Raw genomic sequence first — 288,358 nt, forward strand, 5'->3', positions numbered from 1 at the left:
ATGACACACTCAGGACACTCAGGACCCACGCAGGACACTCAATGACCCAAACAGGACACTCAGGACCCACGCAGGACACTCAATGACCCACGCAGGACACTCAATGACCCACACAGGACACTCAATGACCCACACAGGACAGTCAGGACCCACGCAGGACACTCAATGAACCACACAGGACACTCAATGTCGATCGCAGGGCACTCAGGACGCACGCAGGACACTCAATGACCCACACAAGTCACTCAGAACCCACGCAGGACACTCAATGACCCACACAGGACACACCGGACCCACGAAGGACACTCAATAAACCACACAGCACATTCAGGACCCACGCAGGACCCTCAATGACCCACACAGGACACTCAGGACCCACGCAGGGCACTCAATGACCCACGCAGGACACTCAGCACCCACGCAGGACACTCAATGACCCACACAGGACACTCAATGACCCACACAGGACACTAAGGACCCACGCAGGACACTCAATGACCCACGCAGGACACTCAATGACCCACACAGGACACTCAGGACCCACGCAGGACACTCAATGACCCACACAGGACACTCAATGACCCACACAGGACACTCAGGACCCACGCAAGACACTCAATGACCCACGCAGGACACTCAATGACCCACACAGGACACTCAGGACTCACGCAGAACGCTCAATGACCCACGCACGACACTCAATACACACGCAGGACATTCAAAGACCCACACAGGACACTCTGGACCCACGCAGGACGCTCAATGACCCACGCACGACACTCAGGTCCCACGCAGGACACTCAATGACCCACGCAGGACACTCAAGCCGCACGCAGGACACTCAATGACCCACACAGGACACTCAATGACCCACACGGGACACTCAATGAACCATGCAGGACACTCAATGACCCACGCAGGACACTCAATGACCCACATAGGACACTCAATGAACCACGCAGGACACTCAATGACCCACGCAGGACACTCAATGACCCACGCAGGAAACTCATGACCCAGGTAGGACACTCAATGACCCACACAGGACACTCAATGACCCACACAGGACACTCAATGACCCACACAGGACACTCAGGACCCACGCAAGACACTCAATGACCCACACAGGACACTCAATGACCCACACAGGACACTCAGGACCCACGCAGGACGCTCAATGACCCACGCACGACACTCAATACACACGCAGGACATTCAAAGACCCACACAGGACACTCAGGACCCACGCAGGACGCTCAATGACCCACGCACGACACTCAGGTCCCACGCAGGACACTCAATGACCCACGCAGGACACTCAAGCCGCATGCAGGACACTCAATGACCCACACAGGACACTCAATGACCCACACGGGACACTCAATGAACCATGCAGGACACTCAATGACCCACGCAGTATACTCAATGACCCACATAGGACACTCAATGAACCACGCAGGACACTCAATGACCCACGCAGGACACTCATGACCCATGTAGGACACTCAATGACCCACACAGGACACTCAATGACCCACACAGGACACTCAATGACCCACGCAGAACACTCAATGACCCAAGCAGGACACTCATGGCCCACGCAGAACACTCAATGACCCACGCAGGACACTCATGACCCACGCAGGGCTCTCAATGACCCACACAGGACTCTCAATGACCCACACAGGACTCTCAGGACCCACGCAGGACACTCAATAACCCACACAGGACACTCAGGATCCACGCAGGACACTCAATGACACACCCAGGACACTCAGGACCCACACAGGACAATCAATGACCCACGCAGGACACTCAATGACCCACACAGGGCACTCATTTCCCACGCAGGACACACAATGACACACGCAGGACACTCATGACCCACGCAGGACACTCAATGACCCACGCAGGCCACTCAATGACCCATGCAGGACACTCAAGACCCACGCAGGACACTCAATGACCCACACATGACACTCAGGACCCACGCAGGACACACAATGACCCACGCAGGACACGCAATAACCCACACAGGACACTCAGGACCCACGCAGGACACTCAATGACCCACGCAGGACACTCAAGACCAACGCAGGACACTCAATGACACACACAGGACACTCTGGAGCCACGCAGGACTCTCAATGACCCACGCAGGACACTCATGACCCATACAGGACTCTCAATGACCCACACAGGACTCTCAAAGACCCACACAGGACACTCAGGACCCACGCAGGACACTCAATAACCCACACAGGACACTCAGGACCCACGCAGGACACTCAATGACACACTCAGGACACTCAGGACCCACGCAGGACACTCAATGACCCAAACAGGACACTCAGGACCCACGCAGGACACTCAATGACCCACGCAGGACACTCAATGACCCACACAGGACACTCAATGACCCACACAGGACAGTCAGGACCCACGCAGGACAATCAATGACCAACACAGGACACTCAATGTCGATCGCAGGACACTCAGGACGCACGCAGGACACTCAATGACCCACACAGGTCACTCAGGACCCACGCAGGACACTCAATGACCCACACAGGACACACAGGACCCACGCAGGACACTCAATAAACCACAGAGGACACTCAGGACCCACGCAGGACCCTCAATGACCCACACAGGACACTCAGGACCCACGCAGGACCCTCAATGACCCACGCAGGACACTCAGCACCCACGCAGGACACTCAATGACCCACACAGGACACTCAATGACCCACACAGGACACTCAGGACCCACGCAGGACACTTAATGACCCACGCAGGACACTCAATGACCCACACAGGAAACTCAGCACCCACGCAGGACACTCAATGACCCACACAGGACACTCAATGACCCACACAGGACACTCAGGACCCACGCAGGACACTCAATGACCCACACAGGACACTCAATGACCCACACAGGACACTCAGGACCCACGCAAGACACTCAATGACCCACGCAGGACACTCAATGACCCACACAGGACACTCAGGACCCACGCAGGACGCTCAATGACCCACGCACGACACTCAATACACACGCAGGACATTCAAAGACCCACACAGGACACTCAGGACCCACGCAGGACGCTCAATGACCCACGCACGACACTCAGGTCCCACGCAGGACACTCAATGACCCACGCTGGACACTCAAGCCGCACGCAGGACACTCAATGACCCACACAGGACACTCAATGTCGATCGCAGGACACTCAGGACGCACGCAGGACACTCAATGACCCACACAGGTCACTCAGGACCCACGCAGGACACTCAATGACCCACACTAGACACACAGGACCCACGCAGGACACTCAATAAACCACACAGGACACTCAGGACCTACGCAGGACCCTCAATGACCCACACAGGACACTCAGGACCCACGCAGGACACTCAATGACCCACGCAGGACACTAAGCACCCACGCAGGACACTCAATGACCCACACAGGACACTCAATGACCCACACAGGACACTCAGGACCCACGCAGGACACTTAATGACCCACGCAGGACACTCAATGACCCACACAGGACACTCAGCACCCACGCAGGACACTCAATGATCCACACAGGACACTCAATGACCCACACAGGACACTCAGGACCCACGCAGGACACTCAATGACCCACACAGGACACTCAGGACCCACGCAAGACACTCAATGACCCACGCAGGACACTCATTAACCCACACAGGACACTCAGGACCCACGCAGGACGCTCAATGACCCACGCACGACACTCAATACACACGCAGGACATTCAAAGGCCCACACAGGACACTCAGGACCCACGCAGGACGCTCAATGACCCACGCACGACACTCAGGTCCCACGCAGGACACTCAATGACCCACGCAGGACACTCAAGCCGCACGCAGGACACTCAATGACCGACACAGGACACTCAATGACCCACACGGGACACTCAATGAACCATGCAGGACACTCAATGACCCACGCAGGACACTCAATGACCCACATAGGACACTCAATGAACCACGCAGGACACTCAATGACCCACGCAGGACACTCAATGATCCACGCAGGACACTCAATAACCCACACAGGACACTCAGGATCCACGCGGGACACTCAATGACACACCCAGGACACTCAGGACCCACACAGGACACTCAATGACCCACGCAGGACACTCAATGACCCACACAGGGCACTCATTACCCACGCAGGACACACAATGACACACGCAGGACACTCATGACCCACGCAGGACACTCAATGACCCACGCAGGACACTCAATGACCCATGCAGGACACTCAAGACCCACACAGGACACTCAATGACCCACACATGACACTCAGGACCCACGCAGGACACACAATGACCCACGCAGGACACGCAATAACCCACACAGGACACTCAGGACCCACGCAGGACACTCAATGACCCACGCAGGACACTCAAGACCCACGCAGGACACTCAATGACACACATAGGACACTCTGGAGCCACGCAGGACTCTCAATGACCCACGCAGGACACTCATGACCCAAACAGGACTCTCAATGACCCACACAGGACTCTCAAAGACCCACACAGGACACTCAGGACCCACGCAGGACACTCAATAACCCACACAGGACACTCAGGACCCACGCAGGACACTCAATGACACACTCAGGACACTCAGGACCCACGCAGGACACTCAATGACCCACGCAGGACACTCAAGACCCACGCAGGACACTCAATGACACACACAGGACACTCTGGAGCCACGCAGGACTCTCAATGACCCACGCAGGACACTCATGACCCACACAGGACTCTCAATGACCCACACAGGACTCTCAAAGACCCACACAGGACACTCAGGACCCACGCAGGACACTCAATAACCCACACAGGACACTCAGGACCCACGCAGGACACTCAATGACACACTCAGGACACTCATGACCCACGCAGGACACTCAATGACCCAAACAGGACACTCAGGACCCACGCAGGACACTCAATGACCCACGCAGGACACTCAATGACCCACACAGGACACTCAATGTCCCACACAGGACAGTCAGGACCCACGCAGGACAATCAATGACCCACACAGGACACTCAATGTCGATCGCAGGACACTCAGGACCCACGCAGGACACTCAATGACCCACACAGGTCACTCAGGACCCCGCAGGACACGCCATGACCTACACAGGACACACAGGACCCACGCAGGACACTCAATAAACCACGCAGGACACTCAGGACCCACGCAGGACCCTCAATGACCCACACAGGACACTCAGGACCCACGCAGGACACTCAATGACCCACGCAGGACACTCAGCACCCACGCAGGACACTCGATGACCCACACAGGACACTCAATGACCCACACAGGACACTCAGGACCCACGCAGGACACTTAATGACCCACGCAGGACACTCAATGACCCACACAGGACACTCAGCACCCACGCAGGACACTCAATGACCCACACAGGACACTCAATGACCCACACAGGACACTCAGGACCCACGCAGGACACTCAATGTCCCACGCAGGACTCTCAATGACCCAGGCAGGACACTCAGGACCCACGCAGGGCACTCAATGACCCACGCAGGACACTCAGCACCCACGCAGGACACTCAATGACCCACACAGGACACTCAATGACCCACACAGGACACTCAGGACCCACGCAGGACACTTAATGACCCACGCAGGACACTCAATGACCCACACAGGACACTCAGCACCCACGCAGGACACTCAATGTCCCACGCAGGACTCTCAATGACCCAGGCAGGACACTCAGGACCCACGCAGGGCACTCAATGACCCACACAGGACACTCAGGATCCACGCAGGACACTTAATGACCCACACAGGACACTCAATGACCCTTGCAGGACACTCAGCACCCACGCAGGACACTCGATGACCCACACAGGACACTCAATGACCCACACAGGACACTCAGGACCCACGCAGGACACTTAATGACCCACGCAGGACACTCAATGACCCACACAGGACACTCAGGACCCACGTAGGACACTCAATAACCCACACAGGACACTCAGGATCCACGCAGGACACTCAATGACACACCCAGGACACTCAGGACCCACACAGGACAATCAATGAACCACGCAGGACACTCAATGACCCACACAGGGCACTCATTTCCCACGCAGGACACACAATGACACACGCAGGACACTCATGACCCACGCAGGACACTCAATGACCCACGCAGGCCACTCAATGACCCATGCAGGACACTCAAGACCCACGCAGGACACTCAATGACCCACACATGACACTCAGGACCCACGCAGGACACACAATGACCCACGCAGGACACGCAATAACCCACACAGGACACTCAGGACCCACGCAGGACACTCAATGACCCACGCAGGACACTCAAGACCAACGCAGGACACTCAATGACACACACAGGACACTCTGGAGCCACGCAGGACTCTCAATGACCCACGCAGGACACTCATGACCCATACAGGACTCTCAATGACCCACACAGGACTCTCAAAGACCCACACAGGACACTCAGGACCCACGCAGGACACTCAATAACCCACACAGGACACTCAGGACCCACGCAGGACACTCAATGACACACTCAGGACACTCAGGACCCACGGAGGACACTCAATGACCCAAACAGGACACTCAGGACCCACGCAGGACACTCAATGACCCACGCAGGACACTCAATGACCCACACAGGACACTCAATGACCCACACAGGACAGTCAGGACCCACGCAGGACAATCAATGACCAACACAGGACACTCAATGTCGATCGCAGGACACTCAGGACGCACGCAGGACACTCAATGACCCACACAGGTCACTCAGGACCCACGCAGGACACTCAATGACCCACACAGGACACACAGGACCCACGCAGGACACTCAATAAACCACAGAGGACACTCAGGACCCACGCAGGACCCTCAATGACCCACACAGGACACTCAGGACCCACGCAGGACCCTCAATGACCCACGCAGGACACTCAGCACCCACGCAGGACACTCAATGACCCACACAGGACACTCAATGACCCACACAAGACACTCAGGACCCACGCAGGACACTTAATGACCCACGCAGGACACTCAATGACCCACACAGGACACTCAGCACCCACGCAGGACACTCAATGACCCACACAGGACACTCAATGACCCACACAGGACACTCAGGACCCACGCAGGACACTCAATGACCCACACAGGACACTCAATGACCCACACAGGACACTCAGGACCCACGCAAGACACTCAATGACCCACGCAGGACACTCAATGACCCACACAGGACACTCAGGACCCACGCAGGACGCTCAATGACCCACGCACGACACTCAATACACACGCAGGACATTCAAAAACCCACACAGGACACTCAGGACCCACGCAGGACGCTCAATGACCCACGCACGACACTCAGGTCCCACGCAGGACACTCAATGACCCACGCTGGACACTCAAGCCGCACGCAGGACACTCAATGACCCACACAGGACACTCAATGTCGATCGCAGGACACTCAGGACGCACGCAGGACACTCAATGACCCACACAGGTCACTCAGGACCCACGCAGGACACTCAATGACCCACACTAGACACACAGGACCCACGCAGGACACTCAATAAACCACACAGGACACTCAGGACCTACGCAGGACCCTCAATGACCCACACAGGACACTCAGGACCCACGCAGGACACTCAATGACCCACGCAGGACACTCAATGACCCACACAGGACACTCAATGACCCACACAGGACACTCAGGACCCACGCAGGACACTTAATGACCCACGCAGGACACTCAATGACCCACACAGGACACTCAGCACCCACGCAGGACACTCAATGATCCACACAGGACACTCAGGACCCACGCAAGACACTCAATGACCCACGCAGGACACTCATTAACCCACACAGGACACTCAGGACCCACGCAGGACGCTCAATGACCCACGCACGACACTCAATACACACGCAGGACATTCAAAGGCCCACACAGGACACTCAGGACCAACGCAGGACACTCAATGACACACACAGGACACTCTGGAGCCACGCAGGACACTCAATGACCCACGCAGGACACTCAATGACCCACACAGGACACTCAATGACCCACGCAGGACACTCAATGACCCACGCAGGACACTCAAGCCGCACGCAGGACACTCAATGACCCACACAGGACACTCAATGTCGATCGCAGGACACTCAGGACGCACGCAGGACACTCAATGACCCACACAGGTCACTCAGGACCCACGCAGGACACTCAATGACCCACACTAGACACACAGGACCCACGCAGGACACTCAATAAACCACACAGGACACTCAGGACCTACGCAGGACCCTCAATGACCCACACAGGACACTCAGGACCCACGCAGGACACTCAATGACCCACGCAGGACACTAAGCACCCACGCAGGACACTCAATGACCCACACAGGACACTCAATGACCCACACAGGAAACTCAGGACCCACGCAGGACACTTAATGACCCACGCAGGACACTCAATGACCCACACAGGACACTCAGCACCCACGCAGGACACTCAATGACCCACACAGGACACTCAATGACCCACACAGGACACTCAGGACCCACGCAGGACACTCAATGACCCACACAGGACACTCAGGACCCACGCAAGAAACTCAATGACCCACGCAGGACACTCATTAACCCACACAGGACACTCAGGACCCACGCAGGACGCTCAATGACCCACGCACGACACTCAATACACACGCAGGACATTCAAAGGCCCACACAGGACACTCAGGACCCACGCAGGACGCTCAATGACCCACGCACGACACTCAGGTCCCACGCAGGACACTCAATGACCCACGCAGGACACTCAAGCCGCACGCAGGACACTCAATGACCCACACAGGACACTCAATGACCCACACGGGACACTCAATGAACCATGCAGGACACTCAATGACCCACGCAGGACACTCAATGACCCACATAGGACACTCAATGAACCACGCAGGACACTCAATGACCCACGCAGGACACTCAATGATCCACGCAGGACACTCAATAACCCACACAGGACACTCAGGATCCACGCGGGACACTCAATGACACACCCAGGACACTCAGGACCCACACAGGACACTCAATGACCCACGCAGGACACTCAATGACCCACACAGGGCACTCATTACCCACGCAGGACACACAATGACACACGCAGGACACTCATGACCCACGCAGGACACTCAATGACCCACGCAGGACACTCAATGACCCATGCAGGACACTAAAGACCCACGCAGGACACTCAATGACCCACACATGACACTCAGGACCCACGCAGGACACACAATGACCCACGCAGGACACGCAATAACCCACACAGGACACTCAGGACCCACGCAGGACACTCAATGACCCACGCAGGACACTCAAGACCCACGCAGGACACTCAATGACACACATAGGACACTCTGGAGCCACGCAGGACTCTCAATGACTCACGCAGGACACTCATGACCCAAACAGGACTCTCAATGACCCACACAGGACTCTCAAAGACCCACACAGGACACTCAGGACCCACGCAGGACACTCAATAACCCACACAGGACACTCAGGACCCACGCAGGACACTCAATGACACACTCAGGACACTCAGGACCCACGCAGGACACTCAATGACCCACGCAGGACACTCAAGACCCACGCAGGACACTCAATGACACACACAGGACACTCTGGAGCCACGCAGGACTCTCAATGACCCACGCAGGACACTCATGACCCACACAGGACTCTCAATGACCCACACAGGACTCTCAAAGACCCACACAGGACACTCAGGACCCACGCAGGACACTCAATAACCCACACAGGACACTCAGGACCCACGCAGGACACTCAATGACACACTCAGGACACTCATGACCCACGCAGGACACTCAATGACCCAAACAGGACACTCAGGACCCACGCAGGACACTCAATGACCCACGCAGGACACTCAATGACCCACACAGGACACTCAATGTCCCACACAGGACAGTCAGGACCCACGCAGGACAATCAATGACCCACACAGGACACTCAATGTCGATCGCAGGACACTCAGGACCCACGCAGGACACTCAATGACCCACACAGGTCACTCAGGACCCCGCAGGACACGCCATGACCTACACAGGACACACAGGACCCACGCAGGACACTCAATAAACCACGCAGGACACTCAGGACCCACGCAGGACCCTCAATGACCCACACAGGACACTCAGGACCCACGCAGGACACTCAATGACCCACGCAGGACACTCAGCACCCACGCAGGACACTCGATGACCCACACAGGACACTCAATGACCCACACAGGACACTCAGGACCCACGCAGGACACTTAATGACCCACGCAGGACACTCAATGACCCACACAGGACACTCAGCACCCACGCAGGACACTCAATGACCCACACAGGACACTCAATGACCCACACAGGACACTCAGGACCCACGCAGGACACTCAATGTCCCACGCAGGACTCTCAATGACCCAGGCAGGACACTCAGGACCCACGCAGGGCACTCAATGACCCACGCAGGACACTCAGGACCCATGCAGCGCACTCAATGACCCACACAGGACACTCAATGACCCTTGCAGGAGACTCTGGACCCACGCAGGACACTCAATGACCCACACAGGACACTCAGGACCCACGCAGGACACTCAATCACCCACACAGGACACACAGGACCCACACAGGACATTCAATGACCCACGCAGGACACTCAGGACCTACGCAGGATACTCAATGACCTACACAGGACACTCAGGACCCACGCAGGACACTTAATGACCCACGTAGGACACTCAAGGACCCACGCAGGACACTCAATTACCCACGCAGGACATTCAATGAACCACACGGGACACTCAGGACCAACGCAGGACACTCAATGACCCACGCAGGAGCCTCAATAACCCACACATGACACTCAGGACCCACGCAGGACACACAATGACCCACGCAGGACACTCAATAACCCACACAGGACACTCAGGACCAACGCAGGACACTCAATGACCCAGGCAGGACACTCAATTACCCACGCAGGACACTCAATGAACCACACGGGACACTCAGGACCAACGCAGGACACTCAATGACACACACAGGACACTCTGGAGCCACGCAGGACTCTCAATGACCCACGCAGGACACTCATGACCCACACAGGACTCTCAATGACCCACACAGGACTCTCAATGACCCACACAGGACACTCAGGACCCACGCAGGACACTCAATAACCCACACATGACACTCAGGACCCACGCAGGACACTCAATGACACACTCAGGACACTCAGGACCCACACAGGACACTCAATGACCCAAACAGGACACTCAGGACCCACGCAGGACACTCAATGACCCACGCAGGACACTCAATGACCCACACAGGACACTCAATGACCCACACAGGACAGTCAGGACCCACGCAGGACACTCAATGAACCACACAGGACACTCAATGTCGATCGCAGGGCACTCAGGACGCACGCAGGACACTCAATGACCCACACAAGTCACTCAGAACCCACGCAGGACACTCAATGACCCACACAGGACACACCGGACCCACGCAGGACCCTCAATGACCCACACAGGACACTCAGGACCCACGCGGGGCACTCAATGACCCACGCAGGACACTCAGCACCCACGCAGGACACTCAATGACCCACACAGGACACTCAATGACCCACACAGGACACTCAGGACCCACGCAGGACACTCAATGACCCACGCAGGACACTCAATGACCCACACAGGACACTCAGGACCCACGCAGGACACTCAATGACCCACACAGGACACTCAATGACCCACACAGGACACTCAGGACCCACGCAAGACACTCAATGACCCACGCAGGACACTCAATGACCCACACAGGACACTCAGGACCCACGCAGAACGCTCAATGACCCACGCACGACACTCAATACACACGCAGGACATTCAAAGACCCACACAGGACACTCTGGACCCACGCAGGACGCTCAATGACCCACGCACGACACTCAGGTCCCACGCAGGACACTCAATGACCCACGCAGGACACTCAAGCCGCACGCAGGACACTCAATGACCCACACAGGACACTCAATGACCCACACGGGACACTCAATGAACCATGCAGGACACTCAATGACCCACGCAGGACACTCAATGACCCACATAGGACACTCAATGAACCACGCAGGACACTCAATGACCCACGCAGGACACTCAATGACCCACGCAGGACACTCATGACCCAGGTAGGACACTCAATGACCCACACAGGACACTCAATGACCCACACAGGACACTCAATGACCCACACAGGACACTCAGGACCCACGCAAGACACTCAATGACCCACACAGGACACTCAATGACCCACACAGGACACTCAGGACCCACGCAGGACGCTCAATGACCCACGCACGACACTCAATACACACGCAGGACATTCAAAGACCCACACAGGACACTCAGGACCCACGCAGGACGCTCAATGACCCACGCACGACACTCAGGTCCCACGCAGGACACTCAATGACCCACGCAGGACACTCAAGCCGCACGCAGGACACTCAATGACCCACACAGGACACTCAATGACCCACACGGGACACTCAATGAACCATGCAGGACACTCAATGACTCACGCAGGACACTCATGACCCACATAGGACACTCAATGACCCACACAGGACACTCATGACACACGCAGGACACTCAATGACCCAAACAGGACACTCATGCCCCACGCAGGACACTCAATGATCCACACAGGACGCTCAATGCTCCACACAGGACACTCAATGACCCACGCAGGACACTCAATGACCCACCAGGACACTCAGGACCCACGCAGGACACTCATGACCCACTCAGGACCCTCAATGTCCCACGCAGGACACTCAATGACCCACGCAGGACACTCAGGACCCACGCAGGGCACTCAATGACCCACGCAGGACACTCAGGACCCATGCAGCACACTCAATGACCCACGCAGGACACTCAATGACCCTTGCAGGTGACTCTGGACCCACGCAGGACACTCAATGACCCACACAGGACAGTCAGGACCCACGCAGGACACTCAATGAACCACACAGGACACTCAATGTCGATCGCAGGGCACTCAGGACGCACGCAGGACACTCAATGACCCACACAAGTCACTCAGAACCCACGCAGGACACTCAATGACCCACACAGGACACACCGGACCCACGCAGGACCCTCAATGACCCACACAGGACACTCAGGACCCACGCAGGGCACTCAATGACCCACGCAGGACACTCAGCACCCACGCAGGACACTCAATGACCCACACAGGACACTCAATGACCCACACAGGACACTCAGGAGCCACGCAGGACACTCAATGACCCACGCAGGACACTCAATGACCCACACAGGACACTCAGGACCCACGCAGGACACTCAATGACCCACACAGGACACTCAATGACCCACACAGGACACTCAGGACCCACGCAAGACACTCAATGACCCACGCAGGACACTCAATGACCCACACAGGACACTCAGGACCCACGCAGAACGCTCAATGACCCACGCACGACACTCAATACACACGCAGGACATTCAAAGACCCACACAGGACACTCTGGACCCACGCAGGACGCTCAATGACCCACGCACAACACTCAGGTCCCACGCAGGACACTCAATGACCCACGCAGGACACTCAAGCCGCACGCAGGACACTCAATGACCCACACAGGACACTCAATGACCCACACGGGACACTCAATGAACCATGCAGGACACTCAATGACCCACGCAGGACACTCAATGACCCACATAGGACACTCAATGAACCACGCAGGACACTCAATGACCCACGCAGGACACTCAATGACCCACGCAGGACACTCATGACCCAGGTAGGACACTCAATGACCCACACAGGACACTCAATGACCCACACAGGACACTCAATGACCCACACAGGACACTCAGGACCCACGCAAGACACTCAATGACCCACACAGGACACTCAATGACCCACACAGGACACTCAGGACCCACGCAGGACGCTCAATGACCCACGCACGACACTCAATACACACGCAGGACATTCAAAGACCCACACAGGACACTCAGGACCCACGCAGGACGCTCAATGACCCACGCACGACACTCAGGTCCCACGCAGGACACTCAATGACCCACGCAGGACACTCAAGCCGCACGCAGGACACTCAATGACCCACACAGGACACTCAATGACCCACACGGGACACTCAATGAACCATGCAGGACACTCAATGACTCACGCAGGACACTCATGACCCACATAGGACACTCAATGACCCACACAGGACACTCATGACACACGCAGGACACTCAATGACCCAAACAGGACACTCATGCCCCACGCAGGACACTCAATGATCCACACAGGACGCTCAATGCTCCACACAGGACACTCAATGACCCACGCAGGACACTCAATGACCCACCAGGACACTCAGGACCCATGCAGGACACTCATGACCCACTCAGGACCCTCAATGTCCCACGCAGGACACTCAATGACCCACGCAGGACACTCAGGACCCACGCAGGGCACTCAATGACCCACGCAGGACACTCAGGACCCATGCAGCACACTCAATGACCCACGCAGGACACTCAATGACCCTTGCAGGTGACTCTGGACCCACGCAGGACACTCAATGACCCACACAGGACACTCAGGACCCACGCAGGACACTCAATCACCCACACAGGACACACAGGACCCACACAGGACATTCAATGACCCACGCAGGACACTCAGGACCTACGCAGGATACTCAATGACCTACACAGGACACTCAGGACCCACGCAGGACACTCAATGACCCACGTAGGACACTCAAGGACCCACGCAGGACACTCAATTACCCACGCAGGACATTCAATGAACCACACGGGACACTCAGGACCAACGCAGGACACTCAATGACCCACGCAGGAGCCTCAATAACCCACACATGACACTCAGGACCCACGCAGGACACACAATGACCCACGCAGGACACTCAATAACCCACACAGGACACTCAGGACCCACGCAGGACACTCAATGACCCACGCAGGACACTCAATTACCCACGCAGGACATTCAATGAACCACACGGGACACTCAGGACCAACGCAGGACACTCAATGACACACACAGGACACTCTGGAGCCACGCAGGACTCTCAATGACCCACGCAGGACACTCATGACCCACACAGGACTCTCAATGACCCACACAGGACACTCAATGACCCACGCAGGACACTCAATGACCCACACAGGACACTCAATGACCCACACAGGACAGTCAGGACCCACGCAGGACACTCAATGAACCACACAGGACACTCAATGTCGATCGCAGGGCACTCAGGACGCACGCAGGACACTCAATGACCCACACAAGTCACTCAGAACCCACGCAGGACACTCAATGACCCACACAGGACACTCAATGACCCACACAGGACACTCAGGACCCACGCAGGACACTCAATGACCCACGCAGGACACTCAATGACCCACACAGGACACTCAGGACCCACGCAGGACACTCAATGACCCACACAGGACACTCAATGACCCACACAGGACACTCAGGACCCACGCAAGACACTCAATGACCCACGCAGGACACTCAATGACCCACACAGGACACTCAGGACCCACGCAGAACGCTCAATGACCCACGCACGACACTCAATACACACGCAGGACATTCAAAGACCCACACAGGACACTCTGGACCCACGCAGGACGCTCAATGACCCACGCACGACACTCAGGTCCCACGCAGGACACTCAATGACCCACGCAGGACACTCAAGCCGCACGCAGGACACTCAATGACCCACACAGGACACTCAATGACCCACACGGGACACTCAATGAACCATGCAGGACACTCAATGACCCACGCAGGACACTCAATGACCCACATAGGACACTCAATGAACCACGCAGGACACTCAATGACCCACGCAGGACACTCAATGACCCACGCAGGACACTCATGACCCAGGTAGGACACTCAATGACCCACACAGGACACTCAATGACCCACACAGGACACTCAATGACCCACACAGGACACTCAGGACCCACGCAAGACACTCAATGACCCACGCAGGACACTCAATGACCCACACAGGACACTCAGGACCCACGCAGGACGCTCAATGACCCACGCACGACACTCAATACACACGCAGGACATTCAAAGACACACTCAGTACACTCAGGACCCACGCAGGACGCTCAATGACCCACGCACGACACTCAGGTCCCACGCAGGACACTCAATGACCCACGCAGGACACTCAAGCCGCACGCAGGACACTCAATGACCCACACAGGAAACTCAATGACCCACACGGGACACTCAATGAACCATGCAGGACACTCAATGACTCACGCAGGACACTCATGACCCACATAGGACACTCAATGACCCACACAGGACACTCATGACACACGCAGGACACTCAATGACCCAAACAGGACACTCATGCCCCACGCAGGACACTCAATGATCCACACAGGACACTCAATGCTCCACACAGGACACTCAATGACCCACGCAGGACACTCAATGACCCACCAGGACACTCAGGACCCACGCAGGACACTCATGACCCACTCAGGACCCTCAATGTCCCACGCAGGACACTCAATGACCCACGCAGGACACTCAGGACCCACGCAGGGCACTCAATGACCCACGCAGGACACTCAGGACCCATGCAGCACACTCAATGACCCACGCAGGACACTCAATGACCTTGCAGGAGACTCTGGACCCACGCAGGACACTCAATGACCCACACAGGACACTCAGGACCCACGCAGGACACTCAATCACCCACACAGGACACACAGGACCCACACAGGACATTCAATGACCCACGCAGGACACTCAGGACCTACGCAGGATACTCAATGACCTACACAGGACACTCAGGACCCACGCAGGACACTCAATGACCCACGTAGGACACTCAAGGACCCACGCAGGACACTCAATTACCCACGCAGGACATTCAATGAACCACACGGGACACTCAGGACCAACGCAGGACACTCAATGACCCACGCAGGAGCCTCAATAACCCACACATGACACTCAGGACCCACGCAGGACACACAATGACCCACGCAGGACACTCAATAACCCACACAGGACACTCAGGACCCACGCAGGACACTCAATGACCCACGCAGGACACTCAATTACCCACGCAGGACATTCAATGAACCACACGGGACACTCAGGACCAACGCAGGACACTCAATGACACACACAGGACACTCTGGAGCCACGCAGGACTCTCAATGACCCACGCAGGACACTCATGACCCACACAGGACTCTCAATGACCCACACAGGACTCTCAATGACCCACACAGGACACTCAGGACCCACGCAGGACACTCAATAACCCACACATGACACTCAGTACCCACGCAGGACACTCAATGACCCAAACAGGACACTCAGGACCCACGCAGGACACTCAATGACCCACGCAGGACACTCAATGACCCACACAGGACACTCAATGACCCACACAGGACAGTCAGGACCCACGCAGGACACTCAATGAACCACACAGGACACTCAATGTCGATCGCAGGGCACTCAGGACGCACGCAGGACACTCAATGACCCACACAAGTCACTCAGAACCCACGCAGGACACTCAATGACCCACACAGGACACACCGGACCCACGAAGGACACTCAATAAACCACACAGCACATTCAGGACCCACGCAAGACCCTCAATGACCCACACAGGACACTCAGGACCCACGCAGGGCACTCAATGACCCACGCAGGACACTCAGCACCCACGCAGGACACTCAATGACCCACACAGGACACTCAATGACCCACACAGGACACTCAGGACCCACGCAGGACACTCAATGACCCACGCAGGACACTCAATGAACCACACAGGACACTCAGGACCCACGCAGGACACTCAATGACCCACACAGGACACTCAATGACCCACACAGGACACTCAGGACCCACGCAAGACACTCAATGACCCACGCAGGACACTCAATGACCCACACAGGACACTCAGGACCCACGCAGAACGCTCAATGACCCACGCACGACACTCAATACACACGCAGGACATTCAAAGACCCACACAGGACACTCTGGACCCACGCAGGACGCTCAATGACCCACGCACGACACTCAGGTCCCACGCAGGACACTCAATGACCCACGCAGGACACTCAAGCCGCACGCAGGACACTCAATGACCCACACAGGACACTCAATGACCCACACGGGACACTCAATGAACCATGCAGGACACTCAATGACCCACGCAGGACACTCAATGACCCACATAGGACACTCAATGAACCACGCAGGACACTCAATGACCCACGCAGGACACTCAATGACCCACGCAGGACACTCATGACCCAGGTAGGACACTCAATGACCCACACAGGACACTCAATGACCCACACAGGACACTCAATGACCCACACAGGACAGTCAGGACCCATCGCAAGACACTCAATGACCCACGCAGGACACTCAATGACCCACACAGGACACTCAGGACCCACGCAGGACGCTCAATGACCCACGCACGACACTCAATACACACGCAGGACATTCAAAGACCCACACAGGACACTCAGGACCCACGCAGGACGCTCAATGACCCACGCACGACACTCAGGTCCCACGCAGGACACTCAATGACCCACGCAGGACACTCAAGCCGCACGCAGGACACTCAATGACCCACACAGGACACTCAATGACCCACACGGGACACTCAATGAACCATGCAGGACACTCAATGACCCACGCAGGATACTCAATGACCCACATAGGACACTCAATGAACCACGCAGGACACTCAATGACCCACGCAGGACACTCAATGACCCACGCAGGACACTCATGACCCATGTAGGACACTCAATGACCCACACAGGACACTCAATGAACCACACAGGACACTCAATGACCCACGCAGAACACTCAATGACCCAAGCAGGACACTCATGGCCCACGCAGAACACTCAATGACCCACGCAGGACACTCATGACCCACGCAGGGCTCTCAATGACCCACACAGGACTCTCAATGACCCACACAGGACTCTCAGGACCCACGCAGGACACTCAATAACCCACACAGGACACTCAGGATCCACGCAGGACACTCAATGGCACACCCAGGACACTCAGGACCCACACAGGACAATCAATGACCCATGCAAGACACTCAATGACCCACACAGGGCACTCATTTCCCACGCAGGACACACAATGACACACGCAGGACACTCATGACCCACGCAGGACACTCAATGACCCACGCAGGCCACTCAATGACCCATGCAGGACACTCAAGACCCACGCAGGACACTCAATGACCCACACATGACACTCAGGACCCACGCAGGACACACAATGACCCACGCAGGACACGCAATAACCCACACAGGACACTCAGGACCCACGCAGGACACTCAATGACCCACGCAGGACACTCAAGACCAACGCAGGACACTCAATGACACACACAGGACACTCTGGAGCCACGCAGAACTCTCAATGACCCACGCAGGACACTCATGACCCACACAGGACTCTCAATGACCCACACAGGACTCTCAAAGACCCACACAGGACACTCAGGACCCACGCAGGACACTCAATAACGCACACAGGACACTCAGGACCCACGCAGGACACTCAATGACACACTGAGGACACTCAGGACCCACGCAGGACACTCAATGACCCAAACAGGACACTCAGGACCCACGCAGGACACTCAATGACCCACGCAGGACACTCAATGACCCACACAGGACACTCAATGACCCACAAAAGACACTCAGGACCCACGCAGGACAATCAATGACCAACACAGGACACTCAATGTCGATCGCAGGACACTCAGGACGCACGCAGGACACTCAATGACCCACACAGGTCACTCAGGACCCACGCAGGACACTCAATGACCCACACAGGACACACAGGACCCACGCAGGACACTCAATAAACCACACAGGACACTCAGGACCCACGCAGGACCCTCAATGACCCACACAGGACACTCAGGACCCACGCAGGACCCTCAATGACCCACGCAGGACACTCAGGACCCACGCAGGACACTCAATGACCCACGTAGGACACTCAAGGACCCACGCAGGACACTCAATTACCCACGCAGGACATTCAATGAACCACACGGGACACTCAGGACCAACGCAGGACACTCAATGACCCACGCAGGAGCCTCAATAACCCACACATGACACTCAGGACCCACGCAGGACACACAATGACCCACGCAGGACACTCAATAACCCACACAGGACACTCAGGACCCACGCAGGACACTCAATGACCCACGCAGGACACTCAATTACCCACGCAGGACATTCAATGAACCACACGGGACACTCAGGACCAACGCAGGACACTCAATGACACACACAGGACACTCTGGAGCCACGCAGGACTCTCAATGACCCACGCAGGACACTCATGACCCACACAGGACTCTCAATGACCCACACAGGACTCTCAATGACCCACACAGGACACTCAGGACCCACGCAGGACACTCAATAACCCACACATGACACTCAGGACCCACGCAGGACACTCAATGACACACTCAGGACACTCAGTACCCACGCAGGACACTCAATGACCCAAACAGGACACTCAGGACCCACGCAGGACACTCAATGACCCACGCAGGACACTCAATGACCCACACAGGACACTCAATGACCCACACAGGACAGTCAGGACCCACGCAGGACACTCAATGAACCACACAGGACACTCAATGACCCACACAGGACACTCAATGACCCACACAGGACACTCAGGACCCACGCAAGACACTCAATGACCCACGCAGGACACTCAATGACCCACACAGGACACTCAGGACCCACGCAGAACGCTCAATGACCCACGCACGACACTCAATACACACGCAGGACATTCAAAGACCCACACAGGACACTCTGGACCCACGCAGGACGCTCAATGACCCACGCACGACACTCAGGTCCCACGCAGGACACTCAATGACCCACGCAGGACACTCAAGCCGCACGCAGGACACTCAATGACCCACACAGGACACTCAATGACCCACACGGGACACTCAATGAACCATGCAGGACACTCAATGACCCACGCAGGACACTCAATGACCCACATAGGACACTCAATGAACCACGCAGGACACTCAATGACCCACGCAGGACACTCAATGACCCACGCAGGACACTCATGACCCAGGTAGGACACTCAATGACCCACACAGGACACTCAATGACCCACACAGGACACTCAATGACCCACACAGGACAGTCAGGACCCATCGCAAGACACTCAATGACCCACGCAGGACACTCAATGACCCACACAGGACACTCAGGACCCACGCAGGACGCTCAATGACCCACGCACGACACTCAATACACACGCAGGACATTCAAAGACCCACACAGGACACTCAGGACCCACGCAGGACGCTCAATGACCCACGCACGACACTCAGGTCCCACGCAGGACACTCAATGACCCACGCAGGACACTCAAGCCGCACGCAGGACACTCAATGACCCACACAGGACACTCAATGACCCACACGGGACACTCAATGAACCATGCAGGACACTCAATGACCCACGCAGGATACTCAATGACCCACATAGGACACTCAATGAACCACGCAGGACACTCAATGACCCACGCAGGACACTCAATGACCCACGCAGGACACTCATGACCCATGTAGGACACTCAATGACCCACACAGGACACTCAATGAACCACACAGGACACTCAATGACCCACGCAGAACACTCAATGACCCAAGCAGGACACTCATGGCCCACGCAGAACACTCAATGACCCACGCAGGACACTCATGACCCACGCAGGGCTCTCAATGACCCACACAGGACTCTCAATGACCCACACAGGACTCTCAGGACCCACGCAGGACACTCAATAACCCACACAGGACACTCAGGATCCACGCAGGACACTCAATGGCACACCCAGGACACTCAGGACCCACACAGGACAATCAATGACCCACGCAAGACACTCAATGACCCACACAGGGCACTCATTTCCTACGCAGGACACACAATGACCCACGCAGGACACTCAAGACCAACGCAGGACACTCAATGACACACACAGGACACTCTGGAGCCACGCAGAACTCTCAATGACCCACGCAGGACACTCATGACCCACACAGGACTCTCAATGACCCACACAGGACTCTCAAAGACCCACACAGGACACTCAGGACCCACGCAGGACACTCAATAACGCACACAGGACACTCAGGACCCACGCAGGACACTCAATGACACACTGAGGACACTCAGGACCCACGCAGGACACTCAATGACCCAAACAGGACACTCAGGACCCACGCAGGACACTCAATGACCCACGCAGGACACTCAATGACCCACACAGGACACTCAATGACCCACAAAAGACACTCAGGACCCACGCAGGACAATCAATGACCAACACAGGACACTCAATGTCGATCGCAGGACACTCAGGACGCACGCAGGACACTCAATGACCCACACAGGTCACTCAGGACCCACGCAGGACACTCAATGACCCACACAGGACACACAGGACCCACGCAGGACACTCAATAAACCACACAGGACACTCAGGACCCACGCAGGACCCTCAATGACCCACACAGGACACTCAGGACCCACGCAGGACCCTCAATGACCCACGCAGGACACTCAGCACCCACGCAGGACACTCAATGACCCACACAGGACACTCAATGACCCACACAGGACACTCAGGACCCACGTAGGACACTTAATGACCCACGCAGGACACTCAATGACCCACACAGGACACTCAGCACCCACGCAGGACACTCAATGACCCACACAGGACACTCAATGACCCACACAGGACACTCAGGACCCACGCAGGACACTCAATGACCCACACAGGACACTCAATGACCCACACAGGACACTCAGGACCCACGCAAGACACTCAATGACCCACGCAGGACACTCAATGACCCACACAGGACACTCAGGACCCACGCAGGACGCTCAATGACCCACGCACGACACTCAATACACACGCAGGACATTCAAAGACCCACACAGGACACTCAGGACCCACGCAGGACGCTCAATGACCCACGCACGACACTCAATCACCCACGCAGGACACTCAATGACCCACGCAGGACACTCAAGCCGCACGCAGGACACTCAATGACCCACACAGGACACTCAATGTCGATCGCAGGACACTCAGGGCGCACGCAGGACACTCAATGACCCACACAGGTCACTCAAGACCCACGCAGGACACTCAATGACCCACACTAGACACACAGGACCCACGCAGGACACTCAATGACCCACACAGGACACTCAATGTCGATCGCAGGACACTCAGGGCGCACGCAGGACCCTCAATGACCCACACAGGACACTCAGGACCCACGCAGGACACTCAATGACCCACGCAGGACACTAAGCACCCACGCAGGACACTCAATGACCCACACAGGACACTCAATGACCCACACAGGACACTCAGGACCCACGCAGGACACTTAATGACCCACGCAGGACACTCAATGACCCACACAGGACACTCAGCACCCACGCAGGACACTCAATGACCCACACAGGACACTCAATGACCCACACAGGACACTCAGGACCCACGCAGGACACTCAATGACCCACACAGGACACTCAGGACCCACGCAAGACACTCAATGACCCACGCAGGACACTCATTGATCCACACAGGACACTCAGGACCCACGCAGGACGCTCAATGACCCACGCACGACATTCAATACACACGCAGGACATTCAAAGGCCCACACAGGACACTCAGGACCCACGCAGGACGCTCAATGACCCACGCACGACACTCAGGTCCCACGCAGGACACTCAATGACCCACGCAGGACACTCAAGCCGCACGCAGGACACTCAATGACCCACACAGGACACTCAATGACCCACACGGGACACTCAATGAACCATGCAGGACACTCAATGACCCACGCAGGACACTCAATGACCCACATAGGACACTCAATGAACCACGCAGGACACTCAATGACCCACGCAGGACACTCAATGACCCACGCAGGACACTCATGACCCATGTAGGACACTCAATGACCCACACAGGACACTCAATGACCCACACAGGACACTCAATGACCCACGCAGAACACTCAATGACCCAAGCAGGACACTCATGGCCCACGCAGAACACTCAATGACCCACGCAGGACACTCATGACCCACGCAGGGCTGTCAATGACCCACACAGGACTCTCAATGACCCACACAGGACACTCAGAACCCACGCAGGACACTCAATAACCCACACAGGACACTCAGGATCCACGCCGGACACTCAATGACACACCCAGGACACTCAGGACCCACACAGGACACTCAATGAACCACGCAGGACACTCAATGACCCACACAGGGCACTCATTACCCACGCAGGACACACAATGACACACGCAGGACACTCATGACCCACGCAGGACACTCAATGACCCACGCAGGACACTCAATGACCCATGCAGGACACTCAAGACCCACGCAGGACACTCAATGACCCACACATGACACTCAGGACCCACGCAGGACACACAATGACCCACGCAGGACACGCAATAACCCACACAGGACACTCAGGACCCACGCAAGACACTCAATGACCCACGCAGGACACTCATTGATCCACACAGGACACTCAGGACCCACGCAGGACGCTCAATGACCCACGCACGACATTCAATACACACGCAGGACATTCAAAGGCCCACACAGGACACTCAGGACCCACGCAGGACGCTCAATAACCCACGCACGACACTCAGGTCCCACGCAGGACACTCAATGACCCACGCAGGACACTCAAGCCGCACGCAGGACACTCAATGACCCACACAGGACACTCAATGACCCACACGGGACACTCAATGAACCATGCAGGACACTCAATGACCCACGCAGGACACTCAATGACCCACATAGGACACTCAATGAACCACGCAGGACACTCAATGACCCACGCAGGACACTCAATGACCCACGCAGGACACTCATGACCCATGTAGGACACTCAATGACCCACACAGGACACTCAATGACCCACACAGGACACTCAATGACCCACGCAGAACACTCAATGACCCAAGCAGGACACTCATGGCCCACGCAGAACACTCAATGACCCACGCAGGACACTCATGACCCACGCAGGGCTGTCAATGACCCACACAGGACTCTCAATGACCCACACAGGACACTCAGAACCCACGCAGGACACTCAATAACCCACACAGGACACTCAGGATCCACGCCGGACACTCAATGACACACCCAGGACACTCAGGACCCACACAGGACACTCAATGAACCACGCAGGACACTCAATGACCCACACAGGGCACTCATTACCCACGCAGGACACACAATGACACACGCAGGACACTCATGACCCACGCAGGACACTCAATGACCCACGCAGGACACTCAATGACCCATGCAGGACACTCAAGACCCACGCAGGACACTCAATGACCCACACATGACACTCAGGACCCACGCAGGACACACAATGACCCACGCAGGACACGCAATAACCCACACAGGACACTCAGGACCCACGCAGGACACTCAATGACCCACGCAGGACACTCAAGACCCACGCAGGACACTCAATGACACACACAGGACACTCTGGAGCAACGCAGGACTCTCAATGACCCACGCAGGACACTCATGACCCAAACAGGACTCTCAATGACCCACACAGGACTCTCAAAGACCCACACAGGACACTCAGGACCCACGCAGGACACTCAATAACCCACACAGGACACTCAGGACCCACGCAGGACACTCAATGACACACTCAGGACACTCAGGACCCACGCAGGACACTCAATGACCCACGCAGGACACTCAATGACCCACACAGGACACTCAATGACCCACACAGGACAGTCAGGACCCACGCAGGACACTCAATGAACCACACAGGACACTCAATGTCGATCGCAGGGCACTCAGGGCGCACGCAGGACACTCAATGACCCACACAAGTCACTCAGAACCCACGCAGGACACTCAATGACCCACACAGGACACACCGGACCCACGAAGGACACTCAATAAACCACACAGCACATTCAGGACCCACGCAAGACCCTCAATGACCCACACAGGACACTCAGGACCCACGCAGGGCACTCAATGACCCACGCAGGACACTCAGCACCCACGCAGGACACTCAATGACCCACACAGGACACTCAATGACCCACACAGGACACTCAGGACCCACGCAGGACACTCAATGACCCACGCAGGACACTCAATGAACCACACAGGACACTCAGGACCCACGCAGGACACTCAATGACCCACACAGGACACTCAATGACCCACACAGGACACTCAGGACCCACGCAAGACACTCAATGACCCACGCAGGACACTCAATGACCCACACAGGACACTCAGGACCCACGCAGAACGCTCAATGACCCACGCACGACACTCAATACACACGCAGGACATTCAAAGACCCACACAGGACACTCTGGACCCACGCAGGACGCTCAATGACCCACGCACGACACTCAGGTCCCACGCAGGACACTCAATGACCCACGCAGGACACTCAAGCCGCACGCAGGACACTCAATGACCCACACAGGACACTCAATGACCCACACGGGACACTCAATGAACCATGCAGGACACTCAATGACCCACGCAGGACACTCAATGACCCACATAGGACACTCAATGAACCACGCAGGACACTCAATGACCCACGCAGGACACTCAATGACCCACGCAGGACACTCATGACCCAGGTAGGACACTCAATGACCCACACAGGACACTCAATGACCCACACAGGACACTCAATGACCCACACAGGACAGTCAGGACCCATCGCAAGACACTCAATGACCCACGCAGGACACTCAATGACCCACACAGGACACTCAGGACCCACGCAGGACGCTCAATGACCCACGCACGACACTCAATACACACGCAGGACATTCAAAGACCCACACAGGACACTCAGGACCCACGCAGGACGCTCAATGACCCACGCACGACACTCAGGTCCCACGCAGGACACTCAATGACCCACGCAGGACACTCAAGCCGTACGCAGGACACTCAATGACCCACACAGGACACTCAATGACCCACACGGGACACTCAATGAACCATGCAGGACACTCAATGACCCACGCAGGATACTCAATGACCCACATAGGACACTCAATGAACCACGCAGGACACTCAATGACCCACGCAGGACACTCAATGACCCACGCAGGACACTCATGACCCATGTAGGACACTCAATGACCCACACAGGACACTCAATGAACCACACAGGACACTCAATGACCCACGCAGAACACTCAATGACCCAAGCAGGACACTCATGGCCCACGCAGAACACTCAATGACCCACGCAGGACACTCATGACCCACGCAGGGCTCTCAATGACCCACACAGGACTCTCAATGACCCACACAGGACTCTCAGGACCCACGCAGGACACTCAATAACCCACACAGGACACTCAGGATCCACGCAGGACACTCAATGACACACCCAGGACACTCAGGACCCACACAGGACAATCAATGACCCACGCAGGACACTCAATGACCCACACAGGGCACTCATTTCCCACGCAGGACACACAATGACACACGCAGGACACTCATGATCCACGCAGGACACTCAATGACCCACGCAGGCCACTCAATGACCCATGCAGGACACTCAAGACCCACGCAGGACACTCAATGACCCACACATGACACTCAGGACCCACGCAGGACACACAATGACCCACGCAGGACACGCAATAACCCACACAGGACACTCAGGACACACGCAGGACACTCAATGACCCACGCAGGACACTCAAGACCAACGCAGGACACTCAATGACACACACAGGACACTCTGGAGCCACGCAGGACTCTCAATGACCCACGCAGGACACTCATGACCCACACAGGACTCTCAATGACCCACACAGGACTCTCAAAGACCCACACAGGACACTCAGGACCCACGCAGGACACTCAATAACCCACACAGGACACTCAGGACCCACGCAGGACACTCAATGACACACTCAGGACACTCAGGACCCACGCAGGACACTCAATGACCCAAACAGGACACTCAGGACCCACGCAGGACACTCAATGACCCACGCAGGACACTCAATGACCCACACAGGACACTCAATGACCCACACAGGACACTCAGGACCCACGCAGGACAATCAATGACCAACACAGGACACTCAATGCCGATCGCAGGACACTCAGGACGCACGCAGGACACTCAATGACCCACACAGGTCACTCAGGACCCACGCAGGACACTCAATGACCCACACAGGACACACAGGACCCACGCAGGACACTCAATAAACCACACAGGACACTCAGGACCCACGCAGGACCCTCAATGACCCACACAGGACACTCAGGACCCACGCAGGACCCTCAATGACCCACGCAGGACACTCAGCACCCACGCAGGACACTCAATGACCCACACAGGACACTCAATGACCCACACAGGACACTCAGGACCCACGCAGGACACTTAATGACCCACGCAGGACACTCAATGACCCACACAGGACACTCAGCACCCACGCAGGACACTCAATGACCCACACAGGACACTCAATGACCCACACAGGACACTCAGGACCCACGCAGGACACTCAATGACCCACACAGGACACTCAATGACCCACACAGGACACTCAGGACCCACGCAAGACACTCAATGACCCACGCAGGACACTCAATGACCCACACAGGACACTCAATGACCCACACAGGACACTCAGGACACACGCAGGACACTCAATGACCCACGCAGGACACTCAACAACCCACGCAGGACCCTCATGACCCAAGCAGGACACTCAATGACCCACACAGGACACTCATGACCCACGCAGGACAGTCAATGACCCATGCAGGACACTTAGTGACCCACACAGGACACTCAGTGACCCACACAGGACACTCAGGACCCACGCAGGACTCACAATGACCCACGCAGGACACTCTTGAACCACGCAGGACACTCAATGACAAACACAGGACACCCAGGACCCATGCAGGACACGCAAGGACACACGCAGGACACTCAATGACAAACACAGGACACTCAATGACCCACGCAGGACACTCAATGATCCACGCAGGACACTCATGGACCTCGCAGGACACTCAATGACCCACGCAGGACACTCATGACCCAGGCAGGACACTCAATGACCCATGCAGGACACTCATGAACCACGCAGGACATGCAATGACCCACGCAGGACACTCATGACCCACGCAGGACACTCAATGACCCACACAGGACACTCAATGACCCACACAGGACACTCAATGACACACGCAGGACACTCATGACAAACGCAGGACACTCAATGACCCACACAGGACACTCATGACCCACGCAGGACTTCCATGACCCACGCAGGACACTTAATGACCCACACAGGACACTCATAACCTAGGCCGGACACTCAATGACCCACACAGGACCCACACAGTACATACAATGACCCACGCAGGACACTTAATAACCCTCAAAGAACACTCCATGACCCACGCAGGACACCCAATGACCCACACAGGACACTCATAACCTACGCCGGACACTCAATGACCCACACAGGACACTCAGGACCCACGCAGGACACTCAATGAACCACGCAGGACACTCATGACCCAGGCAAGACACTCAATGGCCCACACAGGACACTCATGACCCACGCAGGATTTCCATGACCTACGCAGGATACTCAATGTCCCACACAGGACACTCAATGACCCACGCAGGACACTCAATGACCCACACAGGACACTCATGACCCACGCACGACACTCAATGACCCACACAGGACACTCAATGACCCACAAAGGACACTCATGACCCACGCAGGACACTCAATGACCCACGCAGGACACTCATGAACCATACAGGACACTCAATGACCTACACAGGACACTCAATGACCCACGCAGGACACTGAATGACCTACACAGGACACTCATGACCCACGCAGGACACTCAATGACCCACACAGGACACTCAATGACCCACGCAGGACACTCAATGACCCATGCAGGACTCTCAATGACCCACACAGGACACTCAATGACCAACATAGAACAGTCAATGTCCACGCAGGCCACTCAATGACACACGCAGGACACTCAATGACCCACACAGGACACTCATGACCAACGCACGACATTCAATGACCCACGCAGGACAATCAGGACCCACGCACGACACTAATGAGCCAGGCAAGACACTCAATGACCCACACAGGACACTCATGACCCACGCAAGATTTCCATGACCCACGCAGGACACTCAATGACCCACGCAGGACACTCATGACCCACGCAGGATACTCAGGGATCCACACAGGACACTCATGACCCACGCAGGACACTCACTGACCCATACAGGACACTCAGGACCCACGCAGGACACTCAATGACCCACGCAGGTAACCCAATGACCCACACAGGACACTCAGGACCCACGCGGGACACTCAATGACCCACGGAGGACACTCAATGACCCACGCAGGACCCTCATGACCCACGCAGGACAGTCAATGACCCACGCAGGACACTTAGTGACCCACACAGGACACTCAATGACCCACACAGGACACTCAGACCCCACGCAGGACACTCAATGATCCACGCAGGACACTCATGGACCTCGCAGGACACTCAATGACCCACGCAGGACACTCATGACCCACGCAGAACACGCAATGACCCACGCAGGACACTCATGACCCACGCAGGACACTCAATGACCCACACAGGACACTCATGACCCACGCAGGACACTCAGGACCCATGCAGGACACTTAGCGACCCACACAGGACACTCATGAACCATGCAGGACACTCAATGACCAACATAGAACAGTCAATGACCACGCAGGACACTCAATGACCCACGCAGGACACTTATGGCCCTCGCAAGACACTCAATGACCCACGCAGGACACTCATGACCCACGCAGGACACTCAATGACCCACGCAGGACACTCATGAACCACACAGGACGCTCAATGACACACGCAGGACACTCAATGACAAACACAGGACAGCCAGGACCCACGCAGGACACGCAAGGACCCACGCAGGACACTCAATGACCCACACAGGACACTCAATGACCCACGCAGGACACTCATGGACCTCGCAGGATACTCAATGACCCACGCAGGACACTCATGAACCATGCAGGACACTCAATGACCCACACAGGACACTCAATGACCCACGCAGGACACTCAATGACAAACAAAGGACACTCAATGACCCACATAGGACAGTTAATGACCACGCAGGACACTCATGACCCACGCATCACAATCAATGACCCACGCAGGACACTAAATGTCCCATACAGGACACTCAATGACCCATGCAGGACACTCAATGACCCACACAGGACACTCAATGACCAACATAGGACAGTCAATGACCACGCAGGACACTCAATGACCCACGCAGGACACTCAATGACCCACAGGACACTCATGACGCACGCACGACATTCAATGACCCACGCAGGACACTCAGGACCCACGCACGACACTAATGACCCAGGCAAGACACTCAATGACCCACACAGGACACTCATGACCCACGCAAGATTTCCATGACCCACGCAGGACACTCAATGACCCACGCAGGACACTCATGACCCACGCAGGACACACAGGGATCCACACAGGACACTCATGACCCACGCAAGATTTCCATGACCCACGCAGGACACTCAATGACCCACGCAGGACACTCATGACCCACGCAGGACACACAGGGATCCACACAGGACACTCATGACCCACGCACGACACTCAATGACCCACACAGGACACTCAATGACCCACACAGGACACTCAGGACCCAAGCAGGTAACCCAATGACCCACGCAGGACACTCATGAACCACACAAGACGCTCAATGACACACGCAGGACACTCAATGACAAACACAGGACACCCAGGACCCACGCAGGACACGCAAGGACCAACGCAGGACACTCAATGACCCACACAGGACACTCAATGACCCACGCAGGACACTCAATGATCCACGCAGGACACTCATGGACCTCGCAGGACACTCAATGACCCACGCAGGACACTCATGACCCACGCAGGACACGCAATGACCCACGCAGGACACTCATGACCCACGCAGGACACTCAATGACCCACACAGGACACTCAATGACCCACACAGGACACTCAGGACCCACGCAGGTAACCCAATGACCCACGCAGGACACTCAATGACCCACACAGGACACTCAATGACCCACGCAGGACACTCAATGACCCACGCAGGACACTCATGGCCCTCGCAGGACACTCAATGACCCACGCAGTACATTCATGAACCACACAGGACGCTCAATGACACACGCAGGACACTCAATGACAAACACAGAACATCCAGGACCCAGGCAGGACACGCAAGGAGCCACGCAGGACACTCAATGACCCACACAGGACACTCAATGACCCACGCAGGACACTCATTTATCCACGCAGGACACTCATGGACCTCGCAGGACACTCAATGACCCACGCAGGACACTCATGACCCACGCAGGACACGCAATGACCCACGCAGGACACTCATGACCCACGCAGGACACTCAATGACCCACACAGGACATTCATGACCCACGCAGGACAGTCAATGACCCATGCAGGACACTTAGTGACCCACACAGGATACTCAGTGACCCACACAGGACACTCAGGACCCACGCAGGACTCTCAATTACCCACGCAGGACACTCATGAACCATGCAGGACACTCAATGACCCACACAGGACACTCAATGACCCACGCAGGACACTCAATGACAAACAAAGGACACCCAATGACCCACATAGGACAGTCAATGACCACGCAGGACACTCATGACCCACGCATCACTCTCAATGACCCACGCAGGACACTGAATGTCCCATACAGAACACTCAATGACCCATGCAGGACACTCAATGACCCACACAGGACACTCAATGACCAACATAGAACAGTCAATGACCACGCAGGACACTCAATGACCCACGCAGGACACTCATGGCCCTCGCAGGACACTCAATGACCCACGCAGGACACTCATGACCCACGCAGGACACTCAATGACCCACGCAGGACACTCATGAACCACACAGGACGCTCAATGACACACGCAGGACACTCAATGACAAACACAGGACACCCAGGACCCACGCAGGACACTCAATGACCCACACAGGACACTCAATGACCCACGCAGGACACTCAATGATCCACGCAGGACACTCATGGACCTCGCAGGACACTCAATGACCCACGCAGGACACTCATGACCCACGCAGGACACGCAATGACCCACGCAGGACACTCATGACCCACGCAGGACACTCAATGACCCACACAGGACACTCAATGACCCACACAGGACACTCAATGACCCACGCAGGACACTCATGACAAACGCAGTACACGCAATGACCCACATCGGACACTCAGGACCCACGCAGGACACTCAATGATCCAGACACGACACTCAGGAACTACGCAGGAAACTCAATGAACCACGCAGGACACTCAATGACCCACGCAGGACACTCAATGACGCACAAAGTACACTCAGGACCCGCGCAGGACACACAATGAACAACGCAGGACACTCAGGACCCACGCAGGACAGTCAATGACACACGCAGGGCACTCAATGACCCACACAGGACACTCAATGACCCACACAGGACAATCAGGACACACGCAGGACACTCAATGACCCACGCAGGACACTCAACAACCCACGCAGGACCCTCATGACCCAAGCAGGACACTCAATGACCCACACAGGACACTCATGACCCACGCAGGACAGTCAATGACCCATGCAGGACACTTAGTGACCCACACAGGACACTCAGTGACCCACACAGGACACTCAGGACCCACGCAGGACTCACAATGACCCACGCAGGACACTCTTGAACCACGCAGGACACTCAATGACAAACACAGGACACCCAGGACCCATGCAGGACACGCAAGGACCCACGCAGGACACTCAATGACACACACAGGACACTCAATGACCCACGCAGGACACTCAATGATCCACGCAGGACACTCATGGACCTCGCAGGACACTCAATGACCCACGCAGGACACTCATGACCCAGGCAGGACACTCAATGACCCACGCAGGACACTCATGAACCATGCAGGACATGCAATGACCCACGCAGGACACTCATGACCCACGCAGGACACTCAATGACCCACACAGGACACTCAATGACCCACACAGGACACTCAATGACACATGCAGGACACTCATGACAAATGCAGGACACTCAATGACCCACACAGGACACTCATGACCCACGCAGGACTTCCATGACCCACGCAGGACACTTAATGACCCACACAGGACACTCATAACCTAGGCCGGACACTCAATGACCCACACAGGACCCACACAGTACATACAATGACCCACGCAGGACACTTAATAACCCTCAAAGAACACTCCATGACCCACGCAGGACACCCAATGACCCACACAGGACACTCATAACCTATGCCGGACACTCAATGACCCACACAGGACACTCAGGACCCACGCAGGACACTCAATGAACCACGCAGGACACTCATGACCCAGGCAAGACACTCAATGGCCCACACAGGACACTCATGACCCACGCAGGATTTCCATGACCTACGCAGGACACTCAATGTCCCACACAGGACACTCAATGACCCACGCAGGACACTCAATGACCCACACAGGACACTCATGACCCACGCACGACACTCAATGACCCACACAGGTCACTCTATGACCCACACAGGACACTCAATGACCCACGCAGGACACTCAATGACCCACAAAGGACACTCATGACCCACGCAGGACACTCAATGACCCACAAAGGACACTCATGACCCACGCAGGACAATCAATGACCCACGCAGGACACTAAATGTCCCATACAGGACACTCAATGACCCATGCAGGACACTCAATGACCCACACAGGACACTCAATGACCAACATAGGACAGTCAATGACCACGCAGGACACTCAATGACCCACGCAGGACACTCAATGACCCACAGGACACTCATGACGCACGCACGACATTCAATGACCCACGCAGGACACTCAGGACCCACGCACGACACTAATGACCCAGGCAAGACACTCAATGACCCACACAGGACACTCATGACCCACGCAAGATTTCCATGACCCACGCAGGACACTCAATGACCCACGCAGGACACTCATGACCCACGCAGGACACACAGGGATCCACACAGGACACTCATGACCCACGCAAGATTTCCATGACCCACGCAGGACACTCAATGACCCACGCAGGACACTCATGACCCACGCAGGACACACAGGGATCCACACAGGACACTCATGACCCACGCACGACACTCAATGACCCACACAGGACACTCAATGACCCACACAGGACACTCAGGACCCAAGCAGGTAACCCAATGACCCACGCAGGACACTCATGAACCACACAGGACGCTCAATGACACACGCAGGACACTCAATGACAAACACAGGACACCCAGGACCCACGCAGGACACGCAAGGACCAACGCAGGACACACAATGACCCACACAGGACACTCAATGACCCACGCAGGACACTCAATGATCCACGCAGGACACTCATGGACCTCGCAGGACACTCAATGACCCACGCAGGACACTCATGACCCACGCAGGACACGCAATGACCCACGCAGGACACTCATGACCCACGCAGGACACTCAATGACCCACACAGGACACTCAATGACCCACACAGGACACTCAGGACCCACGCAGGTAACCCAATGACCCACGCAGGACACTCAATGACCCACACAGGACACTCAATGACCCACGCAGGACACTCAATGACCCACGCAGGACACTCATGGCCCTCGCAGGACACTCAATGACCCACGCAGGACACTCATGAACCACACAGGACGCTCAATGACACACGCAGGACACTCAATGACAAACACAGAACATCCAGGACCCACGCAGGACACGCAAGGACCCACGCAGGACACTCAATGACCCACACAGGACACTCAATGACCCACGCAGGACACTCAATGATCCACGCAGGACACTCATGGACCTCGCAGGACACTCAATGACCCACGCAGGACACTCATGACCCACGCAGGACACGCAATGACCCACGCAGGACACTCATGACCCACGCAGGACACTCAATGACCCACACAGGACATTCATGACCCACGCAGGACAGTCAATGACCCATGCAGGACACTTAGTGACCCACACAGGATACTCAGTGACCCACACAGGACACTCAGGACCCACGCATGACTCTCAATTACCCACGCAGGACACTCATGAACCATGCAGGACACTCAATGACCCACACAGGACACTCAATGACCCACGCAGGACACTCAATGACAAACAAAGGACACTCAATGACCCACATAGGACAGTCAATGACCACGCAGGACACTCATGACCCACGCATCACTCTCAATGACCCACGCAGGACACTGAATGTCCCATACAGAACACTCAATGACCCATGCAGGACACTCAATGACCCACACAGGACACTCAATGACCAACATAGAACAGTCAATGACCACGCAGGACACTCAATGACCCACGCAGGACACTCATGGCCCTCGCAGGACACTCAATGACCCACGCAGGACACTCATGACCCACGCAGGACACTCAATGACCCACGCAGGACACTCATGAACCACACAGGACGCTCAATGACACACGCAGGACACTCAATGACAAACACAGGACACCCAGGACCCACGCAGGACACGCAAGGACCAACGCAGGACACTCAATGACCCACACAGGACACTCAATGACCCACGCAGGACACTCAATGATCCACGCAGGACACTCATGGACCTCGCAGGACACTCAATGACCCACGCAGGACACTCATGACCCACGCAGGACACGCAATGACCCACGCAGGACACTCATGACCCACGCAGGACACTCAATGACCCACACAGGACACTCAATGACCCACACAGGACACTCAATGACCCACGCAGGACACTCATGACAAACGCAGTACACGCAATGACCCACATCGGACACTCAGGACCCATGCAGGACACTCAATGATCCAGACACGACACTCAGGAACTACGCAGGAAACTCAATGAACCACGCAGGACACTCAATGACCCACGCAGGACACTCAATGACGCACAAAGTACACTCAGGACCCGCGCAGGACACACAATGAACAACGCAGGACACTCAGGACCCACGCAGGACAGTCAATGACACACGCAGGACACTCAATGACCCACACAGGACACTCAATGACCCACACAGGACACTCAGGACACACGCAGGACACTCAATGACCCACGCAGGACACTCAACAACCCACGCAGGACCCTCATGACCCAAGCAGGACACTCAATGACCCACACAGGACACTCATGACCCACGCAGGACAGTCAATGACCCATGCAGGACACTTAGTGACCCACACAGGACACTCAGTGACCCACACAGGACACTCAGGACCCACGCAGGACTCACAATGACCCACGCAGGACACTCTTGAACCACGCAGGACACTCAATGACAAACACAGGACACCCAGGACCCATGCAGGACACGCAAGGACCCACGCAGGACACTCAATGACACACACAGGACACTCAATGACCCACGCAGGACACTCAATGATCCACGCAGGACACTCATGGACCTCGCAGGACACTCAATGACCCACGCAGGACACTCATGACCCAGGCAGGACACTCAATGACCCACGCAGGACACTCATGAACCATGCAGGACATGCAATGACCCACGCAGGACACTCATGACCCACGCAGGACACTCAATGACCCACACAGGACACTCAATGACCCACACAGGACACTCAATGACACACGCAGGACACTCATGACAAACGCAGGACACTCAATGACCCACACAGGACACTCATGACCCACGCAGGACTTCCATGACCCACGCAGGACACTTAATGACCCACACAGGACACTCATAACCTAGGCCGGACACTCAATGACCCACACAGGACCCACACAGTACATACAATGACCCACGCAGGACACTTAATAACCCTCAAAGAACACTCCATGACCCACGCAGGACACCCAATGACCCACACAGGACACTCATAACCTATGCCGGACACTCAATGACCCACACAGGACACTCAGGACCCACGCAGGACACTCAATGAACCACGCAGGACACTCATGACCCAGGCAAGACACTCAATGGCCCACACAGGACACTCATGACCCACGCAGGATTTCCATGACCTACGCAGGACACTCAATGTCCCACACAGGACACTCAATGACCCACGCAGGACACTCAATGACCCACACAGGACACTCATGACCCACGCACGACACTCAATGACCCACACAGGTCACTCTATGACCCACACAGGACACTCAATGACCCACGCAGGACACTCAATGACCCACAAAGGACACTCATGACCCACGCAGGACACTCAATGACCCACGCAGGACACTCATGAACCATACAGGACACTCAATGACCTACACAGGACACTCAATGACCCACGCAGGACACTGAATGACCTACACAGGACACTCATGACCCACGCAGGACACTCAATGACCCACACAGGACACTCAATGACCCACACAGAACACTCAGGACCCATGCAGGACACTCAATGACCCACACAGCACGCTCAGGACCCACGCAGGACACTCAATGACCCACACCGGACACTCAGGACCCACGCAGGACACTCAATGATCCACACACGACACTCAGGAACCACGCAGGACACTCAATGAACCACGCAGGACACTCAATGACCCACGCAGGACACTCAATGATGCACAAAGGAAACTCAGGACCCGCACAGGACACACAATGACCAACGCAGGACACTCAGGACCCACGCAGGACAGTCAATGACCCACACAGGACACTAAGTGACCCACACATGACACTCAATGAACCACACAGGACACTCAGACCCCACGCAGGACACTCAATGACCCATGCAGGACACTCATGACGTACGCAGGACACTCAATGACACACACAGGACACTCAGGACCCACGCAGGACACGCAATGACCCACGCAGGACACTCAATGACCCACGCAGGACACTCATAGCCCTCGCAGGACACTCAATGACCCACGCAGGACACTCATGACCCACGCAGGACACGCAATGAACCACGCAGGACACTCATGACCCACGCAGGACACTCAATAACCCTCACAGGACACTCAGGACCCACGCAGGACAATCAATGACCCAAGCAGGACACTCATGACCCACGCAGGACACTCAATGTCCCACTCAGGACACTCATAACCCATGCAGGACACTCAATGACACACACAGGACACTCAGGACCCAAACAGGACACTCAATGACCCACACAGGACACTCAGTAACCGACGCAGGACACACTATGTCCCATGCAGGACACTCAGGACCCACGCAGGATACTCAATGACCCACACAGGACACACAATGACCCACGAAGGACACTCAGGACCCACGCAGGACACTCAATGACCCACGCAGGACACTCAGGACCTACGCAGGACACTCAATGACCCACGCAGGACACTCATGACCCACGCAGGACACTCAATGACCCACACAGGACACTCAGGACCCACGCAGGACAACCAATGACCCACGCAGGACACTCAATGACCCACACTGGACAGCCAATGACCAATACAGGACAGCCAATGACCCACGCAGGACTCTCAATGATCCACGCAGGACACTCAATGACCCACGCAGGTCAATCAATGACCCACGCAGGACACTCATGGCCCTCGCAGGACACTCAATGACCCACGCATGACACTCATGACACACGCAGGACACTCAATGACCCACGCAGGATACTCAATGACCCACACAGGTCACACCGTGACCCACGCAGGGCACTCATGACACACGCGGGACACTCAATGACCCACCCAGGACACTCAGGACCCACGCAGGACACTCAATGACCCACGCAGGACACTCATGACCCACGCAGGACACTCAATGACAAACACAGGACACTCAATGACCCACGCAGGACACGCAAGGACCCACGCAGGACACTCAATGACCCACACAGGACACTCAATGACCCACGCAGGACACTCAATGATCCACGCAGGACACTCATGGACCTCGCAGGACACTCAATGACCCACGCAGGACACTCATGACCCAGGCAGGACACTCAATGACCCACGCAGGACACTCATGAACCACGCAGGACATGCAATGACCCACGCAGGACACTCATGACCCACGCAGGACACTCAATGACCCACACAGGACACTCAATGACCCACACAGGACACTCAATGACACACGCAGGACACTCATGACAAACGCAGGACACTCAATGACCCACACAGGACACTCATGACCCACGCAGGACTTCCATGACCCACGCAGGACACTTAATGACCCACACAGGACACTCAGTGACCCACACAGGACACTCAGGACCCACACAGTACACACAATGACCCACGCAGGACACTCAGTACCCACCTAGGTCACTGAATGACCCGCACAGGACAATCAATGACCCACGCAGGACACTTAATAACCCTCAAAGAACACTCCATGACCCACGCAGGACACCCAATGACCCACACAGGACACTCAGGACCCACGCAGGACACTCATGACCCACACAGGACACTCAATGACCAATATAGAACAGTCAATGACCACGCAGGACACTCATGACCCACACAGGACACTCAATGACCAATATAGAACAGTCAATGACCACGCAGGACACTCAATGACCCACGCAGGACACTCATGGCCCTCGCAGGACACTCAATGACCCACGCAGGACACTCATGACCCACGCAGGACACTCAATGACCCACGCAGGACACTCATGAACCACACAGGACACTCAATGACACACGCAGGACACTCAATGACAAATACAGGACACCCAGGACCCACGCAGGACACGCAACGACCCACGCAGGACACACAATGACCCACGCAGGATACTCAATGACCCACGCAGGACACTCATGGCCCTCGCAGGACACTCAATGACCCACGCAGGACACTCATGACCCACGCAGGACACTCAATGACCCACGCAGGACACTCATGAACCACACAGGACGCTCAACGACACACGCAGGACACTCAATGACAAACACAGGACACTCAATGACCCACACAGGACACTCAATGACCCACGCAGGACACTCAATGACCCACACAGGACACTCAAACCCTAAGCTGGACACTCAATGACCCACACAGGACACTCAGGACCCACACAGTACATACAATGACCCACGCAGGACACTCATAACCCACGCAGGACACTCAATGACCCGCACAGGACACTCACTGACCCATGCAGGACACTTAATACCCCTCAAAGGACACTCAATGACCCACACAGGACACTCATGACCCACGCAGGACAGTCAATGACCCATGCCGGACACTTAGTGACCCACACAGGACACTCAGTGACCCACACAGGACACTCAGGACCCACGCAGGACTCTCAATGACCCACGCAGGACACTCATGAACCATGCAGGACACTCAATGACCCACACAGGACACTCAATGACCAATATAGAACAGTCAATGACCACGCAGGACACTCAATGACCCACGCAGGACACTCATGGCCCTCGCAGGACACTCAATGACCCACACAGGACACTCAATGACCCACACAGGACACTCAATGACCAATATAGAAGAGTCAATGACCACGCAGGACACTCAATGACCCACGCAGGACACTCATGGCCCTCGCAGGACACTCAATGACCCACGCAGGACACTCATGACCCACGCAGGACACTCAATGACCCACGCAGGACACTCATGAACCACACAGGACGCTCAATGACACACGCAGGACACTCAATGACAAATACAGGACACCCAGGACCCACGCAGGACACGCAACGACCCACGCAGGACACTCAATGACCCACGCAGGATACTCAATGACCCACGCAGGACACTCATGGCCCTCGCAGGACACTCAATGACCCACGCAGGACACTCATGACCCACGCAGGACACTCAATGACCCACGCAGGACACTCATGAACCACACAGGACGCTCAACGACACACGCAGGACACTCAATGACAAAAACAGGACACCCAGGACCCACCCAGGACACGCAAGGACCCACGCAGGACACTCAATGACCCACACAGGACACTCAATGACCCACGCAGGACACTCAATGATCCACGCAGGACACTCATGGACCTCGCAGGACACTCAATGACCCACGCAGGACACTCATGAACCATGCAGGACACTCATTGACCCACACAGGACACTCAATAACCCACGCAGGACACTCATGAACCACACAGGACGCTCAATGACACACGCAGGACACTCAATGACAAACACAGGACACACAGGACCCACGCAGGACACGCAAGGACCCACGCAGGACACTCAATGACCCACACAGGACACTCAATGACCCACGCAGGACACTCAATGATCCGCGCAGGACACTCATGGACCTCGCAGGACACCAATGACCCACGCAGGACACTCATGAACCATGCAGGACACTCAATGACCCACACAGGGCACTCAATGACCCACGCAGGACACTCAATGACAAACAAAGGACACTCAATGACCCACATAGGACAGTCAATGACCACGCAGGACACTCATGACCCACGCATCACACTCAATGACCCACGCAGGACACTCAATGACCCACACAGGACACTCAATGACCCACGCAGGACACTCAATGATCCACGCAGGACACTCATGGACCTCGCAGGACACTCAATGACCCACGCAGGACACTCATGACCCACGCAGGACACTCATGAACCATGCAGGACACTCAATGACCCACACAGGGCACTCAATGACCCACGCAGGACACTCAATGACAAACAAAGGACACTCAATGACCCACATAGGACAGTCAATGACCACGCAGGACACTCATGACCCACGCATCACACTCAATGACCCACGCAGGACACTGAATGTCCCATACAGGACACTCAATGACCCATGCAGGACTCTCAATGACCCACACAGGACACTCAATGACCAACATAGAACAGTCAATGTCCACGCAGGCCACTCAATGACACATGCAGGACACTCAATGACCCACACAGGACACTCATGACCCACACAGGACACTCAATGACCAATATAGAACAGTCAATGACCACGCAGGACACTCAATGACCCACGCAGGACACTCATGGCCCTCGCAGGACACTCAATGACCCACGCAGGACACTCATGACCCACGCAGGACACTCAATGACCCACGCAGGACACTCATGAACCACACAGGACACTCAATGACACACGCAGGACACTCAATGACAAATACAGGACACCCAGGACCCACGCAGGACACGCAACGACCCACGCAGGACACACAATGACCCACGCAGGATACTCAATGACCCACGCAGGACACTCATGGCCCTCGCAGGACACTCAATGACCCACGCAGGACACTCATGACCCACGCAGGACACTCAATGACCCACGCAGGACACTCATGAACCACACAGGACGCTCAACGACACACGCAGGACACTCAATGACAAACACAGGACACTCAATGACCCACACAGGACACTCAATGACCCACGCAGGACACTCAATGACCCACACAGGACACTCAAACCCTAAGCTGGACACTCAATGACCCACACAGGACACTCAGGACCCACACAGTACATACAATGACCCACGCAGGACACTCATAACCCACGCAGGACACTCAATGACCCGCACAGGACACTCACTGACCCATGCAGGACACTTAATACCCCTCAAAGGACACTCAATGACCCACACAGGACACTCATGACCCACGCAGGACAGTCAATGACCCATGCCGGACACTTAGTGACCCACACAGGACACTCAGTGACCCACACAGGACACTCAGGACCCACGCAGGACTCTCAATGACCCACGCAGGACACTCATGAACCATGCAGGACACTCAATGACCCACACAGGACACTCAATGACCAATATAGAACAGTCAATGACCACGCAGGACACTCAATGACCCACGCAGGACACTCATGGCCCTCGCAGGACACTCAATGACCCACACAGGACACTCAATGACCCACACAGGACACTCAATGACCAATATAGAAGAGTCAATGACCACGCAGGACACTCAATGACCCACGCAGGACACTCATGGCCCTCGCAGGACACTCAATGACCCACGCAGGACACTCATGACCCACGCAGGACACTCAATGACCCACGCAGGACACTCATGAACCACACAGGACGCTCAATGACACACGCAGGACACTCAATGACAAATACAGGACACCCAGGACCCACGCAGGACACGCAACGACCCACGCAGGACACTCAATGACCCACGCAGGATACTCAATGACCCACGCAGGACACTCATGGCCCTCGCAGGACACTCAATGACCCACGCAGGACACTCATGACCCACGCAGGACACTCAATGACCCACGCAGGACACTCATGAACCACACAGGACGCTCAACGACACACGCAGGACACTCAATGACAAAAACAGGACACCCAGGACCCACCCAGGACACGCAAGGACCCACGCAGGACACTCAATGACCCACACAGGACACTCAATGACCCACGCAGGACACTCAATGATCCACGCAGGACACTCATGGACCTCGCAGGACACTCAATGACCCACGCAGGACACTCATGAACCATGCAGGACACTCATTGACCCACACAGGACACTCAATAACCCACGCAGGACACTCATGAACCACACAGGACGCTCAATGACACACGCAGGACACTCAATGACAAACACAGGACACACAGGACCCACGCAGGACACGCAAGGACCCACGCAGGACACTCAATGACCCACACAGGACACTCAATGACCCACGCAGGACACTCAATGATCCGCGCAGGACACTCATGGACCTCGCAGGACACCAATGACCCACGCAGGACACTCATGAACCATGCAGGACACTCAATGACCCACACAGGGCACTCAATGACCCACGCAGGACACTCAATGACAAACAAAGGACACTCAATGACCCACATAGGACAGTCAATGACCACGCAGGACACTCATGACCCACGCATCACACTCAATGACCCACGCAGGACACTCAATGACCCACACAGGACACTCAATGACCCACGCAGGACACTCAATGATCCACGCAGGACACTCATGGACCTCGCAGGACACTCAATGACCCACGCAGGACACTCATGACCCACGCAGGACACTCATGAACCATGCAGGACACTCAATGACCCACACAGGGCACTCAATGACCCACGCAGGACACTCAATGACAAACAAAGGACACTCAATGACCCACATAGGACAGTCAATGACCACGCAGGACACTCATGACCCACGCATCACACTCAATGACCCACGCAGGACACTGAATGTCCCATACAGGACACTCAATGACCCATGCAGGACTCTCAATGACCCACACAGGACACTCAATGACCAACATAGAACAGTCAATGTCCACGCAGGCCACTCAATGACACATGCAGGACACTCAATGACCCACACAGGACACTCATGACCCACGCACGACATTCAATGACCCACGCAGGACACTCAGGACCCACGCACGACACTAATGAGCCAGGCAAGACACTCAATGACCCACACAGGACACTCATGACCCACGCAAGATTTCCATGACCCACGCAGGACACTCAATGACCCACGCAGGACACTCATGACCCACGCAGGACACTCAGGGATCCACACAGGACACTCATGACCCACGCAGGACACTCACTGACCCATACAGGACACTCAGGACCCACGCAGGACACTCAATGACCCACGCAGGTAACCCAATGACCCACACAGGACACTCAGGACCCACGCGGGACACTCAATGACCCACGGAGGACACTCAATGACCCACGCAGGACCCTCATGACCCACGCAGGACAGTCAATGACCCACGCAGGACACTTAGTGACCCACACAGGACACTCAATGACCCACACAGGACACTCAGACCCCACGCAGGACACTCAATGATCCACGCAGGACACTCATGGACCTCGCAGGACACTCAATGACCCACGCAGGACACTCATGACCCACGCAGAACACGCAATGACCCACGCAGGACACTCATGACCCACGCAGGACACTCAATGACCCACACAGGACACTCAATGACCCACGCAGGACACTCAGGACCCATGCAGGACACTTAGCGACCCACACAGGACACTCAGTGACCCACACAGGACACTCAGGACCCACGCAGGACTCTCAATGACCCACGCAGGACACTCATGAACCATGCAGGACACTCAATGACCAACATAGAACAGTCAATGACCACGCAGGACACTCAATGACCCACGCAGGACACTTATGGCCCTCGCAAGACACTCAATGACCCACGCAGGACACTCATGACCCATGCAGGACACTCAATAACCCACGCAGGACACTCATGAACCACACAGGACGCTCAATGACACACGCAGGACACTCAATGACAAACACAGGACAGCCAGGACCCACGCAGGACACGCAAGGACCCACGCAGGACACTCAATGACCCACACAGGACACTCAATGACCCACGCAGGACACTCATGGACCTCGCAGGATACTCAATGACCCACGCAGGACACTCAATGACCCACACAGGACACTCATGACCCACGCAGGACACTCAGGACCCATGCAGGACACTTAGCGACCCACACAGGACACTCAGTGACCCACACAGGACACTCAGGACCCACGCAGGACTCTCAATGACCCACGCAGGACACTCATGAACCATGCAGGACACTCAATGACCAACATAGAACAGTCAATGACCACGCAGGACACTCAATGACCCACGCAGGACACTTATGGCCCTCGCAAGACACTCAATGACCCACGCAGGACACTCATGACCCATGCAGGACACTCAATGACCCACGCAGGACACTCATGAACCACACAGGACGCTCAATGACACACGCAGGACACTCAATGACCCACACAGGACAGCCAGGACCCACGCAGGACACGCAAGGACCCACGCAGGACACTCAATGACCCACACAGGACACTCAATGACCCACGCAGGACACTCATGGACCTCGCAGGATACTCAATGACCCACGCAGGACACTCATGAACCATGCAGGACACTCAATGACCCACACAGGACACTCAATGACCCACGCAGGACACTCAATGACAAACAAAGGACACTCAATGACCCACATAGGACAGTTAATGACCACGCAGGACACTCATGACCCACGCATCACAATCAATGACCCACGCAGGACACTAAATGTCCCATACAGGACACTCAATGACCCATGCAGGACACTCAATGACCCACACAGGACACTCAATGACCAACATAGGACAGTCAATGACCACGCAGGACACTCAATGACCCACGCAGGACACTCAATGACCCACAGGACACTCATGACCCACGCACGACATTCAATGACCCACGCAGGACACTCAGGACCCACGCACGACACTAATGACCCAGGCAAGACACTCAATGACCCACACAGGACACTCATGACCCACGCAAGATTTCCATGACCCACGCAGGACACTCAATGACCCACGCAGGACACTCATGACCCACGCAGGACACACAGGGATCCACACAGGACACTCATGACCCACGCACGACACTCAATGACCCACACAGGACGCTCAATGACCCACACAGGACACTCAGGACCCACGCAGGTAACCCAATGACCCACGCAGGACACTCATGAACCACACAGGACGCTCAATGACACACGCAGGACAGTCAATGACAAACACAGGACACCCAGGACCCACGCAGGACACGCAAGGACCAACGCAGGACACTCAATGACCGACACAGGACACTCAATGACCCACGCAGGACACTCATGACCCACGCAGGACACGCAATGACCCACGCAGGACACTCATGACCCACGCAGGACACTCAATGACCCACACAGGACACTCAATGACCCACGCAGGACACTCAATGACCCACACAGGACACTCAGGACCCACGCAGGTAACCCAATGACCCACGCAGGACACTCAATGACCCACACAGGACACTCAATGACCCACGCAGGACACTCAATGACCCACGCAGGACACTCATGGCCCTCGCAGGACACTCAATGACCCACGCAGGACACTCATGAACCACACAGGACGCTCAATGACACACGCAGGACACTCAATGACAAACACAGAACATCCAGGACCCACGCAGGACACGCAAGGACCCACGCAGGACACTCAATGACCCACACAGGACACTCAATGACCCACGCAGGACACTCAATGATCCACGCAGGACACTCATGGACCTCGCAGGACACTCAATGACCCACGCAGGACACTCATGACCCACGCAGGACACGCAATGACCCACGCAGGACACTCATGACCCACGCAGGACACTCAATGACCCACACAGGACATTCATGACCCACGCAGGACAGTCAATGACCCATGCAGGACACTTAGTGACCCACACAGGATACTCAGTGACCCACACAGGACACTCAGGACCCACGCAGGACTCTCAATTACCCACGCAGGACACTCATGAACCATGCAGGACACTCAATGACCCACACAGGACACTCAATGACCCACGCAGGACACTCAATGACAAACAAAGGACACTCAATGACCCACATAGGACAGTCAATGACCACGCAGGACACTCATGACCCACGCATCACACTCAATGACCCACGCAGGACACTGAATGTCCCATACAGAACACTCAATGACCCATGCAGGACACTCAATGACCCACACAGGACACTCAATGACCAACATAGAACAGTCAATGACCACGCAGGACACTCAATGACCCACGCAGGACACTCATGGCCCTCGCAGGACACTCAATGACCCACGCAGGACACTCATGACCCACGCAGGACACTCAATGACCCACGCAGGACACTCATGAACCACACAGGACGTTCAATGACACACGCAGGACACTCAATGACAAACACAGGACACCCAGGACCCACGCAGGACACGCAAGGACCAACGCAGGACACTCAATGACCCACACAGGACACTCAATGACCCACGCAGGACACTCAATGATCCACGCAGGACACTCATGGACCTCGCAGGACACTCAATGACCCACGCAGGACACTCATGACCCACGCAGGACACGCAATGACCCACGCAGGACACTCATGACCCACGCAGGACACTCAATGACCCACACAGGACACTCAATGACCCATACAGGACACTCAATGACCCACGCAGGACACTCATGACAAACGCAGTACACGCAATGACCCACATCGGACACTCAGGACCCACGCAGGACACTCAATGATCCAGACATGACACTCAGGAACTACGCAGGAAACTCAATGAACCACGCAGGACACTCAATGACCCACGCAGGACACTCAATGACGCACAAAGTACACTCAGGACCCGCGCAGGACACACAATGAACAACGCAGGACACTCAGGACCCACGCAAGACAGTCAATGACACACGCAGGACACTCAATGACCCACACAGGACACTCAATGACCCACACAGGACACTCAGGACACACGCAGGACACTCAATGACCCACGCAGGACACTCAGGACCCACGCAAGACAGTCAATGACACACACAGGACACTCAATGACCCAAGCAGGACACTCAATGACCCACACAGGACACTCATGACCCACGCAGGACAGTCAATGACCCATGCAGGACACTTAGTGACCCACACAGGACACTCAGTGACCCACACAGGACACTCAGGACCCACGCAGGACTCACAATGACCCACGCAGGACACTCTTGAACCACGCAGGACACTCAATGACAAACACAGGACACCCAGGACCCATGCAGGACACGCAAGGACCCACGCAGGACACTCAATGACCCACACAGGACACTCAATGACCCACGCAGGACACTCAATGATCCACGCAGGACACTCATGGACCTCGCAGGACACTCAATGACCCACGCAGGACACTCATGACCCAGGCAGGACACTCAATGACCCACGCAGGACACTCATGAACCACGCAGGACATGCAATGACCCACGCAGGACACTCATGACCCACGCAGGACACTCAATGACCCACACAGGACACTCAATGACCCACACAGGACACTCAATGACACACGCAGGACACTCATGACAAACGCAGGACACTCAATGACCCACACAGGACACTCATGACCCACGCAGGACTTCCATGACCCACGCAGGACACTTAATGACCCACACAGGACACTCATAACCTAGGCCGGACACTCAATGACCCACACAGGACCCACACAGTACATACAATGACCCACGCAGGACACTTAATAACCCTCAAAGAACACTCCATGACCCACGCAGGACACCCAATGACCCACACAGGACACTCATAACCTACGCCGGACACTCAATGACCCACACAGGACACTCAGGACCCACGCAGGACACTCAATGAACCACGCAGGACACTCATGACCCAGGCAAGACACTCAATGGCCCACACAGGACACTCATGACCCACGCAGGATTTCCATGACCTACGCAGGACACTCAATGTCCCACACAGGACACTCAATGACCCACGCAGGACACTCAATGACCCACACAGGACACTCATGACCCACGCACGACACTCAATGACCCACACAGGTCACTCTATGACCCACACAGGACACTCAATGACCCACGCAGGACACTCAATGACCCACAAAGGACACTCATGACCCACGCAGGACACTCAATGACCCACGCAGGACACTCATGAACCATACAGGACACTCAATGACCTACACAGGACACTCAATTACCCACGCAGGACACTGAATGACCTACACAGGACACTCATGACCCACGCAGGACACTCAATGACCCACACAGGACACTCAATGACCCACGCAGAACACTCAGGACCCATGCAGGACACTCAATGACCCACACAGCACGCTCAGGACCCACGCAGGACACTCAATGACCCACACCGGACACTCAGGACCCACGCAGGACACTCAATGATCCACACACGACACTCATGACCCACGCAGGACACTCATGAACCATGCAGGACACTCAATGACCCACACAGGGCACTCAATGACCCACGCAGGACACTCAATGACAAACAAAGGACACTCAATGACCCACATAGGACAGTCAATGACCACGCAGGACACTCATGACCCACGCATCACACTCAATGACCCACGCAGGACACTCATGAACCACACAGGACGCTCAATGACACACGCAGGACACTCAATGACAAACACAGGACACCCAGGACCCACACAGGACACTCAATGACCCACGCAGGACACTTAATGATCCACGCAGGACACTCATGGACCTCGCAGGACACTCAATGACCCACGCAGGACACTCATGACCCACGCAGGACACGCAATGACCCACGCAGGACACTCATGACCCACGCAGGACACTCAATGACCCACACAGGACACTCAATGACCCACACAGGACACTCAATGACCCACACAGGACACTCAGGACCCACGCAGGTAACCCAATGACCCACGCAGGACACTCAATGACCCACACAGGACACTCAATGACCCACGCAGGACACTCAATGACCCACGCAGGACACTCATGGCCCTCGCAGGACACTCAATGACCCACGCAGGACACTCATGAACCACACAGGACGCTCAATGACACACGCAGGACACTCAATGACAAACACAGAACATCCAGGACCCACGCAGGACACGCAAGGAGCCACGCAGGACACTCAATGACCCACACAGGACACTCAATGACCCACGCAGGACACTCAATGATCCACGCAGGACACTCATGGACCTCGCAGGACACTCAATGACCCACGCAGGACACTCATGACCCACGCAGGACACGCAATGACCCACGCAGGACACTCATGACCCACGCAGGACACTCAATGACCCACACAGGACATTCATGACCCACGCAGGACAGTCAATGACCCATGCAGGACACTTAGTGACCCACACAGGATACTCAGTGACCCACACAGGACAGTCAGGACCCACGCAGGACACTCAATGACCCATGCAGGACACTCATGAACCACACAGGACGCTCAATGACACACGCAGGACACTCAATGACAAACACAGGACAGCCAGGACCCACGCAGGACACGCAAGGACCCACGCAGGACACTCAATGACCCACACAGGACACTCAATGACCCACGCAGGACACTCATGGACCTCGCAGGATACTCAATGACCCACGCAGGACACTCATGAACCATGCAGGACACTCAATGACCCACACAGGACACTCAATGACCCACGCAGGACACTCAATGACAAACAAAGGACACTCAATGACCCACATAGGACAGTTAATGACCACGCAGGACACTCATGACCCACGCATCACAATCAATGACCCACGCAGGACACTAAATGTCCCATACAGGACACTCAATGACCCATGCAGGACACTCAATGACCCACACAGGACACTCAATGACCAACATAGGACAGTCAATGACCACGCAGGACACTCAATGACCCACGCAGGACACTCAATGACCCACAGGACACTCATGACCCACGCACGACATTCAATGATCCACGCAGGACACTCAGGACCCACGCACGACACTAATGACCCAGGCAAGACACTCAATGACCCACACAGGACACTCATGACCCACGCAAGATTTCCATGACCCACGCAGGACACTCAATGACCCACGCAGGACACTCATGACCCACGCAGGACACGCAATGACCCACGCAGGACACTCATGACCCACGCAGGACACTCAATGACCCACACAGGACACTCAATGACCCACACAGGACACTCAATGACCCACGCAGGACACTCATGACAAACGCAGTACACGCAATGACCCACATCGGACACTCAGGACCCACGCAGGACACTCAATGATCCAGACACGACACTCAGGAACTACGCAGGAAACTCAATGAACCACGCAGGACACTCAATGACCCACGCAGGACACTCAATGACGCACAAAGTACACTCAGGACCCGCGCAGGACACACAATGAACAACGCAGGACACTCAGGACCCACGCAGGACAGTCAATGACACACGCAGGACACTCAATGACCCACACAGGACACTCAATGACCCACACAGGACACTCAGGACACACGCAGGACACTCAATGACCCACGCAGGACAATCAACAACCCACGCAGGACCCTCATGACCCAAGCAGGACACTCAATGACCCACACAGGACACTCATGACCCACGCAGGACAGTCAATGACCCATGCAGGACACTTAGTGACCCACACAGGACACTCAGTGACCCACACAGGACACTCAGGACCCACGCAGGACTCACAATGACCCACGCAGGACACTCTTGAACCACGCAGGACACTCAATGACAAACACAGGACACCCAGGACCCATGCAGGACACGCAAGGACCCACGCAGGACACTCAATGACACACACAGGACACTCAATGACCCACGCAGGACACTCAATGATCCACGCAGGACACTCATGGACCTCGCAGAACACTCAATGACCCACGCAGGACACTCATGACCCAGGCAGGACACTCAATGACCCACGCAGGACACTCATGAACCATGCAGGACATGCAATGACCCACGCAGGACACTCATGACCCACGCAGGACACTCAATGACCCACACAGGACACTCAATGACACACGCAGGACACTCATGACAAACGCAGGACACTCAATGACCCACACAGGACACTCATGACCCACGCAGGACTTCCATGACCCACGCAGGACACTTAATGACCCACACAGGACACTCATAACCTAGGCCGGACACTCAATGACCCACACAGGACCCACACAGTACATACAATGACCCACGCAGGACACTTAATAACCCTCAAAGAACACTCCATGACCCACGCAGGACACCCAATGATCCACACAGGACACTCATAACCTACGCCGGACACTCAATGACCCACACAGGACACTCAGGACCCACGCAGGACACTCAATGAACCACGCAGGACACTCATGACCCAGGCAAGACACTCAATGGCCCACACAGGACACTCATGACCCACGCAGGATTTCCATGACCTACGCAGGACACTCAATGTCCCACACAGGACACTCAATGACCCACGCAGGACACTCAATGACCCACACAGGACACTCATGACCCACGCACGACACTCAATGACCCACACAGGTCACTCTATGACCCACACAGGACACTCAATGACCCACGCAGGACACTCAATGACCCACAAAGGACACTCATGACCCACGCAGGACACTCAATGACCCACGCAGGACACTCATGAACCATACAGGACACTCAATGACCTACACAGGACACTCAATGACCCACGCAGGACACTGAATGACCTACACAGGACACTCATGACCCACGCAGGACACTCAATGACCCACACAGGACACTCAATGACCCACGCAGAACACTCAGGACCCATGCAGGACACTCAATGACCCACACAGCACGCTCAGGACCCACGCAGGACACTCAATGACCCACACCGGACACTCAATGACCCACACAGGACACTCATGACCCACGCAGGACACTCAGGACCCATGCAGGACACTTAGCGACCCACACAGGACACTCAGTGAACCACACAGGACACTCAGGACCCACGCAGGACTCTCAATGACCCACGCAGGACACTCATGAACCATGCAGGACACTCAATGACCAACATAGAACAGTCAATGACCACGCAGGACACTCAATGACCCACGCAGGACACTTATGGCCCTCGCAAGACACTCAAAGACCCACGCAGGACACTCATGACCCATGCAGGACACTCAATGACCCACGCAGGACACTCATGAACCACACAGGACGCTCAATGACACACGCAGGACACTCAATGACAAACACAGGACAGCCAGGACCCACGCAGGACACGCAAGGACCCACGCAGGACACTCAATGACCCACACAGGACACTCAATGACCCACGCAGGACACTCATGGACCTCGCAGGATACTCAATGACCCACGCAGGACACTCATGAACCATGCAGGACACTCAATGACCCACACAGGACACTCAATGACCCACGCAGGACACTCAATGACAAACAAAGGACACTCAATGACCCACATAGGACAGTTAATGACCACGCAGGACACTCATGACCCACGCATCACAATCAATGACCCACGCAGGACACTAAATGTCCCATACAGGACACTCATGACCCACGCAGGACAGTCAATGACCCATGCAGGACACTTAGTGACCCACACAGGACACTCAGTGACCCACACAGGACACTCAGGACCCACGCAGGACTCACAATGACCCACGCAGGACACTCTTGAACCACGCAGGACACTCAATGACAAACGCAGGACACCCAGGACCCATGCAGGACACGCAAGGACCCACGCAGGACACTCAATGACCCACACAGGACACTCAATGACCCACGCAGGACACTCAATGATCCACGCAGGACACTCATGGACCTCGCAGGACACTCAATGACCCACGCAGGACACTCATGACCCAGGCAGGACACTCAATGACCCACGCAGGACACTCATGAACCACGCAGGACATGCAATGACCCACGCAGGACACTCATGACCCACGCAGGACACTCAATGACCCACACAGGACACTCAATGACACACGCAGGACACTCATGACAAACGCAGGACACTCAATGACCCACACAGGACACTCATGACCCACGCAGGACTTCCATGACCCACGCAGGACACTTAATGACCCACACAGGACACTCATAACCTAGGCCGGACACTCAATGACCCACACAGGACCCACACAGTACATACAATGACCCACGCAGGACACTTAATAACCCTCAAAGAACACTCCATGACCCACGCAGGACACCCAATGACCCACACAGGACACTCATAACCTACGCCGGACACTCAATGACCCACACAGGACACTCAGGACCCACGCAGGACACTCAATGAACCACGCAGGACACTCATGACCCAGGCAAGACACTCAATGGCCCACACAGGACACTCATGACCCACGCAGGATTTCCATGACCTACGCAGGACACTCAATGTCCCACACAGGACACTCAATGACCCACGCAGGACACTCAATGACCCACACAGGACACTCATGACCCACGCACGACACTCAATGACCCACACAGGTCACTCTATGACCCACACAGGACACTCAATGACCCACGCAGGACACTCAATGACCCACAAAGGACACTCATGACCCACGCAGGACACTCAATGACCCACGCAGGACACTCATGAACCATACAGGACACTCAATGACCTACACAGGACACTCAATGACCCACGCAGGACACTGAATGACCTACACAGGACACTCATGACCCACGCAGGACACTCAATGACCCACACAGGACACTCAATGACCCACGCAGAACACTCAGGACCCATGCAGGACACTCAATGACCCACACAGCACGCTCAGGACCCACGCAGGACACTCAATGACCCACACCGGACACTCAGGACCCACGCAGGACACTCAATGATCCACACACGACACTCAGGAACCACGCAGGACACTCAATGAACCACGCAGGACACTCAATGACCCACGCAGGACACTCAATGATGCACAAAGGAAACTCAGGACCCGCACAGGACACACAATGACCAACGCAGGACACTCAGGACCCACGCAGGACAGTCAATGACCCACACAGGACACTAAGTGACCCACACATGACACTCAATGACCCACACAGGACACTCAGACCCCACGCAGGATACTCAATGACCCATGCAGGACACTCATGACGTACGCAGGACACTCAATGACACACACAGGACACTCAGGACCCACGCAGGACACGCAATGACCCACGCAGGACACTCAATGACCCACGCAGGACACTCATAGCCCTCGCAGGACACTCAATGACCCACGCAGGACACTCATGACCCACGCAGGACACGCAATGAACCACGCAGGACACTCATGACCCACGCAGGACACTCAATAACCCTCACAGGACACTCAGGACCCACGCAGGACAATCAATGACCCAAGCAGGACACTCATGACCCACGCAGGACACTCAATGTCCCACTCAGGACACTCATAACCCATGCAGGACACTCAATGACACACACAGGACACTCAGGACCCATACAGGACACTCAATGACCCACACAGGACACTCAATAACCGACGCAGGACACGCTATGTCCCACGCAGGACACTCAGGACCCACGCAGGATACTCAATGACCCACACAGGACACACATTGATCCACGAAGGACACTCAGGACCCACGCAGGACACTCAATGACCCACGCAGGACACTCAGGACCTACGCAGGACACTCAATGACCCACGCAGGACACTCATGACCCACGCAGGACACTCAATGACCCACACAGGACACTCAGGATCCACGCAGGACAACCAATGACCCACGCAGGACACTCAATGACCCACACTGGACAGCCAATGACCAATACAGGACAGCCAATGACCCACGCAGGACTCTCAATGATCCACGCAGGACACTCAATGACCCACGCAGGTCAATCAATGACCCACGCAGGACACTCATGGCCCTCGCAGGACACTCAATGACCCACGCATGACACTCATGACACACGCAGGACACTCAATGACCCACGCAGGATACTCAATGACCCACACAGGTCACACCGTGACCCACGCAGGGCACTCATGACACACGCAGGACACTCAATGACCCACCCAGGACACTCAGGACCCACGCAGGACACTCAATGACCCACGCAGGACACTCATGACCCACGCAGGACACTCAATGACAAACACAGGACACTCAATGACCCACGCAGGACACGCAAGGACCCACGCAGGACACTCAATGACCCACACAGGACACTCAATGACCCACGCAGGACACTCAATGATCCACGCAGGACACTCATGGACCTCGCAGGACACTCAATGACCCACGCAGGACACTCATGACCCAGGCAGGACACTCAATGACCCACGCAGGACACTCATGAACCACGCAGGACATGCAATGACCCACGCAGGACACTCATGACCCACGCAGGACACTCAATGACCCACACAGGACACTCAATGACCCACACAGGACACTCAATGACACACGCAGGACACTCATGACAAACGCAGGACACTCAATGACCCACACAGGACACTCATGACCCACGCAGGACTTCCATGACCCACACAGGACACTTAATGACCCACACAGGACACTCAGTGACCCACACAGGACACTCAGGACCCACACAGTACACACAATGACCCACGCAGGACACTCAGTACCCACCTAGGTCACTGAATGACCCGCACAGGACAATCAATGACCCACGCAGGACACTTAATAACCCTCAAAGAACACTCCATGACCCACGCAGGACACCCAATGACCCACACAGGACACTCAGGACCCACGCAGGACACTCATGACCCACACAGGACACTCAATGACCAATATAGAACAGTCAATGACCACGCAGGACACTCAATGACCCACGCAGGACACTCATGGCCCTCGCAGGACACTCAATGACCCACGCAGGACACTCATGACCCACGCAGGACACTCAATGACCCACGCAGGACACTCATGAACCACACAGGACGCTCAATGACACACGCAGGACACTCAATGACAAATACAGGACACCCAGGACCCACGCAGGACACGCAACGACCCACGCAGGACACTCAATGACCCACGCAGGATACTGAATGACCCACGCAGGACACTCATGGCCCTCGCAGGACACTCAATGACCCACGCAGGACACTCATGACCCACGCAGGACACTCAATGACCCACGCAGGACACTCATGAACCACACAGGACGCTCAACGACACACGCAGGACACTCAATGACAAACACAGGACACTCAATGACCCACACAGGACACTCAATGACCCACGCAGGACACTCAATGACCCACACAGGACACTCATACCCTAAGCTGGACACTCAATGACCCACACAGGACACTCAGGATCCACACAGTACATACAATGACCCACGCAGGACACTCATAACCCACGCAGGACACTCAATGACCCGCACAGGACACTCAATGACCCATGCAGGACACTTAATACCCCTCAAAGGACACTCAATGACCCACACAGGACACTCATGACCCACGCAGGACAGTCAATGACCCATGCCGGACACTTAGTGACCCACACAGGACACTCAGTGACCCACACAGGACACTCAGGACCCACGCAGGACTCTCAATGACCCACGCAGGACACTCATGAACCATGCAGGACACTCAATGACCCACACAGGACACTCAATGACCCACGCAGGACACTCAATGACCCACACAGGATACTCAATGACCAATATAGAACAGTCAATGACCACGCAGGACACTCAATGACCCACGCAGGACACTCATGGCCCTCGCAGGACACTCAATGACCCACGCAGGACACTCATGACCCACGCAGGACACTCAATGACCCACGCAGGACACTCATGAACCACACAGGACGCTCAATGACACACGCAGGACACTCAATGACAAATACGGACACCCAGGACCCACGCAGGACACGCAATGACCCATGCAGGACACTCAATGACCCACGCAGGATACTCAATGACCCACGCAGGACACTCATGGCCCTCGCAGGACACTCAATGACCCACGCAGGACACTCATGACCCACGCAGGACACTCAATGACCCACGCAGGACACTCATGAACCACACAGGACGCTCAACGACACACGCAGGACACTCAATGACAAAAACAGGACACCCAGGACCTACCCAGGACACGCAAGGACCCACGCAGGACACTCAATGACCCACACAGGACACTCAATGACCCACGCAGGACACTCAATGATCCACGCAGGACACTCATGGACCTCGCAGGACACTCAATGACCCACGCAGGACACTCATGAACCATGCAGGACACTCATTGACCCACACAGGACACTCAATAACCCACGCAGGACACTCATGAACCACACAGGACGCTCAATGACACACGCAGGACACTCAATGACAAACACAGGACACCCAGGACCCACGCAGGACACGCAAGGACCCACGCAGGACACTCAATGACACACACAGGACACTCAATGACCCACGCAGGACACTCAATGATCCACGCAGGACACTCATGGACCTCGCAGGACACCAATGACCCACGCAGGACACTCATGAACCATGCAGGACACTCAATGACCCACACAGAACACTCAATGACACACGCAGGACACTCAATGACAAACAAAGGACACTCAATGACCCACATAGGACAGTCAATGACCACGCAGGACACTCAATGACCCACACAGGACACTCAATGACCCACGCAGGACACTCAATGATCCACGCAGGACACTCATGGACCTCGCAGGACACTCAATGACCCACGCAGGACACTCATGACCCACGCAGGACACTCATGAACCATGCAGGACACTCAATGACCCACACAGGGCACTCAATGACCCACGCAGGACACTCAATGACAAACAAAGGACACTCAATGACCCACATAGGACAGTCAATGACCACGCAGGACACTCATGACCCACGCATCACACTCAATGACCCACGCAGGACACTGAATGTCCCATACAGGACACTCAATGACCCATGCAGGACTCTCAATGACCCACACAGGACACTCAATGACCAACATAGAACAGTCAATGTCCACGCAGGCCACTCAATGACACACGCAGGACACTCAATGACCCACACAGGACACTCATGACCCACGCACGACATTCAATGACCCACGCAGGACACTCAGGACCCACGCACGACACTAATGAGCCAGGCAAGACACTCAATGACCAACACAGGACACTCATGACCCACGCAAGATTTCCATGACCCACGCAGGACACTCAATGACCCACGCAGGACACTCATGACCCACGCAGGACACTCAGGGATCCACACAGGACACTCATGACCCACGCAGGATACTCACTGACCCATACAGGACACTCAGGACCCACGCAGGACACTCAATGACCCACGCAGGTAACCCAATGACCCACACAGGACACTCAGGACCCACGCGGGACACTCAATGACCCACGGAGGACACTCAATGACCCACGCAGGACCCTCATGACCCACGCAGGACAGTCAATGACCCACGCAGGACACTTCGTGACCCACACAGGACACTCAATGACCCACACAGGACACTCAGACCCCACGCAGGACACTCAATGATCCACGCAGGACACTCATGGACCTCGCAGGACACTCAATGACCCACGCAGGACACTCATGACCCACGCAGAACACGCAATGACCCACGCAGGACACTCATGACCCACGCAGGACACTCAATGACCCACACAGGACACTCATGACCCACGCAGGACACTTAGGACCCATGCAGGACACTTAGCGACCCACACAGGACACTCAGTGACCCACACAGGACACTCAGGACCCACGCAGGACTCTCAATGACCCACGCAGGACACTCATGAACCATGCAGGACACTCAATGACCAACATAGAACAGTCAATGACCACGCAGGACACTCAATGACCCACGCAGGACACTTATGGCCCTCGCAAGACACTCAAAGACCCACGCAGGACACTCATGACCCACGCAGGACACTCAATGACCCACGCAGGACACTCATGAACCACACAGGACGCTCAATGACACACGCAGGACACTCAATGACAAACACAGGACAGCCAGGACCCACGCAGGACACGCAAGGACCCACGCAGGACAATCAATGACCCACACAGGACACTCAATGACCCACGCAGGACACTCATGGACCTCGCAGGATACTCAATGACCCACGCAGGACACTCATGAACCATGCAGGACACTCAATGACCCACACAGGACACTCAATAACCCACGCAGGACACTCAATGACAAACAAAGGACACTCAATGACCCACATAGGACAGTTAATGACCACGCAGGACACTCATGACCCACGCATCGCAATCAATGACCCACGCAGGACACTAAATGTCCCATACAGGACACTCAATGACCCATGCAGGACACTCAATGACCCACACAGGACACTCAATGACCAACATAGGACAGTCAATGACCACGCAGGACACTCAATGACCCACGCAGGACACTCAATGACCCACAGGACACTCATGACCCACGCACGACATTCAATGACCCACGCAGGACACTCAGGACCCACGCACGACACTAATGACCCAGGCAAGACACTCAATGACCCACACAGGACACTCATGACCCACGCAAGATTTCCATGACCCACGCAGGACACTCAATGACCCACGCAGGACACTCATGACCCACGCAGGACACACAGGGATCCACACAGGACACTCATGACCCACGCAAGATTTCCATGACCCACGCAGGACACTCAATGACCCACGCAGGACACTCCTGACCCACGCAGGACACACAGGGATCCACACAGGACACTCATGACCCACGCACGACACTCAATGACCCACACAGGACACTCAATGACCCACACAGGACACTCAGGACCCACGCAGGTAACCCAATGACCCACGCAGGACACTCATGAACCACACAGGACGCTCAATGACACACGCAGGACACTCAATGACAAACACAGGACACCCAGGACCCACGCAGGACACGCAAGGACCAACGCAGGACACTCAATGACCCACACAGGACACTCAATGACCCACGCAGGACACTCAATGATCCACGCAGGACACTCATGGACCTCGCAGGACACACAATGACCCACGCAGGACACTCATGACCCACGCAGGACACGCAATGACCCACGCAGGACACTCATGACCCACGCAGGACACTCAATGACCCACACAGGACACTCAATGACCCACACAGGACACTCAATGACCCACACAGGACACTCAGGACCCACGCAGGTAACCCAATGACCAACGCAGGACACTCAATGACCCACACAGGACACTCAATGACCCACGCAAGACACTCAATGACCCACACACGACACTCAATGACCCACGCAGGACACTCAATGACCCACACAGGACAATCAGGACCCACGCAAGACTCTCAATGAATCACGCAGGACACTCATGACAAACGCAGGACACTCAATGACCCACACAGGACACTCAATGACCCACGCAGGACACTCAATGACCCACGCAGGACACTCATGGCCCTCGCAGGACACTCAATGACCCACGCAGGACACTCATGAACCACACAGGACGCTCAATGACACACGCAGGACACTCAATGACAAACACAGAACATCCAGGACCCACGCAGGACACGCAAGGAGCCACGCAGGACACTCAATGACCCACACAGGACACTCAATGACCCACGCAGGACACTCAATGATCCACGCAGGACACTCATGGACCTCGCAGGACACTCAATGACCCACGCAGGACACTCATGACCCACGCAGGACACGCAATGACCCACGCAGGACACTCATGACCCACGCAGGACACTCAATGACCCACACAGGACATTCATGACCCACGCAGGACTGTCAATGACCCATGCAGGACACTTAGTGACCCACACAGGACACTCAGTGACCCACACAGGACACTCAGGACCCACGCAGGACTCTCAATGACCCACGCAGGACACTCATGAACCATGCAGGACACTCAATGACCCACACAGGACACTCAATGACCCACGCAGGACACTCAATGACAAACAAAGGACACTCAATGACCCACATAGGAGAGTCAATGACCACGCAGGACACTCATGACTCACGCATCACACTCAATGACCCACGCAGGACACTGAATGTCCCATACAGAACACTCAATGACCCATGCAGGACACTCAATGACCCACACAGGACACTCAATGACCAACATAGAACAGTCAATGACCACGCAGGACACTCAATGACCCACGCAGGACACTCATGGCCCTCGCAGGACACTCAATGACCCACGCAGGACACTCATTAGCCACGCAGGACACTCAATGACCCACGCTGGACACTCATGAACCACACAGGACGCTCAATGACACACGCAGGACACTCAATGACAAACACAGGACACCCAAGACCCACGCAGGACACGCAAGGACCAACGCAGGACACTCAATGACCCACACAGGACACTCAATGACCCACGCAGGACACTCAATGATCCATGCAGGACACTCATGGACCTCGCAGGACACTCAATGACCCACGCAGGACACTCATGACCCACGCAGGACACGCAATGACCCACGCAGGACACTCATGACCCACGCAGGACACTCAATGACCCACACAGGACACTCAATGACCCACACAGGACACTCAATGACCCACGCAGGACACTCATGACAAACGCAGTACACGCAATGACCCACATCGGACACTCAGGACCCACGCAGGACACTCAATGATCCAGACACGACACTCAGGAACTACGCAGGAAACTCAATGAACCACGCAGGACACTCAATGACCCACGCAGGACACTCAATGACGCACAAAGTACACTCAGGACCCGCGCAGGACACACAATGAACAACGCAGGACACTCAGGACCCACGCAGGACAGTCAATGACACACGCAGGACACTCAATGACCCACACAGGACACTCAATGACCCACACAGGACACTCAGGACACATGCAGGACACTCAATGACCCACGCAGGACACTCAACAACCCACGCAGGACCCTCATGACCCAAGCAGGACACTCAATGACCCACACAGGACACTCATGACCCACGCAGGACAGTCAATGACCCATGCAGGACACTTAGTGACCCACACAGGACACCCAGTGACCCACACAGGACACTCAGGACCCACGCAGGACTCACAATGACCCACGCAGGACACTCTTGAACCACGCAGGACACTCAATGACAAACACAGGACACCCAGGACCCATGCAGGACACGCAAGGACCCACGCAGGACACTCAATGACCCACACAGGACACTCAATGACCCACGCAGGACACTCAATGATCCAGACACGACACTCAGGAACTACGCAGGAAACTCAATGAACCACGCAGGACACTCAATGACCCACGCAGGACACTCAATGACGCACAAAGTACACTCAGGACCCGCGCAGGACACACAATGAACAACGCAGGACACTCAGGACCCACGCAGGACAGTCAATGACACACGCAGGACACTCAATGACCCACACAGGACACTCAATGACCCACACAGGACACTCAGGACACACGCAGGACACTCAATGACCCACGCAGGACACTCAACAACCCACGCAGGACCCTCATGACCCAAGCAGGACACTCAATGACCCACACAGGACACTCATGACCCACGCAGGACAGTCAATGACCCATGCAGGACACTTAGTGACCCACACAGGACACTCAGTGACCCACACAGGACACTCAGGACCCACGCAGGACTCACAATGACCCACGCAGGACACTCTTGAACCACGCAGGACACTCAATGACAAACACAGGACACCCAGGACCCATGCAGGACACGCAAGGACCCACGCAGGACACTCAATGACCCACGCAGGACACTCATGACCCAGGCAGGACACTCAATGACCCACGCAGGACACTCATGAACCATGCAGGACATGCAATGACCCACGCAGGACACTCATGACCCACGCAGGACACTCAATGACCCACACAGGACACTCAATGACCCACACAGGACACTCAATGACACACGCAGGACACTCATGACAAACGCAGGACACTCAATGACCCACACAGGACACTCATGACCCACGCAGGACTTCCATGACCCACGCAGGACACTTAATGACCCACACAGGACACTCATAACCTAGGCCGGACACTGAATGACCCACACAGGACCCACACAGTACATACAATGACCCACGCAGGACACTTAATAACCCTCAAAGAACACTCCATGACCCACGCAGGACACCCAATGACCCACACAGGACACTCATAACCTACGCCGGACACTCAATGACCCACACAGGACACTCAGGACCCACGCAGGACACTCAATGAACCACGCAGGACACTCATGACCCAGGCAAGACACTCAATGGCCCACACAGGACACTCATGACCCACGCAGGATTTCCATGACCTACGCAGGACACTCAATGTCCCACACAGGACACTCAATGACCCACGCAGGACACTCAATGACCCACACAGGACACTCATGACCCACGCACGACACTCAATGACCCACACAGGTCACTCTATGACCCACACAGGACACTCAATGACCCACGCAGGACACTCAATGACCCACAAAGGACACTCATGACCCACGCAGGACACTCAATGACCCACGCAGGACACTCATGAACCATACAGGACACTCAATGACCTACACAGGACACTCAATGACCCACGCAGGACACTGAATGACCTACACAGGACACTCATGACCCACGCAGGACACTCAATGACCCACACAGGACACTCAATGACCCATGCAGAACACTCAGGACCCATGCAGGACACTCAATGACCCACACAGCACGCTCAGGACCCACGCAGGACACTCAATGACCCACACCGGACACTCAGGACCCACGCAGGACACTCAATGATCCACACACGACACTCAGGAACCACGCAGGACACTCAATGAACCACGCAGGACACTCAATGACCCACGCAGGACACTCAATGATGCACAAAGGAAACTCAGGACCCGCACAGGACACACAATGACCAACGCAGGACACTCAGGACCCACGCAGGACAGTCAATGACCAAAAAAGGACACTAAGTGACCCACACATGACACTCAATGACCCACACAGGACACTCAGACCCCACGCAGGACACTCAATGACCCATGCAGGACACTCATGACGTACGCAGGACACTCAATGACACACACAGGACACTCAGGACCCACGCAGGACACGCAATGACCCACGCAGGACACTCAATGACCCACGCAGGACACTCATAGCCCTCGCAGGACACTCAATGACCCACGCAGGACACTCATGACCCACGCAGGACACGCAATGAACCACGCAGGACACTCATGACCCACGCAGGACACTCAATAACCCTCACAGGACACTCAGGACCCACGCAGGAAAATCAATGACCCAAGCAGGACACTCATGACCCACGCAGGACACTCAATGTCCCACTCAGGACACTCATAACCCATGCAGGACACTCAATGACCCACACAGGTCACACCGTGACCCACGCAGGGCACTCATGACACACGCAGGACACTCAATGACCCACCCAGGACACTCAGGGCCCACGCAGGACACTCAATAACCCACGCAGGACACTCATGACCCACGCAGGACACTCAATGACAAACACGGGACACTCAATGACCCACGCAGGACACGCAAGGACCCACGCAGGACACTCAATGACCCACACAGGACACTCAATGACCCACGCAGGACACTCAATGATCCACGCAGGACACTCATGGACCTCGCAGGACACTCAATGACCCACGCAGGACACTCATGACCCAGGCAGGACACTCAATGACCCACGCAGGACACTCATGAACCACGCAGGACATGCAATGACCCACGCAGGACACTCATGACCCACGCAGGACACTCAATGACCCACACAGGACACTCAATGACCCACACAGGACACTCAATGACACACGCAGGACACTCATGACAAACGCAGGACACTCAATGACCCACCCAGGACACTCATGACCCACGCAGGACTTCCATGACCCACGCAGGACACTTAATGACCCACACAGGACACTCAGTGACCCACACAGGACACTCAGGACCCACACAGTACACACAATGACCCACGCAGGACACTCAGTACCCACCTAGGTCACTGAATGACCCGCACAGGACAATCAATGACCCACGCAGGACACTTAATAACCCTCAAAGAACACTCCATGACCCACGCAGGACACCCAATGACACACACAGGACACTCAGGACCCACGCAGGACACTCAATGATCCACGCAGGACACTCATGGACCTCGCAGGACACTCAATGACCCACGCAGGACACTCATGAACCATGCAGGACACTCATTGACCCACACAGGACACTCAATGACCCACGCAGGACACTCATGAACCACACAGGATGCTCAATGACACATGCAGGACACTCAATGACAAACACAGGACAACCAGGACCCACGCAGGACACGCAAGGACCCACGCAGGACACTCAATGACCCACACAGGACACTCAATGACCCACGCAGGACATTCAATGATCCACTCAGGACACTCATGGACCTCGCAGGACACCAATGACCCACGCAGGACACTCATGAACCATGCAGGACACTCAATGACCCACACAGGGCACTCAATGACCCACGCAGGACACTCAATGACAAACAAAGGACACTCAATGACCCACATAGGAGAGTCAATGACCACGCAGGACACTCATGACCCACGCATCACACTCAATGACCCACGCAGGACACTCAATGACCCACACAGGACACTCAATGACCCACACAGGACACTCAATGATCCACGCAGGACACTCATGGACCTCGCAGGACACTCAATGACCCACGCAGGACACTCATGACCCACGCAGGACACGCAATGACCCACGCAGGACACTCAATGACCCACGCAGGACACTCATGAACCATGCAGGACACTCAATGACCCACACAGGGCACTCAATGACCCACGCAGGACACTCAATGACAAACAAAGGACACTCAATGACCCACATAGGACAGTCAATGACCACGCAGGACACTCATGACCCACGCATCACACTCAATGACCCACGCAGGACACTGAATGTCCCATACAGGACACTCAATGACCCACGCAGGACTCTCAATGACCCACACAGGACACTCAATGACCAACATAGAACAGTCAATGTCCACGCAGGCCACTCAATGACACACGCAGGACACTCAATGACCCACACAGGACACTCATGACCCACGCACGACATTCAATGACCAACGCAGGACACTCAGGACCCACGCATGACACTAATGAGCCAGGCAAGACACTCAATGACCCACACAGGACACTCATGACCCACGCAAGATTTCCATGACCCACGCAGGACACTCAATGACCCACGCAGGACACTCATGACCCACGCAGGACACTCAGGGATCCACACAGGACACTCATGACCCACGCAGGACACTCACTGACCCACACAGGACACTCAGGACCCACGCAGGACACTCAATGACCCACGCAGGTAACCCAATGACCCACACAGGACACTCAGGACGCACGCGGGACACTCAATGACCCACGGAGGACACTCAATGACCCACGCAGGACCCTCATGACCCACGCAGGACAGTCAATGACCCACGCAGGACACTTCGTGACCCACACAGGACACTCAATGACCCACACAGGACACTCAGACCCCACGCAGGACACTCAATGATCCACGCAGGACACTCATGGACCTCTCAGGACACTCAATGACCCACGCAGGACACTCATGACCCACGCAGAACACGCAATGACCCACGCAGGACACTCATGACCCACGCAGGACACTCAATGACCCACACAGGACACTCATGACCCACGCAGGACACTCAGGACCCATGCAGGACACTCAGGACACACGCAGGACTCTCAATGACCCACGCAGGACACTCATGAACCATGCAGGACACTCAATGACCCACACAGGACACTCAATGACCCACGCAGGACACTCAATGACCCACACAGGACACTCAATGACCAACATAGAACAGTCAATGACCACGCAGGACACTCAATGACCCACGCAGGACACTTATGGCCCTCGCAAGACACTCAATGACCCACGCAGGACACTCATGACCCACGCAGGACACTCAATGACCCACGCAGGACACTCATGAACCACACAGGACGCTCAATGACACACGCAGGACACTCAATGACCCACACAGGACAGCCAGGACCCACGCAGGACACGCAAGGACCCACGCAGGACACTCAATGACCCACACAGGACACTCAATGACCCACGCAGGACACTCATGGACCTCGCAGGATACTCAATGACCCACGCAGGACACTCATGAACCATGCAGGACACTCAATGACCCACACAGGACACTCAATGACCCACATAGGACACTCAATGAACCACGCAGGACAGTCAATGACCCACGCAGGACACTTCGTGACCCACACAGGACACTCAATGACCCACACAGGACACTCAGACCCCACGCAGGACACTCAATGATCCACGCAGGACACTCATGGACCTCGCAGGACACTCAATGACCCACGCAGGACACTCATGACCCACGCAGAACACGCAATGACCCACGCAGGACACTCATGACCCACGCAGGACACTCAATGACCCACACAGGACACTCATGACCCACGCAGGACACTCAGGACCCATGCAGGACACTCAGGACACACGCAGGACTCTCAATGACCCACGCAGGACACTCATGAACCATGCAGGACACTCAATGACCCACACAGGACACTCAATGACCCACGCAGGACACTCAATGACCCACACAGGACACTCAATGACCAACATAGAACAGTCAATGACCACGCAGGACACTCAATGACCCACGCAGGACACTTATGGCCCTCGCAAGACACTCAATGACCCACGCAGGACACTCATGACCCACGCAGGACACTCAATGACCCACGCAGGACACTCATGAACCACACAGGACGCTCAATGACACACGCAGGACACTCAATGACCCACACAGGACAGCCAGGACCCACGCAGGACACGCAAGGACCCACGCAGGACACTCAATGACCCACACAGGACACTCAATGACCCACGCAGGACACTCATGGACCTCGCAGGATACTCAATGACCCACGCAGGCCACTCATGAACCATGCAGGACACTCAATGACCCACACAGGACACTCAATGACGCACGCAGGACACTCAATGACAAACAAAGGACACTCAATGACCCACATAGGACAGTTAATGACCACGCAGGACACTCATGACCCACGTTTCACACTCAATGACCCACGCAGGACACTAAATGTCCCATACAGGACACTCAATGACCCATGCAGGACACTCAATGACCCACACAGGACACTCAATGACCAACATAGAACAGTCAATGACATCGCAGGACACTCAATGACCCACGCAGGACACTCAATGACCCACAGGACACTCATGACCCACGCACGACATTCAATGACCAACGCAGGACACTCAGGACCCACGCACGACACTAATGACCCAGGCAAGACACTCAATGACCCACACAGGACACTCATGACCCACGCAAGATTTCCATGACCCACGCAGGACACTCAATGACCCACACAGGACACTCATTGACCCACACAGGACACTCAGGACCCACGCAGGTAACCCAATGACCCACGCAGGACACTCATGAACCACACAGGACGCTCAATGACACACGCAGGACACTCAATGACAAACACAGGACACCCAGGACCCACGCAGGACACGCAAGGACCAACGCAGGACACTCAATGACCCACACAGGACACTCAATGACCCACGCAGGACACTCAATGATCCACGCAGGACACTCATGGACCTCGCAGGACACTCAATGACCCACGCAGGACACTCATGACCCACGCAGGACACGCAATGACCCACGCAGGACACTCATGACCCACGCAGGACACTCAATGACCCACACAGGACACTCAATGACCCACACAGGACACTCAATGACCCACACAGGACACTCAGGACCAACGCAGGTAACCCAATGACCCACGCAGGACACTCAATGACCCACACAGGACACTCAATGACCCACGCAGGACACTCAATGACCCACGCAGGACAGTCAATGACCCATGCAGGACACTTAGTGACCCACACAGGACACTCAGTGACCCACACAGGACACTCAGGACCCACGCAGGACTCACAATGACCCACGCAGGACACTCTTGAACCACGCAGGACACTCAATGACAAACACAGGACACCCAGGACCCATGCAGGACACGCAAGGACCCACGCAGGACACTCAATGACCCACACAGGACACTCAATGACCCACGCAGGACACTCAATGATCCACGCAGGACACTCATGGACCTCGCAGGACACTCAATGACCCACGCAGGACACTCATGACCCAGGCAGGACACTCAATGACCCACGCAGGACACTCATGAACCACGCAGGACACGCAATGACCCACGCAGGACACTCATGACCCACGCAGGACACTCAATGACCCACACAGGACACTCAATGACCCACACAGGACACTCAATGACACACGCAGGACACTCATGACAAACGCAGGACACTCAATGACCCACACAGGACACTCATGACCCACGCAGGACTCCCATGACCCACGCAGGACACTTAATGACCCACACAGGACACTCATAACCTAGGCCGGACACTCAATGACCCACACAGGACCCACACAGTACATACAATGACCCACGCAGGACACTTAATAACCCTCAAAGAACACTCCATGACCCACGCAGGACACCCAATGACCCACACAGGACACTCATAACCTACGCCGGACACTCAATGACCCACACAGGACACTCAGGACCCACGCAGGACACTCAATGAACCACGCAGGACACTCATGACCCAGGCAAGACACTCAATGGCCCACACAGGACACTCATGACCCACGCAGGATTTCCATGACCCACGCAGGACACTCAATGTCCCACACAGGACACTCAATGACCCACGCAGGACACTCAATGACCCACACAGGACACTCATGACCCACGCACGACACTCAATGACCCACACAGGACACTCTATGACCCACACAGGACACTCAATGACCCACGCAGGACACTCAATGACCCACAAAGGACACTCATGACCCACGCAGGACACTCAATGACCCACGCAGGACACTCATGAACCATACAGGACACTCAATGACCTACACAGGACACTCAATGACCCACGCAGGACACTGAATGACCTACACAGGACACTCATGACCCACGCAGGACACTCAATGACCCACACAGGACACTCAATGACCCACGCAGAACACTCAGGACCCATGCAGGACACTCAATGACCCACACAGCACGCTCAGGACCCACGCAGGACACTCAATGACCCACACCGGACACTCAGGACCCACGCAGGACACTCAATGATCCACACACGACACTCAGGAACCACGCAGGACACTCAATGAACCACGCAGGACACTCAATGACCCACGCAGGACACTCAATGATGCACAAAGGAAACTCAGGACCCGCACAGGACACACAATGACCAACGCAGGACACTCAGGACCCACGCAGGACAGTCAATGACCCACACAGGACACTAAGTGACCCACACATGACACTCAATGACCCACACAGGACACTCAGACCCCACGCAGGACACTCAATGACCCATGCAGGACACTCATGACGTACGCAGGACACTCAATGACACACACAGGACACTCAGGACCCACGCAGGACACGCAATGACCCACGCAGGACACTCAATGACCCACGCAGGACACTCATAGCCCTCGCAGGACACTCAATGACCCACGCAGGACACTCATGACCCACGCAGGACACGCAATGAACCACGCAGGACACTCATGACCCACGCAGGACACTCAATAACCCTCACAGGACACTCAGGACCCACGCAGGACAATCAATGACCCAAGCAGGACACTCATGACCCACGCAGGACACTCAATGTCCCACTCAGGACACTCATAACCCATGCAGGACACTCAATGACACACACAGGACACTCAGGACCCATACAGGACACTCAATGACCCACACAGGACACTCAATAACCGACGCAGGACACGCTATGTCCCACGCAGGACACTCAGGACCCACGCAGGATACTCAATGACCCACACAGGACACACAATGACCCACGAAGGACACTCAGGACCCACGCAGGACACTCAATGACCCACGCAGGACACTCAGGACCTACGCAGGACACTCAATGACCCACACAGGACACTCATGACCCACACAGGACACTCAATGACCTACACAGGACACTCAGGACCCACGCAGGACACTCAATGACCCACGCAGGACACTCAATGACCCACGCAGGACACTCAATGTCCCACACAGGACACTCAGGACCCACGCAGGACACTCAATGACCCACGCAGGACATTCAATACCCACGCAGGACACTCAATGACCCACACAGGACACACAATGACCCACACAGGACACTCAATGACCCACGCAGGACACTCATGACAAACGCAGAACACTCAATGAACCACACAGGGCACTCATGACCCACGCAGGTCTTCCATGACCCACGCAGGACACTCATGACCCACACAGGACACTCATGACCCACGCAGGACTTCCATGACCCACGCAGGACACTCAATGACCCACGCAGGATACTTAATGAACCACACAGGACACTCATGACCCACACAGGACACTCAATGACCCACACAGGACACTCAATGACGCACATAGGATAGTAAATGAAAACGCAGGACACTCATGACACACGCAGGACACTCATGACCCACGCAGGACACTCAATGACCCACACAGGACACTCAATGACCCATACAGCACACTCAATGACACACGCAGGACACTCATGACAAACGCCGGACACTCAATGACCCACACAGGACACTCATGACCCACGCAGGACTTCCATGACCCACGCAGGACTCTTAATGACCCACACAGGACACTCATAACCTAGGCCGGACACTCAATGACCCACACACGACCCACACAGTACATACAATGACCCACGCAGGACACTTAATAACCCTCAAAGAACACTCCATGACCCACGCAGGACACCCAATGACCCACACAGGACACTCATAACCTACGCCGGACACTCAATGACCCACACAGGACACTCAGGACCCACGCAGGACACTCAATGAACCACGCAGGAAACTCATGACCCAGGCAAGACACTCAATGGCCCACACAGGACACTCATGACCCACGCAGGATTTCCATGACCCACGCAGGACACTCAATGTCCCACACAGGACACTCAATGACCCACGCAGGACACTCAATGACCCACACAGGACACTCATGACCCACGCAGGACTTCCATGACCAACGCAGGACACTCAATGACCCACACAGGACACTCAATGACCCACACAGGACACTCAGTAACCCACACAGGACACTCATGACCCACGCACGACACTCAATGACCCATGCAGGACACTCAGGACCCCATGCAGGGCACTCAATGACCCACGCAGGACACTCATGGCCCTCGCAGGACACTCAATGACCCACGCAGGACACACATGAACCACACAGGACGCTCAATGACACACGCAGGACACTCAATGACAAACACAGGACACCCAGGACCCACGCAGGACACTCAAGGACCAACGCAGGACACTCAATGACCCACACAGGACACTCAATGACCCACGCAGGACACTCAATGATCCACGCAGGACACTCATGGACCTCGCAGGACACTCAATGACCCACGCAGGACACTCATGACCCACGCAGGACACGCAATGACCCACGCAGGACACTCATGACCCACGCAGGACACTCAATGACCCACACAGGACATTCATGACCCACGCAGGACAGTCAATGACCCATGCAGGACACTTAGTGACCCACACAGGATACTCAGTGACCCACACAGGACACTCAGGACCCATGCAGGACTCTCAATGACCCACGCAGGACACTCATGAACCATGCAGGACACTCAATGACCCACACAGGACACTCAATGACCCACGCAGGACACTCAATTACAAACAAAGGACACTCAATGACCCACATAGGACAGTTAATGACCACGCAGGACACTCATGACCCACGCATCACACTCAATGACCCACGCAGGTCACTGAATGTCCCATACAGAACACTCAATGACCCATGCAGGACACTCAATGACCCACACAGGACACTCAATGACCAACATAGAACAGTCAATGACCACGCAGGACACTCAATGACCCACGCAGGACACTCATGGCCCTCGCAGGACACTCAATGACCCACGCAGGACACTCATGACCCACGCATCACACTCAATGACCCACGCAGGTCACTGAATGTCCCATACAGAACACTCAATGACCCATGCAGGACACTCAATGACCCACACAGGACACTCAATGACCAACATAGAACAGTCAATGACCACGCAGGACACTCAATGACCCACGCAGGACACTCATGGCCCTCGCAGGACACTCAATGACCCACGCAGGACACTCATGACCCACGCAGGACACTCGATGACCCACGCAGGACACTCATGAACCACACAGGACGCTCAATGACACACGCAGGACACTCAATGACAAACACAGGACACCCAGGACCCACGCAGGACACGCAAGGACCAACGCAGGACACTCAATGACCCACACAGGACACTCAATGACCCACGCAGGACACTCAATGATCCACGCAGGACACTCATGGACCTCGCAGGACACTCAATGACCCACGCAGGACACTCATGACCCACGCAGGACACGCAATGACCCACGCAGGACACTCATGACCCACGCAGGACACTCAATGACCCATACAGGACACTCAATGACCCACACAGGACACTCAATGACCCACGCAGGACACTCATGACAAACGCAGTACATGCAATGACCCACTCAGGACACTCAGGACCCATGCAGGACACTCAATGATCCACACACGACACTCAGGAACTACGCAGGAAACTCAATGAACCACGCAGGACACTCAATGACCCACGCAGGACACTCAATGCCGCACAAAGTACACTCAGGACCCGCGCAGGACACACAATGAACAACGCAGGACACTCAGGACCCACGCAAGACAGTCAATGACACACGCAGGACACTCAATGACCCACACAGGACACTCAATGACCCACACAGGACACTCAGGACACACGCAGGACACTCAATGACCCACGCAGGACACTCAACAACCCACGCAGGACCCTCATGACCCAAGCAGGACACTCAATGACCCACACAGGACACTCATGACCCACGCAGGACAGTCAATGACCCATGCAGGACACTTAGTGACCCACACAGGACACTCAGTGACCCACACCGGACACTCAGGACCCACGCAGGACTCACAATGACCCACGCAGGACACTCTTGAACCACGCAGGACACTCAATGACAAACACAGGACACCCAGGACCCATGCAGGACACGCAAGGACCCACGCAGGACACTCAATGACCCACACAGGACACTCAATGACCCACGCAGGACACTCAATGATCCACGCAGGACACTCATGGACCTCGCAGGACACTCAATGACCCACGCAGGACACTCATGACCCAGGCAGGACACTCAATGACCCACGTAGGACACTCATGAACCACGCAGGACACGCAATGACCCACGCAGGACACTCATGACCCACGCAGGACACTCAATGACCCACACAGGACACTCAATGACCCACACAGGACACTCAATGACACACGCAGGACACTCATGACAAACGCAGGACACTCAATGACCCACACAGGACACTCATGACCCACGCAGGACTTCCATGACCCACGCAGGACACTTAATGACCCACACAGGACACTCATAACCTAGGCCGGACACTCAATGACCCACACAGGACCCACACAGTACATACAATGACCCACGCAGGACACTTAATAACCCTCAAAGAACACTCCATGACCCACGCAGGACACCCAATGACCCACACAGGACACTCATAACCTACGCCGGACACTCAATGACCCACACAGGACACTCAGGACCCACGCAGGACACTCAATGAACCACGCAGGACACTCATGACCCAGGCAAGACACTCAATGGCCCACACAGGACACTCATGACCCACGCAGGATTTCCATGACCCACGCAGGACACTCAATGTCCCACACAGGACACTCAATGACCCACGCAGGACACTCAATGACCCACACAGGACACTCATGACCCACGCACGACACTCAATGACCCACACAGGTCACTCTATGACCCACACAGGACACTCAATGACCCACGCAGGACACTCAATGACCCACAAAGGACACTCATGACCCACGCAGGACACTCAATGACCCACGCAGGACACTCATGAACCATACAGGACACTCAATGACCCACGCAGGACACTGAATGACCTACACAGGACACTCATGACCCACGCAGGACACTCAATGACCCACACAGGACACTCAATGACCCACGCAGAACACTCAGGACCCATGCAGGACACTCAATGACCCACACAGCACGCTCAGGACCCACGCAGGACACTCAATGACCCACACCGGACACTCAGGACCCACGCAGGACACTCAATGATCCACACACGACACTCAGGAACCACGCAGGACACTCAATGAACCACGCAGGACACTCAATGACCCACGCAGGACACTCAATGATGCACAAAGGAAACTCAGGACCCGCACAGGACACACAATGACCAACGCAGGACACTCAGGACCCACGCAGGACAGTCAATGACCCACACAGGACACTAAGTGACCCACACATGACACTCAATGACCCACACAGGACACTCAGACCCCACGCAGGACACTCAATGACCCATGCAGGACACTCATGACGTACGCAGGACACTCAATGACACACACAGGACACTCAGGACCCACGCAGGACACGCAATGACCCACGCAGGACACTCAATGACCCACGCAGGACACTCATAGCCCTCGCAGGACACTCAATGACCCACGCAGGACACTCATGACCCGTGCAGGACACGCAATGAACCACGCAGGACACTCATGACCCACGCAGGACACTCAATAACCCTCACAGGACACTCAGGACCCACGCAGGACAATCAATGACCCAAGCAGGACACTCATGACCCACGCAGGACACTCAATGTTCCACTCAGGACACTCATAACCCATGCAGGACACTCAATGACACACACAGGACACTCAGGACCCATACAGGACACTCAATGACCCACGCAGGACACTCAATGATCCACGCAGGACACTCATGGACCTCGCAGGACACTCAATGACCCACGCAGGACACTCATGACCCACGCAGGACACGCAATGACCCACGCAGGACACTCAATGACCCACGCAGGACACTCATGAACCATGCAGGACACTCAATGACCCACACAGGGCACTCAATGACCCACGCAGGAAACTCAATGACAAACAAAGGACACTCAATGACCCACATAGGACAGTCAATGACCACGCAGGACACTCATGACCCACGCATCACACTCAATGACCCACGCAGGACACTGAATGTCCCATACAGGACACTCAATGACCCACGCAGGACTCTCAATGACCCACACAGGACACTCAATGACCAACATAGAACAGTCAATGTCCACGCAGGCCACTCAATGACACACGCAGGACACTCAATGACCCACACAGGACACTCATGACCCACGCACGACATTCAATGACCCACGCAGGACACTCAGGACCCACGCACGACACTAATGAGCCAGGCAAGACACTCAATGACCCACACAGGACACTCATGACCCACGCAAGATTTCCATGACCCACGCAGGACACTCAATGACCCACGCAGGACACTCATGACCCACGCAGGACACTCAGGGATCCACACAGGACACTCATGACCCACGCAGGACACTCACTGACCCACACAGGACACTCAGGACCCACGCAGGACACTCAATGACCCACGCAGGTAACCCAATGACCCACACAGGACACTCAGGACGCACGCGGGACACTCAATGACCCACGGAGGACACTCAATGACCCACGCAGGACCCTCATGACCCACGCAGGACAGTCAATGACCCACGCAGGACACTTCGTGACCCACACAGGACACTCAATGACCCACACAGGACACTCAGACCCCACGCAGGACACTCAATGATCCACGCAGGACACTCATGGACCTCGCAGGACACTCAATGACCCACGCAGGACACTCATGACCCACGCAGAACACGCAATGACCCACGCAGGACACTCATGACCCACGCAGGACACTCAATGACCCACACAGGACACACATGACCCACGCAGGACACTCAGGACGCATGCAGGACACTCAGGACACACGCAGGATTCTCAATGACCCACGCAGGACACTCATGAACCATGCAGGACACTCAATGACCCACACAGGACACTCAATGACCCACGCAGGACACTCAATGACCCACACAGGACACTCAATGACCAACATAGAACAGTCAATGACCACGCAGGACACTCAATGACCCACGCAGGACACTTATGGCCCTCGCAAGACACTCAATGACCCACGCAGGACACTCATGACCCACGCAGGACACTCAATGACCCACGCAGGACACTCATGAACCACACAGGACGCTCAATGACACACGCAGGACACTCAATGACCCACACAGGACAGCCAGGACCCACGCAGGACACGCAAGGACCCACGCAGGACACTCAATGACCCACACAGGACACTCAATGACCCACGCAGGACACTCATGGACCTCGCAGGATACTCAATGACCCACGCAGGACACTCATGAACCATGCAGGACACTCAATGACCCACACAGGACACTCAATGACCCACATAGGACACTCAATGAACCACGCAGGACAGTCAATGACCCACGCAGGACACTTCGTGACCCACACAGGACACTCAATGACCCACACAGGACACTCAGACCCCACGCAGGACACTCAATGATCCACGCAGGACACTCATGGACCTCGCAGGACACTCAATGACCCACGCAGGACACTCATGACCCACGCAGAACACGCAATGACCCACGCAGGACACTCATGACCCACGCAGGACACTCAATGACCCACACAGGACACTCATGACCCACGCAGGACACTCAGGACCCATGCAGGACACTCAGGACACACGCAGGACTCTCAATGACCCACGCAGGACACTCATGAACCATGCAGGACACTCAATGACCCACACAGGACACTCAATGACCCACGCAGGACACTCAATGACCCACACAGGACACTCAATGACCAACATAGAACAGTCAATGACCACGCAGGACACTCAATGACCCACGCAGGACACTTATGGCCCTCGCAAGACACTCAATGACCCACGCAGGACACTCATGACCCACGCAGGACACTCAATGACCCACGCAGGACACTCATGAACCACACAGGACGCTCAATGACACACGCAGGACACTCAATGACCCACACAGGACAGCCAGGACCCACGCAGGACACGCAAGGACCCACGCAGGACACTCAATGACCCACACAGGACACTCAATGACCCACGCAGGACACTCATGGACCTCGCAGGATACTCAATGACCCACGCAGGCCACTCATGAACCATGCAGGACACTCAATGACCCACACAGGACACTCAATGACGCACGCAGGACACTCAATGACAAACAAAGGACACTCAATGACCCACATAGGACAGTTAATGACCACGCAGGACACTCATGACCCACGTTTCACACTCAATGACCCACGCAGGACACTAAATGTCCCATACAGGACACTCAATGACCCATGCAGGACACTCAATGACCCACACAGGACACTCAATGACCAACATAGAACAGTCAATGACATCGCAGGACACTCAATGACCCACGCAGGACACTCAATGACCCACAGGACACTCATGACCCACGCACGACATTCAATGACCCACGCAGGACACTCAGGACCCACGCACGACACTAATGACCCAGGCAAGACACTCAATGACCCACACAGGACACTCATGACCCACGCAAGATTTCCATGACCCACGCAGGACACTCAATGACCCACACAGGATACTCATTGACCCACACAGGACACTCAGGACCCACGCAGGTAACCCAATGACCCACGCAGGACACTCATGAACCACACAGGACTCTCAATGACACACGCAGGACACTCAATGACAAACACAGGACACCCAGGACCCACGCAGGACACGCAAGGACCAACGCAGGACACTCAATGACCCACACAGGACACTCAATGACCCACGCAGGACACTCAATGATCCACGCAGGACACTCATGGACCTCGCAGGACACTCAATGACCCACGCAGGACACTCATGACCCACGCAGGACACGCAATGACCCACGCAGGACACTCATGACCCACGCAGGACACTCAATGACCCACACAGGACACTCAATGACCCACACAGGACACTCAATGACCCACACAGGACACTCAGGACCAACGCAGGTAACCCAATGACCCACGCAGGACACTCAATGACCCACACAGGACACTCAATGACCCACGCAGGACACTCAATGACCCACGCAGGACAGTCAATGACCCATGCAGGACACTTAGTGACCCACACAGGACACTCAGTGACCCACACAGGACACTCAGGACCCACGCAGGACTCACAATGACCCACGCAGGACACTCTTGAACCACGCAGGACACTCAATGACAAACACAGGACACCCAGGACCCATGCAGGACACGCAAGGACCCACGCAGGACACTCAATGACCCACACAGGACACTCAATGACCCACGCAGGACACTCAATGATCCACGCAGGACACTCATGGACCTCGCAGGACACTCAATGACTCACGCAGGACACTCATGACCCAGGCAGGACACTCAATGACCCACGCAGGACACTCATGAACCACGCAGGACACGCAATGACCCACGCAGGACACTCATGACCCACGCAGGACACTCAATGACCCACACAGGACACTCAATGACCCACACAGGACACTCAATGACACACGCAGGACACTCATGACAAACGCAGGACACTCAATGACCCACACAGGACACTCATGACCCACGCAGGACTTCCATGACCCACGCAGGACACTTAATGACCCACACAGGACACTCATAACCTAGGCCGGACACTCAATGACCCACACACGACCCACACAGTACATACAATGACCCACGCAGGACACTTAATAACCCTCAAAGAACACTCCATGACCCACGCAGGACACCCAATGACCCACACAGGACACTCATAACCTACGCCGGACACTCAATGACCCACACAGGACACTCAGGACCCACGCAGGACACTCAATGAACCACGCAGGACACTCATGACCCAGGCAAGACACTCAATGGCCCACACAGGACACTCATGACCCACGCAGGATTTCCATGACCCACGCAGGACACTCAATGTCCCACACAGGACACTCAATGACCCACGCAGGACACTCAATGACCCACACAGGACACTCATGACCCACGCACGACACTCAATGACCCACACAGGTCACTCTATGACCCACACAGGACACTCAATGACCAACGCAGGACACTCAATGACCCACAAAGGACACTCATGACCCACGCAGGACACTCAATGACCCACGCAGGACACTCATGAACCATACAGGACACTCAATGACCTACACAGGACACTCAATGACCCACGCAGGACACTGAATGACCTACACAGGACACTCATGACCCACGCAGGACACTCAATGACCCACACAGGACACTCAATGACCCACGCAGAACACTCAGGACCCATGCAGGACACTCAATGACCCACACAGCACGCTCAGGACCCACGCAGGACACTCAATGACCCACACCGGACACTCAGGACCCACGCAGGACACTCAATGATCCACACACGACACTCAGGAACCACGCAGGACACTCAATGAACCACGCAGGACACTCAATGACCCACGCAGGACACTCAATGATGCACAAAGGAAACTCAGGACCCGCACAGGACACACAATGACCAACGCAGGACACTCAGGACCCACGCAGGACAGTCAATGACCCACACAGGACACTAAGTGACCCACACATGACACTCAATGACCCACACAGGACACTCAGACCCCACGCAGGACACTCAATGACCCATGCAGGACACTCATGACGTACGCAGGACACTCAATGACACACACAGGACACTCAGGACCCACGCAGGACACGCAATGACCCACGCAGGACACTCAATGACCCACGCAGGACACTCATAGCCCTCGCAGGACACTCAATGACCCACGCAGGACACTCATGACCCGTGCAGGACACGCAATGAACCACGCAGGACACTCATGACCCACGCAGGACACTCAATAACCCTCACAGGACACTCAGGACCCACGCAGGACAATCAATGACCCAAGCAGGACACTCATGACCCACGCAGGACACTCAATGTTCCACTCAGGACACTCATAACCCATGCAGGACACTCAATGACACACACAGGACACTCAGGACCCATACAGGACACTCAATGACCCACACAGGACACTCAATAACCGACGCAGGACACGCTATGTCCCACGCAGGACACTCAGGACCCACGCAGGATACTCAATGACCCACACAGGACACACAATGACCCACGAAGGACACTCATGAACCACGCAGGACACGCAATGACCCACGCAGGACACTCATGACCCACGCAGGACACTCAATGACCCACACAGGACACTCAATGACCCACACAGGACACTCAATGACACACGCAGGACACTCATGACAAACGCAGGACACTCAATGACCCACACAGGACACTCATGTCCCACGCAGGACTTCCATGACCCACGCAGGACACTTAATGACCCACACAGGACACTCATAACCTAGGCCGGACACTCAATGACCCACACAGGACCCACACAGTACATACAATGACCCACACAGGACACTTAATAACCCTCAAAGAACACTCCATGACCCACGCAGGACACCCAATGACCCACACAGGACACTCATAACCTACGCCGGACACTCAATGACCCACACAGGACACTCAGGACCCACGCAGGACACTCAATGAACCACGCAGGACACTCATGACCCAGGCAAGACACTCAATGGCCCACACAGGACACTCATGACCCACACAGGATTTCCATGACCCACGCAGGACACTCAATGTCCCACACAGGACACTCAATGACCCACGCAGGACACTCAATGACCCACACAGGACACTCATGACCCACGCACGACACTCAATGACCCACACAGGTCACTCTATGACCCACACAGGACACTCAATGACCCACGCAGGACACTCAATGACCCACAAAGGACACTCATGACCCACGCAGGACACTCAATGACCCACGCAGGACACTGAATGACCTACACAGGACACTCATGACCCACGCAGGACACTCAATGACCCACACAGGACACTCAATGACCCACGCAGAACACTCAGGACCCATGCAGGACACTCAATGACCCACACAGCACGCTCAGGACCCACGCAGGACACTCAATGACCCACACCGGACACTCAGGACCCACGCAGGACACTCAATGATCCACACACGACACTCAGGAACCACGCAGGACACTCAATGAACCACGCAGGACACTCAATGACCCACGCAGGACACTCAATGATGCACAAAGGAAACTCAGGACCCGCACAGGACACACAATGACCAACGCAGGACACTCAGGACCCACGCAGGACAGTCAATGACCCACACAGGACACTAAGTGACCCACACATGACACTCAATGACCCACACAGGACACTCAGACCCCACGCAGGACACTCAACGACCCATGCAGGACACTCATGACGTACGCAGGACACTCAATGACACACACAGGACACTCAGGACCCACGCAGGACACGCAATGACCCACGCAGGACACTCAATGACCCACGCAGGACACTCATAGCCCTCGCAGGACACTCAATGACCCACGCAGGACACTCATGACCCACGCAGGACACGCAATGAACCACGCAGGACACTCATGACCCACGCAGGACACTCAATAACCCTCACAGGACACTCAGGACCCACGCAGGACAATCAATGACCAAAGCAGGACACTCATGACCCACGCAGGACACTCAATGTCCCACTCAGGACACTCATAACCCATGCAGGACACTCAATGACACACACAGGACACTCAGGACCCATACAGGACACTCAATGACCCACACAGGACACTCAATAACCGACGCAGGACACGCTATGTCCCACGCAGGACACTCAGGACCCACGCAGGATACTCAATGACCCACACAGGACACACAATGACCCACGAAGGACACTCAGGACCCACGCAGGACACTCAATGACCCACGCAGGACACACAGGACCTACGCAGGACACTCAATGACCCACGCAGGACACTCATGACCCACGCAGGACACTCAATGACCCACACAGGACACTCAGGACCCACGCAGGACAACCAATGACCCACGCAGGACAGTCAATGACCCACACTGGACAGCCAATGACCAATACAGGACAGCCAATGACCCACGCAGGACTCTCAATGATCCACGCAGGACACTCAATGACCCACGCAGGTCAATCAATGACCCACGCATGACACTCATGACACACGCAGGACACTCAATGACCCACGCAGGATACTCAATGACCCACACAGGTCACACCGTGACCCACGCAGGGCACTCATGACACACGCAGGACACTCAATGACCCACCCAGGACACTCAGGACCCACGCAGGACACTCAATGACCCACGCAGGACACGCATATCCCACGCAGGAACTCAATGACCCACGTAGGACACACAATGTCCCACGCAGGATACTCAGGACCCATGCAGGACACTCAATGACGCACGCAGGACACTCATGACCCACGCAGGACACTCAATGACCCACGCAGGACACTCAATGACCCGCGCAGGACACTCAATGACCCACACAGGACACTCAGGACCCACGCAGGACACTCAATGACCAACGCAGGACACTCAATGACCCACACAGGACACTCAGGACCCACGCGGGACACTCAATGACCCACGGAGGACACTCAATGACCCACGCAGGACCCTCATGACCCACGCAGGACACTCAATGACCCACCCAGGACACTCAGGACCCACGCAGGACACTCAATGACCCACGCAGGACACGCATATCCCACGCAGGAACTCAATGACCCACACAGGACACTCAATGACCCACGCAGGACACTCAATGATCCACGCAGGACACTCATGGACCTCGCAGGACACTCAATGACTCACGCAGGACACTCATGACCCAGGCAGGACACTCAATGACCCACGCAGGACACTCATGAACCACGCAGGACACGCAATGACCCACGCAGGACACTCATGACCCACGCAGGACACTCAATGACCCACACAGGACACTCAATGACCCACACAGGACACTCAATGACACACGCAGGACACTCATGACAAACGCAGGACACTCAATGACCCACACAGGACACTCATGACCCACGCAGGACTTCCATGACCCACGCAGGACACTTAATGACCCACACAGGACACTCATAACCTAGGCCGGACACTCAATGACCCACACACGACCCACACAGTACATACAATGACCCACGCAGGACACTTAATAACCCTCAAAGAACACTCCATGACCCACGCAGGACACCCAATGACCCACACAGGACACTCATAACCTACGCCGGACACTCAATGACCCACACAGGACACTCAGGACCCACGCAGGACACTCAATGAACCACGCAGGACACTCATGACCCAGGCAAGACACTCAATGGCCCACACAGGACACTCATGACCCACGCAGGATTTCCATGACCCACGCAGGACACTCAATGTCCCACACAGGACACTCAATGACCCACGCAGGACACTCAATGACCCACACAGGACACTCATGACCCACGCACGACACTCAATGACCCACACAGGTCACTCTATGACCCACACAGGACACTCAATGACCAACGCAGGACACTCAATGACCCACAAAGGACACTCATGACCCACGCAGGACACTCAATGACCCACGCAGGACACTCATGAACCATACAGGACACTCAATGACCTACACAGGACACTCAATGACCCACGCAGGACACTGAATGACCTACACAGGACACTCATGACCCACGCAGGACACTCAATGACCCACACAGGACACTCAATGACCCACGCAGAACACTCAGGACCCATGCAGGACACTCAATGACCCACACAGCACGCTCAGGACCCACGCAGGACACTCAATGACCCACACCGGACACTCAGGACCCACGCAGGACACTCAATGATCCACACACGACACTCAGGAACCACGCAGGACACTCAATGAACCACGCAGGACACTCAATGACCCACGCAGGACACTCAATGATGCACAAAGGAAACTCAGGACCCGCACAGGACACACAATGACCAACGCAGGACACTCAGGACCCACGCAGGACAGTCAATGACCCACACAGGACACTAAGTGACCCACACATGACACTCAATGACCCACACAGGACACTCAGACCCCACGCAGGACACTCAATGACCCATGCAGGACACTCATGACGTACGCAGGACACTCAATGACACACACAGGACACTCAGGACCCACGCAGGACACGCAATGACCCACGCAGGACACTCAATGACCCACGCAGGACACTCATAGCCCTCGCAGGACACTCAATGACCCACGCAGGACACTCATGACCCGTGCAGGACACGCAATGAACCACGCAGGACACTCATGACCCACGCAGGACACTCAATAACCCTCACAGGACACTCAGGACCCACGCAGGACAATCAATGACCCAAGCAGGACACTCATGACCCACGCAGGACACTCAATGTTCCACTCAGGACACTCATAACCCATGCAGGACACTCAATGACACACACAGGACACTCAGGACCCATACAGGACACTCAATGACCCACACAGGACACTCAATAACCGACGCAGGACACGCTATGTCCCACGCAGGACACTCAGGACCCACGCAGGATACTCAATGACCCACACAGGACACACAATGACCCACGAAGGACACTCATGAACCACGCAGGACACGCAATGACCCACGCAGGACACTCATGACCCACGCAGGACACTCAATGACCCACACAGGACACTCAATGACCCACACAGGACACTCAATGACACACGCAGGACACTCATGACAAACGCAGGACACTCAATGACCCACACAGGACACTCATGTCCCACGCAGGACTTCCATGACCCACGCAGGACACTTAATGACCCACACAGGACACTCATAACCTAGGCCGGACACTCAATGACCCACACAGGACCCACACAGTACATACAATGACCCACACAGGACACTTAATAACCCTCAAAGAACACTCCATGACCCACGCAGGACACCCAATGACCCACACAGGACACTCATAACCTACGCCGGACACTCAATGACCCACACAGGACACTCAGGACCCACGCAGGACACTCAATGAACCACGCAGGACACTCATGACCCAGGCAAGACACTCAATGGCCCACACAGGACACTCATGACCCACACAGGATTTCCATGACCCACGCAGGACACTCAATGTCCCACACAGGACACTCAATGACCCACGCAGGACACTCAATGACCCACACAGGACACTCATGACCCACGCACGACACTCAATGACCCACACAGGTCACTCTATGACCCACACAGGACACTCAATGACCCACGCAGGACACTCAATGACCCACAAAGGACACTCATGACCCACGCAGGACACTCAATGACCCACGCAGGACACTGAATGACCTACACAGGACACTCATGACCCACGCAGGACACTCAATGACCCACACAGGACACTCAATGACCCACGCAGAACACTCAGGACCCATGCAGGACACTCAATGACCCACACAGCACGCTCAGGACCCACGCAGGACACTCAATGACCCACACCGGACACTCAGGACCCACGCAGGACACTCAATGATCCACACACGACACTCAGGAACCACGCAGGACACTCAATGAACCACGCAGGACACTCAATGACCCACGCAGGACACTCAATGATGCACAAAGGAAACTCAGGACCCGCACAGGACACACAATGACCAACGCAGGACACTCAGGACCCACGCAGGACAGTCAATGACCCACACAGGACACTAAGTGACCCACACATGACACTCAATGACCCACACAGGACACTCAGACCCCACGCAGGACACTCAACGACCCATGCAGGACACTCATGACGTACGCAGGACACTCAATGACACACACAGGACACTCAGGACCCACGCAGGACACGCAATGACCCACGCAGGACACTCAATGACCCACGCAGGACACTGATAGCCCTCGCAGGACACTCAATGACCCACGCAGGACACTCATGACCCACGCAGGACACGCAATGAACCACGCAGGACACTCATGACCCACGCAGGACACTCAATAACCCTCACAGGACACTCAGGACCCACGCAGGACAATCAATGACCAAAGCAGGACACTCATGACCCACGCAGGACACTCAATGTCCCACTCAGGACACTCATAACCCATGCAGGACACTCAATGACACACACAGGACACTCAGGACCCATACAGGACACTCAATGACCCACACAGGACACTCAATAACCGACGCAGGACACGCTATGTCCCACGCAGGACACTCAGGACCCACGCAGGATACTCAATGACCCACACAGGACACACAATGACCCACGAAGGACACTCAGGACCCACGCAGGACACTCAATGACCCACGCAGGACACACAGGACCTACGCAGGACACTCAATGACCCACGCAGGACACTCATGACCCACGCAGGACACTCAATGACCCACACAGGACACTCAGGACCCACGCAGGACAACCAATGACCCACGCAGGACAGTCAATGACCCACACTGGACAGCCAATGACCAATACAGGACAGCCAATGACCCACGCAGGACTCTCAATGATCCACGCAGGACACTCAATGACCCACGCAGGTCAATCAATGACCCACGCAGGACACTCATGGCCCTCGCAGGACACTCAATGACCCACGCATGACACTCATGACACACGCAGGACACTCAATGACCCACGCAGGATACTCAATGACCCACACAGGTCACACCGTGACCCACGCAGGGCACTCATGACACACGCAGGACACTCAATGACCCACCCAGGACACTCAGGACCCACGCAGGACACTCAATGACCCACGCAGGACACGCATATCCCACGCAGGAACTCAATGACCCACGTAGGACACACAATGTCCCACGCAGGATACTCAGGACCCATGCAGGACACTCAATGACGCACGCAGGACACTCATGACCAACCCAGGACACTCAATGACCCACGCAGGACACTCAATGACCCGCGCAGGACACTCAATGACCCACACAGGACACTCATGACCCATGCAGGACACTCACTGACCCACACAGGACACTCATGACCCACACAGGACACTCAATGACCCACACAGGACACTCAGGACCCACGCAGGTAACCCAAAAACCCATGCAGGACACTCAATGACCCACACAGGACACTCAATGACGCACATAGGATAGTAAATGAAAACGCAGGACACTCATGACCCACGCAGGACACTCATGAACCACGCAGGACACGCAATGACCCACGCAGGACACTCATGACCCACGCAGGACACTCAATGACCCACACAGGACACTCAATGACCCACACAGGACACTCAATGACACATGCAGGACACTCATGACAAACGCAGGACACTCAATGACCCACACAGGACACTCATGACCCACGCAGGACTTCCATGACCCACGCAGGACACTCAATGACCCACACCGGACACTCAGGACCCACGCAGGACACTCAATGATCCACACACGACACTCAGGAACCACGCAGGACACTCAATGAACCACGCAGGACACTCAATGACCCACGCAGGACACTCAATGATGCACAAAGGAAACTCAGGACCCGCACAGGACACACAATGACCAACGCAGGACACTCAGGACCCACGCAGGACACTCAATGACCCACACAGGACACTCAATGACGCACATAGGATAGTAAATGAAAACGCAGGACACTCATGACCCACGCAGGACACTCAATGACCCACACAGGACACTCAATGACCCACACAGGACACTCAATGACACACGCAGGACACTCATGACAAACGCAGGACACTCAATGACCCACACAGGACACTCATGACCCACGCAGGACTTCCATGACCCACGCAGGACTCTTAATGACCCACACAGGACACTCATAACCTAGGCCGGACACTCAATGACCCACACACGACCCACACAGTACATACAATGACCCACGCAGGACACTTAATAACCCTCAAAGAACACTCCATGACCCACGCAGGACACCCAATGACCCACACAGGACACTCATAACCTACACCGGACACTCAATGACCCACACAGGACACTCAGGACCCACGCAGGACACTCAATGAACCACGCAGGAAACTCATGACCCAGGCAAGACACTCAATGGCCCACACAGGACACTCATGACCCACGCAGGATTTCCATGACCCACGCAGGACACTCAATGTCCCACACAGGACACTCAATGACCCACGCAGGACACTCAATGACCCACACAGGACACTCATGACCCACGCACGACACTCAATGACCCACACAGGTCACTCTATGACCCACACAGGACACTCAATGACCCACGCAGGACACTCAATGACCCACAAAGGACACTCATGACCCACGCAGGACACTCAATGACCCACGCAGGACACTCATGAACCATACAGGACACTCAATGACCTACACAGGACACTCAATGACCCACGCAGGACACTGAATGACCTACACAGGACACTCATGACCCACGCAGGACACTCAATGACCCACACAGGACACTCAATGACCCACGCAGAACACTCAGGACCCATGCAGGACACTCAATGACCCACACAGAACGCTCAGGACCCACGCAGGACACTCAATGACCCACACCGGACACTCAGGACCCACGCAGGACACTCAATGATCCACACACGACACTCAGGAACCACGCAGGACACTCAATGAACCACGCAGGACACTCAATGACCCACGCAGGACACTCAATGATGCACAAAGGAAACTCAGGACCCGCACAGGACACACAATGACCAACGCAGGACACTCAGGACCCACGCAGGACAGTCAATGACCCACACAGGACACTAAGTGACCCACACATGACACTCAATGACCCACACAGGACACTCAGACCCCACGCAGGACACTCAATGACCCACGCAGGACACTCAATGACCCACGCAGGACACTCAATGTCCCACACAGGACACTCAGGACCCACGCAGGACACTCAATGACCCACGCAGGACATTCAATACCCACGCAGGACACTCAATGACCCACACAGGACACACAATGACCCACACAGGACACTCAATGACCCACGCAGGACACTCATGACCCAGGCAGGACACTCATGACCCACACAGGACACTCATGACCCACGCAGGAGTTCCATGACCCACGCAGGACACTCAATGACCCACGCAGGATACTTAATGAACCACACAGGACACTCATGACCCACACAGGACACTCAATGACCCACACAGGACACTCAGGACCCACGCAGGTAACCCAAAAACCCATGCAGGACACTCAATGACCCACACAGGACACTCAATGACGCACATAGGATAGTAAATGAAAACGCAGGAGAATCATGACCCACGCAGGACACTCATGAACCACGCAGGACACGCAATGACCCACGCAGGACACTCATGACCCACGCAGGACACTCAATGACCCACACAGGACACTCAATGACCCACACAGGACACTCAATGACACACGCAGGACACTCATGACAAACGCAGGACACTCAATGACCCACACAGGACACTCATGACCCACGCAGGACTTCCATGACCCACGCAGGACACTTAATGACCCACACAGGACACTCATAACCTAGGCCGGACACTCAATGACCCACACAGGACCCACACAGTACATACAATGACCCACGCAGGACACTTAATAACCCTCAAAGAACACTCCATGACCCACGCAGGACACCCAATGACCCACACAGTACACTGATAACCTACGCCGGACACTCAATGACCCACACAGGACACTCAGGACCCACGCAGGACACTCAATGAACCACGCAGGACACTCATGACCCAGGCAAGACACTCAATGGCCCACACAGGACACTCATGACCCACGCAGGATTTCCATGACCCACGCAGGACACTCAATGTCCCACACAGGACACTCAATGACCCACGCAGGACACTCAATGACCCACACAGGACACTCATGACCCACGCACGACACTCAATGACCCACACAGGTCACTCTATGACCCACACAGGACACTCAATGACCCACGCAGGACACTCAATGACCCACAAAGGACACTCATGACCCATGCAGGACACTCAATGACCCACGCAGGACACTCATGAACCATACAGGACACTCAATGACCTACACAGGACACTCAATGACCCACGCAGGACACTGAATGACCTACACAGGACACTCATGACCCACGCAGGACACACAATGACCCACACAGGACACTCAATGACCCACGCAGAACACTCAGGACCCATGCAGGACACTCAATGACCCACACAGCACGCTCAGGACCCACGCAGGACACTCAATGACCCACACCGGACACTCAGGACCCACGCAGGACACTCAATGATCCACACACGACACTCAGGAACCACGCAGGACACTCAATGAACCACGCAGGACACTCAATGACCCACGCAGGACACTCAATGATGCACAAAGGAAACTCAGGACCCGCACAGGACACACAATGACCAACGCAGGACACTCAGGACCCACGCAGGACAGTCAATGACCCATACAGGACACTAAGTGACCCACACAGGGCACTCAATGACCTACACAGGACACTCAGACCCCACGCAGGACACTCAATGACCCATGCAGGACACTCATGACGTACGCAGGACACTCAATGACCCACACAGGACACTCAGGACCCACGCAGGACACGCAATGACCCACGCAGGACACTCAATGACCCACGCAGGACACTCATGACCCACGCAGGACACTCAATGACCCACGCAGGATACTCACTGACCCACACAGGACACTCAGGACCCACGCAGGACACTCAATGACCCACGCAGGACACTCAATGACCCACCCAGGACACTCAGGACCCACGCAGGACACTCAATGACCCACGCAGGACACGCATATCCCACGCAGGAACTCAATGACCCACGCAGGACACTCAATGACGCACGCAGGACACTCATGACCCACGCAGGACACTCAATGACCCACGCAGGACACTCAATGACCCGCGCAGGACACTCAATGACCCACACAGGACACTCATGACCCACGCAGGATACTCACTGACCCACACAGGACACTCAGGACCCACGCAGGACACTCAATGACCCACGCAGGACACTCAATGGCCCACACAGGACACTCATGAACCACGCAGGACACTCATGAACCATACAGGACACTCAATGACCTACACAGGACACTCAATGACCCACGCAGGACACTGAATGACCTACACAGGACACTCATGACCCACGCACGACACTCAATGACCCACACAGGACACTCAATGACCCACGCAGAACACTCAGGACCCATGCAGGACACTCAATGACCCACACAGCACGCTCAGGACCCACGCAGGACACTCAATGACCCACACCGGACACTCAGGACCCACGCAGGACACTCAATGATCCACACACGACACTCAGGAACCACGCAGGACACTCAATGAACCACGCAGGACACTCAATGACCCACGCAGGACACTCAATGATGCACAAAGGAAACTCAGGACCCGCACAGGACACACAATGACCAACGCAGGACACTCAGGACCCACGCAGGACAGTCAATGACCCACACAGGACACTAAGTGACCCACACAGGACACTCAATGACCCACACAGGACACTCAGACCCCACGCAGGACACTCAATGACCCATGCAGGACACTCATGACGTACGCAGGACACTCAATGACCCACACAGGACACTCAGGACCCACGCAGGACACGCAATGACCCACGCAGGACACTCAATGACCCACGCAGGACACTCATGACCCACGCAGGACACGCAATGAACCACGCAGGACACTCATGACCCACGCAGGACACTCAATAACCCTCACAGGACACTCAGGACCCACGCAGGACAAACAATGACCCAAGCAGGACACTCATGACCCACGCAGGACACTCAATGTCCCACTCAGGACACTCATAACCCATGCAGGACACTCAATGACCCACACAGGACACTCAGGACCCATACAGGACACTCAATGACCCACACAGGACACTCAGGACCCATACAGGACACTCAATGACCCACACAGGACACTCAATAACCGACGCAGGACACGCTATGTCCCACGCAGGACACTCAGGACCCACGCAGGATACTCAATGACCCACACAGGACACACAATGACCCACGAAGGACACTCAGGACCCACGCAGGACACTCAATGACCCACGCAGGACACTCAGGACCTACGCAGGACACTCAATGACCCACACAGGACACTCAGGACCCACGCAGGACACTCAATGACCCACGCAGGACACTCAATGACCCACACAGGACACTCAATGACCCACGCAGGTCAATCAATGACCCACGCAGGACACTCAATGACCCACGCAGGTCAATCAATGACCCACGCAGGACACTCATGGCCCTCGCAGGACACTCAATAACCCACGCATGACACTCATGACCCACGCAGGACACTCAATGACCCACGCAGGATACTCAATGACCCACACAGGTCACACCGTGACCCACGCAGGGCACTCATGACACACGCAGGACACTCAATGACCCACCCAGGAACCTCAGGACCCACGCAGGACACTCAATGACCGACGCAGGACACGCATATCCCACGCAGGAACTCAATGACCCACGCAGGACACTCAATGACGCACGCAGGACACTCATGACCCACGCAGGACACTCAATGACCCACGCAGGACACTCAATGACCCGCGCAGGACACTCAATGACCAACACAGGACACTCATGACCCACGCAGGACACTCACTGACCCACACAGGACACTCAGGACCCACGCAGGACACTCAATGACCCACGCAGGACACTCAATGACCCACACAGGTCACTCAGGACCCACGCGGGACACTCAATGACCCACGGAGGACACTCAATGACCCACGCAGGACCCTCATGACCCACGCAGGACAGTCAATGACCCACGCAGGACACTTAGTGACCCACACAGGACACTCAATGACCCACACAGGACACTCAGGCCCCACGCAGGACACTCAATGACCCATGCAGGACACTCATGACGTACGCAGGACACTCAAAGACCGACACAGGACACTCAGGACCCACGCAGGACACGCAATGACCCACGCAGGACACTCAATGACCCACGCAGGACACTCATGGCACTCGCAGGACACTCAATGACCCACGCAGGACACTCAATGACCCACACAGGACACTGAATGACCCACGCAGGACACGCATGGCCCTCGCAGGACACTCAATGACCCACGCAGGACACTCATGACCCACGCAGGACACTCAATGACCCACGCAGCACACGCAATAACCCGCGCAGGACACTCATGACCCACGCAGGACACACATGACAAACGCAGGACACTCAATGAACCACACAGGGCACTCATGACCCACGCAGGACTTCCATGACCCACGCAGGACACTCATGACCCACGCACGACACTCAATGACCCACACAGGACACACAATGACCCACACAGGACACTCAATGACCCACGCAGGACACTCATGACCCAGGCAGGACACTCATGACCCACACAGGACACTCATGACCAACGCAGGACTTCCATGACCCACGCAGGACACTCAATGACCCACGCAGGATACTTAATGAACCACACAGGACACTCATGACCCACACAGGACACTCAATGACCCACACAGGACACTCAGGACCCACGCAGGTAACCCAAAAACCCATGCAGGACACTCAATGACCCACACAGGACACTCAATGACGCACATAGGATAGTAAATGAAAACGCAGGACACTCATGACCCACGCAGGACACTCAATGACCCACGCAGGACACTCAATGACCCACGCAGGACACTCATGACCCACGCAGGACGGGCAATAACCCACGCAGGACACTCATTGTCCCACGCAGAACACGCAGGACCCTCAATGACCCACGCAGGACACTCAGGACCCACGCAGGACAATCAATGATCCTCACAGGACACTCAGGACCCACGCAGGACACTGAATGAACCACGCAAGACACTCAATGACCCACGCAGGACACTCAATGACTCACACAGGACACTCAGGACCCGTGCAGGACACTCAATGACCAACGCAGGACACTCAGGACCCACGCAGGACAGTGAATGTCCCACGCAGGACACTGAATGACCCACACAGGACACTCAGGACCCACGCAGGACACTCAATGACCCACACAGGACACTCAATGACCCACGCAGGACCCTCATGACCCAAGCAGGACGCTCAATGACCCACACAGGACACTCATGACCCACGCAGGACAGTCAATGACCCACGCAGGACACTTAGTGACCCACACAGGACACTCAATGACCCACACAGGACACTCAGGACCCATGCAGGACACTCAATGACCCACGCAGGACACTCATGACCCACGCAGGACACTCAATGACAAACACAGGACACTCAGGACCCACGCAGGACATGCAATGACCCACGCAGGACACTCAATGCCCCACACAGGACACTCAATGACCCACGCAGGACACTAATGACCCTCGCAGGACAGTCAATGACCCATACAGGACACTAAATGACCCACACAGGACACTCAATGACCTACACAGGACACTCAGACCCCACGCAGGACACTCAATGACCCATGCAGGACACTCATGACGTACGCAGGACACTCAATGACCCACACAGGACACTCAGGACCCACGCAGGACACGCAATGACCCACGCAGGACACTCAATGACCCACGCAGGACACTCATGACCCACGCAGGACACTCATGACCCACGCAGGATACTCACTGACCCACACAGGACACTCAGGACCCACGCAGGACACTCAATGACCCACGCAGGACACTCAATGACCCACCCAGGACACTCTGGACCCACGCAGGACACTCAATGACCCACGCAGGACACGCATATCCCACGCAGGAACTCAATGACCCACGCAGGACACTCAATGACGCACGCAGGACACTCATGACCCACGCAGGACACTCAATGACCCGCGCAGGACACTCAATGACCCACACAGGACACTCATGACCCACGCAGGATACTCACTGACCCACACAGGACACTCAGGACCCACGCAGGACACTCAATGACCCACGCAGGACACTCAATGACCCACACAGGACACTCATGACCCACGCAGGACACTCATGAACCATACAGGACACTCAATGACCTACACAGGACACTCAATGACCCACGCAGGACACTGAATGACCTACACAGGACACTCATGACCCACGCACGACACTCAATGACCCACACAGGACACTCAATGACCCACGCAGAACACTCAGGACCCATGCAGGACACTCAATGACCCACACAGCACGCTCAGGACCCACGCAGGACACTCAATGACCCACACCGGACACTCAGGACCCATGCAGGACACTCAATGATCCACACACGACACTCAGGAACCACGCAGGACACTCAATGAACCACGCAGGACACTCAATGACCCACGCAGGACACTCAATGATGCACAAAGGAAACTCAGGACCCGCACAGGACACACAATGACCAACGCAGGACACTCAGGACCCACGCAGGACACTCAATGACCCACCCAGGACACTCTGGACCCACGCAGGACACTCAATGACCCACGCAGGACACGCATATCCCACGCAGGAACTCAATGACCCACGCAGGACACTCAATGACGCACGCAGGACACTCATGACCCACACAGGACACTCATATCCCACGTAGGAACACAATGACCCACGCAGGACACTCAATGATCCACGCAGGACACTCATGGACCTCGCAGGACACACAATGACCCACGCAGGACACTCATTACCCACGCAGGACACTCAATGACCCACGCAGGACACTCAGGACCCACGCAGGACACTCAATGACCCACACAGGACACTAAGTGACCCACACAGGACACTCAATGACCCAGACAGGACACTCAGACCCCACGCAGGACACTCAATGACCCATGCAGGACACTCATGACGTACGCAGGACACTCAATGACCCACACAGGACACTCATATCCCACGTAGGAACACAATGACCCACGCAGGACACTCAATGATCCACGCAGGACACTCATGGACCTCGCAGGACACACAATGACCCACGCAGGACACTCATTACCCACGCAGGACACTCAATGACCCACGCAGGACACTCAGGACCCACGCAGGACACTCAATGACCCACGCAGGACACTCAGGACCCACGCAGGACACTCAAAGACCCACACAGGACACTCATGAACCACGCAGGACACGCAATGACCCACGCAGGACACTCATGAGCCACACAGGACACTCAAGGACCCACGCAGGACACTCAATGACCCACGCAGGACACTCAATGACCCACACAGGACACTCAATAACCCACACAGGACACTCAGGACCCACGCAGGACACTCAATGACCCACGCAGGACACTCATGGCACTCGCAGGACACTCAATGACCCACGCAGGACACTCAATGACCCACACAGGACACTGAATGACCCACGCAGGACACGCATGGCCCTCGCAGGACACTCAATGACCCACGCAGGACACTCATGACCCACGCAGGACACTCAATGACCCACGCAGCACACGCAATAACCCGCGCAGGACACTCATGACCCACGCAGGACACACATGACAAACGCAGGACACTCAATGAACCACACAGGGCACTCATGACCCACGCAGGACTTCCATGACCCACGCAGGACACTCATGACCCACGCACGACACTCAATGACCCACACAGGACACACAATGACCCACACAGGACACTCAATGACCCACGCAGGACACTCATGACCCAGGCAGGACACTCATGACCCACACAGGACACTCATGACCAACGCAGGACTTCCATGACCCACGCAGGACACTCAATGACCCACGCAGGATACTTAATGAACCACACAGGACACTCATGACCCACACAGGACACTCAATGACCCACACAGGACACTCAGGACCCACGCAGGTAACCCAAAAACCCATGCAGGACACTCAATGACCCACACAGGACACTCAATGACGCACATAGGATAGTAAATGAAAACGCAGGACACTCATGACCCACGCAGGACACTCAATGACCAGCGCAGGACACTCAATGACCCACGCAGGACACTCATGACCCACGCAGGACGGGCAATAACCCACGCAGGACACTCATTGTCCCACGCAGAACACTCACGACCCACGCAGGACCCTCAATGACCCACGCAGGACACTCAGGACCCACGCAGGACAATCAATGATCCTCACAGGACACTCAGGACCCACGCAGGACACTGAATGAACCACGCAAGACACTCAATGACCCACGCAGGACACTCAATGACTCACACAGGACACTCAGGACCCGTGCAGGACACTCAATGACCAACGCAGGACACTCAGGACCCACGCAGGACAGTGAATGTCCCACGCAGGACACTGAATGACCCACACAGGACACTCAGGACCCACGCAGGACACTCAATGACCCACACAGGACACTCAATGACCCACGCAGGACCCTCATGACCCAAGCAGGACGCTCAATGACCCACACAGGACACTCATGACCCACGCAGGACAGTCAATGACCCACGCAGGACTCTTAGTGACCCACACAGGACACTCAATGACCCACACAGGACACTCAGGACCCATGCAGGACACTCAATGACCCACGCAGGACACTCATGACCCACGCAGGACACTCAATGACAAACACAGGACACTCAGGACCCACGCAGGACACGCAATGACCCACGCAGGACACTCAATGCCCCACACAGGACACTCAATGACCCACGCAGGACACTAATGACCCTCGCAGGACACTCAATGACCCACGCAGGACACTCATGACCCACGCAGGACACTCAATGACCCACGCAGGACACTCATGAACCACGCAGGAAACGCAATGACCCACGCAGGACACTCATGACCCACGTAGGACACTCAATGGCCCACACAGGACACTCAATGACCCACGCAGGACACTCATGACAAACGCAGGACACACAATGATCCACACAGGACACTCATGACCCACGCCGGACTTCCATGAACCACGCAGGACACTCAATGACCCACACAGGACACTCAATGACCCACGCAGGACCCTCAATAACCCACACAGAACACTCATGACCAATGCACGACACTCAATGACCCATGCAGGACACTCAGGACCCCACGCAGGACACTCAAACACCCACGCAGGACACTCAGGACCCATGCAGGACACTCAATGACCCACACAGGACACTCAATGACCCACGCAGGGCCCTCAATAACCCACACAGGACACTCAATGACCTACACAGGACACACAATGACCCATGCAGGACACTCAGGACCCACGTAGGACGCTCAATGACCCGCACAGGACACTCATAGCCCTCGCAGGACACTCAATGACCCACGCAGGAAACTCATGACCCACGCAGGACACGCAATGAACCACGCAGGACACTCATGACCCACGCAGGACACTCAATAACCCTCACAGGACACTCAGGACCCACGCAGGACAATCAATGACCCAAGCAGGACACTCATGACCCACGCAGGACACTCAATGTCCCACTCAGGACACTCATAACCCATGCAGGACACTCAATGACCCACACAGGACACTCAGGACCCATACAGGACACTCAATGACCCACACAGGACACTCACTAACCGATGCAGGACACGCTATGTCCCACGCAGGACACTCAGGACCCACGCAGGATACTCAATGACCCACACTGGACACACAATGACCCACGAAGGACACTCAGGACCCACGCAGGACACTCAATGACCCACGCAGGACACTCAGGACCTACGCAGGACACTCAATGACCCACGCAGGACATTCAATGACCCACGCAGGACACTCATGACCCACGCAGGACACTCAATGACCCACACAGGACACTCAGGACCCACGCAGGACAACCAATGACCCACGCAGGACACTCAATGACCCACACTGGACAGCCAATGACCAATACAGGACAGCCAATGACCCACGCATGACTCTCATGAACCACGCAGGAAACGCAATGACCCACGCAGGACACTCATGACCCACGTAGGACACTCAATGGCCCACACAGGACACTCAATGACCCACGCAGGACACTCATGACAAACGCAGGACACACAATGCTCCACACAGGACACTCATGACCCACGCAGGACACTCAATGACCCAAACAGGACACTCAGGACCCACGCAGGACAACCAATGACCCACGCAGGACACTCAATGACCCACACTGGACAGCCAATGACCAATACAGGACAGCCAATGACCCACGCATGACACTCATGAACCACGCAGGAAACGCAATGACCCACGCAGGACCCACGCCGGACTTCTATGACCCACGCAGGACACTCAATGACCCACACAGGACACTCAATGACCCACGCAGGACCCTCAATAACCCACACAGAACACTCATGACCAATGCACGACACTCAATGACCCATGCAGGACACTCAGGACCCCACGCAGGACACTCAAAGACTCAAGCAGGACACTCAGGACCCATGCAGGACACTCAATGACCCACACAGGACACTCAATGACCCACGCAGGGCCCTCAATACCCACACAGGACACTCAATGACCTACACAGGACACACAATGACCCACGCAGGACACTCAGGACCCACGTAGGACACTCAATGACCCGCACAGGACACTCAATGACCCACGCAGGACACTCAATAACCCTCCAAGGACACTCAATGACCCACGCAGGACACTCAATGACCCACACAGCACGCTCAGGACCCACGCAGGACACTCAATGACCCACACCGGACACTCAGGACCCATGCAGGACACTCAATGATCCACACACGACACTCAGGAACCACGCAGGACACTCAATGAACCACGCAGGACACTCAATGACCCACGCAGGACACTCAATGATGCACAAAGGAAACTCAGGACCCGCACAGGACACACAATGACCAACGCAGGACACTCAGGACCCACGCAGGACACTCAATGACCCACCCAGGACACTCTGGACCCACGCAGGACACTCAATGACCCACGCAGGACACGCATATCCCACGCAGGAACTCAATGACCCACGCAGGACACTCAATGACGCACGCAGGACACTCATGACCCACACAGGACACTCATATCCCACGTAGGAACACAATGACCCACGCAGGACACTCAATGATCCACGCAGGACACTCATGGACCTCGCAGGACACACAATGACCCACGCAGGACACTCATTACCCACGCAGGACACTCAATGACCCACGCAGGACACTCAGGACCCACGCAGGACACTCAATGACCCACACAGGACACTAAGTGACCCACACAGGACACTCAATGACCCAGACAGGACACTCAGACCCCACGCAGGACACTCAATGACCCATGCAGGACACTCATGACGTACGCAGGACACTCAATGACCCACACAGGACACTCATATCCCACGTAGGAACACAATGACCCACGCAGGACACTCAATGATCCACGCAGGACACTCATGGACCTCGCAGGACACACAATGACCCACGCAGGACACTCATTACCCACGCAGGACACTCAATGACCCACGCAGGACACTCAGGACCCACGCAGGACACTCAATGACCCACGCAGGACACTCAGGACCCACGCAGGACACTCAAAGACCCACACAGGACACTCATGAACCACGCAGGACACGCAATGACCCACGCAGGACACTCATGAGCCACACAGGACACTCAAGGACCCACGCAGGACACTCAATGACCCACGCAGGACACTCAATGACCCACACAGGACACTCAATAACCCACACAGGACACTCAGGACCCACGCAGGACACTCAATGACCCACGCAGGACACTCATGGCACTCGCAGGACACTCAATGACCCACGCAGGACACTCAATGACCCACACAGGACACTGAATGACCCACGCAGGACACGCATGGCCCTCGCAGGACACTCAATGACCCACGCAGGACACTCATGACCCACGCAGGACACTCAATGACCCACGCAGCACACGCAATAACCCGCGCAGGACACTCATGACCCACGCAGGACACACATGACAAACGCAGGACACTCAATGAACCACACAGGGCACTCATGACCCACGCAGGACTTCCATGACCCACGCAGGACACTCATGACCCACGCACGACACTCAATGACCCACACAGGACACACAATGACCCACACAGGACACTCAATGACCCACGCAGGACACTCATGACCCAGGCAGGACACTCATGACCCACACAGGACACTCATGACCAACGCAGGACTTCCATGACCCACGCAGGACACTCAATGACCCACGCAGGATACTTAATGAACCACACAGGACACTCATGACCCACACAGGACACTCAATGACCCACACAGGACACTCAGGACCCACGCAGGTAACCCAAAAACCCATGCAGGACACTCAATGACCCACACAGGACACTCAATGACGCACATAGGATAGTAAATGAAAACGCAGGACACTCATGACCCACGCAGGACACTCAATGACCAGCGCAGGACACTCAATGACCCACGCAGGACACTCATGACCCACGCAGGACGGGCAATAACCCACGCAGGACACTCATTGTCCCACGCAGAACACTCACGACCCACGCAGGACCCTCAATGACCCACGCAGGACACTCAGGACCCACGCAGGACAATCAATGATCCTCACAGGACACTCAGGACCCACGCAGGACACTGAATGAACCACGCAAGACACTCAATGACCCACGCAGGACACTCAATGACTCACACAGGACACTCAGGACCCGTGCAGGACACTCAATGACCAACGCAGGACACTCAGGACCCACGCAGGACAGTGAATGTCCCACGCAGGACACTGAATGACCCACACAGGACACTCAGGACCCACGCAGGACACTCAATGACCCACACAGGACACTCAATGACCCACGCAGGACCCTCATGACCCAAGCAGGACGCTCAATGACCCACACAGGACACTCATGACCCACGCAGGACAGTCAATGACCCACGCAGGACTCTTAGTGACCCACACAGGACACTCAATGACCCACACAGGACACTCAGGACCCATGCAGGACACTCAATGACCCACGCAGGACACTCATGACCCACGCAGGACACTCAATGACAAACACAGGACACTCAGGACCCACGCAGGACACGCAATGACCCACGCAGGACACTCAATGCCCCACACAGGACACTCAATGACCCACGCAGGACACTAATGACCCTCGCAGGACACTCAATGACCCACGCAGGACACTCATGACCCACGCAGGACACTCAATGACCCACGCAGGACACTCATGAACCACGCAGGAAACGCAATGACCCACGCAGGACACTCATGACCCACGTAGGACACTCAATGGCCCACACAGGACACTCAATGACCCACGCAGGACACTCATGACAAACGCAGGACACACAATGATCCACACAGGACACTCATGACCCACGCCGGACTTCCATGAACCACGCAGGACACTCAATGACCCACACAGGACACTCAATGACCCACGCAGGACCCTCAATAACCCACACAGAACACTCATGACCAATGCACGACACTCAATGACCCATGCAGGACACTCAGGACCCCACGCAGGACACTCAAACACCCACGCAGGACACTCAGGACCCATGCAGGACACTCAATGACCCACACAGGTCACTCAATGACCCACGCAGGGCCCTCAATAACCCACACAGGACACTCAATGACCTACACAGGACACACAATGACCCATGCAGGACACTCAGGACCCACGTAGGACGCTCAATGACCCGCACAGGACACTCATAGCCCTCGCAGGACACTCAATGACCCACGCAGGAAACTCATGACCCACGCAGGACACGCAATGAACCACGCAGGACACTCATGACCCACGCAGGACACTCAATAACCCTCACAGGACACTCAGGACCCACGCAGGACAATCAATGACCCAAGCAGGACACTCATGACCCACGCAGGACACTCAATGTCCCACTCAGGACACTCATAACCCATGCAGGACACTCAATGACCCACACAGGACACTCAGGACCCATACAGGACACTCAATGACCCACACAGGACACTCACTAACCGATGCAGGACACGCTATGTCCCACGCAGGACACTCAGGACCCACGCAGGATACTCAATGACCCACACTGGACACACAATGACCCACGAAGGACACTCAGGACCCACGCAGGACACTCAATGACCCACGCAGGACACTCAGGACCTACGCAGGACACTCAATGACCCACGCAGGACATTCAATGACCCACGCAGGACACTCATGACCCACGCAGGACACTCAATGACCCACACAGGACACTCAGGACCCACGCAGGACAACCAATGACCCACGCAGGACACTCAATGACCCACACTGGACAGCCAATGACCAATACAGGACAGCCAATGACCCACGCATGACTCTCATGAACCACGCAGGAAACGCAATGACCCACGCAGGACACTCATGACCCACGTAGGACACTCAATGGCCCACACAGGACACTCAATGACCCACGCAGGACACTCATGACAAACGCAGGACACACAATGCTCCACACAGGACACTCATGACCCACGCAGGACACTCAATGACCCAAACAGGACACTCAGGACCCACGCAGGACAACCAATGACCCACGCAGGACACTCAATGACCCACACTGGACAGCCAATGACCAATACAGGACAGCCAATGACCCACGCATGACACTCATGAACCACGCAGGAAACGCAATGACCCACGCAGGACCCACGCCGGACTTCTATGACCCACGCAGGACACTCAATGACCCACACAGGACACTCAATGACCCACGCAGGACCCTCAATAACCCACACAGAACACTCATGACCAATGCACGACACTCAATGACCCATGCAGGACACTCAGGACCCCACGCAGGACACTCAAAGACTCAAGCAGGACACTCAGGACCCATGCAGGACACTCAATGACCCACACAGGACACTCAATGACCCACGCAGGGCCCTCAATACCCACACAGGACACTCAATGACCTACACAGGACACACAATGACCCACGCAGGACACTCAGGACCCACGTAGGACACTCAATGACCCGCACAGGACACTCAATGACCCACGCAGGACACTCAATAACCCTCCAAGGACACTCAATGACCCACGCAGGACACTCAATGACCCACACAGCACGCTCAGGACCCACGCAGGACACTCAATGACCCACACCGGACACTCAGGACCCATGCAGGACACTCAATGATCCACACACGACACTCAGGAACCACGCAGGACACTCAATGAACCACGCAGGACACTCAATGACCCACGCAGGACACTCAATGATGCACAAAGGAAACTCAGGACCCGCACAGGACACACAATGACCAACGCAGGACACTCAGGACCCACGCAGGACAGTCAATGACCCACACAGGACACTAAGTGACCCACACATGACACTCAATGACCCACACAGGACACTCAGACCCCACGCAGGATACTCAATGACCCATGCAGGACACTCATGACGTACGCAGGACACTCAATGACACACACAGGACACTCAGGACCCACGCAGGACACGCAATGACCCACGCAGGACACTCAATGACCCACGCAGGACACTCAATAACCCTCCAAGGACACTCAATGACCCACGCAGGACACTCAATGACCCACACAGGACACTCATAACCTACGCAGGACACTCAATGACCCATGCAGGACACTCAGGACCCCACGCAGGACACTCAAAGACTCAAGCAGGACACTCAGGACCCATGCAGGACACTCAATGACCCACACAGGACACTCAATGACCCACGCAGGGCCCTCAATACCCACACAGGACACTCAATGACCTACACAGGACACACAATGACCCACGCAGGACACTCAGGACCCACGTAGGACCCTCAATAACCCACACAGAACACTCATGACCAATGCACGACACTCAATGACCCATGCAGGACACTCAGGACCCCACGCAGGACACTCAAAGACTCAAGCAGGACACTCAGGACCCATGCAGGACACTCAATGACCCACACAGGACACTCAATGACCCACGCAGGGCCCTCAATACCCACACAGGACACTCAATGACCCACGCAGGACACTCAATAACCCTCAAAGGACACTCAATGACCCACGCAGGACACTCAATGACCCACACAGGACACTCATAACCTACGCAGGACACTCAATGACCCACACAGGACACTCAGGGCACACGCAGGACACTCCATGACCCACGCAGGACACTCATGACCCAAGCAGGATACTTAATGAACCACGCAGGACACTCATGACCCACGCAGGACACTCAATGACCCATACAGGACAGTCATAACCTACGCAGGACACTCAATGACCCACACAGGACACTCATGACCTACGCAGGACACTCAATGACCCACACAGGACACTCATGACCCACGCAGGACACTCAATGCCTCACACAGGACACTCAATAACCCTCCAAGGACACTCAATGACCCACGCAGGACACTCAATGACCCACACAGGACACTCATAACCTACGCAGGACACTCAATGACCCATGCAGGACACTCAGGACCCCACGCAGGACACTCAAAGACTCAAGCAGGACACTCAGGACCCATGCAGGACACTCAATGACCCACACAGGACACTCAATGACCCACGCAGGGCCCTCAATACCCACACAGGACACTCAATGACCTACACAGGACACACAATGACCCACGCAGGACACTCAGGACCCACGTAGGACCCTCAATAACCCACACAGAACACTCATGACCAATGCACGACACTCAATGACCCATGCAGGACACTCAGGACCCCACGCAGGACACTCAAAGACTCAAGCAGGACACTCAGGACCCATGCAGGACACACAATGACCCACGCAGGACACTCAGGACCCACGTAGGACACTCAATGACCCGCACAGGACACTCAATGACCCACGCAGGACACTCAATAACCCTCAAAGGACACTCAATGACCCACGCAGGACACTCAATGACCCACACAGGACACTCATAACCTACGCAGGACACTCAATGACCCACACAGGACACTCAGGGCACACGCAGGACACTCCATGACCCACGCAGGACACTCATGACCCAAGCAGGATACTTAATGAACCACGCAGGACACTCATGACCCACGCAGGACACTCAATGACCCATACAGGACAGTCATAACCTACGCAGGACACTCAATGACCCACACAGGACACTCATGACCTACGCAGGACACTCAATGACCCACACAGGACACTCATGACCCACGCAGGACACTCAATGCCTCACACAGGATACTCAATGACCCACACAGGACACTCAATAAACCTCAAAGGACACTCAATGACCCACGCAGGACACTCAATGACCCACACAGGACACTCATGACCCACGCAGGACACTCAACGGCCCACACAGGACACCCAATGACCCACGCAGGACACTCATGACAAACACAGGACACTCAATGACCCACACAGGACACTCATGACCCACGCCGGACTTCCATGACCCACGCATGACACTCAATGACCCAAACAGGACACTCAATGACCCAAGCAGGACCCTCAATAACCCACACAGGACACTCATGACCAACGCACGCCACTCAAAGACCCATGCAGGACACTCAGGACCCCACGCAGGACACTCAATGACCCACGCAGCACACTCAGGACCTACGCAGGACACTCAGTGACCCACACAGGACACTCAATGACCCACACAGGACACACCATGACCCAAGCAGGACACTCAGGACCCACGTAGGTCACTCAATGACCCGCACAGGACACTCAATGACCCACGCAGGACACTCAATGACCCACGCAGGACACTCAATGACCCACACAGGACACTCATAACCTACGCAGGACACTCAATGACCAAAAAAGGACACTGAGGGCACACGCAGGACACTCCATGACCCACCAGGATACTTAATGAACCACGCAGGAGACTCATGACCCACGCAGGACACTCAATGACACACACAGGACACTCTGGAGCCACGCAGGACACTCAATGACCCACTCAGGACACTCAATGACCCACGCAGAACACTCAGGACCCACGCAGGACACTCAATGACCCAAACAGGACACTCAGGACACACGCAGGACACTCAACGACCCACGCACGACACTCATGACCCATGCAGGACACTCAATGACCATCCAGGACACTCATGACCCACGCAGGACACTCAATGACCCACGCAGGACACTCAATGACCCACGCAAGACAATCAGGACCCACGCAGGACACTCAATGACCCACGCAGGACACTCATAACCCACGCAGGTCACTCAATGACTCACACAGGACACTCAATGACACACGCAGGACACTCAATGACCACACAGGAAACTCAATGACCCACGCAGGACACTCAACGGCCCACACAGGACTCTCATGACCCACACAGGACACACAATGACCCACGCAGGACACTCATAACCCACGCAGGACACTCAATGACTCACACAGGACACTCAATGACACACGCAGGACACTCAATGACCACACAGGAAACTCAATGACCCACGCAGGACACTCAACGGCCCACACAGGACTCTCATGACCCACACAGGACACTCAATGACCCACGCAGGACCCTCAATAACCCACACAGGACACTCATGACCAACGCACGACACTCAATGACCCATGCAGGACACTCAGGACCTCACGCAGGACACTCAATGACCCACGCAGGACACTCAGGACCCATGCAGGTCACTCAATGACCCACACAGGACACTCAGGACCTACGCAGGACACTCAGTGACCCACACAGGACACTCAATGACACACACAGGACACACAATGACCCACGCAGGACACTCAGGACCCACGTAGGACACTCAATGACCCGCACAGGACACTCAATGACCCACGCAGGACACTCAATGACCCACACAGGACACTCATAACCTACGTAGGACACTCAATGACCAAAAAAGGACACTGAGGGCACACGCAGGACACTCAATGACCCACGCAGGATACTTAATGAACCACGCAAGACACTCATGACCCACGCAGGACACTCAATGACCCACACAGGACACTCATAACCTACGCAGGACACTCAATGACCCACACAGGACACTCAGGACACACGCAGGACACTCAATGACCCACGCAGGTCACTCATGAACCACGCAGGACACGCAATGACCCACGCAGGACACTCATGTCCCACGCATGACACTCAATGGCCCACACAGGACACTCAATGACCCACGCAGGACACTCATGACAAACGCAGGACACTCAATGATCCAGACAGGACACTCATGACCCACGCCGGACTTCCATGACCCACGCAGGACACTCAATGACCCACACAGGACACTCAATGACCCACGCAGGACCCTAAATAACCCACACAGGACACTCATGACCAACGCACGACACTCAATGACCCATGCAGGACACTCAGGACCCCACGCAGGACACTCAATGACCCACGCAGAACACTCAGGACCCATGCAGGACACTCAATGACCCACACAGGATACTCAGGACCCACGCAGGACACTCAGAACCCACGTAGGACACTCAATGACCCACACTGGACACACAATGACCCACGCAGGACACTCAGAACCCACGTAGGACACTCAATGACCCACACAGGACACTCAATGACCCACACAGGACACTCAATGACCCACACAGGACACTCAGGACCCACGCAGGACACTCAGTGACCCACACAGGACACTCAATGACACACACAGGACACACAATGACCCACGCAGGACACTCAGGACCCATGCAGGACACTCAATGACCCACACAGGATACTCAGGACCCACGCAGGACACTCAGAACCCACGTAGGACACTCAATGACCCACACTGGACACACAATGACCCACGCAGGACACTCAGAACCCACGTAGGACACTCAATGACCCACACAGGACACTCAATGACCCACACAGGACACTCAATGACCCACACAGGACACTCAGGACCCACGCAGGACACTCAGTGACCCACACAGGACACTCAATGACACACACAGGACACACAATGACCCACGCAGGACACTCAGAACCCACGCAGGACACTCAATAACCCTCAAAGGACACTCAATGACACACGCAGGACACTCAATGACCCACACAGGTCACACCGTGACCCACGCAGGGCACTCATGACACACGCAGGACACTCAATGAGCCACCCAGGACATTCAGGACCCACGCAGTACACTCAATGACCCACGCAGGACACGCATATCCCACGCAGGAACTCAATGACCCACGCAGGACACTCAATGTCCCACGCAGGATACTCAGGACCCATGCAGTACACTCAATGACGCACGCAGGACACTCAAGACCCACGCAGGACACTCAATGACCCACGCAGGACACTCAATGACCCGCGCAGGACTCTCAATGACCCACACAGGTCACACCGTGACCCACGCAGGGCACTCATGACACACGCAGGACACTCAATGACCCACCCAGGACATTCAGGACCCACGCAGGACACTCAATGACCCACGCAGGACACGCATATCCCACGCAGGAACTCAATGACCCACGCAGGACACTCAATGACCCACACAGGACACTCAGGACCCACGCGGGACACTCAATGACCCACGGAGGACACTCAATGACCCACGCAGGACACTCATGACCCAGGCAGGACACTCATGACCCACACAGGACACTCATGACCCACGCAGGACTTCCATGACCCACGCAGGACACTCAATGACCCACGCAGGATACTTAATGAACCACACAGGACACTCATGACCCACACAGGACACTCAATGACCCACACAGGACACTCAGGACCCACGCAGGACACTCACTGACCCACACAGGACACTCAGGACCCACGCAGGACACTCAATGACCCACGCAGGACACTCAATGACCCACACAGGACACTCAGGACCCACGCGGGACACTCAATGACCCACGGAGGACACTCAATGACCCACGCAGGACCCTCATGACCCACGCAGGACAGTCAATGACCCACGCAGGACACTTAGTGACCCACACAGGACACTCAATGACCCACAAAGGACACACAGGCCCCACGCAGGACACTCAATGACCCATGCAGGACACTCATGACGTACGCAGGACACTCAATGACAGACACAGGACACTCAGGACCCACGCAGGACACGCAATGACACACGCAGGACACTCAATGACCCACGCAGGACACTCATGGCACTCGCAGGACACTCAATGACCCACACAGGACACTCAGGACCCACGCAGGACCCTCAATGACCCACACAGGACACTGAATGACCCACGCAGGACACGCATGGCCCTCGCAGGACACTCAATGACCCACGCAGGACACTCATGACCCACGCAGGACACTCAATGACCCACGCAGGACACGCAATAACCCGCGCAGGACACTCATGACCCACGCAGGACACACATGACAAACGCAGGACACTCAATGAACCACACAGGGCACTCATGACCCACGCAGAACACTCAGGACCCATGCAGGACACTCAATGACCCACACAGGACACTCAGGACTCACGCAGGACACTCAATGATCCTCACAGGACACTCAGGACCCACGCCGGACACACAATGAACCACGCAGGACACTCAATGACCCACACAGGACACTCAATGACCCACACAGGACACTCATGGCCCTCGCAGGACACTCAATGACCCACGCAGGGCACTCATGACCCACGCAGAACACTCAATGACCCAAGCAGGACCCTCAAATACCCACACAGGATACTCATGACCAACGCACGCTACTCAATGACCCATGCAGGACACTCAGGACCCCACGCAGGACACTCAATGACCCACGCAGGACACTCAGGACCCATGCAGGACACTCAATGACCCACACAGGACACTCATGGCACTCGCAGGACACTCAATGACCCACGCAGGACACTCAGTGACCCACACAGGACACTCAATGACCCACACAGGACACACAATGACCCACGCAGGACACTCAATAACCCTCAAAGGACACTCAATGACACACGCAGGACACTCAATGACCCACACAGGATACTTAATGAACCACGCAGGACACTCAGGACCCACGCAGGACACTCAATGAACCACACAGGACACTCATAACCTACACAGGACACTCTATGACTAACACAGGACACTCAGGACACACGCAGGACACTCAATGACCCACGCAGGACACTCATGACCCACGCAGGACACTCAATGGCCCACACAGGACACTCATGACCCACGCACGACACTCAATGACCCACACAGGACACTCAATGACCCACACAGGACACTCAGGACCCACGCAGGTAACCCAATGACCCACGCAGGACACTCAATGACCGACACAGGACACTCAATGACCCACGCAGGACACTCATGACCCACGCAGGACACTCAATGACCCACACAGGACACTCATGACCCACGCACGACACTCAATGACCCACACAGGACACTCAATGACCCACACAGGACACTCATGGCCCTCGCAGGACACTCAATGACCCACGCAGGGCACTCATGACCCACGCAGGACACTCAATGACCCAAGCAGGACCCTCAATAACCCACACAGGACACTCATGACCAACGCACGCTACTCAATGACCCATGCAGGACACTCAGGACCCCACGCAGGACACTCAATGACCCACGCAGGACACTCAGGACCCATGCAGGACACTCATTGACCCACACAGGACACCCAATGACCCACGCAGGACACTCAATGACCCACACAGGACTCTCATGGCACTCGCAGGACACTCAATGACCCACGCAGGACACTCATGACCCACGCAGGACACTCAATGACCCACGCAGGACACTCATGAACCACACAGGACACTCAATGACCCACACAGGACACTCAATGACCCACGCAGGACACTGAATGACCCACACAGGACACTCATGACCCACGCAGGACACTCAATGACCCACTCAAGACACTCAATGAACCACGCAGAACACTCAGGACCCACGCAGGACACTCAATGACCCACACAGGACGCTCAGGACCCACGCAGGACACTCAATGACCCACGCAGGACACTCAGTGACCCACACAGGACACTCAATGACCCACACAGGACACACAATGACCCACGCAGGACACTCAGGACCCACGTAGGACACTCAATGACCCACACAGGACACTCAATGACCCACGCAGGAAACTTAATAAACCTCAAAGGACACTCAATGACCCATGCAGGACACTCATGACCCACGCAGAACACTCAATGACCCAAGCAGGACCCTCAAATACCCACACAGGATACTCATGACCAACGCACGCTACTCAATGACCCATGCAGGACACTCAGGACCCCACGCAGGACACTCAATGACCCACGCAGGACACTCAGGACCCATGCAGGACACTCAATGACCCACACAGGACACTCATGGCACTCGCAGGACACTCAATGACCCACGCAGGACACTCAGTGACCCACACAGGACACTCAATGACCCACACAGGACACACAATGACCCACGCAGGACACTCAATAACCCTCAAAGGACACTCAATGACACACGCAGGACACTCAATGACCCACACAGGATACTTAATGAACCACGCAGGACACTCAGGACCCACGCAGGACACTCAATGAACCACACAGGACACTCATAACCTACACAGGACACTCTATGACTAACACAGGACACTCAGGACACACGCAGGACACTCAATGACCCACGCAGGACACTCATGACCCACGCAGGACACTCAATGACCCACACAGGACACTCATGACCCACGCACGACACTCAATGACCCACACAGGACACTCAATGACCCACACAGGACACTCAGGACCCACGCAGGTAACCCAATGACCCACGCAGGACACTCAATGACCGACACAGGACACTCAATGACCCACGCAGGACACTCATGACCCACGCAGGACACTCAATGACCCACACAGGACACTCATGACCCACGCACGACACTCAATGACCCACACAGGACACTCAATGACCCACACAGGACACTCATGGCCCTCGCAGGACACTCAATGACCCACGCAGGGCACTCATGACCCACGCAGGACACTCAATGACCCAAGCAGGACCCTCAATAACCCACACAGGACACTCATGACCAACGCACGCTACTCAATGACCCATGCAGGACACTCAGGACCCCACGCAGGACACTCAATGACCCACGCAGGACACTCAGGACCCATGCAGGACACTCATTGACCCACACAGGACACCCAATGACCCACGCAGGACACTCAATGACCCACACAGGACTCTCATGGCACTCGCAGGACACTCAATGACCCACGCAGGACACTCATGACCCACGCAGGACACTCAATGACCCACGCAGGACACTCATGAACCACACAGGACACTCAATGACCCACACAGGACACTCAATGACCCACGCAGGACACTGAATGACCCACACAGGACACTCATGACCCACGCAGGACACTCAATGACCCACTCAAGACACTCAATGAACCACGCAGAACACTCAGGACCCACGCAGGACACTCAATGACCCACACAGGACGCTCAGGACCCACGCAGGACACTCAATGACCCACGCAGGACACTCAGTGACCCACACAGGACACTCAATGACCCACACAGGACACACAATGACCCACGCAGGACACTCAGGACCCACGTAGGACACTCAATGACCCACACAGGACACTCAATGACCCACGCAGGAAACTTAATAAACCTCAAAGGACACTCAATGACCCATGCAGGACACTCATGACCCACGCAGAACACTCAATGACCCAAGCAGGACCCTCAAATACCCACACAGGATACTCATGACCAACGCACGCTACTCAATGACCCATGCAGGACACTCAGGACCCCACGCAGGACACTCAATGACCCACGCAGGACACTCAGGACCCATGCAGGACACTCAATGACCCACACAGGACACTCATGGCACTCGCAGGACACTCAATGACCCACGCAGGACACTCAGTGACCCACACAGGACACTCAATGACCCACACAGGACACACAATGACCCACGCAGGACACTCAATAACCCTCAAAGGACACTCAATGACACACGCAGGACACTCAATGACCCACACAGGATACTTAATGAACCACGCAGGACACTCAGGACCCACGCAGGACACTCAATGAACCACACAGGACACTCATAACCTACACAGGACACTCTATGACTAACACAGGACACTCAGGACACACGCAGGACACTCAATGACCCACGCAGGACACTCATGACCCACGCAGGACACTCAATGACCCACACAGGACACTCATGACCCACGCACGACACTCAATGACCCACACAGGACACTCAATGACCCACACAGGACACTCAGGACCCACGCAGGTAACCCAATGACCCACGCAGGACACTCAATGACCGACACAGGACACTCAATGACCCACGCAGGACACTCATGACCCACGCAGGACACTCAATGACCCACACAGGACACTCATGACCCACGCACGACACTCAATGACCCACACAGGACACTCAATGACCCACACAGGACACTCATGGCCCTCGCAGGACACTCAATGACCCACGCAGGGCACTCATGACCCACGCAGGACACTCAATGACCCAAGCAGGACCCTCAATAACCCACACAGGACACTCATGACCAACGCACGCTACTCAATGACCCATGCAGGACACTCAGGACCCCACGCAGGACACTCAATGACCCACGCAGGACACTCAGGACCCATGCAGGACACTCATTGACCCACACAGGACACCCAATGACCCACGCAGGACACTCAATGACCCACACAGGACTCTCATGGCACTCGCAGGAAACTCAATGACCCACGCAGGACACTCATGACCCACGCAGGACACTCAATGACCCACGCAGGACACTCATGAACCACACAGGACACTCAATGACCCACACAGGACACTCAATGACCCACGCAGGACACTGAATGACCCACACAGGACACTCATGACCCACGCAGGACACTCAATGACCCACTCAAGACACTCAATGAACCACGCAGAACACTCAGGACCCACGCAGGACACTCAATGACCCACACAGGACGCTCAGGACCCACGCAGGACACTCAATGACCCACGCAGGACACTCAGTGACCCACACAGGACACTCAATGACCCACACAGGACACACAATGACCCACGCAGGACACTCAGGACCCACGTAGGACACTCAATGACCCACACAGGACACTCAATGACCCACGCAGGACACTTAATAAACATCAAAGGACACTCAATGACCCATGCAGGACACTCAATGACCCACACAGGACACTCATAACCTACGCAGGACACTCAATGACCCACACAGGACACTCAGGGCATACGCAGGACACTCCATGACCCACGCAGGACACTCATGACCCACGCAGGACACTCAATGACCCATACAGGACAGTCATAACCTACGCAGGAAACTCAATGACCAACACAGGACACTCAATGACCCACACAGGACACTCAAAGACCCACGCAGGACATTCATGACCCACGCAGGACACTCAATGACCCACACAGGACACTCAATGACCCACACAGGACACTCAATAACCCTCAAAGGACACTCAATTACCCACGCAGGACACTCAATGACCCACACAGTACACTCATAACCTACGCAGGACACTCAATGACCCACACAGGACACTCAGGACACACGCAGGACACTCAATGACCCATGCAGGACACTCATGACCCACGCAGTATATTTAACGATCCACGCAGGACACTCATGACCCACACAGGACACTCATGACCCACGCCGGACTTCCATGACCCACGCATGACACTCAATGACCCAAACAGGACACTCAATGACCCAAGCAGGACCCTCAATAACCCACACAGGACACTCATGACCAACGCACGCCACTCAAAGACCCATGCAGGACACTCAGGACCCCACGCAGGACACTCAATGACCCACGCAGCACACGCAGGACCTACGCAGGACACTCAGTGACCCACACAGGACACTCAATGACCCACACAGGACACACCTTGACCCAAGCAGGACACTCAGGACCCACGTAGGTCACTCAATGACCCGCACAGGACACTCAATGACCCACGCAGGACACTCAATGACACACGCAGGACACTCAATGACCCACACAGGACACTCATAACCTACGCAGGACACTCAATGACCAAAAAAGGACACTGAGGGCACACGCAGGACACTCCATGACCCACGCAGGATACTTAATGAACCACGCAGGAGACTCATGACCCACGCAGGACACTCAATGACCCACACAGGACACTCATAACCTACGCAGGACACTCAATGACCCACACAGGACACTCAGGACACACGCAGGACACTCAATGACCCACGCAGGTCACTCATGAACCACGCATGACACGCAATGACCCACGCAGGACACTCATGTCCCACGCAGGACACTCAATGGCCCACACAGGACACTCAATGACCCACGCAGGACACTCATGACAAACGCAGGACACTCAATGATCCACACAGGACACTCATGACCCACGCCGGACTTCCATGACCAACGCAGGACACTCAATGACCCACACAGGACACTCAATGACCATCGCAGGACCCTCAATAACTCACACAGGACACTCATGACCAACGCACGACACTCAATGACCCATGCAGGACACTCAGGACCTCACGCAGGACACTCAATGACCCACGCAGGACACTCAGGACCCATGCAGGTCACTCAATGACCCACACAGGACACTCAGGACCTACGCAGGACACTCAGTGACCCACACAGGACACTCAATGACACACACAGGACACACAATGACCCACGCAGGACACTCAGGACCCACGTAGGACACTCAATGACCCGCACAGGACACTCAATGACCCACGCAGGACACTCAATGACCCACACAGGACACTCATAACCTACGTAGGACACTCAATGACCAAAAAAGGACACTGAGGGCACACGCAGGACACTCAATGACCCACGCAGGATACTTAATGAACCACGCAAGACACTCATGACCCACGCAGGACACTCAATGACCCACACAGGACACTCATAACCTACGCAGGACACTCAATGACCCACACAGGACACTCAGGACAAACGCAGGACACTCAATGACCCACGCAGGTCACTCATGAACCACGCAGGACACGCAATGACCCACGCAGGACACTCATGTCCCACGCAGGACACTCAATGGCCCACACAGGACACTCAATGACCCACGCAGGACACTCATGACAAACGCAGGACACTCAATGATCCAGACAGGACACTCATGACCCACGCCGGACTTCCATGACCCACGCAGGACACTCAATGACCCACACAGGACACTCAATGACCCACGCAGGACCCTCAATAACCCACACAGGACACTCATGACCAACGCACGACACTCAATGACCCATGCAGGACACTCAGGACCCCACGCAGAACACTCAATGACCCACGCAGAACACTCAGGACCCATGCAGGACACTCAATGACCCACACAGGACACTCAGGACCCACGCAGGACACTCAGAACCCACGTAGGACACTCAATGACCCACACAGGACACACAATGACCCACGCTGGACACTCAGAACCCACGTAGGACACTCAATGACCCACACAGGACACTCAATGACCCACACAGGACACTCAGGACCCACGCAGGACACTCAGTGACCCACACAGGACACTCAATGACCCAAGCAGGACACACAATGACCCACGCAGGACACTCAGAACCCACGCAGGACACTCAATAACCCTCAAAGGACACTCAATGACACACGCAGGACACTCAATGACCCACACAGGCCACTCATAACCTACGCAGGACACTCAATGACCAAAAAAGGACACTGAGGGCACACGCAGGACACTCCATGACCCACACTGGATACTTAATGAACCACGCAGGACACTCATGACCCACGCAGGACACTCAATGAACCACACAGGACACTCATAACCTACGCAGGACACTCTATGACCAACACAGGACACTCAGGACACACGCAGGACACTCAATGACCCACGCAGGACACTCATGACCCACGCAGGACACTCAATGACCCACACAGGACACTCATGACCCACGCACGACACTCAATGACCCACACAGGACACTCAATGACCCACACAGGACACTCAGGACCCACGCAGGTAACCCAATGACCCACGCAGGACACTCAATGACCCACACAGGACACTCAATGACCCACGCAGGACACTCAATGACCCACACAGGACACTCATGGCCCTCGCAGGACACTCAATGACCCACGCAGGGCACACATGACCCACGCAGAACACTAAATGTCCAACGCAGGACACTCATGAACCACACAGGACACTCAATGACCCACACAGGACACTCAATGACCCACGCAGGACACTGAATGACCCACACAGGACACTCATGACCCACGCAGGACACTCAATGACCCACTCAAGACACTCAATGAACCACGCAGAACACTCAGGACCCATGCAGGACACTCAATGACCCACACAGGACACTCAGGACTCACGCAGGACACTCAATGATCCTCACAGGACACTCAGGACCCACGCCGGACACACAATGAACCACGCAGGACAGTCAATGACCCACGCAGGTAACCCAATGACCCACGCAGGACACTCAATGACCCACACAGGACACTCAATGACCCACGCAGGACACTCAATGACCCACACAGGACACTCATGGCCCTCGCAGGACACTCAATGACCCACGCAGGGCACTCATGACCCACGCAGAACACTCAATGACCCAAGAAGGACCCACAAATACCCACACAGGATACTCATGACCAACGCACGCTACTCAATGACCCATGCAGGACACTCAGGACCCCATGCAGGACACTCAATGACCCACACAGGACACCCAATGACCCACGCAGAACACTCAATGACCAAAAAAGGACACTCATGGCACTCGCAGGACACTCAATGACCCACGCAGGACACTCAGTGACCCACACAGGACACTCAATGACCCACACAGGACACTCAATGACCCACGCAGGACACTGAATGACCCACACAGGACACTGATGACCCACGCAGGACACTCAATGACCCACTCAAGACACTCAATGAACCACGCAGAACACTCAGGACCCATGCAGGACACTCAATGACCCACACAGGACACTCAGGACTCACGCAGGACACTCAATGATCCTCACAGGACACTCAGGACCCATGCCGGACACACAATGTACCACGCAGGACACTCAATGACCCACACAGGACACTCAATGACCCACACAGGACACTCATGGCCCTCGCAGGACACTCAATGACCCACGCAGGGCACTCATGACCCACGCAGAACACTCAATGACCCAAGCAGGACCCTCAAATACCCACACAGGATACTCATGACCAACGCACGCTACTCAATGACCCATGCAGGACACTCAGGACCCCACGCAGGACACTCAATGACCCACGCAGGACACTCAGGACCCATGCAGGACACTCAATGACCCACACAGGACACTCATGGCACTCGCAGGACACTCAATGACCCACGCAGGACACTCAGTGACCCACACAGGACACTCAATGACCCACACAGGACACACAATGACCCACGCAGGACACTCAGAACCCACGTAGGACACTCAATGACCCGCACAGGACACTCAATGACCCACGCAGGACACTCAATAACCCTCAAAGGACACTCAATGACACACGCAGGACACTCAATGACCCACACAGGATACTTAATGAACCACGCAGGACACTCAGGACCCACGCAGGACACTCAATGAACCACACAGGACACTCATAACCTACACAGGACACTCTATGACTAACACAGGACACTCAGGACACACGCAGGACACTCAATGACCCACGCAGGACACTCATGACCCACGCAGGACACTCAATGACCCACACAGGACACTCATGACCCACGCACGACACTCAATGACCCACACAGGACACTCAATGACCCACACAGGACACTCAGGACCCACGCAAGTAACCCAATGACCCACGCAGGACACTCAATGACCGACACAGGACACTCAATGACCCACGCAGGACACTCAATGACCCACACAGGACACTCATGGCCCTCGCAGGACACTCAATGACCCACGCAGGGCACTCATGACCCACGCAGGACACTCAATGACCCAAGCAGGACCCTCAATAACCCACACAGGACACTCATGACCAACGCACGCTACTCAATGACCCATGCAGGACACTCAGGACCCCACGCAGGACACTCAATGACCCACGCAGGACACTCAGGACCCATGCAGGACACTCAATGACCCACACAGGACACCCAATGACCCACGCAGGACACTCAATGACCCACACAGGACACTCATGGCACTCGCAGGACACTCAATGACCCACGCAGGACACTCATGACCCACGCAGGACACTCAATGACCCACGCAGGACACTCATGAACCACACAGGACACTCAATGACCCACACAGGACACTCAATGACCCACGCAGGACACTGAATGACCCACACAGGACACTCATGACCCACGCAGGACACTCAATGACCCACTCAAGACACTCAATGAACCACGCAGAACACTCAGGACCCACGCAGGACACTCAATGACCCACACAGGACGCTCAGGATCCACGCAGGACACTCAATGACCCACGCAGGACACTCAGTGACCCACACAGGACACTCAATGACCCACACAGGACACACAATGACCCACGCAGGACACTCAGGACCCACGTAGGACACTCAATGACCCACACAGGACACTCAATGACCCACGCAGGACACTCAATAAACCTCAAAGGACACTCAATGACCCATGCAGGACACTCAATGACCCACACAGGACACTCATAACCTACGCAGGACACTCAATGACCCACACAGGACACTCAGGGCATACGCAGGACACTCCATGACCCACGCAGGACACTCATGACCCACGCAGGACACTCAATGACCCATACAGGACAGTCATAACCTACGCAGGAAACTCAATGACCAACACAGGACACTCAGGACACACACAGGACACTCAAAGACCCACGCAGGACATTCATGACCCACGCAGGACACTCAATGACCCACACAGGACACTCAATGACCCACACAGGACACTCAATGGCCCACACAGGATACACAATGACTCACGCAGGACACTCAATGACCCACACAGGACACTCATAACCTACGCAGGACACTCAATGACCCACACAGGACACTCAGGACACACGCAGGACACTCAATGACCCATGCAGGACACTCATGACCCACGCAGTATACTTAACGATCCACGCAGGACACTCATGACCCACACAGGACACTCATGACCCATGCAGGACACTCAATGACCCACACAGGATACTCAATGACACACGCAAGACACTCAATGACCCACACAGGACACTCAATGACCCACATAGGACAGTCAATGACCACGCAGGACACTCATGACCCACGCAGGACACTGAATGACCCATGCAGGACACTCATGACCCACGCAGGATACTTAACGATCCATGCAGGGCACTCATGACCCACGCAGGACACTCATGACCCACGCAGGACACTCAATGAGCCACACAGGACACTCAATGACCCATGCAAGACACTCATGACCGACGCAGGAGACTCAATGACCCACACAGGACACTCAATGACCCACGCCGAACACTCAATGACACACACAGGACTCTCAATGACCCACACAGGACAATCAATGACCCACGCAGGACACTCAATGACCCACGCAGGACACTCAGGACCCACGCAGGAGACTCATGACCCATACAGGACACTCAATGACCCACGCAGGACACTCAATGACCCACACAGGACACTCAATGACCCACGTAGGACACTCATATCCCACGCATGAACTCAATGACCCACGCAGGACACTCAATGTCCCACGCAGGACACTCATGACCAACGCAGGACACTCAATGACCCACGCAGGACACTCAATGAAGTAGGCAGGACACCCAATGACCCACACATGACACTCATGACCCACACAGGACTCTCAATGACCCACACAGGACACTCAATGACCCACAAAGGACACTCATGACCCACGCAGGACACTCAATGACCCACGCAGGACACTCAATGACACACACAGGACACTCAATGACCCACGAAGGTCACTCAATGACCCACACAGGACACTCAATGACCTACGCAGGACACTCAATGACCCACACAGGACACTCATGACCCACGCACGACATTCAATGACCCATGCAGGACACTCAATGACCCACGCAGGACACTCAATGACCAACACAGGACACTCATGTCCCACGCAGGACACTCAATGACCCACACAGGACACTCAGGACACCCGCAGGACACTCAATGACCAACGAAGGCCACTCAATGACCCACACAGCACACTCATGTCCCACGCAGGACACTCAATGACTCACGCAGGACACTCATGTCCCACGCAGGACACTCAATGACCCACATTGGACACTCAATGACTCACACAGGACACTTAATGACTCACGCAGGACACACATGGCCCTCGCAGGACACTCAATGACCCACGCAGGACACTCAATGCCACACACAGGACACTCAATGACCATCACAGGACACTCATGTCCCACGCACGACACTCAATGACCCACACAGGACACTCAATGACTCACACAGGACACTCAATGACTCACGCAGGACACTCATGGCCCTCGCAGGACACTCAGTGACCCACGCAGGACACTCAATGACACACACAGGACACTCAATGACCAACACAGGACACTCATGTCCCACGCAGGACACTCAATGACCCACACAGGACACTCAATGACACACACAGGACACTCAATGACCAACACAGGACACTCATGTCCCACGCAGGACACTCAATGACCCACATAGGACACTCAATGACTCACACAGGACACTCAGGACCCACGCAAGTAACCCAATGACCCACGCAGGACACTCAATGACCCACACAGGACACTCAATAACCCACGCAGGACACTCAATGATCCACACAGGACACTCATGGCACTCGCAGGACACTCAATGACCCACACCGGACACTCAGGACCCACGCGGGACACTCAATGACCCACGGAGGACACTCAATGACCCACGCAGGACCCTCATGACCCACGCAGGACAGTAAATGACCCACGCAGGACACTTAGTGCCCCACACAGGACACTCAATGACCCACACAGGACACTCAGGCCCCACGCAGGACACTCAATGACCCATGCAGGACACTCATGACGTACGCAGGACACTCAATGACCGACACAGGACACTCAGGACCCACGCAGGACACGCAATGACCCACGCAGGACACTCAATGACCCACACAGGACACGAATGACCCACACAGGACACTCAATGACCCACGCAGGACACTCAATGACCCACACAGGACACTCATGACCCACACAGGACACTGAAAGACCCACGCAGGACACGCATGGCCCTCGCAGGACACTCAATGATCCACGCAGGACACTCATGACCCACGCAGGACACTCAATGACCCACGCAGGACACGCAATAACCCGCGGAGGACACTCATGACCCACGCAGGACACTCAATGACCCACTCAGGACAATCAATGACCCACGCAGGACACTCAATGACCCACGCAGGACACACATGACAAACGCAGGACACTCAATGAACCACACAGGGCACTCATGACCCACGCAGGACTTCCATGACCCACGCAGGACACTCATGACCCACGCACGACACTCAATGACCCACACAGGACACACAATGACCCACACAGGACACTCAATGACCCACGCAGGACACTCATGACCCAGGCAGGACATTCATGACCCACACAGGACACTCATGACCCACGCAGGACTTCCATGACCCACGCAGGACACTCAATGACCCACGCAGGATACTTAATGACCCACACAGGACACTCAATGACCCACACAGGACACTCATGACCCACGCAGGTAACCTTAAAACCCATGCAGGACACTCAATGACCCACACAAGACACTCAATGACGCACATAGGATAGTAAATGAAAACGCAGGACACTCATGACCCACGCAGGATACTCAATGACCCACGCAGGACACTCAATGTCCCATACAGGACACTCAATGACCACGCAGGACACTCAATGACCCACGCAGGACACTCATGACCCACGCAGGACGGGCAATGACCCACACCGGACACTCAGGACCCACGCGGGACACTCAATGACCCACGGAGGACACTCAATGACCCACGCAGGACACTCATGACCCACGCAGGACACTCAATGACCCACGCAGGACACACATGACAAACGCAGGACACTCAATTAACCACACAGGGCACTCATGACCCACGCAGGACTTCCATGACCCACGCAGGACACTCATGACCCACGCACGACACTCAATGACCCACACAGGACACACAATGACCCACACAGGACACTCAATGACCCACGCAGGACACTCATGACCCAGGCAGGACACTCATGACCCAAACAGGACACTCATGACCCACGCAGGACTTCCATGACCCACGCAGGACACTCAATGACCCACGCAGGATACTTAATGACCCACACAGGACACTCAATGACCCACACAGGACACTCATGACCCACGCAGGACAGTCAATGACCCACGCAGGACACTCAATGACCCACGCAGGACACTCAGGACCCATGCAGGACACTCAATGACCCACACAGGACACTCATGGCACTCGCAGGACACTCAATGACCCACGCAGGACACTCAGTGACCCACACAGGACACTCAATGACCCACACAGGACACACAATGACCCACGCAGGACACTCAGAACCCACGTAGGACACTCAATGACCCGCACAGGACACTCAATGACCCACGCAGGACACTCAATAACAGTCAAAGGACACTCGATGACACACGCAGGACACTCAATGAACCACACAGGACACTCATAACCTACGCAGGACACTCTATGACTAACACAGGACACTCAGGACACACGCAGGACACTCAATGACCCACGCAGGACACTCATGACCCACGCAGGAGACACAATGACCCACACAGGACACTCATGACCCACGCACGACACTCAATGACCCACACAGGACACTCAATGACACACACAGGACACTCAGGACCCACGCAGGTAACCCAATGACCCACGCAGGACACTCAATGACCCACATAGGACACTCAATGACTCACACAGGACACTCAGGACCCACGCAAGTAACCCAATGACCCACGCAGGACACTCAATGACCCACACAGGACACTCAATAACCCACGCAGGACACTCAATGATCCACACAGGACACTCATGGCACTCGCAGGACACTCAATGACCCACACCGGACACTCAGGACCCACGCGGGACACTCAATGACCCACGGAGGACACTCAATGACCCACGCAGGACCCTCATGACCCACGCAGGACAGTAAATGACCCACGCAGGACACTTAGTGCCCCACACAGGACACTCAATGACCCACACAGGACACTCAGGCCCCACGCAGGACACTCAATGACCCATGCAGGACACTCATGACGTACGCAGGACACTCAATGACCCACACAGGACACTCAGGACCCACGCAGGACACGCAATGACCCACGCAGGACACTCAATGACCCACGCAGGACACTCATGATCCACGCAGGACACTCAATGACCCACACAGGACACTGAATGACCCACGCAGGACACGCATGGCCCTCGCAGGACACTCAATGATCCACGCAGGACACTCATGACTCACGCAGGACACTCAATGACCCACGCAGGACACGCAATAACCCGCGGAGGACACTCATGACCCACGCAGGACACTCAATGACCCACTCAGGACAATCAATGACCCACGCAGGACACTCAATGACCCACGCAGGACACACATGACAAACGCAGGACACTCAATGAACCACACAGGGCACTCATGACCCACGCAGGACTTCCATGACCCACGCAGGACACTCATGACCCACGCACGACACTCAATGACCCACACAGGACACACAATGACCCACACAGGACACTCAATGACCCACGCAGGACACTCATGACCCAGGCAGGACACTCATGACCCACACAGGACACTCATGACCCACGCAGGACACTCATATCCCACGCAGGAACTCAATGACCCACGCAGGACACTCAATGACGTAGGCAGGACACTCAATGACCCACACATGACACTCATGACCCACACAGGACTCTCAATGACCCACACAGGACACTCAATGACCCACAAAGGACACTCATGACCCACGCAGGACACTCAATGACCCACGCAGGACACTCAATGACACACACAGGACACTCAATGACCCAGGCAGGTCACTCAATGACCCACACAGGACACTCATGACCGACGCACGACATTCAATGACCCACGCAGGATACTCAGGACACACGCACGACACTGAATGACTCACGCAGGACACTCATGTCCCACGCAGGACACTCAATGACCCACACAGGATACTCAATGACTCACACAGGACAAGCAATGACTCACGCAGGACACTCATGGCCCTCGCAGGACACTCAATGACCCACGCAGGACACTCAATGACACAGACAGGACACTCAATGACAAACACAGGACACTCAGGACCCATGCAGGACACTCAATGACCCACACAGGACGCTCAGGACACACGCAGGACACTCAATGACGCACACAGGACACTCAGGACCCGCGCAAGACACTCAATGACCAACGCAGGACACTCAGGACCCGCGCAGGACAGTCAATGACCCACGCAGGACACTCAATGACCCACACAGGACACACAATGACCCACACAGGACACTCAGGACCCACGCAGGACACTCAATGACCCACGCAGGACACTCAATGACCCACGCAGGACCCTCATGACCCAAGCAGGACACTCAATGACAAACACAGGACACTCAGGAACCATGCAGGACACTCAATGACCCACACAGGACACTCAATGACCCACGCGGGACACTCAATGACTCACGCGGGACACTCATGGCCCTCGCAGGACACTCAATGACCCACGCAGGACACTCATGAACCACGAAGGACACGCAATGACCCACACAGGACACGCAATGACCCACGCAGGACACTCAATGACCCACGCAGGACACTCAATGACCCACACAGGACACACAATGACCCACACAGGACACTCAGGACCCATGCAGGACACTCAATGACCCACGCAGGACACTCAATGACCCACGCAGGACTCTCATGACTCAAGCAGGACACTCAATGACCCACACAGGACACTCATGACCCACACAGGACACTCATGACCGACGCACGACATTCAATGACCCACGCAGGATACTCAGGACACACGCACGACACTCATGACCCATGCAGGACACTCAATGACCCACGCAGGACACTGAATGACACACGCAGGACACTCAATGACCCACGCAGGACACTCAATGACCAACACAGGACACTCATGACCCACGCAGGACACTCAATGAACCACACTGGACACTCAGAACACACGCAGGACACTCAATGACCAACGCAGGACACTCAATGACCCACACAGGACACTCATGCCCCACGCAGGACACTGAATGACTCACGCACGACACTCATGTCCCACGCAGGACACTCAATGACCCACACAGGATACTCAATGACTCACACAGGACACTCAATGACTCACGCAGGACACTCATGGCCCTCGCAGGACACTCAATGACCCACGCAGGACACTCAATGACACAGACAGGACACTCAATGACCAACACAGGACACTCAATGTCCCACGCAGGACAGTCAATGACCCACACAGGACACTCAATGACTCACACAGGACACTCAGGACCCAGGCAGGTAACCCAATGACCCATGCAGGACACTCAATGACCCACACAGGACACTCAATGACCCACGCAGGACACTCAATGATTCACGCAGGACACTCATCACCCACGCAGGACACTCAATGACCCACGCAGGACACTCATTAACCACACAGGACACTCAATGACCCACACAGGACACTCATGACCCACGCAGGACACTCAATGACCCACTCAGGGCACTCATGACCCACGCAGGACACTCAATGACCCACTCAGGACACTCAATGACCCACGCAGAACACTCAGGACCCATGCAGGACACTCAATGACCCACAAAGGACGCTCATGACACACGCAGGACACTCAATGACCCACACCGGACACTCAAGACCCACGCAGGACACTCAATGACGCACACAGGACACTCAGGACCCGCGCAAGACACTCAATGACCAACGCAGGACAGTCAATGACCCACGCAGGACACTCAATGACCCACACAGGACACACAATGACCCACACAGGACACTCAGGACCCACGCAGGACACTCAATGACCCACGCAGGACACTCAATGACCCACGCAGGACCCTCATGACCCAAGCAGGACACTCAATGACCCACACAGGACACTCATGACCTACGCAGGACAGTCAATGACCCACGCAGGACACTTAGTGACCTACACAAGACACTCAATGACCCACACTGGAAACTCAATGACCCACGCAGGACACTCAATCACCCACGCATGACACTCATGACCAACGCAGGACACTCAATGACAAACACAGGACACTCAGGAACCATGCAGGACACTCAATGACCCACACAGGACACTCAATGACCCACGCGGGACACTCAATGACTCACGCGGGACACTCATGGCCCTCGCAGGACACTCAATAACCCACGCAGGACACTCATGAACCACGCAGGACACGCAATGACCCACACAGGACACGCAATGACCCACGCAGGACACTCAATGACCCCGCAGGACACTCAATGACCCACACAGGACACACAATAACCCACACAGGACACTCAGGACCCATGCAGGACACTCAATGACCCACGCAGGACACTCAATGACCCACGCAGGACCCTCATGACTCAAGCAGGACACTCAATGACCCATACAGGACACTCATGACCCACGCAGGACAGTCAATGACCCACGCAGGACACTTAGTGACCTACACAGGACACTCAATGACCCACACAGGACACTCAGGACCCACGCAGGACACTCAATCACCCACGCAGGACACTCATGACCCACGCAGGACACTCAATGACAAACACAGGACACTCAGGACCCATGCAGGACACTCAATGACCCACACAGGACACTCAATGACCCACGCGGGACACTCAATGACTCACGCAGGACACTCATGGCCCTCGCAGGACACTCAATGACCCACGCAGGACACTCATGACCCACGCAGAACACTCAATGACCCACGCAGGACACTACTGTACCACGCAGGACACGCAATGACCCACGCAGGACACTCAATGACCCACGCAGTACACTCAATGACCCACGCAGGACACTCAATGACCCACACAGGACACTCATGACCCACGCAGGACTTCCATGACCCACGCAGGACACTCAATGACCCACACAGGACACTCAATGACCCACGCAGGAAACTCAGTAACGCACACAGGACACTCATGACCCACGCACGACACTCAATGACCCATGCAGGACACTCAGGACCCCATGCAGGACACTCAATGACCCATGCAGGACACTCAGGACCCACGTAGGACACTCAATGACCCACACAGGATACTCAATGACTCACACAGGACACTCAATGACTCACGCAGGAAACTCATGGCCCTCGCAGGACACTCAATGACCCACGCAGGACACTCAATGACACAGACAGGACACTCAATGACCAACACAGGACACTCATGTCCCACGCAGGACAGTCAATGACCCACACAGGACACTCAATGACTCACACAGGACACTCAGGACCCAGGCAGGTAACCCAATGACCCACGCAGGACACTCAATGACCCACACAGGACACTCAATGACCCACGCAGGACACTCAATGTCTCACGCAGGACACTCATGGCCCTCGCAGGACACTCAATGACCCACGCAGGACACTCATCACCCACGCAGGACACTCAATGACCCACGCAGGACACTCATTAACCACACAGGACACTCAATGACCCACACAGGACACTCAATAACCCACGCAGGACACTGAATGACCCACACAGGACACTCATGACCCACGCAGGACACTCAATGACCCACTCAGGACACTGAATGACCCACACAGGACACTCATGACCCACGCAGGACACTCAATGACCCACTCAGGACACTCAATGACCCACGCAGAACACTCAGGACCCATGCAGGACACTCAATGACCCACACAGGATGCTCAGGACACACGCAGGACACTCAATGACCCACACCGGACACTCAGGACCCACGCAGGACACTCAATGATCCTCACAGGACACTCCGGACCCACGCCGGACACTCAATGAACCACGCAGGACACTCAATGACGCACACAGGACACTCAGAACCCGCGCAAGACACTCAATGACCAACGCAGGACACTCAGGACCCACGCAGGACAGTCAATGACCCACGCAGGACACTCAATGACCCACACAGGATACACAATGACCCACACAGGACACTCAGGACCCACGCAGGACACTCAATGACCCACGCAGGACACTCAATGACCCACGCAGGACCCTCATGACCCACGCAGTACACTCAATGACCCACACAGGAAACTCATGACCCACACAGGACACTCAATAACCCACGCAGGACACTGAATGACCCACACAGGACACTCATGACCCACGCAGGACACTCAATGACCCACTCAGGACACTCAATGACCCACGCAGAACACTCAGGACCCATGCAGGACACTCAATGACCCACACAGGATGCTCAGGACACACGCAGGACACTCAATGTCTCACACCGGAGACTCAGGACCCACGCAGGACACTCAATGATCCTCACAGGACACTCAGGACCCACGCCGGACACTCAATGAACAACGCAGGACACTCAATGACGCACACAGGACACTCAGGACCCGCGCAAGACACTCAATGACCCACGCAGGACACTCATGACCCACGCAGGACACTCAATGACAAACACAGGACACTCAGGACCCATGCAGGACACTCAATGACCCACACAGGACGCTCAGGACACACGCAGGACACTCAATGATCCACACCGGACACTCAGGACCCACGCAGGACACTCAATGATCCTCACAGCACTCTCAGGACACACGCCGGACACTCAATGAACCACGCAGGACACTCAGGACCCACGCAGGACAGTCAATGACCCACGCAGGACACTCAGGACCCACGCAGGACACTCAATGACCCACGCAGGAAACTCAATGACCCACGCAGGACCCTCACGACTCAAGCCACACACTCAATGACCCGCGCAGGACACTCAATGACCCACACAGGACACTCAGGACCCACGCAGGACACTCAATGACCCACGCAGGACACTCAATGACCCACGCAGGACCCTCACGACTCAAGCCACACACTCAATGACCCGCGCAGGACACTCAATGACCCACACAGGACACTCAGGACCCATGCAGGACACTCAATGACCCACGCAGGACACTCAATGACCCACGCAGGACCCTCATGACTCAAGCAGGACACTCAATGACCCACACAGGACACTCATGACCCACGCAGGACAGTCAATGACCCACGCAGGACACTTAGTGACCTACACAGGACACTCAATGACCCACACAGGACACTCAGGACCCACGCAGGACACTCAATCACCCACGCAGGACACTCATGACCCACGCAGGACACTCAATGACAAACACAGGACACTCAGGACCCATGCAGGACACTCAATGACCCACACAGGACACTCAATGACCCACGCGGGACACTCAATGACTCACGCAGGACACTCATGGCCCTCGCAGGACACTCAATGACCCACGCAGGACACTCATGACCCACGCAGAACACTCAATGACCCACGCAGGACACTCCTGTACCACGCAGGACACGCAATGACCCACGCAGGACACTCAATGACCCACGCAGTACACTCAATGACCCACGCAGGACACTCAATGACCCACACAGGACACTCATGACCCACGCAGGACTTCCATGACCCACGCAGGACACTCAATGACCCACACAGGACACTCAATGACCCACGCAGGAAACTCAGTAACGCACACAGGACACTCATGACCCACGCACGACACTCAATGACCCATGCAGGACACTCAGGACCCCATGCAGGACACTCAATGACCCATGCAGGACACTCAGGACCCACGTAGGACACTCAATGACCCACACAGGATACTCAATGACTCACACAGGACACTCAATGACTCACGCAGGACACTCATGGCCCTCGCAGGACACTCAATGACCCACGCAGGATGCTCAGGACACAGACAGGACACTCAATGACCAACACAGGACACTCATGTCCCACGCAGGACAGTCAATGACCCACACAGGACACTCAATGACTCACACAGGACACTCAGGACCCAGGCAGGTAACCCAATGACCCACGCAGGACACTCAATGACCCACACAGGACACTCAATGACCCACGCAGGACACTCAATGTCTCACGCAGGACACTCATGGCCCTCGCAGGACACTCAATGACCCACGCAGGACACTCATCACCCACGCAGGACACTCAATGACCCACGCAGGACACTCATTAACCACACAGGACACTCAATGACCCACACAGGACACTCAATAACCCACGCAGGACACTGAATGACCCACACAGGACACTCATGACCCACGCAGGACACTCAATGACCCACTCAGGACACTGAATGACCCACACAGGACACTCATGACCCACGCAGGACACTCAATGACCCACTCAGGACACTCAATGACCCACGCAGAACACTCAGGACCCATGCAGGACACTCAATGACCCACACAGGATGCTCAGGACACACGCAGGACACTCAATGACCCACACCGGACACTCAGGACCCACGCAGGACACTCAATGATCCTCACAGGACACTCCGGACCCACGCCGGACACTCAATGAACCACGCAGGACACTCAATGACGCACACAGGACACTCAGAACCCGCGCAAGACACTCAATGACCAACGCAGGACACTCAGGACCCACGCAGGACAGTCAATGACCCACGCAGGACACTCAATGACCCACACAGGATACACAATGACCCACACAGGACACTCAGGACCCACGCAGGACACTCAATGACCCACGCAGGACACTCAATGACCCACTCAGGACACTCAATGACCCACGCAGAACACTCAGGACCCATGCAGGACACTCAATGACCCACACAGGATGCTCAGGACACACGCAGGACACTCAATGACCCACACCGGACACTCAGGACCCACGCAGGACACTCAATGATCCTCACAGGACACTCCGGACCCACGCCGGACACTCAATGAACCACGCAGGACACTCAATGACGCACACAGGACACTCAGAACCCGCGCAAGACACTCAATGACCAACGCAGGACACTCAGGACCCACGCAGGACAGTCAATGACCCACGCAGGACACTCAATGACCCACACAGGATACACAATGACCCACACAGGACACTCAGGACCCACGCAGGACACTCAATGACCCACGCAGGACACTCAATGACCCACGCAGGACCCTCATGACCCACGCAGTACACTCAATGACCCACACAGGACACTCATGACCCACACAGGACACTCAATAACCCACGCAGGACACTGAATGACCCACACAGGACACTCATGACCCACGCAGGACACTCAATGACCCACTCAGGACACTCAATGACCCACGCAGAACACTCAGGACCCATGCAGGACACTCAATGACCCACACAGGATGCTCAGGACACACGCAGGACACTCAATGTCTCACACCGGAGACTCAGGACCCACGCAGGACACTCAATGATCCTCACAGGACACTCAGGACCCACGCCGGACACTCAATGAACAACGCAGGACACTCAATGACGCACACAGGACACTCAGGACCCGCGCAAGACACTCAATGACCCACGCAGGACACTCATGACCCACGCAGGACACTCAATGACAAACACAGGACACTCAGGACCCATGCAGGACACTCAATGACCCACACAGGACGCTCAGGACACACGCAGGACACTCAATGATCCACACCGGACACTCAGGACCCACGCAGGACACTCAATGATCCTCACAGCACTCTCAGGACACACGCCGGACACTCAATGAACCACGCAGGACACTCAGGACCCACGCAGGACAGTCAATGACCCACGCAGGACACTCAGGACCCACGCAGGACACTCAATGACCCACGCAGGACACTCAATGACCCACGCAGGACCCTCACGACTCAAGCCACACACTCAATGACCCGCGCAGGACACTCAATGACCCACACAGGACACTCAGGACCCACGCAGGACACTCAATGACCCACGCAGGACACTCAATGACCCACGCCGTACCCTCACGACTCAAGCCACACACTCAATGACCCACTCAGGACACTCAATGACCCACGCAGAACACTCAGGACCCATGCAGGACACTCAATGACCCACACAGGACGCTCAGGACACACGCAGGACACTCAATGACCCACACCGGACACTCAAGACCCACGCAGGACACTCAATGACGCACACAGGACACTCAGGACCCGCGCAAGACACTCAATGACCAACGCAGGACACTCAGGACCCACGCAGAACAGTCAATGACCCACGCAGGACACTCAATGACCCACACAGGACACACAATGACCCACACAGGACACTCAGGACCCACGCAGGACACTCAATGACCCATGCAGGACACTCAATGACCCACGCAGGACCCTCATGACCCAAGCAGGACACTCAATGACCCACACAGGACACTCATGACCTACGCAGGACAGTCAATGACCCACGCAGGACACTTAGTGACCTACACAAGACACTCAATGACCCACACTGGAAACTCAATGACCCACGCAGGACACTCAATCACCCACGCATGACACTCATGACCCACGCAGGACACTCAATGACAAACACAGGACACTCAGGAACCATGCAGGACACTCAATGACCCACACAGGACACTCAATGACCCACGCGGGACACTCAATGACTCACGCGGGACACTCATGGCCCTCGCAGGACACTCAATGACCCACGCAGGACACTCATGAACCACGCAGGACACGCAATGACCCACACAGGACACGCAATGACCCACGCAGGACACTCAATGACCCACGCAGGACACTCAATGACCCACACAGGACACACAATGACCCACACAGGACACTCAGGACCCATGCAGGACACTCAATGACCCACGCAGGACACTCAATGACCCACGCAGGACCCTCATGACCCAAGCAGGACACTCAATGACCCACACAGGACACTCATGACCTACGCAGGACAGTCAATGACCCACGCAGGACACTTAGTGACCTACACAAGACACTCAATGACCCACACTGGAAACTCAATGACCCACGCAGGACACTCAATCACCCACGCATGACACTCATGACCCACGCAGGACACTCAATGACAAACACAGGACACTCAGGAACCATGCAGGACACTCAATGACCCACACAGGACACTCAATGACCCACGCGGGACACTCAATGACTCACGCGGGACACTCATGGCCCTCGCAGGACACTCAATGACCCACGCAGGACACTCATGAACCACGCAGGACACGCAATGACCCACACAGGACACGCAATGACCCACGCAGGACACTCAATGACCCACGCAGGACACTCAATGACCCACACAGGACACACAATGACCCACACAGGACACTCAGGACCCATGCAGGACACTCAATGACCCACGCAGGACACTCAATGACCCACGCAGGACCCTCATGACTCAAGCAGGACACTCAATGACCCACACAGGACACTCATGACCCACGCAGGACAGTCAATGAACCACGCAGGACACTTAGTGACCTACACAGGACACTCAATGACCCACACAGGACACTCAGGACCCACGCAGGACACTCAATCACCCACGCAGGACACTCATGACCCACGCAGGACACTCAATGACAAACAGAGGACACTCAATGACAAACACAGGACACTCAGGACCCATGCAGGACACTCAATAACCCACGCAGGTCACTCATTGACCCACGCGGGACACTCAATGACTCACGCAGGACACTCATGGCCCTCGCAGGACACTCAATGACCCACGCAGGACCCTCATGACCCACGCAGAACACTCAATGACCCACGCAGGACACTCAATGACCCACGCAGGACACTCAATGACCCACACAGGACACTCATGACCCACGCAGGACTTCCATGACCCACGCAGGACACTCAATGACCCACACAGGACACTCAATGACCCACGCAGGACACTCAGTAACCCACACAGGACACTCATGACCCACGCAGGACACTCAATGACCCACACAGGACACTCAGGACCCCATGCAGGACACTCAATGACCCATGCAGGACACTCAGGACCCACGTAGGACACTCAATGACCCAAACAGGACACACAGTGACCCACACAGGACACTCAATGACCCACACAGGACACACAATGACCCACGAAGGACACTCAGGACCCACGTAGGACACTCAATGACCCACACAGAATACTCAATGACACACGCAGAACACTCAATGACCCACACAGGACAATCAATGACCCACATAGGACAGTCAATGACCACGCAGGACACTCAGGACACACGCAGGACACCCAATGACCCATGCAGGACTCTCATGACCCACGCAGTATACTTAACGATCCACGCAGGACACTCATGACCCACGCAGGACACTCATGTCCCACGCAGGACACTCAATGACCCACACAGGATACTCAATGACACACGCAGAACACTCAATGACCCACACAGGACAATCAATGACCCACATAGGACAGTCAATGACCACGCAGGACACTCATGACCCACGCAGGACACTCAATGACCCATGCAGGACACTCATGACCCACGCAGGATACTTAACGATCCACGCAGGGCACTCATGACCCACGCAGGATACTCAATGACACACGCAGAACACTCAATGACCCACACAGGACAATCAATGACCCACATAGGACAGTCAATGACCACGCAGGACACTCATGACCCACGCAGGACACTCAATGACCCATGCAGGACACTCATGACCCACGCAGGATACTTAACGATCCACGCAGGGCACTCATGACCCACGCAGGACACTCATGACCCATGCAGGACACTCAATGACCCACACAGGACACTCAATGACCCACGCAAGACACTCATGACCTACGCAGGACACTCAATGACCCACACAGGACACTCAATGACCCACGCAGGACACTCATATCCCACGCAGGAACTCAATGACCCACGCAGGACACTCAATGACGTAGGCAGGACACTCAATGACCCACACATGACACTCATGACCCACACAGGACTCTCAATGACCCACACAGGACACTCAATGACCCACGCAGGACACTCATGACCCACGCAGGACACTCAATGACCCACGCAAGACACTCAATGACACACACAGGACACTCAATGACCCAGGCAGGTCACTCAATGACCCACACAGGACACTCATGACCGACGCACGACATTCAATGACCCACGCAGGATACTCAGGACACACGCACGACACTCATGACCCATGCAGGACACTCAATGACCCACGCAGGACACTGAATGACACACGCAGGACACTCAATGACCCACGCAGGACACTCAATGACCAACACAGGACACTCATGTCCCACGCAGGACACTCAATGACCCACACAGGACACTCAGGACACACGCAGGACACTCAATGACCAACGCAGGACACTCAATGACCCACACAGGACACTCATGTCCCACGCAGGACACTGAATGACTCACGCAGGACACTCATGTCCCACGCAGGACACTCAATGACCCACACAGGATACTCAATGACTCACACAGGACACTCAATGACTCACGCAGGACACTCAATGAACCACGCAGGACACTCAATGACCCACGCAGGACACTCAATGACACAGACAGGACACTCAATGACCAACACAGGACACTCATGTCCCACGCAGGACAGTCAATGACCCACACAGGACACTCAATGACTCACACAGGACACTCAGGACCCACGCAGGTAACCCAATGACCCACGCAGGACACTCAATGACCCACACAGGACACTCAATGACCCATGCAGGACACTCAATGATTCACGCAGGACACTCATGGACCTCGCAGGACACTCAATGACCCACGCAGGGCACTCATCACCCACGCAGGACACTCAATGACCCACGCAGGACACTCATAAACCACACAGGACACTCAATGACCCACACAGAACACTCATGACCCACGCAGGACACTCAATGACCCACTCAGGACACTCATGACCCACGCAGGACACTCAATGACCCACTCAGGACACTCAATGACCCACGCAGAACACTCAGGACCCATGCAGGACACTCAATGACCCACACAGGACGCTCAGGACACACGCAGGACACTCAATGACCCACACCGGACACTCAGGACCCACGCAGGACACTCAATGATCCTCACAGGACACTCCGGACCCACGACGGACACTCAATGAACCACGCAGGACACACAATGACGCACACAGGACACTCAGAACCCGCGCAAGACACTCAATGACCAACGCAGGACACTCAGGACCCACGCAGGACAGTCAATGACCCACGCAGGACACTCAATGACACACACAGGACACTCAATGACCCACACAGGACACTCAGGACCCACGCAGGACACTCAATGACCCACGCAGGACACTCAATGACCCACGCAGGACCCTCATGACCCACGCAGGACACTCAATGACCCACACAGGAAACTCATGACCCACACAGGACACTCAATAACCCACGCAGGACACTGAATGACCCACACAGGACACTCATGACCCACGCAGGACACTCAATGACCCACTCAGGACACTCAATGACCCACGCAGAACACTCAGGACCCATGCAGGACACTCAATGACCCACACAAGATGCTCAGGACACACGCAGGACACTCAATGTCTCACACCGGACACTCAGGACCCACGCAGGACACTCAATGATCCTCACAGGACACTCAGGACCCACGCCGGACACTCAATGAACAACGCAGGACACTCAATGACGCACACAGGACACTCAGGACCCGCGCAAGACACTCAATGACCAACGCAGGACACTCAGGACCCACGCAGGACACTCAATGACCCACGCAGGACACTCAATGACCCACACAGGACACTCAATGACCCACACAGGACACTCAATGACCCACACAGGACACTCATGACCCACGCAGGACACTCAATGACCCACGCAGGACACTTAGTGACCTGCACAGGACACTCAATGACCCACACAGGACAGTCAGGACCTGCGCAGGACACTCAATGACCCACGCAGGACACTTATGACCCACGCAGGACACTCAATGACAAACACAGGCCACTCAGGACCCATGCAGGACACTCAATGACCCACACAGGACGCTCAGAACACACGCAGGACACTCAATGATCCACACCGGACACTCAGGACCCACGCAGGACACTCAATGATCCACACAGGACACTCAGGACACACGCCGGACACTCAATGAACCACGCAGGACACTCAGGACCCACGCAGGACACTCAATGACCCACGCAGGACACTCAATGACCCACGCAGGACCCTCATGACCCAAGCAGGACACTCAATGACCCACTCAGGACACTCAATGACCCACGCAGAACACTCAGGACACACGCAGGACACTCAATGACCCACACCGGACACTCAGGACCCACGCAGCACACTCAATGACGCACACAGGACACTCAGGACCCGCGCAAGGCACTCAATGACCAACGCAGGACACTCAGGACCCACGCAGGACAGTCAATGACCCACGCAGGACACTCAATGACCCACACAGGACACACAATGACCCACACAGGACACTCAGGACCCACGCAGGACACTCAATGACCCACGCAGGACACTCATGAACCACGCAGGACACGCAATGACCCACACAGGACACTCATGACCCCCACAGGACACTCATGACCTACGAAGGACAGTCAATGACCCACGCAGGACACTTAGTGACCGACACAAGACACTCAATGACCCACACAGGAAACTCAATGACCCATGCAGGACACTCAATCACCCACGCATGACACTCATGACCCACGCAGGACACTCAATGACAAACACAGGACACTCAGGAACCATGCAGGACACTCAATGACCCACACAGGACACTCAATGACCCACGCGGGACACTCAATGACTCACGCAGGACACTCATGGACCTCGCAGGACACTCAATGACCCACGCAGGACACTCATGAACCACGCAGGACACGCAATGACCCACACAGGACACGCAATGACCCACGCAGGACACTCAATGACCCACACAGGACACTCAATGACCCACACAGGACACTCAATGACCCACGCAGGACACTCATGACAAACGCAGGACACTCAATGACCCACACAGGACACTCATGACCCACGCAGGACTTCCATGCAACCATGCAGGACACTCAATGACCCACACAGGACACTCAATGACCCACGCAGGACACTCAGTAACCCACACAGGACACTCATGACCCAAGCACGACACTCAATGACCCATGCAGGACACTCAGGATCCCATGCAGGACACTCAATGACCCATGCAGGACACTCAGGACCCACGCAGGACACTCAATGACCCAAACAGGACACACAGTGACCCACACAGGACACTCAATGACCCACACAGGACACACAATGACCCACACAGGACACTCAGGACCCACGTAGGACACTCAATGACCCGTACAGGACACTCAATGACCCACGCAGGACATTCAATAACCCTCAAAGGACACTCAATGACCCTCGCAGGACACTCAATGACCCACACAGGACACACATAACCTACGCAGGACACTCAATGACCCACACAGGACACTCAGGACACACGCAGGACACTCAATGACCCACTCAGGACAGTCATGACCCACGCAGTATACTTAACGATCCACGCAGGACACTCATGACCCACGCAGGACACTCATGACCCACGCAGGACACTCAATGACCCACACAGGATACTCAATGACACACGCAGGACACTCAATGACCCACACAGGACAATCAATGACCCACATAGGACAGTCAATGACCACGCAGGACACTCATGACCCACGCAGGACACTCAATGACCCATGCAGGACACTCATGACCCACGCAGGATACTTAACGATCCACGCAGGGCACTCATGACCCGCGCAGGACACTCATGACCCACGCAGGACACTCAATGACCGACACAGGACACTCAATGACCCACGCAAGACACTCATGACCCACGCAGGGCACTCAATGACCCACACAGGACACTCAATGACCCACGCAGGACACTCAATGACACACACAGGACTCTCAATGACCCACACAGGACACTCATGACCCACGCACCACACTCAATGACCCACGCAGGACACTCATGACCCACGTAGGACACTCAATGACACACACAGGACTCTCAATGACCCACACAGGACACTCATGACCCACGCACGACACTCAATGACCCACACAGGACACTCAATGACCCACAAATGACACTCAGGACCCACGCAGGACAGTCAATGACCCACGCAGGACACTCAATGACCCACACAGGACACACAATGACCCACACAGGACACTCAGGACCCACGCAGGACACACAATGACCCACGCAGGACACTCAATGACCCACGCAGGACCCTCATGACCCAAGCAGGACACTCAATGACCCACACAGGACACTCATGACCTACGCATGACAGTCAATGACCCTCGCAGGACACTTAGTGACCTACACAAGACACTCAATGACCCACACAGGACACTCAATGACACACGCAGGACACTCAATCACCCACGCATGACACTCATGACCCACACAGGACACTCAATGAAAAACACAGGACACTCAGGGCCCATCCAGGACACTCAATGACCCACACAGGACACTCAATGACCCACGCGGGAACTCAATGACTCACGCGGGACACTCATGTCCCTCGCAGAACACTCAATGACCCACGCAGGACACTCATGAACCACGCAGGACACGCAATGACCCACACAGGACACTCATGACCCACGCAGGACACTCAATGACCCACACAGGACACTCAATGCCCCACACAGGACACTCAATGACCCACGCAGGACACTCATGACAAACGCAGGACACTCAATGACCCACACAGGACACTCATGACCCACGCAGGACTTCCATGACCCACGCAGGACACTCAATGACCCACACAGGACACTCAATGACCCACGCAGGACACTCAGTAACCCACACAGGACACTCATGACCCACGCACGACACTCAATGACCATTGCAGTACACTCAGGATCCCATGCAGGACACTCAATGACCCATGCAGGACACTCAGGACCCACGCAGGACACTCAATGACCCAAACAGGACACACAGTGACCCACACAGGACACTCAATGACCCACACAGGACACACAATGACCCACGCAGGACACTCAGGACCCACGTAGGAAACTCAATGACCCGCACAGGACACTCAATGACCCACGCAGGACATTCAATAACCCTCAAAGGACACTCAATGACCCACGCAGGACACTCAATGACCCACACAGGACACTCATAACCTACGCAGGACACACAATGTCCCACACAGGACACTCAGGACACACGCAGGACACTCAATGACCCATGCAGGACATTCATGACCCACGCAGTATACTTAACGATCCACGCAGGACACTCATGACCCACGCAGGACACTCATGACCCACGCAGGACACTCAATGACCCACACAGGATACTCAATGACACACGCAGGACACTCAATGACCCACACAGGACAATCAATGACCCACATAGGACAGTCAATGACCACGCAGGACACTCATGACCCACGCAGGACACTCAATGACCCATGCAGGACACTCATGACCCACGCAGGATACTTAACGATCCACGCAGGGCACTCATGACCCACGCAGGACACTCATGACCCACGCAGGACACTCAATGACCCACACAGGACACTCAATGACCCACGCAAGACACTCATGACCCACGCAGGACACTCAATGACCCACACAGGACACTCAATGACCCAATGCAAGACACCCAATGACACACACAGGACTCTCAATGACCCACACAGGACACTCATGACCCATGCACCACACTCAATGACACACGCAGGACACTCATGACCCACGCAGGACACTCAATGACACACACAGGACTCTCAATGACCCACACAGGACACTCATGACCCACGCACGACACTCAATGACCCACACAGCACACTCAATGACCCACAAAGGACACTCATGACCCACGCAGGACACTCAATGACCCACGCAGGACACTCAATGACACACACAGGACACTCAATGACCCACGCAGGTCACTCAATGACCCACACAGGACACTCAATGACACACGCAGGAGACTCAGGACCCACGCACGACACTCATGACCCATGCAGGACACTCAATGACCCACGCAGGACACTGAATGACACACGCAGGACTTTCAATGACCCACGCAGGACACTCAATGAACAACACAGGACACTCAATGACCCACGCAGAACACTCAGGACCCAAGCAGGACACTCAATGACCCACACAGGACACTCAATGACCAACACAGGACACTCAAGTCCCACGCAGGACACTCAATGACCCACACAGGACACTCAATGACTCACACAGGACACTCAGGACCCACGCAGGTAACCCAAAGACCCACGCAGGACACTCAATGACCCACACAGGACACTCAATGACCCACGCAGGACACTCAATGACTCACGCAGGACACTCATGGCCCTCGCAGGACACTCAATGACCCACGCAGGGCACTCATGACCCACGCAGGACACTCAATGACCCACGCAGGACACTCATTAACCACACAGGACACTCAATGACCCACACAGGACACTCAATAACCCACGCAGGACACTGAATGACCCACACAGGACACTCATGACCCACGCAGGACACTCAATGACCCACTCAGGACACTCAATGACCAACGCAGGACCCACAATGACCCAGGCAGAACACTCAGGACCCACGTAGGACACTCAATGACCGCACAGAACACTGAATGACCCATGCAGGACACACAACAACCCTCACAGGACACTCAGGACCCACGCAGGAGACTCAATGACCCACGCAGGACAATCATGACCCACGCAGGACACTCAATGACCCAGGCAGGACACTCATTACCCACGCAGGACACTCAATGACCCACACAGGACCCTCATGACCCAAGCAGGACACTCAATGACCCACACCGGACACTCGGGACCCACGCAGGACACTCAATGATCCTCACAGGACACTCAGGACCCACGCCGGACACTCAATGAACCACGCAGGACACTCAATGATGCACACAGGACACTCAGAACCCGCGCAAGACACTCAATGACCAACGCAGGACACTCAGGACCCACGCAGGACAGTCAATGACAAACGCAGGACACTCAATGACCCACACAGGACACTCAGGACCCACGCAGGACACTCAATGACCCACGCAGGACACTCAATGACCCACGCAGGACCCTCATGACCCAAGCAGGACACTCATGACCCACACAGGACACTCAATAACCCACGCAGGACACTGAATGACCCACACAGGACACGCATGACTCACGCAGGACACTCAATGACCCACTCAGGACACTCAATGACCCACGCAGAACACTCAGGACCCATGCAGGACACTCAATGACACACACAGGACGCTCAGGACACACGCAGGACACTCAATGACCCACACCGGACACTCAGGACCCACGCAGGACACTCAATGATCCTCACAGGACAGTCAGGACCCACGCTGGAGACTCAATGAACCACGCAGGACACTCAATGACGCACACAGGACACTCAGGACCCGCGCAAGACACTCAATGACCAACGCAGGACACTCAGGACCCACGCAGGACAGTCAATGACCCACGCAGGACACTCAATGACCCACGCAGGACACTCAATGACCCACGCAGGACCCTCATGACCCAAGCAGGACACTCATGATCCACACAGGACACTCAATAACCCACGCAGGACACTGAATGACCCACACAGGACACGCATGACTCACGCAGGACACTCAATGACCCACTCAGGACACTCAATGACCCACGCAGAACACTCAGGACCCATGCAGGACACTCAATGACCCACACAGGACGCTCAGGACACACGCAGGACACTCAATGACCCACACCGGACACTCAGGACCCACGCAGGACACTCAATGATCCTCACAGGACAGTCAGGACCCACGCTGGAGACTCAATGAACCACGCAGGACACTCAATGACGCACACAGGACACTCAGGACCCGCGCAAGACACTCAATGACCAACGCAGGACACTCAGGACCCACGCAGGACAGTCAATGACCCACGCAGGACACTCAATGACCCACGTAGGACACTCAATGACCCACACAGGACACTCAATGACCCACACAGGACACTCAATGACCCACGCAGGACACTTAGTGACCTACACAGGACACTCAATGACCCACACAGGACACTCAGGACCCGCGCAGGACACTCAATGTCCCAAGCAGGACACTCACGACCCACGCAGGACACTCAATGACAAACACAGGACACTCAGGACCCACGCAGGACACGCAATGACCCGTGCAGGACACTCAATGACCCACTCAGGACACTCAATGACCCACGCGGGACACTCAATGACTCACGCAGGACACTCATGGCCCTCGCAGGACACTCAATGACCCAAGCAGGACACTCAATGACCCACACAGGACACTCAGGACCCACGCAGGACAGTCAATGACCCACGCAGGACACTCAATGACCCACGTAGGACACTCAATGACCCACACAGGACACTCAATGACCCACACAGGACACTCAAGTCCCACGCAGGACACTCAATGACCCACACAGGACACTCAATGACTCACGCAGGACACTCAGGACCCACGCAGATAACCCAAAGACCCACGCAGGACACTCAATGACCCACACAGGACACTCAATGACCCACGCAGAACACTCAATGACTCACGCAGGACACGCATGGCCCTCGCAGGACACTCAATGACCCACGCAGGGCACTCATGACCCACGCAGGACACTCAATGACCCACGCAGGACACTCATTAACCACACAGGACACTAAATGACCCACACAGGACACTCAATAACCCACGCAGGACACTGAATGACCCACACAGGACACTCATGACCCACGCAGGACACCCAATGACCCACTCAGGACACTCAATGACCAACGCAGAACACTCAGGACCCATGCAGGACACTCAATGACCCACACCGGACACTCAGGACCCACGCAGGACACTCAATGATCCTCACAGGACACTCAGGACCCACGCCGGACACTCAATGAACCACGCAGGACACTCAATGACGCACACAGGACACTCAGAACCCGCGCAAGACACTCAATGACCAACGCAGGACACTCAGGACCCACGCAGGACAGTCAATGACAAACGCAGGACACTCAATGACCCACACAGGACACTCTATGACCCACACAGGACACTCAGGACCCACGCAGGACACTCAATGACCCACGCAGGACACTCAATGACCCACGCAGGACCCTCATGACCCAAGCAGGACACTTAATGAACCACGCAGGACACTCATGACCCACACAGGACACTCAATAACCCACGCAGGACACTGAATGACCCACACAGGACACTCATGACCCACGCAGGACAATCAATGACCCACTCAGGACACTCAATGACCCACGCAGAACGCTCAGGACACACGCAGGACACTCAATGACCCACACCGGACACTCAGGACCCACGCAGGACACTCAATGATCCTCACAGGACAGTCAGGACCCACGCTGGACACTCAATGAACCACGCAGGACACTCAATGACGCACACAGGACACTCAGGACCCGCGCAAGACACTCAATGACCAACGCAGGACACTCAGGACCCACGCAGGACACTCAATGACCCACGCAGGACACTCAATGACCCACACAGGACACTCAATGACCCACGCAGGACACTCAATGACTCACGCAGGACACTCATGGCCCTCGCAGGACACTCAATGACCCATGCAGGGCACTCATGAACCACGCAGGACACTCAATGACCCACGCAGGACACTCATTAACCACGCAGGACACACAATGACCCACACAGGACACTCAATAACCCACGCAGGACACTGAATGACCCACACAGGACACTCATGAAACACGCAGGACACTCAATGACCCACTCAGGACACTCAATGACCAACGCAGGACCCACAATGACCCACCCAGAACACTCAGGACCCACGTAGGACACTAAATGACCGCACAGAACACTGAATGACCCACGCAGGACACACAACAACTCTCACAGGACACTCAGAACCCACGCAGGAACTCAATGACCCACGCAGGACACTCAATGACGTAGGCAGGACACTCAATGACCCACACATGACACTCATGACCCACACAGGACTCTCAATGACCCACACAGGACACTCAATGACCCACAAAGGACACTCATGACCCACGCAGGACACTCAATGACCCACGCAGGACACTCAATGACGCACACAGGACACTCAATGACCCAGGCAGGTCACTCAATGACCCACACAGGACACTCATGACCGACGCACGACATTCAATGACCCACGCAGGATACTCAGGACACACGCACGACACTCATGACCCATGCAGGACACTCAATGACCCACGCAGGACACTGAATGACACACGCAGGACACTCAATGACCCACGCAGGACACTCAATGACCAACACAGGACACTCATGTCCCACGCAGGACACACAATGACCCACACAGGACACTCAGGACACACGCAGGACACTCAATGACCAACGCAGGACACTCAATGACCCACACAGGACACTCATGTCCCACGCAGGACACTGAATGACTCACGCAGGACACTCATGTCCCACGCAGGACACTCAATGACCCACACAGGATACTCAATGACTCACACAGGTCACTCAATGACTTACGCAGGACACTCATGGCCCTCGCAGGACACTCAATGACCCACGCAGGACACTCAATGACCAACACAGGACACTAATGTCACACGCAGGACAGTCAATGACCCACACAGGACACTCAATGACTCACACAGGACACTCAGGACCCACGCAGGTAACCCAATGACCCACGCAGGACACTCAATGACCCACACAGGACACTCAATGACCCACGCAGGACACTCAATGATTCACGCAGGACACTCATGGACCTCGCAGGACACTCAATGACCCACGCAGGGCACTCATCACCCACGCAGGACACTCAATGACCCAAGCAGGACACTCATTAACCACACAGGACACTGAATGACCCACACAGGACACTCATGACCCACGCAGGACACTCAATGACCCACTCACACTCATGACCCACGCAGGACACTCAATGACCCACTCAGGACACTCAATGACCCACGCAGAACACTCAGGACCCATGCAGGACACTCAATGACCCACACAGGATGCTCAGGACACACGCAGGACACTCAATGACCCACACCGGACACTCAGGACCCACGCAGGACACTCAATGATCCTCACAGGACACTCAGGACCCACGCCGGACACTCAATGAACCACGCAGGACACTCAATGACGCACACAGGACACTCAGAACCCACGCAAGACACTCAATGACCAACGCAGGACACTCAGGACCCACGCAGGACAGTCAATGACCCACGCAGGACACTCAATGACGCACACAGGACACTCAGAACCCACGCAAGACACTCAATGACCAACGCAGGACACTCAGGACCCACGCAGGACAGTCAATGACCCACGCAGGACACTCAATGACACACACAGGACACTCAATGACCCACACAGGACACTCAGGACCCACGCAGGACACTCAATGACCCACGCAGGACACTCAATGACCCACGCAGGAACCTCATGACCCACGCAGGACACTCAATGACCCACACAGGAAACTCATGACCCACACAGGACACTCAATATCCCACGCAGGACACTGAATGACCCACACAGGACACTCATGACCCACGCAGGACACTCAATGACCCACTCAGGACACTCAATGACCCACGCAGAACACTCAGGACCCATGCAGGACACTCAATGACCCACACAAGATGCTCAGGACACACGCAGGACACTCAATGTCTCACACCGGACACTCAGGACCCACGCAGGACACTCAATGATCCTCACAGGACACTCAGGACCCACGCCGGACACTCAATGAACAACGCAGGACACTCAATGACGCACACAGGACACTCAGGACCCGCGCAAGACACTCAATGACCAACGCAGGACACTCAGGACCCACGCAGGACACTCAATGACCCACGCAGGACACTCAATGACCCACACAGGACACTCAATGACCCACACAGGACACTCATGACCCACGCAGGACACTCAATGACCCACGCAGGACACTTAGTGACCTACACAGGACACTCAATGACCCACACAGGACAGTCATGACCCACACAGGACTCTCAATGACCCACACAGGACACTCAATGACCCACAAAGGACACTCATGACCCACGCAGGACACTCAATGACCCACGCAGGACACTCAATGACACACACAGGACACTCAATGACCCACGCAGGACACTCATATCCCACGCAGGAACTCAATGACCCACGCAGGACACTCAATGACGTAGGCAGGACACTCAATGACCCACACATGACACTCATGACCCACACAGGACTCTCAATGACCCACACAGGACACTCAATGACCCACAAAGGACACTCATGACCCACGCAGGACACTCAATGACCCACGCAGGACACTCAATGACACACACAGGACACTCAATGACCAAGGCAGGTCACTCAATGACCCACACAGGACACTCATGACCGACGCACGACATTCAATGACCCACGCAGGATACTCAGGACACACGCACGACACTGAATGACTCACGCAGGACACTCATGTCCCACGCAGGACACTCAATGACCCACACAGGATACTCAATGACTCACACAGGACAAGCAATGACTCACGCAGGACACTCATGGCCCTCGCAGGACACTCAATGACCCACGCAGGACACTCAATGACACAGACAGGACACTCAATGACAAACACAGGACACTCAGGACCCATGCAGGACACTCAATGACCCACACAGGACGCTCAGGACACACGCAGGACACTCAATGACGCACACAGGACACTCAGGACCCGCGCAAGACACTCAATGACCAACGCAGGACACTCAGGACCCACGCAGGACAGTCAATGACCCACGCAGGACACTCAATGACCCACACAGGACACACAATGACCCACACAGGACACTCAGGACCCACGCAGGACACTCAATGACCCACACAGGACACTCAGGACCCATGCAGGACACTCAATGACCCACACAGGACACTCAGGACCCACGCAGGACAGTCAATGACCCACGCAGGACACTCAATGACACACACAGAACACTCAATGACCCACACAGGACACTCAGGACCCACGCAGGACACTCAATGACCCACGCAGGACACTCAATGACCCACGCAGGACCCTCATGACCCACGCAGGACACTCAATGACCCACACAGGAAACTCATGACCCACACAGGACACTCAATAACCCACGCAGGACACTGAATGACCCACACAGGACACTCATGACCCACGCAGGACACTCAATGACCCACTCAGGACACTCAATGACCCACGCAGAACACTCAGGACCCATGCAGGACACTCAATGACCCACACAAGATGCTCAGGACACACGCAGGACACTCAATGTCTCACACCGGACACTCAGGACCCACGCAGGACACTCAATGATCCTCACAGGACACTCAGGACCCACGCCGGACACTCAATGAACAACGCAGGACACTCAATGACGCACACAGGACACTCAGGACCCGCGCAAGACACTCAATGACCAACGCAGGACACTCAGGACCCACGCAGGACACTCAATGACCCACGCAGGACACTCAATGACCCACACAGGACACTCAATGACCCACACAGGACACTCATGACCCACGCAGGACACTCAATGACCCACGCAGGACACTTAGTGACCTACACAGGACACTCAATGACCCACACAGGACAGTCATGACCCACACAGGACTCTCAATGACCCACACAGGACACTCAATGACCCACAAAGGACACTCATGACCCACGCAGGACACTCAATGACCCACGCAGGACACTCAATGACACACACAGGACACTCAATGACCCACGCAGGACACTCATATCCCACGCAGGAACTCAATGACCCACGCAGGACACTCAATGACGTAGGCAGGACACTCAATGACCCACACATGACACTCATGACCCACACAGGACTCTCAATGACCCACACAGGACACTCAATGACCCACAAAGGACACTCATGACCCACGCAGGACACTCAATGACCCACGCAGGACACTCAATGACACACACAGGACACTCAATGACCCAGGCAGGTCACTCAATGACCCACACAGGACACTCATGACCGACGCACGACATTCAATGACCCACGCAGGATACCCAGGACACACGCACGACACTGAATGACTCACGCAGGACACTCATGTCCCACGCAGGACACTCAATGACCCACACAGGATACTCAATGACTCACACAGGACAAGCAATGACTCACGCAGGACACTCATGGCCCTCGCAGGACACTCAATGACCCACGCAGGACACTCAATGACACAGACAGGACACTCAATGACAAACACAGGACACTCAGGACCCATGCAGGACACTCAATGACCCACACAGGACGCTCAGGACACACGCAGGACACTCAATGACGCACACAGGACACTCAGGACCCGCGCAAGACACTCAATGACCAACGCAGGACACTCAGGACCCACGCAGGACAGTCAATGACCCACGCAGGACACTCAATGACCCACACAGGACACACAATGACCCACACAGGACACTCAGGACCCACGCAGGACACTCAATGACCCACGCAGGACACTCAATGACCCACGCAGGACCCTCATGACCCAAGCAGGACACTCAATGACAAACACAGGACACTCAGGAACCATGCAGGACACTCAATGACCCACACAGGACACTCAATGACCCACGCGGGACACTCAATGACTCACGCGGGACACTCATGGCCCTCGCAGGACACTCAATGACCCACGCAGGACACTCATGAACCACGAAGGACACGCAATGACCCACACAGGACACGCAATGACCCACGCAGGACACTCAATGACCCACGCAGGACACTCAATGACCCACACAGGACACACAATGACCCACACAGGACACTCAGGACCCATGCAGGACACTCAATGACCCACGCAGGACACTCAATGACCCACGCAGGACCCTCATAACTGAAGCAGGACACTCAATGACCCACACAGGACACTCAATGACCCACGCAGGACACTCAATGACCCACGCAGGACCCTCATGACCCAAGCAGGACACTCAATGACAAACACAGGACACTCAGGAACCATGCAGGACACTCAATGACCCACACAGGACACTCAATGACCCACGCGGGACACTCAATGACTCACGCGGGACACTCATGGCCCTCGCAGGACACTCAATGACCCACGCAGGACACTCATGAACCACGAAGGACACGCAATGACCCACACAGGACACGCAATGACCCACGCAGGACACTCAATGACCCACGCAGGACACTCAATGACCCACACAGGACACACAATGACCCACACAGGACACTCAGGACCCATGCAGGACACTCAATGACCCACGCAGGACACTCAATGACCCACGCAGGACCCTCATGACTCAAGCAGGACACTCAATGACCCACACAGGACACTCATGACCCACACAGGACACTCATGACCGACGCACGACATTCAATGACCCACGCAGGATACTCAGGACACACGCACGACACTCATGACCCATGCAGGACACTCAATGACCCACGCAGGACACTGAATGACACACGCAGGACACTCAGTGACCCACGCAGGACACTCAATGACCAACACAGGACACTCATGACCCACGCAGGACACTCAATGAACCACACAGGACACTCAGGACACACGCAGGACACTCAATGACCAACGCAGGACACTCAATGACCCACACAGGACACTCATGCCCCACGCAGGACACTGAATGACTCACGCACGACACTCATGTCCCACGCAGGACACTCAATGACCCACACAGGATACTCAATGACTCACACAGGACACTCAATGACTCACGCAGGACACTCATGGCCCTCGCAGGACACTCAATGACCCACGCAGGACACTCAATGACACAGACAGGACACTCAATGACCAACACAGGACACTCAATGTCCCACGCAGGACAGTCAATGACCCACACAGGACACTCAATGACTCACACAGGACACTCAGGACCCAGGCAGGTAACCCAATGACCCACGCAGGACACTCAATGACCCACACAGGACACTCAATGACCCACGCAGGACACTCAATGATTCACGCAGGACACTCATCACCCACGCAGGACACTCAATGACCCACGCAGGACACTCATTAACCACACAGGACACTCAATGACCCACACAGGACACTCATGACCCACGCAGGACACTCAATGACCCACTCAGGACACTCATGACCCACGCAGGACACTCAATGACCCACTCAGGACACTCAATGACCCACGCAGAACACTCAGGACCCATGCAGGACACTCAATGACCCACAAAGGACGCTCATGACACACGCAGGACACTCAATGACCCACACCGGACACTCAAGACCCACGCAGGACACTCAATGACGCACACAGGACACTCAGGACCCGCGCAAGACACTCAATGACCAACGCAGGACACTCAGGACCCACGCAGGACAGTCAATGACCCACGCAGGACACTCAATGACCCACACAGGACACACAATGACCCACACAGGACACTCAGGACCCACGCAGGACACTCAATGACCCATGCAGGACACTCAATGACCCACGCAGGACCCTCATGACCCAAGCAGGACACTCAATGACCCACACAGGACACTCATGACCTACGCAGGACAGTCAATGACCCACGCAGGACACTTAGTGACCTACACAAGACACTCAATGACCCACACTGGAAACTCAATGACCCACGCAGGACACTCAATCACCCACGCATGACACTCATGACCCACGCAGGACACTCAATGACAAACACAGGACACTCAGGAACCATGCAGGACACTCAATGACCCACACAGGACACTCAATGACCCACGCGGGACACTCAATGACTCACGCGGGACACTCATGGCCCTCGCAGGACACTCAATAACCCACGCAGGACACTCATGAACCACGCAGGACACGCAATGACCCACACAGGACACGCAATGACCCACGCAGGACACTCAATGACCCCGCAGGACACTCAATGACCCACACAGGACACACAATAACCCACACAGGACACTCAGGACCCATGCAGGACACTCAATGACCCACGCAGGACACTCAATGACCCACGCAGGACCCTCATGACTCAAGCAGGACACTCAATGACCCATACAGGACACTCATGACCCACGCAGGACAGTCAATGACCCACGCAGGACACTTAGTGACCTACACAGGACACTCAATGACCCACACAGGACACTCAGGACCCACGCAGGACACTCAATCACCCACGCAGGACACTCATGACCCACGCAGGACACTCAATGACAAACACAGGACACTCAGGACCCATGCAGGACACTCAATGACCCACACAGGACACTCAATGACCCACGCGGGACACTCAATGACTCACGCAGGACACTCATGGCCCTCGCAGGACACTCAATGACAAACACAGGACACTCAGGACCCACGCAGGACACTCAATGACCCACGCAGGACACTCAATGACCCACGCAGGACCCTCACGACTCAAGCCACACACTCAATGACCCACGCAGGACACTCAATGACCCACACAGGACACTCAGGACCCACGCAGGACCATCAATGACCCACGCAGGACACTCAATGACCCACGCAGGACCCTCACGACTTAAGCCACACACTCAATGACCCGCGCAGGACACTCAATGACCCACACAGGACACTCAGGACCCACGCAGGACACTCAATGACCCACGCAGGACACTCAATGACCCACGCCGTACCCTCACGACTCAAGCCACACACTCAATGACCCACTCAGGACACTCAATGACCCACGCAGAACACTCAGGACCCATGCAGGACAATCAATGACCCACACAGGACGCTCAGGACACACGCAGGACACTCAATGACCCACACCGGACACTCAAGACCCACGCAGGACACTCAATGACGCACACAGGACACTCAGGACCCGCGCAAGACACTCAATGACCAACGCAGGACACTCAGGACCCACGCAGAACAGTCAATGACCCACGCAGGACACTCAATGACCAACACAGGACACACAATGACCCACACAGGACACTCAGGACCCACGCAGGACACTCAATGACCCACGCAGGACACTCAATGACCCACGCAGGACCCTCATGACCCAAGCAGGACACTCAATGACCCACACAGGACACTCATGACCTACGCAGGACAGTCAATGACCCACGCAGGACACTTAGTGACCTACACAAGACACTCAATGACCCACACAGGAAACTCAATGACCCACGCAGGACACTCAATCACCCACGCATGACACTCATGACCCACGCAGGACACTCAATGACAAACACAGGACACTCAGGAACCATGCAGGACACTCAATGACCCACACAGGCCACTCAATGACCCACGCGGGACACTCAATGACTCACGCGGGACACTCATGGCCCTCGCAGGACACTCAATGACCCACGCAGGACACTCATGAACCACGCAGGACACGCAATGACCCACACAGGACACGCAATGACCCACGCAGGACACTCAATGACCCACGCAGGACACTCAATGACCCACACAGGACACACAATGACCCACACAGGACACTCAGGACCCATGCAGGACACTCAATGACCCACGCAGGACACTCAATGACCCACGCAGGACCCTCATGACTCAAGCAGGACACTCAATGACCCACACAGGACACTCATGACCCACGCAGGACTTCCATGACCCACGCAGGACACTCAATGACCCACACAGGACACTCAATGACCCACGCAGGAAACTCAGTAACGCACACAGGACACTCATGACCCACGCACGACACTCAATGACCCATGCAGGACACTCAGGACCCCATGCAGGACACTCAATGACCCAAACAGGACACTCAGGACCCACGTAGGACACTCAATGACCCACACAGGATACTCAATGACTCACACAGGACACTCAATGACTCACGCAGGACACTCATGGCCCTCGCAGGACACTCAATGACCCACGCAGGACACTCAATGACACAGACAGGACACTCAATGACCAACACAGGACACTCATGTCCCACGCAGGACAGTCAATGACCCACACAGGACACTCAATGACTCACACAGGACACTCAGGACCCAGGCAGGTAACCCAATGACCCACGCAGGACACTCAATGACCCACACAGGACACTCAATGACCCACGCAGGACACTCAATGTCTCACGCAGGACACTCATGGCCCTCGCAGGACACTCAATGACCCACGCAGGACACTCATCACCCACGCAGGACACTCAATGACCCACGCAGGACACTCATTAACCACACAGGACACTCAATGACCCACACAGGACACTCAATAACCCACGCAGGACACTGAATGACCCACACAGGACACTCATGACCCACGCAGGACACTCAATGACCCACTCAGGACACTGAATGACCCACACAGGACACTCATGACCCACGCAGGACACTCAATGACCCACTCAGGACACTCAATGACCCACGCAGAACACTCAGGACCCATGCAGGACACTCAATGACCCACACAGGATGCTCAGGACACACGCAGGACACTCAATGACCCACACCGGACACTCAGGACCCACGCAGGACACTCAATGATCCTCACAGGACACTCCGGACCCACGCCGGACACTCAATGAACCACGCAGGACACTCAATGACGCACACAGGACACTCAGAACCCGCGCAAGACACTCAATGACCAACGCAGGACACTCAGGACCCACGCAGGACAGTCAATGACCCACGCAGGACACTCAATGACCCACACAGGATACACAATGACCCACACAGGACACTCAGGACCCACGCAGGACACTCAATGACCCACGCAGGACACTCAATGACCCACGCAGGACCCTCATGACCCACGCAGTACACTCAATGACCCACACAGGAAACTCATGACCCACACAGGACACTCAATACCCCACGCAGGACACTGAATGACCCACACAGGACACTCATGACCCACGCAGGACACTCAATGACCCACTCAGGACACTCAATGACCCACGCAGAACACTCAGGACCCATGCAGGACACTCAATGACCCACACAGGATGCTCAGGACACACGCAGGACACTCAATGTCTCACACCGGACACTCAGGACCCACGCAGGACACTCAATGATCCTCACAGGACACTCAGGACCCACGCCGGACACTCAATGAACAACGCAGGACACTCAATGACGCACACAGGACACTCAGGACCCGCGCAAGACACTCAATGACCCACGCAGGACACTCATGACCCACGCAGGACACTCAATGACAAACACAGGACACTCAGGACCCATGCAGGACACTCAATGACCCACACAGGACGCTCAGGACACACGCAGGACACTCAATGATCCACACCGGACACTCAGGACCCACGCAGGACACTCAATGATCCTCACAGCACTCTCAGGACACACGCCGGACACTCAATGAACCACGCAGGACACTCAGGACCCACGCAGGACAGTCAATGACCCACGCAGGACACTCAATGACCCACACAGGACACTCAATGACCCACACAGGACACTCAGGACCCACGCAGGACACTCAATGACCCACGCAGGACACTCAATGACCCACGCAGGACCCTCACGACTCAAGCCACACACTCAATGACCCGCGCAGGACACTCAATGACCCACACAGGACACTCAGGACCCACGCAGGACACTCAATGACCCACGCAGGACACTCAATGACCCACGCCGTACCCTCACGACTCAAGCCACACACTCAATGACCCACTCAGGACACTCAATGACCCACGCAGAACACTCAGGACCCATGCAGGACAATCAATGACCCACACAGGACGCTCAGGACACACGCAGGACACTCAATGACCCACACCGGACACTCAAGACCCACGCAGGACACTCAATGACGCACACAGGACACTCAGGACCCGCGCAAGACACTCAATGACCAACGCAGGACACTCAGGACCCACGCAGAACAGTCAATGACCCACGCAGGACACTCAATGACCAACACAGGACACACAATGACCCACACAGGACACTCAGGACCCACGCAGGACACTCAATGACCCACGCAGGACACTCAATGACCCACGCAGGACCCTCATGACCCAAGCAGGACACTCAATGACCCACACAGGACACTCATGACCTACGCAGGACAGTCAATGACCCACGCAGGACACTTAGTGACCTACACAAGACACTCAATGACCCACACAGGAAACTCAATGACCCACGCAGGACACTCAATCACCCACGCATGACACTCATGACCCACGCAGGACACTCAATGACAAACACAGGACACTCAGGAACCATGCAGGACACTCAATGACCCACACAGGCCACTCAATGACCCACGCGGGACACTCAATGACTCACGCGGGACACTCATGGCCCTCGCAGGACACTCAATGACCCACGCAGGACACTCATGAACCACGCAGGACACGCAATGACCCACACAGGACACGCAATGACCCACGCAGGACACTCAATGACCCACGCAGGACACTCAATGACCCACACAGGACACACAATGACCCACACAGGACACTCAGGACCCATGCAGGACACTCAATGACCCACGCAGGACACTCAATGACCCACGCAGGACCCTCATGACTCAAGCAGGACACTCAATGACCCACACAGGACACTCATGACCCACGCAGGACTTCCATGACCCACGCAGGACACTCAATGACCCACACAGGACACTCAATGACCCACGCAGGAAACTCAGTAACGCACACAGGACACTCATGACCCACGCACGACACTCAATGACCCATGCAGGACACTCAGGACCCCATGCAGGACACTCAATGACCCAAACAGGACACTCAGGACCCACGTAGGACACTCAATGACCCACACAGGATACTCAATGACTCACACAGGACACTCAATGACTCACGCAGGACACTCATGGCCCTCGCAGGACACTCAATGACCCACGCAGGACACTCAATGACACAGACAGGACACTCAATGACCAACACAGGACACTCATGTCCCACGCAGGACAGTCAATGACCCACACAGGACACTCAATGACTCACACAGGACACTCAGGACCCAGGCAGGTAACCCAATGACCCACGCAGGACACTCAATGACCCACACAGGACACTCAATGACCCACGCAGGACACTCAATGTCTCACGCAGGACACTCATGGCCCTCGCAGGACACTCAATGACCCACGCAGGACACTCATCACCCACGCAGGACACTCAATGACCCACGCAGGACACTCATTAACCACACAGGACACTCAATGACCCACACAGGACACTCAATAACCCACGCAGGACACTGAATGACCCACACAGGACACTCATGACCCACGCAGGACACTCAATGACCCACTCAGGACACTGAATGACCCACACAGGACACTCATGACCCACGCAGGACACTCAATGACCCACTCAGGACACTCAATGACCCACGCAGAACACTCAGGACCCATGCAGGACACTCAATGACCCACACAGGATGCTCAGGACACACGCAGGACACTCAATGACCCACACCGGACACTCAGGACCCACGCAGGACACTCAATGATCCTCACAGGACACTCCGGACCCACGCCGGACACTCAATGAACCACGCAGGACACTCAATGACGCACACAGGACACTCAGAACCCGCGCAAGACACTCAATGACCAACGCAGGACACTCAGGACCCACGCAGGACAGTCAATGACCCACGCAGGACACTCAATGACCCACACAGGATACACAATGACCCACACAGGACACTCAGGACCCACGCAGGACACTCAATGACCCACGCAGGACACTCAATGACCCACGCAGGACCCTCATGACCCACGCAGTACACTCAATGACCCACACAGGAAACTCATGACCCACACAGGACACTCAATAACCCACGCAGGACACTGAATGACCCACACAGGATACTCATGACCCACGCAGGACACTCAATGACCCACTCAGGACACTCAATGACCCACGCAGAACACTCAGGACCCATGCAGGACACTCAATGACCCACACAGGATGCTCAGGACACACGCAGGACACTCAATGTCTCACACCGGACACTCAGGACCCACGCAGGACACTCAATGATCCTCACAGGACACTCAGGACCCACGCCGGACACTCAATGAACAACGCAGGACACTCAATGACGCACACAGGACACTCAGGACCCGCGCAAGACACTCAATGACCCACGCAGGACACTCATGACCCACGCAGGACACTCAATGACAAACACAGGACACTCAGGACCCATGCAGGACACTCAATGACCCACACAGGACGCTCAGGACACACGCAGGACACTCAATGATCCACACCGGACACTCAGGACCCACGCAGGACACTCAATGATCCTCACAGCACTCTCAGGACACACGCCGGACACTCAATGAACCACGCAGGACACTCAGGACCCACGCAGGACAGTCAATGACCCACGCAGGACACTCAATGACCCACACAGGACACTCAATGACCCACACAGGACACTCAGGACCCACGCAGGACACTCAATGACCCACGCAGGACACTCAATGACCCACGCAGGACCCTCACGACTCAAGCCACACACTCAATGATCCGCGCAGGACACTCAATGACCCACACAGGACACTCAGGACCCACGCAGGACACTCAATGACCCACGCAGGACACTCAATGACCCACGCCGTACCCTCACGACTCAAGCCACACACTCAATGACCCACTCAGGACACTCAATGACCCACGCAGAACACTCAGGACCCATGCAGGACACTCAATGACCCACACAGGACGCTCAGGACACACGCAGGACACTCAATGACCCACACCGGACACTCAAGACCCACGCAGGACACTCAATGACGCACACAGGACACTCAGGACCCGCGCAAGACACTCAATGACCAACGCAGGACACTCAGGACCCACGCAGAACAGTCAATGACCCACGCAGGACACTCAATGACCAACACAGGACACACAATGACCCACACATGACACTCAGGACCCACGCAGGACACTCAATGACCCACGCAGGACACTCAATGACCCACACAGGACCCTCATGACCCAAGCAGGACACTCAATGACCCACACAGGACACTCATGACCTACGCAGGACAGTCAATGACCCACGCAGGACACTTAGTGACCTACACAAGACACTCAATGACCCACACAGGAAACTCAATGACCCACGCAGGACACTCAACCACCCACGCATGACACTCATGACCCACGCAGGACACTCAATGACAAACACAGGACACTCAGGAACCATGCAGGACACTCAATGACCCACACAGGACACTCAATGACCCACGCGGGACACTCAATGACTCACGCGGGACACTCATGGCCCTCGCAGGACACTCAATGACCCACGCAGGACACTCATGAACCACGCAGGACACGCAATGACCCACACAGGACACGCAATGACCCACGCAGGACACTCAATGACCCACGCAGGACACTCAATGACCCACACAGGACACACAATGACCCACACAGGACACTCAGGACCCATGCAGGACACTCAATGACCCACGCAGGACACTCAATGACCCACGCAGGACCCTCATGACTCAAGCAGGACACTCAATGACCCACACAGGACACTCATGACCCACGCAGGACAGTCAATGACCCACGCAGGACACTTAGTGACCTACACAGGACACTCAATGACCCACACAGGACACTCAGGACCCACGCAGGACACTCAATCACCCACGCAGGACACTCATGACCCACGCAGGACACTCAATGACAAACAGAGGACACTCAATGACAAACACAGGACACTCAGGACCCATGCAGGACACTCAATGACCCACGCAGGACACTCATTGACCCACGCGGGACACGCAATGACTCACGCAGGACACTCATGGCCCTCGCAGGACACTCAATGACCCACGCAGGACCCTCATGACCCACGCAGAACACTCAATGACCCACGCAGGACACTCATGTACCACGCAGGACACGCAATGACCCACGCAGGACACTCAATGACCCACGCAGGACACTCAATGACCCACACAGGACACTCATGACCCACGCAGGACTTCCATGACCCACGCAGGACACTCAATGACCCACACAGGACACTCAATGACCCACGCAGGACACTCAGTAACCCACACAGGACACTCATGACCCACGCAGGACACTCAATGACCCACACAGGACACTCAGGACCCCATGCAGGACACTCAATGACCCATGCAGGACACTCAGGACCCACGTAGGACACTCAATGACCCAAACAGGACACACAGTGACCCACACAGGACACTCAATGACCCACACAGGACACACAATGACCCACGAAGGACACTCAGGACCCACGTAGGACACTCAATGACCCACACAGGACACTCAATGATCCACACAGGACACTCAGGACACACGCAGGACACCCAATGACCCATGCAGGACACTCATGACCCACGCAGTATACTTAACGATCCACGCAGGACACTCATGACCCACGCAGGACACTCATGTCCCACGCAGGACACTCAATGACCCACACAGGATACTCAATGACACACGCAGAACACTCAATGACCCACACAGGACAATCAATGACCCACATAGGACAGTCAATGACCACGCAGGACACTCATCACCCACGCAGGACACTCAATGACCCACACAGGATACACAATGACCCACACAGGACACTCAGGACCCACGCAGGACACTCAATGACCCACGCAGGACACTCAATGACCCACGCAGGACCCTCATGACCCACGCAGTACACTCAATGACCCACACAGGAAACTCATGACCCACACAGGACACTCAATAACCCACGCAGGACACTGAATGACCCACACAGGACACTCATGACCCACGCAGGACACTCAATGACCCACTCAGGACACTCAATGACCCACGCAGAACACTCAGGACCCATGCAGGACACTCAATGACCCACACAGGATGCTCAGGACACACGCAGGACACTCAATGTCTCACACCGGACACTCAGGACCCACGCAGGACACTCAATGATCCTCACAGGACACTCAGGACCCACGCCGGACACTCAATGAACAACGCAGGACACTCAATGACGCACACAGGACACTCAGGACCCGCGCAAGACACTCAATGACCCACGCAGGACACTCATGACCCACGCAGGACACTCAATGACAAACACAGGACACTCAGGACCCATGCAGGACACTCAATGACCCACACAGGACGCTCAGGACACACGCAGGACACTCAATGATCCACACCGGACACTCAGGACCCACGCAGGACACTCAATGATCCTCACAGCACTCTCAGGACACACGCCGGACACTCAATGAACCACGCAGGACACTCAGGACCCACGCAGGACAGTCAATGACCCACGCAGGACACTCAATGACCCACACAGGACACTCAATGACCCACACAGGACACTCAGGACCCACGCAGGACACTCAATGACCCACGCAGGACACTCAATGACCCACGCAGGACCCTCACGACTCAAGCCACACACTCAATGATCCGCGCAGGACACTCAATGACCCACACAGGACACTCAGGACCCACGCAGGACACTCAATGACCCACGCAGGACACTCAATGACCCACGCCGTACCCTCACGACTCAAGCCACACACTCAATGACCCACTCAGGACACTCAATGACCCACGCAGAACACTCAGGACCCATGCAGGACACTCAATGACCCACACAGGACGCTCAGGACACACGCAGGACACTCAATGACCCACACCGGACACTCAAGACCCACGCAGGACACTCAATGACGCACACAGGACACTCAGGACCCGCGCAAGACACTCAATGACCAACGCAGGACACTCAGGACCCACGCAGAACAGTCAATGACCCACGCAGGACACTCAATGACCAACACAGGACACACAATGACCCACACATGACACTCAGGACCCACGCAGGACACTCAATGACCCACGCAGGACACTCAATGACCCACACAGGACCCTCATGACCCAAGCAGGACACTCAATGACCCACACAGGACACTCATGACCTACGCAGGACAGTCAATGACCCACGCAGGACACTTAGTGACCTACACAAGACACTCAATGACCCACACAGGAAACTCAATGACCCACGCAGGACACTCAACCACCCACGCATGACACTCATGACCCACGCAGGACACTCAATGACAAACACAGGACACTCAGGAACCATGCAGGACACTCAATGACCCACACAGGACACTCAATGACCCACGCGGGACACTCAATGACTCACGCGGGACACTCATGGCCCTCGCAGGACACTCAATGACCCACGCAGGACACTCATGAACCACGCAGGACACGCAATGACCCACACAGGACACACAATGACCCACGCAGGACACTCAATGACCCACGCAGGACACTCAATGACCCACACAGGACACACAATGACCCACACAGGACACTCAGGACCCATGCAGGACACTCAATGACCCACGCAGGACACTCAATGACCCACGCAGGACCCTCATGACTCAAGCAGGACACTCAATGACCCACACAGGACACTCATGACCCACGCAGGACAGTCAATGACCCACGCAGGACACTTAGTGACCTACACAGGACACTCAATGACCCACACAGGACACTCAGGACCCACGCAGGACACTCAATCACCCACGCAGGACACTCATGACCCACGCAGGACACTCAATGACAAACAGAGGACACTCAATGACAAACACAGGACACTCAGGACCCATGCAGGACACTCAATGACCCACACCGGACACTCAAGACCCACGCAGGACACTCAATGACGCACACAGGACACACAATGACCCACACATGACACTCAGGACCCACGCAGGACACTCAATGACCCACGCAGGACACTCAATGACCCACACAGGACCCTCATGACCCAAGCAGGACACTCAATGACCCACACAGGACACTCATGACCTACGCAGGACAGTCAATGACCCACGCAGGACACTTAGTGACCTACACAAGACACTCAATGACCCACACAGGAAACTCAATGACCCACGCAGGACACTCAACCACCCACGCATGACACTCATGACCCACGCAGGACACTCAATGACAAACACAGGACACTCAGGAACCATGCAGGACACTCAATGACCCACACAGGACACTCAATGACCCACGCGGGACACTCAATGACTCACGCGGGACACTCATGGCCCTCGCAGGACACTCAATGACCCACGCAGGACACTCATGAACCACGCAGGACACGCAATGACCCACACAGGACACGCAATGACCCACGCAGGACACTCAATGACCCACGCAGGACACTCAATGACCCACACAGGACACACAATGACCCACACAGGACACTCAGGACCCATGCAGGACACTCAATGACCCACGCAGGACACTCAATGACCCACGCAGGACCCTCATGACTCAAGCAGGACACTCAATGACCCACACAGGACACTCATGACCCACGCAGGACAGTCAATGACCCACGCAGGACACTTAGTGACCTACACAGGACACTCAATGACCCACACAGGACACTCAGGACCCACGCAGGACACTCAATCACCCACGCAGGACACTCATGACCCACGCAGGACACTCAATGACAAACAGAGGACACTCAATGACAAACACAGGACACTCAGGACCCATGCAGGACACTCAATGACCCACGCAGGACACTCATTGACCCACGCGGGACACGCAATGACTCACGCAGGACACTCATGGCCCTCGCAGGACACTCAATGACCCACGCAGGACCCTCATGACCCACGCAGAACACTCAATGACCCACGCAGGACACTCATGTACCACGCAGGACACGCAATGACCCACGCAGGACACTCAATGACCCACGCAGGACACTCAATGACCCACACAGGACACTCATGACCCACGCAGGACTTCCATGACCCACGCAGGACACTCAATGACCCACACAGGACACTCAATGACCCACGCAGGACACTCAGTAACCCACACAGGACACTCATGACCCACGCAGGACACTCAATGACCCACACAGGACACTCAGGACCCCATGCAGGACACTCAATGACCCATGCAGGACACTCAGGACCCACGTAGGACACTCAATGACCCAAACAGGACACACAGTGACCCACACAGGACACTCAATGACCCACACAGGACACACAATGACCCACGAAGGACACTCAGGACCCACGTAGGACACTCAATGACCCACACAGGACACTCAATGATCCACACAGGACACTCAGGACACACGCAGGACACCCAATGACCCATGCAGGACACTCATGACCCACGCAGTATACTTAACGATCCACGCAGGACACTCATGACCCACGCAGGACACTCATGTCCCACGCAGGACACTCAATGACCCACACAGGATACTCAATGACACACGCAGAACACTCAATGACCCACACAGGACAATCAATGACCCACATAGGACAGTCAATGACCACGCAGGACACTCATCACCCACGCAGGACACTCAATGACCCACGCAGGACACTCATTAACCACACAGGACACTCAATGACCCACACAGGACACTCATGACCCACGCAGGACACTCAATGACCCACTCAGGACACTCATGACCCACGCAGGACACTCAATGACCCACTCAGAACACTCAATGACCCACGCAGAACACTCAGGACCCATGCAGGACACTCAATGACCCACAAAGGACGCTCATGACACACGCAGGACACTCAATGACCCACACCGGACACTCAAGACCCACGCAGGACACTCAATGACGCACACAGGACACTCAGGACCCGCGCAAGACACTCAATGACCAACGCAGGACACTCAGGACCCACGCAGGACAGTCAATGACCCACGCAGGACACTCAATGACCCACACAGGACACACAATGACCCACACAGGACACTCAGGACCCACGCAGGACACTCAATGACCCATGCAGGACACTCAATGACCCACGCAGGACCCTCATGACCCAAGCAGGACACTCAATGACCCACACAGGACACTCATGACCTACGCAGGACAGTCAATGACCCACGCAGGACACTTAGTGACCTACACAAGACACTCAATGACCCACACTGGAAACTCAATGACCCACGCAGGACACTCAATCACCCACGCATGACACTCATGACCCACGCAGGACACTCAATGACAAACACAGGACACTCAGGAACCATGCAGGACACTCAATGACCCACACAGGACACTCAATGACCCACGCGGGACACTCAATGACTCACGCGGGACACTCATGGCCCTCGCAGGACACTCAATAACCCACGCAGGACACTCATGAACCACGCAGGACACGCAATGACCCACACAGGACACGCAATGACCCACGCAGGACACTCAATGACCCCGCAGGACACTCAATGACCCACACAGGACACACAATAACCCACACAGGACACTCAGGACCCATGCAGGACACTCAATGACCCACGCAGGACACTCAATGACCCACGCAGGACCCTCATGACTCAAGCAGGACACTCAATGACCCATACAGGACACTCATGACCCACGCAGGACAGTCAATGACCCACGCAGGACACTTAGTGACCTACACAGGACACTCAATGACCCACACAGGACACTCAGGACCCACGCAGGACACTCAATCACCCACGCAGGACACTCATGACCCACGCAGGACACTCAATGACAAACACAGGACACTCAGGACCCATGCAGGACACTCAATGACCCACACAGGACACTCAATGACCCACGCGGGACACTCAATGACTCACGCAGGACACTCATGGCCCTCGCAGGACACTCAATGACCCACGCAGGACACTCATGACCCACGCAGAACACTCAATGACCCACGCAGGACACTCCTGTACCACGCAGGACACGCAATGACCCACGCAGGACACTCAATGACCCACGCAGTACACTCAATGACCCACGCAGGACACTCAATGACCCACACAGGACACTCATGACCCACGCAGGACTTCCATGACCCACGCAGGACACTCAATGACCCACACAGGACACTCAATGACCCACGCAGGAAACTCAGTAACGCACACAGGACACTCATGACCCACGCACGACACTCAATGACCCATGCAGGACACTCAGGACCCCATGCAGGACACTCAATGACCCATGCAGGACACTCAGGACCCACGTAGGACACTCAATGACCCAAACAGGACACTCAGGACCCACGTAGGACACTCAATGACCCACACAGGATACTCAATGACTCACACAGGACACTCAATGACTCACGCAGGACACTCATGGCCCTCGCAGGACACTCAATGACCCACGCAGGACACTCAATGACACAGACAGGACACTCAATGACCAACACAGGACACTCATGTCCCACGCAGGACAGTCAATGACCCACACAGGACACTCAATGACTCACACAGGACACTCAGGACCCAGGCAGGTAACCCAATGACCCACGCAGGACACTCAATGACCCACACAGGACACTCAATGACCCACGCAGGACACTCAATGTCTCACGCAGGACACTCATGGCCCTCGCAGGACACTCAATGACCCACGCAGGACACTCATCACCCACGCAGGACACTCAATGACCCACGCAGGACACTCATTAACCACACAGGACACTCAATGACCCACACAGGACACTCAATAACCCACGCAGGACACTGAATGACCCACACAGGACACTCATGACCCACGCAGGACACTCAATGACCCACTCAGGACACTGAATGACCCACACAGGACACTCATGACCCACGCAGGACACTCAATGACCCACTCAGGACACTCAATGACCCACGCAGAACACTCAGGACCCATGCAGGACACTCAATGACCCACACAGGATGCTCAGGACACACGCAGGACACTCAATGACCCACACCGGACACTCAGGACCCACGCAGGACACTCAATGATCCTCACAGGACACTCCGGACCCACGCCGGACACTCAATGAACCACGCAGGACACTCAATGACGCACACAGGACACTCAGAACCCGCGCAAGACACTCAATGACCAACGCAGGACACTCAGGACCCACGCAGGACAGTCAATGACCCACGCAGGACACTCAATGACCCACACAGGATACACAATGACCCACACAGGACACTCAGGACCCACGCAGGACACTCAATGACCCACGCAGGACACTCAATGACCCACGCAGGACCCTCATGACCCACGCAGTACACTCAATGACCCACACAGGAAACTCATGACCCACACAGGACACTCAATAACCCACGCAGGACACTGAATGACCCACACAGGACACTCATGACCCACGCAGGACACTCAATGACCCACTCAGGACACTCAATGACCCACGCAGAACACTCAGGACCCATGCAGGACACTCAATGACCCACACAGGATGCTCAGGACACACGCAGGACACTCAATGTCTCACACCGGACACTCAGGACCCACGCAGGACACTCAATGATCCTCACAGGACACTCAGGACCCACGCCGGACACTCAATGAACAACGCAGGACACTCAATGACGCACACAGGACACTCAGGACCCGCGCAAGACACTCAATGACCCACGCAGGACACTCATGACCCACGCAGGACACTCAATGACAAACACAGGACACTCAGGACCCATGCAGGACACTCAATGACCCACACAGGACGCTCAGGACACACGCAGGACACTCAATGATCCACACCGGACACTCAGGACCCACGCAGGACACTCAATGATCCTCACAGCACTCTCAGGACACACGCCGGACACTCAATGAACCACGCAGGACACTCAGGACCCACGCAGGACAGTCAATGACCCACGCAGGACACTCAATGACCCACACAGGACACTCAATGACCCACACAGGACACTCAGGACCCACGCAGGACACTCAATGACCCACGCAGGACACTCAATGACCCACGCCGTACCCTCACGACTCAAGCCACACACTCAATGACCCACTCAGGACACTCAATGACCCACGCAGAACACTCAGGACCCATGCAGGACAATCAATGACCCACACAGGACGCTCAGGACACACGCAGGACACTCAATGACCCACACCGGACACTCAAGACCCACGCAGGACACTCAATGACGCACACAGGACACTCAGGACCCGCGCAAGACACTCAATGACCAACGCAGGACACTCAGGACCCACGCAGAACAGTCAATGACCCACGCAGGACACTCAATGACCAACACAGGACACACAATGACCCACACAGGACACTCAGGACCCACGCAGGACACTCAATGACCCACGCAGGACACTCAATGACCCACGCAGGACCCTCATGACCCAAGCAGGACACTCAATGACCCACACAGGACACTCATGACCTACGCAGGACAGTCAATGACCCACGCAGGACACTTAGTGACCTACACAAGACACTCAATGACCCACACAGGAAACTCAATGACCCACGCAGGACACTCAATCACCCACGCATGACACGCATGACCCACGCAGGACACTCAATGACAAACACAGGACACTCAGGAACCATGCAGGACACTCAATGACCCACACAGGCCACTCAATGACCCACGCGGGACACTCAATGACTCACGCGGGACACTCATGGCCCTCGCAGGACACTCAATGACCCACGCAGGACACTCATGAACCACGCAGGACACGCAATGACCCACACAGGACACGCAATGACCCACGCAGGACACTCAATGACCCACGCAGGACACTCAATGACCCACACAGGACACACAATGACCCACACAGGACACTCAGGACCCATGCAGGACACTCAATGACCCACGCAGGACACTCAATGACCCACGCAGGACCCTCATGACTCAAGCAGGACACTCAATGACCCACACAGGACACTCATGACCCACGCAGGACTTCCATGACCCACGCAGGACACTCAATGACCCACACAGGACACTCAATGACCCACGCAGGAAACTCAGTAACGCACACAGGACACTCATGACCCACGCACGACACTCAATGACCCATGCAGGACACTCAGGACCCCATGCAGGACACTCAATGACCCAAACAGGACACTCAGGACCCACGTAGGACACTCAATGACCCACACAGGATACTCAATGACTCACACAGGACACTCAATGACTCACGCAGGACACTCATGGCCCTCGCAGGACACTCAATGACCCACGCAGGACACTCAATGACACAGACAGGACACTCAATGACCAACACAGGACACTCATGTCCCACGCAGGACAGTCAATGACCCACACAGGACACTCAATGACTCACACAGGACACTCAGGACCCAGGCAGGTAACCCAATGACCCACGCAGGACACTCAATGACCCACACAGGACACTCAATGACCCACGCAGGACACTCAATGTCTCACGCAGGACACTCATGGCCCTCGCAGGACACTCAATGACCCACGCAGGACACTCATCACCCACGCAGGACACTCAATGACCCACGCAGGACACTCATTAACCACACAGGACACTCAATGACCCACACAGGACACTCAATAACCCACGCAGGACACTGAATGACCCACACAGGACACTCATGACCCACGCAGGACACTCAATGACCCACTCAGGACACTGAATGACCCACACAGGACACTCATGACCCACGCAGGACACTCAATGACCCACTCAGGACACTCAATGACCCACGCAGAACACTCAGGACCCATGCAGGACACTCAATGACCCACACAGGATGCTCAGGACACACGCAGGACACTCAATGACCCACACCGGACACTCAGGACCCACGCAGGACACTCAATGATCCTCACAGGACACTCCGGACCCACGCCGGACACTCAATGAACCACGCAGGACACTCAATGACGCACACAGGACACTCAGAACCCGCTCAAGACACTCAATGACCAACGCAGGACACTCAGGACCCACGCAGGACAGTCAATGACCCACGCAGGACACTCAATGACCCACACAGGATACACAATGACCCACACAGGACACTCAGGACCCACGCAGGACACTCAATGACCCACGCAGGACACTCAATGACCCACGCAGGACCCTCATGACCCACGCAGTACACTCAATGACCCACACAGGAAACTCATGACCCACACAGGACACTCAATAACCCACGCAGGACACTGAATGACCCACACAGGACACTCATGACCCACGCAGGACACTCAATGACCCACTCAGGACACTCAATGACCCACGCAGAACACTCAGGACCCATGCAGGACACTCAATGACCCACACAGGATGCTCAGGACACACGCAGGACACTCAATGTCTCACACCGGACACTCAGGACCCACGCAGGACACTCAATGATCCTCACAGGACACTCAGGACCCACGCCGGACACTCAATGAACAACGCAGGACACTCAATGACGCACACAGGACACTCAGGACCCGCGCAAGACACTCAATGACCCACGCAGGACACTCATGACCCACGCAGGACACTCAATGACAAACACAGGACACTCAGGACCCATGCAGGACACTCAATGACCCACACAGGACGCTCAGGACACACGCAGGACACTCAATGATCCACACCGGACACTCAGGACCCACGCAGGACACTCAATGATCCTCACAGCACTCTCAGGACACACGCCGGACACTCAATGAACCACGCAGGACACTCAGGACCCACGCAGGACAGTCAATGACCCACGCAGGACACTCAATGACCCACACAGGACACTCAATGACCCACACAGGACACTCAGGACCCACGCAGGACACTCAATGACCCACGCAGGACACTCAATGACCCACGCAGGACCCTCACGACTCAAGCCACACACTCAATGACCCGCGCAGGACACTCAATGACCCACACAGGACACTCAGGACCCACGCAGGACACTCAATGACCCACGCAGGACACTCAATGACCCACGCCGTACCCTCACGACTCAAGCCACACACTCAATGACCCACTCAGGACACTCAATGACCCACGCAGAACACTCAGGACCCATGCAGGACACTCAATGACCCACACAGGACGCTCAGGACACACGCAGGACACTCAATGACCCACACCGGACACTCAAGACCCACGCAGGACACTCAATGACGCACACAGGACACTCAGGACCCGCGCAAGACACTCAATGACCAACGCAGGACACTCAGGACCCACGCAGAACAGTCAATGACCCACGCAGGACACTCAATGACCAACACAGGACACACAATGACCCACACAGGACACTCAGGACCCACGCAGGACACTCAATGACCCACGCAGGACACTCAATGACCCACGCAGGACCCTCATGACCCAAGCAGGACACTCAATGACCCACACAGGACACTCATGACCTACGCAGGACAGTCAATGACCCACGCAGGACACTTAGTGACCTACACAAGACACTCAATGACCCACACAGGAAACTCAATGACCCACGCAGGACACTCAACCACCCACGCATGACACTCATGACCCACGCAGGACACTCAATGACAAACACAGGACACTCAGGAACCATGCAGGACACTCAATGACCCACACAGGACACTCAATGACCCACGCGGGACACTCAATGACTCACGCGGGACACTCATGGCCCTCGCAGGACACTCAATGACCCACGCAGGACACTCATGAACCACGCAGGACACGCAATGACCCACACAGGACACGCAATGACCCACGCAGGACACTCAATGACCCACGCAGGACACTCAATGACCCACACAGGACACACAATGACCCACACAGGACACTCAGGACCCATGCAGGACACTCAATGACCCACGCAGGACACTCAATGACCCACGCAGGACCCTCATGACTCAAGCAGGACACTCAATGACCCACACAGGACACTCATGACCCACGCAGGACAGTCAATGACCCACGCAGGACACTTAGTGACCTACACAGGACACTCAATGACCCACACAGGACACTCAGGACCCACGCAGGACACTCAATCACCCACGCAGGACACTCATGACCCACGCAGGACACTCAATGACAAACAGAGGACACTCAATGACAAACACAGGACACTCAGGACCCATGCAGGACACTCAATGACCCACGCAGGACACTCATTGACCCACGCGGGACACGCAATGACTCACGCAGGACACTCATGGCCCTCGCAGGACACTCAATGACCCACGCAGGACCCTCATGACCCACGCAGAACACTCAATGACCCACGCAGGACACTCATGTACCACGCAGGACACGCAATGACCCACGCAGGACACTCAATGACCCACGCAGGACACTCAATGACCCACACAGGACACTCATGACCCACGCAGGACTTCCATGACCCACGCAGGACACTCAATGACCCACACAGGACACTCAATGACCCACGCAGGACACTCAGTAACCCACACAGGACACTCATGACCCACGCAGGACACTCAATGACCCACACAGGACACTCAGGACCCCATGCAGGACACTCAATGACCCATGCAGGACACTCAGGACCCACGTAGGACACTCAATGACCCAAACAGGACACACAGTGACCCACACAGGACACTCAATGACCCACACAGGACACACAATGACCCACGAAGGACACTCAGGACCCACGTAGGACACTCAATGACCCACACAGGACACTCAATGATCCACACAGGACACTCAGGACACACGCAGGACACCCAATGACCCATGCAGGACACTCATGACCCACGCAGTATACTTAACGATCCACGCAGGACACTCATGACCCACGCAGGACACTCATGTCCCACGCAGGACACTCAATGACCCACACAGGATACTCAATGACACACGCAGAACACTCAATGACCCACACAGGACAATCAATGACCCACATAGGACAGTCAATGACCACGCAGGACACTCAGGACACACGCAGGACACCCAATGACCCATGCAGGACTCTCATGACCCACGCAGTATACTTAACGATCCACGCAGGACACTCATGACCCACGCAGGACACTCATGTCCCACGCAGGACACTCAATGACCCACACAGGATACTCAATGACACACGCAGAACACTCAATGACCCACACAGGACAATCAATGACCCACATAGGACAGTCAATGACCACGCAGGACACTCATGACCCACGCAGGACACTCAATGACCCATGCAGGACACTCATGACCCACGCAGGATACTTAACGATCCACGCAGGGCACTCATGACCCACGCAGGATACTCAATGACACACGCAGAACACTCAATGACCCACACAGGACAATCAATGACCCACATAGGACAGTCAATGACCACGCAGGACACTCATGACCCACGCAGGACACTCAATGACCCATGCAGGACACTCATGACCCACGCAGGATACTTAACGATCCACGCAGGGCACTCATGACCCACGCAGGACACTCATGACCCATGCAGGACACTCAATGACCCACACAGGACACTCAATGACCCACGCAAGACACTCATGACCTACGCAGGACACTCAATGACCCACACAGGACACTCAATGACCCACGCAGGACACTCATATCCCACGCAGGAACTCAATGACCCACGCAGGACACTCAATGACGTAGGCAGGACACTCAATGACCCACACATGACACTCATGACCCACACAGGACTCTCAATGACCCACACAGGACACTCAATGACCCACGCAGGACACTCATGACCCACGCAGGACACTCAATGACCCACGCAAGACACTCAATGACACACACAGGACACTCAATGACCCAGGCAGGTCACTCAATGACCCACACAGGACACTCATGACCGACGCACGACATTCAATGACCCACGCAGGATACTCAGGACACACGCACGACACTCATGACCCATGCAGGACACTCAATGACCCACGCAGGACACTGAATGACACACGCAGGACACTCAATGACCCACGCAGGACACTCAATGACCAACACAGGACACTCATGTCCCACGCAGGACACTCAATGACCCACACAGGACACTCAGGACACACGCAGGACACTCAATGACCAACGCAGGACACTCAATGACCCACACAGGACACTCATGTCCCACGCAGGACACTGAATGACTCACGCAGGACACTCATGTCCCACGCAGGACACTCAATGACCCACACAGGATACTCAATGACTCACACAGGACACTCAATGACTCACGCAGGACACTCATGGCCCTCGCAGGACACTCAATGACCCACGCAGGACACTCAATGACACAGATAGGACACTCAATGACCAACACAGGACACTCATGTCCCACGCAGGACAGTCAATGACCCACACAGGACACTCAATGACTCACACAGGACACTCAGGACCCACGCAGGTAACACAATGACCCACGCAGGACACTCAATGACCCACACAGGACACTCAATGACCCACGCAGGACACTCAATGATTCACGCAGGACACTCATGGACCTCGCAGGACACTCAATGACCCACGCAGGGCACTCATCACCCACGCAGGACACTCAATGACCCACGCAGGACACTCATAAACCACACAGGACACTCAATGACCCACACAGAACACTCATGACCCACGCAGGACACTCAATGACCCACTCAGGACACTCATGACCCACGCAGGACACTCAATGACCCACTCAGGACACTCAATGACCCACGCAGAACACTCAGGACCCATGCAGGACACTCAATGACCCACACAGGACGCTCAGGACACACGCAGGACACTCAATGACCCACACCGGACACTCAGGACCCACGCAGGACACTCAATGATCCTCACAGGACACTCCGGACCCACGCCGGACACTCAATGAACCACGCAGGACACACAATGACGCACACAGGACACTCAGAACCCGCGCAAGACACTCAATGACCAACGCAGGACACTCAGGACCCACGCAGGACAGTCAATGACCCACGCAGGACACTCAATGACACACACAGGACACTCAATGACCCACACAGGACACTCAGGACCCACGCAGGACACTCAATGACCCACGCAGGACACTCAATGACCCACGCAGGACCCTCATGACCCACGCAGGACACTCAATGACCCACACAGGAAACTCATGACCCACACAGGACACTCAATAACCCACGCAGGACACTGAATGACCCACACAGGACACTCAATGACCCACACAGGAAACTCATGACCCACACAGGACACTCAATAACCCACGCAGGACACTGAATGACCCACACAGGACACTCATGACCCACGCAGGATACTTAACGATCCACGCAGGGCACTCATGACCCACGCAGGACACTCATGACCCATGCAGGACACTCAATGACCCACACAGGACACTCAATGACCCACGCAAGACACTCATGACCTACGCAGGACACTCAATGACCCACACAGGACACTCAATGACCCACGCAGGACACTCATATCCCACGCAGGAACTCAATGACCCACGCAGGACACTCAATGACGTAGGCAGGACACTCAATGACCCACACATGACACTCATGACCCACACAGGACTCTCAATGACCCACACAGGACACTCAATGACCCACGCAGGACACTCATGACCCACGCAGGACACTCAATGACCCACGCAAGACACTCAATGACACACACAGGACACTCAATGACCCAGGCAGGTCACTCAATGACCCACACAGGACACTCATGACCCACGCACGACATTCAATGACCCACGCAGGATACTCAGGACACACGCACGACACTCATGACCCATGCAGGACACTCAATGACCCACGCAGGACACTGAATGACACACGCAGGACACTCAATGACCCACGCAGGACACTCAATGACCAACACAGGACACTCATGTCCCACGCAGGACACTCAATGACCCACGCAGGACACTCAATGACCCACACAGGACACTCAATGACCCACACAGGACACTCAATGACCCACACAGGACACTCATGACCCACGCAGGACACTCAATGACCCACGCAGGACACTTAGTGACCTACACAGGACACTCAATGACCCACACAGGACAGTCAGGACCTGCGCAGGACACTCAATGACCCACGCAGGACACTTATGACCCACGCAGGACACTCAATGACAAACACAGGCCACTCAGGACCCATGCAGGACACTCAATGACCCACACTGGACGCTCAGAACACACGCAGGACACTCAATGATCCACACCGGACACTCAGGACCCACGCAGGACACTCAATGATCCTCACAGGACACTCAGGACACACGCCGGACACTCAATGAACCACGCAGGACACTCAGGACCCACGCAGGACACTCAATGACCCACGCAGGACACTCAATGACCCACGCAGGACCCTCATGACCCAAGCAGGACACTCAATGACCCACTCAGGTCACTCAATGACCCACGCAGAACACTCAGGACCCATGTAGGACACTCAATGACCCACACAGGACGCTCAGGACACACGCAGGACACTCAATGACCCACACCGGACACTCAGGACCCATGCAGGACACTCAATGACGCACACAGGACACTCAGGACCCGCGCAAGGCACTCAATGACCAACGCAGGACACTCAGGACCCACGCAGGACAGTCAATGACCCACGCAGGACACTCAATGACCCACACAGGACACACAATGACCCACACAGGACACTCAGGACCCACGCAGGACACTCAATGACCCACGCAGGACACTCATGAACCACGCAGGACACGCAATGACCCACACAGGACACTCATGACCCACACAGGACACTCATGACCTACGAAGGACAGTCAATGACCCACGCAGGACACTTAGTGACCGACACAAGACACTCAATGACCCACACAGGAAACTCAATGACCCATGCAGGACACTCAATCACCCACGCATGACACTCATGACCCACGCAGGACACTCAATGACAAACACAGGACACTCAGGAACCATGCAGGACACTCAATGACCCACACAGGACACTCAATGACCCACGCGGGACACTCAATGACTCACGCAGGACACTCATGGACCTCGCAGGACACTCAATGACACACGCAGGACACTCATGAACCACGCAGGACACGCAATGACCCACACAGGACACGCAATGACCCACGCAGGACACTCAATGACCCACACAGGACACTCAATGACCCACACAGGACACTCAATGACCCACGCAGGACACTCATGACAAACGCAGGACACTCAATGACCCACACAGGACACTCATGACCCACGCAGGACTTCCATGCAACCATGCAGGACACTCAATGACCCACACAGGACACTCAATGACCCACGCAGGACACTCAGTAACCCACACAGGACACTCATGACCCAAGCACGACACTCAATGACCCATGCAGAACACTCAGGATCCCATGCAGGACACTCAATGACCCATGCAGGACACTCAGGACCCACGCAGGACACTCAATGACCCAAACAGGACACACAGTGACCCACACAGGACACTCAATGACCCACACAGGACACACAATGACCCACGCAGGACACTCAGGACCCACGTAGGACACTCAATGACCCGTACAGGACACTCAATGACCCACGCAGGACATTCAATAACCCTCAAAGGACACTCAATGACCCTCGCAGGACACTCAATGACCCACACAGGACACACATAACCTACGCAGGACACTCAATGACCCACACAGGACACTCAGGACACACGCAGGACACTCAATGACCCTCTCAGGACAGTCATGACCCACGCAGTATACTTAACGATCCACGCAGGACACTCATGACCCACGCAGGACACTCATGACCCACGCAGGACACTCAATGACCCACACAGGATACTCAATGACACACGCAGGACACTCAATGACCCACACAGGACAATCAATGACCCACATAGGACAGTCAATGACCACGCAGGACACTCATGACCCACGCAGGACACTCAATGACCCATGCAGGACACTCATGACCCACGCAGGATACTTAACGATCCACGCAGGGCACTCATGACCCGCGCAGGACACTCATGACCCACGCAGGACACTCAATGACCGACACAGGACACTCAATGACCCACGCAAGACACTCATGACCCACGCAGGACACTCAATGACCCACACAGGACACTCAATGACCCACGCAGGACACTCAATGACACACACAGGACTCTCAATGACCCACACAGGACACTCATGACCCACGCACCACACTCAATGACCCACGCAGGACACTCATGACCCACGCAGGACACTCAATGACACACACAGGACTCTCAATGACCCACACAGGACACTCATGACCCACGCACGACACTCAATGACCCGCACAGGACAGTCAATGACCCACAAAGGACACTCAGGACCCACGCAGGACAGTCAATGACCCACGCAGGACACTCAATGACCCACACAGGACACACAATGACCCACACAGGACACTCAGGACCCACGCAGGACACACAATGACCCATGCAGGACACTCAATGACCCACGCAGGACACTCAATGACCCACACAGGACAATCAATGACCCAGGCAGGACACTCATGACCCACGCAGGACACTAAATGACCCACACAGGACACTCAATGACCCAGGCAGGACACTCATGGCCCTCGCAGGACACTCAATGACCCACGCAGGACACTCATGACACACGCAGGACACTCAATGACCCATGCAGGACACTCATGAACCACGCAGAACACTCAATGACCCACACAGGACACTCAATGACCCATGCAGGACAATCAATGACCCACACAGGACACTCAATGACCCACACAGGACACTCAATGACCCACGCAGGACACTCAATGACCCACACAGGACAATCAATGACCAACGCTGGACAATCATGACGCACACAGGACAATCAATGACCCATGCAGGACACTCAGGACCCACGCAGGACACTCAATGACCCAAACAGGACACACAGTGACCCACACAGTATACTCAATGACCCACACAGGACACTCAATGACCCACGCAGGACACTCAATGACCCACGGAGGACACTCAGGACTCACGCAGGACACTCAATGACCCACGCAGGACACTCAATGACCCACGCAGCACACTCATGGCCCTCGCAGGACACTCAATGACCCACTCAGGACACTCAGGACCCACGCAGGACAGTCAATGTCCCACGCAGGACACTCATTGACCCACACAGGACACTCAATGACCCACACAGGACACTCAGGACCCACGCAGGACACTCAATGACCCACGTAGGACAATCATGGCCCTCGCAGGACACTCAATAACCCACGCAGGACACACAGGGCCCACGCAGGACACGCAATGACCCACGCAGGACACTCATGGCCCTCGCAGGACACTCAATGACCCACTCAGGACACTCAGGACCCACGCAGGACAGTCAATGTCCCACGCAGGACACTCATTGACCCACACAGGACACTCAATGACCCACACAGGACACTCAGGACCCACGCAGGACACTCAATGACCCACGTAGGACAATCATGACCCACGCAGGACACTCAATGACCCACGCAGGACACTCATGACCAACGCAGGACACGCAATGACCCACGCAGGACACTCAATGACCCACACAGGACACTCAATGACCCACGCAGGACACTCAATGACCCACGCAGGACACTCATGGCCTTCGCAGGACACTCAATGACCCACGCAGGACACTCATGACCAACACAGGACACTCAATGACCCACACAGGACACTCAATGACCCACACAGGACACTCATGACACAGGCAGGACACTCAATGACCCACGCAGGACACTCATGAACCACGCAGGAAACTCAATGACCCACACAGGACACTCAATGACCCACGCAGGACACTCAATGACCCACACAGGCCACTCAATGACCCACGCAGGACACTCAATGACCCACACAGGACACTCAATGACCCACGTAGGACAATCATGACCCATGCAGGACACTCAATGACCCACACTGGACACTCAGGACCCATGCAGGACACTCAATGTCACAAGCAGGACACTCAATGAACCACGCAGGACACTCAATGACCCACGCAGAACACGCTATGTCCCACGCAGGACAGTCAGGACCCACGCAGGACACTCAATGACCCACACAGGACACACTATGACCCACGCAGGACACTCATGACCCACGCAGGACACTCAATGACCCACACAGGACACACTATGACCCACGCAGGACACTCATGACCCACGCAGGACACTCATGACCCATGCAGGACACTCAATGACACAAGCAGGACACTCAATGAACCACGCAGGACATTCATGACCCAGGCAGGACTCTCAATGACCCACACAGGACACTCATGACCCACACAGGACAACCAATGACCCACGCAGGACCCTCAATAACCCACACAGGACACTCATGACCCACACAGGACACTCAATGACCCACACAGGACACCCAATGACTCACGCAGGACACTCAAAATTCTAAGCAGGACACTCAATGACCCACGCAGGTCACTCAATGACCCACACAGGACACTCAATGACCCACGCAGGACACTCAATGACCCACGCAGAACACTCATGGCCCTCGCAGGACATTCAATGACCCACGCAGGACACACAGGACCCACGCAGGACACGCAATGACCCACGAAGGACACTCATGGCCCTCGCAGGACACTCAATGACCCACTCAGGACACTCAGGACCCACGCAGGAGAGTCAATCACCCACGCAGGAAACTCATTGACCCACACATGTTACTCAATGACCCACACAGGACACTCAGGACCCACGCAGGACACTCAATGACCCACGTAGGGCAATCATGACCCACGCAGGGCACTCATGACCCACGCAGGACACTCATCACCCACGCAGGACACTCAATGACCCACGCAGGACACTAAATGACCCACACAGGACACTCAATGACCCACACAGGACACTCATGGCCCTCGCAGGACACTCAATGACCCACGCAGGACACTCATGACACACGCAGGACACTCAATGACCCACACAGGACACTCAATGACCCACGCAGGACACTCAATGACCCACACAGGACACTCAATGACCCACGCAGGACACTCAATGACCCACACAGGACACTCAATGACCCACACAGGACACTCAATGACCCACGCAGGACACTCAATGACCCACACAGGACAATCAATGACCAACGCTGGACAATCATGACCCACGCAGGACACTCAATGACCCATGCAGGACACCCTGGACCCAAGCAATACACTCAATGACCCAAACAGGACACACAGTGACCCACACATTATACTCAATGACCCACACAGGTCACTCAATGACCCACGCAGGACACTCAATGACCCACGCAGGGCACTCATGACCCACGCAGGACACTCAATGACCCACACAGGACACTCAATGACCCACGCAGGACACTCAATGACCCACGCAGAACAGTCATGGCCCTCGCAGGACACTCAATAACCCCACGCAGGACACACAGGACCCACGCAGGACACGCAATGACCCACGCAGGACACTCATGGCCCTCGCAGGACACTCAATGACCCACTCAGGACACTCAGGACCCACGCAGGACAGTCAATGTCCCACGCAGGACACTCATTGACCCACACAGGACACTCAATGACCCACACAGGACACTCAGGACCCACGCAGGACACTCAATGACCCACGCAGGACACTCAGGACCAACGCAGGACACGCAATGACCCACGCAGGACACTCAATGACGCACACAGGACACTCAATGACCCACGCAGGACACTCAATGACCCACGCAGGACACTCATGGCCTTCGCAAGACACTCAATGACCCACGCAGGACACTCATGACCCACGCAGGAAACTCAATGACCCACACAGGCCACTCAATGACCCACGCAGGACACTCAATGACCCACACAGGACACTCAATGACCCACGCAGGACAATCATGGCCATCGCAGGACACTAAATGACACACACAGGACACTCAGGACCCAAACAGGACACTCAATGACCAACACAGGACACTCAATGACCCACGCAGGACACTCAATGACCCACACAGGCCACTCAATGACCCACGCAGGACACTCAATGACCCACACAGGACACTCAATGACCCACGCAGGACAATCATGGCCATCGCACGACACTCAATGACACACACAGGACACTCAGGACCCACACAGGACACTCAATGACCAACACAGGACACTCAATAACGCACGCAGAACACTCAATGATCCATGCAGGGCATTCAATGACCCACACAGGACACTCAATGACCCACTCAGGACACTCATGACCCATGCAGGACACTCAATGACCCACACAGGACACTCAGAACCCACACAGGACACTCAATGAACCACACAGGACACTCAATGACCCACGCAGGACACGCTATGTCCCACGCAGGACAGTCAGGACCCACGCAGGACACTCAATGACCCACACAGGACACACAATGACCCACGCAGGACACTCATGACCCACGCAGGTCACTCAATGACCCATACAGGTCACTCAGGACCCATGCAGGACACTCAATGACACAAGCAGGACACTCAATGAACCACGCAGGACACTCATGACCCAGTCAGGACACTCAATGACCCACACAGGACACTCATGACCCACACAGGACAACCAATGACCCACGCAGGACCCTCAATAACCCACACAGGACACTCATGACCCACACAGGACACCCAATGACTCACGCAGGACACTCAAAATTCTAAGCAGGACACTCAATGACCCACGCAGGTCACTCAATGACCCACACAGGACACTCAATGACCCACGCAGGACACTCAATGACCCACGCAGAACACTCATGGCCCTCGCAGGACATTCAATGACCCACGCAGGACACACAGGACCCACGCAGGACACGCAATGACCCACGCAGGACACTCATGGCCCTCGCAGGACACTCAATGACCCACTCAGGACACTCAGGACCCACGCAGGACAGTCAATGTCCCACGCAGGAAACTCATTGACCCACACAGGATACTCAATGACCCACACAGGACACTCAGGACCCACGCAGGACACTCAATGACCCACGTAGGAAACTCATGACCCACACAGGACACTCAATGACCCACTCAGGACACACAATGACCCACGCAGGAGACTCATGGCCTTCTCAGGACACTCAATGACCCACGCAGGACACTCATGACCAACACAGGACACTCAATGACCCACACAGGACACTCAATGACCCACACAGGACACTCATGACACACGCAGGACACACAATGACCCACGCAGGACACTCATGAACCACGCAGGACACTCAATGACCCACACAGGACACTCAATGACCCACGCAGAACACTCAATGACCCACACAGGCCACTCAATGACCCATGTAGGACACTCAATGACCCACACAGGACACTCAATGACCCACGCAGGACAAGCATGGCCATCGCAGGACACTCAATGACCCACACAGGACAAGCATGGCCATCGCAGGACACTCAATGACCCACACAGGACACTCAGGACCCACGCAGGACACTCAATGACCCACGCAGGACACGCAATGACCCACGCAGGACACTAAATGACCCACACAGGACACTCAATGACCCACGCAGGACACTCATGGCCCTCGCAGGACACTCAATGACCCACACAGGACACTCATGACACACGCAGGACACTCATGGCCCTCGCAGGACACTCAATGACCCACACAGGACACTCATGACACACGCAGGACACTCAATGACCCATGCAGGACACTCATGAACCACACAGGACACTCAATGACCCACACAGGACACTCAATGACCCATGCAGGACACTCAATGACCCACACAGGACACTCAATGACCCACACAGGACACTCAATGACCCACGCAGGACGCTCAATGACCCACACAGGACAATCAATGACCAACGCTGGACAATCATGACCCATGCAGGACACTCAGGACCCACGCAGGACACTCAATGACCCAAACAGGACAAACAGTGACCCACACAGTATACTCAATGACCCACACAGGACACTCAATGACCCACGCAGGACACTCAGGACTCACGCAGGACACTCAATGACCCACGCAGGACACTCAATGACCAAGCAGGACACTCATGACCCACGCAGGACACTCCCTGACCCACACAGGACACTCAGCACCCACGCAGGACAACCAATGACCCACGCAGGACACTCAATCACCCACACAGGACACTCAATGACCCACGCAGGACACTCAATGACCCACTCAGAACACTCATGGCCCTCGCAGGACACTCAATGAACCACGCAGGACACACAGGACCCACGCAGGACACGCAATGACCCACGCAGGACACTCATGGCCCTCGCAGGACACTCAATGACCCACTCAGGACACTCAGGACCCACGCAGGACAGTCAATGTCCCACGCAGGACACTCATTGACCCACACAGGACACTCAATGACCCACACAGGACACTCAGGACCCACGCAGGACACTCAATGACCCACGCAGGACAATCATGACCCACGCAGGACACTCAATGACCCACGCAGGACACTCAGGACCAATGCAGGACACGCAATGACCCACGCAGGACACTCAATGACCCACACAGGACACTCAATGACCCATGCAGGACACTCAATGACCCACGCAGGACACTCATGGCCTTCGCAGGACACTCAATGACCCACGCAGGACACTCATGACCAACACAGGACACTCAATGACCCACACAGGACACTCAATGACCCACACAGGACACTCATGACACACGCAGGACACTCATGAACCATGCAGGACACTCAATGACCCACACAGGACACTCAATGACCCACGCAGGACACTCAATGACCCACACAGGCCACTCAATGACCCACGCAGGACACTCAATGACCCACACAGGACACTCAATGACCCACGCAGGACAATCATGGCCATCGCAGGACACTCAATGACCCACACAGGTCACTCAGGACCCACGCAGGAAACTCAATGACCCACGCAGGACACTCAATGACCCACGCAGGACACTAAATGACCCACACAGGACACTCAATGACCTTCGCAGGACACTCATGGCCCTCGCAGGACAATCAATGACCCACGCAGGACACTCATGACACACGCAGGACACTCAATGACCCATGCAGGACACTCATGAACCACGCAGGACACTCAATGACCCACACAGGACACTCAATGACCCACGCAGGACACTCAATGACCCACACAGGACACTCAATGACCCACGCAGGACACTCAATGACCCACACAGGACAATCAATGACCCACGCTGGACAATCATGACCCATGCAGGACACTCAATGACCCACACAGGACACTCAATGACCCACGCAGGACACTCAATGACCCACGCAGGACACTCATGACACACGCAGGACACTCAATGACCCATGCAGGACACTCATGGACCATGCAGGACACTCAATGACCCACACAGGACACTCAATGACCCACGCAGGACACTCAATGACCCACGCAGGACACTCATGAACCACGCAGGACACTCAATGACCCACACAGGACACTCAATGACCCACGCAGGACACTCAATGACCCACACAGGCCACTCAATGACCCACGCAGGACAATCATGGCCATCGCAGGAGACTCAATGACCCACACTGGACACCCAGGACCCACGCAGGACACTAAATGACCCACACAGGACACTCAATGACCCGCGCAGGACACTCATGGCCCTCGCAGGACACTCAATGACCCACGCAGGACACTCATGACACACGCAGGACACTCAATGACCCATGCAGGACACTCATGAACCACGCAGGACACTCAATGACCCACACAGGACACTCAATGACCCACGCAGGACACTCAATGACCCAGACAGGACACTCAATGACCCACACAGGACACTCAATGACCCACGCAGGACACTCAATGACCCACACAGGACAATCAATGACCCACGCTGGACAATCATGACCCATGCAGGACACTCAATGACCCATGCAGGACACTCAGGACCCACGCAGGACACTCAATGACCCAACAGGACACACAGTGACCCACACAGTATACTCAATGACCCACACAGGACACTCAATGACCCACGCAGGACACTCAATGACCCACACAGGACACTCAGGACTCACGCAGGACACTCAATGACCCACGCAGGACACTCATGACCCACGCAAGACACTCAATGACCCACACAGGTCACTCAGCACTCTCGAAGGACAACCAATGACCCACGCAGGACACTCAATGACCCACACACGATACTCAATGACCCACACAGGACACTCAGGACCGACGCAGGACACTCAATGACCCACGTAGGACAATCATGTCCCACGCAGGACACTCAATGACCCACACAGGACACTCAATGACCCACACAGGACACTCAATGACCCACGCAGGACACTCAATGACCCACGCAGGACACTCATGGCCTTCTCAGGACACTCAATGACCCATGCAGGACACTCATGACCAACACAGGACACTCAATGACCCACACAGGACACTCAATGACCCACACAGGACACTCATGACACACGCAGGACACACAATGACCCACGCAGGACACTCATGAACCACGCAGGACACTCAATGACCCACACAGGACACTCAATGACCCACGCAGAACACTCATTGACCCACACAGGCCACTCAATGACCCATGTAGGACACTCAATGACCCACACAGGACATCAATGACCCACGCAGGACAAGCATGGCCATCGCAGGACACTCAATGACCCACACAGGACACTCAGGACCCACGCAGGACACTCAATGACCCACGCAGGACACTCAATGACCCACGCAGGACACTCATGACCCACACAGGACACTCAATGACCCACGCAGGACACTCAATGACCCACGCAGGACACTCATGGCCTTCTCAGGACACTCAATGACCCACGCAGGACACTCATGACCAACACAGGACACTCAATGACCCACACAGGACACTCAATGACCCACGCAGGACACTCATGGCCCTCGCAGGACACTCAATGACCCACGCAGGACACTCATGACACACGCAGGACACTCAATGACCCATGCAGGACACTCATGAACCACGCAGGACACTCAATGACCCACACAGGACACTCAATTACCCATGCAGGACACTCAATGACCCACACAGGACACTCAATGACCCACACAGGACACCCAATGACTCACGCAGGACACTCAAAATTCTAAGTAGGACACTCAATGACCCACGCAGGTCACTCAATGACCCACACAGGACACTCAATGACCCACGCAGGACACTCAATGACCCACGCAGAACACTCATGGCCCTCGCAGGACACTCAATGACCCACGCAGGACACACAGGACCCACGCAGGACACGCAATGACCCACGCAGGACACTCATGGCCCTCGCAGGACACTCAATGACCCACTCATGACACTCAGGACCCACGCAGGACAGTCAATGTCCCATGCAGGACACTCATTGACCCACACATGACACTCAATGACCCACACAGGACACTCAGGACCCATGCAGGACACTCAATGACCCACGTAGGACAATCATGACCCACGCAGGACACTCAATGACCCACGCAGGACACTCAGGACCAACGCAGGACACGCAATGACCCACGCAGGACACTCAATGACCCACACAGGACACTCAATGACCCACGCAGGACACTCAATGACCCACGCAGGACACTCATGGCCTTCGCAGGACACTCAATGACCCACGCAGGACACTCATGACCAACACAGGACACTCAATGACACACGCAGGACACTCAATGACCAACGCAGAACACTCATGAACCACGCAGGACACTCAATGACCCACACAGGACACTCAATGACCCACGCAGGACACTCAATGACCCACACAGGACACTCAATGACCCACGCAGGACAATCATGGCCATCGCAGGACACTCAATGACCCACACAGGTCACTCAGGACCCACGCAGGAAACTCAATGACCCACGCAGGACACTCAATGACCCACGCAGGACACTAAATGACCCACACAGGACACTCAATGACCTTCGCAGGACACTCATGGCCCTCGCAGGACAATCAATGACCCACGCAGGACACTCATGACACACGCAGGACACTCAATGACCCATGCAGGACACTCATGAACCACGCAGGACACTCAATGACCCACACAGGACACTCAATGACCCACGCAGGACACTCAATGACCCACACAGGACACTCAATGACCCACGCAGGACACTCAATGACCCACACAGGACAATCAATGACCCACGCTGGACAATCATGACCCATGCAGGACACTCAATGACCCACACAGGACACTCAATGACCCACGCAGGACACTCAATGACCCACGCAGGACACTCATGACACACGCAGGACACTCAATGACCCATGCAGGACACTCATGGACCATGCAGGACACTCAATGACCCACACAGGACACTCAATGACCCACGCAGGACACTCAATGACCCACGCAGGACACTCATGAACCACGCAGGACACTCAATGACCCACACAGGACACTCAATGACCCACGCAGGACACTCAATGACCCACACAGGCCACTCAATGACCCACGCAGGACAATCATGGCCATCGCAGGAGACTCAATGACCCACACTGGACACCCAGGACCCACGCAGGACACTAAATGACCCACACAGGACACTCAATGACCCGCGCAGGACACTCATGGCCCTCGCAGGACACTCAATGACCCACGCAGGACACTCATGACACACGCAGGACACTCAATGACCCATGCAGGACACTCATGAACCACGCAGGACACTCAATGACCCACACAGGACACTCAATGACCCACGCAGGACACTCAATGACCCAGACAGGACACTCAATGACCCACACAGGACACTCAATGACCCACGCAGGACACTCAATGACCCACACAGGACAATCAATGACCCACGCTGGACAATCATGACCCATGCAGGACACTCAATGACCCATGCAGGACACTCAGGACCCACGCAGGACACTCAATGACCCAACAGGACACACAGTGACCCACACAGTATACTCAATGACCCACACAGGACACTCAATGACCCACGCAGGACACTCAATGACCCACACAGGACACTCAGGACTCACGCAGGACACTCAATGACCCACGCAGGACACTCATGACCCACGCAAGACACTCAATGACCCACACAGGTCACTCAGCACTCTCGAAGGACAACCAATGACCCACGCAGGACACTCAATGACCCACACACGATACTCAATGACCCACACAGGACACTCAGGACCGACGCAGGACACTCAATGACCCACGTAGGACAATCATGTCCCACGCAGGACACTCAATGACCCACACAGGACACTCAATGACCCACACAGGACACTCAATGACCCACGCAGGACACTCAATGACCCACGCAGGACACTCATGGCCTTCTCAGGACACTCAATGACCCATGCAGGACACTCATGACCAACACAGGACACTCAATGACCCACACAGGACACTCAATGACCCACACAGGACACTCATGACACACGCAGGACACACAATGACCCACGCAGGACACTCATGAACCACGCAGGACACTCAATGACCCACACAGGACACTCAATGACCCACGCAGAACACTCATTGACCCACACAGGCCACTCAATGACCCATGTAGGACACTCAATGACCCACACAGGACATCAATGACCCACGCAGGACAAGCATGGCCATCGCAGGACACTCAATGACCCACACAGGACACTCAGGACCCACGCAGGACACTCAATGACCCACGCAGGACACTCAATGACCCACGCAGGACACTCATGACCCACACAGGACACTCAATGACCCACGCAGGACACTCAATGACCCACGCAGGACACTCATGGCCTTCTCAGGACACTCAATGACCCACGCAGGACACTCATGACCAACACAGGACACTCAATGACCCACACAGGACACTCAATGACCCACGCAGGACACTCATGGCCCTCGCAGGACACTCAATGACCCACGCAGGACACTCATGACACACGCAGGACACTCAATGACCCATGCAGGACACTCATGAACCACGCAGGACACTCAATGACCCACACAGGACACTCAATTACCCATGCAGGACACTCAATGACCCACACAGGACACTCAATGACCCACACAGGACACCCAATGACTCACGCAGGACACTCAAAATTCTAAGTAGGACACTCAATGACCCACGCAGGTCACTCAATGACCCACACAGGACACTCAATGACCCACGCAGGACACTCAATGACCCACGCAGAACACTCATGGCCCTCGCAGGACACTCAATGACCCACGCAGGACACACAGGACCCACGCAGGACACGCAATGACCCACGCAGGACACTCATGGCCCTCGCAGGACACTCAATGACCCACTCATGACACTCAGGACCCACGCAGGACAGTCAATGTCCCATGCAGGACACTCATTGACCCACACATGACACTCAATGACCCACACAGGACACTCAGGACCCATGCAGGACACTCAATGACCCACGTAGGACAATCATGACCCACGCAGGACACTCAATGACCCACGCAGGACACTCAGGACCAACGCAGGACACGCAATGACCCACGCAGGACACTCAATGACCCACACAGGACACTCAATGACCCACGCAGGACACTCAATGACCCACGCAGGACACTCATGGCCTTCGCAGGACACTCAATGACCCACGCAGGACACTCATGACCAACACAGGACACTCAATGACACACGCAGGACACTCAATGACCAACGCAGAACACTCATGAACCACGCAGGACACTCAATGACCCACACAGGACACTCAATGACCCACGCAGGACACTCAATGACCCACACAGGACACTCAATGACCCACGCAGGACAATCATGGCCATCGCAGGACACTCAATGACCCACACAGGTCACTCAGGACCCACGCAGGAAACTCAATGACCCACGCAGGACACTCAATGACCCACGCAGGACACTAAATGACCCACACAGGACACTCAATGACCTTCGCAGGACACTCATGGCCCTCGCAGGACAATCAATGACCCACGCAGGACACTCATGACACACGCAGGACACTCAATGACCCATGCAGGACACTCATGAACCACGCAGGACACTCAATGACCCACACAGGACACTCAATGACCCACGCAGGACACTCAATGACCCACACAGGACACTCAATGACCCACGCAGGACACTCAATGACCCACACAGGACAATCAATGACCCACGCTGGACAATCATGACCCATGCAGGACACTCAATGACCCACACAGGACACTCAATGACCCACGCAGGACACTCAATGACCCACGCAGGACACTCATGACACACGCAGGACACTCAATGACCCATGCAGGACACTCATGGACCATGCAGGACACTCAATGACCCACACAGGACACTCAATGACCCACGCAGGACACTCAATGACCCACGCAGGACACTCATGAACCACGCAGGACACTCAATGACCCACACAGGACACTCAATGACCCACGCAGGACACTCAATGACCCACACAGGCCACTCAATGACCCACGCAGGACAATCATGGCCATCGCAGGAGACTCAATGACCCACACTGGACACCCAGGACCCACGCAGGACACTAAATGACCCACACAGGACACTCAATGACCCGCGCAGGACACTCATGGCCCTCGCAGGACACTCAATGACCCACGCAGGACACTCATGACACACGCAGGACACTCAATGACCCATGCAGGACACTCATGAACCACGCAGGACACTCAATGACCCACACAGGACACTCAATGACCCACGCAGGACACTCAATGACCCAGACAGGACACTCAATGACCCACACAGGACACTCAATGACCCACGCAGGACACTCAATGACCCACACAGGACAATCAATGACCCACGCTGGACAATCATGACCCATGCAGGACACTCAATGACCCATGCAGGACACTCAGGACCCACGCAGGACACTCAATGACCCAACAGGACACACAGTGACCCACACAGTATACTCAATGACCCACACAGGACACTCAATGACCCACGCAGGACACTCAATGACCCACACAGGACACTCAGGACTCACGCAGGACACTCAATGACCCACGCAGGACACTCATGACCCACGCAAGACACTCAATGACCCACACAGGTCACTCAGCACTCTCGAAGGACAACCAATGACCCACGCAGGACACTCAATGACCCACACACGATACTCAATGACCCACACAGGACACTCAGGACCGACGCAGGACACTCAATGACCCACGTAGGACAATCATGTCCCACGCAGGACACTCAATGACCCACACAGGACACTCAATGACCCACACAGGACACTCAATGACCCACGCAGGACACTCAATGACCCACGCAGGACACTCATGGCCTTCTCAGGACACTCAATGACCCATGCAGGACACTCATGACCAACACAGGACACTCAATGACCCACACAGGACACTCAATGACCCACACAGGACACTCATGACACACGCAGGACACACAATGACCCACGCAGGACACTCATGAACCACGCAGGACACTCAATGACCCACACAGGACACTCAATGACCCACGCAGAACACTCATTGACCCACACAGGCCACTCAATGACCCATGTAGGACACTCAATGACCCACACAGGACATCAATGACCCACGCAGGACAAGCATGGCCATCGCAGGACACTCAATGACCCACACAGGACACTCAGGACCCACGCAGGACACTCAATGACCCACGCAGGACACTCAATGACCCACGCAGGACACTCATGACCCACACAGGACACTCAATGACCCACGCAGGACACTCAATGACCCACGCAGGACACTCATGGCCTTCTCAGGACACTCAATGACCCACGCAGGACACTCATGACCAACACAGGACACTCAATGACCCACACAGGACACTCAATGACCCACGCAGGACACTCATGGCCCTCGCAGGACACTCAATGACCCACGCAGGACACTCATGACACACGCAGGACACTCAATGACCCATGCAGGACACTCATGAACCACGCAGGACACTCAATGACCCACACAGGACACTCAATTACCCATGCAGGACACTCAATGACCCACACAGGACACTCAATGACCCACACAGGACACTCAATGACCCACGCAGGACACTCAATGACCCACACAGGACAATCAATGACCAACGCTGGACAATCATGACCCATGCAGGACACTCAGGACCCACGCAGGACACTCAATGACCCAAACAGGACACACAGTGACCCACACAGTATACTCAATGACCCACACAGGACACTCAATGACCCACGCAGGACACTCAATGACCCACGCAGGACACTCAGGACACACGCAGGACACTCAATGACCCATGCAGGACACTCAATGACCAAGCAGGACACTCATGACCCACGCTGGACACTCCATGACCCACACAGGACACTCAGCACCCACGCAGGACAACCAATGACCCACACAGGACACTCAATGACCCACGTAGGACAATCATGACCCACGCAGGACACTCAATGACCCACTCAGAACACTCATGGCCCTCGCAGGACACTCAATGACCCACGCAGGACACACAGGACCCACGCAGGACACGCAATGACCCACGCAGGACACTCATGGCCCTCGCAGGACACTCAATGACCCACTCAGGACACTCAGGACCCACGCAGGACAGTCAATGTCCCACGCAGGACACTCATTGACCCACACAGGACACTCAATGTCCCACACAGGACACTCAGGACCCACGCAGGACACTCAATGACCCACGTAGGACAATCATGACCCACGCAGGACACTCAATGACCCATGCAGGACACTCAGGACCAACGCAGGACACGCAATGACCCACGCAGGACACTCAATGACCCACACAGGACACTCAATGACCCATGCAGGACACTCAATGACCCACGCAGGACACTCATGGCCTTCGCAGGACACTCAATGACCCACGCAGGACACTCATGACCAACACAGGACACTCAATGACCCACACTGGACACTCAATGACTCACACAGGACACTCATGACACACGCAGGACACTCAATGACCCACACAGGCCACTCAATGACCCACGCAGGACACTCAATGACCCACACAGGACACTCAATGACCCACGCAGGACAATCATGGCCATCGCAGGACACTCAATGACCCACACAGGACACTCAATGACCCATGCAGGACACTCAATGACCCACGCAGGACACTCATGGCCTTCGCAGGACACTCAATGACCCACGCAGGACACTCATGACCAACACAGGACACTCATGACCCACACAGGACACTCAATGACCCACACAGGACACTCAATGGCCCACGCAGGACACTCAATGACCCACACAGGCCACTCAATGACCCACGCAGGACACTCAATGACCCACACAGGACACTCAATGACCCACGCAGGACAATCATGGCCATCGCAGGACACTCAATTTCCCACACAGGACACTCAGGACCCACACAGGACACTCAATAACGCACGCAGAACACTCAATGATCCACGCAGGGCACTCAATGACCCACACAGGACATTCAATGACCCACTCTGGACACTCATGACCCATGCAGGACACTCAATGACCAACACAGGACACTCTGGACCCACACCGGACACTCAATGACCCACACAGGACACTCAATGACCCACGCCGGACACGCTATGTCCCACGCAGGACAGTCAGGACCCACACAGGACACTCAATGACCCACACAGGACACACAATGACCCACGCAGGACACTCATGACCCACGCAGGACACTCAATGACCCATGCAGGTCACTCAGGACCCATGCAGTACACTCAATGACACAAGCAGGACACTCAATGAACCACGCAGGACAGTCAATGTCCCACGCAGGAAACTCATTGACCCACACAGGATACTCAATGACCCACACAGGACACTCAGGACCCACACAGGACACTCAATGACCCACACAGGACACCCAATGACTCACGCAGGACACTCAAAATTCTAAGTAGGACACTCAATGACCCACGCAGGTCACTCAATGACCCACACAGGACACTCAATGACCCACGCAGGACACTCAATGACCCACGCAGAACACTCATGGCCCTCGCAGGACACTCAATGACCCACGCAGGACACACAGGACCCACGCAGGACACGCAATGACCCACGCAGGACACTCATGGCCCTCGCAGGACACTCAATGACCCACTCAGGACACTCAGGACCCACGCAGGACAGTCAATGTCCCATGCAGGACACTCATTGACCCACACAGGACACTCAATGACCCACACAGGACACTCAGGACCCACGCAGGACACTCAATGACCCACGTAGGACAATCATGACCCACGCAGGACACTCAATGACCCATGCAGGACACTCAGGACCAACGCAGGACACGCAATGACCCACGCAGGACACTCAATGACCCACACAGGACACTCAATGACCCATGCAGGACACTCAATGACCCACGCAGGACATTCATGGCCTTCGCAGGACACTCAATGACCCACGCAGGACACTCATGACCAACACAGGACACTCAATGACCCACGCAGGACACTCATGAACCACGCAGGACACTCAATGACCCACACAGGACACTCAATGACCCACGCAGGACACTCAATGACCCACACAGGACACTCAATGACCCACGCAGGACAATCATGGCCATCGCAGGACACTCAATGACCCACACAGGTCACTCAGGACCCACGCAGGAAACTCAATGACCCACGCAGGACACTCAATGACCCACGCAGGACACTAAATGACCCACACAGGACACTCAATGACCTATGCAGGACACTCATGGCCCTCGCAGGACACTCAATGACCCACGCAGGACACTCATGACACACGCAGGACACTCAATGACCCATGCAGGACACTCATGAACCACGCAGGACACTCAATGACCCACACAGGACACTCAATGACCCATGCAGGACACTCAATGACCCACACAGGACACTCAATGACCCACGCAGGACATTCAATGACCCACACAGGACAATCAATGACCCACGCTGGACAATCATGACCCATGCAGGACACTCAATGACCCACACAGGACACTCAATGACCCACGCAGGACACTCAATGACCCACGCAGGACACTCATGACACACGCAGGACACTCAATGACCCATGCAGGACACTCATGAACCACGCAGGACACTCAATGACCAACACAGGACACTCAATGACCCATGCAGGACACTCAATGACCCACGCAGGACACTCATGAACCACGCAGGACACTCAATGACCCACACAGGACACTCAATGACCCACGCAGGACACTCAATGACCCACACAGGCCACTCAATGACCCACGCAGGACAATCATGGCCATCGCAGGACACTCAATGACCCACACAGGACACTCAGGACCCACGCAGGAAACTCAATGACCCACGCAGGACACTCAATGACCCACGCAGGACACTAAATGACCCACACAGGACACTCAATGACCTGCGCAGGAAACTCATGGCCCTCGCAGGACACTCAATGACCCACGCAGGACACTCATGACACACGCAGGACACACAATGACCCATGCAGGACACTCATGAACCACGCAGGACACTCAATGACCCACACAGGACACTCAATGACCCACGCAGGACACTCAATGACCCACACAGGACACTCAATGACCCACACAGGACAATCAATGACCCACGCAGGACACTCAGGACTCACGCAGGACACTCAATGACCCACGCAGGACACTCATGACCCACGCAGGACACTCAATGACCCGCACAGGACACTCAGCACCCACGCAGGACAACCAATGACCCACGCAGGACACTCAATGACCCACACAGGACACTCAATGACCCACGCAGGACACTCAATGACCCACGCAGGACACTCATCGCCCTCGCAGGACACTCAATGACCCACTCAGGACACTCAGCACCCACGCAGGACAGTCAATGTCCCACGCAGGACACTCATTGACCCACACAGGACACTCAATGACCCACACAGGACACTCAGGACCCACGCAGGACACTCAATGACCCACGTAGGACAATCATGACACACGCAGGACACTCAATGACCCACGCAGGACACTCAGGACCAACGCAGGACACGCAATGACCCACGCAGGACACTCAATGACCCACACAGGACACTCAATGACCCACGCAGGACACTCAATGACCCACGCAGGACACTCATGGCCTTCGCAGGACACTCAATGACCCACGCAGGACACTCATGACCAACACAGGACACTCAATGACGCACACAGGACACTCAATGACCCACGCAGGACACTCATGAACCACGCAGGACACTCAATGACCCACACAGGACACTCAATGACCCACGCAGGACACTCAATGACCCACACAGGACACTCAATGACCCACGCAGGACAATCATGGCCATCGCAGGACACTCAATGACCCACACAGGACACTCAGGACCCACACAGGACACTCAATGACCAACACAGGACACTCAATAACGCACGCAGAACACTCAATGATCCACGCAGGGCACTCAATGACCCACACCGGACACTCAATGACCCACTCAGGACACTCATGACCCATGCAGGACACTCAATGACCCACACAGGACACTCAGGACCCACACAGGACACTCAATGACCCACACAGGACACTCAATGACCAACGCAGGACACGCTATGTCCCACACAGGACAGTCAGGACCCACGCAGGACACTCAATGACCCACACAGGACACACAATGACCCACGCAGGACACTCATGACCCACGCAGGACACTCAATGACCCATGCAGGTCACTCAGGACGCATGCAGGACACTCAATGACACAAGCAGGACACTCAATGAACCACGCAGGGCACTCATGACCCAGGCAGGACACTCAATGACCCACACAGGACACTTATGACCCACACAGGACAACCAATGACCCACGCAGGACCCTCAATAACCCACACAGGACACTCATGACCCACACAGGACACTCAATGACCCACACAGGACACACAATGACTCACGCAGGTCACTCAAAATTCTAAGCAGGACACTCAATGACCCACGTAGGACAATCATGACCCACGCAGGACACTCAATGACCCACGCAGGACACTCAGGACCAACGCAGGACACGCAATGACCCACGCAGGACACTCAATGACCCACACAGGACACTCAATGACCCATGCAGGACACTCAATGACCCACGCAGGACACTCATGGCCTTCGCAGGACACTCAATGACCCACGCAGGACACTCATGACCAACACAGGAAACTCAATGACACACGCAGGACACTCAATGACCCACGCAGGACACTCATGAACCACGCAGGACACTCAATGACCCACACAGGACACTCAATGACCCACGCAGGACACTCAATGACCCACACAGGACACTCAATGACCCACGCAGGACAATCACGGCCATCGCAGGACACTCAATGACCCACACAGGTGACTCAGGACCCACGCAGGAAACTCAATGACCCACGCAGGACACTCAATGACCCACGCAGGACACTAAATGACCCACACAGGACACTCAATGACCCACGCAGGACACTCATGGCCCTCGCAGGACACTCAATGACCCACGCAGGACACTCATGACACACGCAGGACACTCAATGACCCACACAGGACACTCAATGACCCACACAGGACACTCAATGACCCACGCAGGACACTCAATGACCCACACAGGACAATCAATGACCCACACTGGACAATCATGACACATGCAGGACACTCAATGACCCACACAGGACACTCAATTAGCCACGCAGGACACTCAATGTCCCACGCAGGACACTCATGACACATGCAGGACACTCATTGACCCATGCAGGACACTCATGAACCACGCAGGACACTCAATGACCAACACAGGACACTCAATGACCCACACAGGACACTCAATGACCCACGCAGGACACTCATGAACCACGCAGGACACTCAATGACCCACACAGGACACTCAATGACCCACGCAGGACACTCAATGACCCACACAGGCCACTCAATGACCCACGCAGGACAATCATGGCCATCGCAGGACACTCAATGACCCACACAGGACACTCAGGACCCACGCAGGAAACTCAATGACCCACGCAGGACACTCAATGACCCACGCAGGACACTAAATGACCCACACAGGACACTCAATAACCCGCGCAGGACACTCATGACCCTCGCAGGACACTCAATGACCCACGCAGGACACTCATGACACACGCAGGACACTCAATGACCCATGCAGGACACTCATGAACCACGCAGGACACTCAATGACCCACACAGGACACTCAATGACCCACGCAGGACACTCAATGACCCACACAGGACACTCAATGACCCACACAGGGCAATCAATGACCCACGCTGGACAATCATGACCCATGCAGGACACTCAATGACCCATGCAGGACACTCAGGACCCACGCACGACACTCAAATACCCAAACAGGACACACAGTGACCCACACAGTATACTCAATGACCCACACAGGACACTCAATGACCCACGCAGGACACTCAATGACCCACGCAGGACACTCAGGACTCACGCAGGACACTCAATGACCCACGCAGGACACTCATGACCCACGCAGGACACTCAATGACCCACACAGGACACTCAGCACCCACGCAGGACAACCAATGACCCACGCAGGACAATCAATGACCCACACAGGACACTCAATGACTCACGCAGGACACTCAATGACCCACGCAGAACACTCAGGGCCCTCGCAGGACACTCAATGACACAAGCAGGACACACAGGACCCACGCAGGACACGCAATGACCCACGCAGGACACTCATGGCTCTCGCAGGACACTCAATGACCAACTCAGGACACTCAGCACCCACGCAGGACAGTCAATGTCCCACGCAGGACACTCATTGACCCACACAGGACACTCAATGACCCACACAGGACACTCAGGACCCACGCAGGACACTCAATGACCCACGTAGGACAATCATGACACAGGCAGGACACTCAATGACCCACGCAGGACACTCAGGACCAACGCAGGACACGCAATGACCCACGCAGGACACTCAATGACCCACACAGGACACTCAATGACCCACGCAGGACACTCAATGACCCACGCAGGACACTCATGGCCTTCGCAGGACACTCAATGACCCACGCAGGACACTCATGACCAACACAGGACACTCAATGACCCACACAGGACACTCAATGACCCACACAGGACACTCATGACACACGCAGGACACTCAATGACCCACGCAGGACACTCATGAACCACGCAGGACACTCAATGACCCACACAGGCCACTCAATGACCCACGCAGGACACTCAATGACCCACACAGGACACTCAATGACCCACGCACGACAATCATAGCCATCGCAGGACACTCAATGACCCACACAGGACACTCAGGACCCACACAGGACACTCAATGACCAACACAGGACACTCAATAACGCACGCCGAACACTCAATCATCCACGCAGGGCACTCAATGACCCACACAGGACACTCAATGACCCACTCAGGACACTCATGACCCATGCAGGACACTCAATGACCCACACAGGACACTCAGGACCCACACAGGACACTCAATGACCCACACAGGACACTCAATGACCCACGCAGGACTCGCTATGTCCCACACAGGACAGTCAGGACCCACGCAGGACACTCAATGACCCACACAGGACACACAATGACCCACGCAGGACACTCATGACCCACGCAGGACACTCAATGACCCATGCAGGTCACTCAGGACCCATGCAGGACACTCAATGACACAAGCAGGACACTCAATGAACCACGCAGGACACTCATGACCCAGGCAGGACACTCAATGACCCACACAGGACACTCATGACCCACACAGGACAACCGATGACCCACACAGGACACTCAATGACTCACGCAGGACACTCATGGCCCTCGTAGGACACTCAATGACCCACGCAGGACACTCTGGACCCACACAGGACACTCAATGACCCACACAGGACACCCAATGACTCACGCAGGTCACTCAAAATTCTACGCAGGACACTCAATGACCCACGCAGGACACTCAATAACCCACGCAGGACACTCAATGACCCACACAGGACACTCAGCACCCACACAGGACATCCAATGACCCACGCAGGACACTCAATGACCCACACAGGACACTCAATGACCCACGCAGGACACTCAATGACCAACGCAGAACACTCATGGACCTCGCAGGACACTCAATGACACACGCAGGACAGACAGGACCCACGCAGGACACGCAATGACCCAAGCAGGACACTCATGGCCCTCGCAGGAAACTCAATGACCCACACAGGACACTCAGGACCCACGCAGGACAGTCACTGTCCCACGCAGCACACTCATTGACCCACACAGGACACTCAATGACCCACACAGGACACTCAGGACGCACGCAGGACACTCAATGACCCACGCAGGACAATCATGACCCACGCAGGACACTCAATGACCCACGCAGGACACTCAGGACAGACGCAGGACACGCAATGACCCACGCAGGACATTCAATGACCCACACAGGACACTCAATGACCCACGCAGGACACTCAATGACTCACGCAGGACACTCATGGCCCTCGTAGGACACTCAATGACCCACGCAGGACACTCATGACCAACACAGGACACTCAATGACCCACACAGGACACTCAATGAACCACACAGGACACTCATGACACATGCAGGACACTCAAGGACCCAAGCAGGACACTCATGAACCACGCAGGACACTCAATGACCCACACAGGACACTCACTGACCCACGCAGGACACTCAATGACCCACACAGGCCACTCAATGACCCACGCAGGACACTCAATGACCCACACAGGACACTCAATGACCCACGCAGGACAATCATGGCCATCGCAGGACACTCAATGACCCACGCAGGACACTCATGACCCACGCAGGACACTCAATGACCCACACAGGACACTCAGCACCCACGCAGGACAACCAATGACCCACACAGGACACTCAATGACCCACACAGGACACTCAATGACCCACGCAGGACACTCAATGACCCACGCAGAACACTCATGGCCCTCGCAGGACACTCAATGACCCACGCAGGACACTCATGGCCCTCGCAGGAAACTCAATGACCCACTCAGGACACTCAGGACCCACGCAGGACAGTCAATGTCCCACGCAGGACACTCATTGAACCACACAGGACACTCAATGACCCACACAGGACAATCATGACCCACGCAGGACACTCAATGACCCAAGCAGGACACTCAGGACCAACGCAGGACACGCAATGACACTCGCAGGACACTCAATGACCCACACAGGACACTCAATGACCCACGCAGGACACTCAATGACCCACGCAGGACACTCATGGCCTTCGCAGGATACTCAATGACCCACGCAGGACACTCATGACCAACACAGGACACTCAATGACCCACACAGGACACTCAATGAACAACCAGGACACTCATGAACCACGCAGGACACTCAATGACCCACACAGGACACTCAATGACCCACGCAGGACACTCAATGACCCACACAGGCCACTCAAAGACCCACGCAGGACACTCAATGACCCACACAGGACACTCAATGACCCACGCAGGACAATCATGGCCATCGCAGGACACTCAATGACCCACACAGAACACTCAGGACCCACACAGGACACTCAATGACCAACACAGGACACTCAATAACGCACGCAGAACACTCAATGATTCACGCAGGGCACTCAATGACCCACACAGGACACTCAATGACCCACTCAGGATACTCATGACCCATGCAGGACACTCAATGATCCACACAGGACACTCAGGACCCACACAGGACACTCAATGACCCACACAGGACACTCAATGACCCACGCAGGACACGCTATGACCCAAGCAGGACAGTCAGTACCCTCGCAGGACACTCAATGACCCACACAGGACACACAATGTCCCACGCAGGACACTCATGACCCACGCAGGACACTCAATGACCCACGCAGGACACTCAGGACCCATGCAGGAAACTCAATGACACAAGCAGGACACTCAATGAACCACGCAGGACACTCATGACCCAGGCAGGACACTCAATGACCCACACAGGACACTCAGGGCCCACACAGGACAACGAATGACCCACGCATGACCCTCAATAACCCACACAGGACACTCATGACCCACACAGGACACTCAATGACCCACACAGGACAGCCAATGACTCACGCATGACACTCAAAATTCTAAGCAGGACACTCAATGAGCCACGCAGCTCACTCAATGACCCACACAGGACACTCAATGACCCACGCAGGACACTCATAACCCACGCAGGACACTCATGACCAACGCAGGATAGTCAATGACCCACACAGGACACTCAATGACACACGCAGGACACTCAATGACCCATGCAGGACACTCAGGACTCACGCAGGACACTCAATGACCCACGCAGGACACTCAATGACCCACGCAGGACACTCAATAACCCACGCAGGACACTCAATGACCCACACAGGACACTCAGCACCCACACAGGACATCCAATGACCCACGCAGGACACTCAATGACCCACACAGGACACTCAATGACCCACGCAGGACACTCAATGACCAACGCAGAACACTCAGGGCCCTCGCAGGACACTCAATGACACACGCAGGACAGACAGGACCCACGCAGGACACGCAATGACCCAAGCAGGACACTCATGGCCCTCGCAGGACACTCAATGACCCACTCAGGACACTCAGGACCCACGCAGGACAGTCACTGTCCCACGCAGCACACTCATTGACCCACACAGGACACTCAATGACCCACACAGGACACTCAGGACGCACGCAGGACACTCAATGACCCACGCAGGACAATCATGACCCACGCAGGACACTCAATGACCCACGCAGGACACTCAGGACAGACGCAGGACACGCAATGACCCACGCAGGACATTCAATGACCCACACAGGACACTCAATGACCCACGCAGGACACTCAATGACTCACGCAGGACACTCATGGCCCTCGTAGGACACTCAATGACCCACGCAGGACACTCATGACCAACACAGGACACTCAATGACCCACACAGGACACTCAATGACCCACACAGGACACTCATGACACATGCAGGACACTCAATGACCCAAGCAGGACACTCATGAACCACGCAGGACACTCAATGACCCACACAGGACACTCACTGACCCACGCAGGACACTCAATGACCCACACAGGCCACTCAATGACCCACGCAGGACACTCAATGACCCACACAGGACACTCAATGACCCACGCAGGACAATCATGGCCATCGCAGGACACTCAATGACCCAAGCAGGACACACAGGACCCACGCAGGACACGCAATGACCCACGCAGGACACTCAATGACCCACGCAGGACACACAATGACCCACACAGCACCATCAATGACCCACACATGACACTCAATGACCCACTCAGGACACTCATGAACCACGCAGGACACTCAATGACCCACGCACGACACTCACTAACAAACGCAGGACACTCAATGACCCATGCAGGTCACTCAATGTCCCACGCAGGACACTCATGACCCACGCACGACACGAAATGACCCACGCAGGACACTCAATGACCCACACAGGACACAGAATGACCCACGCAGGACAATCAAGACGCACGCAGGACACTCAATGACCCACACAGGACTCTCAGGACCCACGCAGGACACTCAATGACCCACGCAGGACACTCCGGACCCACGCAGGACACTCAATGACCCACGCAGGACACTCAGGACACACGCAGGATACTCAATGACCTACACAGGACACTCTGGACCCACGCAGGACACTCAATGACCCACACAGGACACTCAATGACCCACGCAGGACACTCATGACCCACGCAGGACACTCAATGACACACACAGGACACTCAGGACCCACGCAGGACACTCAATGACCCACACAGGACACTCAGGACCCACGCAGGACACTCAGGACCCACGCAGGACACTCAAGGACCCACACAGGCACTCAATGACACACGCAGGACACTCAATGATCCACACAGGACACTCAATGACCCACACAGGACACTCAGTTCCCACGCAGGACACTCAATGACCCACAGAGGACACTTAGGACGCACGCAGGACACTCAATGACCCACGCAGGACACTCCGGACGCACGCAGGACACTCAATGACCCACGCAGGACACTCAGGACACATGCAGGATACTCAATGGCCTACACAGGACACTCTGGACCCACGCAGGACACTCAATGACCCACACAGGACACTCAATGACCCACGCAGGACACTCATGACCCACGCAGGACACTCAATGACACACACAGGACACTCAGGACCCATGCAGGACACTCAATGACACACACAGGACACTCAGGACCCACGCAGGACACTCAGGACCCACGCAGGACACTCAATGACCCACACAGGACACTCAATGACCCACGCTGGACACTCAATGACCCACACAGGACACTCATGGCCCTCGCAGGACACTCAATGACCCACACAGGACACTCATGAACCACGCAGGACACTCAATGACCCACACAGGGCACTCAATGACCCACGCAGGACACTGAATGACCCACACAGGACACTCAATGACCCATGCAGGACACTCAATGACACACACAGGACACTCAGGACCCACGCAGGACACTCAGGACCCACGCAGGACACTCAATGACCCACACAGGACACTCAATGACCCACGCTGGACACTCAATGACCCACACAGGACACTCATGGCCCTCGCAGGACACTCAATGACCCACACAGGACACTCATGAACCACGCAGGACACTCAATGACCCACACAGGGCACTCAATGACCCACGCAGGACACTGAATGACCCACACAGGACACTCAATGACCCATGCAGGACACTCAATGACCCACACAGGCACTCAATGACCCACGCAGGACACTCAGTGACCCACACAGGACACTCAATGACCCACACAGGACTCTCACGACCCATACAGGACACTCAATGACCCACACAGGACTCGCAATGACCCACGCAGGACACTCAATAACACACGCGGGACACTCAATCACCCATGCAGGTCACTCAATGACCCACGCAGAACACTCAATGACCCACGCAGGACACTCATGACACACGCAGGACACTCAATGACCCAAGCAGGACAGTCATGAACCACGCAGGACACTCAATGACCCACACAGGGCACTCAATGATCCACGCAGGACACTCAATGACCCACACAGGACACTCAATGACCCATGCAGGACACTCAATGACCCACGCAGAACACTCATGGCCCTCGCAGGACACTCAATGACCCACGCAGGACACACAGGACCCACGCAGGACACGCAATGACCCACGCAGGACACTCAATGACCCACGCAGGACACTCAATGACCCACACAGCACCATCAATGACGCACACAGGACACTCAATGACCCCCTCACGACACTCATGAACCACGCAGGACACTCAATGACACACACAGGACACTCAATGACCCACACAGGACACTCAGGACCCACGCAGGACACTCAATGACCCATGCAGGACAATCATGACCCACGCAGGACACTCAATGACCCACGCAGGACACTCAGGACCAACGCAGGACACGCAATGACCCACGCAGGACACTCAATGACCCACACAGGACAGTCATGAACCACGCAGGACACTCAATGACCCACACAGGACACTCAATGACCCACGCAGGACACTCAATGACCCACGCAGAACATTCATGAACCACGCAGGACACTCAATGACCCACACAGGACACTCAATGACCCACGCAGGACACTCAATGACCCACGCAGAACACTCATGGCCCTCGCAGGACACTCAATGACCCACGCAGGACACACAGGACCAACGCAGGACACGCAATGACCCGCGTAGGACACTCAATGACCCACGCAGGACACTCATGAACCACACAGGACACTCAATGACCCACACAGGACACTCAATGACCCACGCAGGACACTCAGGACCAACGCAGGACACTCAATGACCCACGCAGGACACTCAATGACCCACACAGCACCATCAATGACCCACACAGGACACTCAATGACACCCTCACGACACTCATGAACCACGCAGGACACTCAATGACACACACAGGACACTCAATGACCCACACAGGACACTGAGGACCCACGCAGGACACTCAATGACCCACGCAGGACAATCATGAGCCACGCAGGACAATCAATGACCCACGCAGGACACTCAGGACCAACGCAGGACACGCAATGACCCACGCAGGACACTCAATGACCCACACAGGACAGTCATGAACCACGCAGGACACTCAATGACCCACACAGGACACTCAATGACCGACGCAGGACACTCAATGACCCACGCAGAACACTCATGAACCACGCAGGACACTCAATGACCCACACAGGACACTCAATGACCCACGCAGGACACTCAATGACCCACGCAGAACACTCACGGCCCTCGCAGGACACGCAATGACCCACGCAGGACACACAGGACCCACGCAGGACACGCAATGACCCGCGTAGGACACTCAATGACCCACGCAGGACACTCATGAACCACGCAGGACACTCAATGACCCACACAGGACACTCAATGACCCACGCAGGACACTCAGGACCAACGCAGGACACGCAATGACCCACGCAGGACACTCAATGACCCACACAGGACACTCAATGACCCACGCAGGACACTCATGGCCCTCGCAGGACACTCAATGACCCACGCAGGACACTCAATGACCCACACAGCACCAGCAATGTCACACACAGGACACTCAATGGCCGCCTCAGGACACTCATGAACCACGCAGGACACTCAATGACCCACACAGGACACTCGTGACCCACGCAGGACACTCAATGACCCACGCAGGACAATCATGACCCACGCAGGACACTCAATGACCCATGCAGGACACTCAGGACCAATGCAGGACACGCAATGACCCAAGCAGGACACTCAATGACCCACGCCGGACACTCAATGACCCACGCAGGACACTCAAAGACCCACGCAGGACACCCATGGCCCTCGCAGGACACTCAATGACCCACGCAGGACTCTCAATGACCCACTCAGGACACTCAGGACCCACGCAGGACAGTCAATGTCCCACGCAGGACACTCATTGACCCTCACAGGACACTCAATGACCCACACAGGACACTGAGGGCCCACGCAGGACACTCAATGACCCACGCAGGACAATCATGACCCACGCAGGACAATCAATGACCCACGCAGGACACTCAGGACCAACGCAGGACACGCAATGACCCACGCAGGACACTCAATGACCCACGCCGAACACTCATGGCCCTCGCAGGACACTCAATGACCCACGCAGGACACACAGGACCCACGCAGGACACGCAATGACCCACGCAGGACACTCATGGCCCTCGCAGGACTCTCAATGACCCACTCAGGACACTCAGGACCCACGCAGGACAGTCAATGTCCCACGCAGGACACTCATTGACCCTCACAGGACACTCAATGACCCACACAGGACTCTCAGGACCCACGCAGGACACTCAATGACCCACGTAGGACAATCATGACCCACGCAGGACACTCAAAGACCCACGCAGGACACTCAGGACCAACGCAGGACACGCAATGACCCACGCAGGACACTCAATGACCCACGCAGGACAATCATGACCCACGCAGGACACTCAATGACCCACGCAGGACACTCAGGACCAACGCAGGACACGCAATGACCCACGCAGGACACTCAATGACCCACACAGGACACTCAATGACCCACGCAGGACACTCATGGCCCTCGCAGGACACTCAATGACCCACGCAGGGCACTCAATGACCCACACAGCACCAGCAATGTCACACACAGGACACTCAATGACCGCCTCAGGACACTCATGAACCACGCAGGACATTCAATGACCCACACAGGACACTCGTGACCCACGCAGGACACTCAATGACCCACGCAGGACAATCATGACCCACGCAGGACACTCAATGACCCATGCAGGACACTCAGGACCAATGCAGGACACGCAATGACCCAAGCAGGACACTCAATGACCCACGCCGGACACTCAATGACCCACGCAGGACACTCAATGACCCACGCAGGACACTCATGACCCACGCAGGACACTCAATGACCCACGCAGGACACTCATGACCCACGCAGGACACTCAATGACCCACACAGGACACTCATGACACACGCAGGACACTCAATGACCCACGCAGGACACTCATGAACCACGCAGGACACTCAATGACCCACACAGGACACTCAATGACCCACGCAGGACACTCAATGACCCACGCAGAACACTCATTGACCCACACAGGACACTCAATGACCCACACAGGACACTCAGGACCCACGCAGGACACTCAATGACCCACGCAGGACAATCATGACCCACGCAGGACACTCAATGACCCACGCAGGACACTCAGGACCAACGCAGGACACTCAATGACCCATGCAGGACACTCATGGACCACGCAGGACACTCAATGACCCACACAGGACACTCATGACCCACGCAGGATACTCAATGACCCACACAGGACACTCAATGACCCACACAGAACACTCAAAGACCCACGCAGGACACTCAATGACCCACACAGGACAATCAATGATCCACGCTGGAAAATCATGACCCACGCAGGACACTTAATGACCCACGCAGGACACTCAGGACCCACGCAGGACACTCAATGACCCACATAGGTCACTCAATGACCCACACAGGACACTCAATAACCCACACAGGACTCTCAGGACCCACACAGGACACTCAATGACCCACGCAGGACACTCAATAACACAAGCAGGACACTCAATGACCCACGCAGTACACTCATGGCCCTCGCAGGACACTCAATGACCCACGCAGGACACACAGGACCCACGCAGGACGCGCAATGACCCGCGCAGGACACTCAATGACCCTCGCAGGACGCTCATGAACCACGCAGGACACTCAATGACCCACACAGGACACTCAATGACCCACACAGGACACTCAGGACCCACGCAGGACACACAATGACCCAGGCAGGACAATCATGACCCACGCAGGACACTCAATGACCCACGCAGGACACTCAGGACCAACGCAGGACACGCAATGACCGACGCATGACACTCAATGACCCACACAGGACACTCAATGACCCATACAGGACACTCAATGACCCACGCAGGACACTCATGGCCCTCGCAGGACACTCAATGACCCACGCAGGACACTCATGACACACGCAGGACACTCAATGACCCATGTAGGACACTCATGAACCACGCAGGACACTCAATGACCCACACAGGACACTCAATGACCCACGCAGGACACTCAATGACCCACACAGGACACTCAAAGACCCACGCAGGACACTCAATGCCCCACACAGGACAATCAATGACCCACGCTGGACAATCATGACCCACGCTGGACACTCAATGACCCACACAGGACACTCAATGACCCACACAGGACACTCAGGACCCACGAAGGACACTCAATGACCCAGGCAGGACAATCATGACCCACGCAGGACACTCAATGACCCACGCAGGACACTCAGGACCAACACAGGACACGCAATGACCGACGCAGGACACTCAATGACGCACACAGGACACTCAATGACCCATACAGGACACTCAATGACCCACGCAGGACACTCATGGCCCTCGCAGGACACTCAATGACCCATGCAGGACACTCATGAACCACGCAGGACACTCAATGACCCACACAGGACACTCAATGACACACGCAGGACACTCATGACCCACGCAGAACACTCAATGACCCACGCAGGACACTCAATGACCCACCCAGGACACTCAGGACCCACGCAGGACACTCATGACCCACGCAGGACACTCAATCACCCACGCAGGACACTCATGACCCAGGCAGGACACTCAATGCCCCACGCAGGACACTCAATGACTCACGCAGGACACTCATGACCCACGCAGGACACTCAATGACCCACACAGGACACTCATGACCGACGCAGGACACTCAATGATCCACACAGGACACTCAATGCTCCACACAGGACACTCAATGACCCACGCAGGACACTCAGGACCCATGCAGGACGCTCAATGACCCACGCAGGACACTCAATACCCACGCTGGACACTCAATGAACCACACAGGACACTCAATGACCCACGCAGGACACGCATGTCCCACGCAGGACACACAATGACCCACGCAGGACACTCAAGACCCACGCAGGATACTCAATGACAAACACAGGACACTCAATGACCCACACAGGACACTCAATGAACCATGCAGGACTCTCAATGAACCACGCAGGACACTCAATGACCCACGCAGGACACTCAATGACCCACGCAGGACACTCATGACCCATGTAGGACACTCAATGCCCCACACAGGGCACTCAATGGCCCACACAGGACACTCAACGACCCACGCAGAACACTCATGTTACATGCAGGACCCTCAATGACCCACGCAGGACACTCATGACCCACGCAGAACACTCAATGACCCACGCAGGACACTCATGACACACGCAAGACCCTCAATGACCCACCCAGGACACTCAGGACCCACGCAGGACACTCATGACCCACGCAGGACACTCAATCAACCACGCAGGACACTCATGACCCAGGCAGGACACTCAATGCCCCACGCAGGACACTCAATGACTCACGCAGGACACTCATGACCCACATAGGACACTCAATGACCCACACAGGACACTCATGACCCACGCAGGACACTCAATGACCCAAACAGGACACTCATGCCCCACGCAGGACACTCAATGATCCACACAGGACACTCAATGCTCCACGCAGGACACTCAATGACACACCCAGGACATTCAGCACCCACGCAGGATACTCAATGACCCACGCAGGACACTCAATGACCCATGCAGGACACTCATGACCCACGCAGGACACTCAATCACCCACGCAGGACACTCATGACCCAGGCAGGACACTCAATGCCCCACGCAGGACACTCAATGACTCACGCAGGACAATCATGACCCACATAGGACACTCAATCACCCACACAGGACACTCATGACCCACGCAGGACACTCAATGACCCACACAGGACACTCATAACACACGCAGGACACTCAATGGCCCACACAGGACACTCATGAACCACGCAGGACACTCAATGACCCACACAGGACACTTAATGACCCACGCAGGATACTCAATGACCCAGACAGGACACTCAATGACCCACACAGAACACTCAAAGACCCACGCAGGACACTCAATGACCAACACAGGACAATCAATGACCCACGCTGGACAATCATGACCCACGCAGGACACTCAATGACCCACTCAGGACACTCAGGACCCACGCAGGACACTCAATGACCCACGTAGGTCACTCAATGACCCACACAGGACACTCAATAACCCACACACGACTCTCAGGACCCACACAGTACACTTAATGACCCACTCAGGACACTCAATGACCACGCACGACACTCAATAACACACGCAGGACACTCAATGACCCACGCAGTACACTCATGGCCCTCGCAGGACACTCAATGACCCACGCAGGACACACAGGACCCACGCAGGACACGCAATGACCCGCGCAGGACACTCAATGACCCTCGCAGGACACTCAGGACCCACGCAGGACACACAATGACCCAGGCAGGACAATCATGACCCACGCAGGACACTCAATGACCCACGCAGGACACTCAGGACCAACGCAGGACACGCAATGACTGACGCAGGACACTCAATGACCCACACAGGACACTCAATGACCCATACAGGACACTCAATGACCCACGCAGGACACTCATGGCCCTCGCAGGACACTCAATGACCCACGCAGGACACTCATGACACACGCAGGACACTCAATGACCCATGCAGGACACTCATGAACCACGCAGGACACTCAATGACCCACACAGGACACTCAATGACCCACGCAGGACACTCAATGACCCACACAGGACAATCAATGACCCACACAGGACACTCAAAGACCCACGCAGGACACTCAATGACCCACACAGGACAATCAATGACCCACACTGGACAATCATGACCCACGCTGGACACTCAATGACCCACACAGGACACTCAATGACCCACACAGGACACTCAGGACCCACGCAGGACACTCAATGACCCAGGCAGGACAATCATGACCCACGCAGGACACTCAATGACCCACGCAGGACACTCAGGACCAACGCAGGACACGCAATGACCGACGCAGGACACTCAATGACCCACACAGGACACTCAATGACCCATACAGGACACTCAATGACCCACGCAGGACACTCATGGCCCTCGCAGGACACTCAATGACCCACGCAGGACACTCATGACACATGCAGGACACTCAATGACCCATGCAGGACACTCATGAACCACGCAGGACACTCAATGACCCACACAGGACACTCAATGACCCACGCAGGACACTCATGACCCACGCAGAACACTCAATGACCCACGCAGGACACTCAATGACCCACCCAGGACACTCAGGACCACGCAGGACACTCAATGACCCAGGCAGGACAATCATGACCCACGCAGGACACTCAATGACCCACGCAGGACACTCAGGACCAACGCAGGACACGCAATGACCGACGCAGGACACTCAATGACCCACACAGGACACTCAATGACCCATACAGGACACTCAATGACCCACGCAGGACATTCATGGCCCTCGCAGGACACTCAATGACCCACGCAGGACACTCATGACACACGCAGGACACTCAATGACCCATGCAGGACACTCATGAACCACGCAGGACACTCAATGACCCACACAGGACACTCAATGACCCACGCAGGACACTCAGGACCCACGCAGGACACTCATGACCCACGCAGGACACTCAATCACCCACGCAGGACACTCATGACCCAGGCAGGATACTCAATGCCCCACGCAGGACACTCAATGACTCACGCAGGACACTCATGATCCACGCAGGACACTCAATGACCCACACAGGACACTCATGACCGACGCACGACACTCAATTATCCACACAGGACACTCAATGCTCCACACAGGACACTCAATGACCCACGCAGGACACTCAGGACCCACGCAGGACGCTCAATGACCCACGCAGGACACTCATGACCCATGCAGAACACTCAATGACCCACACAGGATACTCAATGACCCACCCAGGACACTCAGGACCCATGCAGGACACTCATGACCCACGCAGGACACTCAATCACCCACGCAGGACACTCATGACCCAGGCAGGACACTCAATTTTCCACGCAGGACACTCAATGACTCACGCAGGATTCTCATGACCCACATAGGACACTCAATCACCCACACAGGACACTCATGACCCACGCAGGACACTCAATGACCCACACAGGACACTCATGACACACGCAGGACACTCAATGACCCACGCAGGACACTCATGAACCACGCAGGACACTCAATGACCCACACAGGACACTTAATGACCCACGCAGGATACTCAATGACCCACACAGGACACTCAATGACCCACACAGAACACTCAAAGACCCACGCAGGACACTCAATGACCCACACAGGATAATCAATGACCCACGCTGGACAATCATGACCCACGCAGGACACTCAATGACCCACGCAGGACTCTCAGGACCCACACAGGACACTCAATGACCCACTCAGGACACTCAATGACCACGCACGACACTCAATAACACACGCAGGACACTCAATGACCCACGCAGTACACTCATGGCCCTCACAGGACACTCAATGACCCACGCAGGACACACAGGACCCACGCAGGAAACGCAATGACCCGCGCAGGACACTCAATGACCCTCGCAGGACACTCATGAACCACGCAGGACACTCAATGACCCACACAGGACACTCAATGACCCACACAGGACACTCAGGACCCACGCAGGACACACAATGACCCAGGCAGGACAATCATGACCCACGCAGGACACTCAATGACCCACGCAGGACACTCAGGACCAACGCAGGACACGCAATGACTGACGCAGGACACTCAATGACCCACACAGGACACTCAATGACCCATACAGGACACTCAATGACCCACGCAGGACACTCATGGCCCTCGCAGGACACTCAATGACCCACGCAGGACACTCATGACACACGCAGGACACTCAATGACCCATGCAGGACACTCATGAACCACGCAGGACACTCAATGACCCACGCAGGACACTCAATGACCCACGCAGGACACTCAATGACCCACACAGGACACTCAAAGACCCACGCAGGACACTCAATGCCCTACACAAGACAATCAATGACCCACGCTGGACACTCAATGACCCACACAGGACACTCAATGACCCACACAGGACACTCAGGACCCACGCAGGACACTCAATGACCCAGGCAGGACAATCATGACCCACGCAGGACACTCAATGACCCACGCAGGACACTCAGGACCAACGCAGGACACGCAATGACCGACGCAGGACACTCAATGACCCACACAGGACACTCAATGACCCATACAGGACACTCAATGACCCACGCAGGACACTCATGGCCCTCGCAGGACACTCAATGACCCACGCAGGACACTCATGACACACGCAGGACACTCAATGACTCATGCAGGACACTCATGAACCACGCAGGACACTCAATGACCCACACAGGACACTCAATGAGCCACGCAGGACACTCATGACCCACGCAGAACACTCAATGACCCACGCAGGACACTCAATGACCCACCCAGGACACTCAGGACCCACGCAGGACACTCAATGACCCAGGCAGGACAATCATGACCCACGCAGGACACTCAATGACCCATGCAGGACACTCAGGACCAACGCAGGACACGCAATGACCGACGCAGGACACTCAATGACCCACACAGGACACTCAATGACCCATACAGGCCACTCATGAACAACGCAGGACACACAATGACCCACGCAGAACACTCAATGACCCACACAGGACACTCAATGACCCACGCAGGACACTCAATGACCCACACAGGACAATCAATGACCCACACAGGACACTCAAAGACCCACGCAGGACACTCAATGCCCCACACAGGACAATCAATGACCCACGCTGGACAATCATGACCCACGCTGGACACTCAATGACCCACACAGGACACTCAATGACCCACACAGGACACTCAGGACCCACGCAGGACACTCAATGACCCAGGCAGGACAATCATGACCCACGCAGGACACTCAATGACCCACGCAGGACACTCAGGACCAACGCAGGACACGCAATGACCGACGCAGGACACTCAATGACCCACACAGGACACTCAATGACCCATACAGGACACTCAATGACCCACGCAGGACACACATGGCCCTCGCAGGACACTCAATGACCCACGCAGGACACTCATGACACATGCAGGACACTCAATGACCCATGCAGGACACTCATGAACCACGCAGGACACTCAATGACCCACACAGGACACTCAATGACCCACGCAGGACACTCATGACCCACGCAGAACACTCAATGACCCACGCAGGACACTCAATGACCCACCCAGGACACTCAGGACCACGCAGGACACTCAATGACCCAGGCAGGACAATCATGACCCACGCAGGACACTCAATGACCCACGCAGGACACTCAGGACCAACGCAGGACACGCAATGACCGACGCAGGACACTCAATGACCCACACAGGACACTCAATGACCCATACAGGACACTCAATGACCCACGCAGGACACTCATGACACACGCAGGACACTCAATGACCCATGCAGGACACTCATGAACCACGCAGGACACTCAATGACCCACACAGGACACTCAATGACCCACGCAGGACACTCATGACCCACGCAGAACACTCAATGACCCACGCAGGACACTCAATGACCCACCCAGGACACTCAGGACCCACGCAGGACACTCATGACCCACGCAGGACACTCAATCACCCACGCAGGACACTCATGACCCAGGCAGGACACTCAATGCCCCACGCAGGACACTCAATGACTCACGCAGGACACTCATGACCCACGCAGGACACTCATGACCGACGCACGACACTCAATGATCCACACAGGACACTCAATGCTCCACACAGGACACTCAATGACCCACGCAGGACACTCAGGACCCACGCAGGACGCTCAATGACCCACGCAGGACACTCATGACCCATGCAGAACACTCAATGACCCACACAGGACACTCAATGACCCAGCCAGGACACTCAGGACCCATGCAGGACACTCATGACCCACGCAGGACACTCAATCACCCACGCAGGACACTCATGACCCAGGCAGGACACTCAATGCCCCACGCAGGACACTCAATGACTCACGCAGGACAATCAATGACCCACGCTGGACAATCATGACCCACGCAGGACACTCAATGACCCACGCAGGACACTCAGGACCCACGCAGGACACTCAATGACCCACACAGGACACTCAATGACCCACGCAGGACACTCAATGACCCACGCAGAACACTCATGAACCACGCAGGACACTCAATGACCCACACAGGACACTCAATGACCCACGCAGGACACTCAATGACCCACGCAGAACACTCATGACACACGCAGGACACTCAATGACCCACGCAGGACACTCATGACCCACGCAGGACACTCAATGACCCACACAGGACACTCATGACACACGCAGGACACTCAATGACCCACGCAGGACACTCATGAACCACGCAGGACACTCAATGACCCACACAGGACACTTAATGACCCACGCAGGATACTCAATGACCCACACAGGACACTCAATGACCCACACAGAACACTCAAAGGCCCACGCAGGACACTCAATGACCCACACAGGACAATCAATGACCCACGCTGGACAATCATGACCCACGCAGGACACTCAATGACCCACGCAGGACACTCAGGACCCACGCAGGACACTCAATGACCCACGTAGGTCACTCAATGACCCACACAGGACACTCAATAACCCACACAGGACTCTCAGGACCCACACAGGACACTCAATGAACCACTCAGGACACTCAATGACCACGCACGACACTCAATAACACACGCAGGACACTCAATGACCCACGCAGTACACTCATGGCCCTCGCAGGACACTCAATGACCCACGCAGGACACACAGGACCCACGCAGGACACGCAATGACCCGCGCAGGACACTCAATGACCCTCGCAGGACACTCATGAACCACGCAGGACACTCAATGACCCACACAGGACACTCAATGACCCACACAGGACACTCAGGACCCACGCAGGACACACAATGACCCAGGCAGGACAATCATGACCCACGCAGGACACTCAATGACCCACGCAGGACACTCAGGACCAACGCAGGACACGCAATGACTGACGCAGGACACTCAATGACCCACACAGGACACTCAATGACCCATACAGGACACTCAATGACCCACGCAGGACACTCATGGCCCTCGCAGGACACTCAATGACCCACGCAGGACACTCATGACACACGCAGGACACTCAATGACCCATGCAGGACACTCATGAACCACGCAGGACACTCAATGACCCACGCAGGACACTCAATGACCCACGCAGGACACTCAATGACCCACACAGGACACTCAATGACCCACACAGGACACTCAAAGACCCACGCAGGACACGCAATGACCCGCGTAGGACACTCAATGACCCACGCAGGACACTCATGAACCACACAGGACACTCAATGACCCACACAGGACAATCAATGACCCACGCAGGACACTCAGGTCCAACGCAGGACACTCAATGACCCACGCAGGACACTCAATGACCCACACAGCACCATCAATGACCCACACAGGACACTCAATGACACCCTCACGACACTCATGAACCACGCAGGACACACAATGACACACACAGGATAATCAATGACCCACACAGGACACTGAGGACCCACGCAGGACACTCAATGACCCACGCAGGACAATCATGACCCACGCAGGACAATCAATGACCCACGCAGGACACTCAGGACCAACGCAGGACACGCAATGACCCACGCAGGACACTCAATGACCCACACAGGACAGTCATGAACCACGCAGGACACTCAATGACCCACACAGGACACTCAATGACCCACGCAGGACACTCAATGACCCACGCAGAACACTCATGAACCACGCAGGACACTCAATGACCCACACAGGACACTCAATGACCCACGCAGGACACTCAATGACCCACGCAGAACACTCATGGCCCTCGCAGGACACTCAATGACCCACGAAGGACACACAGGACCCACGCAGGACACGCAATGACCCGCGTAGGACACTCAATGACCCACGCAGGACACTCATGAACCACGCAAGACACTCAATGACCCACACAGGACACTCAATGACCCACGCAGGACACTCAGGACCAACGCAGGACACGCAATGACCCACGCAGGACACTCAATGACCCACACAGGACACTCAATGACCAACGCAGGACACTCATGGCCCTCGCAGGACACTCAATGACCCACGCAGGACACTCAATGACCCACACAGCACCAGCAATGTCACACACAGGACACTCAATGGCCGCCTCAGGACACTCATGAACCACGCAGGACACTCAATGACCCACACAGGACACTCGTGACCCACGCAGGACACTCAATGACCCACGCAGGACAATCATGACCCACGCAGGACACTCAATGACCCATGCAGGACACTCAGGACCAATGCAGGTCACGCAATGACCCAAGCAGGACACTCAATGACCCACGCCGGACACTCAATGACCCACGCAGGACACTCAAAGACCCACGCAGGACACTCATGGCCCTCGCAGGACACTCAATGACCCACGCAGGACTCTCAATGACCCACTCAGGACACTCAGGACCCACGCAGGACAGTCAATGTCCCACGCAGGACACTCATTGACCCTCACAGGACACTCAATGACCCACACAGGACACTGAGGGCCCACGCAGGACACTCAATGACCCACGCAGGACAATCATGACCCACGCAGGACAATCAATGACCCACGCAGGACACTCAGGACCAACGCAGGACACGCAATGACCCACGCAGGACACTCAATGACCCACGCAGAACACTCATGGCCCTCGCAGGACACTCAATGACCCACGCAGGACACACAGGACCCACGCAGGACACGCAATGACCCACGCAGGACACTCAGGACCCACGCAGGACAGTCAATGTCCCACGCAGGACACTCATTGACCCTCACAGGACACTCAATGACCCACACAGGACACTGAGGACCCACGCAGGACACTCAATGACCCACACAGGACAATCAATGACCCACGCTGGACAATCATGACCCACGCAGGACACTCAATGACCCACGCAGGACACTCAGGACCCACGCAGGACACTCAATGACCCACGTAGGTCACTCAATGACCCACACAGGACACTCAATAACCCACACAGGACTCTCAGGACCCACACAGGACACTCAATGAACCACTCAGGACACTCAATGACCACGCACGACACTCAATAACACACGCAGGACACTCAATGACCCACGCAGTACACTCATGGCCCTCGCAGGACACTCAATGACCCACGCAGGACACACAGGACCCACGCAGGACACGCAATGACCCGCGCAGGACACTCAATGACCCTCGCAGGACACACAATGACCCAGGCAGGACAATCATGACCCACGCAGGACACTCAATGACCCACGCAGGACACTCAGGACCAACGCAGGACACGCAATGACTGACGCAGGACACTCAATGACCCACACAGGACACTCAATGACCCATACAGGACACTCAATGACCCACGCAGGACACTCATGGCCCTCGCAGGACACTCAATGACCCACGCAGGACACTCATGACACACGCAGGACACTCAATGACCCATGCAGGACACTCATGAACCACGCAGGACACTCAATGACCCACGCAGGACACTCAATGACCCACGCAGGACACTCAATGACCCACACAGGACACTCAATGACCCACACAGGACACTCAAAGACCCACGCAGGACACGCAATGACCCGCGTAGGACACTCAATGACCCACGCAGGACACTCATGAACCACACAGGACACTCAATGACCCACACAGGACAATCAATGACCCACGCAGGACACTCAGGTCCAACGCAGGACACTCAATGACCCACGCAGGACACTCAATGACCCACACAGCACCATCAATGACCCACACAGGACACTCAATGACACCCTCACGACACTCATGAACCACGCAGGACACACAATGACACACACAGGACAATCAATGACCCACACAGGACACTGAGGACCCACGCAGGACACTCAATGACCCACGCAGGACAATCATGACCCACGCAGGACAATCAATGACCCACGCAGGACACTCAGGACCAACGCAGGACACGCAATGACCCACGCAGGACACTCAATGACCCACACAGGACAGTCATGAACCACGCAGGACACTCAATGACCCACACAGGACACTCAATGACCCACGCAGGACACTCAATGACCCACGCAGAACACTCATGAACCACGCAGGACACTCAATGACCCACACAGGACACTCAATGACCCACGCAGGACACTCAATGACCCACGCAGAACATTCATGGCCCTCGCAGGACACTCAATGACCCACGAAGGACACACAGGACCCACGCAGGACACGCAATGACCCGCGTAGGACACTCAATGACCCACGCAGGACACTCATGAACCACGCAAGACACTCAATGACCCACACAGGACACTCAATGACCCACGCAGGACACTCAGGACCAACGCAGGACACGCAATGACCCACGCAGGACACTCAATGACCCACACAGGACACTCAATGACCAACGCAGGACACTCATGGCCCTCGCAGGACACTCAATGACCCACGCAGGACACTCAATGACCCACACAGCACCAGCAATGTCACACACAGGACACTCAATGGCCGCCTCAGGACACTCATGAACCACGCAGGACACTCAATGACCCACACAGGACACTCGTGACCCACGCAGGACACTCAATGACCCACGCAGGACAATCATGACCCACGCAGGACACTCAATGACCCATGCAGGACACTCAGGACCAATGCAGGTCACGCAATGACCCAAGCAGGACACTCAATGACCCACGCCGGACACTCAATGACCCACGCAGGACACTCAAAGACCCACGCAGGACACTCATGGCCCTCGCAGGACACTCAATGACCCACGCAGGACTCTCAATGACCCACTCAGGACACTCAGGACCCACGCAGGACAGTCAATGTCCCACGCAGGACACTCATTGACCCTCACAGGACACTCAATGACCCACACAGGACACTGAGGGCCCACGCAGGACACTCAATGACCCACGCAGGACAATCATGACCCACGCAGGACAATCAATGACCCACGCAGGACACTCAGGACCAACGCAGGACATGCAATGACCCACGCAGGACACTCAATGACCCACGCAGAACACTCATGGCCCTCGCAGGACACTCAATGACCCACGCAGGACACACAGGACCCACGCAGGACACGCAATGACCCACGCAGGACACTCAGGACCCACGCAGGACAGTCAATGTCCCACGCAGGACACTCATTGACCCTCACAGGACACTCAATGACCCACACAGGACACTGAGGACCCACGCAGGACACTCAATGACCCACGCAGGACAATCATGACCCACGCAGGACAATCAATGACCCACGCAGGACACTCAGGACCAACGCAGGACACGCAATGACCCACGCAGGACACTCAATGACCCACGCAGAACACTCATGGCCCTCGCAGGACACTCAATGACCCACGCAGGACACACAGGACCCACGCAGGACACGCAATGACCCACGCAGGACACTCATGGCCCTCGCAGGACTCTCAATGACCCACTCAGGACACTCAGGACCCACGCTGGACAGTCAATGTCCCACGCAGGACACTCATTGACCCTCACAGGACACTCAATGACCCACACAGGACTCTCAGGACCCACGCAGGACACTCAATGACCCACGTAGGACAATCATGACCCACGCAGGACACTCAAAGACCCACGCAGGACACTCAGGACCAACGCAGGACACGCAATGACCCACGCAGGACACTCAATGACCCACGCAGGACAATCATGACCCACGCAGGACACTCAATGACCCACGCAGGACACTCAGGACCAACGCAGGACACGCAATGACCCATGCAGGACACTCAATGACCCACACAGGACACTCAATGACCCACGCAGGACACTCATGGCCCTCGCAGGACACTCAATGACCCACGCAGGGCACTCAATGACCCACACAGCACCAGCAATGTCACACACAGGACACTCAATGACCGCCTCAGGACACTCATGAACCACGCAGGACACTCAATGACCCACACAGGACACTCGTGACCCACGCAGGACACTCAATGACCCACGCAGGACAATCATGACCCACGCAGGACACTCAATGACCCATGCAGGACACTCAGGACCAATGCAGGACACGCAATGACCCAAGCAGGACACTCAATGACCCACGCCGGACACTCAATGACCCACGCAGGACACTCAATGACCCACGCAGGACACTCAATGACCCACGCAGGACACTCAATGACCCACGCAGGACACTCATGACCCACGCAGGACACTCAATGACCCACACAGGACACTCATGACACACGCAGGACACTCAATGACCCACGCAGGACACTCATGAACCACGCAGGACACTCAATGACCCACACAGGACACTCAATGACCCACGCAGGACACTCAATGACCCACGCAGAACACTCATGGCCCTCGCAGGACACTCAATGACCCACGCAGGACACACAGGACCCACGCAGGACACGCAATGACCCACGCAGGACACTCATGGCCCTCGCAGGACTCTCAATGACCCACTCAGGACACTCAGGACCCACGCAGGAGAGTCAATGTCCCACGCAGGACACTCATTGACCCTCACAGGACACTCAATGACCCACACAGGACACTCAGGACCCACGCAGGACACTCAATGACCCACGTAGGACAATCATGACCCACGCAGGACACTCAATGACCCACGCAGGACACTCAGGACCAACGCAGGACACGCAATGACCCACGCAGGACACTCAATGACCCACGCAGGACAATCATGACCCACGCAGGACACTCAATGACCCACGCAGGACACTCAGGACCAACGCAGGACACTCAATGGCCCATGCAGGACACTCATGAACCACGCAGGACACTCAATGACCCACACAGGACACTCATGACCCACGCAGGATACTCAATGACCCACACAGGACACTCAATGACCCACACAGAACACTCAAAGACCCACGCAGGACACTCAATGACCCACACAGGACAATCAATGATCCACGCTGGACAATCATGACCCATGCAGGACACTTAATGACCCACGCAGGACACTCAGGACCCACGCAGGACACTCAATGACCCACATAGGTCACTCAATGACCCACACAGGACACTCAATAACCCACACAGGACTCTCAGGACCCACACAGGACACTCAATGACCCACGCAGGACACTCAATAACACAAGCAGGACACTCAATGACCCACGCAGTACACTCATGGCCCTCGCAGGACACTCAATGACCCACGCAGGACACACAGGACCCACGCAGGACACGCAATGACCCGCGCAGGACACTCAATGACCCTCGCAGGACACTCATGAACCACGCAGGACACTCAATGACCCACACAGGACACGCAATGACCCACACAGGACACTCAGGACCCACGCAGGACACACAATGACCCAGGCAGGACAATCATGACCCACGCAGGACACTCAATGACCCACGCAGGACACTCAGGACCAACGCAGGACACGCAATGACCGACGCAGGACACTCAATGACCCACACAGGACACTCAATGACCCATACAGGACACTCAATGACCCACGCAGGACACTCATGGCCCTCGCAGGACACTCAATGACCCACGCAGGACACTCATGACACACGCAGGACACTCAATGACCCATACAGGACACTCATGAACCACGCAGGACACTCAATGACCCACACAGGACACTCAATGACCCACGCAGGACACTCAATGACCCACACAGGACACTCAAAGACCCACGCAGGACACTCAATGCCCCACACAGGACAATCAATGACCCACGCTGGACAATCATGACCCACGCTGGACACTCAATGACCCACACAGGACACTCAATGACCCACACAGGACACTCAGGACCCACGCAGGACACTCAATGACCCAGGCAGGACAATCATGACCCACGCAGGACACTCAATGACCCACGCAGGACACTCAGGACCAACGCAGGACACGCAATGACCGACGCAGGACACTCAATGACCCACACAGGACACTCAATGACCCATACAGGACACTCAATGACCCACGCAGGACACTCATGGCCCTCGCAGGACACTCAATGACCCACGCAGGACACTCATGACACACGCAGGACACTCAATGACCCATGCAGGACACTCATGAACCACGCAGGACACTCAATGACCCACACAGGACACTCAATGACACACGCAGGACACTCATGACCCACGCAGAACACTCAATGACCCACGCAGGACACTCAATGACCCACCCAGGACACTCAGGACCCACGCAGGACACTCATGACCCACGCAGGACACTCAATCACCCACGCAGGACACTCATGACCCAGGCAGGACACTCAATGCCCCACGCAGGACACTCAATGACTCACGCAGGACACTCATGACCCACGCAGGACACTCAATGACCCACACAGGACACTCATGACCGACGCAGGACACTCAATGATCCACACAGGACACTCAATGCTCCACACAGGACACTCAATGACCCACGCAGGACACTCAGGACCCATGCAGGACGCTCAATGACCCACGCAGGACACTCAATACCCACGCTGGACACTCAATGACAAACACAGGACACTCAATGACCCACACAGGACACTCAATGAACCATGCAGGACTCTCAATGAACCACGCAGGACACTCAATGACCCACGCAGGACACTCAATGACCCACGCAGGACACTCATGACCCATGTAGGACACTCAATGCCCCACACAGGGCACTCAATGGCCCACACAGGACACTCAACGACCCACGCAGAACACTCATGTTACATGCAGGACCCTCAATGACCCACGCAGGACACTCATGACCCACGCAGAACACTCAATGACCCACGCAGGACACTCATGACACACGCAAGACCCTCAATGACCCACCCAGGACACTCAGGACCCACGCAGGACACTCATGACCCACGCAGGACACTCAATCAACCACGCAGGACACTCATGACCCAGGCAGGACACTCAATGCCCCACGCAGGACACTCAATGACTCACGCAGGACACTCATGACCCACATAGGACACTCAATGACCCACACAGGACACTCATGACCCACGCAGGACACTCAATGACCCAAACAGGACACTCATGCCCCACGCAGGACACTCAATGATCCACACAGGACACTCAATGCTCCACGCAGGACACTCAATGACACACCCAGGACATTCAGCACCCACGCAGGATACTCAATGACCCACGCAGGACACTCAATGACCCACGCAGGACACTCATGACCCATGCAGAACACTCAATGACCCACACAGGACACTCAATGACCCACCCAGGACACTCAGGACCCATGCAGGACACTCATGACCCACGCAGGACACTCAATCACCCACGCAGGACACTCATGACCCAGGCAGGACACTCAATGACTCACGCAGGACAATCATGACCCACATAGGACACTCAATCACCCACACAGGACACTCATGACCCACGCAGGACACTCAATGACCCTCACAGGACACTCATAACACACGCAGGACACTCAATGACCCACACAGGACACTCATGAACCACGCAGGACACTCAATGACCCACACAGGACACTTAATGACCCACGCAGGATACTCAATGACCCACACAGGACACTCAATGACCCACACAGAACACTCAATCACCCACACAGGACACTCAATGACCCACACAGGACACTCATAACACACGCAGGACACTCAATGACCCACACAGGACACTCATGAACCACGCAGGACACTCAATGACCCACACAGGACACTTAATGACCCACGCAGGATACTCAATCACCCACGCAGGACACTCATGACCCAGGCAGGACACTCAATGACCCACGCAGGACACTCATGACCCATGCAGAACACTCAATGACCCACACAGGACACTCAATGACCCACCCAGGACACTCAGGACCCACGCAGGACACTCATGACCCACGCAGGACACTCAATCAACCACGCAGGACACTCATGACCCAGGCAGGACACTCAATGCCCCACGCAGGACACTCAATGACTCACGCAGGACACTCATGACCCACATAGGACACTCAATGACCCACACAGGACACTCATGACCCACGCAGGACACTCAATGACCCAAACAGGACACTCATGCCCCACGCAGGACACTCAATGATCCACACAGGACACTCAATGCTCCACGCAGGACACTCAATGACACACCCAGGACATTCAGCACCCACGCAGGATACTCAATGACCCACGCAGGACACTCAATGACCCACGCAGGACACTCATGACCCATGCAGAACACTCAATGACCCACACAGGACACTCAATGACCCACCCAGGACACTCAGGACCCATGCAGGACACTCATGACCCACGCAGGACACTCAATCACCCACGCAGGACACTCATGACCCAGGCAGGACACTCAATGACTCACGCAGGACAATCATGACCCACATAGGACACTCAATCACCCACACAGGACACTCATGACCCACGCAGGACACTCAATGACCCACACAGGACACTCATAACACACGCAGGACACTCAATGACCCACACAGGACACTCATGAACCACGCAGGACACTCAATGACCCACACAGGACACTTAATGACCCACGCAGGATACTCAATGACCCACACAGGACACTCAATGACCCACACAGAACACTCAAAGACCCACGCAGGACACTCAATGACCAACACAGGACAATCAATGACCCACGCTGGACAATCATGACCCACGCAGGACACTCAATGACCCACGCAGGACACTCAGGACCCACGCAGGAAACTCAATGACCCACGTAGGTCACTCAATGACCCACACAGGACACTCAATAACCCACACACGACTCTCAGGACCCACACAGGACACTTAATGACCCACTCAGGACACTCAATGACCACGCACGACACTCAATAACACACGCAGGACACTCAATGACCCACGCAGTACACTCATGGCCCTCGCAGGACACTCAATGACCCACGCAGGACACACAGGACCCACGCAGGACACGCAATGACCCGCGCAGGACACTCAATGACCCTCGCAGGACACTCAGGACCCACGCAGGACACACAATGACCCAGGCAGGACAATCATGACCCACGCAGGACACTCAATGACCCACGCAGGACACTCAGGACCAACGCAGGACACGCAATGACTGACGCAGGACACTCAATGACCCACACAGGACACTCAGTGACCCATACAGGACACTCAATGACCCACGCAGGACACTCATGGCCCTCGCAGGACACTGAATGACCCACGCAGGACACACATGACACACGCAGGACACTCAATGACCCATGCAGGACACTCATGAACCACGCAGGACACTCAATGACCCACACAGGACACTCAATGACCCACGCAGGACACTCAATGACCCACACAGGACAATCAATGACCCACACAGGACACTCAAAGACCCACGCAGGACACTCAATGCCCCACACAGGACAATCAATGACCCACACTGGACAATCATGACCCACGCTGGACACTCAATGACCCACACAGGACACTCAATGACCCACACAGGACACTCAGGACCCACGCAGGACACTCAATGACCCAGGCAGGACAATCATGACCCACGCAGGACACTCAATGACCCACGCAGGACACTCAGGACCAACGCAGGACACGCAATGACCGACGCAGGACACTCAATGACCCACACAGGACACTCAATGACCCATACAGGACACTCAATGACCCACGCAGGACACTCATGGCCCTCGCAGGACACTCAATGACCCACGCAGGACACTCATGACACATGCAGGACACTCAATGACCCATGCAGGACACTCATGAACCACGCAGGACACTCAATGACCCACACAGGACACTCAATGACCCACGCAGGACACTCATGACCCACGCAGAACACTCAATGACCCACGCAGGACACTCAATGACCCACCCAGGACACTCAGGACCACGCAGGACACTCAATGACCCAGGCAGGACAATCATGACCCACGCAGGACACTCAATGACCCACGCAGGACACTCAGGACCAACGCAGGACACGCAATGACCGACGCAGGACACTCAATGCCCCACACAGGACACTCAATGACCCATACAGGACACTCAATGACCCACGCAGGACATTCATGGCCCTCGCAGGACACTCAATGACCCACGCAGGACACTCATGACACACGCAGGACACTCAATGACCCATGCAGGACACTCATGAACCATGCAGGACACTCAATGACCCACACAGGACACTCAATGACCCACGCAGGACACTCATGACCCACGCAGAACACTCAATGACCCACGCAGGACACTCAATGACCCACCCAGGACACTCAGGACCCACGCAGGACACTCATGACCCACGCAGGACACTCAATCACCCACGCAGGACACTCATGACCCAGGCAAGACACTCAATGCCCCACGCAGGACACTCAATGACTCACGCAGGACACTCATGACCCACGCAGGACACTCAATGACCCACACAGGACACTCATGACCGACGCACGACACTCAATGATCCACACAGGACACTCAATGCTCCACACAGGACACTCAATGACCCACGCAGGACACTCAGGACCCACGCAGGACGCTCAATGACCCACGCAGGACACTCATGACCCATGCAGAACACTCAATGACCCACACAGGACACTCATGACCCAGGCAGGACACTCAATGCCCCACGCAGGACACTCAATGACTCACGCAGGACTCTCATGACCCACATAGGACACTCAATCACCCACACAGGACACTCATGACCCACGCAGGACACTCAATGACCCACACAGGACACTCATGACACACGCAGGACACTCAATGACCCACGCAGGACACTCATGAACCACGCAGGACACTCAATGACCCACACAGGACACTTAATGACCCACGCAGGATACTCAATGACCCACACAGGACACTCAATGACCCACACAGAACACTCAAAGACCCACGCAGGACACTCAATGACCCACACAGGACAATCAATGACCCACGCTGGACAATCATGACCCATGCAGGACACTCAATGACCCACGCAGGACACTCAGGACCCACACAGGACACTCAATGACCCACTCAGGACACTCAATGACCACGCACGACACTCAATAACACACGCAGGACACTCAATGACCCACGCAGTACACTCATGGCCCTTGCAGGACACTCAATGACCCACGCAGGACACACAGGACCCACGCAGGACACGCAATGACCCGCGCAGGACACTCAATGACCCTCACAGGACACTCAATGACCCACGCAGGACACTCAATGACCCACACAGGACACTCAATGACCCACACAGTACACTCAGGACCCACGCAGGACACACAATGACCCAGGCAGGACAATCATGACCCACGCAGGACACTCAATGACCCACGCAGGACACTCAGGACCAACGCAGGACACGCAATGACTGACGCAGGACACTCAATGACCCACACAGGACACTCAATGACCCATACAGGACACTCAATGACCCACGCAGGACACTCAATGACCCACGCAGGACACTCATGACACACGCAGGACACTCAATGACCCATGCAGGACACTCATGAACCACGCAGGACACTCAATGACCCACGCAGGACACTCAATGACCCACGCAGGACACTCAATGACCCACACAGGACACTCAATGACCCACACAGGACACTCAAAGACCCACGCAGGACAATCAATGACCCACGCTGGACACTCAATGACCCACACAGGACACTCAATGACCCACACAGGACACTCAGGACCCACGCAGGACACTCAATGACCCAGGCAGGACAATCATGACCCACGCAGGACACTCAATGACCCACGCAGGACACTCAGGACCAACGCAGGACACGCAATGACTGACGCAGGACACTCAATGACCCACACAGGACACTCAATGACCCATACAGGACACTCAATGACCCACGCAGGACACTCAATGACCCACGCAGGACACTCATGACACACGCAGGACACTCAATGACCCATGCAGGACACTCATGAACCACGCAGGACACTCAATGACCCACGCAGGACACTCAATGACCCACGCAGGACACTCAATGACCCACACAGGACACTCAATGACCCACACAGGACACTCAAAGACCCACGCAGGACAATCAATGACCCACGCTGGACACTCAATGACCCACACAGGACACTCAATGACCCACACAGGACACTCAGGACCCACGCAGGACACTCAATGACCCAGGCAGGACAATCATGACCCACGCAGGACACTCAATGACCCACGCAGGACACTCAGGACCAACGCAGGACACGCAATGACCGACGCAGGACACTCAATGACCCACACAGGACACTCAATGACCCATACAGGACACTCAATGACCCACGCAGGACACTCATGGCCCTCGCAGGACACTCAATGACCCACGCAGGACACTCATGACACACGCAAGACACTCAATGACCCATGCAGGACACTCATGAACCACGCAGGACACTCAATGACCCACACAGGACACTCATGAACCACGCAGGACACTCAATGACCCACACAGGACACTTAATGACCCACGCAGGATACTCAATGACCCACACAGGACACTCAATGACCCACACAGAACACTCAAAGACCCACGCAGGACACTCAATGACCAACACAGGACAATCAATGACCCACGCTGGACAATCATGACCCACGCAGGACACTCAATGACCCACGCAGGACACTCAGGACCCACGCAGGACACTCAATGACCCACGTAGGTCACTCAATGACCCACACAGGACACTCAATAACCCACACACGACTCTCAGGACCCACACAGGACACTTAATGACCCACTCAGGACACTCAATGACCACGCACGACACTCAATAACACACGCAGGACACTCAATGACCCACGCAGTACACTCATGGCCCTCGCAGGACACTCAATGACCCACGCAGGACACACAGGACCCACGCAGGACACGCAATGACCCGCGCAGGACACTCAATGACCCTCGCAGGACACTCAGGACCCACGCAGGACACACAATGACCCAGGCAGGACAATCATGACCCACGCAGGACACTCAATGACCCACGCAGGACACTCAGGACCAACGCAGGACACGCAATGACTGACGCAGGACACTCAATGACCCACACAGGACACTCAATGACCCATACAGGACACTCAATGACCCACGCAGGACACTCATGGCCCTCGCAGGACACTGAATGACCCACGCAGGACACACATGACACACGCAGGACACTCAATGACCCATGCAGGACACTCATGAACCACGCAGGACACTCAATGACCCACACAGGACACTCAATGACCCACGCAGGACACTCAATGACCCACACAGGACAATCAATGACCCACACAGGACACTCAAAGACCCACGCAGGACACTCAATGCCCCACACAGGACAATCAATGACCCACACTGGACAATCATGACCCACGCTGGACACTCAATGACCCACACAGGACACTCAATGACCCACACAGGACACTCAGGACCCACGCAGGACACTCAATGACCCAGGCAGGACAATCATGACCCACGCAGGACACTCAATGACCCACGCAGGACACTCAGGACCAACGCAGGACACGCAATGACCGACGCAGGACACTCAATGACCCACACAGGACACTCAATGACCCATACAGGACACTCAATGACCCACGCAGGACACTCATGGCCCTCGCAGGACACTCAATGACCCACGCAGGACACTCATGACACATGCAGGACACTCAATGACCCATGCAGGACACTCATGAACCACGCAGGACACTCAATGACCCACACAGGACACTCAATGACCCACGCAGGACACTCATGACCCACGCAGAACACTCAATGACCCACGCAGGACACTCAATGACCCACCCAGGACACTCAGGACCACGCAGGACACTCAATGACCCAGGCAGGACAATCATGACCCACGCAGGACACTCAATGACCCACGCAGGACACTCAGGACCAACGCAGGACACGCAATGACCGACGCAGGACACTCAATGACCCACACAGGACACTCAATGACCCATACAGGACACTCAATGACCCACGCAGGACATTCATGGCCCTCGCAGGACACTCAATGACCCACGCAGGACACTCATGACACACGCAGGACACTCAATGACCCATGCAGGACACTCATGAACCACGCAGGACACTCAATGACCCACACAGGACACTCAATGACCCACGCAGGACACTCATGACCCACGCAGAACACTCAATGACCCACGCAGGACACTCAATGACCCACCCAGGACACTCAGGACCCACGCAGGACACTCATGACCCACGCAGGACACTCAATCACCCACGCAGGACACTCATGACCCAGGCAAGACACACAATGCCCCACGCAGGACACTCAATGACTCACGCAGGACACTCATGACCCACGCAGGACACTCAATGACCCACACAGGACACTCATGACCGACGCACGACACTCAATGATCCACACAGGACACTCAATGACCCACGCAGGACACTCAGGACCCACGCAGGACGCTCAATGACCCACGCAGGACACTCATGACCCATGCAGAACACTCAATGACCCACACAGGACACTCAATGACCCACCCAGGACACTCAGGACCCATGCAGGACACTCATGACCCACGCAGGACACTCAATCACCCACGCAGGACACTCATGACCCAGGCAGGACACTCAATGCCCCACGCAGGACACTCAATGACTCACGCAGGACTCTCATGACCCACATAGGACACTCAATGACCCACACAGGACACTCATGACCCACGCAGGACACTCAATGACCCACACAGGACACTCATGACACACGCAGGACACTCAATGACCCACGCAGGACACTCATGAACCACGCAGGACACTCAATGACCCACACAGGACACTTAATGACCCACGCAGGATACTCAATGACCCACACAGGACACTCAATGACCCACACAGAACACTCAAAGACCCACGCAGGACACTCAATGACCCACACAGGACAATCAATGACCCACGCTGGACAATCATGACCCATGCAGGACACTCAATGACCCACGCAGGACACTCAGGACCCACACAGGACACTCAATGACCCACTCAGGACACTCAATGACCACGCACGACACTCAATAACACACGCAGGACACTCAATGACCCACGCAGTACACTCATGGCCCTTGCAGGACACTCAATGACCCACGCAGGACACACAGGACCCACGCAGGACACGCAATGACCCGCGCAGGACACTCAATGACCCTCGCAGGACACTCAATGACCCACGCAGGACACTCAATGACCCACACAGGACACTCAATGACCCACACAGGACACTCAGGACCCACGCAGGACACACAATGACCCAGGCAGGACAATCATGACCCACGCAGGACACTCAATGACCCACGCAGGACACTCAGGACCAACGCAGGACACGCAATGACTGACGCAGGACACTCAATGACCCACACAGGACACTCAATGACCCATACAGGACACTCAATGACCCACGCAGGACACTCAATGACCCACGCAGGACACTCATGACACACGCAGGACACTCAATGACCCATGCAGGACACTCATGAACCACGCAGGACACTCAATGACCCACGCAGGACACTCAATGACCCACGCAGGACACTCAATGACCCACACAGGACACTCAATGACCCACACAGGACACTCAAAGACCCACGCAGGACACTCAATGCCCCACACAGGACAATCAATGACCCACGCTGGACACTCAATGACCCACACAGGACACTCAATGACCCACACAGGACACTCAGGACCCACGCAGGACACTCAATGACCCAGGCAGGACAATCATGACCCACGCAGGACACTCAATGACCCACGCAGGACACTCAGGACCAACGCAGGACACGCAATGACCGACGCAGGACACTCAATGACCCACACAGGACACTCAATGACCCATACAGGACACTCAATGACCCACGCAGGACACTCATGGCCCTCGCAGGACACTCAATGACCCACGCAGGACACTCATGACACACGCAAGACACTCAATGACCCATGCAGGACACTCATGAACCACGCAGGACACTCAATGACCCACACAGGACACTCAATGACCCACGCAGGACACTCATGACCCACGCAGAACACTCAATGACCCACGCAGGACACTCAATGACCCACCCAGGACACTCAGGACCCACGCAGGACACTCAATGACCCAGGCAGGACAATCATGACCCACGCAGGACACTCAATGACCCACGCAGGACACTCAGGACCAACGCAGGACACGCAATGACCGACGCAGGACACTCAATGACCCACACAGGACACTCAATGACCCATACAGGCCACTCATGAACCACGCAGGACACTCAATGACCCACACAGGACACTCAATGACCCACACAGGACACTCTGGACCCACGCAGGACACACAATGAACCACGCAGAACACTCAATGACCCACACAGGACACTCAATGACCCACGCAGGACACTCAATGACCCACACAGGACAATCAATGACCCACACAGGACACTCAAAGACCCACGCAGGACACTCAATGCCCCACACAGGACAATCAATGACCCACGCTGGACAATCATGACCCACGCTGGACACTCAATGACCCACACAGGACACTCAATGACCCACACAGGACACTCAGGACCCACGCAGGACACTCAATGACCCAGGCAGGACAATCATGACCCACGCAGGACACTCAATGACCCACGCAGGACACTCAGGACCAACGCAGGACACGCAATGACCGACGCAGGACACTCAATGACCCACACAGGACACTCAATGACCCATACAGGACACTCAATGACCCACGCAGGACACTCATGGCCCTCGCAGGACACTCAATGACCCACGCAGGACACTCATGACACATGCAGGACACTCAATGACCCATGCAGGACACTCATGAACCACACAGGACACTCAATGACCCACACAGGACACTCAATGACCCACGCAGGACACTCATGACCCACGCAGAACACTCAATGACCCACGCAGGACACTCAATGACCCACCCAGGACACTCAGGACCACGCAGGACACTCAATGACCCAGGCAGGACAATCATGACCCACGCAGGACACTCAATGACCCACGCAGGACACTCAGGACCAACGCAGGACACGCAATGACCGACGCAGGACACTCAATGACCCACACAGGACACTCAATGACCCATACAGGACACTCAATGACCCACGCAGGACATTCATGGCCCTCGCAGGACACTCAATGACCCACGCAGGACACTCATGACACACGCAGGACACTCAATGACCCATGCAGGACACTCATGAACCACGCAGGACACTCAATGACCCACACAGGACACTCAATGACCCACGCAGGACACTCATGACCCACGCAGAACACTCAATGACCCACGCAGGACACTCAATGACCCACCCAGGACACTCAGGACCCACGCAGGACACTCATGACCCACGCAGGACACTCAATCACCCACGCAGGACACTCATGACCCAGGCAGGACACTCAATGCCCCACGCAGGACACTCAATGACTCACGCAGGACACTCATGACCCACGCAGGACACTCAATGACCCACACAGGACACTCATGACCGACGCACGACACTCAATGATCCACACAGGACACTCAGGACCCACGCAGGACACTCATGACCCACGCAGGACACTCAATCACCCACGCAGGACACTCATGACCCAGGCAGGACACTCAATGCCCCACGCAGGACACTCAATGACTCACGCAGGACACTCATGACCCACGCAGGACACTCAATGACCCACACAGGACACTCAATGACCCACCCAGGACACTCAGGACCCATGCAGGACACTCATGACCCACGCAGGACACTCAATCACCCACGCAGGACACTCATGACCCACACAGGACAATCAATGACCCACACAGGACACTCAAAGACCCACGCAGGACACTCAATGCCCCACACAGGACAATCAATGACCCACGCTGGACAATCATGACCCACGCTGGACACTCAATGACCCACACAGGACACTCAATGACCCACACAGGACACTCAGGACCCACGCAGGACACTCAATGACCCAGGCAGGACAATCATGACCCACGCAGGACACTCAATGACCCACGCAGGACACTCAGGACCAACGCAGGACACGCAATGACCGACGCAGGACACTCAATGACCCACACAGGACACTCAATGACCCATACAGGACACTCAATGACCCACGCAGGACACTCATGGCCCTCGCAGGACACTCAATGACCCACGCAGGACACTCATGACACATGCAGGACACTCAATGACCCATGCAGGACACTCATGAACCACACAGGACACTCAATGACCCACACAGGACACTCAATGACCCACGCAGGACACTCATGACCCACGCAGAACACTCAATGACCCACGCAGGACACTCAATGACCCACCCAGGACACTCAGGACCACGCAGGACACTCAATGACCCAGGCAGGACAATCATGACCCACGCAGGACACTCAATGACCCACGCAGGACACTCAGGACCAACGCAGGACACGCAATGACCGACGCAGGACACTCAATGACCCACACAGGACACTCAATGACCCATACAGGACACTCAATGACCCACGCAGGACATTCATGGCCCTCGCAGGACACTCAATGACCCACGCAGGACACTCATGACACACGCAGGACACTCAATGACCCATGCAGGACACTCATGAACCACGCAGGACACTCAATGACCCACACAGGACACTCAATGACCCACGCAGGACACTCATGACCCACGCAGAACACTCAATGACCCACGCAGGACACTCAATGACCCACCCAGGACACTCAGGACCCACGCAGGACACTCATGACCCACGCAGGACACTCAATCACCCACGCAGGACACTCATGACCCAGGCAGGACACTCAATGCCCCACGCAGGACACTCAATGACTCACGCAGGACACTCATGACCCACGCAGGACACTCAATGACCCACACAGGACACTCATGACCGACGCACGACACTCAATGATCCACACAGGACACTCAGGACCCACGCAGGACACTCATGACCCACGCAGGACACTCAATCACCCACGCAGGACACTCATGACCCAGGCAGGACACTCAATGCCCCACGCAGGACACTCAATGACTCACGCAGGACACTCATGACCCACGCAGGACACTCAATGACCCACACAGGACACTCATGACCGACGCACGACACTCAATGATCCACACAGGACACTCAATGCTCCACACAGGACACTCAATGACCCACGCAGGACACTCAGGACCCACGCAGGACGCTCAATTACCCACGCAGGACACTCATGACCCATGCAGAACACTCAATGACCCACACAGGACACTCAATGACCCACCCAGGACACTCAGGACCCATGCAGGACACTCATGACCCACGCAGGACACTCAATCACCCACGCAGGACACTCATGACCCAGGCAGGACACTCAATGCCCCACGCAGGACACTCAATGACTCACGCAGGACTCTCATGACCCACATAGGACACTCAATCACCCACACAGGACACTCATGACCCACGCAGGACACTCAATGACCCACACAGGACACTCATGACACACGCAGGACACTCAATGACCCACGCAGGACACTCATGAACCACGCAGGACACTCAATGACCCACACAGGACACTTAATGACCCACGCAGGATACTCAATGACCCACACAGGACACTCAATGACCCACACAGAACACTCAAAGACCCACGCAGGACACTCAATGACCCACACAGGACAATCAATGACCCACGCTGGACAATCATGACCCACGCAGGACACTCAATGACCCACGCAGGACACTCAGGACCCACGCAGGACACTCAATGACCCACGTAGGTCACTCAATGACCCACACAGGACACTCAATAACCCACACAGGACTCTCAGGACCCACACAGGACACTCAATGACCCACTCAGGACACTCAATGACCACGCACGACACTCAATAACACACGCAGGACACTCAATGACCCACGCAGTACACTCATGGCCCTCGCAGGACACTCAATGCCCCACGCAGGACACTCAATGACTCACGCAGGACACTCATGACCCACGCAGGACACTCAATGACCCACACAGGACACTCATGACCGACGCACGACACTCAATGATCCACACAGGACACTCAATGCTCCACACAGGACACTCAATGACCCACGCAGGACACTCAGGACCCACGCAGGACGCTCAATTACCCACGCAGGACACTCATGACCCATGCAGAACACTCAATGACCCACACAGGACACTCAATGACCCACCCAGGACACTCAGGACCCATGCAGGACACTCATGACCCACGCAGGACACTCAATCACCCACGCAGGACACTCATGACCCACACAGGACAATCAATGACCCACACAGGACACTCAAAGACCCACGCAGGACACTCAATGCCCCACACAGGACAATCAATGACCCACGCTGGACAATCATGACCCACGCTGGACACTCAATGACCCACACAGGACACTCAATGACCCACACAGGACACTCAGGACCCACGCAGGACACTCAATGACCCAGGCAGGACAATCATGACCCACGCAGGACACTCAATGACCCACGCAGGACACTCAGGACCAACGCAGGACACGCAATGACCGACGCAGGACACTCAATGACCCACACAGGACACTCAATGACCCATACAGGACACTCAATGACCCACGCAGGACACTCATGGCCCTCGCAGGACACTCAATGACCCACGCAGGACACTCATGACACATGCAGGACACTCAATGACCCATGCAGGACACTCATGAACCACACAGGACACTCAATGACCCACACAGGACACTCAATGACCCACGCAGGACACTCATGACCCACGCAGAACACTCAATGACCCACGCAGGACACTCAATGACCCACCCAGGACACTCAGGACCACGCAGGACACTCAATGACCCAGGCAGGACAATCATGACCCACGCAGGACACTCAATGACCCACGCAGGACACTCAGGACCAACGCAGGACACGCAATGACCGACGCAGGACACTCAATGACCCACACAGGACACTCAATGACCCATACAGGACACTCAATGACCCACGCAGGACATTCATGGCCCTCGCAGGACACTCAATGACCCACGCAGGACACTCATGACACACGCAGGACACTCAATGACCCATGCAGGACACTCATGAACCACGCAGGACACTCAATGACCCACACAGGACACTCAATGACCCACGCAGGACACTCATGACCCACGCAGAACACTCAATGACCCACGCAGGACACTCAATGACCCACCCAGGACACTCAGGACCCACGCAGGACACTCATGACCCACGCAGGACACTCAATCACCCACGCAGGACACTCATGACCCAGGCAGGACACTCAATGCCCCACGCAGGACACTCAATGACTCACGCAGGACACTCATGACCCACGCAGGACACTCAATGACCCACACAGGACACTCATGACCGACGCACGACACTCAATGATCCACACAGGACACTCAGGACCCACGCAGGACACTCATGACCCACGCAGGACACTCAATCACCCACGCAGGACACTCATGACCCAGGCAGGACACTCAATGCCCCACGCAGGACACTCAATGACTCACGCAGGACACTCATGACCCACGCAGGACACTCAATGACCCACACAGGACACTCATGACCGACGCACGACACTCAATGATCCACACAGGACACTCAATGCTCCACACAGGACACTCAATGACCCACGCAGGACACTCAGGACCCACGCAGGACGCTCAATTACCCACGCAGGACACTCATGACCCATGCAGAACACTCAATGACCCACACAGGACACTCAATGACCCACCCAGGACACTCAGGACCCATGCAGGACACTCATGACCCACGCAGGACACTCAATCACCCACGCAGGACACTCATGACCCAGGCAGGACACTCAATGCCCCACGCAGGACACTCAATGACTCACGCAGGACTCTCATGACCCACATAGGACACTCAATCACCCACACAGGACACTCATGACCCACGCAGGACACTCAATGACCCACACAGGACACTCATGACACACGCAGGACACTCAATGACCCACGCAGGACACTCATGAACCACGCAGGACACTCAATGACCCACACAGGACACTTAATGACCCACGCAGGATACTCAATGACCCACACAGGACACTCAATGACCCACACAGAACACTCAAAGACCCACGCAGGACACTCAATGACCCACACAGGACAATCAATGACCCACGCTGGACAATCATGACCCACGCAGGACACTCAATGACCCACGCAGGACACTCAGGACCCACGCAGGACACTCAATGACCCACGTAGGTCACTCAATGACCCACACAGGACACTCAATAACCCACACAGGACTCTCAGGACCCACACAGGACACTCAATGACCCACTCAGGACACTCAATGACCACGCACGACACTCAATAACACACGCAGGACACTCAATGACCCACGCAGTACACTCATGGCCCTCGCAGGACACTCAATGCCCCACGCAGGACACTCAATGACTCACGCAGGACACTCATGACCCACGCAGGACACTCAATGACCCACACAGGACACTCATGACCGACGCACGACACTCAATGATCCACACAGGACACTCAATGCTCCACACAGGACACTCAATGACCCACGCAGGACACTCAGGACCCACGCAGGACGCTCAATTACCCACGCAGGACACTCATGACCCATGCAGAACACTCAATGACCCACACAGGACACTCAATGACCCACCCAGGACACTCAGGACCCATGCAGGACACTCATGACCCACGCAGGACACTCAATCACCCACGCAGGACACTCATGACCCAGGCAGGACACTCAATGCCCCACGCAGGACACTCAATGACTCACGCAGGACTCTCATGACCCACATAGGACACTCAATCACCCACACAGGACACTCATGACCCACGCAGGACACTCAATGACCCACACAGGACACTCATGACACACGCAGGACACTCAATGACCCACGCAGGACACTCATGAACCACGCAGGACACTCAATGACCCACACAGGACACTTAATGACCCACGCAGGATACTCAATGACCCACACAGGACACTCAATGACCCACACAGAACACTCAAAGACCCACGCAGGACACTCAATGACCCACACAGGACAATCAATGACCCACGCTGGACAATCATGACCCACGCAGGACACTCAAAGACCCACGCAGGACACTCAGGACCCACGCAGGACACTCAATGACCCACGTAGGTCACTCAATGACCCACACAGGACACTCAATAACCCACACAGGACTCTCAGGACCCACACAGGACACTCAATGACCCACTCAGGACACTCAATGACCACGCACGACACTCAATAACACACGCAGGACACTCAATGACCCACGCAGTACACTCATGGCCCTCGCAGGACACTCAATGACCCACGCAGGACACACAGGACCCACGCAGGACACGCAATGACCCGCGCAGGACACTCAATGACCCTCGCAGGACACTCATGAACCACGCAGGACACTCAATGACCCACACAGGACACTCAATGACCCACACAGGACACTCAGGACCCACGCAGGACACACAATGACCCAGGCAGGACAATCATGACCCACGCAGGACACTCAATGACCCACGCAGGACACTCAATGCCCCACACAGGACAATCAATGACCCACGCTGGACACTCAATGACCCACACAGGACACTCAATGACCCACACAGGACACTCAGGACCCACGCAGGACACTCAATGACCCAGGCAGGACAATCATGACCCACGCAGGACACTCAATGACCCACGCAGGACACTCAGGACCAACGCAGGACACGCAATGACCGACGCAGGACACTCAATGACCCACACAGGACACTCAATGACCCATACAGGACACTCAATGACCCACGCAGGACACTCATGGCCCTCGCAGGACACTCAATGACCCACGCAGGACACTCATGACACACGCAGGACACTCAATGACCCATGCAGGACACTCATGAACCACGCAGGACACTCAATGACCCACACAGGACACTCAATGACCCAGGCAGGACACTCATGACCCACGCAGAACACTCAATGACCCACCCAGGACACTCAGGACCCACGCAGGACACTCAATGACCCAGGCAGGACAATCATGACCCACGCAGGACACTCAATGACCCACGCAGGACACTCAGGACCAACGCAGGACACGCAATGACCGACGCAGGACACTCAATGACCCACACAGGACACTCAATGACCCATACAGGCCACTCATGAACCACGCAGGACACTCAATGACCCACACAGGACACTCAATGACCCACACAGGACACTCAGGACCCACGCAGGAAACACAATGACCCACGCAGAACACTCAATGACCCACGCAGGACACTCAATGACCCACCCAGGACACCCAGGACCCACGCAGGACACTCATGACCCACGCAGGACACTCAATCACCCACGCAGGACACTCATGACCCAGGCAGGACACTCAATGCCCCACGCAGGGCACTCAATGACTCACGCAGGACACTCATGACCCACACAGGACACTCAATGACCCACACAGGACACTCATGACCGACGCAGGACACTCAATGATCCACACAGGACACTCAATGCTCCACACAGGACACTCAATGACCCACGCAGGACACTCAGGACCCACGCAGGACGCTCAATGACCCACGCAGGACACTCAATACCCACGCTGGACACTCAATGAACCACACAGGACACTCAATGACCCACGCAGGACACGCATGTCCCACGCAGGACACACAATGACCCACGCAGGACACTCAAGACCCACGCAGGATTCTCAATGACAAACACAGGACACTCAATGACCCACACAGGACACTCAATGAACCATGCAGGACTCTCAATGACCCACACAGGACACTCAATGACCCACATAGGACACTCAATGAACCACGCAGGACACTCAATAACCCACGCAGGACACTCAATGACCCACGCAGGACACTCAATGACCCACGCAGGACACGCATGTCCCACGCAGGACACACAATGACCCACGCAGGACACTCAAGACCCACGCAGGATACTCAATGACAAACACAGGACACTCAATGACCCACACAGGACACTCAATGAACCATGCAGGACTCTCAATGAACCACGCAGGACACTCAATGACCCTCGCAGGACACTCAATGACCCACGCAGGACACTCATGACCCATGTAGGACACTCAATGCCCCACACAGGGCACTCAATGGCCCACACAGGACACTCAACGACCCACGCAGAACACTCATGTTACATGCAGGACCCTCAATGACCCACGCAGGCCACTCATGACCCACGCAGAACACTCAATGACCCACGCAAGACACTCATGACACACGCAGGACACTCAATGACCCACCCAGGACACTCAGGACCCACGCAGGACACTCATGACCCACGCAGGACACTCAATCAACCACGCAGGACACTCATGACCCAGGCAGGACACTCAATGCCCCACGCAGGACACTCAATGACTCACGCAGGACACTCATGACCCACATAGGACACTCAATGACCCACACAGGACACTCATGACCCACGCAGGACACTCAATGACCCAAACAGGACACTCATGCCCCACGCAGGACACTCAATGATCCACACAGGACACTCAATGCTCCACGCAGGACACTCAATGACACACCCAGGACATTCAGCACCCACGCAGGATACTCAATGACCCACGCAGGACACTCAATGAACCACGCAGGACACTCATGACCCATGCAGAACACTCAATGACCCACACAGGACACTCAATGACCCACCCAGGACACTCAGGACCCATGCAGGACACTCATGACCCACGCAGGACACTCAATCACCCACGCAGGACACTCATGACCCAGGCATGACACTCAATGCCCCACGCAGGACACTCAATGACTCACGCAGGACTCTCATGGCCCTCGCAGGACACTCAATGACCCACGCAGGACACACAGGACCCACGCAGGACACGCAATGACCCGCGCAGTACACTCAATGACCCTCGCAGGACACTCATGAACCACGCAGGACACTCAATGACCCACACAGGACACTCAATGACCCACACAGGACACTCAGGACCCACGCAGGACACACAATGACCCAGGCAGGACAATCATGACCCACGCAGGACACTCAATGACCCAAGCAGGACACTCAGGACCAACGCAGGACACGCAATGACCGACGCAGGACACTCAATGACCCACACAGGACACTCAATGACCCATACAGGACACTCAATGACCCACGCAGGACACTCATGGCCCTCGCAGGACACTCAATGACCCACGCAGGACACTCATGACACACGCAGGACACTCAATGACCCATGCAGGACACTCATGAACCACGCAGGACACTCAATGACCCACACAGGACACTCAATGACCCACGTAGGACACTCAATGACCCACACAGGACACTCAATGACCCACACAGGACACTCAAAGACCCACGCAGGACACTCAATGCCCCACACAGGACAATCATGACCCACGCTGGACACTCAATGACCCACACAGGACACTCAATGACCCACACAGGACACTCAGGACCCACGCAGGACACTCAATGACCCAGGCAGGACACTCATGACCCACGCAGGACACTCAATGACCCACGCAGGACACTCAGGACCAACGCAGGACACGCAATGACCGACGCAGGACACTCAATGACCCACACAGGACACTCAATGACCCATACAGGACACTCAATGACCCACGCAGGACACTCAATGACCCACGCAGGACACTCAATGACCCACGCAGGACACTCATGACACACGCAGGACACTCAATGACCCATGCAGGACACTCATGAACCACGCAGGACACTCAATGACCCACACAGGACACTCAATGACCCACGCCGGACACTCCTGACCCACGCAGAACACTCAATGACCCACGCAGGACACTCAATGACCCACCCAGGACACTCAGGACCCACGCAGGACACTCAATGACCCAGGCAGGACAATCATGACCCACGCAGGACACTCAATGACCCACGCAGGACACTCAGGACCAACGCAGGACACGCAATGACCGACACAGGACACTCAATGACCCACACAGGACACTCAATGACCCATACTGGACACTCAATGACCCACGCAGGACACTCATGGCCCTCGCAGGACACTCAATGACCCACGCAGGACACTCATGACACACGCAGGACACTCAATGACCCATGCAGGACACTCATGAACCACGCAGGACACTCAATGACCCACACAGGACACTCATGACCCACGCAGGACACTCAATGACCCACGCAGGACACTCAGGACCAAAGCAGGACACGCAATGACCGACGCAGGACACTCAATGACACACACAGGACACTCAATGACCCATACAGGACACTCAATGACCCACGCAGGACACTCATGGCCCTCGCAGGACACTCAATGACCCACGCAGGACACTCATGACACACGCAGGACACTCAATGACCCATGCAGGACACTCATGAACCACGCAGGACACTCAATGACCCACACAGGACACTCAATGACCCACGCCGGACACTCATGACCCACGCAGAACACTCAATGACCCACGCAGGACACTCAATGACCCACCCAGGACACTCAGGACCCACGCAGGACACTCAATGACCCAGGCAGGACAATCATGACCCACGCAGGACACTCAATGACCCACGCAGGACACTCAGGACCAACGCAGGACACGCAATGACCGACGCAGGACACTCAATGACCCACACAGGACACTCAATGACCCATACAGGACACTCAATGACCCACGCAGGACACTCATGGCCCTCGCAGGACACTCAATGACCCACGCAGGACACTCATGACACACGCAGGACACTCAATGACCCATGCAGGACACTCATGAACCACGCAGGACACTCAATGACCCACACAGGACACTCAATGACCCACGCAGGACACTCATGACCCACGCAGAACACTCAATGACCCACGCAGGACACTCAATGACCCACGCAGGACACTCAGGACCCACGCAGGACACTCATGACCCACGCAGGACACTCAATCACACACGCAGGACACTCATGACCCAGGCAGGACACTCAATGCCCCACGCAGGACACTCAATGACTCACGCAGGACACTCATGACCCACGCAGGACACTCAATGACCCACACAGGATACTCATGAGCGACGCAGGACACTCAATGATCCACACAGGACACTCAATGCTCCACACAGGACACTCAATGACCCACGCAGGACACTCAGGACCCACGCAGGACGCTCAATGACCCACGCAGGACACTCAATACCCACGCTGGACACTCAATGAACCACACAGGACACTCAATGACCCACGCAGGACACGCATGTCCCACGCAGGACACACAATGACCCACGCAGGACACTCAAGACCCACGCAGGATACTCAATGACAAACACAGGACACTCAATGACCCACACAGGACACTCAATGAACCATGCAGGACTCTCAATGAACCACGCAGGACACTCAATGACCCACGCAGGACACTCAATGACCCACGCAGGACACTCATGACCCATGTAGGACACTCAATGCCCCACACAGGGCACTCAATGGCCCACACAGGACACTCAACGACCCACGCAGAACACTCATGTGACATGCAGGACCCTCAATGACCCACGCAGGACACTCATGACACACGCAGGACACTCAATGACCCACCCAGGACACTCAGGACCCACGCAGGACACTCATGACCCACGCAGGACACTCAATCAACCACGCAGGACACTCATGACCCAGGCAGGACACTCAATGCCCCACGCAGGACACTCAATGACTCACGCAGGACACTCATGACCCACATAGGACACCCAATGACCCACACAGGACACTCATGACCCACGCAGGACACTCAATGACCCAAACAGGACACTCATGCCCCACGCAGGACACTCAATGATCCACACAGGACACTCAATGCTCCACGCAGGACACTCAATGACACACCCAGGACATTCAGCACCCACGCAGGATACTCAATGACCCACGCAGGACACTCAATGACCCACGCAGGACACTCATGACCCATGCAGAACACTCAATGACCCACACAGGACACTCAATGACCCACCCAGGACACTCAGGACCCATGCAGGACACTCATGACCCACGCAGGACACTTAATCACCCACGCAGGACACTCATGACCCAGGCAGGACACTCAATGCCCCACGCAGGACACTCAATGACTCACGCAGGACTCTCATGACCCACATAGGACACTCAATCACCCACACAGGACACTCATGACCCACGCAGGACACTCAATGACCCACACAGGACACTCATGACACACGCAGGACACTCAATGACCCACGCAGGACACTCATGAACCACGCAGGACACTCAATGACCCACACAGGACACTTAATGACCCACGCAGGATACTCAATGGCCCACACAGGACACTCAATGACCCACACAGAACACTCAAAGACCCACGCAGGACACTCAATGACCCACACAGGACAATCAATGACCCACGCTGGACAATCATGACCCACGCAGGACACTCAATGACCCACGCAGGACACTCAGGACCCACGCAGGACACTCAATGACCCACGTAGGTCACTCAATGACCCACACAGGACACTCAATAACCCACACAGGACTCTCAGGACCCACACAGGACACTCAATGACCCACTCAGGACACTCAATGACCACGCACGACACTCAATAACACACGCAGGACACTCAATGACCCATGCAGTACACTCATGGCCCTCGCAGGACACTCAATGACCCACGCAGGACACACAGGACCCACGCAGGACACGCAATGACCCGCGCAGGACACTCAATGACCCTCGCAGGACACTCATGAACCACGCAGGACACTCAATGACCCACACAGGACACTCAATGACCCACACAGGACACTCAGGACCCACGCAGGACACACAATGACCCAGGCAGGACAATCATGACCCACGCAGGACACTCAATGACCCACGCAGGACACTCAGGACCAACGCAGGACACGCAATGACCGACGCAGGACACTCAATGACCCACACAGGACACTCAATGACCCATACAGGACACTCAATGACCCACGCAGGACACTCATGGCCCTCGCAGGACACTCAATGACCCACGCAGGACACTCATGACACACGCAGGATACTCAATGACCCATGCAGGACACTCATGAACCACGCAGGACACTCAATGACCCATACAGGACACTCAATGACCCACGCAGGACACTCAATGACCCACACAGGACACTCAATGACCCACACAGGACACTCAAAGACCCACGCAGGACACTCAATGCCCCACACAGGACAATCAATGACCCACGCTGGACAATCATGACCCACGCTGGACACTCAATGACCCACACAGGACACTCAATGACCCACACAGGACACTCAGGACCCACGCAGGACACTCAATGACCCAGGCAGGACAATCATGACCCATGCAGGACACTCAATGACCCACGCAGGACACTCAGGACCAACGCAGGACACGCAATGACCGACGCAGGACACTCAATGACCCACACAGGACACCCAATGACCCATACAGGACACTCAATGACCCACGCAGGACACTCATGGCCCTCGCAGGACACTCAATGACCCACGCAGGACACTCATGACACACGCAGGACACTCAATGACCCATGCAGGACACTCATGAACCACGCAGGACACTCAATGACCCACACAGGACACTCAATGACCCACGCAGGACACTCATGACCCACGCAGAACACTCAATGACCCACGCAGGACACTCAATGACCCACCCAGGACACTCAGGACCCACGCAGGACACTCATGACCAACGCAGGACACTCAATCACCCACGCAGGACACTCATGACCCAGGCAGGACACTCAATGTCCCACGCAGGACACTCAATGACTCACGCAGGACACTCATGACCCACGCAGGACACTCAATGACCCACACAGGACACTCATGACCGACGCAGGACACTCAATGATCCACACAGGACACTCAATGCTCCACACAGGACACTCAATGACCCACGCAGGACACTCAGGACCCACGCAGGACGCTCAATGACCCACGCAGGACACTCAATACCCACGCTGGACACTCAATGAACCACACAGGACACTCAATGACCCATGCAGGACACTCATGCCCCATGCAGGACACACAATGACCCACGCAGGACACTCAAGACCCACGCAGGGTACTCAATACCCACGCTGGACACTCAATGAACCACACAGGACACTCAATGACCCACGCAGGACACTCAATCAACCACGCAGGACACTCATGACCCAGGCAGGACGCTCAATGACCCACGCAGGACACTCAATACCCACGCTGGACACTCAATGAACCACACAGGACACTCAATGACCCACGCAGGACACTCATGACCCACGCAGGACACTCAATCAACCACGCAGGACACTCATGACCCAGGCAGGACACTCAATGCCCCATGCAGGACACTCAATGACTCACGCAGGACACTCATGACCCACATAGGACACTCAATGACCCACACAGGACACTCATGACCCACGCAGGACACTCAATGACCCAAACAGGACACTCATGCCCCACGCAGGACACTCAATGATCCACACAGGACACTCAATGCTCCACGCAGGACACTCAATGACACACCCAGGACATTCAGCACCCACGCAGGATACTCAATGACCCACGCAGGACACTCAATGACCCACGCAGGACACTCATGACCCATGCAGAACACTCAATGACCCACACAGGACACTCAATGACCCACCCAGGACACTCAGGACCCATGCAGGACACTCATGACCCACGCAGGACACTTAATCACCCACGCAGGACACTCATGACCCAGGCAGGACACTCAATGCCCCACGCAGGAAACTCAATGACTCACGCAGGACTCTCATGACCCACATAGGACACTCAATCACCCACACAGGACACTCATGACCCACGCAGGACACTCAATGACCCACACAGGACACTCATGACACACGCAGGACACTCAATGACCCACGCAGGACACTCATGAACCACGCAGGACACTCAATGACCCACACAGGACACTTAATGACCCACGCAGGATACTCAATGACCCACACAGGACACTCAATGACCCACACAGAACACTCAAAGACCCACGCAGGACACTCAATGACCCACACAGGACAATCAATGACCCACGCTGGACAATCATGACCCACGCAGGACACTCAATGACCCACGCAGGACACTCAGGACCCACGCAGCTCACTCAATGACCCACGTAGGTCACTCAATGACCCACACAGGACACTCAATAACCCACACAGGACTCTCAGGACCCACACAGGACACTCAATGACCCACTCAGGACACTCAATGACCACGCACGACACTCAATAACACACGCAGGACACTCAATGACCCACGCAGTACACTCATGGCCCTCGCAGGACACTCAATGACCCACGCAGGACACACAGGACCCACGCAGGACACGCAATGACTGGGGAAGGACACTCAATGACCCTCGCAGGACACTCATGAACCACGCAGGACACTCAATGACCCACACAGGACACTCAATGACCCACACAGGACACTCAGGACCCACGCAGGACACACAATGACCCAGGCAGGACAATCATGACCCACGCAGGACACTCAATGACCCACGCAGGACACTCAGGACCAACGCAGGACACGCAATGACCGACGCAGGACACTCAATGACCCACACAGGACACTCAATGACCCATACAGGACACTCAATGACCCACGCAGGACACTCATGGCCCTCGCAGGACACTCAATGACCCACGCAGGACACTCATGACACACGCAGGATACTCAATGACCCATGCAGGACACTCATGAACCACGCAGGACACTCAATGACCCACACAGGACACTCAATGACCCACGCAGGACACTCAATGACCCACACAGGACACTCAATGACCCACACAGGACACTCAAAGACCCACGCAGGACACTCAATGACCCACACAGGACAATCAATGACCCACGCTGGACAATCATGACCCACGCTGGACACTCAATGACCCACACAATACACTCAATGACCCACACAGGACACTCAGGACCCACGCAGGACACTCAATGACACAGGCAGGACAATCATGACCCACGCAGGACACTCAATGACCCACGCAGGACACTCAGGACCAACGCAGGACACGCAATGACCGACGCAGGACACTCAATGACCCACACAGGACACTCAATGACCCATACAGGACACTCAATGATCCACGCAGGACACTCATGGCCCACGCAGGACACTCAATGACCCACACAGGACACTCAATGACCCATGCAGGACACTCATGAACCACGCAGGACACTCAATGACCCACACAGGACACTCAATGACCCACGCAGGACACTCATGACCCACGCAGAACACCCAATGACCCACGCAGGACACTCAATGACCCACCCAGGACACTCAGGACCCACGCAGGACACTCATGACCCACACAGGACACTCAATGACCCATACAGGACACTCAATGACCCACGCAGGACACTCATGGCCCTCGCAGGACACTCAATGACCCACGCAGGACACTCATGACACACGCAGGACACTCAATGACCCACGCAGGACACTCATGAACCACGCAGGACACTCAATGACCCACACAGGACACTCAATGACCCACGCAGGACACTCAATGACCCACACAGGACACTCAATGACCCACACAGGACACTCAAAGACCCACGCAGGACACTCAATGACCCAGGCAGGACAATCATGACCCACGCAGGACACTCAATGACCCACGCAGGACACTCAGGACCAACGCAGGACACGCAATGACCGACGCAGGACACTCAATGACCCACACAGGACACTCAATGACCCATACAGGACACTCAATGACCCACGCAGGACACTCATGGCCCTCGCAGGACACTCAATGACCCACGCAGGACACTCATGACACACGCAGGACACTCAATGACCCATGCAGGACACTCATGAACCACGCAGGACACTCAATGACCCACACAGGACACTCAATGACCCACGCAGGACACTCAATGACCCACGCAGAACACTCAATGACCCACGCAGGACACTCAATGACCCACCCAGGACACTCAGGACCCACGCAGGACACTCAATGACCCAGGCAGGACAATCATGACCCACGCAGGACACTCAATGACCCACGCAGGACACTCAGGACCAACGCAGGACACGCAATGACCGACGCAGGACACTCAATGACCCACACAGGACACTCAATGACCCATACAGGACACTCATGAACCACGCAGGACACTCAATGACCCACACAGGACACTCAATGACCCACACAGGACACTCAGGACCCACGCAGGACACACAATGACCCACGCAGAACACTCAATGACCCACGCAGGACACTCAATGACCCACCCAGGACACTCAGGACCCACGCAGGACACTCATGACCCACGCAGGACACTCAATCACCCACGCAGGACACTCATGACCCAGGCAGGACACTCAATGCCCCACGCAGGACACTCAATGACTCACGCAGGACACTCATGACCCACGCAGGACACTCAATGACCCACACAGGACACTCATGACCGACGCAGGACACTCAATGATCCACACAGGACACTCAATGCTCCACACAGGACACTCAATGACCCACGCAGGACACTCAGGACCCACGCAGGACGCTCAATGACCCACGCAGGACACTCAATACCCACGCTGGACACTCAATGAACCACACAGGACACTCAATGACCCACGCAGGACACGCATGTCCCACGCAGGACACACAATGACCCACGCAGGACACTCAAGACCCACGCAGGATACTCAATGACAAACACAGGACACTCAATGACCCACACAGGACACTCAATGAACCATTCAGGACTCTCAATGAACCACGCAGGACACTCAATGACCCACGCAGGACACTCAATGACCCACGCAGGACACTCATGACCCATGTAGGACACTCAATGCCCCACACAGGGCACTCAATGGCCCACACAGGACACTCAACGACCCACGCAGAACACTCATGTTACATGCAGGACCCTCAATGACCCACGCAGGACACTCATGACCCACGCAGAACACTCAATGACCCACGCAAGACACTCATGACACACGCAGGACACTCAATGACCCACCCAGGACACTCAGGACCCACGCAGGACACTCATGACCCACGCAGGACACACAATCAACCACGCAGGACACTCATGACCCAGGCAGGACACTCAATGCCCCACGCAGGACACTCAATGACTCACGCAGGACACTCATGACCCACATAGGACACTCAATGACCCACACAGGACACTCATGACCCACGCAGGACACTCAATGACCCAAACAGGACACTCATGCCCCACGCAGGACACTCAATGATCCACACAGGACACTCAATGCTACACGCAGGACACTCAATGACACACCCAGGACATTCAGCACCCACGCAGGATACTCAATGACCCACGCAGGACACTCAATGACCCACGCAGGACACTCATGACCCATGCAGAACACTCAATGACCCACACAGGACACTCAATGACCCACCCAGGACACTCAGGACCCATGCAGGACACTCATGACCCACGCAGGACACTCAATCACCCACTCAGGACACTCATGACCCAGGCAGGACACTCAATGCCCCACGCAGGACACTCAATGACTCACGCAGGACTCTCATGACCCACACAGGACACTCAATCACCCACACAGGACACTCATGACCCACGCAGGACACTCAATGACCCACACAGGACACTCATGACACACGCAGGACACTCAATGACCCACGCAGGACACTCATGAACCACGCAGGACACTCAATGACCCACACAGGACACTTAATGACCCACACAGGATACTCAATGACCCACACAGAACACTCAAAGACCCACGCAGGACACTCAATGACCCACACAGGACAATCAATGACCCACGCTGGACAATCATGACCCACGCAGGACACTCAATGACCCACGCAGGACACTCAGGACCCACGCAGGACACTCAATGACCCACGTAGGTCACTCAATGACCCACACAGGACACTCAATAACCCACACAGGACTCTCAGGACCCACACAGGACACTCAATGACCCACTCAGGACACTCAATGACCACGCACGACACTCAATAACACACGCAGGACACTCAATGACCCACGCAGTACACTCATGGCCCTCGCAGGACACTCAATGACCCACGCAGGACACACAGGACCCACGCAGGACACGCAATGACCCGCGCAGGACACTCAATGACCCTCGCAGGACACTCATGAACCACGCAGGACACTCAATGACCCACACAGGACACTCAATGACCCACACAGGACACTCAGGACCCACGCAGGACACACAATGACCCAGGCAGGACAATCATGACCCACGCAGGACACTCAATGACCCACGCAGGACACTCAATGACCCACACAGGACACTCAATGACCCATACAGGACACTCAATGACGCACGCAGGACACTCATGGCCCTCGCAGGACACTCAATGACCCATGCAGGACACTCATGACACACGCAGGACACTCAATGACCCATGCAGGACACTCATGAACCACGCAGGACACTCAATGACCCACACAGGACACTCAATGACCCACGCAGGACACTCAATGACCCACACAGGACACTCAATGACCCACACAGGACACTCAAAGACCCACGCAGGACACTCAATGCCCCACACAGGACAATCATGACCCACGCTGGACACTCAATGACCCACACAGGACACTCAATGACCCACACAGGACACTCAGGACCGACGCAGGACACTCAATGACCCAGGCAGGACACTCATGACCCACGCAGGACACTCAATGACCCACGCAGGACACTCAGGACCAACGCAGGACACGCAATGACCGACGCAGGACACTCAATGACCCACACAGGACACTCAATGACCCATACAGGACACTCAATGACCCACGCAGGACACTCATGGCCCTCGCAGGACACTCAATGACCCACGCAGGACACTCATGACACACGCAGGACACTCAATGACCCATGCAGGACACTCATGAACCACGCAGGACACTCAATGACCCACACAGGACACTCAATGACCCACGCAGGACACTCATGACCCACGCAGAACACTCAATGACCCACGCAGGACACTCAATGACCCACGCAGGACACTCAGGACCCACACAGGACACTCATGACCCACGCAGGACACTCAATCACACACGAAGGACACTCATGATCCAGGCAGGACACTCAATGCCCCACGCAGGACACTCAATGACTCACGCAGGACACTCATGACCCACGCAGGACACTCAATGACCCACACAGGACACTCAATGACCCATACAGGACACTCAATGACCCACGCAGGACACTCATGGCCCTCGCAGGACACTCAATGACCCACGCAGGACACTCATGACACACGCAGGACACTCAATGACCCATGCAGGACACTCATGAACCACGCAGGACACTCAATGACCCACACAGGACACTCAATGACCCACGCAGGACACTCAATGACCCACGCAGAACACTCAATGACCCACGCAGGACACTCAATGACCCACCCAGGACACTCAGGACCCACGCAGGACACTCAATGACCCAGGCAGGACAATCATGACCCACGCAGGACACTCAATGACCCACGCAGGACACTCAGGACCAACGCAGGACACGCAATGACCGACGCAGGACACTCAATGACCCACACAGGACACTCAATGACCCATACAGGACACTCATGAACCACGCAGGACACTCAATGACCCACACAGGACACTCAATGACCCACACAGGACACTCAGGACCCACGCAGGACACACAATGACCCACGCAGAACACTCAATGACCCACGCAGGACACTCAATGACCCACCCAGGACACTCAGGACCCACGCAGGACACTCATGACCCACGCAGGACACTCAATCACCCACGCAGGACACTCATGACCCAGGCAGGACACTCAATGCCCCACGCAGGACACTCAATGACTCACGCAGGACACTCATGACCCACGCAGGACACTCAATGACCCACACAGGACACTCATGACCGACGCAGGACACTCAATGATCCACACAGGACACTCAATGCTCCACACAGGACACTCAATGACCCACGCAGGACACTCAGGACCCACGCAGGACGCTCAATGACCCACGCAGGACACTCAATACCCACGCTGGACACTCAATGAACCACACAGGACACTCAATGACCCATGCAGGACACTCATGCCCCATGCAGGACACACAATGACCCACGCAGGACACTCAAGACCCACGCAGGGTACTCAATACCCACGCTGGACACTCAATGAACCACACAGGACACTCAATGACCCACGCAGGACACTCAATCAACCACGCAGGACACTCATGACCCAGGCAGGACGCTCAATGACCCACGCAGGACACTCAATACCCACGCTGGACACTCAATGAACCACACAGGACACTCAATGACCCACGCAGGACACTCATGACCCACGCAGGACACTCAATCAACCACGCAGGACACTCATGACCCAGGCAGGACACTCAATGCCCCATGCAGGACACTCAATGACTCACGCAGGACACTCATGACCCACATAGGACACTCAATGACCCACACAGGACACTCATGACCCACGCAGGACACTCAATGACCCAAACAGGACACTCATGCCCCACGCAGGACACTCAATGATCCACACAGGACACTCAATGCTCCACGCAGGACACTCAATGACACACCCAGGACATTCAGCACCCACGCAGGATACTCAATGACCCACGCAGGACACTCAATGACCCACGCAGGACACTCATGACCCATGCAGAACACTCAATGACCCACACAGGACACTCAATGACCCACCCAGGACACTCAGGACCCATGCAGGACACTCATGACCCACGCAGGACACTTAATCACCCACGCAGGACACTCATGACCCAGGCAGGACACTCAATGCCCCACGCAGGAAACTCAATGACTCACGCAGGACTCTCATGACCCACATAGGACACTCAATCACCCACACAGGACACTCATGACCCACGCAGGACACTCAATGACCCACACAGGACACTCATGACACACGCAGGACACTCAATGACCCACGCAGGACACTCATGAACCACGCAGGACACTCAATGACCCACACAGGACACTTAATGACCCACGCAGGATACTCAATGACCCACACAGGACACTCAATGACCCACACAGAACACTCAAAGACCCACGCAGGACACTCAATGACCCACACAGGACAATCAATGACCCACGCTGGACAATCATGACCCACGCAGGACACTCAATGACCCACGCAGGACACTCAGGACCCACGCAGCTCACTCAATGACCCACGTAGGTCACTCAATGACCCACACAGGACACTCAATAACCCACACAGGACTCTCAGGACCCACACAGGACACTCAATGACCCACTCAGGACACTCAATGACCACGCACGACACTCAATAACACACGCAGGACACTCAATGACCCACGCAGTACACTCATGGCCCTCGCAGGACACTCAATGACCCACGCAGGACACACAGGACCCACGCAGGACACGCAATGACTGGGGAAGGACACTCAATGACCCTCGCAGGACACTCATGAACCACGCAGGACACTCAATGACCCACACAGGACACTCAATGACCCACACAGGACACTCAGGACCCACGCAGGACACACAATGACCCAGGCAGGACAATCATGACCCACGCAGGACACTCAATGACCCACGCAGGACACTCAGGACCAACGCAGGACACGCAATGACCGACGCAGGACACTCAATGACCCACACAGGACACTCAATGACCCATACAGGACACTCAATGACCCACGCAGGACACTCATGGCCCTCGCAGGACACTCAATGACCCACGCAGGACACTCATGACACACGCAGGATACTCAATGACCCATGCAGGACACTCATGAACCACGCAGGACACTCAATGACCCACACAGGACACTCAATGACCCACGCAGGACACTCAATGACCCACACAGGACACTCAATGACCCACACAGGACACTCAAAGACCCACGCAGGACACTCAATGACCCACACAGGACAATCAATGACCCACGCTGGACAATCATGACCCACGCTGGACACTCAATGACCCACACAATACACTCAATGACCCACACAGGACACTCAGGACCCACGCAGGACACTCAATGACACAGGCAGGACAATCATGACCCACGCAGGACACTCAATGACCCACGCAGGACACTCAGGACCAACGCAGGACACGCAATGACCGACGCAGGACACTCAATGACCCACACAGGACACTCAATGACCCATACAGGACACTCAATGATCCACGCAGGACACTCATGGCCCACGCAGGACACTCAATGACCCACACAGGACACTCAATGACCCATGCAGGACACTCATGAACCACGCAGGACACTCAATGACCCACACAGGACACTCAATGACCCACGCAGGACACTCATGACCCACGCAGAACACCCAATGACCCACGCAGGACACTCAATGACCCACCCAGGACACTCAGGACCCACGCAGGACACTCATGACCCACACAGGACACTCAATGACCCATACAGGACACTCAATGACCCACGCAGGACACTCATGGCCCTCGCAGGACACTCAATGACCCACGCAGGACACTCATGACACACGCAGGACACTCAATGACCCACGCAGGACACTCATGAACCACGCAGGACACTCAATGACCCACACAGGACACTCAATGACCCACGCAGGACACTCAATGACCCACACAGGACACTCAATGACCCACACAGGACACTCAAAGACCCACGCAGGACACTCAATGACCCAGGCAGGACAATCATGACCCACGCAGGACACTCAATGACCCACGCAGGACACTCAGGACCAACGCAGGACACGCAATGACCGACGCAGGACACTCAATGACCCACACAGGACACTCAATGACCCATACAGGACACTCAATGACCCACGCAGGACACTCATGGCCCTCGCAGGACACTCAATGACCCACGCAGGACACTCATGACACACGCAGGACACTCAATGACCCATGCAGGACACTCATGAACCACGCAGGACACTCAATGACCCACACAGGACACTCAATGACCCACGCAGGACACTCAATGACCCACGCAGAACACTCAATGACCCACGCAGGACACTCAATGACCCACCCAGGACACTCAGGACCCACGCAGGACACTCAATGACCCAGGCAGGACAATCATGACCCACGCAGGACACTCAATGACCCACGCAGGACACTCAGGACCAACGCAGGACACGCAATGACCGACGCAGGACACTCAATGACCCACACAGGACACTCAATGACCCATACAGGACACTCATGAACCACGCAGGACACTCAATGACCCACACAGGACACTCAATGACCCACACAGGACACTCAGGACCCACGCAGGACACACAATGACCCACGCAGAACACTCAATGAACCACGCAGGACACTCAATGACCCACCCAGGACACTCAGGACCCACGCAGGACACTCATGACCCACGCAGGACACTCAATCACCCACGCAGGACACTCATGACCCAGGCAGGACACTCAATGCCCCACGCAGGACACTCAATGACTCACGCAGGACACTCATGACCCACGCAGGACACTCAATGACCCACACAGGACACTCATGACCGACGCAGGACACTCAATGATCCACACAGGACACTCAATGCTCCACACAGGACACTCAATGACCCACGCAGGACACTCAGGACCCACGCAGGACGCTCAATGACCCACGCAGGACACTCAATACCCACGCTGGACACTCAATGAACCACACAGGACACTCAATGACCCACGCAGGACACGCATGTCCCACGCAGGACACACAATGACCCACGCAGGACACTCAAGACCCACGCAGGATACTCAATGACAAACACAGGACACTCAATGACCCACACAGGACACTCAATGAACCATTCAGGACTCTCAATGAACCACGCAGGACACTCAATGACCCACGCAGGACACTCAATGACCCACGCAGGACACTCATGACCCATGTAGGACACTCAATGCCCCACACAGGGCACTCAATGGCCCACACAGGACACTCAACGACCCACGCAGAACACTCATGTTACATGCAGGACCCTCAATGACCCACGCAGGACACTCATGACCCACGCAGAACACTCAATGACCCACGCAAGACACTCATGACACACGCAGGACACTCAATGACCCACCCAGGACACTCAGGACCCACGCAGGACACTCATGACCCACGCAGGACACACAATCAACCACGCAGGACACTCATGACCCAGGCAGGACACTCAATGCCCCACGCAGGACACTCAATGACTCACGCAGGACACTCATGACCCACATAGGACACTCAATGACCCACACAGGACACTCATGACCCACGCAGGACACTCAATGACCCAAACAGGACACTCATGCCCCACGCAGGACACTCAATGATCCACACAGGACACTCAATGCTACACGCAGGACACTCAATGACACACCCAGGACATTCAGCACCCACGCAGGATACTCAATGACCCACGCAGGACACTCAATGACCCACGCAGGACACTCATGACCCATGCAGAACACTCAATGACCCACACAGGACACTCAATGACCCACCCAGGACACTCAGGACCCATGCAGGACACTCATGACCCACGCAGGACACTCAATCACCCACTCAGGACACTCATGACCCAGGCAGGACACTCAATGCCCCACGCAGGACACTCAATGACTCACGCAGGACTCTCATGACCCACACAGGACACTCAATCACCCACACAGGACACTCATGACCCACGCAGGACACTCAATGACCCACACAGGACACTCATGACACACGCAGGACACTCAATGACCCACGCAGGACACTCATGAACCACGCAGGACACTCAATGACCCACACAGGACACTTAATGACCCACACAGGATACTCAATGACCCACACAGAACACTCAAAGACCCACGCAGGACACTCAATGACCCACACAGGACAATCAATGACCCACGCTGGACAATCATGACCCACGCAGGACACTCAATGACCCACGCAGGACACTCAGGACCCACGCAGGACACTCAATGACCCACGTAGGTCACTCAATGACCCACACAGGACACTCAATAACCCACACAGGACTCTCAGGACCCACACAGGACACTCAATGACCCACTCAGGACACTCAATGACCACGCACGACACTCAATAACACACGCAGGACACTCAATGACCCACGCAGTACACTCATGGCCCTCGCAGGACACTCAATGACCCACGCAGGACACACAGGACCCACGCAGGACACGCAATGACCCGCGCAGGACACTCAATGACCCTCGCAGGACACTCATGAACCACGCAGGACACTCAATGACCCACACAGGACACTCAATGACCCACACAGGACACTCAGGACCCACGCAGGACACACAATGACCCAGGCAGGACAATCATGACCCACGCAGGACACTCAATGACCCACGCAGGACACTCAATGACCCACACAGGACACTCAATGACCCATACAGGACACTCAATGACGCACGCAGGACACTCATGGCCCTCGCAGGACACTCAATGACCCATGCAGGACACTCATGACACACGCAGGACACTCAATGACCCATGCAGGACACTCATGAACCACGCAGGACACTCAATGACCCACACAGGACACTCAATGACCCACGCAGGACACTCAATGACCCACACAGGACACTCAATGACCCACACAGGACACTCAAAGACCCACGCAGGACACTCAATGCCCCACACAGGACAATCATGACCCACGCTGGACACTCAATGACCCACACAGGACACTCAATGACCCACACAGGACACTCAGGACCGACGCAGGACACTCAATGACCCAGGCAGGACACTCATGACCCACGCAGGACACTCAATGACCCACGCAGGACACTCAGGACCAACGCAGGACACGCAATGACCGACGCAGGACACTCAATGACCCACACAGGACACTCAATGACCCATACAGGACACTCAATGACCCACGCAGGACACTCATGGCCCTCGCAGGACACTCAATGACCCACGCAGGACACTCATGACACACGCAGGACACTCAATGACCCATGCAGGACACTCATGAACCACGCAGGACACTCAATGACCCACACAGGACACTCAATGACCCACGCAGGACACTCATGACCCACGCAGAACACTCAATGACCCACGCAGGACACTCAATGACCCACGCAGGACACTCAGGACCCACACAGGACACTCATGACCCACGCAGGACACTCAATCACACACGAAGGACACTCATGATCCAGGCAGGACACTCAATGCCCCACGCAGGACACTCAATGACTCACGCAGGACACTCATGACCCACGCAGGACACTCAATGACCCACACAGGACACTCATGACCGACGCAGGACACTCAATGATCCACACAGGACACTCAATGCTCCACACAGGACACTCAATGACCCACGCAGGACACTCAGGACCCACGCAGGACGCTCAATGACCCACGCAGGACACTCAATACCCACGCTGGACACTCAATGAACCACACAGGACACTCAATGACCCACGCAGGACACGCATGTCCCACGCAGGACACACAATGACCCACGCAGGACACTCAAGACCCACGCAGGATACTCAATGACAAACACAGGACACTCAATGACCCACACAGGACACTCAATGAACCATGCAGGACTCTCAATGAACCACGCAGGACACTCAATGACCCACGCAGGACACTCAATGACCCACGCAGGACACTCATGACCCATGTAGGACACTCAATGCCCCACACAGGGCACTCAATGGCCCACACGGGACACTCAACGACCCAGGCAGAACACTCATGTTACATGCAGGACCCTCAATGACCCACGCAGGACACTCATGACCCACGCAGAACACTTAATGACCCACGCAGGACACTCATGACACACGCAGGACACTCAATGACCCACCCAGGACACTCAGGACCCACGCAGGACACTCAATGACCCACGCAGGACACTCAATCAACCACGCAGGACACTCATGACCCAGGCAGGACACTCAATGCCCCACGCAGGACACTCAATGACTCACGCAGGACACTCATGACCCACATAGGACACTCAATGACCCACACAGGACACTCATGACCCACGCAGGACACTCAATGACCCAAACAGGACACTCATGCCCCACGCAGGACACTCAATGATCCACACAGGACACTCAATGCTCCACGCAGGACACTCAATGACACACCCAGGACATTCAGCACCCACGCAGGATACTCAATGACCCACGCAGGACACTCAATGACCCACGCAGGACACTCATGACCCATGCAGAACACTCAATGACCCACACAGGACACTCAATGACCCACCCAGGACACTCAGGACCCATGCAGGACACTCATGACCCATGCAGGACACTCAATCACCCACGCAGGACACTCATGACCCAGGCAGGACACTCAATGCCCCACGCAGGACACTCAATGACTCACGCAGGACTCTCATGACCCACATAGGACACTCAATCACCCACACAGGACACTCATGACCCACGCAGGACACTCAATGACCCACACAGGACACTCATGACACACGCAGGACACTCAATGACCCACGCAGGACACTCAGGACCAACGCAGGACACGCAATGACCGACGCAGGACACTCAATGACCCACACAGGACACTCAATGACCCATACAGGACACTCAATGACCCACGCAGGACACTCATGGCCCTCGCAGGACACTCAATGACCCACGCAGGACACTCATGACACACGCAGGACACTCAATGACCCATGCAGGACACTCATGAACCACGCAGGACACTCAATGACCCACACAGGACACTCAATGACCCACGCAGGACACTCAATGACCCACACAGGACACTCAATGACCCACACAGGACACTCAAAGACCCACGCAGGACACTGAATGCCCCACACAGGACAATCAATGACCCACGCAGGACACTCATGACCCACGCTGGACACTCAATGACCCACACAGGACACTCAATGACCCACATAGGACACTGAGGACCCACGCAGGACACTCAATGACCCAGGCAGGACAATCATGACCCACGCAGGACACTCAATGACCCACGCAGGACACTCAAGACCAACGCAGGACACGCAATGACCGACGCAGGACACTCAATGACCCACACAGGACACTCAATGACCCATACAGGACACTCAATAACCCACGCAGGACACTCATGGCCCTCGCAGGACACTCAATGACCCACGCAGGACACTCATGACACACGCAGGACACTCAATGACCCACACAGGACACTCAATGACCCACGCAGGACACTCATGACCCACGCAGAACACTCAATGACCCACGCAGGACACTCAATGACCCACCCAGGACACTCAGGACCCACGCAGGACATTCATGACCCACGCAGGACACTCAATCACCCACGCGGGACACTCATGACCCAGGCAGTACACTCAATGCCCCACGCAGGACACTCAATGACTCACGCAGGACACTCATGACACACGCAGGACACTCAATGACCCACACAGGACACTCATGACCCACGCAGGACACTCAATGATCCACACAGGACACTCAATGCTCCACACAGGACACTCAATGACCCACGCAGGACACTCAGGACCCACGCAGGACGCTCAATGACCCACGCAGGACACTCAATACCCACGCTGGACACTCAATGAACCACACAGGACACTCCATGACCCACGCAGGACACTCATGTCCCACGCAGGACACACAATGACCCACGCAGGACACTCAAGACCCACGCAGGATACTCAATGACAAACACAGGACACTCAATGACCCACACAGGACACTCAATGAACCATGCAGGACTCTCAATGAACCACGCAGGACACTCAATGACCCACGCAGGACACTCAATGACCCACACAAGACACTCATGACCCATGTAGGACACTCAATGCCCCACTCAGGGCACTCAATGGCCCACACAGGACACTCAACGACCCACGCAGAACACTCATGTTACATGCAGGACCCTCAATGACCCACGCAGGACACTCATGACCCACGCAGAACACTCAATGACCCACCCAGGACACTCAGGACCCACGCAGGACACTCATGACCCACGCAGGACACTCAATCAACCACGCAGGACACTCATGACCCAGGCAGGACACTCAATGCCCCACGCAGGACACTCAATGACTCACACAGGACACTCATGACCCACATAGGACACTCAATGACCCACACAGGACACTCATGACCCACGCAGGACACTCAATGACCCAAACAGGACACTCATGCCCCACGCAGGACACTCAATGATCCACACAGGACACTCAATGCTCCACGCAGGACACTCAATGACACACCCAGGACATTCAGCACCCACGCAGGATACTCAATGACCCACGCAGGACACTCAATGACCCACGCAGGACACTCATGACCCATGCAGAACACTCAATGACCCACACAGGACACTCAATGACCCACCCAGGACACTAAGGACCCATGCAGGACACTCATGACCCACGCAGGACACTCAATCACCCACGCAGGACACTCATGACCCAGGCAGGACACTCAATGCCCCACGCAGGACACTCAATGACTCACGCAGGACTCTCATGACCCACATAGGACACTCAATCACCCACACAGGACACTCATGACCCACGCAGGACACTCAATGACCCACACAGGACACTCATGACACACGCAGGACACTCAATGACCCACGCAGGACACTCATGAACCACGCAGGACACTCAATGACCCACACAGGACACTCAATGACCCACGCAGGATACTCAATGACCCACACAGGACACTCAATGACCCACACAGAACACTCAAAGACCCACGCAGGGCACTCAATGACCCACACAGGACAATCAATGACCCACGCAGGACAATCATGACCCACGCAGGACACTCAATGACCCACGCAGGACACTCAGGACCCACGCAGGACACTCAATGACCCACGTAGGTCACTCAATGACCCACACAGGACACTCAATAACCCACACAGGACTCTCAGGACCCACACAGGACACTCAATGACCCACACAGGACACTCAATGACCACGCACGACACTCAATAACACACGCAGGACACTCAATAACCCACGCAGTACACTCATGGCCCTCGCAGGACACTCAATGACCCACACAGGACACTCATGACACACGCAGGACACTCAATGACCCACGCAGGACACTCATGAACCACGCAGGACACTCGATTACCCACACAGGACACTCAATGACCCACGCAGGACACTCAATGACCCACGCAGAACACTCATGGCCCTCGCAGGACACTCAATGACCCACGCAGGACACACAGGACCCACGCAGGACAGTCAATGTCCCACGCAGGACACTCATTGACCCTCACAGGACACTCAATGACCCACACAGGACACTCACGACCCACGCAGGACACTCAATGACCCACGTAGGACAATCATGACCCACGCAGGACACTCAATGACCCACGCAGGACACTCAGGACCAACGCAGGACACGCAATGACCCACGCAGGACACTCAATGACCCACGCAGGACAATCATGACCCACGCAGGACACTCAATGACCCACGCAGGACACTCAGGACCAACGCAGGACACGCAATGACCCACGCAGGACACTCAATGACCCACACAGGACACTCAATGACCCACGCAGGACACTCATGGCCCACACAGGACACTCAATGACCCACGCAGGACACTCATGGCCCTCGCAGGACACTCAATGACCCACGCAGGACACTCAGGACCAACGCAGGACACGCAATGACCGACGCAGGACACTCAATGACCCACACAGGACACTCAATGACCCATACAGGACACTCAATGACCAACGCAGGACACTCATGGCCCTCGCAGGACACTCAATGACCCACGCAGGACACTCATGACACACGCAGGACACTCAATGACCCATGCAGGACACTCATGAACCACGCAGGACACTCAATGACCCACACAGGACACTCAATGACCCACGCAGGACACTCAATGACCCACACAGGACACTCAATGACCCACACAGGACACTCAAAGACCCACGCAGGACACTGAATGCCCCACACAGGACAATCAATGACCCACGCAGGACACTCATGACCCACGCAGGACACTCAATGACCCACACAGGACACTCAATGACCCACATAGGACACTCAGGACCCACGCAGGACACTCAATGACCGACGCAGGACACTCAATGACCCACACAGGACACTCAATGACCCATACAGGACACTCAATGACCCACGCAGGACACTCATGGCCCTCGCAGGACACTCAATGACCCACGCAGGACACTCATGACACACGCAGGACACTCAATGACCCACACAGGACACTCAATGACCCACGCAGGACACTCATGACCCACGCAGAACACTCAATGACCCACGCAGGACACTCAATGACCCACCCAGGACACTCAGGACCCACGCAGGACATTCATGACCCACGCAGGACACTCAATCACCCACGCGGGACACTCATGACCCAGGCAGTACACTCAATGCCCCACGCAGGACACTCAATGACTCACGCAGGACACTCATGACCCACGCAGGACCCTCAATGACCCACACAGGACACTCATGACCGACGCAGGACACTCAATGATCCACACAGGACACTCAATGCTCCACACAGGACACTCAATGACCCACGCAGGACACTCAGGACCCACGCAGGACGCTCAATGACCCACGCAGGACACTCAATACCCACGCTGGACACTCAATGAACCACACAGGACACTCCATGACCCACGCAGGACACTCATGTCCCACGCAGGACACACAATGACCCACGCAGGACACTCAAGACCCACGCAGGATACTCAATGACAAACACAGGACACTCAATGACCAACACAGGACACTCAATGAACCATGCAGGACTCTCAATGAACCACGCAGGACACTCAATGTCCCACGCAGGACACTCAATGACCCACGCAAGACACTCATGACCCATGTAGGACACTCAATGCCCCACACAGGGCACTCAATGGCCCACACAGGACACTCAACGACCCACGCAGAACACTCATGTTACATGCAGGACCCTCAATGACCCACGCAGGACACTCATGACCCACGCAGAACACTCAATGACCCACGCAGGACACTCATGACACACGCAGGACACTCAATGACCCACCCAGGACACTCAGGACCCACGCAGGACACTCATGACCCACGCAGGACACTCAATCAACCACGCAGGACACTCATGACCCAGGCAGGACACTCAATGCCCCACGCAGGACACTCAATGACTCACGCAGGACACTCATGACCCACATAGGACACTCAATGACCCACACAGGACACTCATGACCCACGCAGGACACTCAATGACCCAAACAGGACACTCATGCCCCACGCAGGACACTCAATGATCCACACAGGACACTCAATGCTCCACGCAGGACACTCAATGACACACCTTGGACATTCAGCACCCACGCAGGATACTCAATGACCCACGCAGGACACTCAATGACCCACGCAGGACACTCATGACCCATGCAGAACACTCAATGACCCACACAGGACACTCAATGACCCACCCAGGACACTCAGGACGCATGCAGGACACTCATGACCCACGCAGGACACTCAATCACCCACGCAGGACACTCATGACCCAGGCAGGACACTCAATGCCCCACGCAGGACACTCAATGACTCACGCAGGACTCTCATGACCCACATAGGACACTCAATCACCCACACAGGACACTCATGACCCACGCAGGACACTCAATGACCCACACAGGACACTCATGACACACGCAGGACACTCAATGACCCACGCAGGACACTCATGAACCACGCAGGACACTAAATGATCCACACAGTACACTCAATGACCCACGCAGGATACTCAATGACCCACACAGGACACTCAATGACCCACACAGAACACTCAAAGACCCATGCAGGGCACTCAATGACCCACACAGGACAATCAATGACCCACGCAGGACAATCATGACCCACGCAGGACACTCAATGACCCACGCAGGACACTCAGGACCCACGCAGGACACTCAATGACCCACGTAGGTCACTCAATGACCCACACAGGACACTCAATAACCCACACAGGACTCTCAGGACCCACACAGGACACTCAATGACCCACACAGGACACTCAATGACCACGCACGACACTCAATAACACACGCAGGACACTCAATGACCCACGCAGTACACTCATGGCCCTCGCAGGACACTCAATGACCCACGCAGGACACACAGGACCCACGCTGGACACGCAATGACCCGCGCAGGACACTCAATGACCCTCGCAGGACACTCATGAACCACGTAGGACACTCAATGACCCACACAGGACACTCAATGACCCACACAGGACACTCAGGACCGACGCAGGACACACAATGACCCAGGCAGGCCAATCATGACCCACGCAGGACACTCAATGACCCATGCAGGACACTCAGGACCAACGCAGGACACGCAATGACCGACGCAGGACACTCAATGACCCACACAGGACACTCAATGACCCATACAGGACACTCAATGACGCACGCAGGACACTCATGGCCCTCGCAGGACACTCAATGACCCACGCAGGACACTCATGACACACGCAGGACACTCAATGACCCATGCAGGACACTCATGAACCACGCAGGACACTCAATGACCCACACAGGACACTCAATGACCCACGCAGGACACTCAATGACCCACACAGGACACTCAATGACCCACACAGGACACTCAAATACCCACGCAGGACACTCAATGCCCCACACAGGACAATCAATGACCCACGCTGGACAATCATGACCCACGCTGGACACTCAATGACCCACACAGGACACTCAATGACCCACACAGGACACTCAGGACCCACGCAGGACACTCAATGACCCAGGCAGGACAATCATGACCCACGCAGGACACTCAATGACCCACGCAGGACACTCAGGACCAACGCAGGACACGCAATGACCGACGCAGGACACTCAATGACCCACACAGGACACTCAATGACCCATACAGGACACTCAATGACCCACGCAGGACACTCATGGCCCTCGCAGGACACTCAATGACCCACGCAGGACACTCATGACACACGCAGGACCCTCAATGGCCCATGCAGGACACTCATGAACCACGCAGGACACTCAATGACCCACACAGGACACTCAATGACCCACGCAGGACACTCATGACCCACGCAGAACACTCAATGACCCACGCAGGACACTCAATGACCCACCCAGGACACTCAGGACCCACGCAGGACACTCATGACCCACGCAGGACACTCAATGACCCACGCAGGACACTCATGACCCACGCAGGACACTCAATGTCCCACGCAGGACACTCAATGACTCACGCAGGACACTCATGACCCACGCAGGACACTCAATGACCCACACAGGACACTCATGACAGACGCAGTACACTCAATGATCCACACAGGACACTCAATGCTCCACACAGGACACTCAATGACCCATGCAGGACACTCAGGACCCACGCAGGACGGTCAATGACCCACGCAGGACACTCAAAACCCACGCTGGACACTCAATGAACCACACAGGACACTCAATGACCCACGCAGGACACTCATGTCCCACGCAGGACACACAATGACCCACGCAGGACACTCAAGACCCACGCAGGATACTCAATGACAAACACAGGACACTCAATGACCCACACAGGACACTCGATGACCCACACAGGACACTCAATGACCCACGCAGGACACACAATGACCCACGCAGGACACTCAAGACCCACGCAGGATACTCAATGACAAACACAGGACACTCAATGACCCACACAGGACACTCAATGACCCACGCAGGACACTCAATGACCCACGCAGAACACTCATGGCCCTCGCAGGACACTCAATGACCCACGCAGGACACACAGGACCCACGAAGGACACGCAATGACCCACGCAGAACACTCATGGCCCTCGCAGGACTCTCAATCACCCACTCAGGACACTCAGGACCCACGCAGGACAGTCAATGTCCCACGCAGGACACTCATTGACCCTCACAGGACACTCAATGACCCACACAGGACACTCAGGACCCACGCAGGTCACTCAATGACCCACGTAGGACAATCATGACCCACGCAGGACACTCAATGACCCACGCAGGACACTCAGGACCAACGCAGGACACGCAATGACCCACGCAGGACACTCAATGACCCACGCAGGACAATCATGACCCACGCAGGACACTCAATGACCCACGCAGGACACTCAGGACCAACGCAGGACACGCAATGACCCACGCAGGACTAACAATGACCCACACAGGACACTCAATGACCCACGCAGGACACTCATGGCCCTCGCAGGACACTCAATGACCCACGCAGGACACTCATGACACACGCAGGACACTCAATGACCCATGCAGGACACTCATGAACCACGCAGGACACTCAATGACCCACACAGGACACTCAATGACCCACGCAGGATACTCAATGACCCACACAGGACACTCAATGACCCACATAGAACACTCAAAGACCCACGCAGGACACTCAATGACCCACACAGGACAATCAATGACCCACGCTGGACAATCATGACCCACGCAGGACACTCAATGACCCACGCAGGACACTCAGGACCCACGCAGGACACTCAATGACCCACGTAGGTCACTCAATGACCCACACAGGACACTCAATAACCCACACAAGACTCTCAGGACCCACACAGGACACTCAATGACCCACACAGGACACTCAATGACCACGCACGACACTCAATAACACAAGCAGGAAACTCAATGACCCACGCAGTACACTCATGGCCCTCGCAGGACACTCAATGACCCACGCAGGACACACAGGACCCACGCAGGACACGCAATGACTGGGGAAGGACACTCAATGACCCTCGCAGGACACTCAGGACCCACGCAGGACACTCAATGACCCACGTAGGTCAATCAATGACCCACGCAGGACACTCAATGACCCACGCAGGACACTCATGACCCACCCAGGACACTCAGGACCCATGCAGGACACTCATGACCCACGCAGGACACTCAATCACCCACGCAGGACACTCAATCACCCACGCAGGACACTCAATGCCCCACGCAGGACACTCAATGACTCACGCAGGACTCTCATGACCCACATAGGACACTCAATCACCCACACAGGACACTCATGACCCACGCAGGACACTCAATGACCCACACAGGACACTCATGACACCCGCAGGACACTCAATGACCCACGCAGGACACTCATGAACCACGCAGGACACTCAATGACCCACACAGGACACTCAATGACCCACGCAGGATACTCAATGACCCACACAGGACACTCAATGACCCACACAGAACACTCAAAGACCCACGCAGGGCACTCAATGACCCACACAGGACACGCAATGACTGGGGAAGGACACTCAATGACCCTCGCAGGACACTCATGAACCACGTAGGACACTCAATGACCCACACAGGACACTCAATGACCCACACAGGACACTCAGGACCGACGCAGGACACACAATGACCCAGGCAGGCCAATCATGACCCACGCAGGACACGCAATGACTGGGGAAGGACACTCAATGACCCTCGCAGGACACTCATGAACCACGTAGGACACTCAATGACCCACACAGGACACTCAATGACCCACACAGGACACTCAGGACCGACGCAGGACACACAATGACCCAGGCAGGCCAAACATGACCCACGCAGGACACTCAATGACCCATGCAGGACACTCAGGACCAACGCAGGACACGCAATGACCGACGCAGGACACTCAATGACCCACACAGGACACTCAATGACCCATACAGGACACTCAATGACGCACGCAGGACACTCATGGCCCTCGCAGGACACTCAATGACCCACGCAGGACACTCATGACACACGCAGGACACTCAATGACCCATGCAGGACACTCATGAACCACGCAGGACACTCAATGACCCACACAGGACACTCAATGACCCACGCAGGACACTCAATGACCCACACAGGACACTCAATGACCCACACAGGACACTCAGGACCCACGCAGGACACACAATGACCCAGGCAGGCCAATCATGACCCACGCAGGACACTCAATGACCCATGCAGGACACTCAGGACCAACGCAGGACACGCAATGACTGACGCAGGACACTCAATGACCCACACAGGACACGCAATGACCCATACAGGACACTCAATGACGCACGCAGGACACTCATGGCCCTCGCAGGACATTCAATGACCCACGCTGGACACTCATGACACACGCAGGACACTCAATGACCCATGCAGGACACTCATGAACCACGCAGGACACTCAATGACCCACACAGGACACTCAATGACCCACGCAGGACACTCAATGACCCACACAGGACACTCAATGACCCACACAGGACACTCAAAGACACACGCAGGACACTCAATGCCCCACACAGGACAATCAATGACCCACGCTGGACAATCATGACCCACGCTGGACACTCAATGCCCCACACAGGACAATCAATGACCCACGCTGGACAATCATGACCCACGCTGGACACTCAATGACCCACACAGGACACTCAATGACCCACACAGGACACTCAGGACCCACGCAGGACACTCAATGACCCAGGCAGGACAATCATGACCCACGCAGGACACTCAATGACCCACGCAGGACACTCAGGACCAACGCAGGACACGCAATGACCGACGCAGGACACTCAATGACCCACACAGGACACTCAATGACCCATACAGGACACTCAATGACCCACGCAGGACACTCATGGCCCTCGCAGGACACTCAATGACCCACGCAGGACACTCATGACACACGCAGGACCCTCAATGGCCCATGCAGGACACTCATGAACCACGCAGGACACTCAATGACCCACACAGGACACTCAATGACCCACGCAGGACACTCATGACCCACGCAGAACACTCAATGACCCACGCAGGACACTCAATGACCCACCCAGGACACTCAGGACCCACGCAGGACACTCATGACCCACGCAGGACACTCAATCACCCACGCAGGACACTCATGACCCACGCAGGACACTCAATGTCCCACGCAGGACACTCAATGACTCACGCAGGACACTCATGACCCACGCAGGACACTCAATGACCCACACAGGACACTCATGACAGACGCAGTACACTCAATGATCCACACAGGACACTCAATGCTCCACACAGGACACTCAATGACCCATGCAGGACACTCAGGACCCACACAGGACACTCAATGACCCACGCAGGACACTCAATGACCCACGCAGGACACTCATGACCCATGTAGGACACTCAATGCCCCACACAGGGCACTCAATGGCCCACACAGGACACTCAACGACCCACGCAGAACACTCATGTTACATGCAGGACCCTCAATGACCCACGCAGGACACTCATGACCCACGCAGAACACTCAATGACCCACGCAGGACACTCATGACACACGCAGGACACTCAATGACCCACCCAGGACACTCAGGACCCACGCAGGACACTCATGACCCACGCAGGACACTCAATCAACCACGCAGGACACTCATGACCCAGGCAGGACACTCAATGCCCCACGCAGGACACTCAATGACTCACGCAGGACACTCATGACCCACATAGGACACTCAATGACCCACACAGGACACTCATGACCCACGCAGGACACTCAATGACCCAAACAGGACACTCATGCCCCACGCAGGACACTCAATGATCCACACAGGACACTCAATGCTCCACGCAGGACACTCAATGACACACCCAGGACATTCAGCACCCATGCAGGATACTCAATGACCCACGCAGGACACTCAATGACCCACGCAGGACACTCATGACCCATGCAGAACACACAATGACCCACACAGGACACTCAATGACCCACCCAGGACACTCAGGACCCATGCAGGACACTCATGACCCACGCAGGACACTCAATCACCCACGCAGGACACTCATGACCCAGGCAGGACACTCAATGACTCACGCAGGACTCTCATGACCCACATAGGACACTCAATCACCCACACAGGACACTCATGACCCACGCAGGACACTCAATGACCCACACAGGACACTCATGACACACGCAGGACACTCAATGACCCAGGCAGGACACTCATGAACCACGCAGGACACTCGATGACCCACACAGGACACTCAATGACCCACGCAGGACACTCAATGACCCACGCAGAACACTCATGGCCCTCGCAGTACACTCAATGACCCACGCAGGACACACAGGACCCACGAAGGACACGCAATGACCCACGCAGAACACTCATGGCCCTCGCAGGACTCTCAATCACCCACTCAGGACACTCAGGACCCACGCAGGACAGTCAATGTCCCACGCAGGACACTCATTGACCCTCACAGGACACTCAATGACCCACACAGGACACTCAGGACCCACGCAGGACACTCAATGACCCACGTAGGACAATCATGACCCACGCAGGACACTCAATGACCCACGCAGGACACTCAGGACCAACGCAGGACACGCAATGACCCACGCAGGACAATCAATGACCCACGCTGGACAATCATGACCCACGCAGGACACTCAATGACCCACGCAGGACACTCAGGACCCACGCAGGACACTCAATGACCCACGTAGGTCACTCAATGACCCACACAGGACACTCAATAACCCACACAGGACTCTCAGGACCCACACAGGACACTCAATGACCCACACAGGACACTCAATGACCACGCACGACACTCAATAACACAAGCAGGAAACTCAATGACCCACGCAGTACACTCATGGCCCTCGCAGGACACTCAATGACCCACGCAGGACACACAGGACCCACGCAGGACACGCAATGACTGGGGAAGGACACTCAATGACCCTCGCAGGACACTCATGAACCACGCAGGACACTCAATGACCCACACAGGACACTCAATGACCCACACAGGACACTCAGGACCCACGCAGGACACACAATGACCCACGCAGAACACTCAATGACCCACGCAGGACACTCAATGACCCACCCAGGACACTCAGGACCCATGCAGGACACTCATGACCCACGCAGGACACTCAATGACCCACGCAGGACACTCATGACCCAGGCAGGACACTCAATGCCCCACGCAGGACACTCAATGACTCACGCAGGACACTCATGACCCACGCAGGACACTCAATGGCCCACACAGGACACTCATGACCGACGCAGGACACTCAATGATCCACACAGGACACTCAATGCTCCACACAGGACACTCAATGACCCACGCAGGACACTCAGGACCCACGCAGGACGCTCAATGACCCATGCAGGACACTCAATACCCACGCTGGACACTCAATGAACCACACAGGACACTCAATGACCCACGCAGGACACTTATGTCCCAAACAGGACACACAATGACCCACGCAGGACACTCAAGACCCACGCAGGATACTCAATGACAAACACAGGACACTCAATGACCCACACAGGACACTCAATGAACCATGCAGGACTCTCAATGACCCACGCAGAACACTCAATGACCCACGCAGGACACTCAATGACCCACCCAGGACACTCAGGACCCACGCAGGACACTCATGACCCACGCAGGACACTCAATCACCCACGCAGGACACTCATGACCCACGCAGGACACTCAATGTCCCACGCAGGACACTCAATGACTCACGCAGGACACTCATGACCCACGCAGGACACTCATTGACCCACACAGGACACTCATGACAGACGCAGTACACTCAATGATCCACACAGGACACTCAATGCTCCACACAGGACACTCAATGACCCATGCAGGACACTCAGGACCCACACAGGACACTCAATGACCCACGCAGGACACTCAATGACCCACGCAGGACACTCATGACCCATGTAGGACACTCAATGCCCCACACAGGGCACTCAATGGCCCACACAGGACACTCAACGACCCACGCAGAACACTCATGTTACATGCAGGACCCTCAATGACCCACGCAGGACACTCATGACCCACGCAGAACACTCAATGACCCACGCAGGACACTCATGACACACGCAGGACACTCAATGACCCACCCAGGACACTCAGGACCCACGCAGGACACTCATGACCCACGCAGGACACTCAATCAACCACGCAGGACACTCATGACCCAGGCAGGACACTCAATGCCCCACGCAGGACACTCAATGACTCACGCAGGACACTCATGACCCACATAGGACACTCAATGACCCACACAGGATACTCATGACCCACGCAGGACACTCAATGACCCAAACAGGACACTCATGCCCCACGCAGGACACTCAATGATCCACACAGGACACTCAATGCTCCACGCAGGACACTCAATGACACACCCAGGACATTCAGCACCCACGCAGGATACTCAATGACCCACGCAGGACACTCAATGACCCACGCAGGACACTCATGACCCATGCAGAACACACAATGACCCACACAGGACACTCAATGACCCACCCAGGACACTCAGGACCCATGCAGGACACTCATGACCCACGCAGGACACTCAATCACCCACGCAGGACACTCATGACCCAGGCAGGACACTCAATGACTCACGCAGGACTCTCATGACCCACATAGGACACTCAATCACCCACACAGGACACTCATGACCCACGCAGGACACTCAATGACCCACACAGGACACTCATGACACACGCAGGACACTCAATGACCCAGGCAGGACACTCATGAACCACGCAGGACACTCGATGACCCACACAGGACACTCAATGACCCACGCAGGACACTCAATGACCCACGCAGAACACTCATGGCCCTCGCAGTACACTCAATGACCCACGCAGGACACACAGGACCCACGAAGGACACGCAATGACCCACGCAGAACACTCATGGCCCTCGCAGGACTCTCAATCACCCACTCAGGACACTCAGGACCCACGCAGGACAGTCAATGTCCCACGCAGGACACTCATTGACCCTCACAGGACACTCAATGACCCACACAGGACACTCAGGACCCACGCAGGACACTCAATGACCCACGTAGGACAATCATGACCCACGCAGGACACTCAATGACCCACGCAGGACACTCAGGACCAACGCAGGACACGCAATGACCCACGCAGGACAATCAATGACCCACGCTGGACAATCATGACCCACGCAGGACACTCAATGACCCACGCAGGACACTCAGGACCCACGCAGGACACTCAATGACCCACGTAGGTCACTCAATGACCCACACAGGACACTCAATAACCCACACAGGACTCTCAGGACCCACACAGGACACTCAATGACCCACACAGGACACTCAATGACCACGCACGACACTCAATAACACAAGCAGGAAAATCAATGACCCACGCAGTACACTCATGGCCCTCGCAGGACACTCAATGACCCACGCAGGACACACAGGACCCACGCAGGACACGCAATGACTGGGGAAGGACACTCAATGACCCTCGCAGGACACTCATGAACCACGCAGGACACTCAATGACCCACACAGGACACTCAATGACCCACACAGGACACTCAGGACCCACGCAGGACACACAATGACCCACGCAGAACACTCAATGACCCAAGCAGGACACTCAATGACCCACCCAGGACACTCAGGACCCATGCAGGACACTCATGACCCACGCAGGACACTCAATGACCCACGCAGGACACTCATGACCCAGGCAGGACACTCAATGCCCCACGCAGGACACTCAATGACTCACGCAGGACACTCATGACCCACGCAGGACACTCAATGACCCACACAGGACACTCATGACCGACGCAGGACACTCAATGATCCACACAGGACACTCAATGCTCCACACAGGACACTCAATGACCCACGCAGGACACTCAGGACCCACGCAGGACGCTCAATGACCCATGCAGGACACTCAATACCCACGCTGGACACTCAATGAACCACACAGGACACTCAATGACCCACGCAGGACACTTATGTCCCAAACAGGACACACAATGACCCACGCAGGACACTCAAGACCCACGCAGGATACTCAATGACAAACACAGGACACTCAATGACCCACACAGGACACTCAATGACCCACTCAGGACACTCAATGACCCACGCAAAACACTCATGGCCCTCGCAGGACACTCAATGACCCACGCAGGACACACAGGACCCATGTAGGACACTCAATGACCCACGCAGGACACTCATGGCCCTCGCAGGAATCTCAATGACACACTCAGGACACTCAGGACCCACGCAGGACAGTCAATGTCCCACGCAGGACACTCAATGACCCACGCAGGACAATCATGACCCACGCAGGACACTCAATGACCCACGCAGAACACTCAGGACCAACGCAGGACACGCAATGACCCACGCAGGACACTCATCACCCACGCAGGACATTCAATCAACCACGCAGGACACTTATGACCCAGG

This window comes from Chiloscyllium plagiosum, unplaced genomic scaffold, assembly GCF_037043375.1.
Source record: "Chiloscyllium plagiosum isolate Xiang-an unplaced genomic scaffold, Cpla_swu_hap1 HiC_scaffold_38, whole genome shotgun sequence".
Lineage (NCBI taxonomy): Eukaryota > Metazoa > Chordata > Chondrichthyes > Orectolobiformes > Hemiscylliidae > Chiloscyllium > Chiloscyllium plagiosum.